We start from the raw sequence: 259,324 nt of genomic DNA, 5'->3' as shown, positions 1-259,324 counted from the left end.
AGGAACTGGGAACACCTCCTACTGCCAGGACTGCGGAGCGGAATCCACGTACATTGTCTCAACTTCATAGCTTGGGTTTAGTAGTCTGTCCCCATTTGGTCAATGAGGAAGTGGATTTGGGTTAAGTGAAAAGTCACATAGTTATTAAAAAAAAAAAAGCTGAGGAGTTCAGCAGAAATGAATCTGGCTGGTATCCATGAGGACGTAGGTTTGATCCCTGGGCCTTGCTCAGTGGGTTAAGGATCCAGTGTTGCCGGGAGCTGTGGTGTAGGTCACAAACCCCACTTGGATCCTGCATTGCTGTAGTGTAGGCCAGCAGTTGCGGCTCCAATTCAACCCCTAGCCTGGGAATCTCCATATGCCTTGGGTGTGGCCCTGAAAAAAAAAAAAAAAAAGCAAGAGTTCCCGTCCTGGCTCAGTGGTTAACGAATCCAACTAGGAACCATGAGGTTGGGGTTCGATCCCTGGCCTTGCTCAGTGGGTTGAGTATCCGGCGTTGCTGTGAGCTGTGGTGTAGGTTGCAGAGGCAGCTTGGATCTGGCATTGCTGTGGCTTTGGCCTAAGCCGGCAGCTACAGCTCCGATTAGACCTCTAGCCTGGGAACCTCCATGTGCCGCAGGAGTGGCTCAAGAAAAAAAGGCAAAAAGACAAATTTAAAAAATAAAATAAAAGCTAAGCTTTGTGCTCACCTGGTAGTTGGCTGTTTCCTTTTGTTTTCTGGTTATCAGGCAGCTTGAGGACATGTAAAGAGCCACTCATTTGGAGGGACGGCATCTGAATTCAAGTCTTCATTGTGTCACTAATGTGCCATGTGACCGCTGGGCTGGTAGCCTTGTCTGAAAAGGAAGATCCGTTTCCCCAGGTCGAGAATGAGATGTATGAAAGCGCGCATTTTCTGCTGCCGTGCAGTGTCCCTGAGGGTCCTTAGCGCCCACGGCCTTGCAGGACCGGGCCTATCCGGGGCTCAGCGCGGGGACTTTGATGGTTGGAGCTGGACGACATGGCTTCCTTCTCATCCAGGGTGTGGCCTGTCACCGTGAAGTGGGCACCAGTACAGCTCCTGAGGTGGCAGCTCCTGCTTGCAGGTCATTTCACTGCTGAGCTCTGTTCTGTGCCCGTAATGAGGACAGTAGATTGTACCTTACCGGGCACTTGTGAGGAATAAATGACGTGCTCGTTATTTCTCCCTCACCCTTGGGGTTCATAAGCTCTTCGGTATCATCATTCCCTATTATATGGTAGTTCCTGAATACAGGGCCCCCAAAAGAAATGTCCAGGACCTCACCCCTCGAACCTATCAGTGTGACATCTGGGAAAAGGTCTGCACAGATGGGAGTTAAGGATCTCGAGATGGAGCTCCCGTTGCGGCTCAGTGGGAGCAGACCTGACTAGTAACATGAGGACACAGGTTTGATGCCTGGCCTCGCTCAGTGGGTTAAGGATCTGGCGTTGCCGTGAGCTGGGTGTGGGTTGCAGACACGGCTCAGATCTGGTGTTGCTGTGGCTGTGGTGTAGGCCAGCAGCTGTAGCTCCGATTCAACCCCTCGCCTGGGAACCTCCATGTGCCGCAGGTGCGGCCCTAAAAAAAAAAATGTGTCTGACACGGCTCCCCAGCAGTCTCCTCACCTTGCCGGGAGACAGGGCATTTCAGGAGCCCAAGGTCCCACAGAGCCCGTGTGTGAGCGCCGGCCTTGGGCCGCTTCCCAGGGCCTTGGCCCACATCCAGCGGCAGTGCTGGGCACCGGCAGCGCTTCTGGGGGGCAGGCACCGCTGAACTCCGCCTGGCACGGCCTGAGGAATGCAGGCCATGAGGCAGCTGCAGCCTGCTTGCAGGGTTTTTATTCCAGCTTGCCTGGAAGAAGTAGGATCGTGACCCTCCCAGGCATAAATCGAGCGAGGGTTGCATTAACAGGGGATGGGGAGCTCCCGGGTGGGCCAGTTACCGACCAGAAAAGACAGCATAGCAAAGTGGGTGGGCTCAGGCTTGGTCAGACCTGGGTTTGAGTCCTGACTCCACATACTCGCTGTGTAATCACCGGCCAACTTACTGAGCTTCTCGATACCACACTTTCTTCATTTATAATAAAGGAATCGCATCTTTGGTTTAGGCCTTGCCTGTGGCATGTGGAGGTTCACAGGTTAGGGGTCAAATTGAAGCTACAGATGCTGGCCTATGCCACAGCCACGGCTACGTCAGATTGGAGCCACGTCTGCAACCCACACCCCAGCTCACGGCAACACCATATCCTTAACCCACTGAGTGAGGCCAAGGATTGAACCCGCAACCAACTGCGCCACAACGGGAACTCCTGAAGGCCATTATTATTAGCTGGCCGGGACCTTGGAAATCAGAGTTGTAAATAAATGTGTGGATCAGGAGCTCCCGCTGGGGCTCTGTTGGTTAAGAACCCGACTAGTATCTATGAGGATGCGGGTTCGATCCCTGGCTTCACTCAGTGGGTTAAGGATCTGGTGTTACCACAGGATCTGGTGTAGGTCAGAGATGCAGCTTGGATCTGATGTTTCCATGGCTGTAGCGTAGGCTACAGCTGCAGCTCTGATTCGACCCCTAGCCTGGGAACTTACATATGCCGCAGGCACTGCCCTAAAAAAAAAAAAAAAAAAAAAAAAAAGTGAATCAGCATGGCTACCTGATGGTGGACCAGGACTCGCAGCCTGCAGACTCACCCAGGCATTTTCTCTACTCCCTATTCCTTGATGGACCCAAGGCAAGTCTGTAGAGACAGTGTAGAGGCCAGTTCACAGAGAGGCCAAGGCACGTGTCGAGAGTAGCCCAGCTGTGGAGCAGCTGGGGCCCCTGCAGAGTGGTAGCAGCAGGCATGGAAAGAGGCTGGAGAATTCAAGAGCCATTGGGAGGTAACAGAAGCCAGGACTTGGCATTTGGCCAGATGTGTGGTGGGTGGGGGAGGAGGCAGGAGATGCCCAGGCCTCTGGCTTTTGCAGCTGTGGAGACAATGGAACCACATTTGAGATGGGGGTGGGTGAAGCAGGTTTGAAACAGGAAGCTTGTGCAGGTGGGTAGGGACCTGGCTTCCCACATGAGTTCAAGGCCATCCAGGTGGAGATGCCCAGGACATAAGAACTTGGGCAGAGGCAGTGGGCAGCCAGCGCTGGAACCCTGATCTTCAGACCCCAAGGCTAGAGCTAGTTCCCTGCCACACCAACCACCCTCTGGTGGCTTTGGCTTCGTTTCCACAGTATGGACCGGACTGCCAGCCCAGGGTAGGGTTTCTCTTCTTGGAATGGCCTTGGCCTTGAGTGGATGCTGACCACCCTCTCATCTGCAAAGCGAAGCAGTGGGACCAGCTGTTGTCCAAAGGCTGCAGTTCTAGAATTCTGGGTAACATCCTAGGATCTAAATGGGCCAGGAGGAATCCCCATCACGGTGCGGCAGAAACGAATCCGACTAGGAACCATGAGGTTGCGGGTTCCATCCCTGGCCTCACTCAGTGGGTTAAGGATCCGGCGTTGCCACGAGCTGTGGTGTAGATCGAAGATGCCACTTAGATCTGATGTCGCTGTGGCTGTGACATATAGGCTGGCAGCTGTAGCTCTGATTTGACCCCTAGCCTGGGAGACCTCCATATGCCATGGGTGTGGCCCTAAAAAAAAAAAAGCAAAAAATAAAAAGTAAAAAAATAAATGGACCAGATGTTCCATGAATACCTGAGAAAAAGGAGGCAGTGGTTAGAGGCAATGGCCTTTGCAGTAAAGAGAATGAGTTGAATGAATGAATGAAGGATGGATGCGCAAGGAAGTGAGTGAATGGGGTTATCAAATGAAACAGTGTAAGATCATCAATAAAGGATGGGGTGCCTTAAATCCTTTCTAGAATGCAGACGCAGGAAATGGGGAAAGGATGGATGTTTTCACTATCTTGGGCCCCTGAAAGCTGTGGGTGGGCCAGCTCTCCCCAACAGCGGTGGCCTTTCCACCCCACCCCAGCCCCCGGCCCTGCAGACCCGAGAGTGGCTGCCTGCAGGTCGGCAGCCTGCCTCTGGTGCGGGGGAGGGGCATCAGAAAGAGGCCAAGAGGGAGGAAGGGGGCTGCCATTTTCCTGATATTTTCCAGAAAGAGGCGGGGACGGGAAGCAGCAGGCATCCCGGTTCCTGTGGCTCCACATTCCTGTCAAGCCTGCACCTGACAAATCCAGTTGTCCATATTTCTGGCCCCACCCAGCCCCTTGCTTAAGGTCAAAGTACCTCCCTCCCGTCCCCACCTCCACTCCGTATCTCTGGTCCACCTGCGGGGTGGAATTCTCCACTCTCTGGTCACGGTGGAAAAGTGGCAGAGGGCCTAGATTCCAGGCCGGATGCTGCCCACGTAGAAGCTGGGAGATTTCAGGCATCTTCCTTAACAGCCCTGAGCCTCTGCTTCCTCATCGGCCAAGTGGAGAGTGTAGTTCTCCCCCACCTGCCTCCCTGGGCCCTTCTAAGTTTCAGCATAGAAAGCCGGAGAGTTGCAACAGAACAAAGGGTGGGGGAAAAAGATGTAATTGTAATGTATACATGTAAGGATAACTTGATCCCCTTGCTGTACAGTGGGAAAATAAAAAAATAAAAAAAATAAAAAAATAAAAGAACCCTACCATGAGCAAACATTAATCACTAAAAAAAAAAAAAAAAAAGAAAGCCGGAGAGTTGGGACACAAGTGTTTGCTGTCACTTCTGTTTGTTTGTTTATTTGTTTATTTATCTGTCTGTCTTTTTGCCTCTTCTAGGGCCACACTCGCGGCAGATGGAGGTTCCCAGGCTAGGGGTCGAATCAGAGTTGTAGCTGCTGGCCTGCACCACAGCCACAGCAACCTGGGATCCGAGCCTCGTCTGCGACCTACACCACAGCTCACAGCAACGCCGGGTCCTGAACCCACTGAGCGAGGCCAGAGATCGAACCCGCAACCTCATAGTTCCTAGTCGTGTCCGTTAACCACTGAGCCACAATGGGAACTCCCTGCTTTTTATTTTTTTAAGGCTGCCCCCCACTCCCATCCCGGGTCCAGGGATTATGAAGGTTCCCAGGCTAGGGGTCAAATCAGAGCTATAGCCGCCAATCTACACCATAGCCACAGCAACGCCAGATCCGAGCCACGTCTGCGACCTACACCGCAGCTCACGCCAAGGCCAGATCCTTAACGTATTGAGTGAGGCCAGGGATCGAACCCCCATCCTCAAAGACACTATGTCAGGTCCTTAACCCACTGAGCCACAATGAGAACTCCTGCTGTCACTCTTATCTGTCCCAGTTGGGATGTATTGTGTCACCCGGGAATGAAGTGTGCTCTTGCAAAGCCCTGTTCTATTTACAGAAAAAAAACAACTCACTCAGAGCTTCTAGAGAAAAGTTGCACTTTCTGCTTCAGACAGGAAGAGCTCTCTGGCTCACGGTTCCGTGTAGACCATCAGGTAAGAGGGACACAAACGGTCCCCTTCTCATGTGGGGCAGCCTTGTGTGGTGGTCTGAGCTTCTAGCTGAATGAAAGTTCTCCAGCCTGAACAGCCCCTTCCTTGTCACTCAGTGATCAGAGAGATGACCTGCCCGGGTCAGGAAGGCTCAGAAACCATTCCCACCCTGCCTGCTTTGACCCCTGGAGCTGGCTGGGTTGATTCCGATGGGTAGTTGCTGGGGGAGCTCTCCAGCCCCCGTGACCTCTACGATAACCCCCCAGTCACCTGTAAAGAGTCCAAGCATAAACAGGGGCCGGCTTTGCAGACCCAAGGCCAAGTCAGGCCCTCTAGCCTCTCGCCCCCTCCATCCCGCCAGATTTCTGCCCCTGAGCCCAGCTGTGGCGCTTTGAGGCCTCAGACTCTAGCGCCAGCCCTGATAGCCTTCGAGAAGAATCCGTTTATTGTAGTCAGCAGTGAGCTGGGGCCATGGCTGGCCAGGGCAATGGCGGGTCTGGAGGGTTTAGTTGGAGGATTGTTCCATCTGGGGGTGAGGATGCAAACCTACTTCCTTGCCCAGGCCAGGATGAATTTTCTAGAATGTGTACATGGTGGGAGCAGTAGGGTTGGTGGAGAACGGCTTAGAAGAGCCACCTATCCTCAGACATTGCTGGGATTCCGGGGGACCCAGGCCTCAGCGGGGACAGGGACACCAGGCGCTGTCCTGGCATGCTCAGGGTCTGCCTCCGGCCCAGCGAGGACTGAGGAGAGCCAGGAAGCTGCTGCCACTCCTGCCCCTCCAGCCTCCCACAGGCCTCCTGCTGCCCCCAGGCCCTGGCATCCAAGGTCCCACAAAGCTCCTATTGTCCGCAGCTCTGCCAGGCTGCACCGCCACCCCAACCCAGGAGCTGCTCTGCGCCGAGGGCCTGGACGGGGCCCCGCTGCCTGGGGCACAGCCTGGGTGGAAAAGCACAGTGGTCAGACCCCATGACACTTGGCACGAGAGAAGTTTAGAGAAATGAAATTCTAGAACTAGGAGCCCATAGGTGCTGGGGTTCCAGCTGACCAGACGGTCCAGCTCCTCAAGTTCCGCTCCCTCGTCTGTTACTTTTCTCCTTATGAAGCTGTGTTGCTCTCCCTGTCTTCCCGATTTCTCATCTTGCATCGATCCGCTGTGGCCCTGGTGCTGTGTAGGCAAATTTCGTCTTGCTCACTTGGGGCCCGTTTGGTTTTAAAATTAGAGCCTGATTTGCTTCTAGCACAGGTAAGTAAACGGCAAACAGTGTTGGGTTGGTATGAGAAAGTTAAATTTGTTTTTCCAAGCGACTGGTTAAGATGATGACGAGAGCAAGAGTCTAAAAATTAATCAGCGACAAATATTGGGGATGCTTCCATTTATATGAGTAGAAGTGGCTGCCAGGGGCCGGGGGGAGGGGGAGGGAATTTGGGAGTGAGTGCTAACTGGTACAGTTTGGGGGTGAATGAAAATATTCTAAATGAAATAATGGGGATGACGGCACAACCCCGTAAATACGCTAAGCCCCGCTGGAGTGTACACTTCACAAGAGTGAATTTTGGAGTTCCCATCGTGGCGTGGCAGAAACAAATCTGACGAGGAACCATGAGGTTACAGGTTTGATCCCTGGCCTCACTCAGTGGGTTAAGGATCTGGCACTGCCGTGAGCTGTGGGGCAGGTCGCAGATGCGGCTCGGATCCCGCGGTGCTGTGGCTCTGGCGTAGGCCGGCGGCTACAGCTCCGATTAGACCCCCGGCCTGGGAACCTCCATATGCCACAGGTGCAGCCCTAGAAAATACAAAAAAATATATATATATTTTATTTTATTATCGAAGTGCAGTTGATTTACAATGTCCTGTTAGTTTCGGGTGTACAGCATGGAAATTCATTTATATTCCTTTTCAGATTCTTTCCCTTGTAGGCTGAATCTAGTTCCTTGTTGGTTCCATGACACTCTTTTTAACAGCGGGGTGGTTTTCTGTTTTCCAGCTGTGGCGAAAACCATAATTCCCCTGTCTCTTCACTAATGACCATTTAGGTGGCTCCCAGTGCTTTGCTGTTAGTGAGCAATGACCATCTTTGTACGTATATCTTGGGGCCCCTGGGCCGGTATTTCCGGAAGATAGAATCCTAGAAACAGGCCTGTTACATCATATGGTGGGCAAATCCTCACCTTTCATAGATGTTGACATGGAACCTTCTTTTTTGGGGGGCGGGAGGTGCTGCACCTGAAGCATGAGGAAGTTCCCTGGGCAGGGGTTAAACCCAGGCCACAGCAGTGGCAGTGCCGGATCCTTAACCCACTGAGCCACCAGAGAACTCTGCCATGCAACTTTCAACAGGTGACTTTTTTTTTTTTTTTAGAGCCTCACCTGTGGCACATGAAGGTTCCCAGGCCAGGGTTTGCATTGGAGCCACGGCTGCCGACCTAGGCCACAGCCACAGCAACACCAGATCCGAGCTGCATCTGCGACCTACACCACAGCTCCTGGCAACGCTGGATTCTTAACCCACTGAGCGAGGTCAGGGATCGAACTCACAACCTCACGGTTCCTAGTCAGATTTGTTTCCGCTGTGCCACAACGGGAATATTCCTCAACAGGTGACATATTTCTCCGGGAACTCCCAGCAAGTCAGTGGCCAAGAGAATATGCAGTGGGTATAATGGGGCCAACCAGGCATGGCCTTCCACCCCCAGGGACATACAGACACATGCCGTGCGGACCACTGGCTCCGAGAGAGAAGCACCCCTTCCCCACCGCAGCCTCTGAGCAGGTGCGGAGTCAGGCCGACTCACCAGCCAGAGGGGTTCCCAGAGGTGATGCTGACCTCTTCCCGAGGCCTCTCCAAGTCCCCTCCCTGGCCATTCCTCTCCCTGTCATCTTCCTGAAATTTCCACAGCGGCCTGTGTGTGAAAACACATGGAAGCTGTAGGTCCTGGTCATTCACTTACTCAGCCATTTCCACCGGGGGATTTTTTTTCCTCCTGCCTTTGCACCTCCCTCCGTCAGAGCCCTCGTGCAAAGCAGGATGGCAGGAAGAATGGTAAGTGGAAAGCCTGACGCCCTTTCCCTGGATGCCTTGTTCCTCTGGCTTCCTTTTCTCTCGCCCCTTATCATGCCGGACAAAGAATAGCCATTAATCTGTCACACACACCGTCACCAGCCAGCACTTCCCTGCCAGGATCCTGCCTTGTGCTGTCACTGGGAATAAATGAGAAGGATTCAGATTCTACCTGCAATGACATCGCTCTCTGGCTGGCACTCGCCTTGCTTTCTTGGGGGATGGGTGTCACTCAGCTCGAATGTCCCCACCACAAAGAGGCCTTCCCTGGCGGCCCCATCCCTTGCCATGGTTCTCTGTCTATAGCATCTTGTCTTATTTTCTTCTCAACACCTTCCACCGTCTGAAAAGAATTTTATTGAGTGGTTTATTTTTTCCCTGCCTGTGTTCCCCACTAGAATGTTAGTTCCATGAGGGCAGGGGCCCTTGTCTTGCTCACTTCTATCTCCCTGTAAGCTCCCCAGCCAAGGAGCAGGTGTTTGGTAACATTCCTTGAATCCGTGTTTGAATATGAATGCGTCCGCATGGTCTGGGAAGCTCAGCTCCAAACGGACAACTGTAGCTATTTCTTTTTCTTTTTTCTTTTTTTTTTTTGGTCTTTTTAGGGCCACACCCATGACATATGGAGGTTCCCAGGCTAGGAGTCAAATCTCTAATCGGAGCTGCCTACACCACAGCCGTAGCAATGCAGGATCCAAGCTGCGTCTGCAACCTACACCACAGCTCACAGCAATGCCAGATCCTTAACCCACTGAGGGAGGCCAGGGATCGAACCTGTGTCCTCATGGATACAGATTCATTTCCACTGAACCACAACGGGAACTCCCGGTGGCTACTTCTCAGGAGGGGACTGGGATTGAGAGAGATAGTCAAGTAGGAAGTTTAGCTTTATTTTATTTTTATTTATTTGTTATATTGGCTGCACTGGAGGCATATGGACGTTCCTGGGCCAGGGATCAAACCTGTGCCTCAGCAGCGACCCAAGCCCCTGTAGTGACAATGAAGGATCCTTAACCCTCTGTGCCACAGGAGAACTCCTTTATTTCTTAACTATAGGTAAAAAATAGAGGAAAACACCAAACAGAGGACCCAAATCCCTCAATCCTGATCCTGAAATTATGGCATAGTTTCAGGCCAGTGATCTCACTTGCCTACCTGTCTATGGCTTCTGACCTCACCTGTAAACACAGTCCCACCTCCCACCTGAACCCTGGATTTACTGTCTGCACAGCAGTTTTTCATTCATGACCTCACCTGACTACCCACAACCTTGGGACGCAGACAAAGCAAAGATTATTATCCCAATTTTATGGGGTAAGAAATTGGGGTTCATAGCAGTGCATTGTCTGACCTGCAGTCACACAGCTGTGGTCATGCAGGTCCTTCTTTCCTATTGTGGTGAGTTGACTCAGACAATGAGTTTATGGAACCCCACAAGTGGCTAACTGGGGCGCTGAGGTTGGACCAGGTAAGCTATTATTACGGCAACGGGATCAGGGTCAGATCTGAAGCTGTTTCAGGGACCCAAAGGGAGCCCCTGAGGCTGGTGAGGATAGGAATACAATCCCTCCTGGTGGGCTTTGAGGGGCAAGGTGGGTGCTGGCATCAGGTTCCTGAGCCCAAGTCCCTGATTTAATGAGAACACCTGGAAACCTCTGTTCTTAGAGTTGCTTTTCCGCAGGGACAGGGCAGGAGGGGGCAGGCAAGGGCTAGGGAGGGGCCAAGAGAGCTGGCCAGGCAGCCCTTTCCAAGGTAGCCTGGGAGCCCTCATTCGGGGCCAGGATGGTGGCCTTCCAGCCTTGAACAGATCCAGGGTGAGAGGCTGACCCAGGCTGGCAAGCTGGGGTCCCCCACCCTGGGTCCTAATTGTATTCTGAGCTGGGACTCAGTGAACCTTGGAGGAGATAAGATTCCCCAAGTCAGCCTCTTTCCTTAATAATTTACTCAAAAAGTTCCAGGGGGAGTTCTCGTCATGGCTCAGTGGTTAAGGAATCTGACTAGCATCCATGAAGATGCAGGTTCAATTTGATCCCTGGTCTTGCTCAGTGGGTTAAGCAGCCGGTGTTGCCATGAGCTGTGCTGTATGTAGGTCACAAACGGAGCTCGGATCTGCCGTTGCTGTGGCTGTGGTGTAGGCCGGCAGCTGCAGGTCAGCTCTGATTGCACCCCTAGCCTGGGAACCTCCATATGCCTCGGGTGCAACCCTAAAAAAAGCAAAAAGTAAAAAAAAAAAAAAAAAAGTCTAGGGGACAGCCTAGTGACAAAATGTTCTCTATCTATTTTACCACATATTTATCAGGAACTAGGTATCAATAGTTAGAATTTATGAGTGATGACTAATGGTGAGGTATATCTTACTCTTCTCAGCCGCTTTGTAAAGCAGGAATTATCCCCTTTTTAAGATGTGGATGGGGTGGCTGGTGGCTCAGCAGATTAAGGATCCGGAGTTGTCAGTGTGTGGCTTGGGTTGCTGCTGTGGTGAAGGTTCGATCCCTGGCCCTGGAACTTCTGCATGCCATGGGTGAGGCCAAAAAAAGAAAAAAAAAATTTACAGGATTCACAATAACTACTTAAAGGCATTTTTGTTGTTGTTGTTATTGTTGTTTTGGTCTTTTTAGGGCCACACTGGCGGCATATGGAGGTTCTCATGCTAGGGGCTGAATCAGAGCTGTAGCCACTGGCTTATGCCACGGCCACAGCAACACCAGATCCAAGCCTTGCCTGTGACCTATATATACCTCATGGCAACACTTAGCCCACTGAGTCAGGCCAGAGATTAAACTTGCATCCTCATGGATACTAGTCAGATTCGTTTCTGCTGCGCCACAACGGGAACTCCTAAAGGCATTTATTTTTTGTTGTTTTTGCTGTTGTTTTTTGGCTGTGCCTGTGGCATGTGGAAGTTCCTAGGTCAGGGATCAAACACGTTCCACGGCAGTGACTGGAGCAGCAGCAGTGACAACGCCAGATCCTGAACCTGCTGAGCTGCCAGGGAACCCTTAAAACCATTAAAAAAAAAAAAAAAAGACATGGAAACTGAGGTTCATGGAGGCACAAGATCGCAGAGCTGAGTGAGTGGGAAAAGCCAGGCTTGGAAGCTGGGTCCATATGACTCCCACCCCCCTGCTCTTTCCACTCCTCTGAGGGCTGAAGGCTGACAGAGACGACTAGGACCCTGCTCCTTTCTTTGGGGGGTGGTATGACAGACTCATCCCAGCCGACTCTTGCACTGCTCAGAGTGATGTCACCGCCATGGCAGCCTAGTGGAAGCTGATTCATCTCCTGGAGATCAGGCGAGGCCCCTGGGGAGGGTGGCTGACCCAGGTCTTAATGGCGGAGCAGAATGAGGCTGGAGAGATTCCAAGATCAGGCACCCAGTGCTTCCTAGAGGTCCTTGCCATGGGAACCCAAGCCACCACCACTCTAATCAGGATGCCCCGTGGGGAGGGGGGAGATCCTTGAGCCAGCACAGGGGGTGAGGAGAACTCGGCAGGACTCTTGATCAGCGAGATACATCCCTGAGGGGACACCTGGACTGACGGTGCTGGGGGTGGGGTGGGAGCTTGGCGCCTCCCTGTCAGATTCCCGGCGCGGGGGAGAGACCTTGAGGTCAGGGGGGTTCTGGAGCAGTGAGACAGGATGAGGGAAGCTAGAGGTCATCTGGGGGTGCTTTGGGGTCCGCAGGGGAACTGCCGGACTGGCCTGAGTCTGGGGGAGCGCCTCCCTAAAGTTTCAGGCCAGGGGAGCGTGGGGGATTTGCAGGTCCTTGGGTCAAAGAGCAGGAAGCACTCAGGATGGCAGCAAAAGGAGAATTCCCGGTGGGCAGCGTGGTGGAGGGGGAGGAAGTCATTGTGGGGAGGGGCTCGTTGGCGCTGAGTGAGGGGTTCAGGGGACATCCCAGAGTTCTTTGAGGGTCCACGGTGGGGAGGGGGTGAGCGGGATCGCCGCGGAGAGGGGCGGTGGGGTGCTGGGCGGGCGAGGCGGGGGTCGGCTCTGGGGGGCGGGGCCGCCGCTGGGTGGGGCGCCAGGCCGCCGCCCCCTCCCCGCTCCCCCGCCGTGGCGGCGGCGGCGGCGGGCGGGGACCAAGACCAGCGGGACGCCCGCGCCCGCGGCCGGCCCACAGCCAGGGGAGCGGGCGGCGGTGAGTAGGCGGCGGCCGGCCGGGCCGGGCCACGCGGGCGGCGGCTGCTCGGGCAGGTCCGGGCAGGGCCGGGCGGGCAGCAGGCAGCCGAGCCGGGACCCAGCGCAGGAGCCCGTGCGAGGACTCCGAGGCCGCAGCCCCGCCTCCTCCCCGCCCCGCGCCGGTCGCCTGCGGGTCGCGCCCGGAGCTCGGAGAGGCGCCGGGCAAGGCCTCGCCGGAGCCGCAGCTGCAGCCGGAAACCAGCCCCAGGGTGAAGCCCCGTCCCGGCCGAGCCCGGAGCCGGGTCCCAGCCCCGCGCGGCTCATGGCGGGGCCGCGGGGCGCGCTGCTGGCCTGGTGCCGCCGCCAGTGCGAGGGCTACCGCGGCGTGGACATCCGCGACCTGAGCAGCTCCTTCCGGGACGGCCTGGCCTTCTGCGCCATCCTGCACCGGCACCGGCCCGACCTGCTGTGAGTGCCGGGAGGGAGGGCGGCCGGGGCGCAGGGCGGCGCGGGCTGGAGCTGGGGACCCCCGCCCCCCTCAGTGACGCGGAGCCCGGGCGGCGGCAGGCGCCGCCCCCGGAGACCCAGACGCCGACCCTCCCGTGGGCCCCCGGCGCCTCGCGGGACGCTGAGACCCCTCCACCCAGGGCGCCCCTCCCCCATTTGGCCTTTGGATCCCGCCCCCTGGGTCCCTGAGCCCGCCCCGCATGCTGGTCCCAGGGCCCGGTCCGAGTCCCGCCCCACAGGGCTCCGGACCCGAGCCCGAGGCCCCCAGAACCATGACTCTTTGAGGGGACACCGAGCCCTCCTCAGGGATCCCGAGCCTTCCTGGCACTGGACTCTCCAACAGGCACCCTGAGCAGCACCCCCCAACTCCCCGTGAGGCCTTGAGGCCGTGTTCCCTCTGTGGGGCCCCCTGGCTCAGAGAACAGTGAGCCCTAGCTCTCTGATTCCCCCATCTTGCCTCAGGGCACTAGCACAGTGCCTGGCACAGAGGAGACCCAAGGTTGGCAGAGGTCGGATGAGTGGCTGTAACCCCTCCCTTAGTAGGACACAGACTTGGCTCTGCGGGTGTGTGTCTTACCACACTCCCGTCCACCCTTGCGCAGGGAGGCTGAGAGCCGACTCCTAAGGTCCAACTGACAGGCAGCCCTGAGGGGCTGCTCCGGGGTGTGAAATGGGCCCCTTCTTGCCCCTAGCTGCCCAGGGAGGCTCCATGGGACAATTTATTCAGACCCTAGAGCGGTTGACTTCCTCTGCCACTGGGCCCTGGAACCTCTTCCATTCATTCATTCATTCATTCATTCATTCACTTACTCACTCATTCATCAAACACCGAGTGCAAGTTAATCTGGCGCCTGCCATTCCTTGTACCTCCGGTCTCATCTGCAGATTAGAGACGAGTCATGGTCCTGGCCCATCTGTGGACAGCCTCTCAGACAGGGCTCCCCGCCCCACCCCCACCCGGAGCCTGGCAGGGTCTGGAGTCTTTGTGTTTCTGTTCTGCCTGTGCCCCCCAAGGACAGCCCTGGGGAGGCTTTGGTGAAGGAGAGAAGGAAGGGAAGCATTGCTTCCAGGGTTCAAGTGTGTATGTAGATGCATTTGGTTTATTCTGTACCTCCTCGTCGTACTGTGTCTATGGGTGGTGGGTCGGGCCCTGGAGGAGAGGGTTTGGGGGGGTGTAGACGCAGAAGTGAATGAGACGTGGTGATGATGGTGGGCCACCGCCCACTGTGGGACACGTGACGCAGGGTAAGGGGGGCTCAGGAGCCAAGGCTTGAAGACTGGAGAAGGGCACCCAGACCGGACCCTCGTGTTCGGGCTCGAGGGGTCTTCTGTTGTGGTTGGGGGGCAGATGGTGAGGCAGAGGCAGGACCAGTGTGTGAGAGGACTCGGTGCCGAGCTAAGCCTCGCGATGGACCTGAGGCTGCCAGCACAAAGCACAGGCGGCCTGAGTTGCGGTCGGCTCCTCTGAGTCCTAGGGGTGCAGCCTTGGCAAAATCCCCGGATCCCTCCAGGCATCAGTTTCCTCATCTGTGAAGTGGGCTTGATAACAAGCCCTACCCCACAGGATCTTTGTGAGGACGAAATGGGATAATGCACAGTCACTTGAAATTAGTTATCCTAAATGGTGTCATTAGGCAGGAAGGGGTGACGAGAGTGTCTTATTCCTTCATTTATTCCACAAGCAGCTGCAGAGTTCTGCTCTCTGCCTGGTAATGGAAACAGCAACCAGCCAACCGAGGGACAAACCCCGCACAGTCTCCCATGGCCTTTGGGAGTGTTGATAACTCCACGTAGGAAGTGCTACATCAGAGGGCCAGGCTGGGAGGGCCTTTCACGGGTCACGAAGTCTTCAAGGAGATAGGAGGAGCCGAGGGAGGGCCGATGGAAGGGCATTCAGGGCAGAGGGACCTGCTGAGCAGAAACAGAGGCAGGGACGGCCAGGGCCTGTGGCTGGGCCAGAGTGCCGAGGGCCTCCTGGTGGCTAAGGAGGACAGTGGGGACCACGGGGGAGCCACGTGGATTTTAAGCAGGGAAGGGCTGTGGCTAGAGTTGGTATGAAGCAGAGGGCAGCTTCTCTCCCGAGGAGAGATCCAGAATCAGGTCCAGGCATTTATTTGCAAGGCAGGCCAGCATTGCTGCCAGCCCATTGCACAGGAGAAAAACTGAGGCCCAGGCCCTATGTAAGGTATAGTAAGGACCTCAGCGATGGGTAGGGGAGGCTCTCCATGAGAGCAGGGGTCAGACAGGGGCCAGGGCAAGAAGCGTCTTCTAAAGTGGTTCAAGCTCCCAGAACCTTGGGCCCAGGCGTCTGCGGAGGACGGGGGGCAGGGGAGGGGGCTGGCTCCTTTCACCCCCCAATTCAGGCTTTTTTTTTTTTTTTGCTTTTTAGGGCCACACCCACGGCATATGGAGGTTCCCACGCTAGGGGTTGAATTGGAGCTACAGCTGCCGGCCACAGCCACCGCCACAGCAACGCAGCCACATCTGTGACCTACACCACAGCTCACGGCAACGCCTAATCCTTAAGCCACTGAGCAAGGCCAGGGATGGAACCCGCAACCTCATGGTTCCTAGTCGGATTCGTTTCTGCTGCGCCATGATGGGAACTCCAATTCAGGCGTCTTTAAGTTCCCTGGAGGGCAGGGTCCCTAAGGCTTTCTTTTCTGTGCTCCTCGTCTCCCCCAGAGCCAGCTAGAACTTCCCAGGCCTTTGCGAACTCTCCGAAAATGATGTTTCCCAAGTCCAGATGTTGATTAGGGACAAAGGTAGGGGAGGGGAAGAAGCAAAGGCAACATCGTAGTGTCTTGGGGACCTTGGCAGTTTTCAGCTGTTTCCAGCACTCATTCACTCAGCGGACACTCGCGGAGTGCCTGCCGAGTACCCGGGACTGGGGCGGGTGTTGGGTGCAGGACATGAACAAAATGTGACCCTGGCCTTCTAGGAACGCTGCTGGGGAGACTGAGATAAACGGCTCAGACCAGCGGCTTTCCTCTCGTTTGATCTCAGGACAAGCTTTTGTTGGGGGCTGGGCTGGTGTCAATGTCACACTCTTCAGGAGTGGCAAACCGAGGGGAGGAGGCAGGGACCCAGCGGAGGGGAGAAGGAAGCCGCCTGGCGCGAGGTGGCAAAAGGGGCTGAAGCTCATATGCCATTTCCCTCCCCCCTCCCCGGTCCACCGGGCCTTGGGTTTGCAAAACGCCCTCTCCTGCCTTGGCCCACTGTTCGCCGCCGTATCTTGGACTCTGCCTGGAGAAGCTGGGGTTGGGGCGGGGAGGGCAGGAGGAGACGGGCTCTCCCAGGCCCAGACGCTACCCATCCTCCCCGCCAGCCTGAGAGGTGGGAGCTGAGCTTTCCCCACTTCGCAGGTGGGTAAATCAAGGCCGCAAGGACTGCTGCCCAGGGTCACTTAGCCTCGCCTGGGAGAGCAGGACCCAGGACCCAGATGTTGGAGGCTGTGCTGCCCGCCCCAGCCTCTGGGCTCACGTCCCAGGCAGTCAGACCGCAGTTTTCAGCCGTAGAAGGATAAAGCTTCGGGCGGGTGCACCCCGGAAGCTGCTGAGCATGAAGGCTGGGCCTCCTCTGCTGGTTTTAGCCACTCCGACAGCCAGAGCGGGGCGGTGGGGTGGGGGTTAAAGCCGGGGGTCCCCCCAGGACAGGGCCTGCCCCTTCTTCCCACCTGTCCCAGCTCAGAAACTGGGACACCCTTTAGGGCTCCCCCAAGGCTGGTGCCCCCAGGAGTGGTCCAGTGGGATCAGGCCAGCCGTTCAGCGCCAGAAGCTCTGGAGAATGTAATATTGCCAGGCTGGTTCAGACTTGTTCTATTCCTGGCCCCACTGAAACAACATTCCTTCTTGGGCTGGGCTGGGGATTCAGGAAGCTGGCGTGGCTTCTCCAGGTTTGTGACATGCAGTGGAAGGACCAGAAAGATGGATTCCCAGGGCTGGGTGGCTTCCCTGCTCTGAGCCTCAGTGTCCCTATCTGTAAAGTGGGGTCACTACCTGTTAAGTAGAGTTAAAAATAAGTAAATTTAAAGCAGGAGCTCAGCCCGGTATCCAGTGTGAGGTCAGCACTCCGCGGATGTCCCCACTGCTACCAGCATCAGTCCTGGTCTTTTTTTTTTTTTTTTTTTTTGGCTTTTTAGGGCTGTACCCATGGCATATGGAGGTTCCCAGGCTAGGGGTCCAATCGGAGCTACAGCTGCCGGCCTACACCACAGCCACAGCAACGTGGGATCCGAGCTGCATCTTCGACCTACACCACAGTTTACAGCAACACTGGATCCTCGACTGATTGAGGGAGGCCAGGGATGGAACCCGCATCCTCATGGATACTAGTTGGGTTCGTTAACGGCTGAGCCACAACGGGAACTCCTGGTCTTAGTTTTGTCTTTGCCACTGAGTCAGGACGTGGCTTCCTGGGGGATAAACTTGAACCTGGGACTTTTCAGCCCCGCCCTTTCTCAGTGATTTCCAGCCTCTACTCAGAGGCCTTCAGGGGCCTTGAGCTCATTCTCTGCCCAGGTGCTTGTCGCCCCCATTTCCTCCTCGACACCCCACCACCCGTCCCCAACCCCGCTGAGGCCCAGGCTCAGGCTGAGTCACCTCCTCTGGTCATTCCCCGGCCCCAGCCCCCTCCTCAAGGTTCCTCCTCCCCTTTGCCTCCTACAGAGATTTTGATTCACTTTCCAAGGACAATGTCTTCGAGAATAACCGTTTGGTGAGTCCCCTGGAGAGATGGAAGTGCGAGAGACTGTGTATGTTGTAACTGGGCCACCGGGCCTGCCCCTTCTCCCGGTCGCTGGTCACCATGTGGGACCAGAGCTGGGCGGAGCCCACAGCCACCCCCGCCCTGGTCCCCCTCATCCCACCGAGCGAAGCTGGGCTGGTGATGAGTGGTACCTGCTGACCCCACCTCCTCTTCCTCTTCCTGCTGTGGCTTCCTCCGCAGGGCACCCCCAGCCTCCCCCCCCCACCCCGCTTGCACCTGCACCGACCCCCACACTTCTCCCTGCTCTGCCCCGATCTCCCACCCTCACGTCTGCCCCCGCCCCAGGCCTTCGAGGTGGCTGAGAAGGAGCTGGGGATCCCTGCTCTCCTGGACCCCAGTGACATGGTCTCCATGCGTGTCCCCGACTGCCTCAGCATCATGACCTACGTGTCCCAGTATTACAACCACTTCGCCAGCCCCGGCCAAGGTGAGAGGGGTGGCCCCCGCTGTGCAGGGCGGCTGGCCCTGGGGGCGGGGCTGGGGCCGCACCCTGCTGTTTGCTGAGCTGCACACAGGCCTGGGGAGGCAGCACCTCCTTCATTGACTGCCTGGCTCATTCACTCCTTCATTCACTCGTTGCAATACTTACCGAGTGAAATAACCCTGGGGGCCCACGTGGAGCCCACAGTCTTGTGGAGACAGACCATAAACACTGGAGCCAGCAACTGAGCAAAATAACATCAGAGGAGACAAAGCGAGTTCACCCGCCCTCTGGGAGTTCACCTCTGTCACCCACCCTTGCTTCCTGTTTGCAGACACTTCCCTGGGGTTTTTCCTCCAGCTGGCAAGGGGTCCTGCAGGGCGGCTGTGCACCGTCTTCCTTAGCCGTGACCTTCAAGGCCTGAGAACCACGAGGCAGGGGAACTGTGGGGGGTAGGGGCTGCCAGGGTATTTCTCTGCTCTGGGTCAGGTCTTTGGGTGGCTATTGAGTCTCCAGCTTGGAGAGTCCCCGTGAGAGTCCCCACGCGGGAATCTCTCCTGGGGCTGCCTTGCCTTCGCAGAGAGGAAATGGGCCCAGGGAGGGCAGGGAAGCGAGGATCCCAAGGTCACACAAGCAGGAAGACCAAATCCGGGCGTCCCGACTCCTGCGCCGTGTCACTGCTGCCACGGTCCTTCCTGCTGCTGTCTGTGGGGACAGTCTCAGCCTGTCTCACTGAGTGCTATCCTATCAAGTCAGGGAATTTTTTCTTCCTGAGAGTAAAACATGCTTACTGTAGGCAATTTAGGACAATAGGAAAGAGCATAAGCATTTTAAAATTTAAATAATCTGTTACTCCCCATCCCCCACCCCCAGCTATTTCTCCCCAGGGATCGATATTATAATTGAACCAATCACATGTGTATTTTACTAGAAACCAAAACGAAAGTACTTCTCAAGTGTGGAGTCTTTGGTGAGGGGCAGCATGGACTGCACTTTTTTGCTCTGCCACTTGCTGTCTGGGTGACAGGGGGCCACGTGTTGGTGACACATGGTGACAGGGGGCCACAGGCTCACCTCTTGGTGAATAAGCGTTGATGGGAGTAAATAAGGAAGTGCGAACCTGTGTCTGGCCCTTAGTTAGGACTCAAGTTACTGCTCTTACTGCTTTTCTTTCTTTCTTTTTTTGTGTCTTTTCTAGGGCTACACCTGCGGCATGTGGAGGTTCCCAGGCTAGGGGTCGAATCGGGGCTACAGCTGCCGGCCTACACCACAGCCACAGCCACGCAGGATCCGAGCCAAGTCTGTGACCCACACCACAGCTCACGGTAACGCCAGATCCTTAACCCACTGAGCAAGGGCCAGGGATCAAACCTGCAACCTTATGGTTCCTAGTCAGATTTGTTTCCACTGAGCCATGACGGGAACTCCCTCTTACTGCTTTTCTATTCCATTGGTTAGAGTTTAACTTGCTGACCAGAGATCACAATTCATTCTCATCTTCTAGAGGGAGATTTTCCTGTTGCCAAATTCCTATCTCTCTACTAAGGTCCTCTCTGGAGGGCCCCCTTCCTGGGACCTGGGGGGGTGAGTGGGTGATGGGGGCCCTGGGTAATACTGTGCACGGTGCCTTCGCCGTTCCTGGCACATTCTTTCGTACTCATCCTCTCATCTCCACACTTTGCCTCCTCCAAGAAGCCTGCCCGGATATACTCCAAGTGCTCGTGTAGCCCCCTGCCCCGTGGGGAACATGTACAACTCTGGTTCCTGCATCCTCACTGGGCACCTGGGGGTGAGGGCGCCCTGTTGGCCCAGCTCCCTGCGCTGTGTCCAGGTGAGACCCCCCCCCTCCCCCGAGGGCCTGCAGGGATTCTCGTCGCTAAAGGCACAGCTTGTGCTTTCTGTACAACTTGGCCCCTAAATGCAAACCATTTTTATCCCACCTGCTGCTCAACCAGAGGAAACACAGCGAGGTGTTCCAACCCTGGAGGCGAAGCTGGCTCTTGGACTCCCGCAGATGGTTCTGTTCTGTTCTGTATTTTCTGGGTGAGGAGAGGGATTTCGAGGGCAGTTTTGACCAGGCTTGACTTTCGCTGCATTGGGTAACTTGGAAGCTGTCCCTGGCCGAGAGGCCGCTGTGCCGTGTTCACTGTTCATCTCGTGACAGGGGTGGGGGCCAATGATCCTGGGCATGTCCGCTGACCCCTGACCTCCAGGAGCCACAGCCTGGACTAGAACTGGAGGGTCCTGGAAGGAAACCCAGTGGCCCCTACAGGGTGGCAGGTGTCATCAGGATAAAGTCCCGTTTCTTAGCAGAGCCCCTAAGGGCCTCTCCCCACTTGACTTAAGCCACTCACTGCCCCAGCTGGAGTCATACGAAATTTCTTGGGCTGCTTTGACTCCATCACATTCCTTTACTGCTACGTCTTTCTTCTTAGTGATCCCCCAGTCCCTGTTTCACCTCTCCCACCTCTGGCACATTCTTTCCTACTCATCCTCTCAGCTCCACATTTTGCCTCCTTCAAGAAGCCTGCCGGGATATACTCCAGGTACTCGTGTAGCCCCCTGCCCCCTGGTGAACATGTCAGACTCTGGTCATAGCATCTATTTTGTTTTGCTTCTCAGGGCCGCACTTGCGCCATATGGAGGTTCCCAGGCTGGGGGTCGAAGTGGAGCTACAGCTGCCAGCCTATGCCAGAGGCACAGCAATGCCAGATCCGACCACGTCTGTGACCTACACCATAGCTTATGGCAATGCCAGTTTCTTAACCTACTGAGCGAGGTCAGGGATCGAACCTGCAACCTCATGGTTCCTAGTCAGATTTGTTTCCGCTGCACCACGGCGGGAACTCCTGGTCATAGTATCTTGCTTACTCCTCTCTCTCTTCCCCTATAGACCATCTCTGTTTAGTTCACAGCTTCGTGGCTCCAGCACCTGGCACTTATTCATTTAATAAATATTCACTGAGCCCCTACCGTGTGCCAGGCACTGTGCCAGGTGCTGGGGGAGAGCTGAGAATGACACAGACTCCCAGAGCTTGCAGTCAAAAGGATGGGGGAGGGAGGGAGAGAGCAAAAAATTAATACAATTTCAGCTGAGTTTGACGAGGAGGCACGGTGAAGGTGTAAAAAGCAGTGAGAGGAGGAAGTGGCTATTTTAGGTGAGTAATCAGGGAGGGCCTCTCTGAGGAGGTGGCATCTGAGCTAAGCCTTGAACAAGGTGGAGGAGGAGGCCATGCAAAGATCTGGGGAGGAGTACTCTAGGGAGGAGTACTCTAGGAGTATTCTAGAGCAATGGGGGGGGCTATGTCCTCCAGGGGAGTGGGGCTGGGGGAGAGGAGGTAAGGACGGGGGTGGTGAGGAGTGAGACCTGATTGGGCCGCTGGGCCTCCAGAATTTTCGATCGTGACTCACGGTAAGACATACGTTTGCCGTTACAATCCATGTTCTTGCGAACGTGTGGCACTGAAACGAGTTTCAGGAAATGGTTCTTCTGCTGACAACAGGCGATGCCTGCAAGTATTTTCTATTCTGTTTCATCTTTACCATGTGCTGGTTGCAATCCACTCGATGGATTTCAGGGTCCATGAATGAATTGTGACCTGAAGTTCGGGCAGCGCTATTTTGACCACAGTAAGGGACTTGGATTGTATTTTTTAAAGAATTATACACTATCAATGTTTTGTTTATTTGTTTGGTTTTTTGTTTGTTTTGTATGCAGTTCTCTAAATTTGGGGGTTTTTTTGTTTTCCTTTTTTCTTTTTTGGCTGCCCCCGTGGCACATGGAGTTCTCAGGCCAGGGGCCAGGTCCTAGCCACAGTTGCATCCTACCCTGCTGCTGCGGTAACGCCAGATCCTTAACCCACTGTGCCGGGCTGGAGATTGAACCTGTGTCCTGGCCTTGTAGAGACTGCCGATCCCGTTGTGGCAGAGTGGGAACTCCTGGGGGGTGTATTTTAATTACTGGGCACAGTGGGTATTTGCTGACGTAATGGAAGAGTGGGGTCTTGGAGGAGGGCAGCCAGGGGATGGGTTTCTTTTGGTTCAAGAGCGTGCAGGCAGGGTTCTGGGCCACACTTGCCCACCTGGGCACGGGCAGGGCAGCTCCCTGGCCCCAGCAATCCAGACCCTCTTCTCGAACCTTCAGATTGGCACCAGTGATTCCTCTCCTTGCCTTCCCTTAACCCCCCTTGGCCCGACGGGAGGACAGCTACCCGTTCCTTCACGTCCTGAGCACTGTTGGTTCTGTGATTGTCTTGGTGCCTTATCATTCATGCTGCCCCGTGCAGTGGGAGTCAGTGTCCCACCTTGTAGAGGCTTGGTGAGGTTGGGGACTCCCTTGGCACTGGCTTGGAAGTGGAGGCGTCCCCTGGCCTTCATAACACAGGAGCCTGGTCCCACTGTGTCAGGTGGTCCGCCCACAGGTGGCGGCTGCAGAGCTCACAGCTCAGGCCAGGTTGGGCCTCCTGGGACCCCAGGGTCTCCAGCTGCCTCAGGGCCTCTTTTTGATCTCTTGGCAGCCGGTGTCTCACCACCCAGAAAGGGCCTGGCACCCTCCTCCCCCGCATCCGAAGCAGCTGCTTCAGTGGAACCAGGAGACAGGGCTCAGGTAGGCAGATGCCAGGGGTGGGTGGGTGGGGTGGGGGCCCCTGCCGGGTTCGAAGGGTGTTCTCGCTTCTTTTGTGGTGGCTTTGGAAGTAGAGTCTCATAGGTCAGGGCGGGGGGCAGAGGCAGGGGATGGCCGGCCTGGGAGGGCCACGGGGCATCCATGGCACAGGCTCCATCATGGGCTGACAGACGCACCCGTGTGATACTGCAGACTCCCCTTGGTTCCTGTTGAGACAGCCTTTCACCTCCTAGTGTGCTTCTGTTTAATCCTCTCCACAAGCCTGGGAGGTGGCCATTGTGTGTCCTGAGGTACAGATGAGCAAACTGAGGCTCAGAGAGCTTTGGTCATTTGCCCAAGATCTCTCAGCTGGGAAGTGGGGGCCTGCCCCGTCAGTCCCCTGCTCTAGGATGTTTAGCAGGTGACACCAGCCTTTCGCCCTGCACAGCACTTCACAGTGTGCAGAGGGATTTTCCCTACCTGGTCCCATCTGCTCCCTGCTGGAGGCGCTCCTGAGGGATGGAGAGCCTGCCCAGGGTGGGTGCCCAGGGAGCATGTGCAGGCAGGGCTGAGACAGCGGGGGCTAGAGGATTCCACTTGGCAGGGGGGAACCCAAGGCCCAGAGATGAAATGGCTTGCTCAAGGTCACAGTGCTTAGAAGTTGAGAAGCTGGGATTTAAATCGCTTTACTGGGGAGTTCTCTGATGGCCTGGAGTTCTCGGAAGGCTCCTGTGCTCTCACTGCTGTGGCTCTGGTTGCTGCTGTGTAGCTCAGGTTCGATCCTTGGCCCGGGAACTTCCACATGCTACTTGTGTGGCAAAAAAGAAAAAAACAAAAACAAAAACAAAAAAGAGAGAGAAGGAGAACCTGAAGTAAACGTCAAAACTCTCATAAAATAAATAAATAAATAGGGAGTTCCCGTTGTGGCTCAGCGGTAACCAAACTCACTAGTATCCATGAGAACATGGGTTCAATCCCTGGCCTTGCTCAGTGGGTTAAAGATCCGGTGTTGCCATGAGCTATGGTGCAGGTTGCAAAGGTGGCTCAGATCCCTTGCGGCTGTGGCTGTGGTGTAGGCCGGCAGCTGCAGCTCTGATTGGATCCCTAGCCTGGGAACCTCCATATGCCGTGGGTGCAGCCGGAAAAAAACAAATAAATAAACCACTCGGCTCTACTTGGGGAGATAGAGAAGGCAGGCGAGGTGGACCTAGGAGGACAGTACCTGTCAGGGAAGGCTTATCTGCAGGCCTGAGAGGGACAGGTGCAGCTCAGGGAAAGGGATTATACAGCCAGAAGCTGCCTTTCTGGTGGAGAGGACCTCCAGACACCGAAAGTCAGGATTTTTATGTTTCCATCCTGACTCTGACCTTGAGCAAGTCTTTCCCCCTTTCTAGGCTTCCGTTTCCTTATGTGCAAAGCCGTGGCAGTGTCCCAACCCCGCCCCTGCGGGGCTCTGATGGCGCGTGTTAGCCCTGTGCACACTTGGGGGTCGAGCACCATTACAGGGGGAGTGGGGGATGTTCTTGAACAGGATGACTGGTGACCCTGACCCCACCCTTCCATCTGCTCCCCGTCGATTCCCTGCAGGATGAGGAGCGCTCCTCGGGCAGCCTGGCGGAGCAGGGTGCCCACCGGGCCCCCAGCAGCATCTGCGCAGCCTGCCAGCAGCACGTGCACTTGGTGCAGCGTTACCTGGCCGACGGCAAGCTGTACCACCGGCACTGCTTCCGGTGAGTGGCGGGAGCCTGGGGGCGGGGAGCTCCCGTGGGTCAGCACCAGGGTGTGCCAGGCCCCCTGCCAGGCGCTTCATGCATCTTGCGTATCCCTGCTTTGCTGAAATGAACAAACTAAGGCCAAGTGAAGGGAGAAGACTTGCTCAGTCACTGAATTAAGACAGAAATAGGCCAGAGCTCTTTTTTTTCTTTGACTGTGAGAGTTCCCGGGCCAGGGATCGAACCTGCACCACGGCAGTGACAATGTCGGATCCTTAACCAGCTGTGCCACAAGGGAACTCCTAGGTCACAGTATTTTGAGACTAAGTACCTGATGATGATTATTGAGCAGACTAGTCTTTTTTTTTTTTTTTGTCTTTTTGCTATTTCTTGGGCCGCTCCCACGGCATATGGAGGTTCCCAGGCTAGGGGTCCAATCGGAGCTGTAGCCACCGGCCTACGCCAGAGCCACAGCAATGCGGGATCTGAGCCGCGTCTGCAACCCACACCACAGCTCACGGCAACGCCGGATCGTTAACCCACTGAGCAAGGGCAGGGACCGAACCCGCAACCTCATGGTTCCTAGTCGGATTCGTTAACCACTGCGCCACGACGGGAACTCCAGACTAGTCTTTAAAAAGCCATTGAAAAAGAAAGTGTTTTTAAAATTAAATTAAAAATCTTTGTTTTCCTCTTTTTTTTTTGCTTTTGTTTTTTCTAAAAGAAAGCATTTTTTTTTTCTTTTTTGTCCACACTGGTGGCATATGGAAGTTCCCAGGCCAGGGATCAAATCTGAGCCTCAACTATGGCAACGCTGGATCCTTAACCCACTGCACCAGGCTGGGGATTGAACCCACGCTACCTAAAAGCCAACGTGGATCCTCAACCCACTATGCCACAGCTGGAGATCCAGAAAGCAATTTTTAAAAAATTATAGTAACAACTTGCTTTGAGTGTGTGGTTTGCAGGAGAAGCCAGCTTAAAGCAAATGGAATAAGAGGCGGGGAAAATAAAAATGCTTAGAGAATGTATGAAAACATTTTACATGTTATGAAAGAAAAATTAGCAAAGAAGATTGAATAGGAGTTCCCATCGTGGTGCAGCAGAAACAAATCCGCCTTGGAACCATGAGGTTGCGGGTTCAATCCCTGGCCTCACTCAGTGGGTTAAGGATCGGGCCTTGCTATGAGTTGTCGTGTAGGTTGTAGACGCGGCTTGGATCCTGTGTAGCTGTGGCAGAGGCCGGCAGCTACAGCTCCGATTCGACCCCTAGCCTGGGAACCTCCATACGCCGAGGGTGCAGCCCTAAAAAGAAAACAAAAAAAGAAAAAAAAGAAGATTGAATAGTCAAGGCAAACCAGTGACTCAGGGTTGCAGTGTGTATTCAGTTGTGGGTGTGTGTGGCAGCTGGATCTGGAACCCCAGGGACCTGATTGCAGAACTGAGGGGTCATGGGGGAAGAATCTTGAGGGGGGGAACCACTGTACCAAGTCAGTCTCATCTGGCCACCAGGGCAGTATTTTGAAACCTTTTCCTGGTGTCTCCCAGTAAGACATACATTTGACGCTGTGACCAGTTGTAAATCCATCCCTGAAATCAATCTTGTATAAATAGCTGCACAACTGGAAGTAGAGTTTCATAGAACACAAGTGTGATACAGTCTGATATATTGTATTTTATTCTATTTCATAAAAAAAAAAAAAAAAACCCAAAGAAAACAAAAAACCCTTGTTGGGTGAAAAAACCACTAAATTGATTTCTTGAGCCACCAATGAGTGCTCACATGCACACTGCTGGAACCTCCAAGGGGGAAACCTCTGCTTCCCCTTGCAGCAGAAACTGAAGGCGTGTTTCACAATTTATGCTGCTGATTTCACTTGGTTTTATTGTTCTATGATTCTGACATTTCCCATTTTTTCTTTTCTGCTGGAAAGTTCTGGGTATTGAGACAGGATCCAGGCAGGCAGTTGGAAGGAGGGGAGGATACAGCCTTGGCCGCTGGACGAGGGGTAACCAGCACCCTGGGGTGGGCTGCCTGGCTAAGTTGATCCCCCACCCCGACTCCTGTTCTCCCTGGCAGGTGTCACCGGTGTTCCAGCACCCTGCTCCCTGGATCTTATCAAGATGGGCCGGAGGAGGGCACCTTTGTGTGTGCAGAGCACTGCGCCAGGCTGGGCCCCGGTGGGCGGTCGGGGGCCAGGCCCGGACCCCCCCCACAGCCAAAGCAGCAGCAACTTGCAGGAGAAGCCAAGGATGTGGAGGCAGTCGGCCCCAGCCCTAAAGCGGCTGCAGGGGCTGCAGAGGCTGAGGCGGACATGCCCAAGGCCAGCCCCGAGGCCCGGCCCCAGATCCCCACCAAGCCCAGGGTTCCTGGCAAACCACAGGAGCTGGCCAGCCCCCCGGCCAGCCGGCCCACACCCGCCCCCAGGAGGGCCTCGGAGAGCACAGCCCCGACGCCCCCCACGCCCCGGCCCCGCTCCAGTCTGCAGCAGGAGAACTTGGCGGAGCCGGGAGGCAGCAGCGTCCTGGTGAACGGTGAGCAAGGGTCCAGCTGGGGCCAGGCTCTCCCTGGAACGCGCCTGGCGTTTAAATGTACGCGTGCTTGGGGATGTGCTTCGGGTCGCACTGTCTGTGCCTGTGTGTGTGCCATGTGTGTGGCAGGGCTGACTGTGGTGCTGAGGCTATTATTATCATTTTTTAAAAATTGTTTTTGTAGGGCCGCACTGCGGCATATGGAAGTTCCTAGGCTAGGGGTCGAATTGGAGCTGCAGCTGCTGGCCTATGCCACAGTCACAGCAACACCAGATCCAAGCCACATCTGCCACCTACACCATAGCTCATGGTAACACCAGATCCTTAACCCACAGAGCGAGGCCAGGGATTGAACCTACATCCTCATGGATACTAGTTGGGTTCATTTCTACTGAGCCACGATGGGAACTCTGGTGCCGAGGTTATTAACTCACGCAGCAAGTAGTTACAGAGGCCCCTCTGTCCACGTTTTGTTCTCCTTGTTGCGGGGACACAGATCCCTGCCCCTGACTGCCCCATCCTGTGTGTGCCAGGGCGTTTGTGTTCTTTCATATCTGTCTTTTTTTATTCTTTTTTCTTTTTTGGCTACTCCCTGGCATATGGAGTTCTCAGACCAGGGATTGAATCTGGGATCTGTGACCTGCGCCACAGCTGCAGCAACACCAGATCCTTTAACCCACTGGGCTGGCCCAGGGATCGAACCTGCATCCTAGTGCTACAGGGATGCTGCCAGTCCTCTTGTGCCACAGCAGGAACTCCTTGCGTCTATCTTGTATGCTTCAGTTTCCGGGTGTGTAGTGAGTACACGCCATGTGTCCCAAGTGTTTCCGGCACTCTGCGTCCACACTCAGGAGAGCTCCCCTCCCACACCCAGCCCGTCCACACCCGATGTCTGGCAGGGGAGAGCTGGGGGCTGGGGGCAGGGGACAGGGGAGGGTGTGGCTCTGGTCAGCAGGCCCCTGGGGCACTCCCCAGGCCAGCCTGAACTGCAGTGGAGACCCCTGCTGGCCCCCTCTCTGTAAGGCTCTCTTGTGTGACCTCCCTAGGCTTCCTGAGCTCATGGAAACAAAATTTCCTGTAACCCGAGATGTGCTGGGCAGCTCTTATCAGTGGAGGCCCCAGGGGAGGGAGACTCCCAGGGTCTCCCTCCGGGACTGGTTCTATTCCATGCTTGCGGAAGCCCATTCCTGGGCTGGGTGCTGCAGATAGAGACTCTGTTCAGACCTATTTGTGCCTTGGAGGCACTGTCAGTCTCAAGGGAGAGACAGATAAAGACACAGACACAGAGGTTTTGGTAGAATGTAGAAGTCTTTTATTGTGGGATTCATGGAGGACACCTGGGAGTCAGGGGAGGCTTCCCGGAGGAGGTGACATTGGGGTTGCGTTGAGAGGCAGTATTTCCTGTCCACTTTGGGGAAGTGTTGGAAGGGCACTTGGGTTCCCCCTTCTTCTTCTTCTTTTTTTTGTTTTGTTTTGCTTTTTAGGGCCGCACTTGGGGCATATGGAAGTTCCCAGGCTAGGGGTCGAATTGCAGCTGCAGCTGCTGGGATCTGGGCCGCGTCTGTGACCTACACCCCAGCTCACAGCAACACCGGATCCTTAACCCATGATTGAGGCCAGGGATCGAACCCATGTCCTCATGGATCCTAGTCGGGTTTCTTTCCGCTGAGCCACAACAGGAACTCCGGGTTCCCCCTTCTCAACTGAAAGGCAAATGGGGTCCCCGGGTGTCTGGGCCTTGTCCCTTTGCCCTTCTTTACCTGTCGCCTTTGGTGCTTATCTAATCTCCCTGAGTGCTGTGCTGGGGAGGTACCAGGGTGCAGATGAGGTTGCCATGGCCACCTGGAGTCCGTGACCTGCTGGGTGGGAGGGAAGGGCACTCCTGGGTGAGCCAGACACTTTGGGTGGCTCCCTGGGTGCCCTGCTCTGCTGTGTGGCTCACGGCTGCCCATGAAGGCCTGTGTCACTCTCCTTTCACATCTAGGGAAGCTGCACGAACCCCCTGTCCCCAAGCCCAGAGGGACACCCAAGCTGTCAGAGAGGTATGCTTGCTCTGAGGGGGGCTTTTAGGGCCCTGGTGGGGGGGAATAGGGGTCCCCCTGGGGTTTGGGTGGGTAACAAGGCCATGTGACCCATCAGTGCACCCTCCTGAGAATGCGCAGCGCTCATCTGGTGGGGGGCAGGAGCCTGTGCCCACATCCCCTTCCCTGTGCCCGCCACCCCCATGCCCTGTCTTCTCTCCTGCGGGCAGCAGTGCCTGGTGGAGATGGCCACCTCTGGGGTCCCTACATCCCTCCAAGCCCCCGCTGCCTCTGTAACCAGGGAGGCCGTGGCCTCGTGCCTAGAGAATTAGAAGTAGCATATAGAAAGACCCAGAAAAGCTCAGCTGTATACCCGGCTCAGATCCTGGGCCCCAGGGACCCTGCGTCACAGGCAAGGACATCTATTTCCAGGCGTTCTTTGGGAGCTGTGGTCCATGATGGGGGTTGGGGAGAGAGGCAGAGACAGAGGGTAGGGAAGAGAGCCGCCCCCCTCTGTCTGTTTCAGCTTTGGGCCCAGACCGGCCCTGCTGGGCTGGGGCGAAAGAGAAGGTGAGGTTTCTCATCCGGCCCCTTGAGATGCACTCAGTACCGTCTCGGGAGAGAAGAAGGCCGCCTCCCTTGCCTCCTAATGGTTTCTGCCTCTTCCCGCCTCTGTCCAGGACGCCACCCCCCAGGAAGGACCCCCCATGGATCACACTGGTGCAGGCAGAGCCAAAGAAGAAGCCAGCCCCCCTCCCCCCAAGCAGTAGCCCTGGGCCGCCACCGCCACCGCAGCCGCAGGGCCAGGACAGCAGGCAGGTGGAGAACGGAGGTGTGGCCGAGGTGGCCCCACGGGACCTGGAGGTGGCCACCCCGGAGTCCAAGCCCTATAATCCCTTTGAAGATGAGGAGGAAGAGCCCCCAGCTGCCACCGGCCCTGCCCTGGCTCACCCGGAGTCCACAGCCAAGTCCCTGCACCCCTGGTATGGCATCACCCCCACCAGCAGCCCCAAGACAAAGAAGCGCCCTGCCCCCCGAGCACCCAGCGCGTCCCCCCTTGGTGAGTGCAGATCCCGACAGCCGGGACCGTGGGCTTGGGCACCTGGGTCAGCCCAGGGCAGGGGAGGGTATGTGGTGCCACAGGATCCCCTCAGGCCAGGGGCTCAGGGTTTCATGTGTGTCCTCGGTTGATCCTAGAGCCAGTCTGTGGGGTGGGTATCATGCCCCATTTCACAGATGAGGAAACTGAGGCACAGAGAGGGTCATAACACTTAACCAGTGGAGGCAGGATTTGAATCCAGGCTTCAGACTCTATACTCTTTTTTTGGGTGCGGGGGAGGGGGGGCTGTTGGGGGCTGCACCGGTATCATGTGGAAGCTCTCGGCCCAGGGATCGAATCTGAGCCGCAGCTGCGGCAATGCTGGATTCTGAACTCACTGCGCCAGGCCAGGGATTGAACTCATGCCTCAGCAGTGACCAGAGCCACTGCAGAGACACCACCAGGTCCTTAACCTGCTGTGCCACAGCAGGAATTCCCGGACTCTATGCTCTTCATCCTGTGTAGCCCACCTCCCAGGGCTGTTGTGAGAATTAGAGGGTTATCCGCTGACGTGCTTAGTGCAAAGTCGAGCTTGTGGAAAGCTCGAGGCAGGGATTACCTCCGACCCTGCCCATCTAGTCACCCTCCAGTGGCCAGGCTCAGACTCCGATGTGGCTGCGTGATGCACCGCTAGTGACTTTGAGCCGTTCCTTCCCGGTGTTGGTCCTCAGTCTCCCCATCTGGGAAATGGAGGTGACGGGCCAGCCCCTGGGCGCCGTGCCTCCCTCCGCCTGGCACACCTGCTCACTGTCTGGCAGTCTTCTCGGGTCCTATGCCTGCTCTACCACGGCTGGGGTCCGGCTGCCTCTGAGACTCAGTGGGAGCCCCTCAGACGCTGGGGCCGAGAGCACATTAGAGGTAATAGAGGCAGGGGCTCAGGCGGCCCTGCCCCACTCCAGCCCCTGCGGGCGCCCTGGGACTCTCCAGCTGAGCATGGTGGGCCAAGGGGAGGTGGTGGGCAGGGGTGGGCCGCAGCCGATGGAGAGAGCTCCGAGTCAGACATAGCGGGGTCCAGCCCCAGCCTCCTCCTCTCGGAGGCTCAGAGACCCTGAAGCGTGGCATCTATCATCTGCCTGAGGATGACAGTGGCACAGGACAGCGCCTGGCTTGCCCGAAGCTGGCCTCCTCCAGGGCTGCCCCCCGCTGCCCTCCTTCCCACCTCCGCTCGGGTCGGAGGCAGGAGAGAGGCAGACAGAAGCGAGGCTTTTTGGCCTTTTCAGTTTGGCTTTGCTGTGGGTCGGATCAGACGTGGGAGGGGAGGTGGAGGCTGCAGCCAGGCTGCACGAGGAAGCAAGGGCCGTACGGAAGCCACGAGGCGGCCCGCCAGAGCCCGAAGAGCACGCCATGAACTCGGGTGATTTGTCTGCCAGTGACCTTGGCCCTATCACGTGTGTGCCAGGACCTGCAGTTCTGTTGGGAGTGGAGCCTGTTTGGTGAGGCTGGAAGGCCTGATGGCCGTCCCCTCACGTGACACCCACTTGTGTGTTCGTACAGCTCTCCACGCCTCCCGCCTGTCACACTCGGAGCCACCCTCGGCCACCCCGTCGCCAGCCCTCAGCGTAGAGAGCCTGGCGTCTGAGAGCTCCAGCCAGCCACCCAGCGCAGAGCTTCTGGAGCCGCCAGTCGTGCCCAAGAGCTGCTCAGAGCCTGCTGTCCACGCCCCTGGCACCCCGGGGACCTCAGCCAGCCTCTCCGCCAACTCCTCCTTGTCGTCCTCCGGGGAATTGGCGCAGCCCAGCGTGGACCGGACGCCTCAAGCCAGCCCTGGTCTTGCCCCCAGTGCTAGGGGCAGCCCAGGTCCCCCGCCAGCCAAGCCCTGCAGTGGCGCTGCCCCCACCCCTCTCTTGCTGGTTGAAGACAAGAGCCCTGCGCCGTCCCCCGGCACCTCGTCCCCACAGCTCCAGGTAAAGGTGAGTGCCTCACCTTCCCCCCAAGCTGTGGACCTGGGCCTGGTCTCCGGGCAAGAATGTCCAGGGCCTTGCATGTTCACTGACCTTTCTGTGCCTATCTACCCGTTCAGCTGCCGTTCACTGGGGCACAGCTCCATCTCTCCACCCTCCCATCCACTGGCAGACTTCCTATCACCCGTGGACCTGGCCCCCGGCCTGGGCCTACACGTGTTGAGGCATCTGGCTCCTTTTTACCCACGAGCCCATGCTCTTGCCCATCTACGACGCATCCACAAGCCACCATTCATCCTTCTGTCCACCCTTCCTTTCACTGAGGCCCTGTCTGTGCCAGGCCCTGTCTGTGCCAGACCCTGAGCCCCCCGCCTCCCGGGGGCTCACCGTCTGCTCCAGGAGGCAAACCTAGGAGTTCCTCTTGTGCCTCAGTGGGGTAGGAACCCAACATAGTATCTGTGAGGAGGCCTCGCTCAGTGGGCTAAGGACCTGGCGTTGCTGAGGCGTAAGTCACAGATGCAGCTTGGCTCCCACGTGGCTGCGGCTGTGGCTGTGGTGTAGGCCAGCAGTCGCAGCTCTGATTCGATCCCTAGCCCCGGGACTTCCATATGCCGCAGACGCAGCCCTAAAAAAAAGAAAAAAAAAAAAAAGAGGCAGGTCTAAATGCTTCTTCTACAAGGCTGCCTGGAATAGAGCACAGCGGGGAGGGAAGACTCCCTTCTGGGGGCCTTTTCCTTCTCCGGGGCCTCAGTCTCCCCTGCTGTAAAATGGGCAGATGCTGTTCACTGAGTGCCCCCTGCCTGCCGGGTGGCCTGGGCTCCAGAGCTGAGGCCCGTGTTCCCCGGGGCTCAGAGCCGGGTCGGGCTGAGGTCCTGCAGTGACTGCAGGCCTTGCGCAGTTTCCAGTTGGGGGGCGCAGGGGGAGGAGGGGTTGGCCCTCAACAGGCAGAGGACCCGGGAGTCCCAGCTCCTGTTGTGTGCCACTGCGGGACGGGGGCGGTGGGGCACAGACAGCCCCTGCTCCCGGCTCCCCTCCCAGGCCCGTCCCACGTTCTGTCTCCTCTGGGCGCCGGAGTGAGCACCCTTCCCAGGGGGCTCGTTTTCCGGATGAGCTTTGTGGCTGGTGGAGCCCTTGTTTCTCAGGGCCATGCCGAGAACCAGGGGTCGCCAGGGGTTAGGACATTCTTCTGGGCATCTGGTTCACGAGGGGCCCTTGCCTGCAGCCAGAGTCCCCTTGCACCACCAGGTTCTGATCCTCCTCTTTCTCCCCGACTCTGCAGCCCTCTGAGGGCCCAGGCTCGCCCAGCCCTGGGAGCCGGGGACGGCCGGGCAGTAACACGCGCTGGCTGTCACCCAAGGCTGACCCACCTGACAGAGGATGAGTCTGGGGAGGGGCCCGAGCTGTTGGTTTGTGCGCCTTTCCAATGTCATTGAAGCTTCCCTGGCCTGGGCCACAGCCTCCTGTCCAACTCTGTCACCAGCTGCTGTGTGACTTAGAGAAGGCCCCGCCCCGTCTCTGGGCCTCGGGCTGCTCCAAGGAGCCCTGGGTTCCTCGATTCGGGGGGTGGGGGAAGGAGTTGAGTTTGGATGCCCCTCCCCTTCCCCTGCAGGCAGCCCCCTCTAAGCCCCCGTTTCTTGTCCTGAGGTGTGCGAAGGGTTGGTTTCAAGGGGTTCTGTGGCTGAGAAGGGCTGAGAACCCTTGAGAGACTCAGGGCCTTCGGGCTGTTTGGTCTTGCTGGGCCCCTCCTGGTGTGGCAGTAGAGGGTGCGGGCAGAGCCCCAGGTGGGCTTCCTTTTGGGGCGCCTCACCCCCGACCCTAACCCCAGGATGTGCAGCAACTCCCAGAGGCAGTGGGATGGGGCCTTGGATGGGTGCTGCCCTCTGGGGACCCACCTGTCTCCTAACTTCCAGAGCAGCCTCCGGGCGGTGAGCAGGGCTCCTCCTTCCTGAAAGCCGGGTACACATTCCCGGAGCACTCCACGGCCTCAGGGGCTGCTTCTGCTTCTCATGAGCTGGGGCAAGAGGTTGGAAGGTGTTGGCATCACCCGTGTGGCAGGCAGGACCTGCTGGGCCTCAGAGAGGACAGGGATCTCCCCAGAGGGACAAAAAAATGCAGGGCCAGGAGTCCCATTGTGGTGCAGTGGTTAATGAATCCGACTAGGAACCATGAGGTTGCAGGTTCAATCCCTGGCCTCACTCAGTGGGCCAAGGATCCGGTGTTGCCGTGAGCTGTGGTGTAGATCGAAGACGCAGCTTGGATCTGGCATTGCTGTGGCTGTGGTGTAGGCTGATAGCTGTAGCTCCGATTCGACCCCTAGCCTGGAAACTTCCATATGCTGTGAGTGTGGCCCTAAAAGGACAAAATACAAAAAAAAAAAAAAAAAAGCAGGGCCAGCAGGGGATGGGGGTCTTTCTGGGCAGCAGGGGAGCTACCCTCCCCCTCTCTCTGCTGAAGGTTTTTTATTTCCTGGCTGGGTGACCCTGGGCAAAAAAGGTTTACCCCTCCGAGCCCCGGACTCCTCGCAGGGAAAAGGTAGTCGTGAGGCCTGAAGGAGCTATGAGAGCCCCAATCTCCATGCCCTGACCACTGTCCCAGGCTGGAACAGAGTCTCGCCCCAGCTTGGGCCCTTGGGAAGCACATGGCCACGAGACCTGGAGCCGATCCTACCCCTCTCTGCTCTTGGGTTTCCTCGGTTGTGAAATGGGTGTGACGCGACCCACTTTGCGGAGTGGTTGTGAAAACTGAACACGGGCGTACAGACGTATCTAGGGCTGCAGCTGCACGTGGGAGGCGCTGGGAAACGGACGTGTTTGCTGAGTGACTGCTTCAGAGTCTGGATGCTGGGAGAGCCGCTCTCTGCCTGGGGTCCCAGCCCCCGTACCAGGCCCGCTTTCCCTAGTCCTGCATGAGGTGGCTGCCAGGTCTCACTGCCCCCACCCTTGACACTTCTGCTGTCATGTCTCTCTGCCTGTAGTCTTCCTGCAAGGAGAATCCCTTTAACCGGAAGCCGTCCCCCACAGCGTCCCCAACCATAAAGAAGGCCACCAAGGGCTCCAAGCCAGCGAGACCGCCTGCCCCAGGACACGGCTTTCCTCTCATCAAACGCAAGGTGGGATTTCCCGTTGTGGCTCAGTGGGTTAAGAATCGGACTAGTATCCATGAGGATGTAGGTTCGATCCCAGCTCAGTGGGTTAAGGATCTGTGTTGCCGTGAGCTGTGGTGTAGGTTGCAGGGGTGGCTCGGGTCTGTGTTGCTGTGGCTGTGGTGTAGGCTGTGGGCTACAGCTCTGATTCGACTCCTAGCCTGGGAACCTCCCTATGCCTCGGGTGCGGCCCTAAAAAGATACACACAAAAAGTGCAAAACCAAAAAGACCCCCAAGGTACAGCTGGGAGCCCTGGAGAGCTGGCTGCTTTGGGCCTGGATCCCCCCCCCCCCACACGCCCTTGGTGGCCTGAGGCTTCCTGTAGGACTCTGCGACAGGATGGGCTGTCTGGGCGGCTTCCTTTGGATGTTGGATGTCGGAGGCCCGGCTGGGAGATTTTACTTGCAGCCAGGGGGGATTTTGAGCAGATCAGCTGTTCTCGACCAAAAGCAATGGGTGATGCATGTCACTTGTTACTAATAGCAGTTCAAGGAGCAAACCGTCACGTGACCAGTCCCACTTAAACAGCCTAAGAGTGTTTTCAGTTTCTCTTCCAGTGGGGCTCTCACACCTATGACATCTTTTCTGGAGTGGCAGAGGAGGGGGAGGAAGTTGCCACAAGAGGCAGGAAGTTGCCTCCTCCAGGCGTGCCTGTCGGCCCTGGGGCTGGGGATATGGAGGGGCTGTGGCACAGAGCCGGGGTGCTGGGCCTGTGCTGGCCGGAGAGAGGAGGGAAGCTTCTGGGTGCAGGCCTGGGGTGGGGGGTGGGCTGTTCTTCAGGTGACTGGGCGCCGTCGTGTAGGTCCAGGCTGACCAGTACATCCCCGAGGAGGACATCCACGGAGAGGTGGACACCATCGAGCGCCAGCTGGATGCCCTGGAACACCGCGGGGTCCTGCTGGAGGAGAAGCTGCGTGGCGGAGCGAATGGTGCGGGAGCTGTGGGGGAGGCCTGGCCGGTGGGACCCGGGACAGGAGGGAGCCTCTCTCCCTGGGGAGGAGCCACCGTGGCCCCTCTGGGGGTGGGGACTGCCGACGGCCCTGACCTCAGTCGGCCTCTGCCTTCCAGAGGGCCGCGAGGATGACATGCTGGTGGACTGGTTCAGGCTCATCCACGAGAAGCACCTGCTGGTCCGGCGGGAGTCCGAGCTCATCTACGTGTGAGTGCTCCCTCCCCGGCCCCCCGCCGCCTCCCCAGGACCCGCAGAGCTTAGGACCGAGACGCCGCCCTTCTTCCCTCATCACCGACGGCAGCGGGCAGGCGGCCGGGACCTGACCGATGGTTGCCTTCTTCCCACGCTCTAGCTTCAAGCAGCAGAACCTGGAGCAGCGCCAGGCCGACGTGGAGTATGAGCTCCGGTGTCTTCTCAACAAGCCAGGTGAGTGTGGTCCCACCCGCTCCCGGACCCAGGCCCCGGGGCCTGGGGACTCGGAAGAGCCCTGGTGGGGGACGCATGGGCCGACTCTGTGAGCAGGGCCAGAGAGCAGGACCGGCAGGGGCTGTCTGGGTCTTAACGGGTGATAAATAGGCTCGAGCCATGAGCCCGCATGGTAGCCAGTGTGGGGCTGTGACATCTGTGGTGCTGGGATGACAGGCTTGCAGAGAGCACCAAGCCCAGGGGCAGACGGGCCTGTTTTGGCCCCCTCCTCTCCTGGAATGTGTGGGGAGGCAGGTCCCTGGGGGGAGAGCAGGGGCCTGTCCAGGGGCAGCTCTGTGCTCATGGCTGTTAGTTGAGAGCATGGCAGGCTCTGGTGGCAGGGGCGGGGGATGGTGGAGGTGGAAGCGGGGATGGCGAAGGCGCCCTGCACAGCGTGGCTCAGGATGACCCGGGGAGGCCGGGTGTGGGATGTGCTGAGAACGGAGCAGGGGAGGTGGGAGGGCTTGGCATGGAGTCGGATAGTCCGTGTTCTGCCGCTAACTTGCTGGGTGACCTCAGGTAGCTTGCTTAGCCCCACTGAGCCTCAGTGACTTCGTGTGTAAGACAGGAATGAAGATACCTCCCTGGTAGGGTATTCTAGGGAACAGGAGATGGGTGTGGAAAAGAGGAGCTGACGTTCCTGTTGTGGCACAGTGGAAACGAATCTGATTAGCACCCGTGAGGTTGTGGGTTCAATCCCTGGCCTTGCTCAGTGGGTTCAGGATCGGGTGTTGCCGTGAGCTGTGGTGTAGGTCACAGATGCAGCTTGGATCCCGCATGGCTATGTTGTAGGCTGGCAGCTACAGCACCGATTTGACCCCTAGCCTGGGAACCTCCATGTGCTGCGCCTGCAGCTGTAAAGAGACCTCCCTCTCCAAAAAAAAAGAAAAGCAAAGGAGCTGATGGCTGATGGTTCCTATGTGGCTGAGTTGGGGTCTGTGGCCATGACATGGAGTGAGCACAGCTGTGGGCGGGGAGAGACCGCAGGAGTCTGTGGAGCCCGGCCTGTGACCACTTCCTATGGCCCAGGCAGTAGGCATCAACGTTTCCATTTAATGGATGAGGAAATGAGAGCCAGAGAGTTTTAGAGTCTTGCCCGCTGGTGGTGGAGCTGGGCTTCTCTCCATGCCTCTGACCTGAGCCTGTCCCTGCACACACAGCCCCTCCTGCCTTCTGGGACAGTGGCCCTGATTTCCCACTGACCAGGGAACTTGGGAGGCTGCATGAAAGCCGAGGCAGGAGTGTCCCTGAGAAGTCACAGAATGTCCCAGCCCTCCACTGCCATCTTTAAGTTACTCTCCAATCTCCAGAGGCTGGGGCGGGGCTGCCACTCAGAGGGAGGCACAGCGACGCCTTGTGGCTGGAGTGGGCGCAGCACCTCTGTACCCCAGGCCAGCCTGGCCCTGGACTTTTGTTGTTGTTGTTGTTGTTTTTAAGTGTGTGGTTGATTTACAGTGTTGTGTCAGGCCCTGGGCTTTTTGTGCTGGGTCTCCAGTCCTCTGTGTGGTAGCGGCACGTCCTGGGCTCGTCATCCTGTCCCAGATGTTGCCTCTGGAGGCTGAGACTGGTTTGTAAAGGCCCCAGATGGGCTGAAGACCCCTAAGACTACAACTGTGGCAGCTTAGGGGTGTTAGGCTGCCTGGGTACGAGCTTGGCTCCACCCTTGCTGTGTGACACTGGTTAAGGACTTCTCTTCTCCAAGCCTCAGTTTTTTCCCATGTAGGTTGGGCACATAACTTACCCAGGCTCCAGATTTGGGAAGTAGCAGAGTGCGAGTTGAACTGAGCTGGCGATTTCAAAACCCATGTCGTCCCCAGAACTGTGCTGGGCCAGCGGCTCCTGAGTTTTGGCAGGAGGCGGCGGTAGGGTGTCAGGGCCTGGCTGAGGGATCTCAGGGTGTTTATTTCAAGATGAGGAGGCCTGTGGAGGGAAGGTCAAGTGTGGGCATCCATCCCCGGGGAGCCTGTGGGCTGGGCAAGGGGACTGTCAGGGTGCAGCTGGGCCTCCGAGGGGGGTCCTGTGGGATGACTCAGGCTCTTGAGAGGAGGCTGCAGGGGCAGCAGGTGTCCGAGACAGCGAGGACACCTCCTGGCCGGGCTCCCTGCCCCCAGGCTCCCCTCGGGTCCACCCTCCTTCATGGCATTAGATGAATGTCCCCGTGTGCCACTTGGGTCACATCGCTTCTCCGGCAAGAGGACCCCTGGTGGGGGGAGTCCCTTACACCCCCCCCCCACCCCGTCTCACTCTGGCCAGCCCGCTATTGGAGGCTCTCAGCAGGTCCAGCCTGAATCCTGCCTCCCCCAAGGAACCACCTAGTGAACGAATGTTTGTTAAGTGGATGCGTGAACAGAAGCAGGAAACTCTTTGGCCTGTGCTGGTCTCTGTGCTCAGAAGGTGCGTCGCGCTGGCCCTGGCAGAGCCCCCGTGAAGAGCGTTCTGGCAGGCAGACTGGTACCCTTGATCTCTTCAGTATACAGCCTTCATTTCTCCAAAAACCTGTAACCCCACCCATCTGGGCCCCCTCGCTGCCGTCGAGGTGTCTAGCGTGGGGCTGGTGCACAGCCGCCCTTAGCACTCAGGCGTGGGTTCCTCGCTTCTTAGTACTCAGCTCCCCACCTTTTCTCCTTGGGCAGAAAAGGACTGGACCGAGGAGGACCGGGGCCGAGAGAAGGTGCTGATGCAGGAGCTCGTCACCCTCATCGAGCAACGCAACGCCATCGTCAACTGCCTGGACGAGGACCGGCAGAGGTGCCGGGGCTGGGGGCGGGGTTCCTCGGGGCTTCCTGTGGGCGGGGCCTCCCTGCAGCCCTCCCGGCGCAGCCCAGTGGCGGGGGGTGGGGCTCGGAGTCTAGACGGGGCGGAGATTCACTGGCCCTTCCTCCTGTGGGACACTCCGCTTCCCTTTCCCACTTCAGGGAGGAAGAGGAAGATAAGATGCTGGAAGCCATGATCAAGAGGAAAGGTGAGGCAACGCTGTATACACACTGCTGCAGACGGTTACCAAAGACCTGCTGAATACACAGCGATTCCACGCCATACTTTGAAATAACCCATGTGGGAAAAATGGAGATACGGGAGTTCCCGTCGTGGCGCAGTGGTTAGTGAATCCGACTAGGAACCATGAGGTTGCGGGTTCGATCCCTGATCTTGCCCAGTGGGTTAACGATCCGGCGTTGCCGTGAGCTGTGGTGTAGATCGCAGATGCGGCTTGGATCCTGCGTTGCTGTGGCTCTGGCTTAGGCCGGCGGCTACAGCTCCAATTCGACCCCTCACCTGGGAACCTCCATGTGCCACGGGAGCGGCCCAAGAAATGGCAAAAAGACAAAAAAAAATGGAGATATATATATATATATATACACACACTAATTCACTTTGTTATACACCCGAAACCTATACAATATTGTAAATCAACTATATTCCAACAAAATTGAAAAAAAAAAAAAGAGGAATTCCCATTGTGGCTCAGCAAGTTAAGAACCTGATAGGAGTTCCTGTCATGGCTCAGTGGTTAATGAACCCAGCTAGTATTCATGAGATTTCGGGTTCGATCCCTGGCCTCACTCAGTGGGATAAGGATCCGGCATTGCTGTGAGCTGTGGTGTAGGTTGAGACACAGCTCAGATCCTGCGTTGCTGTGGCTGCGGTGTAGGCACCTTCAGCTCCGATTCGACCCCTAGCTTGGGAGCCTCCATAATCTGTGGGTGCGGCCCTAAAAAGACAAAAAAAAAAAAAAGAACCTGACATAGGGTCCGTGAGGATGCAGGTTCAATCCCTGGCCTCGCTCAGTGGGATAAGGATCTGGCATTGCCACAAGCTATGGTATAGGTCGAGGATGCGGCTTGGCTCTGACATTGCTGTGGCTATGGTGTAGGCTGGCGGCTGCAGCTCTGATTGGACCCCTAGCCCGGAATTTCCATATGCAATAGGTATGGCCATAAAAAGCCAAAAAAAAAAAAAAAAAAGGTGAGACTCCTCCTGGGGTTGTGTGTCACACTAGCCCTGGCAGAGCCCCCGTGAAGAGCTTTCTGGCAGGCAGACTGGTACTCTGGCTCACTTGAACTCCTGGGGTGGGGGGGGCAGGTTGAACAGAGGGACAGTGTGTGCAAGGCCATGTGTAGCAAGGCAGGCCAGCCTTCAGCTCGGAGGGCGGGCGTGGGATGCCCTGGTGCCCACGGGCAGGACAGTGGCATATGGGAGCATTTTCCTTGGGTGCATCTGCCTTAAGCTGTTCCTCCTTGACATCTGCAGCTGGTCAAGGAGGCCGTGGATTGCAGCAGCAGTCCCTCTGCACAGGAGATAGTGCCTAGAATGGTTAAAGGAGCACTGGACTGGGAGTCAGGAGACCTGCCTAATCTTGGTTCCACCAGTGACTCATTTTGTGGCCTTGTGGTTAAGTCTGGGCTCCAGTTAGACTGGATTCCAGTCCCAGCTCTGACGCTTCCCAGCTGGGTGGCTCTGAGCCAGCGCCTTCACCCCCCTAGGCCTGACTCTCCTGTCTGCAGAAGGGGGGTGACAGAGGCACCCCTTCCCCAGCGTGTACTGAGGATGACTAAGATAATGTGCCAAGGGCTCAGCCCAGGGCTTGGCACAGAGAGAGCTCAGTGGGTGTCAGCCCGCTTCAGAACGCACGGTTTCCTTGTCTATGATAAGGGAGGGCTGGGCCAGGTGGTTTCTGAGGTTTCTTCTGGCTTTGACAGTCAGTGTTTGTGTTGTATCCACAGATCCGTGAGCACCAGCTTAGAGGCATCGAGCCTTTTAAAGACAGTAGGCCATGCAGTAGGGTCCTCCATTGCTCCCCCATGGGCCTGTCTCTGCATCCTTCCCAAAACACTGGAAAAGCAGTTCCTAGAGGCAGAGAACAGGGGCTCAGAAAGGTGAAGGGACAGAGTTCCCGTCGTGGTGCTGCGGAAAGGAATCCAACTAGGAACCATGAGGTTATGTGTTCGATCCCTGGCCTCGCCCAGTGGGTTAAGGGTCTGGCGTTGCTGAGAGCTGTGGTGTAGGTCACAGACATGGCTCAGATCTGGCGTTGCTGTGCCCATGGTGTAGGCTGGCAGCTGTAGCTCCGATTCGCTCCCTAGCCTGGGAACCTCCATATGCTGCGGGTTTGGCTCTAAAAAGACCAAAAAAAAAAAAAAAGAGAGAGAGAGAGAGAAAAGAAAGTTTCCATGCAAAGTGGCAGCACTTCCCAGGCATCATCTGGCCTGACCTGATGAATTCCCTTTTCCTTTTTTTTACTTTTTTTTTACTTTTTAGGGCCGCACTCACGGCATATGGAAGTTCCCAGGTTAGGGGTCTAATCGGAGCCACAGCTGCCAGCCTACCCCAGAGCCATAGCCACACCAGATCTGAGCCTCGTCTGCGACCTACCCCACAGCTCACAACAACACTGGATCTTTGACCCACTGAGTGAGGCCAGGGATTGAACCCGCATCTTATGGATACTAATTGACTTCATTTCTACTGTGCCACAATAGGAACTCCCCTTCTTTTTTCTTTTTTTCTTTTCGTTTTTAAAATTTTATTGTGATATAGTTGATTTACAATGTTGTGATAATTTCTGCGGTACAACAGAATGATTCAGTTACACATGTACATACATCCATTCTTTTTTTTTTTTACTGGGCGCACTCACAGCATATGGACGTTCCCAGGCCAGGGATTCAAGCCAAACCATAGTCGTGACCTATGCCGCAGCTGTGGCAACGCCAGATCCTTAATCCAGTTTATCAGTTGGGGATTGAACCCACACCTCTGCACAACTGGCTAGGGGTCAAATTGGAGCTGCAGCTGCCAGCCCACACCACAGGCACAGCCACGCGGGATCGGAGCCATATCTGCGACCTACACCACAACTCATGGTAATGCTGGATCCTGAACCCACTGAGCGAGGCCAGGGATCGAACCCGCAACCTCATGGTTCCTAGTTGGGTTTGTTACCGCTGAGCCACGATGGGAATGCCTCCTTGCAGGTTCTTTTCCGTGTAGATTATCACAGGATGTCGGCTGAAGTTCCCTGTGCTTCCCGCTTTCCCTTCTGCAGAGTTCCAGAAGGAGGCCGAATCTGAGGGCAAGAAGAAGGGCAAGTTCAAGACCATGAAGGTGCTGAAGCTGCTAGGGAACAAGCGTGACCCCAAGAGCAAGTCCTCTGCGGACAAGAGCTGACGGCACGGATGCCAGCTGGGAATTGCACCCTCCCGGCTCAGCCCGGGCTCTGCTCTGCCGGGGGCGCCTCGCTTCCCTTCAGGTCCTGCTGAGAGGAAAGAGGACTTCAGGGGAGGGAGCCCCTGGCCGGTGGCCTCTCCCTCCTCAGGGTCCTCTGGCTGGCCTGGGCCAGAGAGTTTTCTTCCCTCTCCTCTGAGCCGCCGGCAGTTGTGCCTCAGCCCTGCCCAGCTTGGTTCTGAGGATGCCAGATGCTGCGACTAAGCCAGGAGCCAGCAGGGTCTCAGCCAGGGGAGCCGCAGCGGCAGCCCCACACACCCGCCTCCGCCGTGCTGGGCGGCTCCCTGGTCCCTCTTCCCCTCTGTACCACGTCCAGAGGGGCGTCTTCCCCATCAGAGGCTTTGGGGCCTTCTGCCCACGAAGTCTGCCCATGGTTGGCCTTGGGCCGGGTCTCCTGCCCTCATGGCTGGTGAGCCGGGCTCCTTCCCGCCCCAGTCCCGGTTGAGTCCCCGCCTTCCCTTTAGCGCGGGTGGCTCTGACCATGCTTCTCCTCACTCAGGAGCTCTATTTATGAAACGTCTCTCTCTTTCTCTTTTTTAAGAGCCGCATCTGAGGCATATGGAAGTTCCCAGGCCAGGGGTGGAATCGGAGCTGTAGCTGCTGGCCTACGCCAGTCACAGCAACATTGGATCCCAGCTGCGTCTGTGACCTACCCCACAGCTCACGGCAGCGCCGGATCCTTAACCCACAGAGCGGGGCCAGGGATCGAAGCTGCATCCTCATGGATGTTAGTCGGGTTCTTAACCCACTGAGCCACAATGGGAACTCCCGAAGTCTCTTAATTAAGGTTGAGATGGTTATGTGTCCTCAGACACGAATGGGCCTGACGGACAGATCCCTCCGTCTGTCTCTTGACGTTCTAGGAGGTGCTTCCTTCATCTCCCCTTGCTCTTAGGAGACTTCACCGCCCGGGGTGCAGGGCTGTGATGGCTCTGCTGGGGTGGGTGGGTGCCCGAGGGAGGGCCTTGGGGAGGCAGGCCCGGCTGCGGTTCTCACCCCTGCCCCTCAGCCAGGCCAGCAGGAGGGGGCGTGCCACCCGTAGGTGCTAAGCCCGGTCCTTTACCCCCCTGTAGCCCGGGCCCAGCGTGGGGGCCCCGGGGACATCGCCACCCTGTCTCCTCACGCCATCTGTTGTCCGTCTCTCCTAACTCGTTGCCACCAAAGGACTGATGGCCGCTCAGCCCCCGGGACGGCTGTGGGAGAGGAGGAGCCGATGGGGACCGCCACCGCGCCCAGGGCAAGTGCCCAGCAGCTCGTGGTCAAAGCACTGTTGCTATAAGCTATTTCTGGGGGGCCTCTAGGGCCCCCTTCCCTCAGCGCACCTCTGGGGACAGATCACACTGTATTTACTTGAGAGGGTTTGCCTCACTGACAATAAACGGAGACCACCTCAGTGGCCAGGGCCCTGCAGCCTGGGGGTGCCTTTTCCTCGCCAAGACGGCGTCCCCCCGCCTCTGCCACACTCCGTGGCCGGCGTGTCTGCTTGCCCGGCGGGGCACGGAGGCCCCCCCTCCTCTGCGGGGAGGGGGGCTCCCACACCCGTGCAGCCCTCGGCCGCCTCCTTCCTAACGTGCCTGTTGGTCTGGAACTGGGGTCACCAACTCCAGTGCCTTTGGGGGCCAGGCAGGTGACAAAGATAAACTGGGCTGGGCGTGTCCTGAGGGATGGGCCTGTCAGGCGACTGGGTGTTGGGAGACTCGACTGGCAGGGACTGGGGGTGACCTGGGGTGGATATGCCGTAGCCCAAGGGAAAAGCCTCACTTAAGTCGACTGTGGGCTGTGGGCCCAGGGGGGCCAGATCTTTCCATTTTTCAAAAGAAACTGGAAATCCAGATGGGGTGTGTGTGTAATTTGTAAATGCTGGCAACTGATCTGATTTAAATCAAGGGCAGCCTGACGGTGTCCTGGGTGGGCTGAACATGTGCTGAGTTCTCCACTTTGCTGCCTTGGGCCACGCGGGGCGGTGGGGGTGGGTCTTGAGATGGAGGCCAGCTGCCCTTGGCCCCCAGGTTCTAGAGGGTGTGTGAACACAGGCTTCCCATGGAATGTTCCAGAGCCCAGCCCTTGATCTGGTTCTTTCGTTTGCGGCTGCAGGGCCGTGTTTATTCTGCAAACCCAAATTGGGGTCATGTGGCCTGAGAAGATTATATGATACCCTCCAAGTGGAAGGGTTTGTTGAAATTTCTAGAATACTTTGATTTATGGGGATGGGAAAATAACAGAATGCTGGAGAGCGTACGGCTTGTGGTTGTCAGAAGACGCAGGGACAGCCGTGTGCTGTGTGCCAGACCCGGGGGGATGTCTCCTCAGCAGCCCCATGAGGCCGGCCTCGGGCTCAGACCGCACGGGCTGGGCACCTTCGCACCTTCGTCTGGATCCCTCCCGCCCCTTTGGGCTGTGGGTGTGGTAGAGAGACAGACCGCTTGGTCCTGTGTAGGCTACCTGCTCGTTGACTCTGGTCATGGCATCTTGGTGAGCTCCGGGTTCCAGCCCAGGTGTTTACTGAATCAGTGTGCGCGACACTGGCGCCTGCCCCAGCGCCCGGCCAGGGGGTGGGTGGTCAGGGGGCGCTGGTTCCCCTTTTCACCTGAGATAGGCACACAGCTAGAAGCCATCTGGGCTTGAAAAAAGTCTAACTCCTTCAACAAATAAGCCTTATTCCTCTGAAAATGAAATGGTGTGTGTGTTTTATTAGCCAGTTAATCACGGTCGTTAAACATTTGCCCAAGGCTGTAAGAAGTCAATGTCCTAAGGTCCTAAGTTTGGAAGAAAGGACTCACGCTCATTCCTGACTTCAGAAAACCAAATGTCCCGGACACAGAGACCCACAGCGGGTGAGGCCGTGGGAAGAGAGTCCCGGGGGTGCCCTTAGCCACATGCCCAAGATGCTGAGGGCTAGACCCTGCTTTCACTGTTGGGGGGGCTCTTTCCCAGAGAAAAGACCCCAAGTTTTGTGTGTGTGTGTGTGTTCATCTGTGACTGGTCCCCGAGGCTCAGCTGACCTCAGGTCCCTGGGTAGAGTCTCGAGGAGAACCAGCTCATTTTCTGAGACGTGGCCCACCTTCTAGGGCGCTGTCTGTCCAGGGTGCCCTAGGTGGGGCCGGTGCTATGCAGCCACTTGACATGGCTGAAGGCCCGGGTGGTGGGCTGGCCTGGGGGTGGCCCTGCTTGGCAAGGGGGTAGGCTTTGGTGGAGGAGGGTGGGCTCCCCGCTGGCCTCTGGAGACAGATTAAGGGGTGGCCAGAGCCTTCCTAAGTTCCTCGCTCCTCTTGCGGTCAAGGTCTTCCATCTCCTGTAGTTTCTGCAGAGGACGCCAGGGAAAGCTGGGTGTCAGGGAGGGAACTCCAGGAGCCACCACAGCCGCCCCTCCGTTTCTGCCACCGTCTGGACCATGCCGATGGTGGGCAGCCCCCGTGCTACCCCTACCTGGGAGATTTCGGTGAGGATGACCCCTCGGTACCGCCTGCCCTGCCCCAGGGCCTCCATGTCAGCCAGGAACGCTTTCCTCTCCTGGATTTCCTTCACCACTGGACGGGGAGAGGGCCGTCGGTGCGGGGCAGTGGGGGCTCCCGGAGGGGCGGTGGCTTGCCTCCCTTGAGAACAGGAAGCACTTCTGTGCTGAGACCACTGCTCCCACTTGGCTGGTGGCGGGGGGGGGGCGCTCCCCACCCACACTCCCTCCCCAGCGTAACTGTCCCATCGGGCTCACGTTCTTCAAACCGGTCCAGCTCAGGCGCTGGGGCCTCCTGCCGCACAGGAGGAGGCTTTCTCTTCCTTTCCTCTGGCTCCTTCCCCGTGGCAAAAATATTCTGGAGTCTTCGCTTCTCCTTCTCCAGATCCCCTGTTGGGCCCGGACACGGCCTAGTTAGGGCGTGAGGCGCACCCCCGCCCCAGGTCCGTGTTCCCGGTCGGCCCGCCTGCTCCGCGGAGCCGGCTGACACGGGTGGGGCGCTTGCAAGCCCGGCGCTGTCCACCCCGGGTGCTGCTGAGCCGGTCAGGTCACGAAAGGCAGGAAGGGGTTGAAAGAACCCAGAAGAGAGTTTGTCAAAACCTACATGCTGCCTGGGTGCAGAGCAAGGGCAGGAAAACTCAGTGACTGCCGCAGCAGCCTGGGTGGGGAGGCCGCGGGGAGCTGTCTGAGGGTCTCCACCAGGAGTCGCATCAGGTGCCGGGAGAAAGGGGGGGAGGATGAATGACTCTGAAACCGGCCGGAGCGCCGAGGAGCTCTGGGTTCGAGGCACCGTGTGAGCCTGACAGCTGTGGCCATGACACACGACCACCAAACAGAGATGGATGGAAACAGTTAATTGTTAAAGAGAGTTCTGGAAAAATGTATACAAAGGAACAGCTAACTGGCTTCCCATGCATCCTGGATGCCCCAAGCTAACAGGTGCCAGGGCTGTAGTATCAATAGCGGGAGAATTCGGTGAGCCTCCTGCTCAGCGTCCTGGGGGCTGCCTCTCTCCCCGCCCCCTGCCCCTTGGAGGGAGGTACAAGAGGGGCTCCAGCCGAGGCCCCTCACTTACGGGTGGCTTGAGGCCTGAACTGCTCCCGGCTGTAGGCCCCGTTGGCTTGGCACAGGCTGGCAGGCCGGAGGTGGGACCGGGCCGCCAGGATGGGTGGCAGGTAGATGGCCGAGGCCGGCTGCCTGGCAGGCAAGACCTTCTGGCTGGAAGTTGGGCTGCAGTGTAACGGGAGAGCGTCTCCTCCTGGGGGAGGAAGGGTCAGGGTGGGGGTGGGGGGTCACGGTGCGGCTTTGCTTAATTTATAAGAGTGGTCCCTACCTGTTCTACCAAGTCACAGTCCAGAAGAGTCTTCCCTCCCCACTGCAGCCCCTCCCCCATGGCCATGGCAACAGTTTGGTGGGCTGGTCCGTTCTCTCTGATGCTTCCCTAAACCTGTTCAAAGATACATGTGCATATATAAGATTTGTTTTTCAAATACTGGGTCATACTGCAGTCATTCAGTAGTAGACTCTTCGCTTAATGATCTATCAAGGACATCTTTCCCGATCACTCCATTTATATATAACTTATTTTTATAGCTAAATACTAGTCCTTGAAATGGATATATTATTTATTCAACAAATCTCCTAGTTTCAGAAATTCAGGCTTTTTTTTTTTTTTGATTGATTTCAAACAATGGAATAAACATTCTTGTACTTCAAACCTTTGTCCTGGTGATTTTATTTCTATAGACGGATTTCTAAAACCTGCTTGGTCCGAGGGCAGGGAGGGATGGTTTGGATAACAGACACCGACCCCTCCCACTCTCCAGCCCCACTGCCTTGACCCAGATCTGGGGCTCCCCCCCAGGCCAGCCAAGTGTGTCACCTCTTATCCGGCTGAATGGCCCCTCTTCTCAATAGCCCTAAAGCCCAGCTTGGAGCAGGGCCCGCTCACTGTTTTGGCCTGGCCCCTGCCCACCGCCCCTACGTACCCAGCCTCCTATCAGCCACCCAGCAAATACGTACTGAGCATGTACGCACTTGGCTTCAGGTAATGAGACAAAGTCCTGCCCCATGGCGTTTTCATCCAGGGCGTAGATGATGATAAAGCAAGTAACACGTCTGGTATGTTAGATGGTGAGGGTGCCAGTACAGGGATAGGGCACAGGGTAGCCTGAAGGCCTCACCTCAGCGAGAGGGTGACATTTGAGAAAAGACCCCAATGTGGAAAGAGGCTGGCATTTGAGGGAAGGGCATCACAGGCAGGGGGGACGGCTAGAGTCAAGGCCCTGAGGTGGGAATGTGCCTAGAGCATCAGAGGAACAGCCAGGAGGCTAGGGGGCCGCAAGGGGTGGTGGGGGGGGGTAGAGGTCAGGGGTCAGGGGTCACAGAGGCCTTTGGGGCTTCTGGAGAGACTGGCTTTCACTTTGCAGGAGGTGAGAAGCCACAGGAGGGTTCCGAGCAGAGGAGTGACCTGACCCCTTTGGCTGCCATTGCAAACACGGCGCTGGGGTCAAGGGTGGAGGTAGTCGGAGTCAGGGTATGGTTTGGAGGTCAAGCAGAGAGGATGCTGATGGGTTGGTTACGGGGCCTGGGAGAAAGGGAACGAGGAGTCAGGATGACGCTGAGGCCTCTGCCCTGAGCAACTGGAAGGCTGGAGCGGCCGGCATTTCCCCTGCTTGTCCCTCCTCACGCCGTCCACCCAGGGCCGTGCCGTGGTTTACCTCCCTTCTCTGAAGAGATGCTGTGCTTCCCTCCTTTCTTTCCTTTTTCTTTCTTTCTTTTTTACTTTTTAGGGCCTCACCCAAGGCATATGGAAGATCCCAGGCTAGGGGTCAAATCAGAGCTGTAGCTGACAGGCTACACCACAGCCATAGCAACTCAGGATCCGAGTCTTGTCAGTGACCTACACCCAGCTCACGGCAACGCTGGATCCTTGACCCACTGAGGGAGGCCAGGGAGCGAACCCACATCCTCATGGATACCAGCTGGGTTTGTTAACTGCTGAGCCACGACGGGAACTCCCCTGGCGTTGTCTTAAGGCAGCTTTACAGATCTCCGCTCTGATCCACTAAATGCTGATTAAGTTAAATCTCAGAAAGTGAGGTTGTTTTCAAGATCCTAGAGGGCGCTGTTATCGCGCCCATGTACATCCACTTTTTTGCTTTTCTTAAAAATAAATAATACAGGGTGTGGTCAGAGGTGAGCTGTGGAAAGGTTCTGCAGGCTTTTCCTAAATTGGAAGCCTGCCGAAAGTCTGGTTTCTGCTAGCTGAGATACGAATGAATAAAACGGTGAATGAGACACACAGAGCCCTCTCCTCCGGACAGCTCGCAGGGTCCGTGTGTAAGAGGTGGGAGAGATTGCAGACGTGACAGTGTTCAGACTACCTGGCTGGGCAGGAAGTCTCCAATGGGCGGTGACCTGTTGGGAAGGTCGGAAAAAGGCTGACTGCAAGAGGGGCTCAGAGGTCAGGACCCATGCCGGGGCAAGAAACAAGGGTCCCACAAGGTCTATTCCCCAGGAGCAAGGGTCAGAAATGCTATTCGATTTTTTTTTGGTCTTTTTTTTGGGGGGGGGACGGCATGCCCATGACTTGTCGAAGTTTCTGAGCTAAGGACTGAACTTTCACCACAGCAGCAACCCAAGACACTGCAGTGACAACACCAGATTCTTTTTCGTTTTGTTTTGTCTTTTTGCCATTTCTTGGGCCACTCCCGTGGCATATGGAGGTTTCCAGGCTAGGGGTCGAATCGGAGCTGTAGCCACCAGCCTATGCCAGAGCCACAGCAACGCAGGATCCAAGCTGAGTTTGCAACCTACACCACAGCTCACGGCAACACTGGATCCTTAACCCACTGAGCAAGGCCAGGGATCAAACCTGCAACCTCATGGTTCCTAGTCAGATTCGTTAACCACTGCGCCACGAGGGGAACTCCCTCAACACCAAATTCTTAACCCACTATGCGCCACAACTCTTTTTTTTTTTTTTTTGGTCTTTTAAAATGAGGTCCCCTACCTCTTAATATGGAGAAGCATTAAAAATATGGCCCATGGCGTTCCCCTGTGGCACAGCGGGTTAAGGATCTGGCACTATCACTGCAGCGGCTTGGGTTGTTGTGAGGCAGGGGTTTGATCCCTAGCCCAGGAACTTCCACATGCTGCAGGCCCTCCTGACCGTCCAAAAAGAATCCTAGGGTCCAGAAATCCCTCGGCCCAGGAAGCCTCTGTGGACTGCCACTTACTTTTCATGGTGTCCATGATGTGGCGCTGTTGGAAGTTAGTCAGTTTGGATTCTTTCATCATGGCTGCAAGACAAAGCACTTCAGTGAGGCCTCCTGGGCTGTGAGCAAATGTCCTCGTTTTGCCTCTGGACCCCATTCCGTACCTGTGTACTCCCGCTCTTCCTTCCCTGCTTCATTGTTTTCTATAGCACTCATCACCATCTAAGTTCTATATATTTTACTTATTTATCATTGTAACAGTCCTACTAAAATATTAGCTCCATGGATGCAAGTCTTTTTTCTTTTTTCTGTTTTGCCTTTTTAGGGCCACACCTGTTACAAATGTAAGTTCTCAGGCTAGAGGTTGAATCGGAGTTGTAGCCATTGGTCTACACCACAGCCACAGGAATGCCAGATCCGACCGTGTCTGCGACCTACACCACAGCTCATGGCAATGCTGGCTCCTTAACCCACTGAGTGAGGCCAGGGATGGAATCTGCGTCCTCATGGATGCTAGTCAGATTTGTTTCCACTGAGCCACGAAGGGAACTCCACAAGATTTTTTTTTCTTTCTTTCTTTTCTTTTTTTTTTTTTTTAACTGCTGTATCATCAGCAACTGGAACAATGTCTAAAAGCTCACAGTGGGCTTAAAAATTTTTGTTGTTGTTGTTGAGTGAATGAACAAGCAGTCATTAAGCATGTGCCAGGGGCTGGAGTTACAACTGCGAGCCAAAACAGGCACCGTGTCCTGATGGGAGTTCATGAACTAGAAGGGCAGATGGATGTTAATTCAACATGAATTCATAGGGACACACTAGGTATCTGACTACAGGTTACGCTAAGCCCAGTGAAGGAAAAGGCACTGGGAGTGTGTGGGCACCTAACGGTTGGTTGCACTGTGTTGGTGGTGGGTGGGGAGGAAATAAGGCTTCTCTGGGGAAATTGAAAGTGTGATATAGGATGTGTCACTGGGTCACCATGCTGTACAGCAGGAAAAAAAATTGTATTGGGGAAATAACAATTACAAAAAAAAAAAAGAATAACCAAAAAAAAAAAAGTGTGATATAAGGGATGCATAGGAGTTAACTGCTCTAAAATTCGTGAGTTCTTTGACTTTTGGCCACTTTCGAGTTGCAGGACCCCCAAACTTTCCTGAACCCCAGGCTTCTTATCTGAAAAATGAAAACAGCAATTGCAAGCCATAAGTCATGCAGGTGAGAACTGAGTTACAGAGGTTAACAGTGACTACCGCTCTCCTTTTGTCCTTTCATGCACTGACACCACCGCCCCGCCCCGCCCGACCACCACTGACCTCTGAGCAGCTCGCAGGTTCTTGGGGTGTAAGCGGCCGGCTTGGGGCAGCGCCAGAAGCCATTTCCTTTGGTCACAGTCTCCACCCTCTCCTGGGAAGCCATGGGAGGGCTCTGAGGAGGGAAAAACGCGACGACACACCCCCTGTCTCCCAGATACAACCTCTGCTTCCGCACCCCCAACACCACCCAAAGTTTGGGGGCTGGCGGGGGAGGGGGCCCGCAAGAGAATCGTGACGCCGCCCATCAATATCGCGACAGTGCCCAATCCTCCCACCCGGAACAGATCCACTGGCAGATACACACAAGCGAACAGAGACCTCATCCAGACCCGGCGCCTGTGGCAGGGAAGCCACCTCGGGAGGAAAGGGGCGTTAGGGTAACCTTGCCCGTTGTGTGATAGACCCAAACGGAAACCTCACTCTTAGGTAAGACTCCGGCTGGGTGCCCACTGAGAGTGGCCGCTGGGCTCTGAAGGAGCACCCGCGCCGGAGCCCTGTAGGAATGCTTTTGAGATCTCGGCTGCTCAAGCTCTGGTTATACACTCTGGCTACCATGGTAACAAGCTCTAGCTTCTCGGCGCGTGCGCACTATCGCCCTGCCGATCCTCCCGGAAGCAATTGCCTCTAGGTCACAGCGCAGGCGCAGAGTGCGCGTGGCGCAGCTCGTGGCGGAGGCACGTAGTTTGCGGGTGTCCGCGCGACTCTGGAGCGCAGAACCAGGGAGCTGCGGCGCGGGCGTCATGTCTGACAACGAGGACAAGTGAGTGCAGGAGCAAAGTGAGCTTTGCCGAGCCTGGAAGGGGCGGGTGGAGTGGGAGCCTGGTCAAAGGAGGTTAAGAAGCCGTTAACCGAGGAGCAATGCGTGAGGAGACTGGGGGTATTGAGGGGCCCGCGGAGCTGAAGAAGGGAAAGGCGGGGGGACCAGGAGCTTACACCTGGTCAGAGGCTGGGCCAAGAAAAGCCCCAGTTTGAGGATCCGGAGAGAATCAGTGAACGTGGTATCTTTCCACAAACTTTCACGGAGTCTCTTGATTTGGAATTACTGAGGTGAAGTAGGCATAGCTCCTGCTCTTCAGGTAGGGGGCCGTTTCTAGAAAAGGGGACAGGCCCACAGACGGATAATGCAGGGGTCGTGTGAATTGCACGGTAGAAGTATGTAAAAGAAACCCAGCGGAGGGTCTGGGGAGACTTGAGGTAGTAAAAGTCTGGGAGGCTTGCGGTAATCCAGGTGAAAAAAAGGAGTGACTTGTACTAGGGTAATCGTAGTAGAGGTAGTGAGAAGTGGTTTTGATTTCTGGGTTTATTTTGAAGCTAGAACCGGAAAGATTCCCTGAATGTGTGGAGGAGAGACAAAAATAGAGGCGTCTTTAGCATAAGAGTATTAGTCAAAGCTAAGAGAGGGGGCGATCATGGGGAGGCGGCAGGGGGGTGGGTGGTCAGTAGAGAAGAGGAGATGAATGGGCGTCAGAGCATCCTAACTGTGGAGTGCCTGGAGGGAAGAGAGGCTGAGAAAGAGCCACTATGAGGTGGGGGAACACCAAGACCACGAGGTGTCCTTTTCTTTCTTTCTTTCTTGGTCGCCCTTGTGGCATCTGGAGTTCCTGGGCCTGGGATCAGGTCCGAGCCACAGTTGTGACCTACGGCACAGCTGCAGCAGTGCTGGATCCTTAACCCACTGTGCCGGGCCAGGGCTCGAACCTGTGTCCCAGTGCTCCAGAGATGCCGCCAGTCCTGTTGCGCCGCAGCGGGAACTCCAGTGGAGAGTGTTTTGAGTGAGAGGGAGTGATTCGGTGTGCCACCTGACAGATCAGGCTAAATGAGAACAAGAATAGACCAGTGGATTTAGCAACGTGCAAATCATTGATGAACTTGAAAGGAGTGGTTTTGGTGGAGCCAAGGAGCTGAAAGTCTTTGGGAGTGAGATGATGGCAGAATGTGAGGAGAAGAATTGGAAATGGCGAAGATGGACAACTCTTTCATGAATTTTTCTCCCACAGGGGGGCATGGAAATAGGGCTCTGGAGGGAATAGAAAAGGAAGCTTTGGTGTTCCCGTCATGGCTCAGTGGTTAACGAATCTGACTAGGAACCATGAGGTTGCAGGTTTGATCCCTGGCCTTGCTCAGCGGGTTAAGGATCCGGCGTTGCCATGAGCTGTGGTGTAGGTCACAGATGCGGCTTGGCTCTGGCACTGCTGTGGCTCTGGTGTAGGCTGGTGGCTACAGCTCTGATTAAACTCCTAGCCTGGGAACTTCCACGTGCCGCGCGTGTGGCCCTAGAAAAGACAAAGCCAAAAGAAAAGAAAAGAAAAGGAAGCTTTGTTTTAGTAAGTTGAGGACATCAAATGACTTAATTATTGTTATAAAATGATTTACTCAGTAAGTGCATATTTATTGAGCACCTCCTGCTTATCAGATCTCTGCGCTCTTTGAGTCTCGTAAGTGATGCTCTGCTTTCTTCTTGTACAGTTTTGATGGCGATGACTTTGACGATGTGGAGGAGGACGAAGGGCTAGATGACTTGGAAAATGCCGAGGAGGTAAGTATTTAGCCTTGGGCTCTCCTCTCGGCAGCCCAAGTTGCCAGATAGCCCGGCCAGTGATGACCGAATGCATCTGCTTCTTGTCTGTAGTGAGGCCAGTTAGAGTGAGGAGAGGTCTAGTCCTGGGTGGTGGAGGTGGCCAGCAGGGTGGGCCTGAAGGATTTTGTCCACTTGGACCACAGCCTGTAGCTTCTGGGGCAGTTAGTTTACTGACAGGTGAAATATCCCCTTCATTCATTGAGCAAACATGTGTTGAATGTTTATTATGTACCAGGAGCGCTGCAAGGTGGGGCTACATAAAGAGCAAGGGGGAGAGTGACCTGGAATAAAGCTGGAGAGGTAAGGGCCAAGGTCAGGCAGGATGTTGTAGCCTGCAGGTGGTGGGAAGCCACGGACAAGTTTTGAGCTGGGGAGTGGCATGGTCCAGTTTACACTTTAAAGGAACACTTTGGGGAGTTCCCGTTGTGGCTCAGTGGTTGCGGGTTCAATCCCTGGCCTTGCTCAGTGGGTTAAGGATCTGGCGTTGCTGTGAGCTGTGATAGTAGGTTGCAGATGCGGCTCGGATCCTGCCTTGGTGTGGCTCTGGCGTAGGCCGGCGGCTACAGCTCTGATTAGACCCCTAGCCTGGAAACCTCCATGTGCCAAGGGAACGGCCCTAGAAAAGGCAAAAAGGCAAAAAAAAAAAAAAAAAAGGAATGCTTTGGTCTCAGAGTGAGGAGTGGTTTGGGGAGGAGCAAGAGTAGGAGAGGCCAATTCAGGAGCTCTCACGGACCTCCAGGTGAGACCTGTCGGCACTTGGGTGCTGATACTGCTGGAGATGAGAAAACGGATGAAAGAGATATTTCGGTAGATTGGATGTGGGCTGAGAAAGTGGGAGATGCCGAGGAAGACGAGTTTCTGGTGAATGAGTTACTAGCTTCATGGCTAAAATGGGGCTTTGTGTCCTGTGTGACCGATGGATGGGGATGCTTGTGTGTTAGTTTAGGCTGGAAGCCGAAGCCTCTCCTTCAGGATTTCCTCTGCCTCGCCCTCTGGGATGCCTCTCGTACACTGTGTCAGAAGCCTCCTTCTCCGTCCTTCTGCTCCCTCATTCCTGTCCCATGGATTCTGCTTCCTATGTGTGGTTCAGCTCTGTTTCCCTTTCTCCATTCCTCCTGCCTCAGCCTGGTTTAGATCCTCCATGCTCCTCACCCACATTCCTATAGAAATTGTGTTACCAGTTTTCCTGCTTCAGTCTGCCCTTTGCTTTGCTGCCGCCAGAGCTGTCCTTTTTACCTCCTTACATGATTGATTGCTGTTGGTCTTCTAAAGAGTCTGTCTGCTTCGGCCCTTACCCTCTACAGTATATTCTCAACAGAGCATCCACATTGATTCCTTTAAATCTTTTTTTTTTTTTTTTTTGCTTTATAGGGCCGCTTCTGTGACATATGGATGTTCCCAGGCTAGGGGTCAAATCAGAGCTATAGCTCCTGGCCTACACTGCAGTCACAGTAACACAGGATCCTTAACCCCCTGAGCAAGGCCAGGGATCGAACCTGTGTCCTCATGGAAGCTAGTCAGATTCATTAACCACTGAGCCATGATAGGAACTCCTGATCCTTTTAAATCCTTTTTTTTTTTTTTTTTGGTCCTTTTAGGGCTGCGCCCATAGCATATGGAGGTTCCCAGCTAGGGGTCTAATCAGAGATGTAGCCTCCAGCCTATGCTAGAGCAATGCCAGATCTGAGCCGTGTCTTTAACCTATGCCCCAGCTCACAGCAACGCCGGATCCATAACCCACTGAGCGATGCCAGGGATCAAACCCATAGTCTCATGGTTCCTAGTCAGATTCGATTCCGCTAGGCCACGATGGGAACTCCTCCTTTTAAATCTTAAGTCACTTTGTCTCTCCTCTGCTCAGAGCCTGCATCTAGGGGCTTCCTATCTCACTCAGAATAAATGGCAAAAAGATGTACAAGGTTCTCCTTGGTCTGGGTACCTGCTCCCTCTGTGACCTTATCTCTTCTTGTCCCTATCGTGCCAGGGAGACTGCAGCTCAGGACCTTTGAGCGTGCTGTTCCCTCTTCTAGGAACACTCTCCCTTAGATATTCACGTGACCTGCTCCTCACCTCCGCAGGTCTTTGGTAAATGTCACCTCTTTGAGGTCTTCCCTCACCATGTGTTTAATGTTGCAGCATTTGCCCCCTCCTCCAAACCCCCAGCCTGACACTCCCTGTCTTTTGTTTTCATTTATTTATTTACGGACCACACCTGCAGCATGTGCAAGTTCCTGGCCCGGGGATCTAATGTCCACCACAGCAGCCAGATCCTTAACCTGCTGCACCATAAAGGAACTCCTCCCTCTGTTTTTTTCTTTTCTTTTATTTTCTTTTTTGTCTTTTTAGGGCTGCACCCATGGCATATGGAAGTTCCCAGGCTAGGGGGGTCCGGTTGGAGCTGAAGCCGCCGGCTTATGCCACAGCCACAGCAATGCAGGATCCGAGCCACGTCTGCAACCTATACCATAGCTCCCAGATCCTCCTTAACCCACTGAGCGGGGCCAGGGATCAAACCCTTGTTCTCATGGATACTAACATTAACTACTGAGCCATGACAGAAACTCCTCTTTCTGTTTTTATGCTACACATTTTACTTATTAATTTTTGTTGTTGTTTAGTTCATCTTATTATAACATAAATTACACACGGGAGAAAGAATTTTGTCTGTCTAGCCTGGGCATTTAGAATACTTATCTGACATGTTATAGTAAGCACTCAATACATATTTGTTGATTTTTTTTTTTTCCTCTTGGCTGCCTCACGGCCTGTGGAGTTCCCAGGCCAGGGATCAGATTTGAGCCGCAGCTGCAGCAGTCCCAGATCCCCTAACCCACTGTGTTGGGTGGGGATCGAACCTGTGTCCTGGTGTTGCAGAGGTGCTGCTGATCCGTTGTGGCACAGCGGGAATTCCATCTTAATTCTTTTTTTTAGTATATATATAAAATGATTTTTTATATATATAATTTTTATTTTTTTCCATTATATCTGGTTTACAGTGTTCTGGCAATTTTCTACTCTACAGCAAGTTGGCCCAGTCACACATACATGTATATATTCTATTTTCTCACATTACCCATGTTCCATCATAAGTGACTAGACGTAGTTCCCACTGCTACACAGTAGGATCTCATTGCTAATCCATTCCAAAGGCAATAGTCTGCATCTATTAACTCCAAGTTCCTGGTCCATCCCACTCCCTCTTCCCCTTGGCAACCACAAGTCTGTTCTTCAAGTCTGTGATTTTCTTTTCTGTGGAAAGGTTCATTTGTGTCTTGCATTAGATTCCAGATATAAGTGATTGATATCATATGGTATTTGTCTTTCTCTTTCTGACTTATTCCACTCAGTGTGAGTCTCTAGTTCCATCCATGTTGCTGCGTTATTTTGTTCTTTTTTATGGCTGAGTAGTATTCCATTGTGTATATACCACATCTTTGTAGTCCAGTCATTTGTTGATGGATATTTGGGTTGTTTCCATGTCTTGGCTATTGTGAATAGTGCTGCAATGAACATGCGGGTGCATGTTTCTTTTTCACGGAAAGTTTTGTCTGGGTATATGCCCAGGAGTGGGATTGCTGGATCATATGGTAGTTCTATGTATAGTTTTCTAAGGTACCTCAATACTGTTCTCCATAGTGGTTGTACCAACTTATATTCCCATCAACAGTGCGGGAGGGCTCCTTTTTCTCCACACCCCCTCCAGCATTTGTTATTTGTGGACTTATTAACAGTGGCTGTTCTGACTGGTGTGAGGTGGTATCTCGAGGTAGTTTTGATTTGCATTTCTCTAATAATCAGTGATGTTGAGCTTTTGTTCATGTCATCTTAATTCTTTGTTATAGAATTTATTCCCCTCTTTGGAGTTCCCGTTGTGGTTCAGTGGTTAATAAATCCGACTAAGAACCATGAGGTTGTGGGTTTGATCCCTGGCCTTGCTCAGTGGGTTGACGATCCGGCGTTGCCGTGAGCTGTGGTGTAGGTCGCAGACATGGCTTGGATCCTGCGCTGCTGTGGCTCTGGTGTGGGCCGGTGGCTACAGCTCCGATTAGACCCCTAGCCTGGGAACCTCCATATGCCGCAGCAGCGGCCGAAGAAATGGCAAAAAGACAAAAAAAAAAAAAAGAATGTATTCCCCTCTGTATATAGCTTTTTTTTTTTTTTTTTTGGTCTCTTTTCTTTTTATGGCTGAACCTGCAGCAAATGGAAGTTCCCAGGCTAGGGGTCAAATCAGAGATACAGCTGCTGGCCTATGCCACACAGCAACGCTGGATCGGAGCCACACCTGTGACCTACACTACAGCTTGTGGCAACTCTGGATCCTTAACTCACTGAGCAAGGACAGGGATTGAACCTGCATCCTCACAGACACTATGTTGGGTTCTTAAGCCACTGAGCCACAAAGGGAGCTCCCCATATACACCTTTGCTCTAATCATATTCCACAATTAGTTGTCCAAACCTAGAATATTCTCTCCCTCCTTTGTGTCTGTGCACATGTGATTCAGCCTGCCTGAAATGCCCTTTCCTTCCTCGTTAGCTTGGCAACTCCTACTCATCTTTCTAAACTAGCCCAAGTCTCATCCGGCCTGTATTCCCAACCCCCAATGTGAGGTGGTCAGCCCTCACCTTCTTGTTAGGTCCGTGTCACACTTCCGTCCGTTTATAGCCCTTGGAGTTTGTGTACTTTCATCTTTTCTGCACAACGAATGCTTCGAGAGCACAGAAAGACTTGTAGCTTTCTGTCTCAGTACCTGCTATGGTGTCTGGCATGTGACAGATGCTTGATGGTTAAATATATGAAGGTAGAAAGACAGGGTGCGTGTTCCCTTCGTGCTTAGGGTGGTTTGTTGTCTTTGCTCAAGGACTTCTGTGTATGGGCCGACTCTTCCGGATGAGGCAGCTGATTTGGAATCCCGATCGGGATTCCTCTCTTGCACTAGGCCTGAGACTTTGGCCAAGTTAGCTCACTCTCCAGCCTCTCAAATGGGCACTGTGACGCCACCTCCTGAGGTTATTGTGAGGATGAAATGAGGCGCTGTTAAGGCAGTTGCATGGTCGCTGTGCGTAACCAGCAGTGGTGTGATGCAGGTTGTCATCATTGTCGTTTACCTCCTCCCTTCACCCCAGTGACGCATCCTGAGACTGTCCCTCTTTTCTGCCTTGGTGTCCAGGAGGGCCAGGAGAACGTTGAGATCCTTCCTTCTGGAGAGCGGCCGCAGGCCAACCAGAAGCGAATCACCACGCCGTATATGACCAAGTACGAGCGAGCCCGCGTGCTGGGCACCCGAGCCCTTCAGATCGCGTGAGTGTGCACCTCTCAACCATCTTTTCTGTGGGTCAGGCCATGGGGGGCCTCCGAGCTGTTGATGCGGTCCAGCCTGGCACCTGAAAACAGACCCTCCCTCCTCTCACAGGCTCAGCCAGGGGGTGCTGTCCCTGCGTGCCGGGCACTGTGCTGGACCCCGGCCTCCGGGAGTTTGTGATCCAGTGGAGCAGTAGGACAGAAACATCTGAGACGTCAAATAACAGTGCAGTGGAAGGAGAGCCGTAAGAACACAGCACTTGATGATTGCCTGTCAGTTAGGGGTGCAGATATAAATAAAGTCAGCCGCAGACCGTTGTGGGCTGGTTAGTTGGGGAGCTGCAGCAGCAGCCCCTGGGCCTAAGGTGGTTTTCGACCGGCGTGGCCTCTGGTCGGCCCAGAGGGGTGGGAGAGCCCTCCCCTTGTGTGGAGGCCGTGCTAGGGAGGTGAAAGCACAGAGTCGCAGTGGAGGTTTGGGGGTTTGAAACCTCTCCCGAGCTTGAAACCAGGTGAAGAATAGCAGGCCTCGGGAGACAGCGCATAGACAGCTGGGGAGCAAAATGTGTGGTGCTTGCCTGTCCATCCCGCCAGCCACAGGAGATGCAGGCATCCCGAGGCCGTGTCTGCAGGGGTGAGCCTGCCTGTTCAGGTCGTGGCATCGTGGAGAGCAGATCTGAAAGCGCCCTCTCTGCAGGCAGGCGGCCTTGAGGAAGCAGGGCCCCTCCGAGAGACCGGGTCAGGGATGCCTGCTTTTCTCCGCAGGCTCCCCATCAGACGAGTTCCCCCTCCATCCTGGCAAGGAGCAAGGGGGAGAACAGAGAGGGGGCAGGCCTGTCACTGGTGCTCTCGTGGAAGGTCCTCCTCGGGGAAATGTGAGGCCGAGGGAAGGAGCTGTACCCCAACTTCTCACAAGCTGCTGTGGGAAATGGTGGGTACCTAGAGGAGGGGGTGCTCCGAGGAGGGAGTAGTGGAGAGAGGCTCCAAGGGAGGGCTGGGGCCGGAAGTGAGCCACCCGTGCTGGAGGGGCGGTGATGCTCGGTCTGCACATCCTGCCCCAGCTGTTCAGACAGCTGTGGACTTACCCACTCTGGTCCTGTGGCATGAAGATGACCACCATGAGGGTTTCCTGGCGGGCTGTGCTGTTCCTCGCCCACTGGGCAGGAGCAGGTCCCCTGCCAGCCCAGTGGCCCTCCTTGCTGCTCTGGGTGAAGTTAGAGCTGCACTCTGCTGCATGCTGATTTTAGTTTTGCTGGGTTCAGGACCCTCTAGGCCCGCACCATCGGTTATGGTCGCCGTGGACTACGTCTGCCATTTACCTTTGAATTAAGTAAAACTACATAGAAGCTCAGTGTTTGGGTGGTCTCGATAGCCACATTTCCTGTGCCCGGCAGCCCCCTGTGGCTGCTGTAACGGGTAGTGCGTAGAGAGGACCTTTCCATCATCGCAGAGCGGTGATTGGGCGGTGCTCACGTCTGCTAACCATGACCTGGCAGGAAGAGCAGTTCGCGATTATTTTTCAAACAGACAGACTGTTTGCAAGTTAAAGTCTTTCAACATTGAATAAGATAGTGTGCTTGCACCTGTTGGGGCTGCAGAAATGATTAAAGACATAGTCCTCCTCCATGGAGTTCCCATTGTGGCGGAGTGGAAACGAACCTGCCTAGGAACCACTGACCTCGCTCAGTGGGTTAAGGATCTGGTGTTGCTGTGGCTGTGGCGTCAGCCGGCAGCTGTAGCTCCAATTCTACCCCTAGCCTGGGAACCTCCATATGCCGCAGGTGCGGCCCTAAAAAGCAAAAAAAAAAAAAAAAGACACAGTCCCCCCTGTCTGCCAGGTGCTTACAGTCTGAATGGGAGATGGACCTGCTCCAAGTACCCAGAACCCAGGACTGATGGAATTGATGCTTTAGAAAAGAAACAGAAAAGGAGACAGGGAGTAATGGCAGGGGTGACTGGGGAAGCATCATGAAGAGATTGGATTAGAGCGAAGTGGGATTGGCAGTATCCCAGGTGCCAGAAATAGCACCCAGAAAATTCCACGTGGAGGCTGCCATGTGTGGATTGTGGTGGGGGAATGGCAGGTAGCTTGGGGCACAAGGCTGGAAAAGATGTCACTGGTGCTGTGAGTGACAAGTTCAGCAGATGGGCGTGTGTTATTGGACAATGTGGAGCACTTGAAAATCGGGAGTTAGGCGTTCAGGACACTGTCAAGTCCCAGCCTCCTGCTTTTCTTGGGGAGCAAGGCCCAGCTCGGCCCAGCTTATTCGGGTCTGTAGTGCTCCTTCCCATGAAGGGCCAGGATGCCCTCTGATGGTTCCCTGGCTGCTGTAAACCCTTGGACATCCGGAGCTGGAGCTTATCTCCAGTACTGGGCCTGCCGTCTGCACTTAGTAGATGCTGAACAAACGTTTCTGGGATAGGGTTTGGGTGAAGTCTGACTCCCGTTCATGAGCACCACCTGGCGGCTGGATGAGAGACAGCTTCCCTGAGGGCATTTGCTCTCACGCTGCCACTCAGGGAGTCGGGCTGGATAAATCAATGCTCGTGAATTATTTGTGTCTTGAAAAAAATAAGGCATGAGCAGATAAGGGAAAGCATTTTGCCACATACTTGAAAGCTTTTAATTTGGGGGAAGTTTGTATACTTGCTGAGAGAGGATACAGGTAAAGTTAAACACTCGCTCTCTGCCCTCGGGACGTATTCAAGCTTTGGGAGTAACAGACATCAAAATATTTAGTAATGAAATTGGAAGGTTATTTTAGAGTCTGTTTAGAGGGTCTGGGGAAGGACCTGTACATTTAGTATATGCTCTCCTAGTAATTTCGACACTTAGCAGAATTGGGACCCATTCATGTGAACTTAAGCTGGGATCAGTAAGGGTGGCTTCTTGGAGGAAGTGGGCCTAGAACTGGCATTGTTTGTGCCTGTTTGTTTTTAGAGCCTCTGCTGTGAGCCAAGTATTATGCTAGAACATGGGATCCTGGGCCACCAGGTCTAATTTGGAAAACTTCAGACAAGTAGGCACAGTGTAGTGATACTGGTGCCAAGAGAAGCGTGTGTAAAACCAGTCAGGACTCTTGAGGATTCAGCAAGTGATTTCCGGAGTGGAGACATTTGAATTTTACGGGCTGTTAGGGAGAGGAGGAGCTTGTACAAGGATGCAGAAGGGAAACCGGAGGCTGTCCAGGGAATGGACGGAGGCTGTCCAGGGAATGGACGTAGTCTGGTGTGCTGGAAGGTAGGGTCAATGCCGGCAAGCAGCCGGAGAAGGTGAGCAGGAGCCACTGGGGTTCTGCCTGATGGCCGTGGGGTGTCACGGAAGGGTAGTAAGCAGGCCCTTAGCGGCTAGAGGAGCAGGCCCCTTGTGGGGGTTGATGCCAGGACAGAAGGAAGATGAGGTGAGCTGGGCCCTGAGGCAGGGCTTGGGGGTTGTGTTAGAACAGTCAGAAGGGGGAGCTTTTGCACCTGCTGGTCCTTTGTGCTGGAATGCTTTGCTGTGGCCGCGGGCCCAGGAGTCTGTGATGGGCTCTGGGGAACATCCTTGGCAGGGGAGCTGACATGATGAATGTCAGAGGGCCCAGTGATGAAGGCTCACACTTGACCCTTTCACGATACCTTCCGTTCAAGGTCACCAGCTTTTAGTGGGAGGTGTTACAGCACAGTAAGGGGGAGCCTTTGGGGTTCACATGTTGGCTCTGCCACTTACTGGCTGTGTGGCCTTGGGCGAGTTACTGACCTCTCTGTGCCTCAGTTTCCTCGTCAATAAAATGGAAGTACCAGTAGGACTTGGCTCAGATGAAATAATCTAGGTGAAGGGCTGAGGGCAGCAGATGGCATGTATGAGTCTTTGCTTGTTAGCCTGTAGAGTTTCACCGTCACTGTTGTGTAGGCCTTTTTGTCTTCATTTTCTTTCTTTCTTTCTTTTTTATTTATTTATCTTTTTCGCTATTTAGGGCCACCCCCACGGCATATGGGGGTTCCCAGGCTAGGGGTCGAATTGGAGCTGTAGCTGCTGGCCTACGCCACAGCCACAGCAACGCAGGGTCCGAGCCACATCTGCGACCCACACCACAGCTCATGGCAGCACTGGATCCTTAACCCACTGAGTGAGGCCAGGGGTTGAACCCGCAACCTCATAGATCCTAGTCGGGTTCATTAACCGCTGAGCCATGATGGGAACTCTGTCTTCATTTTCAAATGAGGATGCTGAGATTGGGAGAAAAACAGTGTCCTTGGAGGCGAAGGGTCAATCTGGTTTGCTGGCTCCCACCGTGGACCCTCACTGTCGGTGCCCCTGAACCGCCGCTCCCTGCCCACCTGCCTGGCAGGTGCCTTTTCTGGGTGAGGCCTGGTGTGCTGACACCATTCACCCCGACTTGGTGCTGGGCCCTTCTCCCCATGTCTGTAGTCGCCCCCAACACCTGTCCCTGTACCTGCAGGATGTGTGCCCCCGTGATGGTGGAGCTGGAGGGGGAGACAGATCCCTTGCTCATCGCCATGAAAGAGCTCAAGTAAGTCGTCCAGGTCCCGGTTCACTGCTCCAGAGCCCAGGGGCCACCCCTTGGGTTCTCTGCTGCACTCCCCTCCCCGCTTCCCTGCTGGGGAGGTGTGGTTCTTACTCGGGCAGAGCCCGTGGCGGGAGGGGGACGGGGAGGGCGGCCGGCCAGGGGGGAGGGGAGGACATGGCTGAGGCGGGGCCCCCGCCTGTCCGTCAGCATTGCCCTGTTCCCACTGCCCTTGGCCTTCCGCGCAGCCCTCCGCTCTCCCTCCTGCTTCAGCCGCGGGAGGGCGGCGCCCTTCCAGACCCACCGTCCCCGCTCAGCGACGCAGGAGCTTTTTGGGTGGTAATCCCTGTCCTGCCCAGGGCCCCCGTGGTCGCAGGAGGGGGCTCCTGAGACGTCTCTTGCCTTGCGTCCTCCACACGGCCCGTCCCTGTGCCGCAGAGCGGGGTCAGCAGCCCTCACGTACCTTGACTTCTCGCCGCCGCAGGGCCCGAAAGATCCCCATCATCATCCGCCGCTACCTGCCCGACGGGAGCTATGAAGACTGGGGGGTGGACGAGCTCATCATCAGCGACTGAGCTGCAGTCACCTTCCTGACGGTGCCTCGCCCCAGTGTTTAGTCTCACCTTCTTTACGCGTGTAAATAATAAACCCTTCAACCTTTCAACCCCCTCTGCCTCCAGCTGTCTGTGAGCCCGCCCACTCCTTCCCTGACACAGCACTGCTGCCTGGAGGGTGCGCCCATCCCAGTGGCCCCGGGACTGTCAGCCCTTTACGAAGCACCAGGGGCCCTGGTCTCCTGGGGCTCCCCCATCCCTCCCTCCATCTCGCTGCCGTCCACCAGAGCAGAGGCTGCGGCAGGAGACACCTCAGCTGCCTTCCTGGCAGACAGACGAGCCTTTGTGCCCAGGGAGCTGGTTGCCACGGAAACCCCCAATTTCCTTTCCAGTGGGGACTGGCTGCAGGGGCTTCTCCCTTCTCAGGAGTATCACAGAGCAGGTCTCATCAAGCCACCCATTGTTTCCTGAGGACCTGCCTCGAGCCTCTTATCGTGGGCTCGGATCCCCTTTCAGGAGCCAGTGCCCCAGCAGGAAGCTTGGGGATGCAGTGATCTCCTGCCCTCCCCGAAAGGGCCCTGCCGGCCAAGTCAGCAGCTGGAGCGAGGGCCGAGCACCTGCCCACCTGCCCCCTCAGTCCCCCCTCCATAGGCCACTGCCCACACACTGTCCTCTGTGACCCACCCCTCGGGTCTGCCACACCCATACCCTCCCTCGCAGCCTCTGGAAGCTGTCCTTTCCCGTCCATGTGGGGCCCCGGTCCTGCAAGGCCTTCTCTAGGATGGATGCTAGGGTGATGGTGGGTGGGGAAGCAGGGCTTCTGGGTTCAAGTCGTGGCATTAAGTCTGGGCTGGAGGTCACTTTCCTCTGCCCTGGGTTCTGATGGGTCCTTTTCTCTTCACTCTCTTGACCAAGTCAGTGACGCTGCTTGCTCTCTCCTCTGGGGCGGGGAGGGGGCACGACAGGGAGAGAGTGTGTATTGACACCAACAGGGATAGAAGAGAAAATTGGCTCCCCGACTGTTCTAGCCTTGACCTCCATTCTGCTGCCAGCTTCCCTTCCAGGAAGAGGAGGAGCCAGGCTTGCCTGACCTCTGCAAGAGGCAGGGCCGCTGAGGATGCCTGCACCCTGGACGGGGTGGGGGTGACGGGTATTCCCAGGAGCGCGAGGGGTGTGCGCTGCTCTGGAGAAGGGTTAAATCAGGGAGCAGTGGACTTCGCACCCCCTTCCACCCTCCTCCAAGCCTGTGGAATCCTTTAATCAAGTTGGGTGCTGAAATTTCAGCTCTGAAATGCCGCCTTTGTGCTGGCATCCAGGCGGCCGCCCCAGAGTGTGGGGGTCACTTTCTCGGCCCTGTTCCTCTAAATGGTCTCTTTGTTCCTGCTGGGCCGCTCAGTATCAGATGTGATTAAAGGGAGATGGGGTTTGGGTGGAGGAGGCGAGAAGGGGCTGGGGGTTAACCCTTAGGGGATAGGGCGTAGAGGAGATGGAGAAAGGGCCCTTCTTCCTCCCGCCCCCCCCTCTGTTCTGCTCCTCTCTCGGGGAGCCAGTCCCTTGCTGCTCCGCTGGCCGGGCCTGGGCGAGGTCTCCTCTGTCCTCTCCAGAAACACCTGTCCCTCCTCTGTGTACATGCCGAGCCTGGAGCACATTCGGAATCTCAGGGCTAAGGCAGGAGCACAAGCCAGGTCTTCTGGCTCGTCCAAGGTCATTTGTTCTTTTGGGCCATTTTCCCTTCTGTACTCCCCCTGCCTGCACCCAAAGACTCCCAGTCAGTCCGTCTCATGAGGGGCAGGGGTCTGGAGATGCTGGTTTCATCTTCTTGATGCCGCCCCTCTCGCCTGCCCTGCCGGCTCTGTGTCCACAGTCCTGCTGAGCACAGGAGCCGACTGACCGGAAAGACCAAACAGACTAGAAATGGCCTAATATCCTGCTTCTCAGTGGCGGGAAAGGGTGGCCTGTAACAAATCTGAGCACATGAGGTTGGTGCTGACCGGTCCCTAGAAGAATTATAGAACAGGCTCTCGCATATTTGAAAACACTTGGATAATGAAAAGATCCATAGAATTTCTAAGAATATCGCCAAATGAACCACGTTTTCTTTTTTCAATGGTTACTGGTCTGGGAGGGTGGGGGAAGGCCACAGATACAGTGAACCTTGATTTTAACAAGGTATCCGGCAGCCTTTCTGTGCAGCTCTGCCAGAGAAGCGTGTACTTGAAGGTGATGTAGTTAGATTCAGAATTGATCGTACAGTCTTTCTCTGAGAGTACAGACAACGGAAATGAGATGGAGAGCTACTGAGTGGTGTACACAGGGCCTGTCCCTCTTCAGTCCAACCAATTTTTCATTAGTGACCTGAATGATAATTCAGGTTTCAGAGATGAAGCTCAGAAGGAGAGCTGTAAGTTGGATTCATAATATAAATGGGGAAATGGTCACATCCAACAAGATGAAATCTGTTAAAGATCAGTCTAAAGTCCCTCATTTATCTACAACACGACAGAATCAACAAAACACCTGAAAACTGCGTGGTAAACAGTTGGGGGTGATCTGACTTGGCTGCGGGTTTTATCCACAAGAGAGGCGTTTGTAGTTACCACTCCGCTTCACGGGATCCAGCGGCTTTGGCGAGGTGGCCTGAAGAGCTTGCATGACTTCCAGAGGGCAGTTTGGCCACCCTGGAGGATGGGGCTAGATCTGGGTGCCCCCTGCCCCACCCGAAGTCCTGATGAGGAGGTGAGGGGCTAGAGCCCCAGACCGATATGGGAGCTGGGGCTGCTAGTCGGGAGCTGGAGCTGTGAGAAGCATCACTTTGAGTTATAAGCGGAAGTAGAGGGGAAGACGTGACAGTTAAGAGCGCCAGCTTTGGAGGCAGCTGGCTTTACGTTCTGGCACCAGTGACTTCTTAGCACCCACCTCTCAGAGCCTCAGTTCCCCATCTGCAAAATGGGGATAGTGACTGGACCCACTCCCTCATGGTCCTGCGTGAAACAGCCGTTGGCCAGGGAGCACCCCATACGTGGTAGCTCCGATGGTTACTATGAGCTGGGTATGAGGAAGGACTGCCAGCGGTTGGAGCTGCCCATCAGTGGGGCTCAGGGAGGGGGAGGACTCCCCCGTGCCCGAGGTGGAGGAGGTCCTGCCCCCAAGTGCAGGGTGGAATCCTGCTGAGGAAGGAGCTTTTGGGGAGGTAGCCCTGAAGGGTGTAGATGGCACGTGTGCCATCCTGATTTACACCTAGACACAGGCGGCTAGATCCTGGAGTGGACGCGCGCGCACTTGTGTTTGTGTGTGTGTGTTACTGGGGGAGCCGGCAAGTGGAGGGCACCGTGAGAGAAAGCCCTCCACCCATCCTAAAGGACCAGGCCTGCTGGCTGCAGACAAGACGTCAGGCCTGGTCCACCTTTCAAATACCTGTTCCTTGACTTCTCTGCAAGGCTGCCTCTCTGCTGGGCGAGCTAAGGGGCTGCTTGGAAAGGCTCTCGCTGAGTTCCAGCTGAGCCAACAAGCGGCCCCCCTGCAGGGTGGGCACAGCAGGGCTGGGGCAGAGCTCCCGTCTGAGGCCTTGGTTCTGAGCACACCCGTGCCCACTGCCATGCTGCTTGTCCTCACCTACATCAGGAGGGAGGGGACCTTTGGATTATGTATCCTTCGCACTCTCCCCCAGCTACTTCCAGAAAGCTGTGAGGAAGCACCAGTACAGGGATAAGAGACCAAGAGACAGGCCAGGTCAGGTCCACCAGGCAGGTAACCGGAACCTTTACTTTTATTATGTGGAATGCTTAATGCAGAGTTAATAGAGGCTGGAGTACCTAGCAGAGGGGAGAGGGGAGAGGGGAGAGGGAGCTACTGAGATAAATAAGAGGGGGGCAGTAATGAGTTACATGTAGATTGTGGGGGCTGCAGAACAGGAGAATAGGGGCAGAACAGAGCTACATACTTTATTCAAATACCACTGGGAGGCAAAGGGCAAGAGGCCAGGGCAGAATGTGCACGCCAGGAGTTTAGGGTCTTCAGCCTGCCGCCAGCAGCCTGGGTGCTGCGCCCTGGGACTCCCCCTGGAGCCGAGGGTTTGGGCCTGAGCAGCGATAACTCTCTGGAAAGCCCAGGGAGTTGGGGCTGACAGAGCAGGAGCCGCAGGGCCTGGTGAGGGAAGAGGGAGCGGGCGGGGAGCCTGGGAGGGAGGCTCTGAAGAGTCTCTGAATCCTGTCCTGGAGTCCCCGCCCCTCCCCTCCTGGGAGACCTCCCCTCAAGGTCTGGGAGGGCGCAGTGGCGTAGGACCTGGGCCCCCTTTCTCCATCAGACAAAGAATGAGGTTGCCGGCACAGAACTGGATCTGGGGGCCGCTGTGCCAATTCCTTTCTGTGTTCAGGAGAGGGGGTGCATGGAAGGGATGAGGAGACACCCCCCACTCCACTCCCTGGAGGCTGTTCAAAGCTGTCCCCAGCCCCCGAGGGGCAGAGAGCCCGCTCCAGGCACTGACGCGGGTCTCTGGCCAGCCTTGCTCTTAGGCACATGGCACGGGTTATGTCAGACCCCTTCTTCCCCACGGAAGGGGAAACCCGGGCACAGGCGTGGCAAGGCCTCCGATTCCCATCGCCCTGATGCTTCCCCCTCCCAGAGGAGGGCGAGCGGGGCCTTCTCAGATCCTGGGATCGAGGGTCATTCCTGGGGGAAGGTGCAGCCCTTCGTTTTTCAGTCTAGGGGCAACAATCAACCTCCTTCTCCTCTGCCCAGCCGAGTGGCCCGGGGCTGTGCCCGGGCTGGAGCCTGGATAGGATGGGGTGGGGTCATCAAAGGCAGTGAGCCAAACAGAAGGCCTCCCCTCCGCTGTCAGCCTCCGCAGCCTCTGCCACGGCTGCCGCCGCCGCCGCTGGGCCGAGAGGGGCAGGCGGGGAGCAGGGCACAGGGGCTGGGGGAAGGGGCGGGGCGGCGGTGGCAGTGGGGAGGGGGGCCCCCTTTAAGGCCGGGACAGCGTCGTGTATACTGGCTGCTCCCAGTGTGTGGGGCTGTGGGACTGGGGCCCCGAGGGGCTGGGGTCAGAGATGGCCGTGTAGAGGGGCCGTTGTGAGGGCCCCATGTACGAGAAGGCCGAGTAGAGGCCAGAGGTCTGGCCCGAGTGGCCGTAATAGGGTCCTGAGGGCTGATGGTCAGAGTAGTCGAACTGGGGGCGGGAGATGGAGGGGAAGGCCGAGCCGTAGTGGGGCAGGCTGAGCGAGGTGTAGGCGATCTGCGAGGTGGACGGCTGGTCGCTGTAGTGCGAGGGCCCCTGGGGCCCCGCGGTCTCCGTCTTCACCTGGGCTTTGGCATCCACGCCAGGTGGCGAGACCGTGGGCAGAGCCACGCCCGGGGGCTTGGAGATCCAGGCGGAGTGTCCACTGGCCACGGCCAGGGCGCTGCCCAGCCCGTAGCCAGCTGCCGAGTAGCTGCCCACGTGGCCCGGGTGTCCGTTGGGCGGCAGGTACTGGTCCAACTCAGCCACATCGAAGGTCTCCATGTTGGACATTACCTCGTGGCTGATCTCGCCGATGTCCACGTTCCCGAAGTCGATGTGAGGCTTCCCGCCCTCCCCCATGGAGCGCCCATCCCGCTTGGGGTCTGCCTTGCCCGACTGCAGCTCTGTCTTTGGGGTGGTCGGAGGGGTGGGGGGGCCATGGCTCTGGCCTGGGTGGGGAGGGAGACAGACAGAAAGCGGGAGCCGAGGTCAGAGGCTGCTGGATAGGTCACTTGGAGACCGGACGCCTCCAGGAGGCTGAGGACCGGTCACTGCGTGACCTTGTAAGTTTCACAGGTTTGGGCAGCTCGAGCTGGCATTTAATTGTATAATGATCTTGGGTTGATCTCCCGTTATTTATGAAATTCCCCAATCTTAGGAACGGGTCCTGTCTCCAACTCAGAATAGGACTCCCCTCTGTCGCCCACCTCCTGGAGAAGCCTGTGTCATTTTGAAAAGTTCCCACTGGGAAGTTCTTCCTTGTGCCTGCTCAAGCCGGCTCCTGTCCCCGCTCCCATTGCTCCTGAGCTGTGGAGCCCGCTGGGGTCTGGGCTGGCCCGCTCTCCCGGAGGCACTCAGGCCTCTGGTGGCTGTGCCCTCTGCTGATCTTAGCCGCCCTCCTCACTTGCTGGCCTGCCTCTGCCTCCTCCACCCTGGGCCCTGAGCACCGCTGTGTCGCCTCCAACCCCACTCCTCAAGTGCCCCTTATTCGAGGAAACTTTCCCTCTGACCCAGCCCTGATCCCCACGCTCTTAGCTCCCATCACACCCCTGCTGCCCACGGCTCCTCCAGCTGCTCTCCTTGCCTGTTCAGGAGCCCAGAGCCAGTGACCGCCTCTACCCTGCCCCTTTGTCTGTCCATTTGCTCATTCACATATTCATGCAGCAAACACCGAGGAGGCACCGCTGAGCACCAGGCACTGTGCCAGGTGTAGGGGATACAGATGTAAAGCCAGTGGGTCCCTGTCTGCCCAAGCTCCTGGTCTTGGAGGGGATCCAGGGCCCATGGGTGGCTAGAGTGCAGCAGCGGAAGTGCTGCGATGATGGCTTTTGTGCGAAGGGCTCAGGAGACCAGCAGAGGAAGCCACCCTCCTGCCCTGGGGCCATGGGGAAGGCCTCCCGGAGGAGGTGCAGCCGAGCTGAGCTGCCGAAGGGAAGAAAAAGCCAGGCCCACAGCAATGCGGCTTGTGGTGGCGGTTCTGTACCCGGGGCGGGGGTCTTGGGATGCGGGCGTGTCCGTGAACCTCCGGAGGAGTGTGAGGGGGGGATGCCGGACCCGGGGTCCCGTCGGAGGGAGAGCATGTCCAAGGACCATGGAACCAGGGCTCCACGAGGGCGGGCCTGCGCCTCCCCCATCAGGCCAGAGGCAATGCTGAGTCCTGCGCGGGCCAAAGTGTCTGGACTTTGGGTTTGAATCCTGGCTCTGTCATTTACTGTGTGACCCCGGGCGGGCCCCTGTGCTCTCCTAACCAGTTTCCTAAACAGAGACGATACCCGGCAGCTCAGACATGGTCTCCTTCTGGAAGCCTTCCTTGCCCACAGTCTGGTGGGAAGCTGGATATTTTTGGAGACCTGACTGGGAGGACAGGTGTGGACGACTCCTCCCTAGAGGTCTCGCCCCCTCTGGGTCTCGCACAGGCTTTGTGTGCCCTCGTTTCTTCTGTACTGAATTCAGGCAGTGTGGTTTGCATCCCTTCTCATCCCTCTAGTCTGGGCCACTGAGGCCAGGGACCATGGCTTCTCGTTGGTGTCTGCTTCCAGGTCTGTCACAGAGGAAGCCTCAGAGCATGTCCTCTGAAGGCTGATCTCTGCTTCCCAAGACCTGCCATGTGCCTGACCCCGAGCATGGTATTCTGTATGCTGAGAGCACAGGCGAGGCAGCCGAGGTGCCAACAGAAGCCCCAGAACCAAACCACCGGCGCTTAGACCTCAGCTGTATGGCAGGTTACTCTCGGTGTTCAGTTTACTCTCTGTAAAATGAAAGTAACTTGCCACACAGCTGAGGTCTGCGCTCAGGCAGTGTGGCTGCCGCATCACAGTTTAGAATGATTGAATGAATTAATACACATAAGGCAGTTAGCACAGTGCCTGGCACACAGTAGGCGCTCCGTTAACGTTAGCTGCTATTATCATGGATGAGAATGAAACAGGATACCCTGTCTGATTCATCCATGGCGCGTGCTCAGCATCGCATGCTGTGTCTCCCCCGTCAGACTGGGAGGTGGGAATGGGGCAGTGACCTCTCCTCCATCTGATCTTCCGTTTTTTCAGAAGCGTCCTGTCCCGCCGTTCCTTGGCGTAACTCCCGCGGGCCTCCCTGGCCTCCTTAACGGGCCTCTTCACCCAGCAGCAGTTGCCCCTTCTATCAGCCCCGCCCACCTGAGTCCCGCTGAGCTCCCTCTGGGCCCCTGCACCCCAGCTGGGCCAGCCGACCATCCCTTCCCAGAGCTTAGGGTCTCAAGCCGTCCAGCCTTTGCCTCTCCCTGCTGCCCGGGCCCCCCCTCCCCAAGCCCCCAGCCCCATGCTCACCCGAGGGGTGCTCAGGGTTTCCGTCTGACATCGGGGAGCCCTCTCCCGGGTGCCGGTGGTCCAGGTGGGCGCTCTTGTAGTGGGCCTGGATGGCAGCAGCACCGCCCTGCTCGGCCTCCCCGCCCGGGCACTCTGACTCTCCCTGGGCCGCTTTCCCGTTCTTCCGCCTCCGCGGCTGGTACTTGTAGTCTGGGTGGTCCTTCTTGTGCTGCATCCGGAGCCGCTCAGCCTCCTCAATGAAGGGGCGCTTGTCACTCTCGTTCAGCAGCCTGGGGCGGGTGAACGGTAGAGGGGCTGTCATGAGGGTCTGCCCTGGAAAACACGCGGCCCCGCGATGGGGAGCCCTGTGGGCGGGCCCTCGAGCGGGGGCTGTGCGGGCTGATGTATGGACTGGGGGATGGGAGCCCAGGGCACCACAGGGGCAGAGGGCAGTGACTTCTGCCCCCAAATCTCTCCTGGGCTGGACTGTGAGAGTGAAGTCAGCTTGCTGCTCCCGGCAGCCCCTGAGGATGGCCTTGGAATAGAGTCTAGGAGAGGCGTGGAGCTTCCTGCCGTTCAAGGAAGGGAGCATCCTCCTCATCAAAGCTCCCTGCAAGGGGAGCAGCTCCCTCACTAGAGGGTGAGCTCCCTGGGCCTGGAGGTATGCAAACAGAAGCAGCATGGTGAGGGGGAAGAGCCCAGTGTCTGCTGCTTAACTAGCTCTGTGCCCGTGGGCAAGTCACTTCTCTGGGCCTTAGTTCCCTATAAAACGAGGATGATCACTCCTCCTTCACCGGGTGTTGGATCGGCCGAGATGACAGAGCAGGTGTCTTGAGAAGCAGGTGTGGCGCCAGTGCTGCTCGCGGGGATGGGCGGACAGCGGGGCTTCCTGGGGGGAAGCCGTCAGCTCAGGAATCTGACTGTGAATTCGGGGGAGGGGGGCGAGGGGGCAGGAAATGAGTGCCCCTCACTATGTAGGCGACACTGCCTCCTGGGGGACATTATATGGTCTTGTCCAGGGGCTGACAGAGGATAGAAGCTACACTTGCTTCTGAGACCCTGGATGGGGCAGACAGACCGTCTTTCTTGTCCAAGGCCAGCCAGTGGAGGGCAGCACCTGAAGACGGTACCCCTGCCCTCCTGACTCCAGGGCAGGGCTGGGCCGGGGGGGGAGTTCAGGGCTTGGCTGCCCCAGGGTGAGAAGGGCAGGATGGGGTACCTTGACCCACAGGATCTGAGACATAAGGGCCTCCGTGGGAGCAGCTCTGTCGTACAGCCCAGAGGGCCGCTCTCTCTGGCTGCCCCCCTCCCACCACCCCGAGTGGGCGCCCTCTTCACCCAGTCAGCAGAAGGCTGAGTGCTCCCTGGCTAGGATGGGAGGGGGTGGCCATACCAGGCACCTCCTAGCGGGCAGCGGGCAGCGGCATTCCTCTGCAGCTTAGCCTCCCCCGCTGCCCCCTCCCTCCGCCGGCCAGCCCAGCCCTGGCCCAGCTTTCTCCGAGGATCCCTTTGGCTGAGTGATGTGCTGGAGACCCCAGACCAAGGCCTCAGGGTGAGGAGTGGGATGTAGCCTTTCCCACCCCAGCTGTGCCCCCCAGCCAGTCCAGGGGAGTGAGGTGGGGCAGGCCCAGGGGGGTGTGTGCGTGTGGTGGAGGAGGTGGGGGTGCAGGTGGGGGCGCCTCAGCCAGCCGTGGCCCGGGCACAGAGGCTCCCAGGATGACTGGGACACCGCTTCCTCTCCCGCCCCAAACCTTCCCTGTGCCCTCTGTCCAGCCAACAACCGACAACCAGATGTGAATCAGCCAGAAAATGGCAGGGGGTGGGGCACAGGGCCCAGACCAGAGGAGAGGACAGAGTCCAGCACTGCGTCCCATTGGCACCTCCCATGCTGCTTCCCAGAAGTACCCTAACCTCGCTAGAGACCTAATCTGGGGGCGTGGGGAGGCAGGAGGGTTCGCCAGCCACAGCCCCAGGCCTAACTTTAGCCTGATGCTAACCTCACCCCCAGCCTCACCCAGCCCTCCAACCTCGGCTCAGTTCAGGCTCTCTCCTAACCCCCACCCGTCCTGCCACCCTGTAACCCAATCCCACGTCTAATCCTGACTGCAAACCACGGCCTTGTTTGCCCCTCACCGCTGTCCTCTGGACCCCCAGGGTTTGGAACAGGGGTGGGGAGAGGGTAGGCTGGTTCCCCACCCACACTGGAATCACTGGTTGCCACTCCACCTGCTCTTGTCGGGGAAGGGGCCTGTGGGCTGGGGGTCGGGACAGGTTCCAGCCTGTGACCCCCTTTCCGGTCTCTTGGCTCTAATTATTCTCTCCAGGCAGGTCGACCAATATGCCACCAGCTCCCTGTGACCCACATCTAACCGTCCATCCCGAGGCGGCACCGAAGATTACAAGACTGTCGGAGCTCAGCCGGCCACTCGGGAGCCAGGACCTGGGCGCCGGTGTGTCTGCCCCCAGCCCCCTTCCAGCGCCCCGCAGGTCTGTCCGCCTGTCTTTCTCTTTTCAGGTACAGGGCCCTTGATTTCCAGTTTTTGCCCACCCAGCCATCCCCCTTCCTGGCAGCCTGGGAGTCCTGAGCCTGGGGTAGGGTGTGTGGAGAGACTGGCCGCCCAGCGCATATCCAGATGCCACCCCAGGCTCCCACCTGGGATCCAGGTAGCCCGCCCCCTGCTGGCATAGCCTTTGATCCTTGCCTTTGTCCTGCTGCCCCGGGGTAGGATCCTGAGCAAAGCAGTGCCTGCTTTCCTGACTGCCCCACTCTGGGTTGGCCCCTGGGGGGCACCCTGGGTCCCCGTGGCACCGCTGGAGTGGTGGCCAGGGTTCTGGGCTAGGGGAACAGGGACAGACAAGGACAATGGAGAGAGAGTTCAATCGTAAATCCTTGGCAGTGGGGTGGGGAAGGGGGGATCCGTCCTTGCTTTTGCTGCTCTCACTGGGCTCACACTGTGGTCTGCTCATGGTCCCCAAGGCCTGTTCTGTCTGTCTGTCCATCTCTCTTCCGGTTATCTGTCTCACTTGCTCCTCTCTGTCCCATGGCACCAAGGGTACTGGCCTGGGATGAGCCCACTAGGGGGTTGATGGGCCTTGGGCAGGGGAGCGAGCTTGGACTTCTGCCCTTAGCCAGGGTTAGACCTCCCCCAGTCCACACAGCATGTTGGCCCCGGAGCCTGGGGCCTGCCCGGGTGAGCAGGGTGCTGAGAGGGGGCGGGGACGGGACACCAGGCATTTAGCAGATGCGTGGCCGAGGACAGGGCCAGGGGGTCGGATGGGAATTCCTCTTGGTCTTTCGGAGGCCTTCCTGCTCCTTCCACGGCCCTAAGCCTTGGGCTTTCTAGACTCAGGCTCCACTGTGCTGGGGCCGGCAAGAGGGCGGCGGCGGGCTCCTCTGACACAGCCTAAATTTTCTGAAACTCAGATGATCCTCACTCGTGCTCTCCTCTGCCCGCGTCCTCACACCCCTCTGAGCATGTCTTAGAGTGAAGGGACGACCCACTTCTGTCACCACTGGACGAAGGGTCCGGAGACCTGGGTTCTAGTCCGGGCTCCGCCACCAGCTGTTACACGGCCTTGGCGGTCCCTTTGCCTTTCTGAGCCTATCTTGTGGGCAGTCTTGGCAGGGAGACAGGTGGCCTTTGCAGACTCACGTCTCCTGGAGGCCCTGTTCTCTTTCTCAGCTGCCCAGGACGTCTGGGGGGTGGGTTGCCCTGGTCAACAGTCCCGAGGGGCCAGGCGGAGCCCCAGACCTGCGATGAGGCCGACTTCCTCCTTGGGGGGAAACGTTTTCCCCCAGAGGTTTGGGCTACCTTCAGGGAACCTGGAATCCGAGGGACCCTGGGTAGGAAAGGGGCCAACATTTCCTCCTGGCCAAGGCTCTCAGCTCCGGGGCTGGAGGGGTAGGAGGTTACTCAGTGCTGGGTGGGGCCTTGGAAAGGAAGATGGCGCCAGGACTGGGAGAGGGCGGGAGGGGAAGAGACCAGCCTGGCAGCTCTGGGACTGGGTGGGAGGAGGAGGCTTCTTCCCGGGTGTCCCCCCTCCCTGGGAGATGAAGCAGCCCTGGGCCTGAAGGAAGCATGGTCAGAAAGGCACCGGGAAGGCAGCTGGATGGGGTCCTGCGGTGGCCAGTCTGGCCTCAGCAGTTCTCCATCCCTCACCCTTTCAAAATTCCTTGTTTGCCATCCCCCCCAAGGCTGGCACCGTTCTCCACCTGGCTGCCTCAGTGTCCCTGCCTCCCCAGCCAGGCCTAGAGTTCTTTCCCAAGCATTTTCCCATCATGCCCCTGACCCTTGGAAGGGGTGGCAGTAGCCCCTGAGTGGCATGCCTGTGGAAAGGGCTAGTGAAGGCCTGCGGTGCCGAGCCCCCCACCAGCCTTCCCATGCTCCCTCCCGCCTTCACTGGCCCCACGAAGCCCAGGCCCGAGCCCCTGCCACCGACAGAATTCCAATCACGAGGGGGCGCCCTCCAGCCCTCTGCCCCGGCTGGGGAGACAGGCCCAGGCCGTGGGGAGAGTTCCGAGGAGCGCAGCCCCCAGGGGGTGCTGTGGGGGAAGGGCGGGCCCCATGCCCGCAGCAGGCCCATCAGGGAGGTGGCTGCCCCTGGTGAGGGCCCCCCCCCCCCCCGCCCCCGGCAGTGCCACCCGTAGCGAGAGGGCCCGCGGGAGCTGCCCGCCGGCGGGCGGGTCGGGGCGCTCACCTCCAGAGCTTGCCCAGCGTCTTGCTGAGCTCGGCGTTGTGCAGGTGCGGGTACTGGTCGGCCAGCTTCCTGCGCGCCGCCTGCGCCCACACCATGAAGGCGTTCATGGGCCTCTTGACGTGCGGTTTGCTCTTGCTGGCGCCGTTGACGCGCACGGGCATGGGCACCAGGGTCCAGTCGTAGCCGCTGAGCACCTGGCTGACGGCCTCGCGGATGCACACGGGGAACTTGTCATCGTCCGCCTCGCCGTCCTGCTGCTCCTTCTTGACCTTGCCCAGCTCGCCTGGCCCCGGGCTGGCTCGCAGGCCCGATCCGCCGCCGCCGCCGTCGGGCCCCAGCGAGGGCGCGCTCCCCGGGGACAGGCAGCGGGGCTCCTCGGAGCCCACGGGGCTCAGCTCCACCTCCGACAGGTCCTGCTCCTCCGCCATGTCGCCCCCGGCCGCCGCCGCCTCGGCCACCTCCCCGGGGCCCGCCGCCGGGGTCCTCGCGAAGAGTCCAACGCCCACCTGGACGGGAAGGAGGGCGCGATGGAGCGGCGTGCGCGAAGCCCCGACGGCGGCCCCGACGCGACGCGGGCCGAGCCCCGATGTGGCTCCCGCCCGGCTCCCCCTTAACCCACCGAAACCCCTGGGGCCCGCGCACATGCCAGACCCTGGCTCTGCCTCCCTGGCTCCCGCCTCTGCGTCTTCCCACCACCTGGTCCCAGCCGTCTCTTGGTGTGGGTGGGTTTGGGCTTTTTTTTGTTTCTTTTCTTTTTTTTTTAAAAAACCTCCTCTTGGGTGGAGGTTTGTTGATGGAAAGGAAGAAAAACGGACTCTTTATTCTGCTCTAATCCTGGCTCCTGGAATTTCCCACCTTTTCTCTCGCCTTCCCTTCTTCCCTTCCGCCTGCCCCCAAGGATCGAGAGGGGCTGAATGGGGGATAGATGCCGGTGGCAGCCTCTCTCCAGCCCACGCCCCGCCGCAGGGGCCCGGGCCTGGGCCCCGGAAGGGAGGAGCGGAGGAGCGGGCTGCGCACTCACTCACCTCCTCGGACCTCTCCTCCAGTCTGGGGCTCGTCCTTAGGAAGTGGAAAACCGTGTCCCAAGGTGTGCGGTCCAGCTCGGGGCTGGGGGGGGGGGCGGGACGCTGGTGGGTTGGGAGGGAGGGGCTGGGGGCCCTGAACCTCAGTCAGGACGGAGCCTGAATCCTCACCACCAACCACCCTGGCCGGACAGCCTGAGACTGACTGAGCGCTGAGCTGCTGCCGAGGGCTGGGGAAGGAAGGAGGGGGAGAGGGGGAGGGGGAGGGGAGGGAGGGAAGGGCAGAAGGTGGAGCCTCCAGCGCTTTCCTTCGTCCCCAACACTCAGGGCTCCTCCGCCAGCCCCCCCCCACCCCCACCCCACCCGGCTCCCCTGCACTGCTGCCCCAGGCCCATCTTGGGAGGTGTAGGAGTGGGGGCGGTCAGGCCAGGGAAGCCAATGGGTGCAGGTGGGCAGGGGCAGAACCTGTAGCTTGGAGGAAAACTGGGCCCAACTGGGACCCCCAACCTCTGCGTCGGCCTGGTGGGATGGGCGGCTGGCAAAGGACTGGGGAGGAATGAGGAGGAGGCAGGTGAAGGCTCTGTCACATGCGAGGGCGCTGGCCTGGGTGGCTTCACTTAGGACCTCTTCTTGAGTGCCAGCCTGTCTCACCCTGCCTCCTGCCTCCGCCCAGGCTGCCCTCCTGTCCTCAACTTAAACAGCAAGAGAGGAAGATTGCGGGTCCATACCCAGTGAGGCAGGGCGCTGCTGGACACCCCCTGCCCAGGGCAGATCCCCCTGCTCCACCCCTGGCCCCTGTCACCGGAGGCCCAGCCCCTAAGGGCTATGCTGGCTCAAGGCGGAGAGACAGGAGGCTGGGCCGGAGCTAGGCTGGGATTGTCTTCAAGTAGATCTGAAAGGTTCTTGGGACCCAACTCCCTCCACCCTGGGTTCATGCTCTCTCGGGTAGCGGGAGTCCCAATCCTTGTCGCCAATCCCCTATTCCCCCACCCTGACACAGGCTGGGGACGAGCCCTGCCTTCCTCCTCCTCCTCTCGGCTCACTTGTCCCCTCAGCTCCCTTCCTCGTGGGGTGACCCCTCCATGTTTCTGTCCTTCCCATCTTCCTCGGCTTGCCCAGGCCCCTCCTGCAAAGATCACTGCCCCATCTCTTCTTGAAAGGTGGGTGTCGAGGCAGAGGCGAGGGTGTGCGCGGAGGACAGATGGAGCCTGGGCCAAGGTGGCGATCTCGGGGTTTCTCAGCTCCTCAGCAGCGGGGCAAGGCCCCAGGCCCACCGGGAGGGAGTCCTGTGTGGAGTAGGGCTGGAGGGGGTCTAGGCGAGGCCTCGTGCTTGGGAAAGGCCAGGGGGTGGGGTGGGGGGGACACAATGAGGTAGTCACACGAGGCGAAGGCATGTTGGGGGCGGGGGGAGCGGACATTGGAACACACACACACACACACACACACACACACACATGCTCGCACACACAACCAGCCAGACAATCGGGCCAGTGTGTCTGGGGCCTCGGAGCCCAGTGAATTAGGAGTTTGATAAGGGTTTTCTCTTTCTCTCGCTCGCCGGCCTTGGACAATCTCCCCCCAGTTTTCCTCGACGCCACCCCCGGCGCTGCCAACCCTCCTCCCCCCGCCTCCCTTCTCTTCCCTGTGCCCAGACTCTTGTTCGGGGCCTTGAAACAGTGAGCTGTCTTTGTTCGAAATACAGGTGAACGGCAATCATGTGATTAACACACACACACATAAAAAGCTTTTTAACAGCGCCCGCCCGGCCTCAGAACCGCCCAGAGAGGAGCCGCCCTGGATGGACAGAGGGACGGAGGGACGAGCATCCAGCTGGTCGTGTCCGGCTGCCCACAGCAGTCTCCAACACCCGCTGCTGCCCGCCCGCGGCCGGCCTGCCTGGCATCTCCCGATCCCGGTGGGTCCCCGCTCATCCTTCCACCCCTGGGTTCCTCCTCTTGAGGAGGTGTGGTGTCTGTGATTCGGCCTGTGGACCCCCCCACCCCCGCCCCAGGCAGGGAGGGGTGGCCGTGGAGGGTAGGAAGCCAGGTGTGGGGTCCCACAGCTCCCCTTTCGACTCCCCGCCTCCCCCCTTCACCCTCCTGGGCCCAGCTGTGCCAGGATGGGGGTGGGGGTGGCAGTGGGCGCTCTGGGTCTGCAGAAAAGCCACGCTGCACTGAAGGGGCCTCTCTCTTCCCCTCCCCCGTCCCTTTCTCCCCCCCTCTCCTCCTCTCTCCTCCTGTCTCCACAGCGGCCGTGCTGGGCTCTCTGCTGAGAGGTGCTGGATGAGGCTGGTGGGCCTTGCGGGGGGGGGGGGGGAGGGGGGTGCTGTCAAATGCCCAGGGCTCTGGATGGCGGGGGGAGTAGCCTCTGCTGTGAACACACTGCCTGCCATGCTGGGAACTCTGATGCCCTCCATCCAGTCCGGGCCCCAGGGACCCGGCTTTCTCCAGCAGGGGCGGGGGGATGCCCCGTGTTCATCCCTGGGGAGCAGGGAGTCTGGAGGGGGGCGGGCTCCTGGGTGAAGACCCGGGGCCTCTGGCCTTGGCAGGACAACCAGGTGGCCAGCGCCACCTTCTGCTCCATGCCCGGGTGGGAGGGATGCTTCCCCCCCCCACTCCTGACCCTTCCCTGAGGATGCTGTGACCCCCTTACCACATCCCCCGAGCCCCACCTGCCCATCCTGGGTGAGGGTCGTGACTGGTGGACTCTGGTCTGCTCTCTCCCCACAGGGAGGGCCCCACGCCTGAGTGTGATGGCGAGACTCGGGCTTCCTTCCCTGGGCAGAGGCCTTTCAGGAGCAGCAGGGTTTTTCTGGGCTCTAACCTGGGCTCTGTGAATCTGCTCCCAGACTGACTCCTCAGAGGAGCCCCTGAGAGGAGGAGAGCAAATGCAGCTCCATCAAACATAAAGCCCCCGCTGATGACCCTGCCTGGCGGGGCTGCTTCGGGTTAGCGGTGACCTTTAACCCCTTACTCCCCGAGCCCTCTTTCTGGGCGCTGGTCCTGCTCTGTGGAAGGTCTGCCCTTGGTTTCCCTTCCTGGGTCCCAGTCCCTCATCTGTCCCCCAGAGGGGCAGTGATCACCTCCCAGAGCACACGGAGGTGAGATGGGGACAGCTGCTGTTCCGCCGAGCCAGGGCCGACCAGGGGAAGGGGCGGCACTGCTCCAGCCTTGGTTTCCCCCAGGTGCGCCCTCCCTCGGAGGACAGGGCGCGGGACCAGAGGAGGGGATGCTGGGAAGACACTTCACCACCTTGCGGCGCCACGGGGGTGAGCCCTGAGTGGTCCAGGCTGTTCTCTCCCTCGTCCCTCAGGCCCGGCCCCGCTCCAGCCTCTGAGCAGCCCCCAGGTAGTTGCCTGGAGCATCACTGCTTCTCATTCCTGCTTTGCTTTAGGATCACCGCGGTGTCTTAAAGAAACCCTGAAGCCTGGCTCCCCTGCAGACTGGCTAATTCGGAATCTCTGGAGCTGGGCTCCAGACATGGTTCCTCTTTGAAGCTCCCTGGGAGGTCCTGCTCTCCCTCGCTGGGACCGACCGCCTGCAGGACCCGCAGCCTCCAGGGAGGGGGGAGAGGGCTGGGTTCTAGACCCGAGAGCTGGAGGCCAGAACTGCAATGACCCTGGGGTGTGCAGGGGATTATGAGGTGTGGCGGAGTGGGGGGGGGGGTGGAGTGGGTTGTGCATTGGGGAGGGGGAGGGCTGAGGGGCATGGGTGAGGGTCAAGGGTACAGAACTGACCCAGACAGAAGCTTAGTCTGGGTGAGCATGGAGGCAGGGAGCTCCTTCATCCACTTCCTAGGCCCCCACCTCTGGACAGGCGTGTTCCCCCGAGTCTCGGTGCAGGGGAAAGGGCACTGGTCTCGGAGACAGGAGATCCTGCTGCTGGTGTCCGTATGGCCTTGGGCGAAGTATGCCATTAACCTCGCGGGACTTGGTTTTGCATGTATAAAAAGTTGATAATTTTATATATCAGCGTATCCCCAAGTGGCTGGGAGAATAAGAACACAGCATACATTTGGTGCAGAGCACGTGCTCAGTCAACGGTAATTAGTAAAAGTAGTTTAGGGACCGGGGAGTAGAGGATGCTCGCTTCAGTTCCAGTGTGCAAAAGTTTACGGAGCAGCCACCATGGATTTGCTGCAGAAGTTTGTAAGCTGCCTCCTGAGCCCCAGCATCAGACAGGGCAGGGTGTAAGCGCCTCATGAGGGGGCCTCCCCTGCCAGGGCTCCCTCAACAGCAAAGGTCCACTCTTCCAGAACCCCCCAGGGGCCGGCTGGGCCCTGGGTAACCCATCCCCGGAGTTTCAACAACCCTCTGAGTGGGTGCTGTCATTAGTCTCCCTCTAGGAAGGAAACTGAGGCACGAAGAGGTGCAGTGATGTGCCCAGCTCACCCCGCTAATGATGGGAGGCGGGGGACTGGTACCTGCGGTTTCCCTCCTGCGCATGCGCAGCCTCTGACCACTGCGCTCCATCACCGCTAGACCCCAGGCGCAGCCTCCCGGGGGTTCCCTCCCCCCCCTGGGCCTTTGCCCTGGCTCTGTGCTCCCCCTCTGCGAGCAGAGCAGCCTGACTCAGAGGCCCTCTCTTCTGGGACGCACTCCCGGACACGCCTTGCTTGGAATTCTTCTCCTGTATTACTTTCTGGTAGAGGAGAGGGAGATGGCTTCATACCTGCTTCACCTGCTCTCTACCCAGCCCGGCACCCAGTCCAACCTCCTGGCAGCCCCCCACTCACCCTCCGCTGAGGGTAGGGCCTCTCCAGGGCCCAGCACAACCTCAGGGGTCTTCCCTGGGTTGAGTTGCCATCAAGGTTCCAAGGAGAAAATGATCAGGGAGGCTAGGGTGGGCAGGAGGGGCTTCCTGGAGGCGGAGGGCCCCAGCGCTCAGGGAGGAGGACGGCATTCCAGGCTTGTCCCAACACGGGCTCTCGCCTGGCCCCGTTTCTGGTCCAAGCCGAGGGTTGCGGACCTGGGCCAGGAAGGCCCCTCCTGGGGCCTGAGTCTTCCTTCCCCTCCCCTCCCCTCCCACTCCAGGAACAAGGAAGCTGGGGCCAGTGCCCAGCGCTGCCTCGGGGCTGCTGGCCTCTGCCCTCTTCTTAGAAGCCCTGAGCAGAGACTGCTCGTTCCTGTCATCTACACCCAGCTGCCGGAAAGCCCTTCCTGCTATCCCGGCCGAGCCTCTCCTGCTGCAGGGAACTTTTGCGAACCTGCCCTCTGGGCCAGGAGCCTGGGTGAGAAGGTGATGGAGGCCAGACCTGGCTTTGAGGAGCTCAGAGTTGGATGGGAGACTTGGGAACCCAAACTCTTGGCATGGCCGAGGTCCGCCAGGGCTGAACGGGGATGGGGAGTCAGGTCCTAGCTGGGCTGTGGCGGCCCTGTGTGGCCTCGGCCACCTTCTTCCCTCTCTGGGCCTCAGTGTCCCCACCTATGCAGTGAGAGGCAGGCTAGGTCATCTCTGAGGGCATTTTCAGATTCAGTAGCCTATGAATTCTATCTCAAAACCAGAGGCCAGTGCCTGACCTAGTGTCTCCAAGGTGGTGCCCAGGGTCTTTGGTGTTCCGCAGACAGTGATCAGCCTCTCTTGAAAAGACAGTTTTGGGGGCAAGTCAGTTTGGGAAGCACTGCTTTCTAACTTTTTCTTTTAGAGATGCGGGCTTTTAGGGTGTTAGAAGCTCTAACTGTTGCGGTTAAAAAAAAAAAAAAAAAAAGGATCTTTGTGGGAGTTCCCGTTGTGGCTCAGCAGGTTAAGAACCCATCTAGTATCCATGAGGACATGGGTTTGATCCCCGGCCTTGCTCAGTGGGTTAAGGATCCAGCGTTGCCCTGAGCTGTGGGGTAGGTTGCAGACACAGCCCAGATCCTGAGTTGCTGTGGCTGTGGTGTAGGCCAGTGGCTACGGCTTCAATTCAACCCCTAGCCTGGGAACTTCCATATGCCTCGGGTGCAGCCCTAAAAAGACAAAAAAAAAAAAAAAATCTCTGTTTAAAATGCTTATTCCCAGAGTTTCCGTCGTGGCTCAGTGGTTAATGAATCCGACTGGGAACCATGAGGTTGCTGGTTCGATCCCTGGCCTTGCTCAGTGGGTTAAGGATCCGACATTGCCGTGAGCTGTGGTGTAGGTCGCAGACACAGCTTGGATCCGTGTTGCTGTGGCTCTGGTGTAGGCTGGTGGCTGCGGCTTCGATTGGACCCCTAGCCTGGGAACTTCCATATGCCGTGGGAGCGGCCCTAGAAAAGGCAAAAAGACAAAAAATAAAATAAAATACTTATTCCCAACTCCTCTTCCTCCTCCTCCTCCTTCTCTTCCTCTTCACTCCTTTCCTCTGACTCTGGTCCTTGTCTTTCCTCCTTCCTTTTTCCCAAGAGTCAAGAAGAAGCTGGGGTGCTCCTGTGAGGAGCTCTGACCTGGGGGGGCCCGGGTGTCCCTTAGGGCACGGTCCTCAATTTCTCAGGCCCCTGGGTGCCAGCACAGCGCTCCACCACCCCCACACCCCACCTTGCCCCTGCCCTTGACCTAAGCTGCAGCCACAGCTACTCTCCCCTCACCCCTGTAGGGCTCAAACCCAGCAGGCCCAGCCCTGCCCACAGGACACCTTGCCTGTTGGCCGAGGCCTGGAGCCTCCCCTGTCTCCTGCCTGGATGGCTGTTCCAGCAGGACCTGGTCCCTGTGCGGGTGCAGATCTGCGAGCTGAGGCTTTGCCACCCTCCCCCGTGGTGCTGTGTGTGGCGATGCGAGTGAATGAATGATTTGCAGGTCGATGCACCTACATGGGCAGCTCTGGGTTTGAATCCTGGCAGCCCCACTTACTAGCTGTGTGTCCTCGGCAAGTGGCTTAATGTCTCCGAATCTCAGTTTCCTTCCAGGTCGGGGTGAGGATTAAACCAGATAATATATGTAAACACTTGGGACAGTGCCCGGCACATTACGGGGCTCAGTAAATGGCAGCCGTTGTGATTAGCATCTTGGGGACCTGCCTCAAAGGGGGGCTGCCGGTGGACCTTGGGTTTGATAGAATCATTGCTTCTTGTCCTGTCTCAGTGCTGTTATCGGATGTCCTCCCATCAGCAGGATCGTCTTCCCATTAAACAAAAGCAGCCGGGAAAGGGATGGACCGGTTGGCCGAGATCACAGGACCGGTCTTGGAACCTGACCTCTCTGCCAGGGCTTTTTGCGTCCCGAGGATCTCCCCTCTGCTGTCCGAGGGGAAATAAAGAGGGGCGAGCGCTTCGTTTGTCTTCAGGGAGCTTGCGGATGAGCCGGGAGTGGGTTCACTTTTCGGTGACATGGTGCAGACGTGCGTGTGGATGAAGACCGTGGTGAAGGTGGGGGAAAGGAAGGAAGGGTGGCCTTTGTCACATGGGACCCTTGATGTTGCCCCTGGAGGGGGCTGCACCTCTGAGCAACACCTGGGTAGCCTGACGGGAAGGGCTTGTTCAGGTTCCCCGGGTCAGGATGTGACTAGAAAAACCCAGGTCTTGCCATTCCGGAGTCCCTGTAATTTCACTCTGTCATCCCTGGCATTCACTGCCCGGGACTGGAGCTTTGAATGCCAAAGGGCAGGGGCCCGGGTTGGGCAGGAATGGAGCCAAGGACACGCATTTGAGGTTGGCGCTGAGTGCATCCCTCCTCTCGCGAGATGGCCTCTGTCCCCCGAACGTGAAACTGTGATCCAGTGGGATTTTAGCGTTTGTCTGAGCTCTGAGGGGGCCTCCCTGTGATAAGACGAACTTATCCCTCGATGAGGTCACTTTATAATGAAAGAGAGAGCTGAGCGATGCTGAGCCTGAGACCCAGAGCCAGAGCGACCAGAGTTCAAACCCAGTCCTTGCTCCGTGAGATCAGGCCAGTTACGTAATCTTTCTGTACCTTGATTTACTCTTCTGTAAAATAAGGATAACCATACCTGTCTCCTGGGAATGTCGCAAAGGTGAAAGAAACAAGGACTGGCAGGCGCTTCGCGCGGTGCCAGGGACAAATGGCAGGCACGGTCATCGCGTCTCCGAGTCATCTCAACTGCGGGCTGATTCCAGCACTTGCCAGGTTGCACTGAGTAGAATAACGCCTTGGTAGGCTGCACCCGGGAAAATCTCGTCCCTTTCTAGGGACAAGAGTTGCATTTACTGCAATAAGAGCAAGGAACTCAGGCACAGCCCTGGGGGCGCTTTGGTTCAAGCGGAAAGTGTGATTGATCCCTGAGGCTGCTCGGCATGGGGATGTTGTATCTGTCTCCTCCCTACAGGTGGCAGGTTGAGAGGTCAGAGTTTGAAAGTCTCCTGTTTGGTGCTAGAACCCTGAGCAGAAGCCTTCGTGCCTTGGCTTTGGCAGGGGTGGTGGGAGGAGCTGCTCCCCACTCTGTCAAGGTCCCCAACTCTTGCTGCGTGACCTTGAGCAAGTCAGCCACCCTCTCTGGGTTCTTTCGTTCCTTCATTTGTACAATGAGGGAGTTGGCCTCTGAGGTCTCTGAGGGTGATTTCAGATTTACTGTCAGGGGTTTTTAGGGTCCTATGGGAAACTGCTTATGTCTGCTTTTGTCTCCCTGAGTTAGGGCTCAGGGTGGGACACGAGAGCATATAGCAGATGCTTGATAAATGCTTGTTGAATCTCACTGATTAGGGAGAGAACCCACAGAGAGCCCTGGCTTCCTTGGGCTCAGCCTAAAGGGCTACAGAGTCACCTCCCTAGTCCTCCAGGGTCAGTTGTCCTCCCTTACAGCCCCCTGGCCTTCTCCTCTACAGCAGCCACCGCAACTTACAGTGATAACTCTCCTCCCACAAGGATGTCAGCTTCGCGAAGCCCTGGTGATCAGCTGAGGGCCAGGCACGCCAGAGGTGCCCAATGAATGAATGAATGAACAAGCAGAGCCTCCTTGGGAGGACGGGTCAGGGAGGAGCTGGGATGAGAGGAGGGAGGCTGGGGGTCAGAGGAGGAGCCTGGTCCAGGGTCTCTCACTTGATGGAGACAGGTGTCTTGATTCGCAGTCCAATGCTTTTCCTTCTTCTGGAATGCGGGGCACCTGGTGGGACAGGCCAGGTTTAGTGGGACACCAGGCCCATGAGGACCTAGGGAAGAGAAGGAGGGGACGGGGCATCTGAGCCAGTTACCTGCCAGCTCCACCCCTTCCCCCAGCAGGCAGGAAGGACAGGGTAGATCTGTCAGCTTCAGACACCACAGCCCCAGGGGACCCAGCCCTGAGCCGAAGGAGGCTGAGGGAAAGAGTGGGGGTTTGGGGTGGGGGGGCAGGAAACACCCAGGTCCTCCCCTCCTCCCTCCTGTCCCGCCCTCCACCCCCATCTCTGGCGAGAGCTGGCAGCCCCAGGCCTTGGCATTAGGGGGACGGGGGCGGGGAAACGGGGGATAGAAATCCCATTCTGGCCCAGTGCCTTCCTCTCTCCCGTTTGATTTCTGCCTCTCAGGATGGTGACTGCCCTGGCAGCCTCTGGAGAGCGGGCCTGGGGCCTTGGGCCTAGAGGGAGAGAGGGCAAGGGGGAGGGCACTGCCCACTTAAGCCCTTCCCATGTGCCTGGCACTGTGTGGACCACCCAGTGGCCCCGAGCTGGGATCGGGAAGGGCTCACTCTGCGGGAAACTGTGTGTGACCTTGGGTGGGGTCTACCCCGCTCAGCATCCTCCTGATCCGTTGGTGTGGCCCAAACCTGGCATCGCTGCAAACTCACTGGAGAACTTGTAAAATTTGACTCCCAGGTCCGATTCTGAGCCACAGATTTGGGTGGGATTTCTTTTTAAAAGTTTCACTGTGATTATACTGCCGCAGGTCGGGGGAACGGTTGGAATAGACGTCGCTAAGGCCCCCATCCCCAGCATCCCCAGCCTCAAAGCTCCTGCCTCTTGGGCTGGCTGCCCCTCTGGGCTTCTATGCTGCTCTCCTCCCTGCCGTGTCCCCAGCAGGCCCGGCTCAGGCCCTCCAAAGGCAAGGGCAGGTGCATGGCGCTGGAGCACTGTAGGGGCACAGGCTACAGGGGCCCGTGTGGGGGCTGCACGAATCTGCCGGAAGCACAGAGGCACCTGGGAGGGACCTGAGCAGCACCCTCGTCCCCTCCCTCCTTCCTCTTGATGGTCGCTTTCTCCCTTTTCCTCTTCTGTCCCTGCCTCTGGTCCTCGGCCCTGTTTTTCTCTTATTTTGCTCCGACTTCCTGCTCTCTCTCCATCATGTCCGCTTTCTTTCCTTTCCGTCCACAGCCCCCTCTCTGAGAGGCTGTCATTCTGACCCCACAGTCGGTGGTTCTGTCTTAGCGTCCTTCCCTTGCTGGGCCTCTCTGCCCCTGGCTGGCATCTCTGGCCCCGTTTTCCCCCTTTTCCCGGCTCTATTTTCAGAATCTTGTCTTCCTTTCTTTTATTGTCTTTTTAGGGCCACACCCGTGGCATATGGAGGTTCCCAGACCAGGGGTAGAATCGGAGCTGCAGATGCTGGCCTACGCCACAGCCACAGCAATGCCAGATCCGAATGGCATCTGTGACCTACCCCAGTGCTCACGGCAACGCCGGATCCTTAACCCACTGAGCGAGGCCAGGGATGGAACCACATCCTCATGGATACTAGTCAGGTTCATTACCACTGAGCCACGATGGAAGCTCCTCATCTCTTTCTCTCTCTCTCTCTCTCTGCATTTCTCTGTCTCCCCCACCGTCCCTCACTCGCCCTGGTCCTGTCTACCGGGAAGTGCGGGGAAGCTGCCAGGGCGCGCAGGGCTCTGGGAAAGTGAGGTAGGGGGATGTGGCCTAGAGAAGCTGAGAATTGTGCTAATTGATGCGAGCAGCTCTTGGGCCAAAGGCGCTGGGCCTCTGTCTGGAGATTCTGGGTACTCCCTGCTCCTGGCTCCAGCCCACCTTTCCAGCTTGCTTCTCCCCAGGCCACCTTGCCCAGCCCGCTGCCATGCCCTGGTCACCCTGCTGCTCCCTTAGGCCTTTGCCGGCACCCCGTCTCCCTCGTCCTGTTTCCAGCATCTTTGCCGCTGCCCCTGAGGCCCCTCTCCCTGTGTTCCCACAGCTCTGAGCCTGGATGGGGGACAGGCAGGAGATGAGGCCAGGGGACGAATTCAAGCCTTTCGGGGCTGGTTCCTTTGAGTCACATGGAAGGATCTGTACCTTTTCCTGGGGCAAGAGGCAAAGGTTGTGGAGCAGATGTTGGGGTCCCCTTCATGCGTGAATTTTCCAGTGCCCGGAGAGCCAAGATAACTTGCTCGAGGTCCCCCAGCAGACCTGCAGAACTGGGACAGTGGCAGGGGGAGAGGGTGGAACTTGGAAAGGAGACAGCGTCTTGGTCCAGACGCCAGGGACCCGGGGGCACGGCTGTGCCACGGACTTGCAGAGGCACAGGGACCACATCTCTGCTCGGGGCCTCGGTTGCCCCACCTGAGCAGTGGGGACCTGGCCTCGGTGGCCTCTGAGGCTCTCCGCACTCTCCCTGTCTACACTGGCGGGGGTGGGGGTGGGGACAGAGAATGAGAGATGGAGGGTTTTGACTCAACAGACCAGTTCTTCCCTGTCCTCCAGGCTCGGAGGATCAAAAGAGGCCACGAGCGCCTCTTGTCTCTCCTCAGTGACCTGCCTGGACAGGTGGTGTCGGGCCTCCAGTCCTGTTAACCCCCTCGGGGCCAGGGCGGGGCCAAGGGCCCAAGCCTCCCAGCTGCCCCTTGAGGGAGCCTTCCTGCGGGCCAGGTTCATCGGGCTGGCCCTGGGGGGAGACTGGAGGCCCTGGGCTTCCTGCGCTTGGGTAGAGAGGACTTTCTGGCCACCAGGGCTTGGCTGAGGGCCTTAGGCGGGGCGCCGGGGTCAGGCCCCCGAGACAGGCTGGGGTGGGCCCCCTCTCCCATCCCAGGGACTTCATCCCAGGGGCTGTGGGCCGGAAGCGGCCCTGATTCTCCTGGCTGCTCTCTCTGCTCCCCGCCCTGCTTGCCCCCTGGCCCCGGGTGTGGGGACACGCAGAGGAGCGGCCAGGAGAAGGGTTAAGTCAGGAACTCTTGGGATGGCTTTGGCCACGGCTATTCCTCCGGGAGAGGAGAACAAGGGGCCCATTCTGTGTGTGGGAATTAATAGCAAAGAGTCATCTGGGGTGTCATTCAAGCCCTGATCGGCTCCCAGAGGAATGCGAGGGAGAGAGAGAGAGAGAGAGAGCGCGGAGGGGCTGGGGTCGGGGGGGAGAGGCTGCGGCAGGGATGTCGGAGGAAGGGCACCAGCGTCCGACTGGGAACAGGCCCCCGCCCTGGCGGGTGGGTCCGCGGCCCTAGGGTGGGAGTCCTGGTTTTCGTCACAGACGTCCTCCCGGCCCGGTCGGGATGGCGACCCGCCCCCATCACGCCCTCCCCCAGGGTCTCCTCCTTCTGCTGCGTCTTTCCCAGAATGGCTGCACCCTCCACCCCGATGCCAGGGTCTCCTCTGAGGCCTGGAGCCCAGCCCAGGCTGTGGGCCTGTCAGGGTGGCCATTGGGCCTGCTCTCCTGGGCACCCCCGCCAGTCTGCACCCGTGTTTGCCCGAGGGCCCCTGGTGTTCCCTCTGGAAACAGCCCTGAGCCTGGTGCTGTGGAGGCCAGCGTGGGCGCTGGAGTTGGACCCTCTGTTCCAGCGTCCAGTGGTCTGGATCCAGGTCCAGCTCAGACGCATTCCTGCCTGGTGACAGCAGGCACCCTCAGCTGCAGGGCTGTGGCGGGCCCCGGGGCCCTTCAGCCACCACAGGGTCTCAGCCTCCTCCATTGGTGTCAGCTTTGGCCGCGGCCTGTGAGTGGCATCCTACAGGCCTCCCAGGAGCTGAATGTCATGGCTTAAGAAAGAGTCTTGGAGACGCTCCAGGTCAAACTCCTGGCTTTGCAGACCTGCAGGCTGAGGCCCAGGAAGGTACCTGCCTGCCCCCTGGGTCACCTACCTCTCGGCCCAGTGCCCTGACTTCACCCCGCTGAGGGCCTCCCAGGCCACTGGGCTGTAGCTGCCAGAGCAGGTAAAAGGATGGGTGCCCTGCCTTGCGTGATGGGGGCCTTGGTCCCTCCAGCCTCTGGGGTCTTGTCTTTAAATGGGGGCATGTGATACTCAGCTGGCAGCTTTGTGGCCAGGTGAGAGAAGGTAACAGGTGCACAGTACCTGACCCAAGAGCAGGCAGCTGAGCACTGTTATTATTTGTATTTTGATTATCATTGTTCCTGGAGGTCTGGGTGGCATCCGCTGCCCTTGGGCTGAAAGACACACCTGCGCGCCATTTGACTGCCTGAATCCGCTCCGGGCAGGCTGTGTCTTGGGTGAATCTTAGGCATCCCATGGTTGCTGCTCCCGGGCTGTGGTTTTGGTGGGTGTGAGATTCCCAGCCCCCGCCCTGAGGTGCCAGCATCGGTTCCACACCTGGTGACTCATCCCGATGGTCCTGCTGGAACTTGGTGCCTTTGCCCGTGACACCAGGGTGCGGGGACAGAGTGAGCAGCCGCTGCGGGAGCCCTGGAAAGCTCTGGGCTTCGGTTTCCTCCTCTGTAACACGGCCAGCCTTCCTCACTGTGGTGGACTCTGAGAATACTGAAGCCTGAAGGGATCTTAGGGGTTGTCCAGCTGGACCCCCTGGGGTTAGAGATGGGGAAGTGAGGTCTAGAAAAGAGAGGGGCCTTTCTGAGGTCCTGAGAAATGAACAGAGCTTAGAGCCCCTTCTACACGGGGCTGGAGTCTGCGCCTGAGTTCCAGTTCAAACTCTGCCTCAAGGAGTCAAGGGAGCCTGGAAAATTCCTTGCCCCAGCTGGGATGGAGAGAGGATCAACCAAAAGAAAGGAGGTGGAGGATTCCTGTTGCGGCTCAGTGGGTCAAGAACCCGACTAGTATCCATGAGGATGTGGGTTCGATCCCTGGCCTTGTTCAGTGGGTTAAGAATCCGGTGTTGCTACCAGCTGCAGCGCCGTAAGTTGCAGACGCGGCTCAGATCTGGCGTTGCTGTGGCTGTGGTGCAGGCCAGCAGCTCTAGCTCCAATTTGGCCTCTTGCTACAGGTGTGGCCCTAGAAAGACCGAGAAAAAAAAAACAAAAAAGTGGAGCCTTTTTCAAATCGTAAAGTGCTCTATATTTTGGGGGGTTATCAGAAGGGCCACTTGGGGACCCCTCTGGCCTAGAGACCATGGGAGGGAGACAGCAGATGGGCTAGGCCTGTCCCCTGTGCTTCCCTAACAAATCCCGTGTAGGAGCCTAGGGTCCAGAGGCTGCTGGACTGAGGCCCCTCCCAGAGGGACAGACTCAACCCGGCTGAGAGGTGGGGCAGCCCAGGGGTTCTCTGCCCAGCTTGGGAAGTGGAGCTGGTGGTTTTTTTTTTTTTTTTTGTCTTTTTGCTATTTCTTTGGGCCGCTCCCACGGCATATGGAGGTTCCCAGGCTAGGGGTCTAATCGGAGCTGCAGCCACTGGCCTACACCAGAGCCACAGCAACGTGGGATCCGAGCCGCGTCTGCAACCTACACCACAGCTCACGGCAACGCCGGATCCTTAACCCACTGAGCAAGGGCAGGGACCGAACCCGCAACCTCATGGTTCCTAGTCGGATTCGTTAACCACTGCGCCACGATGGGAACTCCTTTTTTTTTTTTTTTAATATAAATTTTATTGGAGTATAGTTGACTTACAAAGTTGTGTTAGTTTCAGGTGTACAGCAAAGTAAATCAGTTATACATAGACATTCAATCCATTCCTTTTCAGATTCTTTTCCTATACAGGTTATTGCATAGTATTGAGCAGGTTACCCTGTGCTATACAGTAGGTCCCTCTTACCTGTCCATTTTATAAGTAGTAGTGGGCATATGTCAGTCCCAACCCCCTTATTTATCCCTCCCCCCACCCATGTTTCCCCTTTGGTAACCATAACATTGGTTTCAAAAATCTTTGAGGCTCTTTCTGTTTTGTAAGTTCTTTCGTATCACTTTTCATTAGATTCCATGTATTAGTGATCTCATGTGGTATTTGTCCTTCTCTGACTTTACTTAGTGTGAAAATTTCTAGGTCTACCCATGTTGTTGCAAATGGCATTATTTCATTCTTTTTTATGGCTGAGTAATATTCCATTGTAATATTCCACATCTTCTTTATCCAATCCTCTGTGTTGGAGATTTAGGTTGCTTCCATGTCTTGGTTATTCTAAATAGTGCTGTGATGAACATTGGGCTACATGATCTTTTTGAATTATGGTTTTCTCTGGACATATGCCCAGGAGCAGGATTACTGGATCATATGGTAGCTCTATTTTTAGTCTTTTTTTTCCTTTCTTTCTTTTTTTTTTTTTAGGGTTATACCTGTAGTGAATCTGAGCTGCATCTGTCACCTCTGCTGCAGCTTGCAGCAACACCAGATCCTTAACCCACTGAGTGAGGCCAGGGATTGAACCCACATCCTCACAGATACTGTCTGGTTCTTAACCAGCTGAGCCACAATGGAAACTCTCTGTTTTTAGTTTTTTAAGGAACCTCTATATTGTTTTCCTTAGTAGCTGTACCAATTTACAACAGTGTAGGAGGGTTCCCTTTTCTCCACACCATCTCCTGCACTAATTGTTTGTAGACTTTTTGATGATGGCCATTCTGATCAATATGAGGTGATACTTCATTGTCGTTTCGATTTGCATTTCTCTAATAGTTTGTGATGTTGAGCATTTTTTCAGGTGCTTTTTGGCCATCTGTCTGTCTTCATTGGAGAAATGTCTGTTTAGATCTTCTGGCCATTTTAATTGGTATAAAGCTGTATGAGATGTTTGTGTATTTTGGAGACTAATCCTTTGTCCGTCACTTCTTTTGCAAAGATTTTTCTCCCATTCTATGTGTTGTCCTTTAGCTTTGTTTATAGTTTCCTTTGCTGCACAAAACCATTTAAGCTTAATTACATCTATTTTTATTTTCATTTTCATTACTCTAGGGGGTAGGTCAAAAAGGATATTGCTGTGATTTCTGTCGAAGAGTGTTCTGCCTATATTTTCCTCTAAGAGTTTCATAGTACCTGGTCTTATGTTTAGGTCTTTAACCGTTTTGAATTTATTTTTGTGTATAGTGTTAGGGAGTGTTCTCGTTTCATTCTGTTACATGTAGCTGTACAGTTTTCTCAGCACCACTTATTGAAGAGGCGGTCTCCTTGCCTCTTTTGTCATAGATTAATTGACCATAGGTGGGCGGGTTTATTTCTGGGCTTTCTATTCTGTTCCACTGATCAATAGTTCTGTTTTTGTGCCATGCTGTTTTGATGACTGTGGCTTTGTAGTAAAGTCTGGAGTTGAGCAGTCTGATTCCTCCAGGTTCAGTTTTCTTTCTCAAAATTGCTTTGGCTATTCATGGTCTTTTGTGTTTTGATACAAATTAAAATTTTTTTTTTGTTCTAATTCTGTGAAAAATGCAATTGGTAGTTTGATAGGGATTGTGCTGAATGTATAGATTGCCTTGGGTAGCATGGTCATTTTGCCAATGTTGATTCTTCTAATCCAAGCACATGGTGTGTCTTTCCATCTGTTTGTGTCATCTTTGATTTCTTTCGTCATCGTCTTACAGTTTTCAGAGTGCAGGTCTTCCGCCTCTTTAGGAAGGTTTATTCATAGGTATTTTATTCTCTTTGATGTTATTGTAAATGGAATTGTTTCCTTAATTTCTCCTTCTGATCTTTCATTGTTAGTATATAGGCATGCAAGAGATTTCTCTGTATTTATTTTGTATCCTGAAACTTTACCAAATTCATTGATGAGCTCTAGTAGTTTTCTGGTTTTCCTAACCCTAACCCTAACTTAAAGATCATCTTTAAGATTTTATATGTATAGTATCATGTCACCTGCAAACAATGACAGTTTTACTTCTTTTCCAATTTGGATTCCTTTTAATTCTTTTTCTTCTCTGATTGCTGTGACTAGGACTTCCAAACTGTGTTGAATAAAAGTTCCTACTGTGGTGCAATGGGATCGGAGGCATCCCTGGAGTGGTGAACGAAGGTTTGATCTCCCAGCCTGGCACCGTGGGTTAAGGATCTGGCATTGTTGCAGGGGTGTAAGTTCCAACTGTAGCTTGGATCTTATCCCTGGCCCAGAAACTCCATATGCCTCAGGGTGGCCAAGAAAAAGTAAGAAAGAGAAATAAAGAAAGAAAAAAACAAGAAAGAAAAGAAGTTGGAAGAACATTTAAGAAATAAAACAAAGTAGTGAAGAAAACAGCAAAATGGAAATTAATCAAAAATTCAAATGAAGAATGGCAAAAATTCCTTAAAATTTGTTTATAGCCAAATGATTATGTTTAGTATGTGATGTGGGTACATTTTATTTTTTTTGGCTGCTCCAGGTGGCATGTGGAAGTTCCTGGGCCAGGGACCAAACCTGCACCATAGCAGCAACCTGAGCTGCTGCAGTGACAACACTGGATCCTTAACCCACTGTGTCAGCACTGGGATCGAACCTACTTCCCAGCGCTCCCAAGAGGCAGCCAATCCCATTGTGCTACGGCAGGAATGCCAGTCTTTTTTTTTTTTTTTTAAGTTCACTCTCAGAGCGGCACAGAAGATGCATGCTGGGAGGAGGGGAGGGAGGTGCTGGATGAGACTGGAGGCAGGGAGGCCAGTTGGGAGGCTGAGGTGTTAAACCAGGTGAAAGATGATGAGGCTCTGTGCTGGGACAGGGTCAAGGTGGGGCGAGGAGAGGAGGGGAGATTGGAGAACTAATCAGGTAGTGATTGGTGTGAAGGATGCTGGAAACAGGTGGTAAGGCCAACACCTGCAGTTCCCGGGCGGCTCTGTGTGAGTGTGGCGCTGTCCTGCTGTATCTCCTGGATGAATCCTCACAACGAGAGGCAGGCTTCACTTAGCTGAGACCTGCATCATGTGATCCTTCAACTAACCATAGTCGTATGCGCCCTGCATTTTAAAAAACGTCAAAAAAAAAACCCCAAACCATGTAAGTGCGATTTAGACAAATATAAAATACAGAGAAACAAAAAGAAATAAGTAAAACCCATTCTTAATCCTGTTGTTCAGAGAAGGGTAAGAGTTTGCTGTAAAGGTTTCCACACATTTATGCCTGTGTGTGTGCAGCTGTGTGTCCTTCTGAACACACACAGTGGACGAGCTTGTCTGTAGGTGGAGGTTGGGGTCGATGTTTGCGGTTCATGCGTGTATCTGAGCGTTTGGGTTTATATCAGCTTCCTGGACAGCAAGCTGTTCTGGGCTCTTATTTTCTTTTGCTCACTGGCTCTGTCAGGGACTGAAAAAAGCTGTTTAAATCTTTTATTCCCAGCATGCTTCGATTTCTCCTTAAATCTTCTATAGTTTCCACTTAATGGATGCTGACACTGTGTTATTTGGTACTTAAGTATGTATATTTTTATATCTTTATTATATTTAGTTTTAGCTTTAAAAAGTCCACTTTCTCATCATTTTTAATGCTTTTTGGCCTAAATGTAACCTTATCAGATCATAGACTGCAAGCCCTGATCATCTGTTCTTTCTTGCTATGCCTTTACCATCAGCAAATAAATACACACTGTAGATATTTAAACCAGAGGCCAATAGAACTGAATTGGAATCCTGATTCTGACACTCACTGAGTGTGTGGTTGTGGGAGAGTCCCTTAACATTTCACATTTTGATTTTCAGTGAAAGAGACTAGAATTGCTGTGACTAAAGGAGAAAAGTCTTGCATTAAAACCCAAAGATTGGGAGTTCCCGTCGTGGCGCAGCGGAAACGAATCTGACCAGTAACCATGAGGTTTCCGTTTCCATCCCTGACTTGGCTCAGCGGGTTAAGGACCCGGCGTTGCCATGAGCTGTGGTGTAGATCGCAGACATGGCTTGGATCTGGCGTGGCTGTGGCTGTGGTGTAGGCCGGCGGCTACAGCTCCGATTCGACCCCTAGCCTGGGAACCTCCATGTGCCGTGGGTGCGGCCCTAAAATGAACAAAACAACAACAAAACCTAAAAACCAAAGATGGGAAGTTGCCATTGTGGCTCAGTGGGTTAAAAACCCGATATAGTGTCTGTAAGGATGCAGGTTCGATGCTGGCCTCACTCAGTGGGTTAAGGATCCAGCCCTGCCATGAGCTGTGGTGTAGGTCACAGATGCAGCTTGGATCTGGTGGTGCTGTGGCTGTGGTGTCGGCCGCCAGCTGCAGCTCTGATTCGACCCCTAACTTCCACATTCCACGGGTGTGGCCATAAAAAAAAGAAGAATAAAAACAAAACGTTGTTCTGAGTGGGTAGCCACGTTCTGCAGGGCTTTGTGTTGCAGGAACTTCGAGGATTTCTGAGCAGCTACTTACAGGGTCCCGGCTTGAGGGCACATGCATTGCAGAACTGATAGCAGAGCCGGGGGAGCACCTGATTTCTACCGGAGTGGCTGGCAGAAGTGCTGCTGGAGCTTGGAGGCTGGAGGCAAGAAGCCCAGACGTCTTCGGGGAAGGCGTCTGGGCGAGGAGAAGCTGGGGCAGAGAGAGTGGAGAACGTGTAGCTGCCTCCAGAGGCCGTGGGGCCAGGGCGTTCTTCTCAGCAGACAGCCCGATGCACGGGGCACGTGTAGACAGATGACTGCGGCGGTCTGTGTAGGGAGGATGCAGGGAGAGATGAGGAAGTGGGGTCTGCAAGGCCAGGTTAAGATGGGCCTTTGAGTACCAGGTTCAAGGGCTTGGATTTCAGTGAAGCGTTTCAGCTCAGGGGTGACGGGGCACTACAGAGCATTTACAAGCTCACCCTGGCTTGAGAGAGGGATGGGGGGACAAGACCAAAGATGGAAGAGCAGGACACTGGCCTGGGGGGGGTGGCCAGAGGGGGTGGGGGTCTGTCCAATGGGACATCGGGATGGAAGGAGGTTGGTGACCGACTGGTCTGTGTGGGTGGCAGGGTGAGAGGTTGTCAGGTCAAATAGGGATGGGGGGTGATACTAGCAACTGAAATGAAGCAATTTAGGGCAGCACCCCTCCAAGTGAGCTCTACAGTCTGGGACCTTCCCTGAGGGGTCAGTACAGACCTTAGATAAGTACAGACTTTAGCAACTGCTGCGAAAATTTGCCGTAGCTGCAATTTCCAGCTGCAATTTCCAACAGAGCGATCAATTTTTAGCAATTCATTTTTATTGTATTTTATAAAAGTATAGGTCCACAAAGGATTATTATTATTATTTTTTAAAGTTTGTACTTTTCTCCAGCGAGCTGGAGAAGCACTGGTCTGGATGGATAGCTTCCTACCCCATACGCTCCACCCACATGGGCCCCCCTAGGAAGGGCCTGGCTCAGAGCAGAGGCAAGGGACAGACTATGACTCAGGTCCCAGCCGTGGTCCCAGCTCCATCACTTCTGTTTATGCCAGGGTCCTGGGAGGTCTGTCACCTCTCTGAGCTCCAGCTTCCTCTCCTGTATGATGGGCATCCTGGGGCCATCCTTCCTCACGTTGAAGAACTGAAATTAAAATGACACCCTAGGGAGTTCCCTGGTGGTCTAGTGGGTAGGACTCGGCACTTTCACTGCTGTGGTCCAGGTTCAGTTCCTGGTCTGGGAACTGAGATCCCACATCAAGCCCATGGCTGTAGCCAAAAAAAAAAAAAAAAAAAGGATTGGAAGGAGACTTGGAAAAGGCAGTGGCCTGGAGTTCCCACTGTGGCTGAGCGGTAACAAACCTGACTAGCATTCTTGAGAACACGGGTTCGATCCTGGCCTTGCTCAGTGAGTTGTGGTGTAGGTTGCAGACGTGGCTCAGATCCTGAGTTGCTGTGGCTGTGGTGTAGGCCAGCAGCTGCAGCTCTGATTTGACCCCTAGCCTGCGAACTTTTATATGCCCTAAAAAGACAAAAAAAAGAAAAGAAAAGAAAAAGCCGTGGCCTGACCTGGGACCACTGTTCAAGCTCCTGGAACATGCCCTACCCCTGTCTGCTAGATGTTCCGGGAAGGCATAGGCTTGAAAACTCCGGAAGGATTTGGATTTTTCTAGTTACAAGTGCTCCATTTGCAGTGAATAAAACCAAGAGGTCCTGAGAGGGCAAAGGATGTGCCCAGGTCACCAGTGGTGGGCAGCAGTTGGGAATTCAAACCTGACTCCTGACCTGTGGTCCAGCGCACAGCACGCGGGTAGCCTGCAGCAGTATTGTGACCATCGGACAGCACACCCCCGCCCTTCCTCCCCAGTCTGCTGACCGCGCCCGCCCTGTCTGCACCTGGGTGGGGCCACCTCCTGAAAGGGGAGCAGACTCGGGGCTGGGGCAGACCTTGAGGGACTGGCACGCGGCTGCGGGCGGGAGGGGAGACCCAGCTACAGGGGCCGGAGTCCTGATCTATGAGAAAAAGGAAGGCCCTGGGCACAGAGGAGGTGGCGAAAAGTGCAGGAGCCTTGGTAGCCGAGAGGTAGGAGGAAGCCGAAGCACCTGGCGGTCAAAGATGTGGGGTCAGGCTGGGCTCAAAGCGTGGAGCAGCCCCCGCGGCTCCAGACCCGCTTCCACCCGTGCAGCATGAGAGTGGGAGCAGTGCCTCCCAGGGGGCCTGGTTGGGGGGCTAACAGTGGGCGCCAAGGGACCTCTGGTTTCCGAGAAGGCGGACCCAGGGGCTCTGCTCCGTGCTAGGGGCCGCGCGCATGCGCAGGCAGGCCGGGTGCCGGCTTGCTGAGTAATGAACCCCGGGCACGCGGACGCCTGAGCGAGGGGAGCGGGGACTAAAACTAGCTCTAGTCCGAGCCGACTTTTGTCTTGGGGACGCTGTGAATTAGGGAGCTGTCGGCTCAGCTTTGTCCTGCCCACCCCCCGCCCGGCCTCTCGCTTTCAACCCCCCACCCCCCTTTGTAATGAAGCCGTTTCTATTCCATGGATCCTTCTACTCTCCCTCACACTCCTCTTGAACCCCGGCAGAGAGAACGTCCAAGAGGAAACCAGGAAGGGTTCATCTCCTCGTTGTTGACATAAACTCTGGTTCAAGCTCCGGAACGAGGGAGGGGCGGGGCCCGGATTCCAGCTGCGGGGGGGGGGATCAGGTCGCAGACCTCAGGTGTGACCAGAAGCTCTGACCTGGTGGCCCGGCCTCTGGGGAGGACATGCAGAGCACACTGGGCAGGAGCAAGGCTCTAAAGGAGCCCTGGGCATGCTTCGCCTCCCTGTGCCTCAGTTTTCCCATCTGTGAAGTGGGGAGAATTATAGTGACACTTCCGGAGGTGGTTGTGATCCGTGAGCCATATACACGTGGTACACAATAAATACTCCTTTAACAAACATGTATGGAACACCTGCTAGAGCCTCTCAGACTATATTGGTGAACAAAATACAAATTCCAGTTGAGGGAAACAAGCAAAACCCCAAATAAGTTAATTTTATGTGATGTGGTGGGGGGGGGGAGTTGAACAGGGAAAGGGCTGTGGGGACAGAGGAAAGGGTGGCTCCCAGTTTCTTTGTTGTTTTGTTTTGTCTTTTTAGGGCTGCAGTTTCAGTACAGGGAGCTTCCCAGGCTAGGGGTCGAATTGGAGCAGCAGCTGCCAGCCTACACCGCAGCCACAGCAACGGTGGATCCGAGCCACAACCTCCAGAAGTGTCACTGTAAATCTGGGACCTACGCCACAGCTCATGGCAATGCCAGATCCTTAACCCACTGAGTGAGGCCAGGGATTGAACCTGCGTCCTCATGGATACTAGTTGGGTTCATTACCACTGAGCCACGACGGGAACTCCCAGCTCACACTTTTAAACAGGGCGATTAAAGCAGGGCACATTGAGTGAAGACTCAAGGCTTTTTAGGTATTTGGGCATATGGGTGTTTGGGAAGGAACATTCCAGACAGAGGGAGCGGTCATGGCACAAGTCCTAAGGTAGGAGCGTGCCTGGGGCTACCCACCCCCCAGGAGCAGTGAGTGAGGGGGCCTGAGACCTGCCTGAGGGCCCGGGCAGGAGCTGGGAGACCAGGGAGGAAGCTGTTGAGGTGGTGGCAGCAATGGCCAGGGTGGTCCCAGTGTGGCCGTGAGAAGTAGGCAGATTCCTGGCTGTGTTTGTTTCTCTTTTTAAAAAATTATTATTTGGTGGAGTTCCCGTCACGGCTCAGGGGAAATGAATCTGACTGATATCCAGGAGGACTCAGGTTTGATCCCTGGCCTTGTTTGGTGGGTTAAGGATCCGGCGTTGCAGTGAGCTGTGGTGTAGGTCACAGACACGGCTCTGATTCAGCCCCTAGCCTGGGAACTTCCATGTGCCGCGGGTGTGACCCTAAAAAGACAAAAAAACAAAAACAAAAAAACAACTATTTGTTAACAGCTTTACTGAGGTGTAGCTGACATGCAATAAACTGCACAGGGTTCCCAGTTGTGGCACAGTGGAAACAAATCCGATGAGTAACCATGAGCTTGCGGGTTCGATCTCTGGCCTGATTCAGTGGGTTGGAGATCTGGCGTTGCCTCTGTGAACTGTGGTGTAGGTTGCAGATGTGGCTCGGATCCTGCATGGCTGTGGCTGTGGCATAGGCCGGCAGCTGTAGCTCGGATTCAACCCCTAGCCTGGGAACCTTCGTATGTGGCGGGTGTGGCCCTAAAAAGCAAGATAAATAAATAAACTGCACATACTTAAAACGTGCGTTTGGATGAGTTTGACACATACATACACACACGTAAAACCATAGCCAGTGAAGAAAATAACCCACAGAACCTTGCTCCTGTCCCTCGGTCATCGCGCCCTTGGCCCCCACCTCATCATCCCTGGGCGACCACGATCTGCTTCGGTCCCTGTAGATTAATTTGAATTTTCTAGAGTTGTGTCTACATGGAATCCTCCAGTGTGTCCTCTTTCTTTTCTTCCTATTTTTGGGCTTGTTTTCGTTCACTCAGCATAATTATTTTCAGTTTCTCCTTGTCGTCGTGTGGGTCAATAGTTTCTTCTTTTTATTTTACTGAAGAATATTCCATCGTATGGCTAGACCACAATTTGTTTATCTGTTCACCTGCTGATGGACATTTGGGTTGTTTCCAGATTTTTGTCTATTACAAATAAAGCCACTGTGAATATGCGTGTAAAGTCGTGTACATATGCTTTCATTTCTAGTAGGTAAATACCTAGGAGTGAAATGGCTGGGTTGTACACTAGGTGCATATTTAGCTTCAAGAAACCATCAAACCCTTTTCCAAGGGGGATGAACCATTTTTCTTTCTTTTTTTTCTTTTTTTCTTTTTTTTTTGTCTTTTTGCCATTTCTTGGGCCACTCCTGCGGCATATGGAGGTTCCCAGGCTAGGGGTCCAATCGGAGCTGTAGCCACCGGCCTACGCCAGAGCCACAGCAATGCGGGATCCGAGCCGCGTCTTCGACCTACACCATAGCTCACGGCAACACCGGATCCTCAACCCACTGAGCAAGGGCACGGACCGAACCCGCAACCTCATGGTTCCTAGTCAGATTCGTGAACCACTGCGCCACGACGGGAACTCCGGATGAACCATTTTTCATTGCTACCAGCAGCGTATGAGAATTCGTCTTCCTCTGCAGACTGGACGGCACAGGGCATGATCAGTCTTTTTATTTTTGCCGACTAGTGTGTGTAGTGGTTTTAATTTGCGTTTCTCTACTGATGAATCATCCTGAACATCGTTTCTTGTACTTATTTGTCTTCTGTATATCTTCTTTGGTGAAGGCTCTCTTCAAATCTTTTGCCTGTTTTTACTTATTTTTTCTTATGGCTGCACCCTTGGCATGTGGAAGTTCCTGGACCAAGGACTGCATCTGAGTGATGTACCTCGCAGCTGTGGCAATTCTGGATCCTTTAACCCACTGCACCTGGCCAGGGATCAAACTCATGCCTCTGAAGTTGTATTCTTAACCCACTGTACCACAGTGGGCACGCCCTTTTGCCCATTTTTAAAATAGGGGTTGTTTTTCTTATTATTGAGTTTTTAAGAAAATTTATTTTTATTTTTTTTACCTTTTAGGGCTGCACCCATGGCTTATGCAGGTTCCCAGGCTAGGGGTCAAATCAGAGCTACAGCTGCCAGCCTACACCACAGCCACAGCAACGCGGGATCCGAGCCACATCTGCAACCTACATCACAGCTCATGGCACCGCCGGATCCTCAACACACTGAGTGAAGCCAGGGATCGAACCCGCAACTTCACAGTTCCTAGTTGGATTCGTTTCCACTGCACCACGACGGGAACTCCTATTATTGAGTTTTGAGAGTTCTTCATTTATTCTGATTGCAGTTCTTTGTTAGATGTACAACTTGCAAATATTTTTCTTTGTGTTTTTGGCTTATCTTTTCATTCTTTAATGGTATGTTTAGAAGAGCAAAATTTTTAAATTTTTGAAGAAGTCCAGTTTATCAATTTTTATCTCTTCTGGGTTGTGTGTTTAATGTTGTATCTAGGAAATCTTTGCCTGACCAGGGTCCCAAAGATTTTCTCCTATATTTTCTTCTGGAAGTTTTCTAGTTTTAGATTTTACACTTAGGTTTGTGACCTATTTGGAGAAGTTGAGGTGTTGGGTTTTTTTTTTTTTGTCTTTTTGCCATTTCTTTGGGCCATTCCCGTGGCATATGAGGTTCCCAGGCTAGGGGTCCAATCGGAGCTGTAGCCGCTGGCCTACGCCAGAGCCACAGCAGCACGGGATCCGAGCCGCGTCTGCAACCTATACCACAGCTCACGGCAACGCCGGATCCTTAACCCACTGAGCAAGGGCAGGGACTGAACCTGCAACCTCATGGTTCCTAGTCGGATTCGTTAACCACAGCGCCACGCCGGGAAGTCCCAGTTTTTTGTTTTTAAATTGTTTTTCATATTGTGTGAGGTGTTGTTTCTTTTTTTTTTCCTTTCCCTGATGACTTGTCTTTTGCACCTTTGCTGTAAATCAATTGACCATATGTGTGACTCTATTCTTTTTTTCTTTTTTCTTTCTTTCTTTCTTTTTGTTTTTTTTTTAAGTCTTTTTAGGGCTGCACTCGCAGCATATGGAGGTTCCCAGGCAAGGGGTTGAATCAGGAGCTGTAACGCGCCGGCCTAAACCACAACTCCTGGCAATGCTGGATCCTTAACCCACTGAGCGAGGCCAGGGATCAAACCTGCATCCTCATGCATCCTGGTTGAGTTCGTTAAGCACGGAGCCACGAAGGGAACTCCCAGTTGTCATGTCTTCTTAGTCTCCGCCCAGCCGTGACCATTCCTCAGGAATCCTTCGTTGTGTTTCACGACCCCAACATTTTTGAAGAGTGCTGGTCAGGCATTTTGTAGAATGGCTCTCAATTTGGGTTTTTCTGATATTTTCTTCTTATCACTCTAAAGGTATGAATTTTGGGGACACTATATAGGGGACATGCCTTTCTCATTGCATCGTATTAGAGGGAACATGATATTGATACGCAGCTTTATTATTGGTGATGCCAACTTGGACCACTTGGTTAAGGTTGTGTTTCCAGGTTCCTCCACTGTAAAGCATTATTTTCTCCTTTGACACTCTCTTTGCTAGAAGTGAGTCTCTAAGTACATGTCACAATCAAGGAGAAAGAAATTAAGTCCCATTTTCAGCACTACAGGTTTTTCTAGGCTTTCCTCATTATTATTTGTAATTTCTTTCTCTAACGTGAGATATATGGCTTTCATTAGCTATAGACTATTTACCTATTTGTTCAAACAGTGTACACATAAAATGGACTCAGAATTGCCAACCCATGCCTTGTGATAAGCAAATTTACTAATCGACATTTAGTATTTGTATACAGTTCCTTTTGTCTCTTGCTTTACAGTATCTGGTAAATAATACCATTGTACACAGAGTTCCCATCATGGCTCAGTGGCTAACGAATCCAACTAGGAATCACGAGGTTGTGGGTTCAGTCCCTGGCATCTATCAGTGGGTTAAGGATCCGGCATTGCCATGAGCTGTGGTGTAGGTCGCAGACATACCTCAGATCTGGCATGGCTGTGGCGTAGGCTGGCGGCTACAGCTCCGATTAGACCCCTAGCCTGGGAACCTCCCATATGCCGTGGATGTGGCCCTAGAAAATATGAAAAAAAAATAATATCATTGTACAAAATTACATAGGACAGGTTTTTTCTTCTCTGCCCTCTTCAGTGTCATTATACCATGCGTTTGTAATATAAATTTGTCCCTAAGTATTTCACATTTATGGTTTTGTTTTAAATAATATGCAAAAATTTTTAATTTCTTGCTGTTTTTGTCAGTAAAAAAAAAGATTTTTTTGGTGCACTGATATATTTTGCAAACCTGCTAAACTTGCTCATTTTTTTTAAATAGATTCTTTAGGATTTTCTGTATAGATAATTATGTTGCTTGTGAATAAAGGTAGTGTTACTTCTTCCTTTCCAATCTTTATGCCTTTTATTTCATTTTCTTACTTTATTGCACTGGCTAGCACTTCTAGTACAATGTTAAATAGAAGTGAGACTGGACATTCTGGATATGTTTTGAAGATGAAGCTAAGATGATTTTCTAAAGGACTGGAATTTAATGATTATTAGGAACACTGACTTTCTTCCACTAGAGAAATAGTTGGTGCCCACAGAAGGGGCCTGGGGCCTCAGCAGGGGTGGTGGGGATGGTTTATGGGAAGCAGGAATGGTCAGGGTATGGCCAAGAGGGCCCTGCTCAGCAGAAATGAGAAATGGGTGAAACGGGAGACTTTCTTCTGCATCTTACTTCTTCCAATTTGGGCTTAAATGTAAGAATACCTTGTGATTTTTTTTTTTTTTTTTAAAGAGGGAAGACAGGCTGAAGTTCATTTGGGGATCAGCTTTCAAATAGGTCATTTAGCACTCCTCTCTCCCATAATCCCAGATCCCTAATTAAAAAAAAATAATCATTTCTTCTGTATTTAATTTTTTTTGTGTGTGTGCCTTTTTAGGGCTACACCTGTGGGATACGGAGGTTCCCAGGCTAGGGGTTGAATCGGAGCTACAGCTGCCGGCCTACGCCACAGCCACAGCAAGACAGGATCTGAGCTGCATCTGAGACCTACACCACAGCTCACAGCAATGCCGGATCCTTAACCCACTGAGTGAGGCCAGGGATTGAAACTGCAACCTCATGGTTACTAGTTGGATTTGTTTCTGCTGCGCCACAGCGGAACCTCCTATATTTATTTATTTTTTAATGGCCACACCTATGGTATATGGAAGTTCCTGGGGCAGGGCTTGAACCCACACCTCACAGTGACCTAAGCCACTGCATTCATATTCTTAACCCACTGCGCCACAGCGGGAACTCCCTAGATTCCTAATTTTGGATGTCCCTCCCAAAGCAGTTGAATAGGACAGACGTCGTGCTTGTGCTGCCTCCTTAGCTCAAGCGTCCCCGCCTCTGGGAACTCTCCCACGACTGTCCTCCCAAGGACCTGCCCAGCACAGCAGTGTCAGGCCCACTTCCCTGGACTCTCACACACCCATCACCTGGGCTTCCTCACATCGGGAACTGTATCTGGCTTATCCTCACGCCCACCTCAGCATCTAGCGACGAGCTGGGCACCCACTGGCTCATCAGCCAATAAATCTTTTGCCCTGAATGCACGGTTTGGGAAGCAGCCTGGGTTGCCCACCATCTTGTGGACCCAAGCGTGGCTCTGGCCACACCTGGCGGGGGGTCACTAAGAGAAAGGCCTCGGCCAATGAGGCTGTGAGTCCAGACAAAGCCCCTGGCCTGAAGGCATCTTGGAGCCTGCTCCTCCTCCCTCTGCACCTCGGCCAGCCAGCCCCAGGATGCTCCAGGAAGTGCTGGGCATGACACCCGGCCCCACTCGCCACCTCCCAGAGAAGGGACCATTGTGTCCGAAGGGTTAACGAGGGATGTGAGGAAGGGGCCCTTTAGCCATGATGCCCTCTGACCTTTCATAAATCAGAGGGGCTGGAGGACGAGGGGGCTGCTTGGCAGGACTTGGTGGGGTGGGGGCTTAGAAGCAGCTGCGCGCGGCGTTGACATTGTTCCCACCATTCTAAGTGCAACAAATCCCTCTATTGTGTTCCTGGTTTATCTGGTTCCTCTTGTTTATTAGCAGGGCTCCTTTGGCAGCGGTTCCAGCCCTGGGCGGGTGGAAAGAGTGCTGGCACGCACCGTGGGGGGAGGGGGCCGGGAGGGGGCCCTTGTCAATGCCCGCATTGTCCCCGCGCTTTTTGTTTCTACTGTAATGACATGTTGGAAGAGAGAGAGGAGAAGAAGAAGAAGGAGAAAAAAAAAAAAAAAAAAAGACACGAGCTGGGGAGGGAAGAGGAGGGCAGAAAAGAAAGAGGGAGCAAGGGCCCTGGTGTGGATTGATGTCTGGGCTCGGGCGGATGTGCCGGCAGCTGGGCGGCCGGTGGATGGAGCCAGGCTGCGGTGCCTGGGGGGCGGTGGCGGCGCAAGGGGCCATCCAGCCCCCCACCTCAGCCTTTGCTGCCTGGCACCAGGTCCCCCCACCATCCTCCAACCCTCCTGGGGCAGCTGTGGGGCTGTGCGAGGGGGGCAGGTGCCAAGGTCTGGGGTCTGCATCCCGATGTGCCCCAGCCTGGCTGTGCCACCCAGGGCAGGCCGCTGAGCCTCTCTGGGTCTTGGCGTCCAAGGTCTGCATAATGAGGTCGCTGGAGCCTTCCGCAAGGAGAAAGGCCGAGAAAGGTTGCTCTGGCATTTCGAAAATGGTGGTGTGTCCCCCCAGTCCTAGGTGCGTACATCTGAGCTGGAGCGGAATGGGGACTCACCCCGGGAGAGAGAGCCTGGCATTGCCCCAGAGGGACAGTGCCCAAAGCCAGTTTGGCGATGTGGGTCTTGACTCCCATCTACACCTGGTCCAGACCCTATAGAGGTGAGAAGAGCCTGAGCAGGGGTTGGGGGAGGTCCGGTCCTCTCTGGTTGGGCTGGGTCTCTCCCTCCCCAGATGCTGGGACTCTGGGCCTTCCCAGATGCAGCCTGGGCTGCATCTAGGAGGCTGCTGGGTTGGGAGAAGCACTCAGAGCACCTGAACGTGGCATGAAGCCTCTCTGACATCTCAGGGTGGAGAGGTCCTTTGAGCAAGGGGCCTCTCCCTTTCCTGTGGGTCTCTCCATAGTACCAGCCAACAAGTCACCTGCCTCTGCTGGCACACCTCCAGTGACAAGGACCTCAGGCCTCTGCACGCGGCTCATTCTGTCCTTACCCAGCAGAATTGGGGGAGGTTTTTTGAAATCTCCCTCCAGCTTCTGCCTTTTGGTTCCAGTTCCATTTAGTGGAACCACAGGGGCCAAGTTAAGCCTCCCTGATAATTGGTTTCCTCACCTGCAGAGTGGGAAGGGGGGTCCCTGGCCCCCTGCCACGTCGCCAAGGCTGTCATGTGGCGCTTGTGGAAGGTTCTCCAGATCTTCCTAGGCTTCTGCTAGGGTTTCCTGTCCGTGGGAAAGGAAGATGAGGACTTGTCCTGTGAATAAAGGCAGTTTTCTGAGAGGACTGGCTCCTGGCGAGGCCTCAGGCTTTGATCAGGATCAGAACTGGGCTGCAGTCAAGACTCAGACTGGGGCCAGGGTCAGGGCTCAGGCTGCAGCTGGGGTAAGAGTTCATTCTGGGAGAGGATGAGAGCTCAATTTGGGGGTCAAGATCAGGTCTCAAGCCTGGGCTGGGATAAGGGTTCATTCTGGGGTCAAGATCAGAGGCATTACAGTTTGGACCGGGGTTCTGTTTATAGACGGTATCTGAGATGGCTTCTTCTGGACTTAGAGGAGCAGCTCACTCTGGGGTCAGAGCCCAGGCTGTGAAGGGGTGAGTGTTCATCATTGGTGTCCGGATCAGGATCCAGTTTGTGGCCATGATCAAGTCTTATGAGCATGCATCTGGGTTTAGCGTCAGGCCTCAGGTTGTGGTCAGGGTCAGGGTCAGGGTCAGGGTCAGGCCTGTGGTGCAGGCTCAGGCTGTCACCCAGGTTTGATGGACAGTCTCTAACTGGAGTCAAGGCTTCGTCTGTGGCTGGTTGGGGTGGGGCAGGACTCAGCTGGAGGCTGGGTTTTTCACTTTTGGGTGACATCGTTTGGGGCCCAACTCCTGAATATGAGCTTTTGCCTCTTGTTCCCTAATGGCTCAGCTCACCGAGGTTTTTCATGGCAGACTCCAGTCTCCAGAAGTGAGCCCAGAGCTGGCAGCGCCAGGGTGTGCCAGGAGAGCATGGCTAGGAGGTAGTGTCTCTCCTGGCAGCCTGTGGGAGGGGGCCAGGCTGTGGTACGTGACAGTAAGGGAGGCTGGGGGTCGGATACAGGGGCAGGGTCCATGTGGCCTGGGCAGGTGAATCCTGACTCTCTGGGGGCAGGAGAACCAGGCTGCCACCCTCAGGATTTCCAGCAGATTCTCTTCTTTTCTCTTTTTTCTTTCCTTTTTTTTTTTTTTCAGTGCCGCACCTGTGGCATAGGGAGGTTCCCAGGCTAGGGGTTGAATCAGAGCTATAGCTGCCAGCCTACACCACAGCCACAGCCACACAGGATCTGAGCTGCATCTGTGACCTACACCCCAGCTCGCAGCAACACCAGATCCTTAACCCACTGAGGGAGGCCAGGGATCAATCCCACATCCTCGTGGATGCTAGTCAGGTTAACCTAACCCGCTGAGCCACAGTGTGAACTCCTCTAGCAGATTCTTGGGGCTGGAAAACATGGCTGATGTGGAGAAGAATGGCCAGCGTGGGGTGGGGTGTAAGAGGGTGGATCGGGAGAGAAAGAGAGATTTCGGGGGCATCTGGTCCTTCTTCCTGGGCAGATGTACCTAGTGTGGTAAATCATGGTGTGTGTGTCCACATGTGTGTGTGCACGTGTGCCAGGAACGTGTTGATGGGGACATGCTTGTGCCTGTGGGCTTGTGTGTGTGGACGTACTTGTGTCTGCGGTGTGATGGTGACAGTGCGTGTGTTTGGGGGCACGTCTGTGGCTGTGGGTGGGTGGTTGGATGATGCTGTGCTCGACCCCCTACGTCCCCTCCATCCCCAAGCTGCTGGCGCCCCTTCCTCAGCTCCCCCAGCCTCTGTATCCCCCAAGGGTCCCGGCCGTCCCACATGACTGGCATCTGAGCCCTTGACAACCCATCAGCTGAGAGCCCGTGACCCACTGCCTGGTATCAGGAGACGCTCCGGGAGCAAGCCTCTCTGGAACGGTCCATGACCTTGCTGAGGATGCCCTCAGGAGTTGAGGGGGGGGGTGAGACTCTCAGGTTACGGGTCACGGTTGGACCTTGCAGACCACACACCTCCCAGATCACCCAAGCCAGCCTAAAGCTGGCACTGTTCACAGGAACCTGTCGAGGGAAAGAGACCAGCCGGAGGCAAACAGAAGGGGTCCTATGGGAGGGGGAGGGTGGGCACAGTGTAGGGGCACCAGCTGAGCTCTGGCCACTGTCAGGGAGGAAGATGGCATCCCGTCACGTGGGTGTGCCCCTCTGCCGCTGAGGTCCTTGGTACCTTTTGAGAAAGTCAGGTGGGATCTGAGGGCTTTCTGCTTTACCCTCCCCTGCCCCCAGCCCTGTCACCTCTGTTTTCTTGGTTCTTTTTGGCTGTCACCCTCTTGAGGCTGAAAGGCGAAGATGCCCTGGGTGTTTCGACCCTCTTAGGCTCTGGCGTTTTTTCCCAGCCCCTGGCCCCAGAACTCTAGGGTTTCTTTCTGATCTGTGGGTTGGCCGTACAGGCACTTGCCTCGGGGTCAGGGTCATTGCACGGTGTCATTGTCCGAAGGGACCCGAGCCCCACACCACACACGAGCAACCAAGAAGTAAGAGGTCTGCTCTGTGTGCGTTGCTCCTGTCCCTTCACTCAACCATCGCTGTGCCCAGTCGTGGGCCAGGCCCCTGGCCAAGCCTCCAGGGCACGGAGGAAGGTCCCCAGGGACTGCAGTCAGCAAGGGAGGGCCGGGCTAGGGGACTGCCCGGCTGGGGAAAGGCGACCTTGAACCTTATTCAGGTGTGTGGGTAAGGAGGAATTGGCCAGGCAGGGTGTGTGTGTTGTGCGGGAGGGGCCCAGAACCTGTGATAAGGAAGGAACGTGGCCGCGGGGCTGACTTTGCCAAGCTCCTCCTTGTGATTTGGGGAGAGGAACTCCCGAAGAAACCTTACAGTTTGAGAGTTGGACCCAGGTGGGTTGAGTCTTGGCCCTGGCGCTTTCTAGCCCTATAACCTTGGAGAAGCTAATGAACCTTTCTGAGCTGCAGTTTCACTATCTGCAGGAGAGAGTGATGGCTCTGTGTCCTGAAGGCGGTGTGAAAATGAGCCTCACCCTTCTGTCCTTTAAATGGGTCCATGAGACTTCACTGCTCCAGGGACCTAGCAGCTGTCTCTGACTTTTTAAATTGTGTCTCCTTCTTGGTAAAAATATGAGGGCACAAGGTCCCAAATATGTACAAATATTCCTCACTCTGTTGGAATCTGTTTGGTTCCCGTGTTTGAATGACAAGGAGCAGGTGCCAAGTTTGATCACCGGGGCCGTAACTGAAGTACGTTTGGTGCCTGAGTTTGGGCTGTGAAAGAGACGGCAAGGCATTTCTCAGAATCTCTTCAGGTCCTAAGTCAGATCTCGAGGCGTACTGGTTTGTTTATTTATTTACAAATAACATACATGCACTGCTATATTAAATATACACCAAGTAGAAGTTTCCCAAAAATGAGAGTAAAAATTAAAATGGAAAGAATGCTTATGTTTTCACTCTGTACCCCACTGAGTCATTGTGTTTCCCCTGGGGTGCCCTGCCCCTCTCGGAAGATTCCTGGGCTGAGATGGGGGTTGCTGAGGGGAAGGAGGGAACCAGAGTGGCTGTCCCAGAGGGTCTGAGGACACCTCATCAGAGAAGGCATTGGTCATCCACACGCTTTGCTGTGCAACCATTCCACCCACCCCCTGTGCTGATCCTGGGATGCTGAGGTGTAGACATGACGTCTGCCTAAGCGCGTGGGTGATGTCTATTCATCTTTTTGTATTATTCCTTAACACTCACCCAGATAGAAAACTTTCTCAAAATCTAAAAGGAACTTTCTTGAAAAACTCTCGCTGCCTGGTGCCTCCCCCCCACCCCAGGGGTAAGCTACACATGACATAAAATTCGCCATGTGAACCATTTTTAACTGTGCAGTCCAGTGACACGCAGTACATTCACGATGTTGCACAACCTTCCTGGCCAGCCACCTCCAGAGCTTCATCTTCCAGGCGGGAACTCCACCCGTTAGACAAGATCTCTGCATTCCCCTCCCACTCCACAGCCCCCAGCCCCCAGCCCCCAGCCCCCAACAAAGCGCTGTTAGGTTTTCCGTCTCCATGAGTTTACCTACTCTCGGTGTCTCAGAGGAGTGGAATCGAATCCGACTTCTCCCTTTGTGTGTGGATTCTTTCATTTAGTATCATGTCTTCAAGGTTCCCCCACATTGTGGCACTTGTCAGAATTTCCTTCGTGCTGCAGCGGAAACGAATCCGACCAGGAACCAGGGAGGTTGCAGGTTCGATCCCTGGCCTCGCTCAGTGGGTTAAGGATCCGGTGTTGCCATGAGTTGTGGTTTGGGTCGCAGACGTGGCTCCAATCAGACGTTGCCTTGGCTGTGGTGTAGGCCGGTGGCTACAGCTCTGATTCTACTCCTAGCCTGGGAATATCCACATGCTGAGGCTGCGGCCCTAAAAAGCAAAAAAAAAAAAAAGACTTTCCTTCCTTTTTAAGACTGAATTCCACCTTCTGTGTGAACCACACTTTGTTTATCCATTCTTCTGTCAATGGACCCTTGAATTGTCTCCATCTTTTGGCTGTTTCGAATACACTATAGGAACATGAGTGGTCAAATACCTATTTGAGTCCCTGCTTTCAATTCCTGGTGCCTGTTACAGAGAGGACTCTTTGACAAGTGTTCCCACAGTGGTGGGTCCAGTGATCTCGGTTTTGTAAATTACAACATGCCGTGAGGACGGTCCCAGATGTGTGTGGGAGCACAAGGCGATGTGATGGGGGTGCCGGAAGGAGGGGAAGGGACACCTCGGGGAAGACCAGCACATGGGGGCTGATTTGGGATCCCCTGGGCAGCTCAGAGGGCGGAGGGAGGGTGACGTGTCTGCACAGGTGTATCCACCGGGCCGAAGAGTCAGGTGTGGAGGCGATGGCAGAGAGAGGGGAGGCGCCCAGACTGCCGAGGGCAGGGTCGACACTGCTGAGTGGCTCTGATTTCTCCCAGAGGGAAGGGGAGCCAGGAAAATTCTTGGATATAAGCTTGGGGGTGGAGTGGGGGGTTCTAGTTAATACTGCTCCCCGCCTATGTCAGGCTCAACTGCTGGTGGCACCTTGAGCCAGGGGAGGCTGGGTGGAGAAGAGGCTCCGCCCCACAGCAGGTTTCTCCCCTCTTGGTGTCTCCTGGCCTCTTGCCCACCCAAGGGCGCTGATTTCCTTTCTGGGGTCCCTCTAGCCGCCCTAGGATTGCTTGGCCTCCTCATGCCTTTGACATTTCGGTCTTAGCCCAGCCCCCTTCCCCAAGAAGCATCCTGGAAGTGATCCTGTCTGCTCGGATACACACTCACTCGTATGCACTCAAACACATGTGCACTTATGTGTGCACACAAGTGCAACCCCATGCACACATGTGCACAACTCACCGTCATATGCGCGCACACACAACATCCCGCACTCCTACACCTACCTGTGCACAGTCACACACACTGGCGTGTAACACACTCACGCACAAGTGCACACTCGCTTGTACACATGTGAACTCATGACCACAGCATGTACGCGCGTGCGCGCGCACACACACACACACACACACGCACACACACACCATCTTCCCTCCCCCGTCTCCTTTCCAGGCTTCTGGGGCGGAGCAGGGGGCAGAACTAACATTTACTGAGAAGCTTCGAGCATCATTCGGGTTTGGCTTTTCCCAAGTCTCCTCGTGACTGCCTTCCTGAGCGGCTCTCAGGCCTCCTCAGACAGATGCGCAAACAGCTGGGGAGCCGATGGTCTCAGAGCTGCTGCTGGGCCCTAACCCTGAACCCGCCCTTGGGCACTTTTCATGGCTGGCTCAGGGATTTTTCTCTGTCATAAAGTCACTTGCCAAGTTGACAAGACCCCCTCCCCCAGGCTCAGACCCAGGTTCTCGCCTCTCGTGTCTCCTACGTGGGCTGGAAGTCTATGACTGGATTCTGCTGTCTAGGGCTGCTCTCAAGAGCCGTGATTGTGGGAGTTCCCGTCGTGGCGCAGTGGTTAGCGAATCCGACTAGGAACCATGAGCTTGCGGGTTCCATCCCTGGCCTTGCTCAGTGGGTTAAGGATCTGGCGTTGCCGTGAGCTGGGGTGTAGGTTGCAGACAAGGCTTGGATCTGGCGTTGCCGTTTCTCTGGCATAGGCCGGTGGCTTCAGCTCCGATTTGACCCCTAGGCTGGGATCCTCCATATGCAGAGGGAGCGGCCCTAGAAAAGGCAAAAAGCCAAAAAAAAAAAAAAAAGCCGTGATTGTGTCCTTGTGCTGTGCCCTCAGCCTGGAATGTCCCCCATCCCACCCTCAGACTCACCTTTCAGGGCACAACCTCAGGAACACCCCCCACCCCATATGGTGCATTTTCAGTTGGACCTCACCCCCCCATGGGACTCTTTCAAGCTCTTTTGTTCACTCATCTGTGGCTCCCGTGAGACGAGGAGCTCCTTGGGGACAGGGCTATCTCTGATCCACCTTTGGGAGCCCAGATGCTCCTGGGGCCCACAGAACAGTTTCCTGGAGGATGAGCCTTGAAAGGAAGAACAGTGTAGGATCCTGAAGCTTTTCTGAACCCGCATTTAAGTTCCAGACAAAAGGGGCTCGCTCCCGCCTGCCTCTGAGGAGAATGGGTGGAGGAGTCCCTTCGGCTGCCACTGCCTGAATCCCCTGTCGCCCCCCCACCCTAGGCTGGCACCAGGCTGTGCAAGAGGTGGGCGTGCTGGGTGCCCTTGGCCACGCTCCTGGGCACAGAGGCCCCGAGTGGACAGCTTGTGAGCAGAGCGGCCCCGCTTCTTTCTTTCTCCTTCATGCCTAGGCCAGCTGGCTTGGTTGGCCTTGGGGACCTGGGGCTGTTCCCTTCCAGCATGGGCAACACAGCTGGGGAACAGATGAAAGAGGCCAAGGGACCTGGGATCAGCCCTTTCTCTGCCACCAGCCACCTGCCCGGGCCTCAGTTTCCCTCTCTGTAGCACTGGGAGGTGGCTCCCTGACACTGGCGCCCTCCCCGGCTGTGCCACCGTGAGATTCTGAGAGCAGAGGCGGGAAGGAGAGATGGTCCCTCTCTCCCCACCACCTCTCCTTGTCCCTCAGGGTCACCCCAAAGACGCCCCCTCCCCCGGCTCCCTGGAACTTCCCTGCAGCTGCAGGCCTGGTGAGACAATTGGGTGTTTTAGAGAAATACATTTTTGGGCTAATTTGCCATGCATAAGTGTTTCTCTTACCCTTTAAAGGCGGAGAACAAAGAGGCCTTTCTGCACCCGGGCAGGCTCTGGGGAGGGGACCGCAGCTGTACGGGGCCGAGACCCTCCTCCCTCCCTCATCCCCGCGAGCGCCCCACCACGCCGCCCACCGCCCCCCGGGAGACACAGCCTGGACTTTCCCAGCCTCCCCCGGGCCCCTGCCCCCACTGCCTCCGAGGCCCCTCCGGCCCTGCCCCGCCCCAGCCCCCACCTCCCACCAGCTGCCCCAGGCCAGAGGGAAAGTGTGCGTGGGTGGGACGATGGCTGGGGAGGGGGCTCGCGGGGAGGCAGCGGCTTTCCACGTGGCTCGCTGGGGTGGTGATGGCCCCGCAGGGTGTGTGTCCGAGTTCCTGCGGCCTGTGCCCTGTGGTCACAGGGTGTGTGACGGCGTCATCGTCAGGTGAATGGCCAGCGTGTAGGGGGACGCGGCCGTCGCTGCTGTTGTTGCTTCGTTCATTCATTCATTCAACTAACCTCGATGAGTCCTGCAGCCCATGGGCAGGTCTGGGGCGCTCCTGTCCTGCGGAGATAGGGAGGCGACCATGAGCACAGCGAGGTGTGCTAAGTTCACACGCTGCTGGGAGGAGGGGACACCCGTGGGAGGGGGCTTCAGGAACAAAGGTGCAGAGGCGTGAAAAGTAGGCGTGTCGTCCTGCATGGGAATGGGGACCTTGTGCACAGTGGGGCACGGGGGTTCGAGAACAGCTTCCTGTGCCCGTGGGGATGGTCCCGAAGCCGGGGTTTCTGCGGCTCGCCCTCCCTGACCGCATGTCCCCGCTGCACCTTTGCTCAGGGGGTCCTTCCACTTGGAACTCCCTCCTCTCCCCCGACCCTCTTCCATCAGGGCTGGCCCCTCAGCTGTGCTGTTTGTGTGCCCGGCACACCCAGAGGCAGATGCCCGTGCGCACACGGAGACAGAAGCGAGAGCCGATTTCGCCCTGTCTGCGTGGTCCCCCATCTTCGTGGGCTCGACGACGATGACAGCTGGGCCTCAGGTGTCCTCCCAGGACCCAGCACAGGGGCCAGGCCCCGGGGAGGAGCAAGGAGGGCTGGGTGGCCCTCCTCTGTACTTCTTCTTCTTTTGTCTTTTTTAGGGCAGCGCCCACGGCATATGGAGGTTCCCAGGCTAGGGGTTGAATTGGAGCTGCAGATGCCAGCCTACGCCACAGCCACAGCAACACTAAATCTGAGCTGTGTCTGTGACCAAGGCTGGATTCTTAACCCACTGAGCCGAGTGAGGCCAGGGATCGAACCCACATCCTCATGATGGATACTAGTCAGGTTCATTAACCCCTGAGCCACAACGGGAAATCCCTTCCTCTGTACTTTTTGCAGCAGCACTGATGTCTGTGAATGCTTACTGCATGCTAGGCCCCCGGGGACCTCTGTTAACTCAGCCGTGACAGCTTTATAAGGTAGGAGCTGTGACCCACCACTGTTCCACTGATGGGGACACTGAGATACAGAGAGGTTAGGATTTTGCTAAAAATCATCCACCTCCTTGGGGTTCCCACTGTGGCATAATGGGATTGGTGGCATCTCTGCAGCACAGGGACGCAGGTTCGATCCCCAGCCCGGCACTGTGGGTTAAATGATCCGGTGTTCCTGCAGCTACGGCATAGGTTGCAACTGTGGCTGGGATCTGATCCCTGGCCCAGGAACACCATATGCTGTGGGGTGGCCAAAAAAGAAAAAAAAAAAAATCTGCATCCTCCGAGCGCCATTGCTCCCTGGAGCCTTCCGGGATGGACTGGCCCACACTGGGTTCTTCTTCCCACGTCCTCAGGCTTGCTCTGTTCGCTCCATCCCTGGGTCCTGACTCTGCCCCGTCTGCCTGTGAGAGATGGGGGATGAGACACTGAGGTTGGGCTGCTGGGGGCTGCTCGCTGGGGGCTGCTCCCTGGGAGCCGCGAGGGGCTTGGTGACTTAGACAAAGAGGCAGGGCCAGGGTGGGAGACCAGGCCTCTTCTTTCCTGCTGCCTCAGGGGCAGGGATGGCCTTTGGTCCCTGGATTTCAGGACCAGCAAGGGATTCAGAGCCCCTTCTAATAATGTCACTGGGTCCTCCTGCGGTCAATGTGCCTGATGGCAAGAGTGACACCTCCCTGTGCTCTGAACGCTGGCACAGGGTGACAGATCTTCGGCTTCACGACTCTCTGAGTGCATGTGTGTGTGTGTGTGTGTGTGTGTGTGCGCGCGCGCTTGCTCCTGCATCTGCCTCTGGGTGTGCTTGGGAGGGGAGGGGAGGGCAGAGGGGGAGAGGGGACCGTGGCCACCCAGGTCCTCTCTGTGGGATGGGGAGGAAGGGGCCACCATCTACACCCCTGCCCCCACTCCCGCACACAGCCCCCTTCTCTGAAGGTCGGAGCGAAACAGGCAGAGAGCCGGATATGGCCGTTTGTCCTGGGGCCTCAAGGGGGAGCCTGGCTGTGAGGGGCAGGCGGGCTCTGGGCCTGTCTGAACAGGGATGCTGAGCCTCGCCAAAGTGCCCTGCAAGTCCTGGCCGCTCCATCATGGCCCAATGACAGGCACTTATGGATACTGACTGCGTGCCGGGCCTGGGGCAGGGCCAGGGGCCGGTGGGCAAGGCCTCTGCCCGTTCAGAGGAACCCCTAGTCTGAGAGCAAAGAGCACCCAGAAAAATGGAGTCCGGGGACCTGAGGCCTGAGCGGTGTGTGTGAGGAAGAGGTGACGCCTCTGAGGAAGGGGTGTCACTGCGGAGGCAGGGAAGGAGAGAGACCGCTGGGGAGCCGGAGCCGGGAATGGTCACAGACCCCTAGAATGTGAGAGGTGGGTCCTTGGAGATTACCTGGTTCAAGTCTGGTTCCTCCAGGAAGGAAACTGAGGCACAGGGAGGAGAGGGGACTTGCCCAAGACAGCGAGGGAGCCATTTCAGCAAGCAGTTCTTAAGCCTGTGGCCACCAGGCTCAGCCTTAAACAAGGGCTGTGTCCTGCCTCGATTAGCTGTGGCCCAGTGGGACAACAGACACACAGATAAGTACGGCCCAGTGCCAGGAGTGCGACCATCGAAGCACGTGCAAGGCAGAGGGTGAGGGGTCATGGAGGACCTGATCTGGTAAGCCCTCTTGGCAGAAGTAGCAACTGGGTTGGGCGTTTTTTGTTTTTGTTTTTTCTCCTTTTAGGGCCGCACCTGCAGCATATGGAAGTTCCCAGGCTAGGAGTTGAATTGGAGCTGCAGCTGCCGGCCTACACCACAGCCACAGCCACAGCCACAGCCACGTGAGATCTGAGCCACGTCTGTGACCTACACCACAGCTCACGGCAACACCAGATCCTTAACCCACTGAGTGAGGCCAGGATCAAACCCATATCCTCATGGATACTAGTCAGGTTTGCTACTGCTGGGCCATGCTGGGAACTCTTGCGTTGGGCTTTGAAGGATGAAGAGGAGTTCAAAAAGCTGAACAGGGAATGAGGGAATTAGTTCCCAGGTAACCTGGGTGGTTTAAGTTGATTCCTGCTTTTGCCACCTGTGAGGGCTACGACCAGTCCCTCCTCCATAACACCCGGGTCCCTTGGAGGCACAAACAGGCTGGAGATGGCAGGAGGATTTGGCTGTGTTTCTGTCTGAGGCAGGGGGCTGGATTCAGGCTCAGCCAGGACTCCAGTTCAGTCTTGGTTGCAGAGGCTTCAATTCAACCCCTTTCTAGTCAGTCTAAGAATATTTATTGAACACCAATTATGAATAAACCTGACAGAGTAGGGAGATTTCAAGAGGCAGAGATGAGGGAAGGACATTCCGGGAGAAGGGAACAGCAGGAGCAAAGGCCTATTCAGCAAGTGTCACCTGGTGTTGGGGGTAACTGGAGCACAGGGCCAGGAAGGGAGCAGTTCAAGATGCAGCAGGAAAGATGGGCTGACGCTGGGACTGGACAGCCCAGGGGCGGGGTTTGGGCTTTAATCTGTGGCAAGCATGAGATGCTAATGGATTTAGCTCAAGAGGAATGCCCCCAAGTGCCCAAGACTGAGCTGGGAACTTGATGGAATCCAGAAACCTCCGGGGGAGCCGGCGGGTGGGGCTCCTGGGCAGCGGTGTGTGCGGCTAGGTGCTTAGTAACCAGCTCTGTCAGGGAGAGGTGGCCATAGACGGGTGGATTCTGTTGTTCACGATGGAAAAATTCCCAGCGGGGCCCATTTCAAGCTTCCAAGGTGACATCAACAGGCTTGGAAAATTCCAGAAAATGTAGCAGCTGGCTCTCACAAGCTGGTTTCAGCTGACATGAGCGGGCTACGGCACCCTGAGTTGTAAGCCGTAGTTCTGCTGCTCTGCCTTTCTTCTCTCCTGGGTCACTCCCGGGGTGACCGCAGATGGGAGGCCAAGGATGAAGTGCGGAGAGGGACTGCCCTGTACTTTGTCCAAGCTCAGAGGGCTCTGCCACGGTCTGAGACCCCAGTGCCCGTGGGCTGGAGCCTTAGCTCAGCTGCTCCCGGGCTGGGTGACTCAGGCCAACTCCTCCCTCCTCTGTGCCGCCTCCTCGCCCGGCGGGATCCCTCCGGGAATGAGAAGATGGCTCAGTGGGGAAGAGGGGGTGGGGCAGGACGGGGCTGTGAAGGCCTCCGGAGCATGGGCAAAGGTTCCCCGGGGAGAGGGGACAGCCCCCACCCCCCAGCCCCAGCTCACTGGCTGATAAATCCATCAGATCACCACCTGGGGCGGGTGGGGTCCTGTGAAGTGAGGGGGCTTGTGGACAGGTTGGGGGGCAGGGTAGGAGCCCTGGGCGGGCGTACGAAGGTGGGCTATAGACCAACACCTCCAGTCTTGCCAGGGGAAGGGTGGGCTTCTGGGCCTTGATACATGTGGGTCCCTTTGCCTGATGCCACCCTCCCTGTCACTTGGGAAACTCCCAGTCATCCACCAGGCCTCAGTTCCAGCACATCTCATCTCTCCCAGAAGTGGAGCTTCAAAACACGAGCCTGGGCATCACCAGACCGGGGAGGCCTGGCCAGTCTGCTTAGTTTTTCTCCGCCTCATCTGTAACGCGGGGGCAACGATGCCGCGGAGTTTGTAGGGTGTTTGCAAGGATTACCTGAGAGGCACTTGGCACGGGGCCCCCACTTGTGATACCTGTGATATTATTATTCTTTGGTTCCCCCCCTTCCCCCATGTCCCCTTAAGGTAGGCTTGGTCCTCTGCGTCCCCACTTGCGGGGACCACTTTGATCAGGTTGTGATTCTGGCCATGTCTGTCTCTCCCATGGAACAGTGAACCCCTGAGGGTGGGGACTGGGGCTGCTCTGCCTCCGGCACTGACTCTGGCCAGGTCCCCTGCCTTGGCCGTGACACCGGCCAAGTGGCTGCTCATGCCGGAGCCTCTGTCTCCTCACATGTGACCTGGATGATCTCTGAGGCTGCTTCCAGCCCCAACTGCTGCGAGTCTATGTCCCAAACCCGAGTCACCATCCTGCCCCCAAACCAGCCCCCACCCCACTTCTCTGCCCCATCAATGGCTCCACTGTTCTCCAGCGACCCGGGCGTGAAACTTCAGAGTCATTTTTGACTCATCCGCCCCTTTATCCCCCTGCAGCTAATCATCAGCCACGACAGTTTTTCCTTCAAAACGCTGCTCACATCCGTTGTCCCCTCCCTGGTAGTCTAGTCCCCTCTGTCTGAAGTCTGGATGCTTTTGTCCACTTTCTAACTGGCCAGTGTCCCCTCCCCTCCCACCATGCCCAGCTGAGCTCCTGTAATTCCACCAGTATGCTCCTCCTGTTACCTGGCAGGACATCAGCTGCCCGTGACTGTTGGCAAGGAGCCAAACTGCTCCCTCGAGCTGAGCAGGCCTGGGGAGGTGGGGGGCTTGGTCTTGGGGTAAGAGGGGGGCCCTGAGTGGAGGAGTCACACAGTAAACTTTGACCCTTCCCGTCATCTCCCGAGCAGGCCACCTCCCCAGCCACCGCTCCTGGCGCTCACATGCTCGTCCACGCCCACGTCCACCCCTGGTGACTCTGCTCTCTGTCCGGCCCAGTGCTAGGCATGGGGGAGGGCCTCCAGGATGGGTAAGACACGGGCTCCGCCCCCTCGGAGCTCACACACTTGCTGGGGACACTAAGATGCAAAGGCCACACATGGCACCCTTATCCTGTAGGACGTCCCAGGGGCAGTGGGTGCTGCTGGTTCCCAGGAATCAGGATGCTTCCAAGAGGGGGGACTGTTGAGATGGGTCTTGGAGGACGAGGGGTTCCGTGGAGGAAGGATGCTTCAGGCGGGGCAAGCGGCCTGTCCACGGAGCGGGTGGAGGGGCGGGGAAGTACTCGGAGTGGCCGGTGCAGAGAGGGAACGGGTGGGCCAGGGAAGGGGTGAGCAGTGGCAGGGACCGCTTATCACCATCTGTAATTCCTGACCCCTGGAGGGGGTGGACTCCCCCAGCCCGGGAGGCAACGCCTCTCTGTGAACATTCAAAGTGACAAGCTGCGGCCCGGCCCGTTTCAGTTTACATAGTGCCATGCTTCCCTAGGTCCCTGTCTTTTTTTCTAGCCTGTGAGGTGGGACCGGGTGGGGCTTGTTGCTCCCATTTTACAGGTGAGGAAGCTGAGGCCCATGGAGGGGAAGGGGCTCTCCCAGGGGGGCCAGGGGGTCCCAGGCAGAGCCAGGCCTGGAATCTCCCCCACCCTGGATCCCAGAGTCTAAGGTGGCTGCGAGGAGAGAGAGGGAAGGGGAGGGGGCTCAGGCTCGGGTGCCCCAGGTCCTTTGCGGGAGGGGCTGGCTCTATGGGACTAGATGGGGCGACAGGCCTGGCTGCTGGGAGCTGGGATTGAGGATTGCGCCCCCCCCGGGGTCTTGCCAAGGCACACCGTGCTGGGCCGGCATGGCCTCTGCAGCTGAGCCCCCTCCCGGGGGCCGCTGGGGGCCGGGGTCTGGCCTGAGGGAACTGGAGGGACTGGGTGGCGGATTTGTGTTTCCACTTGATTTCCTCTGTTTTCCAAGAGCGGTGGCAGGATCCCCAGGAGCGGGGTGGAGGCAGGGAGGCCACCGGAAGGCGCCACGGCCCCGCCACCCGCCACCCATGTGACTCCCCCGACTGACGACAGTGCCGCGCGGAAGGGCCTCGAGGCTTCCGTCCTGGCAAGGGTGTGACGTGGGCCAGGGCACTGGGCCCGTGCTGGGTGACTACCCGCGTGACCTGCACCCTCTCCAGGGCTCTTTCCACTGGGCCCAGCCTTTCGACTGCAAGTGCCCGTGACCACCACCCAACCCCACTTCCAGCACCACCCCAGTGCCAGGCACCTAGGATCCTGGTTCTCCCAGTTCTGCTCCGACCTCTCCAGGTGTGCCCCTCTTAGTGCCCTGGCCAGCTTCCCGTCCCCCTGCTGCTCTGCCAGGGGCCATCCGTCCCCACCTGCCCCAGCCTGGCCACACCGAGCTCATGTCCCCACTGATTGTCATTCCTGCTTTCCAGGGCTGCCCGCTCTCCAGCCACTGGTCGCAGGCCTGGCCTCTCCCCTTTCACTCAGTCCTGCGTCCTGGGCCTGTTTGTAGCTTCTCAGACCAGTTGTGGGACCTGGCTTCAGGATCCGTTCCGCCACCTCCTGGCTCTGGGGCAGCAGTTGAATTTCAGCCGTTCTCTGGGCTTCCGTGCTGGATCGAAGGGGAAAGAGGTGCTGGGCATTGGGTGCGGTGGGGGCGGTGACATAAGCGCTCAAAGGAGCCAGGCCTCTCTCAGAGGTAGAATCCCAGCTCTGACACCAGCTGTGCATGCCTGGACGATGACGATGTCTCTCCGAGCCTCAGTTTCCTCCTCTGTAAAATGGGTATAACTAACGATAGTTCCTTCCCATTGGGATAGAATAAACTACTCCAAGGGGAGGGAGTCTAAACCTGGCTTGGGGCTCAGGGAAGTCTTCCTAGAGGGCACCGTGCCTTGTAGCCCTGAACGGTAGGTCAGAATCCCCCAGGGAGACACAGGGACAGTCCTCCCCAGGGAGGGCGGGGCTTGAGCAGAGGCTGCAGGTGGAAGCCGGGGGCTTTAAGTCCGAGGCTGGTAGGAGTGGAGGTGAGACTCGGAGCTCTGGCCTAGGAGGAGCTGGGGCTTTCAGGGATCCCACCCCGGCCTCCCCACCCCACCTCGCCAGCCAGGGTGCAGGGTGCTGCTGCCATCATTCCTGCTCTCCCTCCTCCGCGCCTTTACTTGTGCTGGTTCTTCTGCCTACAAGCCCTCGTGCGCCTCTACAGCTCACTTCCTCCAGGCAGCCTTCCTGGGGGGCCTGCCGTGGCCATCCCCCTCTCCCCCCCCACCCCCTCTTTCCTGCTGCGGTTTTTCTCTCCCCTGCAGCCCTGCCTGTGGCCCCCATCCATCGTGTTAGATCATCTCATGAAGGGTGCACAGGCCCGGGGCCCAGCCGGAGCCCCAAGACCGTTCACCACCACCAATGTGCCGACTTGGACTCACCTCATCTGATGCTCACCACCCCCTGGGGCCAGAAAGGATGGGCCCATTTGACAAATGAGGAAGCAGAGGCTCGAGAGGCCGAGGCTCCAGCCTACAGCAAGTCAGTCGGGGCAGAGGAATCACGATGGTCTCTCACCCGCCCCTCAGTGCGAAGCCCAGGGCTGGAGTCCAGTAGGGGCACCGTTCCTTTCTGGTCAGTTAGAACCCCCCAAGTCTGTCCTGCTTTGTCCCTCGAGGCCTTGTAGCCTCCCCCTCCTACCCACTGTCCCTTCTGCTGTCTGATATGCCACTGATCCTGTCCCCACTTTCTGTGGCAACTGCCCCCCCCCCAACCTTATAGCTTGGGGCACTTGAGCTGAGGCTCCCGCAGGTGCCTAGGGAACACACAGAAGTGCAAGGCAGGCCTTACCCGGCTGGTACTCAGAAGCCATCATCACCTCTCAGAGCCTCTGTTTCCACCCCCCCCCCCCGAGGATTAAGCTGGACCCTCCAAACCTCCACGTGCACCTGCTGTTAGAGATGAGGAAACGGAGGCTCTGGGAGGCCAGGGGCCTGCCTGAGATGGGAGGCCTGGCGCTGATCCCTGCTGATGTCATAGCCCCGTGGGGCCACAGGGGGAGGGCTGTCCTGAGAACCTTTTGTGAAGCTTTAAAAGTTACACAAAGAGGCTTCGTGGTGCCGCGGGTAAAGGATCGGGTGTTGTCGTTGCAGCAGCTGGAGTCACTGCGGTGGCGCAGGTTCAGTCCCTGGCCTGGGAATTTCCACATGGCATGGTGCGCCTTCCCCCACCTCCAAAAAAGAGACTTTGTCCTTCGATCAGGGTGACCGAAGGCAAGGCTCGTCCTCCAGTGGGTCCCCTTTGGGTGCCTGGGACCCCACCGTCCATGAACTGTCCCCAGGGGCAGTCTTGCTCTCTTTAGGGTCCTGCCTGCCCCAAGGACCGAGGGCCCCATTCTTAGCACCTGGAAGGTGCTGAGCCTTCTACTCAGAGAATGGCTGTACCTACGACTGGAGGGGGGCAAGCTGAGGAGGAGGGGCATGAAGGATGGGAGCGCCCTGGACACCTGCAGTTCATTTCCCACGTGGCAGCCAGAGAGTCTTTGCTGAAATGGAACTCAGACCACAAGGGCTCTGCCTGCTCTGGGCTCTCGGGGGCCCCTCGCGCCTGGGCTCCTCTAGGCTTTCCCTTGATCTGACTGCCTTTCTCAAGCTGGTCCAGCCACTCTGGCCTCCTGGCTGTTCCGAGACTCCCCAGCATGATCCCTCTCAGGGCTTTTGCATGTGCCATGCCCACTGTCTGGAATATTCTCCATCCAGATCCTCTCCCCACTCAGATCTTACAGGGGCTTCCCTGCTCCCCATTGCTCGTGTCACCTTCCTGTCACTCTGTCCCTTTACCTTGCTTTGGCACCGTCAAGCATATGACCATCGGCTTGTGTGTTTATCCGTTTACTGTCTGCTCCCTGAGGGCAGGGGCTCCGTTTGGTCCACGGCTGAGCCCCAGAGACAGGTCCGTGGGGGGCATACGGCTCCACCCACATTTGTGGAAAGAGGAAGGAAGGACCTGTTTCTTCTGCTCGTTCATGGGGTGCCTCCCATGTGTGGTCCTGTGTTAGATGATTTTAGAACAAGAGGGCACTGCAGCCAGGCTGGCCCGAGGGGAGTACACGGGAACTGCTCAACACAGTGGCTTCTTCTGGAATCCTTTGCCTTCCTACCTGATGTGGTCTCTAGGAGCCCGAGAACCAGGGCTGGGGGGCAGAGGTGGGAAGGGGAGAAAACTGAGAGGGGCTCAAAGAGATTGTATTAAATTTTAGGAAAAAAGGCAAAACCATGCAGAGATGGAAGCAGACGTCCTCGGAGGACGTCCGCTCCCTCTTTGCAAAGGGAGGTTCTGGAGGGTGGGAAGTCCTGGACCTGCAACTGGAGCCTCAGGACTCGGGGTGGGGGTGGGGGTCCCCTGGGGGTGGGTGGGCCCGGCCCTGGAGCTGGGGGCTGGCAGGGGTCGCAGGTCTGGCCAGGCCCAGGCAGCAGAAGCCAGGCCTCCAGTCCCCCCTCCAAAGCGCGCCATGTTGGCGCTCTGGTCCCAGCGGCTGCAGCGCAGGCCTGGGAGACAGGAAAGCGCGGGCTCAGGGCTCGAAGGCCCCCGGAGCGGTGCCCTGGCTCCCTCCGGCCTCCCACGGTGGCCTCGGGCCCCTGCGCCCCGCGCCCATGGGGTTAAGTCTCTCCCGGCCTCTCTCTGCTCCAAGTTGTTTTCCAAGCGAGGCAGAGAATGGGTCTCTTGTTACCAACATGGCTTCTGGGCATTGGGTAATGCGCTCCTCTTCTCCCGCGCGCCACAAAGGGACCTTTTGTTCCCCTCCCTGCCCCTCGCGCTGGCTCTTCCCCGGGCCCCCCACCCACCGACTCCCTCCTGCCCGCGCCTCCCGCCCCGCGCGGCACCCCCGGGGCCGCCAGGACGGACCGAGGCCTGGCCGAGGCGCCCTCCCTCCCGCGGCGCCCTGCCAGCCGGCGCGGGGCCTGGGGGCCGGGCGGCCATGTTGCGGGCGGCCAGGTGGCCTTGGGGAGGCCACGCGGGGCGGCGGGGGGCGCCGTGGTCTCCAGGGAGGGGGACCCGCCACCCCGCAGCCCCGGGCCTCCTTCCTGCGCCGAAACAAGCCGCCTTCCCGTCCACCATGCCGTTGCATCCGCCGCACAGCGGCCTACGGGGGCAGAAGGGACGGCCCCATCTTCCGGAGGTGGAGACTGAGGCTTGGCGGGTGAGTGTCCCAACCGGGTGCTGCAGCTGGACCCAGCCCTGCGCCTCTCCCCCCAAAACCTCCCGGAGGAAGAGCCCTCAGGGTGCAGCTGGATCCACGGGAGACACCGAGCTAGGTCTGGGCCTCCAGAGAAAGCCTAAAATCAAGTTTCCTGGAATTTTTTTCTGGAAAATGAAACAGAATGCGTTTGAGATGGGAGTGTCAGGAAGCCAGTTGGGAATTGAAGTGTCTGCTCTCAGGGAAGACAGTCTCTGCCCACCTGCCCCCTCCCCCCCACCATCCTGACAGCCCTGCAAGGCAGGCAAGGGTGGGCTGTTCCCAGGCTAGGGGTCGAATCAGGACCTGTAGCTGCCGGCCTACACCACAGCAGTGCCAGATCCGAGCATGTCTGTGACCTACACCACTGCTCATGGCAACGCCAGATCCTTAGCCCACTGAGCGAGGCCAGGGATCAAGTCTGCATCCTCATGGATGCTGATCAGATTCACTTCCACTGAGCCATGACGGGAACTCCTGACAAAGCTGTTTTTTAGGGGAGGAAACTGAGGCGGAGAGAGGCCCCAGAGCCAGGACTTGGGACTCACCCAGGTGACTCCAGCCTTGGTCCCCTCTCTCCAGGGCCACTGCCCACCCACCCACTTGAGAGGCCTGGGGGCTAAGCAGATCCCAGCAAACTCAGTCGCCTAGTCTGGGATCACAGAAGCTAGAGCCTCAAGGAGGTTGTGCTCAGCCACTCTAAACATTCACCAATTCCTCCATCTCACGCTCTCCCCTCATTTACAGTGACGTGACACAGAACGGTGACCGCTCAGGAGCACCCCCACGTGCCAGCAGTGCACACTCACCTGCAACCACGGTGCCGGGGTGGGGGTGGGGGGCTTAGAGCCGTGGAGCGAAGAGGTAAAGTCAGCTGATCTGTGGAGGATGGGATGGGGGCGGGGAAGAGTGAGGGGCAGGAAAGCCCCCCGGGCTTGCCCTCAAGGAGCCGCAGTCCAGGAAGAGACACAGCAGTAAAGAGGCAGCGTGTTGCAAGACAGGCAGCTTGGAGGCCTGGAGTTCTCTTGTGGCTCAGCATGTTAAGGATCTGGTGTTGTCACTATAGCAGTTTGGGTTGTTGCTCTGGTGTAGGTTCAATCGCTTCCATAAATCCCAGGTGTGGCAAAAAGAAAAGAAAAAAAAAAGGCAGGCAGCCTGGGAGCTCATCTCCTGGCTGGGAGGTTGGAGAAGGAAGGCTTCCTGGAGGAGGTGACTGAGGATGGAGCCCCAAAAGATGAATAAAAGCCCACCAGGCAGAAGCACACTGAGAGGGAAGGTAGGAAAGGAGCTGGCACTGGGGGTGAGGCTGGGATGAAGGTAAGTGATGAGTGTTGGGGCGGGGAGGCTGGAGCCCTGGAGCCAAGTGGAGGCAGTGAAGGTTCGAGAGCTGGGCCGAGGAGGGGAGCGATGTGGGCTGCCGAGGACAGAGAGGGAGGGCTCCTGAGACCCAGGGTGCCCTGAAAAGGCATACGGACTGGGTCCTGAGGGCAAGGGGTGGTCACTGAAGTATTTTAGAGGAGTCAGATTCACATTCTAGAAAGACCATAGGGGCCAGATCTATGCCAGTCTGGTTTATGACTGTTTGCCCAGCATCCAGCTCAGTGACTGGTACACAGTAGGGGCTCCACAAATATCTTCAATCAGGAGTTCCCGTCATGGCGCGGTGGAAACGAATCCGACTAGGAACCATGAGGTTGAGGGTTCGAACCCTGGCCTCACTCAATGGGTTAAGGATCCGGCGTTGCCACGAGCTGTGGTGTAGAACACAGACATGGCTCGGATCCTGTGTTGCTGTGGCTGTGGTGTAGGCCAGCAGCAACAGCTCCAAATGGACCCCTAACCTGGGAACCTCCATATGCCGCAGGTGCGGCCCTAAAAGAATAAAAGACAAAAGACAAGAGACAAAAAAAAAAAAAATTCAATCAATATACAAACACCAACCATATACCCGGAGGCAGTGGTCACTGCAGCTGTGGGACCTTGGGCCTCAGTTTCCTTATGTGTAACGAGGGCAAAGACATTGGCCTCTTGGGAGTGTTGCGAAGGTTAAAGGGAGTAGCAGGTGCAAGGCTTCCCCGGGCGTCCTGCGTGGCTCAGCAGAGAGGTTATCAATGACAGAGTCATGTTTACCAAGGCCTTAAGCTCTTCAGTTATTTTATTCACATGATCCTCCAAATAAGCTGATGGAGAAGGCACTGTTTTGTTGGTCACCCCTATTTTACGGCCCAGGAAGCTGAGGCTCAGAGAAGTGAGGTGACTTGCCCAAGGCCTCGAGGCCGGTGCATGGTGGACAGAACAGCGCTGGACACCAGAGCCCGGCTCGTGACCATTGATCAGGAGATGGAGACGAGTCAGGGAAGCCACCAGAGGAGGGAGAGGGGAGGGAACACGGTCAGACTGATGGACCAGATGGTGGGGGTGGGCATGGGGGAGGGTGCCCCTAGTTTCTAGCCTGGTGACCAAGTGGAAGGTCATTGCATTTCCTGAGTGAGGGACACAGTGGGACAGGCAGGCTTGGGGAGGAAGGACGTGCTGTCGGGGTGTCTGGGTCAGGGAGGCCGGGAGGTCTGGAGTCTAGGCTGGGGATCTATCTGGACAAGGGCGGACTGAGCTCATGGGGTGAGTGGAGGCCATGGGGGCGGGTGGAGGAGCCCCAGCCCTGAGATGAGGTCGATAGCAGGCACTGTGCTTCCCTTACTCTGTGCCAGACACAATCCGAAGCCCTCGTTTTATTTAAATTCTCCCAACGAACCCTATGAGGCAGCACCATTACCATCCATCCCCATTTTATGGATGGGGAAACTGAGGCCATAGAAGTTCAGGCATGTCCAGAATAGGCGCATCTGTAGGACAGAAGGTAGACTGGTGGTTGCCCAGGGCTGGGGGGATAGGGATGATGGCTAAAGTGTTTGTTTTGGGGGGTGATGGTTGCACAACTCTATAAATATCCTAAAGACATTGAATTGTGCACTTTATTGTTATTATTTCTGGCTTTGCCCTTAGCATGTGGAGGTTCCTGGCCCAGGAATCGAACCCTTGCCATAGTAGTGACCTGAGCTGCAGTAGTGACAATGTCCGGTCCTTTACCTGCTGAGCCACAGAGGATCTCCTGAACTGTGTACTTTTTAAAGAATTTTTGGGGAGTTCCTATTGTGGCACAGTGGAAACAAATCCACCTAGTATCCATGAGGATGTGGATTCAATCCCTGGCCTCGCTCAGTGGGTTAAGGATCTGGCATTATCATGGCTGTGGTGTAGATCACATATGCAGCTTGGATCCTGCGTTGCTCTGGCTGTGGTGTAGGCCAGCAGCCGTAGCTCTGATTCAACCCCTAGCCTGGGAACCTCCATATGCTGCAGGTTCGGCCCTAAAAAAAAGCACAGACTTTTTTTTTATTATTATTTTTGACTGCCCTGAGGCATATGGAGTTCCCAGGCCAGGGTTCAGGTCTAAGCCGCAGTTGTGACCTGCGCTGCAGCTGCTGCAACTCCAGATCTTTAACCCACTGTGCTGGGCCAGGGATCGAACCTGCATCCCAGTGTTCCCACCCACCAGAAACACCACTGATCCTATTGTGCCACAGCAGGAACTCCCCGAATCGCATACTTTATTTTTAAATTTTTAAAAAATTGTTCATCTTTTTGTCCTTTTTTTTTTTTTTTTTTTTAGGGCCGCACCCACGGCATATGGAGGTTCCCAGGCTAGGGGTCTAATTGGAGCTGTAGCTGCTGGCCTGTGCCACAGCCACAGCAACGCCATATCCAAGCCAAGTCTTCAACCTATACCACAGCTCACGCCAACACTGGATCCTTAACTCACTGAGCAAGGACAGGGATTGAACCTCCAACCTCATGGTTCCTAGTCGGATTCGTTTCCGCTGCGCCACAACAGGAACTCCGTGAATTGCATACTTTAAATGTGTCGATTGTATAAAATGTGAAATACACGTCGGTAAAGCTGAGAGAGGAGTTCCTTAGTGTCTCAGCAGGTTAAGAACCCGACATAGTGTCCCTGAGGATGCAGACTCGACCCTGGCCCCACTTAGTGGGTTAAGCATCCAGCATTGCCACAAGCTGTGGTGTACGTCACACATGGGGCTCGGATCTGGCGTTGCTGTGGCTGTGGCGTAGGCCGGCAGCTGAAGCTCTGATTCGACCCCTAGCCTGGGAAGCTCCATATGCTGCGGGTGTGGCCCTAAAAAGAAAAAAAGAAAGCTGAGAGAGAGCGAGAGCCGCCCAGCCAGCAGGGCTTGGAGAGAAGGGGCCTCGGGGGCAGGGAGGAGGGCAGAGGTACAGGGAAGCCCGGGCGGGTCGGGCATGGGGCAGAGGCAGTTTGGGGGAGAAGCTGGGGGAGGATGTGTTTGCAGCGTCAGCTGCTCCCAACTGGCCCGGGAGCGAGACCTTGGGGTTTGTCAGGCCAGGTCCCCTGGTGACCTGGCCCACAGTGGTGGGGGGCCCGGCCCTGCAGCGGAGGGGCCCTTCTGGGGGTGGAGGTGTTCAAGGAGCACGTCACCTTTCGGATGCAGACATCCTTGCCCCTGGATGGAGATTTCTCCCACTTGGGAAGCAGGAACCCTCCTCCCCCAACCCCGGCACTCGGAGGCTTTTGCTGCATGTGACTTGAGGGGTGGAGGTTGGGGGCGAACCCCTCAGCGGTTCTTCCTGAAGGAGCAAGACCCCCGGTCAACCGCTCACCCAGAAGCTTCGTACCGCAGCCTCTTCCACGAGAGGGTCCCTGGGCTGCTGGGAGGGCACTGAGTGAAGCCCGGGGATAGCGGTGCCATTCCCACCCGACAGAGATGGCGGTCGCCATCGGGATGACAGCCAGGCTTCCCAGCTGAGAATGGGAGGCCAAGCTGCCCTGGTGTCCAGGTCAGGGATGGGGACGCATGGAGAGGCTCCAGGGGCCCCTTGGCAGCTGTGGGCAGCAGCCTCCTCTCCACGCCTTCCGTGGCCACCACTGCCACAGCCCTGCCGCTGGTGGTTTATTCAGTAGCTGTCCCCCCCATGCCGCCAGCCTTGGGTCTGCGATGCAGGAGGGAGACTAGCCCAGGGCCAGGCTCCCGCGAGGGGGTGGTGCACATGTAATTCTCTCGGGAGACCGAGGCTCGGAGGGGTCTTGCTGGAGTCCCCCCATCCCCATCAGGCACTTCTCCCCCAGGGAACCCCTCACAGGCCCACTTAGAGCCCGCTTCTCCTTTTTGACACAGTCATGATACCTTGGTGCTCTGATTTCCTAGACCAGAGCGGCGTAAAAGATCATTAGAAACGTGCACGGAGAGAAGGAAGGTCCAAAAAGAGGGAAACAGTTGCTAAAACTCAAATATCTGTTAAGGAGTTCTGTCTTATATTAAGTGTTCTTCTCCTAAAACAAGACCCGCAGTTGGCCTTATTGTAAACCACCTTTGCAGCCCACTCTAACTGAGGACCTAGAGCCACTGTGTAACCAGGGCCACCTGTGGGCACTGCCACTCGTCACAGGACCTGTGGGTGCTGTCCTGGCTGTCACTGCAGAATGCCTTGGTACAAGGGACAAGAATGCATTTGTAGGATACTTTGTTAAACCAACTAGGTGTGAAAGACAGGCCTGGGGGTCCCTGCTGTGGCACGGTGGAAAGGAATCCAACAAGTATCCATGAGGATTTGGGTTCAATCCCTGGCCTTGCTCAGTGGGTCAGGGAGCTGGTATGGCTGTGAGCTGTGGTGTAGGTCGCAGAAGTAGCTTGGATCCTGTGTTGCTGTGGTTGTGGTGTAGACCAGCAGCTGCAGCTCGGATTCAACCTCTAGCCTGGGAACTTCCATATGCTGCCGGTGTGGCCCTAAACAGCCAGGAGAAAAAAAAAAAAAAAAAAAGAAAGAAAGACAGATCCAAAGATGTCTATTGCAACTTTCAGAATAGTGAATAGTGAGAACCTGGCCACTGCCTCGGTGCTCAGTGGTGGGGGATGGTGGAACTAATCACGGCACCTTCCTATGACAGAATATGCTGCAGACACTAGAAATGATATTATGAAAAACTTTATGACATTGGAAATGTTATTGGCATAATCTTAAACAAAAATCACGATATAAAATATGTGCACATGTGTTACTCCAAAGAAAGCGAAAAGGAAACATTAAATGCTGTGAGCTTGATTTAATTTAAAAACATATAAGGAAGACACTGGAAAACACACACACACAACAGCATTAATCTTATTTATTTCTAGGTGGTGGCGGGATTTTGAGTGATTTTTAAATTTTAGTGCTTTGTCTTTTATTGTATTTCCAAATATTTACAATAAACACGTTCAAGTTTTAGAATTATTTGTGGTGGTACAAATGAACCTGTCTACGGAGCAGAAACAGGCTCACAAACATCGAGAACAGACTTGTGGTTGCCGGGGGTGGGGGGGGTGGGGAGGGAGGGAGTGGGGTGGACTGGGAGTTTGGGCTTAGTAGATGCAAACTATTACATTTAGAATGGGTAAGCTGTACACCCAGGGAGATCCTGCTGTATACACAGGGAACTATATCCAATCTCTAGGGATAGAACATGATGGAAGATAATATCAGACAAAGAATGTGTCTATATGTATGACCTGGTCGCCTTGCTGTAGAGCAGAAATTGACAAAACATTGTAAATGTTAATTTAAAAGTTTTCTTAAAATTATTTGAAATAAAGGCAAGGAATGTATCCTGTGCTTTAAAAAAGTCTCATTTCTCTAGAACATCTTCTTATGTGGACATGTAAGATCTTGGAGTGTATTTAATACTCTAATTTTCAGCTTGAGGTAAGGAGCTGGAATCAGTTAGGAATGCAAGTAACAGCAAATCCCACCAACATAGAGGGGGTTGCTTTTTGCCTGTAACAGGGAGTCTCCGTCAGGCCAGCCAGGGCTGCTGTGGATGAAGACGACCTCCTGGCATCCACCCTGAAACCATCTCTTTTAAGTGTCTGTCCCCCACGCCTTTTTTTTTTTTTTTTCAGCATTCTGGGACTGAGAAGCGCATGCACTGCCCCGCCCCAGCCTGGTGATGATGGGTTGTTGGAGAACCGCATATGGAGGTGTGTCCACTAAGGGCAGGGACCAGGCAGCCAGGGCAAGGTGCGCTTGTGGGAGGCTGTTCCTGAGGAAGTGACCTGCCCAAGGTCACATTGCTCTTCAGTGAGCTGATTGCCTAAAGGATGGATGGTGGCATGGAGGTGGGATTAGAACCTGGCTCTTAACTCTTCCCCAAACTGCCAAGTCTCATCATCCGACATGTCACGTGAAGCCCTGGAGAACCTGGCCCTGCCAGTTGGCACTGAACTGCTGTGGCTCACAAGTACCACACCAGTTTTACTCTGTACCTTTGCTTATGCTGTTCCTTCTGCCCAGAATGCCTATCCCTCCTTGGCCTAACTTCTACTCACCTATTTTATTTTTCTTTTTTCCTTTTTAGGGCCATACCCATAGTATATGGAGGTTCCCAGGCTAGGAGCCGAATTAGAGCTGCAGCTGCTGGCCTATGCCACAGCCACAGAAATACTGGATCTGAGACATGTCTGTGACCTACACCACAGCTCACGGTAATGCCAGATCCCTGACCCAGGCGAGGCCGGGGATTGGACCCACATCCTCATGGATACCAGTCAGATTCATTTCTGCTGCACTGCAACAGGAACTGCTTCTCACCTTTTTATTTTTATTTGTCTTTTTTTGCCTTTTCTAGGGCCACACTTGCAGCATGTGGAGTTTCTCAGGCTAGGGGTCTAATCGGAGCTGTAGCCACCAGCCTATGCCAGAGCCACAGCAATGTGGGATGCAAGCCGTGTCTTCGACCTACACCACAGCTCACGGCAACTCAGATCATTAACCCACTGAGCGAGGCCGGGGATCGAACCCACAACTTCATGGTTCCTAGTCGGATTCGTTAACCAGTGAGCCACGATGGGAACGCCTCACATTTTTAAAATCAGCCCAGCATCATTTCCTCCTGGAAACCTTCCTGACTCCTGGCTCAGCTAGCGGTCCCTCTTCTGACAGCACAGTCCTTTCTGCTTGCTGAACTCACCATACTGAGTGATGTTTTCTGCTCACGTGCTGACTCCCTGTCTCCCGATCCTCGGAGCCCCTTGAGGGAGGACAGTGTCTGATTCATCTCAGCATTGGCCACTGGCCCCAGTCTGGGCACATTGGAGCAGGAAGTCATGGGCCTGACTGGCTGTTCCCCTATTCCTGCAGGACAAGTTACAGTCCCCTTTCCCTGTCCCAAATGGGGCAGAGTTGGGCTTCACCACATTCCTTCTGAGACCCAGTGGTCCTCAAGACAGGCCAGGGCTGGCGTGCGACGGTCTTTGTTGGGTGCCCCTGAGATCCTCTTGTCCCTGATGGGACAAGGGGCCCTCGGTCAGGACACCCACTGCGGCCACCTGCAGCTCCTGGTGGTAGGGGCGGGGTGGGGGTGGAGGGTTGCATTCTGGGCCTCAGAGGACCAGACCCCAACAAAGAAGCTGGCTCAGCGTCTCCCCGGGGGAGGGTGGCCCCCAGTGGTTATCAAAGGCCAGCGGGCCCCTCCTGCGGAGGATGACTGAGTGGGGGTGGGGGTGGGGGTTGTCCCTGGGGCTGCTAAGGCTGGGCCACTGCCACTGACAAGCCGGCCATCCGTCAGCCCTGAGCACAATGCGGCCATTAACCCCTGCCCCCTGCCCCTTTTAGCTGCTTCCTCTAGAGGGTTCCCCTCCCGCCGGAGAGGGGAGGGGAGACCTCGGCTAAGCTTCCCTCTTCAGTGAGGGGCCCAGGAGGGCCCAGTCCTTTGGCTAGACTAGGGAGTCACAGCTCCGGGTCCCTCCCAAGGCGTGAGGTCCCAGCGTTCTCCAGCTCCATCTTCTGAGGCTGCCTCGAGGGTCAGATGGTGCCTCGGGTCACTGCCACCCGCAGGAGCACCCCTCGAGCCAAAGCAACGAGTATGGGGCGGGTCAGAGAGGGACCCTGAGGGAGAGAGAGAGAGAGAGACAGGGATGGGACAGAGAGATTCTGAGAAAGGCACTTAAGGCTCAGGAATATCTCCTCTCCTTATGCAGAATATTCAAAGGGACATTACAGCCCAGTCCCACTTGTGAAATTCATTGCAAGAACCCTAAATAAGGTAGCAGACAAAAACACCTAGCAGTGAATAAAAAGGATATATATATATATTTCAGGAGGGACCTGGATTTATCCTAGAAAAGAGAGGCTCGTTTCACATTCGAAAATCTGTGATGCCATTTATCATGTTAATAAATTAAGGGAGGAAAGTCATATGATCATCTTAGCTCCTACAATACATCTCAACATCTACTTCTGATTGAAATGGTTTAGCAAACTTGGAGTTCCCGTCGTGGTGCAGTGGTTAATGAATCCGACTAGGAACCATGAGGTTGCGGGTTCGGTCCCTGGCCTTGCTCAGTGGGTTGACGATCCGGCGTTGCCGTGAGCTGTGGTGTAGGTTGCAGTTGCCGTGAGCTGTGGTGTAGGTTGCAGACACGGCTCGGGTCCCGAGTTGCTGTGGCTCTGGCGTAGGCTGGCAGCTACAGCTCCAATTTAACCCCTATCCTGGGAACCTCCATATGTTTTGGGAGCGGCCCAAAAATAGCAAAAAGACAAAAAAAAAAAAAACCCAAACAAACTGATAAAGATTATCTATGAGGAGTCCAGTTGTGGCACAGAGGAAATGAACCACACTAGATTCCAAGAGGAGTCAGGTTCGATCCCTGGCCTCACTCAGTGGGTTAAGGATCCAGTGCTGCTGTGAGCTGCGGTGTAGGTCGCAGATGCAGCTCGGATCTGGCGTTGCTGTGGCTGTGGTGTAGGCCAGCAACTACAGCTCTGATCGGACCTCTAGCCTGGGAACTTCCATATGCTGTGGGCGAGGCCCTAAAAAGACGAAAAAGAAACGAAGGGAAAAATAACCTAATTTTAAAAACAAAACAAAACAAAACAAAAAACAACCAAGAAAAGTTGGAAACCACGGAAACGCCTTTCAGAGAGTGAATGGTTAAACCAGCTGGTACCTCCAGACCACAGACTACTACCGGGCGATAAAAAGCTGTTAACTATTGGCCCATGTGATTGGCCGGATGGAGCTCCAGGGAATTATGCTGGGTGAAAAGAGCCTGTTGGAAAGGTTGCCTTAATGTGACGTTCTCACAATGACAACACTGTAGAGATGGGCACAGGTTAAGCGGCTGGAGGAGTTGGGGAGGGGAGGGGGCAGATGGGTGCTGCTTTAAATGGGAAGCACTGGCTGGGGTCGGGGTGGGGGTGGGCCTCTTGTGGGACAGCTTTGCCCCCTGATTGTGATGGTGATTATAGGGGTCCACACAGGTGATGCAATTGCATGGACCCCCCCCCCAACACACACACACCCGTGTACACATGTAAAACTAGTGAAATCGGAACAAGGTCTGCGGATGGTACCATTGTCGATTTCCCGGTGTTGGTAAAGTGCCACGGTTATGTAAGATGTCACCGCTGGGGAAAACTGTTCTATTTTTGCAACTTCCTGTCAATCTAAAATTATTTGAAAACAAAAAGTAAGACGGGAACCATCACTGGAAGACATTCACGGGGACCCCAAAGACTGGCTTGAACGCAGTGAATGCTGGGGCTGGGCAGACCGGATCATGGCTGAAGATGCAGCGGCCACGAGGGGTCATCGGTAAAGCTTGGTGCTGGGTTAAAAAAAGGACTTCATTATCCTCTTTTCTCTAATCTCGTACATTTGAAATTTTAATCAAAAGAAAAAGACTGAAATGAATGCAGAGACACAGCCATTAACTTGCATCAGGAGATTCAATATCATAAAAATGTCAGCTCTTCCCAAACGAACGTCTGGATTCAGTTCAGTCCTGATCAAACCCCCACAGGGCTTTGGTGGAGCTTGTCAAGCTGATTCTTTTTTTTTTTTTTTTTCAATTTTTATTTTAAAAAGCTGATTCTGAAAGCTGTCAGAAAGGGCAAAGAACTAAGAATAGCTGAGATCCTCCTGAAGACTAAGGTAGGGGCTTCTGTCAACCAGCAAGGTTTATTCCAAAGTCTAGCCATTTGGCCAGCGTGGTATTTATTGGTGCAAGATGAACAGCTAGGCTGATGGATAGAACAGAGAGCCTGACACAGACCTGACGCGTAGGATATTGTGGATGGGGGGCTGGTGGGTTCAGGTCAGAGGGGACAGGAGGGAGAAGACAGAGTCACAGCTGTGTCACATGCCATCCCCACAGCTTCCCATGGGGCTGGCTTAGCTCTGAACGTCCCCAGATGCACCTCACACTTGGAGCTCAAAGATCCAGTGAGGCCCCAGGTCTCCAGGCTCCGGTCCCAGGCTCTTTTCCAAAGTGGGGTCCTGCCGGGCCTCCGCACCCCGTGGCCGAACCATGGGTTCCTGTGCCTGGCCTGCTGATTCCCAGGCTCTGGGGAGTGTCCCAGGGTCGGCGTGGGTGTTAACGTCCCACCAAGTTTCCATCAAAACTCAAGGTCTGAGAATCCGTGACCTGGAGAAGAGAAAAAGAGAATGACAGAGAGAAAGAGAAGGGGAGAGAAAGAGCGAGTGAGCAGAAGTCAGTCCCCCGCAGCCAGCAGCCAGCGTGGCCGTGCTGCCAGGGGTGGGAACAATCAGGCACTGTCCGCCTGCCTCCACCCCCCCCAGGCTCCCACTGGCTTTCATCACTGACCTAACCCGGGGGGCAGAGCACTAGGCGGGGGAGTGGGGGAAGGTCAGGGGTCAGCCCATTACATGCCAAGCAGAGCCAGGAATAGAGCTGCTTTGCGGGTGGCTGGGGGAGTCTGAGAAAGCCCACATCCCACCTCTGGCCAGAGGCGGCCGCCTAGAGGAGGCAGTTGAGACAAGAGGAGAGTGCTGCCCACATAATGGGGGCCGTGGCTCCATCAAAGCTAGGAACGGGCTTCTGGAAGGATGCAAATGCCTTGGAGCCATGCTAACACTCCCCCTCTCCCCTCCGCCACACTGCTGCCCTAGTGGGAGAGGCTTCCCTGTGCCCGAGGGGATCTGGCTCCCACCAGACCAGGGCTCCCTTCTGCTTCCCCAGCCTGGCAGCCCCTGCTCCCCATTTCCCCACCTTGCTTAGGACTCGGGGGAGGGGGAGGCAATGCCCCCACCTCTCTGGCTCCCTCACTCTCTTCTAGTCTCCTGAGCTTTCCAGCGCCAGGATGGTCGACTCTGGCCTCCTGCTTCTGAAATCAGAGGCCTCCACTGTCTCTGACCACTGCCTGGTCTCTGGGCTTCTGCTCTCAGAGTCAGTTATTCATTCACTCATCAGGTTATGTGTTGAAGGTACCATGTGTCAGGCAATGTGCTAGGTATTGGTGATAGAGATTCCACCTGAACAGGCCAGGTTTCTGCTCTCAGGGAACTTGTAGTTTGGAGAGACAAGCAAACAAATGCGTAACCGAAACTGTGCCGCGTGTCAGGCTGGAGAGGAGCAAATGTCCTGAAAGCGACCATCCAAGCGCTGTGCTTTAGCCGGCAATCACGGAGGGCTTCCTGGAGAAGGTAGCAGGGCAGAAGAGATGTGGATGACGTAAGGGAGTGGGCATACCTGGGGGAAGAATGTTCCAGACAGAGGGAACCATAAGAGCGAAGGCCCTGAGATGGAAAACTTCCAGCCCGTTCCAGGAACAGCAAGCCGCCAGAGGCCCTGGAACAGGATGTGAACAGGAGGAAGGGGGGGCCCTGGGCTGGAGGAGCAGCCAGTCCCAGATCTCTAGGTCAGAGAGGAGTTATTCTGCATGTGATGGGAGATGTCGGGTGGCTTTGGGCAGAGAGTGTCACGGTCTGACTTAAATTAAATCCCAGGAGTTCCCATCGTGGCGCAGTGGTTAACGAATCCGACTAGGAACCATGAGGTTGCAGGTTCGGTCCCTGCCCTTGCTCAGTGGGTTAAGTAAGGATCTGGCGTTGCCGTGAGCTGTGGTGTAGGTTGCAGACGTGGCTCGGATCCTGCGTTGCTGTGACTCTGGTGTAGGCCGGTGGCTACAGCTCCGATTGGACCCCTAGCCTGGGAACCTCCACATGCCGCGGGAGTGGCCCAAGAAATAGCAAAAAGACAAAACAAACAAACAAACAAATAAATAAATAAATAAAATCCCAGCACTCAGGGGAGTTCCCTTTGTGGTGCAGTGGTAACAAAACCAATGGGTATCTGTGAGGACTCGGGTTCGATCGCTGGCTCTGCTCAGTGGGTTAAGGAGCCTGTGTTGCCATGAGCTGTGGAACTTCCATATGTAGCTGGTACGATCCTAAAAAGCAAATAAAATTGTAAAAATAAAACCAACACTCAGGCTCAGAGTGGAGTCTAAGGCTCAGAGAGGTCAAGGTATGTTTCTAGAGTCACACAACTGCCATGAAACCAATGCTCTGTCCAGCTCATCCCCAGAGCTCCCACCTGCCATATCCCTTCCCACTGGGCTCCCCCCTGCCTTTTTTTAGTGCCACACCCTCGGCCTATGGAAGTTTCCAGGCTAGGGGTTGAATCAGAGCTGCAGCTGCCAGCTTATGCCTCAGCCACAGGCATGCGGGATCCAAGCCTTGTCTGTGACCTACACCACAGCTCACTGCAAGTCCAGATCCTTAACCCACTGAGCAAGGCCAGGGATCGAACCCGAGGCCTCATAGATACTAGTCGGGTTCATTACCACTGAGCCATGACAGGAAATCCTGGGCTCCCCTTCTGCTGTGGGGCCTTGCCCAGCGCTCCGAGGTGGGAGATATTACCTGGGTGGATGGCTGCCCTTCCCTCTCGTGTGAGCTCTGGCAGGGCAGGACCTTGCTTTTCTTGTTCCCTGACCAGAAAGGCCCAATACCTGTTAGCTGCTAGTATTACTGCTCCTATCTGTTTGCTTTTAGAACCTATGCTTTTAGTCTCTATGCTGCTGACGAATAGAGCTGAATTCCACCCACCCACCCCTGGTTCCCTGACTTTCATAGGGGCCTGTGATGCTAGTGGTGAGTCAGTGAGGAGTCAGGCCTTGTGCCGGGGCCATGGCAGCACTGAGGGATGGGCAGGTCAGGCTCAGCTCTCCACGTACGTAAGCAGCCTCATCCATCACCCACAGAGCACAAAGACTTGTGGTTGCTCCAGCCAGCCATGACCTGGGGCGGGGCAGTGACGGATGGGAAGAGAAAGACTGGGGGAGCTCTGGTGCCCCAGTAGGTTTTTCTCCCAATGGCCACTGGATGGCAGCACTTCCCCAGAAATATGGGGTTGTAGGGGGCAAGCTTCTCCTGATGGAATCAGGCTCAGAACCTGAGGATCGGAATCTTGAAGGAGACCTAGGCCCAGAAAGGGGTTGGGACTTGGCCTGGGCTCACACAGCTTTCAGTGGCCAGGCTGAGCCAGAGGTCATCTGCCTGCCTGGATGGACTCTGGAGCAGTAGGAGATGGGGGTGGGGGATGCAATTCTCCCTGTGGACTGGTTAGGACTTGGCGGTGGCCTTTCACCGCCCTCACTGTCTGTCTCCTGCCACACTGTGATTCTCTGTGGAGAGGGGACTATGCCTTGTATGCACCATCGCCTACACCAGCTATATCCCCTGCCTGGGTCACCATGCCCCTCTTCTAGGCTGGAGACCCACCAGCACCTCCTTCAGGACCCAGCTGAGATGTTGCTTCCTCCAGGAAGCCTTCCCTGGCCTTTGGTCTGGGCAGAAGCCCCTCCTCGGGGCTCACAAAACATGCTGGGCTCCTCCTGGATGGTGAGGCCCCCGGGGCAGGGATGGTTGGTGTAGCCGAACAGGCCCACCCTGAGGATGCTCAGATACTGTACCTTCTGAGCCTGCGATGCAGTGGTCCTCAAACTGCAGGAGGCCCTGAAGTCACCCACAGAGCTTTGGGGAAATGCAGCCTCCAAGATCTCCCCTTCCCGGACTCTGACCGATAGGTCTGAGACAGAGCCAGGAGCCTGCGTGCGAGGTACTTCCCAGGCAAGTCGGATGCAGGGGCCGAAGCAGCCTAAGGCCTTTGAAGTGTGCCATTGGTCCTGCCCTCTGAATTGGCCAAATGGTTATAGTGAGAAGTGACAACAGAAACCTCTGATGTCTCTGCCAAGTGAATCACTCTCAAGCCACTTTCACCCTCCTTTCTCTCTTTTACCTTCATCGTTACAGCTTCTATCTTGGGAGGGATCACCATGCCTGGTCCACAACCACCAACCTCGGAGGCAAAGGCTGATGTGCCCAAGAACCCCCCAGCTCTGAAACAGCAGAGCTCGGGTTTGAGCTGGGGCCATCCTGTGTTGAACGGTCTGTGTTAAAGCCTCTAGGTTTGGAGATCACTGTTTGTTGAAAAAGCAAATTTCAAATTCAGGACCTAAACGTGTCTGGTGATTCCAGCCTAGTGGAGGAAAGCTGGGCCACGGCCACTGTTCAGGTCCCCAACCTCAGCAGCTCTTTCCGTCTCTTCCCATCCTAGTTCCCTCCTCCGGGGCCCAGAACATCTCATCCTGTACAAAAACCACAGCTATTATTATGGCACTTCAGCCACAGCCAGGTCCTGTGCCAGGCTCTGTGGCAGATATAGAAAAGGACAAGACCTGCCCCCAGGGGCTTCCAGTCCAGCTGGAAAGACAAGTGCTTACTTGTGGTAGAACGATGTACTCGAACTTTCATTCCCTTCAAATGAATTCATGGTCCCAACCCGACCCCCTGAATTGTCTGGAACAGGTTGCCATGCTGTGTGGGCTGACCCAGGAGAACCGTCCACTGACAAACATAAAGTGAGTCACAGTATTTTATCACTAATACACATCTGGCACCTGGATTTTCTTTTTCTTGTTGGTCACAGTGATGCCTGTTGATGGATTCCTTGCATCTTATGGTAGGGGTTATAGAGTCAGTACAGAAAGGGAACCCAGGAAGAGGAGAAACAGGAAGAAGCTGTTTATGGTTTGTGGAGACATAAGCCCTAAGCCCCAATTAATTTTATTTATTTATTTAGGGCCATGTCCAAGGCATGTGGAAATTCCTTGGCTAGGGATTGAACCTGCATCATAGAAGCAAGCCTGGTTGCTGCAGTGAGAATGTTGGATCCTTAACCCATTGCACCATGAGAGAACTTCCCTGAGCCCCAATTTTAAAGCAGAGAAACTTTCCCAGACAAAAAAGTGATCAACTAGCTCAGGGAAGCCATGAAGGAGTTTCACAAGACAATACACAAATAATTGCCAGATGTCATGATCCAAATAACAACTGTTTCAGGAACTCAGAAAAAGAGGCAAGATCTGGGAACCAGGATTGTCTGGTAGGGCTGCATGTGAGAGGTGGATCCAAGCTGGGCCTGGAAGATGAGGACGACAAGGAAGAGGAGTCTGGGCATCTCACCCTCACCTGGGAAGAGGGACTGAAGTGGGTTGGGGGGTCAGGGGGCTTGAGTGACATCTGTGTCATGAGCATGGTTTGTTTACACCTGTTGTTCCTTTTTATCTTGACCTTCACAAGCACCTTTGGGAGAATCGCTGTGCACAGGCTACAGATACCTGACGCTCAGAGTCAGGTAGTGACTTGCCCAAGATCCCCCATCTACACAATGGCAGAGTCTGGGCTTGAGTTGGGGCTACTGTGAGGTGAAAAAACTATAGTCCCTGTTAAATTATCTGGGTTTGGAGACCGCTGATTTTTAAAATGGAAAATCTGGCCTGCAAACAGCCCTAGTTCTGTGCTGACCCCCTGGGAGACAAGCGGAAGTGCCTCTCTGAATCTCAGTTCCCTCACCTGCACAATGGGACTGACAGTACTTGTTCTTCTCTCACAGGGCCAAGGTGAACTCTGAAATCCTGTGAAAGTGATCTGAACCACAGAGCAGTGGGTACATGGGAAAGTCATTGCTGTGCATGCTATGTGGCATTCTGCACAGCTGCTGAGACTCAGATGAGCTCTCCAAGGAGGGGGTGGGATGGGATTCCCATCAGGCCATAGGATATGTGGATAAGCATCCTTCTGCATCTCTTCTTCCTCCGCCGCTCCTGGGAGGAAGCTGGACAGGTCTGAGCCCATGCTGTCTGGATGAGGTGGATGCTAGGGCTGGGGCCCTGGGAGCACTAACCCCAACCAGGGAACCTACTTTACACAATACCTATGGCAGCAAAGGTTGGTGGGGAGATGGGATTTGGACTCCTTGGAGGGGAGCACTGATGGCGTTTCCTAAACTTCAGATACACAGGGCTGTGACCTAAGTGGGACGCCACGGGAGCTGCTTCTCAGGACTAAGGAAGGAGATGGGAGTGAGGAGGCTTTCACTAAATGCCACAGAAAGCATCTGCCCCAATGCTCTTAGTTTGTGTTTGGGGAAAGGAGGCATGTAAAGGGAAGGGAAGGGAAGGGAATCCAATCTGTCATCAACGGCATAGCTGCTGAACAGAGGTGTGCAGGTGTTAGAAGTGCACTAGACTAGATGGTAGGACTCTCAGGGTCGAAATCTGTATCTTATACCCACTTTGAGCGGCTCTGGACAAAATCTCTTCCCTCTCCTGCACCTAGTTTCCTGGACTGCAAAACTCCGATTAGGCTGGCATCTCCAAGGATCCTTCCAGCTCGGACACTGTCATTCTAGTAGAGGAGTCACAGCACCCTAGGTCTGAAAATGTGAAAGGGAAAGTGCTGCAGTTTGTAGTCCACTAAATTTCGCCGGAGGTCTCCCCACCTAAGGATGCTTCCGTTGCCACGGCAACCAGCCAGGCGGCTCGGTCCCCTGTGGTCCCGCTGAGGAAGCTGGGAAGAATCCTGCCCTTACCAAGATGGCGGTGGCCACAGGGCAAAGGGCGGGGTTGAGCGCCGTCGGCCTGTCCAGACCTTTCCTCTGTTTCCGCTTTTTCATGCTAATGGGGAGCTTCCGTCAATACTTGTTCTCTTTCCTGGTTCTGGGAGCCCTAGGAACCAGGGACGGAAGGGTTGCTTGTAGAGCTCGGGGCAAACACCCAGGGCAGGAAGGCGGGACTTCCGCGTCCCACCGGAAGTGACGCGACAGTCGCGGCCGCCGACAGGTGGAACGGCAGGTGGGTTCAGGTGCCAGCCTGGCCCAGCCCCAGCTGTGGGACCGACGCTTCCGGTGAGCGACAGAGGCAGCTCCCAAGGGCCTGGAGACCCGTGGGGCGGGCTCTGGGATCTGAGCACCCCGCCGTGGCCTGGAGTCCCCCTCTGTACCTAGTAAGAGCCACCTAACCACCCCCAACCCCGAGGACTACCCCCGTCATCCGGAGGTGGGGGGCGCCCAGACCTCCTAGATCGCCTGGGTTGGGATCGGCATTTAGGTACTTTGGTTCCCTAAACTATGCGCTCTTTTCTCTCCAGTTCCCCATTCCCCCTGCCCTGCCGAGCTGGGCAGTTAGCCAGCCTACTGAAACTCTCGGAACCATGTTTGCAGACTTGGATTATGACATCGAAGAGGATAAACTGTGAGTATTTTGTTACCCCAAGTCCCACCATTGCTGGAGCCCCTGTCCTTACGGTCCTGGACTTCCTAGTTCCTCAGACCCTTGCTTTTCAGTGGGGCTTGTACTGTGGCAGAAATGAATCCTGCCTTCCAGGAGCTCATCCTCCGTAGAGGGCTGTGGACCCATGGACGGATACTACACTTCAGGGTCATAAGGGCGCTAATGGAGAATGACTTGGTTGCCAGGAGAGCAGAGCAGTGCCTCCTCTGGGGTGTTCAGGGAAGGCTTCGCGCAGGAGGTGGCAATTGAACCAGGTTTTAAAGGGTGAATAGGATATCATAAATATAGCTTCCTTCCTAGCATAGATGTGGAGTGGGCAAATTTTCACAAATTAAGTTAGTTTCCTTATTTGAATATGCCCTCCCTCAGAGCAAGGAGTGGATCCAGTGCCTTTCTGTGTCCTCAGCACTTTGCATGGTGCTCAGCATCAGTAGGTTGTTAGTAAATGTTTGTTGAATGAATAAGAGAATAAAAGAATATTTACTACAAAAACATAAAGAAGTGCTAATTTATAGTGAAAACAGAGGTAATTGAGTACAGCAATTGAGAGGTGGGTGATGGATTGTTTAGTAGGAGAAGGCTTCCTGGAGGAGGCGGCCGTAATAGTCCATATGTGCCTGAGAGGGTGATGAGGACAGAGTCCAAGTGAAAATCTCAAAGGGAGAATGAAGGAGAAGGAAGGAACCTATTTTTGTGGAGTGGCTTCTCTGGCCTGGGTGGGTGTTAAGTGCCTATGGAAGGTTCTTTCTTACAGGAACTTTGACAATGTGGCCGTTTTTTATCGATACTGTTTTGTGGGTGAGGAAACTGAGATGCAGAGAGGGTGACTTACCTACCCAAGTTCCACAGCTGATAGATGGCAGAATTGGGATTTGATGCCCCATCGACATGACTCCAAGAGCGCTACAACGTTCCAACAACCAAATGCTGTCAATTGGCCAATTGAGAAAGAGAAAAGGCTGACTCTGGAGGGTTTTGGAGGGCCTGGCCCTGGCCCCATCCCCTCCAGTCATCCTTCTTCTAGGAGACTCAGCCTCACGTGCTTTTCTCTAGCGGAATCCCTACTGTGCCTGGGAAGGTGACCTTGCAGAAGGATGCTCAGAACCTGATTGGGATCAGCATTGGAGGAGGAGCCCAGTACTGTCCCTGCCTGTATATAGTCCAGGTACTGGAGTGCTTTGGAGGCGGGAGGGAGATGCTGGAGAGGGCGAGCCGCCGCCCCACGTGGCATGACAAAGTTTCGTTTCTCCACTCTGCACAGCTGGCTTCTTCTTATTCTGGAGGTCTGACCTCTTCAGAGAGGCCTCCCTGACCTCCCCTCTTTCAGTAGGTCCACCTATGTTTTTCTCTGTCATTTCAGTCTTCTCTTTTCCTTCTCAGCACTCGTCACCATCTGTACTTGTGGATTTGCTTATCAATTCTGTACCTACCTGCTTTTCCAGATTCTTTGCACCACGAGGGCAGGATCCCAGTTTGCTCTTTCACTGCAGTCAGCACCTAGTACAATGCCTGGCACATAGTGGACCTTCAGTAAAAACATCTTCAATGAATCAACAAAACCCTCAGCCTTCGGTATTAGCACAAGCGAAGCATAGTAGAAAGACTAAAACGCTCTGAAATAATAATGGCCTGAGTTCAAGTGCCTACTTCCTTGCTCATTAACATGTTACTTAACCTCTCTGGGCCTCAGTTTCCTCACCTGGAAAGTGGGGATATAAAATATGTAGATCTGAGTTTCTTTGGGTTGTTACGAAGATTAAACAAAATGACATAACACCATGTCTGGCCCTTAAGCAGCGCTCCCTCAATAGCAGGTGCTATTATTTTTACGGCAGTTCACTTTCCCAAGTGATCTGCCCGTGGTCCTGAACAATTTTGTGGTCCTTCCTTGCAGAGGAAGCTGACCTGGTGATATTCTGTTAGCTGTGACTCAGGAGTGGAGACAGACCTCCTGCTGTGTGGCAGGTGGTTGGTCAGAGTCAGTGACCTTTCTGTAGCCTTGGAAGGAAGCTTGCCACCTCAGACATAAACTGGACCGGGACTCTACCTTGTTCTAACCTTCCCAGCTAAGTAGCCATTGGTGGCAAGTGGGAAGCTGCAGTCTCTCCGAGGAGCTTATAAAAGAGTAACTCTCAAGGCCTCGAAGACAGAGATTCCCCAGCTCTGGTCTTGCCTGTTTTGAGTGTGGCCTTTAGGAGGGCTTTGACCTCCTCTGGTCCAGGAGGTGTTAAGGAGGCCTCCCCCAGGCCTGGCCTCCTTGCCACCTGCTTCCCAGCCTCTCTGGCCACCTCCCCCTTGCCACCTGCTGGGGGCCAGGTTTGCTCTTGATAAGAAGAACAATTATAAAGTAATGGAATTGATTTTTTAAAATTCAGTTCTGCTTTTATCAAAGGCTGTCTGACTTGCTTTGCACAAGTCAAGAGGTCTAAAAGGGCAGGGTCAAATAAGCAACCCCTGCTCTACCCCTTCTCACCACCCTCCCCCCACCCCATCCCACCCCCACCCCATGCCCAGCGGCAACACCCCTTCCCACCCTTTTAGCTGTTGATGCTCACCCAGTTGTTTCTTGATCTGTCACTTGTAAACCATCTGTCAGCTTCCCACAGTCCGGTAGATGAGAATTTAGCTTTCTTCCAAAACCTCTTTGCTTCCTCTGACTCCATCTTCCCAACATAGTTATCTTGTAAATTTTGGTTAAGTCAGTAACACTGTTGCAGGTATTATGTTTGGGAAGTATTTCCTGAGAGCCTGGCTAGGCTTTTTTGTAGGCACTAGGGACAGGAAGGCGAGAAAACAGAGACCCCCACCCTCCAAGAGCTGGGAGAACGGGAACGTGCTGTTTACATCCTCAGCTTGCCAGTCTTCCGTGGTTGTGCTTGAAAAAAACTATTTTGGAATTCCCATCGTGGCTCAGCAGAAACAAATCTGACTAGCATCCATGAGGATGCAGGTTTGATCCCTGGCCTCACTCAGTGGGTTAAGGATCCGACGTTGCTGCGAGCTGTGGTGTAGGTTGCAGATGCAGCTCAGATCCCGCGTGGCTGGGGCTGAGGCTGTGGCGTAGGCCGGCAGCGACAGCTCCAATTTGACCCCTAGCCTGGGAATGTCCATACGCTGTGGGTTCAGCCCTAAAAAGACAAAAAAACATTTTTTTTGATTGTGGTGACACTCACACGACCTACAATTAATGGTCACAAAGAATGCAGTCCGGTGGCATCTAGTGCCTTCCCTACATGCAGCCTCCGCCTCCCCAGTTTCAGAACCTTCTCATCAAACCCGGCAAGAAGCCTCTGCCCTCAGAGTAATCATTCCTCCTTAAGGTTCATTCACGCCGTAGCCTGTTTCCGTGCTTCCTTCTTTTTATGGCTGAAGGAGCATCTCATTGTATGGCTAGACCCCCGTCTGTTTATCTGCTCGTCTGCTGTAGACGTAGGGTGGTTTGCACCTTTCGGCTGTTATGAATTAAACTGCCATCAGCATTCGCGTCCAGTTCCTGTGTGAACAGAGGCTTTCATTTCTTGGGGATATAAATCTGGAGTAGAATTGTTGGGTGCTGTGGTAACTCTGTGTTTCATTTTTCGAGGAACCTGTGTTTCTTTTCTTAACTCAGTCTTTTCTTCCTCTCTTTTTTTTTAAAAAACATAATTTCTTTCCCCCCCCCTTTGCACCCTCCCTGTATATTCAGTACGTTTTCCTCAGTCAAACATTTCCTATCATCCCCCCACCAGAGTCTTTCCTCTTTGCCGCCCCCGCTCTGTTGGATTGGATCCCCCCTCCAGGATCCCTTTTTCGTAGCTCACTTCTGCTTCTTGGTGGAGCACGTCTCCTGTATTTCTGAGGAAGGCTGCATGGGAGGTAAATTTTTTGAGACTTCGTGCCTCTGAAAATGCATTATTCTGTCTCTTTTGGTTGTTGTTATTCTCATATTTCTTTCGGTTGACACTTGCATGGATCAGATTCAAGAACGAATGTCAAGTTTGAAAATAATTTTTGCTTAGAAATTCAGTGATCATTTCATTGTCTTGGGCCATCTGTGTTGTTGCCATGTCTCCCGACGCCAATCGTGTTGGTGATCCTTTATTTGTAGTGTGTTTTATTTGTGGTCTGTCAAGACTCTTAGGCACTTCTTTTGTCCCTGGCATTCTGAAGTGTCATGGTGATGGCTCTTGACACAGGCCGTTCTGTGACTGCTGTGCTGGAGCCTCCAGGGGCAGGTTCATCCGCGAGCCCCGTGTCTTTCTCTTCTGGGAATGAATGAACCTTAAGGTTCATTCACGTCTAATCTCCGATGACCTCCTGCTGTCCGGGTTTTGTGTCTCCTCTTTGGAACTCCCCTCGGTTAAACGCTGCACTTCCTCAATTGACCTTCTAATACTCTTTTCCCTTTTTTCTGATTGTCCGCCTTTTGTTCACTTTCCTCTGCTTGATTTTCAAAGTTCCTTTTAAAAAAAAAATTTTTTTTTTCTTTTTATGGGCCACACCTTCGGCATATGGAGGTTCCCAGGCTAGGGGTCAAATGGGAGCTGCAGCTGCTGGACGACACCACAGTTCATGGCAATGCTGGATTGTCAACCCCCTGAGCGAGGCCAGGGATTGAACCCGCATCCTCGCGGATACTAAGTGGATTCGTTATCGCTGCGCCACAACGGGAACTCCCAATAATTGCTATATTTTAAGTGTGATCCTGGAAGGCAGCAAAAAGAAACATCTTCAGCATTTCATTACTCCCCTCACAAAATTACATACATGAAACATTATAAGATATTCTTTCTACAGGCGTTGCACAGAAAATTTAGAAACTAGGGAGTCCCCTTTGCGGCTCAGCAGTAACAAACCCAGCTCGTATTCATGAGGACTCAGGTTTGATCCCTGGCCTCGCTCAGTGGGTTAAGGATCCACTGTTGCTGTGGCTGCGGTGGAGGCTGACAGCTGTAGCTCCTATGGGACCCCTAGCCTGGGAACCTGCATATGCTGCAGGTGCAGCCCTAAAAAGAGGGGAAAAGAAGGGGAGAGGGAGGAGGGTAGCGACAGGACAGAGCCGGGTGCTGGTTGGGGTGAGGGAATGACTATCTCCCCCGCCCCAGGTTTCTTCTCAGTCTTCCTTTTCTCCCCCACCTGCCCCCCACCCATCTGACCCCCCCCCCAGGTGTTTGACAACACCCCGGCTGCGCTGGACGGCACCGTGGCGGCTGGCGATGAGATCACTGGGGTCAATGGCAAGTCCATCAAAGGAAAAACGAAGGTGGAGGTGGCCAAGATGATTCAGGAGGTGAAGGTAAGGGCTGCTGCGGGCGGGGGGACCCAGAGGTGCCCTGGAGACCACCCGCCGACCAGAGGCGCCGGCAGCTGCCCCCTCACGTCGGTCTGGGTCACAGCCCAGCCTCCCTTGTTTCTCCCCTTTCATTCAGTAAATACTGATGGGGCTGCAGGACTGGTGCTGGGCCTTGAGGGAGTGGGCGCCGAGACTGAACGGTCCCTGTCCTTGAGCTCTCAGGACCACGCCTCAGGGCGAGCTAGCGGGTCCCCATTCAGCCAAAGCTAGGAGTGCGTGGTGAAGCCACCTGGGTGGTCAGGGGACACCCAGTAAATGTCCACCCAGTAAATGTCCAGGAGGGTGTAAGGGGAAAGAGGGGTCCCCATCCTGTCCTGTAGGATCTTGCAGTCCCGTGGGTCCTCCTGGGCTCACACCCGCCCAAGGTGCCTTCTGGACCCCAGGGCAGCTCCTGGTCCAACTGCTGGTTTCGGTTGCGCAGACCGCACTGCACGCTGCCTGTTCCCTGCTTCCAGCCGAGGCCGCCCCCCCAGGGCCACGCTCCCCCTGGACGGCAGGCAGCATCCCGGCCACTCCCGGCAGCGTGCAGCCCTCTGCCGTGTCCTAGAGATTTTGCTGCTCATAACTCTTGAGAAACCAAAACACTGAAGGGGGCGCAAACCGCAGGCTGATTGAGTCTCCAAGTCGGGAGTCCCCGCCACACGTCGAGCTTGGCCGAGTGCTTTAGCTCCCCCACGCCGCCCGCCCTCTCCTCTCCTCCCACCCGGCTGCTGTCTTAAGGGCCTGGGACCGGCTTCCTGGACAGTCCCTCTTACCTCAGCCCAAGGCCAGTGGCTTCCACCTTCTCCCCTTTATTCGCCTCTTCTGCTCCACCGGCTCTGGCGTTACTGTCCCAGCCATTCCCTGTGGGGCATCGTGGAAGTTGGGGGCTGTGTTTCATTCTGGTACAGAACTGGGCTGTGTGTGCCCCTTCTGGAGCCCATGCACCCCCACCTCTACTCATCGGAACCCTCCTCGTCCTCCAAGACCCGTCTCGTGCCGGCCCCTCACGTTGCGCATGAGAACCAGAGCCTTCAGGTGCACGGGCAGCCTTGCTGTTACACAGAGGTCCCCCCAGCTCCCACATGTGGGTGCCGGGCAGGGATTACTGCCCTGCCCCCATTTTACCAGTGCCTGGAGGGGGAGGGGATTTGCTTGTGGTCACACAGCTGGACCAGAGCCCAGCCGACCCCACCCTCGGCGCCCTCTTTACCCCTGTGGCTCCGTGCCTTGGCTCGAACGCACTTGCTGCAGCCTGCAAGCCTTTAGCGTCTGACTCACTGCACTGGGTCACTTTGGCCTCCCTTTGGGCCTCCATCTGAAATACTGTTTGGTATTTGAATGGATTCGGTCCCCAGTTCAAGGGTCTTAGGATTTCAAGAACGAGAGTGACCGTGGCGGCCTCACGTGGTCGGGGAGTTACCCCTCTTCCAGTCACCCGTCTGCAGTGTGTAGTTCCCTCGGCCTCCCTGCTGGCTGGGGCTGCCCCTGCACCAGGCACAGAGCAAGCGCTGGGACACGTCCGTGGGGTGAATGGGGGCCTCCGGGGGCTGGAGATGGTTTAGTGCACGGGAGAAGGTACTCTGTGGGGCAGGAAGAGTGACGCAGCAGAGGCGTGGAGTGTGGTTGTGGCGTGGGGAGAAGGCAGGGGCACAGGACATTGGAGGCCGCCGGTCTGTGCGCTCGGTGACAGCGGGGACCATGTCTGCCCTTGTCTCTGTGGATCCTCCAGGGCCTGGCGTGCAGTGAGAGGAGGGACCAGGGAGCAGCCCAGTCACCAGGCAGGGCCCTGTGCCGGCGGGGCTGACTCCAAGGCTGCTCTGGCCCTTTTCCGAGTTCGGGATGCTCGTGACCACAGACTCCAGGGCAGACAGGCCTCCCCAGGGAAGGGGCTTGGGGTCCAGAGGGCCCCGTCACAACTCTGCTTGTCCTGCTCTTCCAGGGGGAGGTGACCATCCACTACAACAAGCTGCAGGCGGACCCCAAGCAGGGCATGTCCCTGGACATCGGTAAGCTGGGCCGGGGCAGGGAGCCCCTGTCCTGCCTCCCGATGCCAGTGCCTCGGTAGTCACATGGCCGTACTCGCTGACTCTTCGGACCAAGCTGACCCAAAGGGCCTGGGAAGCCCCGTGGGTGCTCCCCAGCAGCTGGTCCCAGGAACCTCTCCCTGGTTTCTCCCTGCCCCGTGTTTCACCCCCTCCCCTGGTCACCTCCTCTGGGACCTGGCTGCCCTAGGGTTGTCCTTTGTAGGCCAGCCCTCCAGCTCCCCGGGCCCAGTCCTTTAGTTCTAAAAGGGAGGGCAGCCTGGCCCTGGCCTGGTACCTCATGTCCACCCACACACTCCCACTGAGCCCTGGCCTCTTCCTCTTACCCGCTGCCAGGAAGCCTCCGGGTCTGATCTAGACCTCACATTTTGGGCAGAGGGTCACAGACCAGCCCTTCTGCCCACAGCCTGCCCTGGGCCATGGTGCCTCTGGCTAGGGAGGCTGGGCCTTGGTTCTCTAGAAGCTTCAAGACTCAAGAGCTGGATGGTAGCGTCGAGGTCCTCTGGACCAGCCGCTTCATCCCAGATCAAGGCCTGAGGCGCAGGGAGGCTCTGTGTCCCCCGGGTGAAGGCACCCCCACATCTCTTGGCTCTGGGGTCCAGCATCCTTTTCCTCTGCCCTTGGGTCAGAGCCTCCTCCTGGTTTTTACGGGAGGAGGCTGAGGGCAGATGAGTCTGTCCTGGAGATTATTCCTTTAAGACCCTTTGGTCCCATCCTCGTCCCCCTCCAGGGGCTGAGTATGCGACTATGTGTGCCGGAGCCGAGTCCGGAGCCAAGGCCAGTTGTCACTGACGATGCCTCTGCTCGGGGATGTGGAAGAGAGACAGGGGATTCTTCCTGGTTGGCCTGCCAGCCACCATCAGCCCTGGGCAGCTCTGGGCTCTCGGTGGTAGCCAGTAGCCACTTTGAGTGCCGGGCCCTGGTTAAGCGCTTCCGGGTTCCCAACGCCTCCCTCAAGTAGAGTGAACAGGGCAGGAGGCGCCCAGAAACCCACCCGGGACACTCCCCACTTCATGGCCACCCCCACACCAAACCCCAGCTCAGCCCCTTCTGCCCCTGGCCTGGCTCCCAGGGAGTTGCGGTGGGGCGGGGACGGCCTGGGGGCCCAGACCGCACCTCCCTGAGTCCTTTCTCACCCGGTCCCAGTGTTGAAGAAGGTGAAGCATCGGCTGGTGGAGAACATGAGTTCGGGGACCGCCGATGCCCTGGGCCTGAGCCGGGCCATCCTGTGCAATGGTGAGTCCCCCCCGCTTCCTCCCATCCACCTCTGGCCCTGAGGAGACTCAGACCCAGGACCGAGGGGGAGGGGCACCATGGCTGCTCAGCCAGCCGACCGGGGTCCTGCCGGCCTGGGCCTGGCCTCTGCTTGTGGAGCCGACATTTACCATCTCTTTGCATCCTTGGAGGCCTCTCCAGCTCCCAGAGAGTGTCCACCGCGGTCAGGTCAGAGGAGGCATCTTCCAGCCAGTGTCCCTCACTCCCGAGCAAGGGTCCACAGGTCACAGATGAGGAGACAGACTCACCGTGGGGCTGGGCCTCCTTCCGGCTCCCCGAGCTGGGCTCTCACCCCCGCCCCCAGCTGCTCTCCCACAGCCAGGCCTCAGCCCTCACCCGTGCCCCAGCATGCTGCCTCCGCACTGCCCACTCGGCCCCGCCTCTCTCCAGGAGGTGGCGCTGCTGCCCTTGTCCCAGCAGTCCCTGCCCAGGGCTGGAGGTGGCTGTCTGCCTGGGACAGAGGGAAAAGTGCGTCCACGCATATTCACACCCATGCCTGCCTGTGCACACACGCGCTCTCCCTGGGGTGGGGGCAGTGAAACAGTCCTGCTCCTGCCGTCACCAGCCTGGGTTTATAAATAGCAGCAGCTCTGCTGTGGACGTGTGGGGACAGATATAAATACCTATATAAATTGTAGGCTCAGCTGGGCACACTGGGCTTTATTGGCCGGGACGTGGGGGTGGGGTCTGAGCTTGTTCCAAATGGTGCACAAAAGTGGCGGCTGCTATTTCCAGCTCCTCGGTGTCTATAAATCCCTGTTACTGTAGTTACCATGCGTTGCGATGAAATTAGAACTGGTTGTTGTGTTTTTTCCCCCCAAACCTTGCAATTTCCCCAGCCTTAAATAGGGTTTCTAAAATTGAAGCTGTCATGATGTCCCATGACCCAGCTAAAAACAACAGCACGGCGCTTACGTGGCTCCTTCCCTGCCAGGCTGGCCAGGTGCCAAGGCTCTGGGGAGCCAGGGCCTGGAGGCCAGCCGGGTGGCCGAAGCCTCCTGAAGACCTCCAAGGGGCTCCCGTCCAGCCCCTAGCCTGAGCCTTCCTCCCTGACAGCCCGACACACAGAGCCACCTCTGCCCAGATCAGGCTCCTGTTACTGCCCCTCTCCCCCCACAGAAAACCCTGGCCCAGGTCAGCACAGGAGACCCGGGGGGGGGGAGGGCGGGAGCAGAGGGCACCCTGGCCTGGTTAGCCCTTGCTGTGTGCCTTTGGACAAGTTGCTTTGCCTCTCTGTCCCTGGTTTTCTCTCTAAGGTGAGGGAAGTAGTCTCTGCCCCAAAGGCTCGTATGGAGGGAGGACCCAGCTGTGTGAGGGCACTCAGTAAGGCCAGGCCCTGCCCTAGGAGGTGCCAGGCCAGGAAGTACCAACATGGGCCTGCCCCGCAGTTGCTGCCGGTGTTCCTGGTGGGGGCGGTGTGGACCTCAGCCCCCTGGGAATGGAGGAGGGCGGGGCTCCCTGCAGGTGGGAGCCCCGCCCCATCCTGACAGGAACGCTGGCCCTTCCCTGGCAGTCCGCCTGCCCCCCCCCCCCCCCCCCCCCCGTTTTGAGCCCTTGAGGGGAGGCAGCTGCCCCCGCCCCTCACCTTGCAGCCCTTATTGTCCTGGTCCTGGCCTGGCCACTGTCACTGCTGGACTGTGAGCCTTGAAGGCACAGCTGAGACTTCATTCAGCACAGCCCTTCCTGGGCCTCATACGGGGGCTGGCACCCAGTGGGAGCTTGCTAAACGCTGTTAGGCAGATCCCCAGGCCCACTCCAGTGCAGGCCCCTCCTGGATTCCTCCCTACCCAGATTGTTCTCCCTTCTGAGCTGGCGGGTGGTGACGGGCGCTGCCTGGAGCCTGCCTTAGAGTCATTGTTGATGCATCCTGTCTCTTGCTCGCCTTGCTCCTTGGTGTTGGCAGGGAGGGAGTTAGAAGCACAGGGGCCTTGACGGCTAGGCCTAGGCCTGCCTTCTGCTGGCCGTGGGGAGCCGGCCGTGGGTTTGGCCTTAGGGGAGGCCCAGCGGGTTTCCACCCATGACTTTTGGAAGTACCTGCACCCTCATTGCCTTCCTGCCCCTTCGGTGTGCCCCAGCCTGCCAAGGTGGCACTTCTCTCGGGCGTCCTGAGGGCAGCCCTGCCACCCCAACCTGTCTGGATGTGTTGGGCTCTCTACAAAACACCAGTGAGCCCGGCTGACCCTGAGGCGCCCAATCCTCTCCCTGGGACTCTGTTCTGTGCCATTCCTGGTCCTCCACCAGGACCACCTTGCCCCTCACAAGCCTGGCGCAGGTGACCCCAGAGCTCTCCCCTCACCCTGGCTCTCTGACCCCTACAGATGGGCTTGTCAAGAGGCTCGAGGAGCTGGAACGGACGGCAGAGCTGTATAAAGGTGGGCAGGCACAGCCCCGCGTGGGTGGGGTGTCCCCGTCCAGGAAGCGCCCGGTACTGGCTCTGCCCCGGGTTGGGGGGAGCTCCAGAGCCCTGCTCTAAAGATGATGGCAGTGGGGCGGGCATGCCAGCCTAGACAATTTCAGGGCCATGACTATTAAAAACTCTTAAGGAGGGAGTTCCCGTCGTGGCGCAGCAGAAACAAGTCTGACTAGGAACGGTGAGGTTGCAGGTTTGATCCATGGCCTCGCTCAGTGGGTTAAGGATCTGGCGTTGCCGTGAGTGGTGGTGTAGGTCACAGATGCGGCTTGGATCTGGCGTTGCTGTGGCTCTGGCATAGGCTGGCAGCAACAGCTCCAGTTGGACCCCTAGCTTGGGAACCTCCATATGGCACGGGTGTGGCCCTAAAAAGACAAAAGACAAAAAAAAAACAAAAACCCTCTTAAGGAAAAAAAATCTTAAGATATACTCTTTCTGATTATAAAAGTAACACGTGTTCATTAAAATCAAATAATGGCATAATAGAAACATAGAAAAATCTGAACATCAGGAACAGTGAGGGGTTTGGGGGCTGTGTCCTGGGCCATTGCGGTTCCCGCCACGTGTCCCCGTCCCTCTTGGCTGGGTCTCTCGCACAGGGATGACGGAACACACCAAGAACCTCCTACGGGCCTTCTATGAGCTGTCACAGACGCACCGGGGTAAGGGCCCCGCACCTGCTCCGTGACCCCGGAGGAACCCCTGTCCCCGTCTGGGTTCAGCCTTTCCCCCACCCCTGTACGTGAGGGGGCACCCAAGCTCCTGGCTGGGAACTTTCTCCTGGCACCACAGCCTGTGACCTCAGGCCGGGCTTGGGCTGGGCACCATCTAGGTGCTGGGGTGTAGAGTGGTGGGCACAGTTGCTCACCCTGGGCCCGGTCCTGGCTCTGTCCGAGGCCTTGCTAGTCCCGGTCTCGTTTCCTCCAAGTCAGTTAGCCAGCAGGGCTGCTGCAGTTACAGTTTTACTCTCGGGAAAACAGAAGAAGCGGTCTCGCAGCTCCTTAGGGCAGCGTTGGCCTCAGGACCAGGTCCCCCGACCAGTGCTCTGTCCTCAGACAGACTCACCTCCTCCAGCCTTGACCCAGCCTCCTCCCGTGGTCTGGTCCCTGGAGAGTGCGGCCAGCTCCTTTGGGTGTAGACTTAGCTTCCTTGGGGCTGCAGGTTCAACTCTTAGAGGTACAGGCCCACTTTCTCAAGGTGTAGACCCCCCTCCCTTGGGGTGTAGACCTAGGACGGCCCTTGGCCTCCAGCCCGCCGTGCCCCCCGCCTTGCTTCTCCCCAACAAATCCCTGGCTTCTCCATTAAGGGGTCAAATAGGGGCAGCCTTCAGGACAAACTTGTCACGCAGCCTTTGGGGACGTATTCTCCGTGATCGGGGTGCGGGAGCCCCAGCCAGCTGCGAGTGAGGCTTTTGTGAAGTTCGCCGACGCCCACCGCAGCATTGAGAAGTTTGGCATCCGGCTGCTGAAAACCATCAAGCCGGTAGGTTGTGGGGAGAGTGTGTGTGTGTCGCACGTGAGGGTAGAGAGGGGACAGTGTCGCGGGCAGGAAGGGTTCTTGTACCAGAGGTGGAGCACCTAGGGGCAGGGTCTGGTTTGGTCACCTGTACAGCGGGCCGTGGGTAAGTCACTGCCTCCTTGGCCTCCGCATCGACCCCTCCAGGTTGGTTTCTGGCCCTGGCTCCCCCGGAGCCACAGCCTGCCCTCGGCCTGGCCTGTCTTCTTGTCCCTGAAACACACAAGGCCGTCAGGGTGTGCTCTCTGGCTCTGGCACCAGGTCCACTAGAAGGATGGACACGGGGCCATTCCTTGTCGCCCCGGCCAGCCTGACACCACCCCCCACCCCCACCCACGGAGGCCCAGGCACCTGCCACATCCTTCCCTTCCAGATGCTGACGGACCTGAACACGTACCTCAACAAAGCCATCCCGGACACGCGCCTCACCATCAAGAAGTACCTGGACGTGAAGTTTGAATACCTGGTGAGTGGTCTGCAGCCTGTGGTGGGGTCAGAGCCCACCTGGAGATTTGCCTCTCCTCAGTCAGCCACAGGAGGGTCAGCAGAACAGGGCCAGAACCTCGGTCCCGTCAGACTGAGGATGTGGGACCAGGGGCCGGGGAGGTGCTGGGAAATCAGGCAGCAGCCTGCCTCGACACTTCAGAGGAGCCTCTGGGAGCCCGGGAGCCGGGGGTGGGTGGAGCCCTCCCTGGGGACACTCCGACCCCACGGGGATTTTCTGGTCACTCTCAACAGTGGGCAGGGTCTGGGTGAGTGGTTATAAAGTGGGTGCCAGGCGATGTTCCTAAGGTGTGTGTTCAAAGGACTGTTCTGTGGTCAAAAGGGTTGAGGAACGGAGTTCCCATCGTGTGGCTCAGTGGTTAACGAATCCGACTAGGGACCATGAGCTTGCGGGTTTGATCCCTGGCCCTGCTCAGTGGGTTAAGGATCCGGCGTTGCCGTGAGCTGTGGTGTAGGTCGCAGACGTGGCTGGGATCCCTCGTTGCTGTGGCTGTGGTGTAGGTCGGCTCGGCGGCTACAGCTCTGATTCGACCCCTAGCCTGGGAACCTCCATATGCCACAGGAGCGGCCCTAGAAATGGCAAAAAGAAAAAAAAAAAAAAGTTGAGGAAAAATATCCCACCGAGCGAGCCAAGGTCTTTTTCCTCAGGACTTGTCAGAGCCTTTGATCGGCCTGTGAGCAACACGGGTCTTGAAGGGCCTTCCCGACTCCTTGGACCACGGAACCTTTCTTTCCTAGAGCATCTCTTGGGACTTGTTTGTGGTAAATGCTGGAGCGTCTCTTAGGCCCTTTCCAGGCTCCTAGAGGAGTGCCCTTGGGGCCGCCCCGCCGCCCTGAGCTTCCTGAACAAGGGCCAGTCTGAGTGAGGGGCCAGCCTCTCCCTGATGCGTCACAGTGTGCCCCAGCTGAGGGTACACAGGCCTGGCACAGCTGTTCCTCTGGGTGGCCGAGGGGCACAGTGAGAGCTGGGAGGCACTGGGGACATCAGGGTGGGCATCGGGTGGTACGGCCCCTCTGACAGCCTGGCCTCCCCCGTCCCACAGTCGTACTGCCTGAAGGTGAAGGAGATGGACGACGAGGAATACAGCTGCATCGTGAGTGCCGCGGGGAGGGCCCGGCCCTGCTCCTGGGAAGGTTGGGGGCACAGGCCTTCCCCCGCCTGCCGCAGAGCCCCAAGAACAGCCTGGGTCTGCCAGGGACACTGGGCACGTCAGGCCAACCCGGGAGAGGCCTGGTTGGGGGGTGGCCAGGCTCCTGTTTCTAGAGAAGCGGGGCCGACCGCCCCCACCCCAGCCCCTCCAGGCCTTGGAGCGCTGGCCAGCTTGCAGTGGGACTCCTCCCAGTGACGGCTCCGACGGCTCCCAGGCCAGCTGCCCCCACAGACTTTGTGAGGCTCTTGTGGGGAAAAATGGACTTTTCAGATTCCTAAGAGGCCTTTTTTTACTTTTTAGTGTCTTTCTTTTCTTTTTTTTCCCCCTTTTTTGGCTGCTCTGTGGCATATGGAGTTCCTGGCCAGGGATCAGATCTGAACTGTGGTTGCAACCTATGCAGCTGCAGTGATGCCAGATCCTTTAAGCCACCATGCCAGGCCAGGGATCGAACCTGTGTCCTGGTGCTGCTGTCGTTTCCAGTCCTGTTGCAGATGCTGCCAATTCTGTTGCACCACAACGGGGACTGCCTTTTTAGTGTTTTTGATCTCAAGGTCCCTCTATGACTAAATGTTCATTTATTTAATGAGGCAAGGGTGCGGGTTTGGGGTTTTTTTTCCCCATGAAGCTATCTCTGAGTGCTAGCAATCGCTGGCATCTCAGAACAGGGAACTGTCGTAGCTTTGAAAAGTGCCACGCAGTACAGGGGTGCGAGCTGGTGGGCAGCTCTGCAGCCGTCCTGCCCCCCCGCCCCGCTCTGTCCCAGAGCAGCTTCCCTGACGCGCCCCTCCCCGCCCCAGGCCCTAGGGGAGCCCCTGTACCGCGTGAGCACAGGCAACTACGAGTACCGGCTGATCCTGCGCTGCCGCCAGGAGGCCCGCGCCCGCTTCTCCCAGATGCGCAAGGACGTGCTGGAGAAGATGGAGCTGCTGGACCAGAAGCACGGTGAGGCTCGTGGGTGGGTGCCAGCGTCTGCGGGCCACACCCTGCCTCAGGCAGGCCTCGGTATCACCCAGGAGGTACCACCTTCTCCCCACTTCAGAGCTGGGGAAACTGTGGCCCAGAGGTACAGTATTTCCCTGCGGCCCCGGGGCCAGCGCATGGCAGAGCTTTGGGTCAGAGCCAAGATGGAAAGCCTGGCCCGGGTGGGCTGGGCCACGACCCCTGTGCTCCTGGGGGCGCAGCGTCTCCCAACCCTGGCGGGGCTCCTCCGTCCCTGGACTGGGAGCTGGGAGGCCTGGGGTCTGTGTAGGGCGGGGCAGGACGGGTCAGCGAGGCGCATGATGGGAAGGCCCACTGGCGCCTGTCTGCCCGCCCTCCTGCCCCCAGTCCAGGACATCGTGTTCCAGCTGCAGCGCTTCGTGTCCACCATGTCCAAGTACTACAACGACTGCTACGCGGTGCTGCGGGACGCCGACGTCTTCCCCATCGAGGTGGACCTGGCCCACACCACGCTGGCCTACGGCCCCGGCCAGGACGAGTTCACCGACGGGGAGGACGAGGAGGAGGAGGACGAGGAGGACACGGCCGCCGGGGAGCCGTCCAGGGACGCGCAGGGGGCGGCGGGGCCTCTGGACAAGGGCGGAAGCTGGTGTGACTCCTGAGTGCCCCCTCGGGGTTGCGGATCCGGGGGGTAGGGTGAGTGGGCGGTCGGCAGCATGGGAGCGGGGCGGGGCCGCCGCACAGCAGGGTGGCGCATAAAGGCCTGCTGGCTTGGGGCGCCTGCGTCCCTGCTCCTCTGTCCTAGCACAGTGCACCCGGGCTCCCGCGCAGGAAAGGCCCCAGAGCTGCGGCCTGGGACCTGGACACTGGCCCCCTCCACCTTCCCTCCCCACCTCCCCAGCCAGCTGGAGAGCCTGGTCTCTGGAGCTGCCGTAGGAAGGAGAAAGAGGGCAGAAAGGAAGAGGGTGGAGGTGGCGGGAAGTCCAGGACCTGCTCCTCGTGGGCACCTCACTGGCCCCCTGGAGCTTGCCGGGTGGGGGGCCGCAGGCGGACAGCCGAGGTGGGGGCCCATGTTTTACGTGCGCCCTCGCCTCGCCCGGGCCGGCCCCTCCCCAGTGCACACTCACCTCGGCGGCCTTTATTTATTCTGTTCCCCTCGCTCAGCCACTTCCAGGGGAGGGCTGGGCGCTGGGCCTGTACCGAATAAACGCAAACCCAGATGGAGCCGGGCTCTTTGCGGTGGCCTCAGACCCTCTCTCCCCTCGGCGCCTCCTCTTCTGCCTCCCTGAGCAGGGGAGGGGGCAGCAAGGCTTCCGACACTTCCTGTAATAGCACTGACGCCTCGCAGCAGCTCTGGATTCGCCCCACGGTCCCTATGTACAGGTGGGAAGCTGAGGCACAGAAGGGCCTCGCTCAAGGCCACGTGGTGTGCGGGGCGGAGCGGGATTTGGACTCAGACCCGTCCAGTCTGGAAGACTCCACTCTACCCCGGCCTCCCAGGCTCTGCTCAGTGGGGCCTCTCCCCCACCTCCCTCGTCTTCCATCCTCCAGTGCTTCTGGCCACAAACCAAACCTTTATCTTTATCTAGATGCTGGGTCGGGAGGACTCGAGGCCCCAAACCGGGGAGAGAGTGTAAAGGGTGTTGTGGCCACTGCAGGCCGCCTGTTCTGCCAGGGCCGAGGGGAGGAGCCCGGTGGACGGTGTGACGGTAAGACTCTGCATCTTTGCAAAGTGGTAGAGACGGGGCGGCCGTGAGTCTGGCTTCGCCTGGACAGTCCCAGTCCACACCTGTAGCCTAGGGCAATTAGCAACAGTGGCTCTTTTCCCTCTGAGCGTCCCTGTTTGGACAGTACGTGCTCATCCTGAGAACGTGAGGCGTGCAAGAGGGTGTGAGGTGGGGGGCAGGGTCCAGGTTGGAGGGGGGTAGTTTCCTGCTTAGCAGCTTTGAGTGTGCAGGTCCCAGGCAGGACCGGGAGCCTGGAGAGAGGGATGGGCTGTCACCACGAGGGTCCCTTAGAGCAGTCAGCCTGCACCTCCTCTCTGAAGTGACAGCCGGGGTGGAGGCCAAGGGCACAGACAGCCTGGGTTCCAATCGCAGCCTCTGTGACCCTGCGCTGCTTCCTCACGGCCTGTGCCTCAGTCTCTCTTTCTGTGAAGGTGGCGAATAGGAGAACCTACTTCATTAGGTCGCCAGGAAGCCTGGGTGAATTCACATTTGTGAAGGGCTCGGAATGGTGCCTGCATAGTCAGTGCTCCAGGAGCACTTGTTAAATAAGATGCAGTCACTGCTCTGGTGGCTCAGGGGCAGGTGTAGACGTGGTGCGAGCTGGCCAGGCCTCTGCAGGGCTCCCACACCTTCCTGGGGCACAGAAGGAAAAGGAGACCAGCGGGGCCAGGGGGCTGCCATGGGCCAGCTCTCCCGAGGAGTGGGGATGAATGGAGTCGGGGTCTGCGGTGCGAAGGCCACGTCCCCCACTGGGCCCTGGTCACTATGTTCATGATTGAAAGAAAGAGGTGTCCAGTTTGTGGGGAGAGAATAAATAGAGAGACCAGATGCGCCCCCCCCCCCGCCCCCCGCTTCCAAGCCAGGGTGAGCCCTGGAGCTCCCTGCACTTGGTGCAAAATGCCACTGAGGCAATAGCCCGGGGCGCCCCTCGAGGGCGTGGAAGCAGATGTCAAGGACAGTGGTGGCGTCCACAGGGACACACGTCCAGAGCAAAGCCCAGGACACTCCCGTGTGTTCTCTGGGGAGAGGAGACCCAGTACTCAGCTGGGAAAGGCTCCCTCTCAGGATGGTGACTGCCACCCCCTGCTCTCCCAGGGCCGCAGGATGGAGTCATGGAGCCATTTGCTCTCAACCAAAGGAGCCTGGGGATTCAGCGCCAGCCCAAGACTCTGGGACCTGTGCGCTCCCTGCTCTGGGTCCCTCCAGAAGCAGGTGCTGGCAGCGGGGCTTCAGTGCTTGGCTCTGAGAGCATGGCTGGAACCGGGACACCCCCTGCCCGCTCCCCGCCTTCCTTCTCTGCCACTTCCCCCCCCCCCGCAACACCTGCTGCGTCAGGGCCTCAGACTCCCTCCTGACCGCCACCCAGGTGGCAGCCAGAGCCAGAGCCGCAGGGATGGAACCTCTGTCTTTCAGCTCAGCTTTATGAACTTTGGATTCACACCCAGACCCTGCCGTGTACAGCAGCTTCACCGGCGGGACCAGGGCCTGGCCACTGCCCGCTGGGCAGATGAGGGAAGCAGCTCCCCACGTGGGCCCCGGGGTGACCACTAGCACAGCCCCCAGTGTGCCAGGCCCTCTCGGGGCAGCCGGGACTCTCAGAAGGAACTGCCAGATCCCAAAGCCCCTGGCCTCGCCCACGTGGTGCCTCCGAGCTACAAAGACTCCGAGTCCAGCCCTGGCTCTGCTTCCCCCTCGGGTTCTGAGGGCGCAGTCCCCGGGCTCAGCACCTCCAGGGCCTCGAGGTCACCGGGCTTCTCAGTGCTGGTGGGCAGGGGCTCAGAGTCCACTTCGGCCTCAGCGTCTTCTGTGTCGCTGGCCCCGCCCTCGGCGCCTGGGCTGGCTGGGGCATCCTGAGAGCAACGCTGGCAACACTTGGTGGCGACAGCCATGAAGACACCAGCCAGGGCCACCTCAGAGCCCGCCAGGTAGAAGATGATCTCATAGTTCTTCAGCGCATCCACCAGGCGGCCTGGGGAGGGCAGAGGGGCGGTAAGGGCCTGCAGGGACCCCATCCTCCACACACACACCCCGCACCCTCAGATAAAGGGCAGTGCTCTGGCTGGGGCTCACTGGGGACACACCTAGTCATTAATCCCATCTTACAGATCAAAACCCTTGAGGGCCGAACCTTAACACCCTCACTTCACCTCCTCAATTAAATGACACAGGGCCCTTGGTGGGGCAGCACTTCACAGTTTACAAGGGACCTCCTGTCCCCCGGATTCAAACCCCACATGTACCCTGTGACTCGCCCTGGGGGAGATATTTGACCTGGGAGTAGGGAGAGGGTCTTGGACTCCGCCCTGCGCTCCTGGGAGCCCCGAACCCTTGCTCTTTCTGCTAAACTTCCCTGGGGGCTGGCCAAGTCTCCCCCCACCCAGGAGACCCCAGACTGAACTACCATTAGCACGGGCTGGGGGCAGGCCTTGCGGGTTGGTGACTCCTATTCCCTTCTCTCCATTTTCCAAGTTTTCTATCATAGGTACATGGTACTTTCATACCTGGGACAATCTTTTCATTGCAAATATTTCCCCCAACGTGTGGTTCCTCTGTGGGCTCCTCCCTCTCTCGAGGGCACCCTTGTGCAGTCCACACCCGGCTGTGACCCTTCAGTCTGCATCTCCGTGTCCTCGGGGAGGTGCCCCAGTGTCCCCTTGGCCAGCTGCCTGCCCGAGTCCCTCTAAGCAGGACCCCAGACCTGCCTTCCTGGCCAGGCCCCTGCCCAGCCAGCCAGACCCATCCCCATCCACCCCCCCCAAACACACACAGCCTGGTAGAGTCCTTCACCTTCTCACCCTGCCTCTTCTCTGCCTATTAGACCCACCCTAGGGTCACATAAGAAAATAGAAGATGGGAATATGGGTCCCTGAGCCTCTGGCTGGTTTGGGAGCTTTAGGGGGTGGGCTTGAGGGCCACCCATACAGGGGTTCAGGGACTTTGTGGTTCCCACTGGGCCAGGTGAGATGACAGAGCTTGGGGAGGGTGCTCAGCGAGCCTAGCCCTGGAAGGATGGGCCACTCATCCCATCTCAGGTGCCGCCTGGGCCCCAGCAAAGGTGGCCCCTGTCACCGCTCCCTCCTGCAGCCTGGCCTCAGCTCTCTCCTGCTCACAGGCAGGTTCCTGCCATTTCAGGGATAACCTGAGAGCCCAGGAAGACCCTAACGTCCCCCACCCCTGCCTTATTTGTTTAGGAACAGGATCCCCCAAACGCCCCCACCCCACGCCCTCTCCTGTGGGGTCCTACCCTGCCCTGTGAGGCTGCAGCCTGTGCTGAAGCCCTCCCCTTCCACCTTCCCCATGAGGACTTCCTAAGACGTGATGAGTACAGAGTGCCCACCCGGCAGTGCGCACAGTGGAAGACCCCAGCGCCCCTCCTCCCTGTGAGTGCAATGAGCACCCTCTCTGCTCCTGATTCCCTAAAGGCACAGTCCCTATCTCAGTCACCCTCAGGGCCACTCAGTTTAGTGTTTCAAAGATATGGGCACTGAGCACAGTGCAGGGCTTGGCTCTAATTCTGGGGCTGCACCTCGCCCTGGGCCTCTCTGCCTCAGCTGCCCACCGGCAAAAGGAAAATAAGCATCTATCTGCACATCCCAAGGCCTTCATGCCATCTGCTGGAGATGAGCCAGCAGGCCAGCTGCTCTCCACTGGCACATTTCTGGCACATTTCCTGGCTTTTCCATCCCCACCCAGAACTGGTGGTATCGCTTGGAGAAGAGGCTAACTGGCCATGGGAAGCGGCGTCCACCCCACCGGGCTGTCTCCCCGGATGGGTCCCTTCCTCTCATCTCTGGATGTTCCATCTGGGCCAGGAAGGGGGCTTCCCTTGAACTTAGGGGCACGAGGCCGCGCCACCCCCTCCTCCTGCGGAGCGCACCGGCAGAGGGCGGTCCGATGAGCACAGCCACGGCCTCGAGGAGTAGCACCAGGCCCAGGGCACTGGGGAATCGGGGCGCACCCACGGCCGCCATGAGCACCTCGAACTGCAGCGCACCCACCATGCCGTAGGAGAGGCCGAAGGCGATGCAGAATGCGACAAGGGCGCTGTAGGACCGAGCGCGCGCGCTGCTCAAGTCCGTGAGCCCGTTGGCCATCAAGGCCAGGCTGAAGAGGTAGGCGACGTGCGGTCGCAGGCGCGCCAGGCCGGCCAGAGCGCCGCACGCCGGCCGCGCCACGATGTCTACGAAGCCCACGATGGAGAGCAGGAAGGCAGCCTCGGAGTCAGGCACGCCCGCGTCCTTGGCGTAGTTCACCAGCAGGATGGCGGGCACGAAGAGCCCGAGCGCCATCAGGAACTTGGTGACGGCGTACACCGCGAAGGCGCGGTCGGTGCACACGGCCACGTCCAGCAGGCGCCGGCGGGTCCGGCCGCCAGAGGGCGCCTCTTCGCGCAGGCGCAGTCCCTCGCGGTTCGCCTCCGCCTCCCCGGGAGCGTCGCCCGCGCTGTCCCTGCGCGGTCGCGGGTCGGACCCTGGTGGCGGCCGCATGACAGCCCCGCACGCGCAGCAGTGCAGCAGGAGGCCGCCGAGCAACAGGAAGCCGCCGCGCCAGCCGAAGCGCTCGAGCAGCAGCTGGCCGAGCGGCGACAGCGCGGACAGGAACACCGGGCTGCCCGCCGCCGCCAGCCCGTTGGCCAGAGGCCGCCGCCGCTCGAAGTACAGCCCCAGCATGATGAGCGACGGCTGGAAGTTGAGGGCCAGGCCCAAGCCTGCGGGCGAGGAGGCGCTGTGCTGGGCTTCCTGAGGGCGCCCCACCCCAGTCCCCAGCGTGAGGGAAGGACGAGGCCCCGACAGGCCGACAGACCCAGGACAACTGAGCCGAGGGACGAGGACAGCCTCTCGTGGGGAAACTGAGGAGGGAGGTCTTGCAACAAGGACTCCGGACCCCCACCTGCACCCCCGCCCCCGCCCCCACAAGGGAGGAGGGCAGTGGGTGCCCTCACCTGTGAGCACCCCAGCCGTGAGATATAGCTCCAGGAGGCGCGTGGCGAAGGATGCTAGGATCATGCCTGCCGAGGCCAACAGCCCACCCACCAGCATCACCGGCCGACACCCAAAGCGGGTCACGAGGATGCTGGACACTGGACCTGTGGGCAGGGCAGGGTCACCACTCAGACTGGAAACAATCTCCTCTCTGGTGGACATTCCAGGTGTTTTGTACCTCCCAGCCTTGAGACAGCTCAAAGGGATAAAGCCACTCCTGGTTCAGAGAGCGCTTGCTTGTCTGGCCAAGGTCACATAGCTTGGCTGGGACCCACTGAAGGACACCCTAGGGGGAATGCAGGGGAGGGACCTGTACTGGTCCCCAGCCCTCCTAAGAATATGGAAACCAAAACAGAAGGGGCGGGCCCACTTTTTTTTTTTGCTTTTTTTTAGGGCCTCACTCAGGGCATAAGGGTAGGTTTGGGGTTGAGTGGGAGCTGCAGCCACTGGCCTACACCACAGCTCACGGCAATGCCGGATCCTTAACCCACTGAGCAAGGCCAGGGTTCAAACCCGCAACCTCATGGTTCCTAGTCGGATTTGTTTCGGCTGTGCCTTGAAGGGAACTCCCAGAGGGAACTTCCCAGAGGGAACCGCAGCCTGAGCTGCCTTCCTCCCCAGGCTTCCCCACCCCTCACCTCCAGCCCTTCCCCCTGCTTGGCCAGGATAACTCCAGCATCTCCCCCACCCCACGATGGTTAGGGCTTCTGGGATGGGAAATCTTAGTTTCTCCACCTGTAACATAGGCAGATGTGGGTCTTTTGACGGAAATGGAGGGCCCCTTCCGGCTGGCTAAGCTTGCCAGGTCAGCCACTTGGCTGCTGTCCCCATGCCCTCTCCTCCATCTCCCGTGCCAAGGTTTACACAGGAAGCAAAGGGTTTCCATGCCCGCCCCGAGGGGCCTGGGGGATGCTCAAAGGGTCAGTGTCTCCTGGTCCCTGATCCTGACCCTCAATTCTGGGCCTGGGGGGAGCAAGAAGGGACCCGTGAGGGGGCACTGACCGGTGCCGTAGAGCATGGCCAGCATGATGGAGGACACCCAGGCTGTGTCACTGTAGCCCGCGCCGAAGTCGCGCATAAGCGCCCGGAAGAAAACGCTCACGGCCTTGGGGAAGCCATAGGCGAAACCGGTGATCACGAAGCAGGCGCCCAGCACCGCCCAGCCCCAGCCGCCGTCTGGGGGGCCGGGGCCCCGCCGGGGGACGCTAGCGCCCATCGCCTCCGCCTCTGCTGCGGGAGAGGGGACAAGAGGGAGCAGCGAGGGTCTGTAGCCCAGATGAGAAAGGGGGATGGGGAGCCAGCGTGGGGAAACTGAGGCAGGGAGCTACCCACGAGAGCCCTGCTTGGAATGGAGCCAGCAGGGGGAACCGAGTATCTCTGAAAATCTCACCCAAAAGCCCCCTCCTCTAACGGGACGTGAAGCTGAGGGGAGGAGAATAGAGCCGTTCCCACCTGATTGGCGACTTTAGGAAGACGCCCTTGGAGGACACGCCTTGCCCCTCAGGATCTAGTAGCGGCAGGTGAGGGGGAGAGCCCTGCAGCCAGGGTGTCCCTGGAAGTGTGTGTGAGGACCGACAAGTCCCCAGTGCGCACACGTGAGGGTCTCAGGACAAACGACCAGCACGGGTGTGGGGTGGGGGATGGGTGGGAGACAAACAACTGCTGCAACATGGGTGACTGTTCATTTTCCTCCTTGGCCCTGGGCTATGTTCCTAATTTTTCTGTGCTCAGGAATATCTATTGTCGCTTAGAACATTATGGAAGAAAAAAACCAAACACGTGGTAACAGCATTAGCCGTGTCTCAGGCCAAGGGAGCCGAGTTCCGCTTCACCCCAGCTTAGCCATGGATTTACTCTGACTTGGGCAGCTCCCCTCCCCTGACTGAGCCTCAGTTTTCCCACCTGTAAAATGGGTGACTGATCAGCCCAGGCCAGCTGGGAATCTTGGGGGTTGGGGTAGTTAGAACCTCTGGCTCCACTGGACAGATGGGGACCTTTGAGGGGGCGCTGAGAGACCCTCTGCCCTTCAGACGCTTAGCAGCCCCCCAACCCCTTCACACTCCCAGAGCTCCACCCAGGGGTTCATGCAGCCACCCCAAGTGTCCCATAACAGACCGAGGTTGGGGGGGCTCCCTCACAGGCAAGATGGACCACGGGCAGGGCAGGAGCCTCCCTCCCTCTCACAAACCCTCTGTGCCAGGGCCTCCCGCCTGGAATTGGGCAATGCCAAGGGCCCCGTGGGTATCTGGGATTCTGCCCTTCTCCCACCAAGAACAAGTTCTGGCTTCTCCTGTGTCGCCCCTCACCACAGCTGAGGCCCTGGGCTTGAGGACGAGGGCAGTGGGTGGTCCCTGGCCGCCCTGGCCCCATGCTTACCTGAGCCGCCCTGTGGGTTGGGTGTCCAGCCTCACATCTCTTGAGGTCTGCAAGGAGGAGCCGCCTCACTGGCTCTCCCTTGAAAGCCTAGCCTGATGGGAGCGCAGCTGAAGACACCCAGGCTTCCTGCGGATCAGCTGCTGGGTCCTGCAAGCCTGGGGCTTAATGTTCCCCCACCCCCATCCCCTCTAAGAGGCTTTCACCTGGGAGGGGAGAAGGGACAGAGCAGCCACCATAGCACTGAGCCAGGTTGGGCCCCCTGGTGGGCTCCCTGTCCCAGGAGAGCTGGAGATAAGGGAGGTCCCTTCACCTCCTGGAGCCTCAGGGCAGAGGACATACAAAGTCCTGCCCTGGTCGGGGGGGGGGGGGGTCCTAGTGGTACAAGGGGCAGAGCCCTGCCCTGGAGGGACCCCAGGAGCCCTGATCGGTTCAGTTCCCTGCCCGCCCCACACTCCCAGGCCACATTCCAGGAGGGGCCTCTGCAGCTTTCTTCTGGTTAAGGCTAATCCAGGCCGGAGAGCCTGGGACTGAGGGGGCAGGGAGGGGACAGAACAAAGGGTGCTGTGTCCCAGGGTGCCAGAGAGTGACTTGCTGGTGGTCCCTGACCTCAGCTACTGCTGCCCCTCCCCCTCTGGAGAGGCCCCTGTTTCCCGGGGAACCCAGAGAAGAAATGAGCCTGGGTCAGAGGTGGGGACGTGCGGCTTGCGGGGGTTAGGGCAGACCTGAGGACTTAAAATGAGGGGCGTGAGGGGCTGGGAGAGAGTGAGGCCTCCCAGGGGACCGCCACTCTAGTGGGACCTCCTGACCTCCCTTCTCCAGGGGAGGTCTCCATCCCCAGCCTGTCCCACCCTGTCCCTCAAATCAGACTCCGCCAGTCCTGCCGCCACCGTCATATCTCACTTGCTTTATTTCTCACTGTTTACAAAAATTAAACAGGGGGACGTGTGCGGGGCAGGGGAGGGGGTGTGTAAGGGACTCCTCCCCACTGGGACACAGAAGGAGGAAAGAGGGTGGGGGACACGAGGTGGGCCCCCCAGGGAGAGTCTGGGGCTCCTTGGAGTGGGGAGAAATGGCTCTGTCCCCCAATTCCACCTGCTTTATTTGGAAGGCCCCAGACCCCAGGCCAGCGCCTTTGGAACTTCTCAGGCCGGGGCGTGGTTTGTGGAAGGGCAGCCACCCCCCGGATCGGGGCCCCAGCTTCTTGGATCCACTGCTGCTGCTTCTGCTGCCGCCAGCCCTGGGCAGCCCTTGGGCAGGTGTGCAGGAGACGACCTCAGACCCCTGGTGGAGGATGGCGCCTCAGCGGATAAGGGGCGCTGAGCGGTCGTTGGTGACAGTGGGACGCAGCTTTACGGTGGCGAAGGGGTTCGTGCCCCTGTGGGGAGAGAGGTGCGGGTGAGGAGGTCTGGGTTCACAGCTGCCTGCGGACCCAGGGAAGGCAGCTGGGCATCCGGGCCAGGTGTCCAACCCTACCTCCTGCCCCCATCGGGTCATCTCCCCCACACCTAATTGTCCCCCCGCCCCCGGCCCTCTGTTGCCCCCTCTGACCCTCGCTGGAGGACTCACCGAGGGAAGAGCTCTGGGGGTTGCTGCTCCCAGGACGTAAGTTTCTGCAGTGAGGATGGATGGAGGGCCAGGTTTAGGGGGGAAGAAGCAAGTGAGCCCCCACCCCTCCCACTCCCCATTCCAGCGGGGCAGAGGACTGGACCAGAGGCCCCCGCAGTGGCTTCTGGGAAATGAAGTCCAGCGTTCCGAAACCCAAAATGGGTTTTGGGTTTCAGACTTGAGGAGCCTCTGGGCCAGAGAAGCATCTCCCTGTGCTAACACCGCCCCACCCCCGGGGAGGCCTTTCCCAGTGTTCCCAGCAGGGCTCCCGGGCTCCCCCAGCAGAAGGCTTTCTCCCCATCCTCCGCCCCAGACTCGGAAGCCCATCCTGCCCCTCTGTGAACAGGCAGGGAAGGTTACCTGGTCTCCGGTCCCCCTGCCCACTGGACCACCCCAGGGGTGAGGGCGGGCTGGGGGAGGGGCTCACCTTGCCATCACTGGCCGCCCCCATGCTGCCCATGCTACCTCGGCGGCCACCAGGCAGGGGTGTAGGTACGGGGCTGGGGGTGTGGCTCGGGACCCCGCTGGGGGTTCGGGAGCAGGACTGGCCATCCCAGTACTCGGAGGGTGCTGTGGAGTTACCCGGCCGGTCCAGGAGGTCATCAAGGCTTTGGCTGCCCCGGAGCGGGTAGGACCTGATTCCAGAGAAAGGAGGAAAGCAGTTCAGGGGGCAGGCCCCGCTGCATCCGACCCCATCTGCTGCCCAGAGCATCCTACATCCTTCTCCCCTGCCCCTGGGTGAAAGGAGACTGCTGGCTTGAAGGCAGTCTTGAGACTCAGAGGCAGAGGAATGGACACAGTGACCTTCACATGTAGAGAGGTGGGGGCGCCCTTTTTCCAGGGGCCTAAGGGTGCTGGGCTCACTCAGGACAGCAGCTCACAGATGCCCTCCCTGGTGGGTGGGACCACCCCCCACTGGTGTCCCCACCCCTGCCCCACCTCTGACCACAGCGGTACCTGGAAGGCAGCGCATTCATAGGGCTCACGGGGTTCGTAGAGGCAACGGGGTTCACAGCGTTCATGGGCTTCATGGAGGTCACGGGGTTCAAAGGTTTCATGGGATTCATGGGCAGTTCTTCCAGAGGCTTCACATAGGCCTCGGGGAACCAGCCGCTCCTGGGGGGTGGAAGCAGAGGGTCCCATGAACAAAAGGCCCAACAACACTGGTGGTCAAAGTAACACCAGTAGGAGGAGGAGACGATTACTGGGCACTGCTGTGTGCCAGGCCTGCCTTGCAGGGTAACTCATTTCATCCTCTGAAGGAGGTCTTTCTCGACCTTCAAAGCCACCTGTCTAGCCTCAGGTCCCACCAGGGGCTGGGGCACCTTAGGAGGAATTGGAGATGCTGACTGTAAGAAGGTGAGCACACTCAGCCTGCAAGGTCCCGGGGCCGCCTCCTTCCTCGCCATTCCCTCCAGCAGAGCTTGGCTCTTTTTTTTTTTTTTTTTTTAAGGGCTGCACCCACGGCATATGGACGTTCCCGTGCCAGGGGGTCGAATTAGAGCTGCATCTGCAACCTACACCACAGCTGACGGCAATGCCAGATCCTTAACCCACTGAGCAAAGCCAGGGATGCATCCTCATGGATCCTAGTTGGGTTCATTACCACTAAGCCACGACGGGGGCTTGGCTGACTCTTTCAGGGTAGAGAGGAAGCTGCCTCCTCCCTCGGTGTAAGGCACACAGTAGGTGCTCAAGCCATAGGATTTCTGTGATGCTCCCACTTGTGAGAGAAGCTTCCCATTCCCCACCCTCTGCCACCCTCTCAAGGGTCCCCACCCTGAACTTAATGAACAGGCTCTTTCTGCCCTAGCTGAATGGATGCGGAAACGGGGGTGGGACGAGGAGGGGGAGAGTAAAGGGGGAGAGTTGTCCGAGGCCCCAAGGGCAGCCTCCGTCCTGGGAGACTCTGTCGGAGCTGGAACCCCGGGTCTGCCCACCCTCCTTGCAACCCACCCTGCGCCCCGAGGCTCCCACTCACGTGGATGAGCCCTCCAGCTTGCCATAGAGCCAGCCGTTCTGGGCCTCCGGCACCAGCACCTCCACCACGTCTCCGGCCGAGAAGCGCAGCAGCGTGTGGTTGGCACCCTCCGAGTGGGAGACCAGGGCGCGGACCCTCCGGGCGCCGCCGCCGCCGCCCCCGCCGCCCGGGCGCTCGCCAAAAGAGTTGGAGCGCGAGCGCTGGGTGCTGCTGCTGTAGAGCGAGGCTGCCGAAGGGCGGGAGAGCGGCGCGGCACGTGGGTGGGAAGTTCTCCCTCGCGTCTACCCTCGATCCCTCCTGCTGCAGCGCAACCTCGGTTCCTCTTTCCGGCCCTGGGTCCCCAGCCTGGGTCCCGGGCCCTCCCCCTGCGCTCCGGGGGCCAAGGGTACTCACAGGCGGACGGCGTCCGCGGCAGGGGCCTCGCCTCGGTGGGCTCGGGGCCGTAGGAGCCGGAGCCGTGCCGGCTGCGGGGGGAGCCGAACTCTCCCAGGGGCCGCTGGGGCTGCGGGGGGAGACGGGCAGGGGAGGGTGGGGCGGGGAGGGGCGGGGCCGCGGCGCCCTAGTCCCGCCCCCACCCCCAGTCCCAGGCGTCGGCGTAGGGGTTCTCGGGTCGCCGGCCGAGCCACCACGGGGGCGCCGAGGCCGCTCGGGGGCGGGAGGGCCGGCCGAGGGGCGCCGGGTAGCACGGGAGCCTCGGGGGGAGGAGGCCCCAGACCGAGGGCCTCAAGACCCAAGGCCCCGCGGAGGATCCCGGGGGCGGTGGGGGCGCGAACGGCGGCGGGGGCACGAAGGGCGGCGGGGCCGCCCAGGGCCTCACCATGTCCAGGCGGGTGGGCGTCAGGCGGCCCGAGGGGTAGGGCGGCCCCAGCACGGGGCCCAGCAGGCCCGGGGAGTGGGCACGCGACGGGCTGCGGCTGGCCTCCGACTGCTCCTTCCACAGCAGCACCCGGTTCTGGAGCATCCCCCGCGCCTGGCCGGATGGGGACGCAGGGGTCAGGCAGATCCGAGCAGCCCCTAGAATCCTAGACGCTCTAAAGTGGCACCCTAGACCTGGGAACTCCAGCCCTGTAAGCTGAGGATGACCGGAGTTTCTAGCTGGAAGCAACCAGTGAACGCTGTGGTCACTTTGGGTTCACCCACGGTCCAACCTTACCCCCTCTTTTGCCAAAGGCCCCTCCCTCGGTTTTCCGGGAGGAGCTTCCCTCACCCCTCTCTCAGTCTGCATGCTTTGAGCAGGGCTGAGCCACTGTCTGATACAGGGGCAGCGGTACAATCCAGGTCTGGCCACACTGGTTACTCCATTCTCCTGGCTACAGAGATGGAGTTAGGGATGGCTGGGCTCCTACTTGAAAACTGTGACGGAAGAACCCAACCCCAATATTTACCCTGGAATATTCTGGAATATATATATTCTTTCACCTCATGGGGTTTGCTAAGTAGAGAGAGTGAAGCCAACACTGGAAACTACAACTAAGCAACAGACAGTGGCAGACTTTGGATGACCTCTTGTGTGCTCCTGGATCCAACTGTACCTGAAACCCGTGAAGTTTCCAGTGACTAAAATAATAAATACCTTTTCTGCTTCAGCCAGTCTGAGTAGTTTTCTAAAAGAAGCACTGCAAATGGTTTTTCCAGTCTTTCCCTTTGGTCTATCTAAGCATTCCTTTTCTAGTACCCCCATGCATGGGCATCTAACTCTGCTTGAATACTTTCAAGGTCAGGAAACACCGACCACATGATCCACAACCACTTGGAGAGGGAGGGCTTTGAGTCTTAGATCTGCTGTGTGTATTACCAAGTTTTAAATTTTTTGTATTTTATGATGCTTTGACATCCTGGGGCCTCAGTAATTCTGAAAAGACTGACCCTCTCAGGGCTAGAGGATTCCTAGAGATAATAAATAGTTTGCCCCCAGCACACTGTTCACATGCAAACCAACCAATCCAAAACCCATATCGCCAACCTCTTCCATCTAACTCACACACCAAGCTGATATTTCCTCTGCCCTAAATCACCCGAGCCAGGTTCAAGATGACTAGAGACAACGCCTATAGCCCAGAGTCCACTGAAATTATTTAAACCATTCAGTCTTAAACTTGCTTAAACTTGCCTACACGGCTTTGCCAGTCCCTTCCCATGGAAACCATAAAGAAAGTTCTGGGTTGGGCTCTCCCCTGGCTCCTTCTGCCTCTTGACCAAATGCTGGTGCTACCCTCATGTGACCCTGCATGGCACGGTGTGACCATTTCTCTTGGGACCTGTGAGATGGAATAAAACTTCTTTCAGTGTCATTGACCTCTCCGTGTTGTCACTCAGGTCATCGCAGGGACAATCAGAACACTCTGCTCTCCAATCATAAACGTCTCTCCATTCAAACATCGGCTCCGTCAAGGCCAAGTTCAGGACTTTGACTTTAGGAATAATATAAGCTTCCTTTTTTGAGCATTTACTCTGTTCCAGGCCTGGTGTTAAAGGCTTTACTTGCATTATCCTATTTGATTCTCCCCAATAGTCCCAGGAAGTAGGTGCAACTATTATTTCTACTTTATAGAAGATGCTGCTGAGGGTCAGAGCAGTGAATGACTGGCTCAAGGTCTCACGTCCAGGAAGTAAGCAGCGGAGTGGCCTGTACCAGTTGATTCTGAAGAAGCCTCCTGGGATTGTACTTTTTTTTTTTTTTTGTCTTTTTGCTATTTCTTTGAGCCGCTCCTGCGGCATATGGAGGTTCCCAGGCTAGGGGTCCAATCGGAGCTGTAGCCACCGGCCTACGCCAGAGCCACAGCAACTCGGGATCCGAGCCACGTCTGCAACCTACACCACAGCTCACGGCAACGCCGGATCGTCAACCCACTGAGCAAGGGCAGGGACCAAACCCGCAACCTCATGGTTCCTAGTCAGATTCGTTAACCACTGCGCCACGACGGGAACTCCGGGATTGTACTTTTTGATCGTTTTTCCTTTCACTCTGCTGCAAATGTCATCGTGCTCTCAGGCAGCGACACCGAAAGGCTCAGAGCTGCAAGTCACAAGAACGACTCATCCAGCTGGTTACCAGGTGGATACCTCCTCTGGTCCCGTGCATCATTAATTAGCAAAACAGAGACAAAACTCCAGAGGCAGTAAGCACAGTGAGACCATTAGGTTTGGCTTACCATATTTTAAAAAAGAGTTTTTGTCCAGTTTGAGAGCACTGCCAGGGTGCTAGGGGGTTCTCGGAGGAATGGCCTCCACACGGAGTCCCAGCCTGGGTGGCAGTCAGCTTCGCTAGCTCCCCTCAGCCCTGTATTTCGGTGGTATAGCCAGTGGTTGGGGAAAACATCATACGGGAATTCAAAACCATGCAGGAGACCATGGGAGGATTCAGAAAAATATTTATGGAGTGAAAAGCCATTCTAAGGATGACGCAACCCCTAAGCTATCAAAAAAGGATACATTTGACTAAACAAAAATAATTTTTGGAGTTCCTGTCATGGCTCAGTGGATACTAATCTGACTAGTATCCATGAGGTGGCAGGTTCGATCCCTGGCATCGCTCAGTGGGTTAAGGATCTGGTGTTGCCTTGAGCTGTGGTGTAGGTCACAGATACAGCCGGGATCTGGCATTGCTGTGGTTGTGGCGTAGGCCGGCGGCTACAGCTCCAATTCAACCCATAGCGTGGGACCCTCCATATGCCTTAGGTGTGGCCCTAAAAAGACAAAAAAAATTATTTTTTGGCCATGTCTGTGGCATGTGCAAGTCCCTGGGTCAGCAATCGAACCCACATCACAGCTGTAACCAGAGCCACAGCATCAATGACACTGGATCCTCAACTCCCCGGGCCACGAGGGAACTCCAAAAGTAATTTTTTTTTTTAGGGCCACACCCAAGGCACATACAGCTTCCCAGGCTAGGGGTCGAATCAGAGCTACAGCTGCCAGCCTACGCCACAGCCATAGCAACTCGGGATCCGAGAGAGTCTGCAACCTAAACCACAGCTCATGGCAATGTTGGCTCCCCAATCCACTGAGCGAGGCCAGGGATTGAACCCTTATCCTCATGGATACTAGCTAGATTCATTTCCACTGCACCACAACGGGAACTCCCCAAAGAGAAAAATTTTTTAACATGTTAACACTTATGGTCAAAACACACATGAAAAGATGTGCAGCATCACTAATAATTAGGGAATTGCAAATCAAACTATAATGAGGTATCACTTCATACTAGTCAGAATGGCCATCATCAAAAAGCCTACAAACAATTAATGCTGGAAAGGGTGCAGAGCAAAGGGAACCCTCCTACACTCTTGATGGGAATGTAAACTGGTACAACTACTATGGAAAACAGTAAGGAGGTGCCTTAAAAAACTAAAAATAGAACTACTATAGATCCAGCAATCTCACTCCTGGACATCTATCTGGAGAAAACCATAATTGGAAAAGATACATGCACCCCAGTGTTCAGTGCAGCACTATTTGCAATAGCCAAGACATGGAAGCCACCTAAATGTCCATGAACAGATGAATGGATAAAGAAGATGTGGTACATATGTACAATGGAATAGTACTTAGGCATAAAAAAGAATGAAGTAATGCTATTTGCAATGACATGGATTGACCTAGAGATTACTATACTAAGTGAAGTCAGAGAAAGACAAACATCATATGGTATCACTTATATGTGGAATTTTTTTTTTTTTTTTTTTTTTTTGCTTTTTAGGGCTGCACTCGCGGCATATGGAGGTTCCCAGGCTATGGGTCGAATCGGAGCTGTAGCCACCAGCCTAGGCCACAGCTGCAGCAACACTAGATCCGAACTGCATCTGTGACCTACGCCACAGCTCACGGCAATGCCAGATCCTTAACCCATTGAGTGAGGCCAGGGATTGAACCTGCAACCTCATGGTTCCTAGTCGGATTCGCTTCCACTGCGCCACAACAGGAACTCCCTATATGTGGGATCTTTTAAAAAATGATACAAATGAACTCATTTACAAAACAGAAATAGACATAGACTTCAAAAGCAAACTTATGGTTACCCAAGGGGGAAGGTGGCATGGGAGGGATGGACTGGCAGTTCAGGACTGGCATATGCGCACTGTTGTATGTGGAAGGGATGGTTGACAGGGACCTGCTGTCTAGCACAGAGAACTCTACTCAACATTCCCGGCCCATCTATATGGGAAAAGAATCTGAAAGAGAATGGATATGCGTACGTCTAACTGAATCACTTTGCTGTACAAGAGAAATTATTACAACATTATGAATCAACTATACTTCAAGAAAACTTTTTTAAAAATGGAAAAAATGTCAAAACTTACAATAAGCAAGATCAAATGACAAATGCCAAACTGGGAAAATATTCTCAACTCATCCCCAAGAAAGGGCTAATTTCAGTAACATATACAGAGGTCCTACAGATGCATAAGCAAAATGGAGGAAAAGATTCTGGAAAGGAAATTGAATGGCTCTGAAACATGAAAAGATGTCAATCTCACAAGACAAGTGTAAAAACTACACTGAGATACCGTTTTTTACCTCCTCCCCCCACCCCCGCTTTTTAGGGCTGCACTCTCAGCATATGGAAGTTCCCTGGCTAGGGGTCAAATCAGAGCTATAGCTGCCAGCCTACACTGCAGCCAGAGCAATACCAGATCCGAGCCACATCTGTGACCTACACCACAGCTCACAGCAAAGCTGGATCCTTAACCCACTGAGCGGGGCCAGGAATCGAACACTCAACCTCGCGGACACTAGTCGGGTTCATTACCACTGAGCCACAACAGGAACTCCTCTTTTTTACCTTTCTGATTGGCAAAGATGAAAAAGGTTCCTCACACACTGTTGTCAAGGAAACACGGGAATCTCTGCTATTGCCGATGGAAGTGTGAATTGGTGCAAGCTGTGCTTATCTCCCTGGACTCTCCAGTCCCATTTCTCGAGACTTATCCTAGAGATACACTTGCACAACTTGCAAAACCCAGAGAAGCTGACGGTGAGGTAGACCACTCCATTCTCCTGTGCCCCTACATGTGCCAGCAACACTGCCTGAGCCCCTGCAATTCAACTCAACCCAGAGTGGGAACAGAACCACGAGGAGACAAAGGAAAGAAACGAGACATCCTAGAGGACCCAGTGGATAGTGAGGAGAACCCAGCAAACCACCCGGACAGCTGAGAGAAGGGGGTGACAAGCTTCATGGGAGTTGAAAAAGATACTTACTGCAGAAGAGCTTCTTACCCAGACAAAGCATGATATTTTTTTTGGGGGGGGGGTGCTGCTGTGGTGTGCAGCAGCTTGATGTGGGATCTCAGTTCCCAGACCAGGGATTGAACCTGGGATGCAGCAGTGAATACACTGAGTCCTAACCACTAGACCACCAGGGAACTCCCCAAGCACGATTGTCAGATTTAAAACTGAAAAATGAACTAGAGAGAGGACAGTTCTCTTGCAAACAGAATCAGTGGCCTGTAGGTCAAAGGGGGAGAAATATCTCAAAATACAGAGCAAGAATAAATGAATGGTGAGGGAGAAGGCAGTTATAAATGTGAAGGTTCAAATGACTGGAGTTCCAGGAGAAAAAGAAATGATGGCAAAGAGATAACAACTGAAGAAACAAGAAGAGGAAAGAGCTCCCCAGATCTGAGGAAAGATTTGAACCCGCAAGCTGAAGGGGCATCGACCCAGAGCTCAGTTAGGTGGTTCCCGGACAAGTTCCTGAGTTCCAAGGACACAAAGAAAATCTCCAAGCATCCACAGAGAAAGAGCCAGTTATTTCAAAGGGAAAGGAGACAGACCAGCACCTGACTTAGCATTGACAACACACAGCACTAGAAAACAGGGGCAAATCCTCTTGAACCACAAGAGAAAAAAGCCTGAAGCTCTGGAGTCCTTCGACCAGCCACTACACCCCTCACCAGTCAGGGTTAAAGTGAGACATTTGCAGAGATGCAAGGATTCAGACAGTGTATCTGCAGAAAATACTTATGCAAGTTCTCCAGCCACACCAATGAATCAAAACAGAAACGTCAAGATAGTGGGAGGTGAAAAGGATTGAAAATAGTGGTAAGCAGTGGATCCGATCATATGTGCAGTGAAATGTTCGTGGAGCATCGTGGAGCACCGGCGATGGTCATATATGTAATCTAAGCACAAATTCTTGAAATAGAAGGGCTATCCTGCCAAAAATGACTACTGAAGGTCTGGAACTAAAAAATCCCCAAGTTTCTTAGCAAAACCAAGAAGCAGGGGTTAGGAAGGAAGAGAGGAGGCGTAAAGACTTTGCAAGCCTCATCTTAGAGTACCAGGGAGGGCAGGAAGAGCCTCAAGGTCTCATATTATGGAGAGACGGGAGCCATGGACCAAGGCGGGGGGCGGTATTTTTTGAAAAAGATAATAGAAAAACATATGTGATTTTGAAGGTCACAGAGTGAGGCTATCTTGAGCTGAGATGAAAAGAACAGTAGAATTTCCGAATTAATACAGTGCAGATGGATGTGGAATTAATTAAACAAATCTCAACTAAAATTGGAGCAGGGACAGGCCCCTAGGGGGAGCTCTCATGCCCTGCCAGGCATCTTTGATTATTCCAAGGAGAAAGAGACGCAAGGCTTCATCTCCTACAGGAGGGTGTTGCCTACTTTACCATCCAGCAGCAGCGGACAATTTCTCCCTCCAACCCCCATCCCTGTGAGAGCCCAGCCAATCAGACTGCACCAGCTCAACCAATGAGAAACCTCCATATTTTGGACTTCCGGCTTCCTCCAATGGACTTTTTGGTTATTACAGCCCCGCCCCACTACCCTCTCTTCCCCATAAAAGGAAGCCCTCCAACCTTGTTCTCTGGATTTGCCCATGGTCTGAGACGGTTGACATATCCTGAATTGCAATTCCTTTGCCTTTTCCTGAATAAACTTGCTTTTGTTGGTAAAATAACTGGCTATTGTATTATTAAAGTTGACCGGGAAATATACAGTTAAGCTGACAAGAACAATAATGGGAGAAAAAGAGATGATAAAGTAAATATAGTTAATCAAGTTATTCAGAAAGAATAAAGAAGGTATATTAGTTATTACGTTAAACGAGAATGGACTGAATTCTTTTACTGGTAGACGCAGATTGTCAGACGGGTCAAAAATAAAAACTGAGCTGTATCTTTGTAACAGAAAACATTTAAAAGATACGAAAAGAGCAAGTAGGAAGCGCAATATTAATGTCAGATAATGCGCAATATTAATGTCAGATAATGTGGAATTAATGTCAGATAATATGGAATTAAAAAGATACGAAAAGAGCAAGTAGGAAGCGCAATATTAATGTCAGATAATGTGGAATTGAAGTGCTGTAAACCAACTATAATGGAGAAGATAAAAATCATTAAAAAAATCACACTGGATTATGAGCGATATTAAATAAATAAATCCAGTATTTACAGAGAAGGTATAATAGTCCAGGCACAAACGCCATAGCAGCTAAAGGCAGAAAGTGAAATCCATTAGAAACACGATTGTCTAGCGGATTGAACAAAGCAAGAGCATAGAAGATTTAAATAATATAAAATTAATAGACAATAATTGAGTAAACCTACGAGTTAATCATTTCGTGAATCGGGACTGTATGTAAAGAATGAAGAAGTAAATGGTTCACACTTAAATGAATAAATGCATGAGCTAGTTAATGAATGTGAGAATTAAAAAAATCATAGCTCAATAAATGAATGACTATCTGATGACACAAATAAACACAGAAACCAATTAAGAAAGAAATAGATGGAGAGAGAAAATAAATACCTACAGAGTGGAAGAAGGGAAAAGGGAGGCCGGGAGGGGCGTTCCTGGGCGCAGCCCCTAGAGGGCGCCATCAGCCCCCCCCTCCCCCGCCACCCCGTCCCCAGCCCCAGCTCACCCGGCCAAAAAACTGCAGGAAGGTGTTGGAAAGCAGCAGGTGCTTCTCGGCCAGGAAGCGATAGCGCCGCTTCTCTTCCAGTTCAGCTGCCCGCTGACTCTCAGACACGAAGGCCTGCATCTGTGCATGCAGCCGGTTCACGCTCTCCTGGAGGAAAGGGGATTCTGGCTGGAGGCAGAGGATGGGTCCCTCACCCCGCCTCCCGTCAGTGCCAGCTGTCTGAAGTCTCTCTCCTTCCTGAACCAGCTGCCTCCCTCTGGAGGCCTTCTCTGAGCGCCCAGCCCCTGCACCTTCATCTCCCGTGCGTTCTTGTCTCTCTTGCGCTCCATACGCCATAGCTCTGACATGCACTTCTCCAGGTTGGCGGCTCGGTGGCGGTACTCCATCTCGTAGTGCTGGCGGCTGTCCTTGGATGGGGTGAAGAGAGGACAAAGAGCTCAAGGCCCGCGGCCCATGGGCCAGAGGGCTGCATGGGGGCAGGGAGCTCAGCTGGGAATATATATAACCTGGGGCCACCTAATGCCCAGCGCTGGCATCAGTGTGCCCGTGCATCACATGGGGAGAGACGATTCTGCTAGTGATGGGCTTGGGGGGCCAGGATGAGTGGCCACACTCACTTTGATGAACTGCATGTCCAGCTTGGTGTTCTTCTCCATGTGCTGCAGCAGGTCTCCATGGAATGTCTGCACCTGTGTGGAGTGCAGGGTGGGGGTGATCAGGGCGGTACCATCATTCCCAGGCCCCGGTGTTCCTTGCATTGCCTGCTGCAATACACTGTTCACTGCATTCCTAACACCCAGGCACCTGCCCAGTCATTAGAGAAATGGGTATAATAAGAACACCGGGTTGCAGGGGGGATTAGTTAAACATACACAACACACCCTCCATAAATGTGTCGACATCTACTGGTTCTTACTCTCAGCCTGGAATTTCCCAGCAGTCTTTAATTACCAGCCTCCCTGCCCCCTCTGCCAGGAGGCCTTCCTGACTCCTCAGGCAGAGTCCATCGCTCTCTCATTTTGTTTCTGGAATGTGTACAATGTGGTTCTTCACTGTTCATTCCTCTGACCAAAAGACAGAATTTCTTGCCCAGCCCCCGGTCATAGCCCCTTTCTACGAGGAGGGGGCCGCTGTGGGGCACAAACCACATCTGCCCCACCTCTGTGTCCCGGGAACCGTGGGCAGGGCCTGTTGAGGCCTTCGCTGGGGTGGCAGGTCCCTGTGACAGATGAGAAGGGGGTGGCTGACCACCTGGGTGACCAGGAGGTCCAGGGAGGCTGCTGAGCCCAGGCTTGGAAGAGCTTTGTTCTACTAGCTCTGGTTCTGCCTCCAATTTGCCCTGTAACTTTGGGCGAGTTGCTGCCCCTCTCTGAGCCTCAGTTTCCCCATCTGTAAAAGTATGACTACATGCTAAGGTCCAGCCTTAGACCCCAAGGAGCTTTGATTCCAAGGGCCTCGGTGGTCAGCTGGCACGTTCCCCTGTGTCCCCTGTCAGTATTCCCCGGCTCACTCCGCATCGTTGGGGTCTTAGACCTAAATCTTCCAGCTGCCCTCTTTGCTTTCAGGTTCAGGCTGCACAGGAGCAAAGAGGAGCTCTCATTCCACTGCCACCCCTGGGGACCCTCCCACCTCTGCTCAGCTTCTCTGTCTGCACAGCCTTGGCAGCCCCTGCTCAAGGACCCTCAGTGGATCCTGCATCCTGCCTCAGGGGTCCCCATGCTATGCCGTGGGAGCTCCATCCCTCAGGAAAAGGAATGCTAGTCATCAGGAAAGAGCACTAAATGACAAAAGTTCAGAGTTTCCATTGCAGCGCAGTGGGTTAAAAATCTGATTGCAGTGGCTTGGATCGCTGTGGAGGTGTGGGTTCGATTCCCAGCCTGGTCCAATGGGTTAAAAGGATCCAGGGTTGCCACAGGTGCAGTGTAGGTCTCAGCTGTGGCTTGAATTCAATCCCTGGCCCTGGAATTTCCATGTGCCATGGGTGTGGCCATAAAAATATTATAAAAGTTTTAAATTGTAAGTTTTTCGTGCACAGCTGTTTCTGAAACCTTGCTAACTGCTGGTCTATAAGGGAGCTTGTGTGTGGCCTCCTCAGGACTGACCTGGCCTTAAAACCCTGAGTGTGGCTGCCAACGCGTGTGTGAGGGGAGGAGGGGGCGTGCGGGGCAGGGGGGACTGGTGATAGGAGCCACTCGGAGTCCCTAATTCTGCCCAGGGGGGCCCATTTCTGCTGGATCCAGGCAGTAAGGAAGTGAGCCTTCCAGACCTGCACCAGTGGGACGTCCAGTTCAGGATTTCTGCTTGAACACAAAACGTCTATCCCTGAAAATCCCCACATCCTGCAACATTGCCCAATATAAACAGCAGGGCTTATGGGAGATGTGGGGTTGGGGCTGCCCCTCAAAATCCAGGCTTGGCAACCAGAGTGCTAGTAGAAACAGCGGGTGGTGGAGTTCCCGTCGTGGCTCAGTGGTTAACGAATCCGACTAGGAACCATGAGGTTGTGGGTTCAATCCCTGGCCTTGCTCAGTGGGTTAAGGATCCGGCCTTGCTGTGAGCTGTGGTGTAGGTCGCAGACGTGGCTCGGATCCCGCATTTCTGTGGCTCTGGCATAGGCCAGTAGCTATAGCTCTGATTAAACACCTAGTCTGGGAAGCTCCATATGCCGTGGGAGCGGCCTTAGAAAAGGCAAAAAAAAAAAAAAGGAAAGAAAAAGAAAGGGGTGGAGGGGAATCAGTGGATTAAGAGAATCAAAGACATATTTAAAAAGAGAGAGACAGAGCAAGAGAAACTCTAGTGTCTAGGGACGTATGATGGGGTGATCAATTACGAAGAAACACAAGGCAGCGTTGGACCAGTGGTCACTTTTGGAGGAAGAGAGGGTCTATGGTTTGATGGGGGCACGTGACAAGGCTTCAGGGAGGCTGGCAAAGCTCTTAACCTGGGTGGGAGTTTCAAAGGTGGTTTGCCTTGGAGTTCCCGCTGTGGCACAGTGGGTTAAGAACCTGACTGCTGTGGCTGGGGTCGCTTGGAGGTGCGGGTTCCATCCCTGGTCAGGTGCAGCGGGTTAAAGGATCCGGCATTGCTGCAGCTGTGGCATGTGTCACAGCTGCAGCTCAGATTCAATCCCTGGCCAGGGATCTTCCACATGCCTCGGCTGCAGCCATAAAAAACAACAGCCACCACAAAGGTGGTTGGCTTATAATGATTCATCAGCAATTCATTAATATGGTGTTAGTTCACAATGAAAAAAGGTTTGGTTTTTAAAAATCAAACCTGAGTCAGATCCTGTCATTTCTTTTTTTGTTTGTTTGTTTTTTGTCTTTTCCAGGGCCACACCTGCAGGATATGGAGGTTCCCAGGCTAGGGGTCGAATCGAAGCTGTTGCCAGAGCCACAGCAACACGGGATCTGAGCCGGTCTGCGACCTACACCACAGCTCACGGCAACACTGGATCCTCAACCCACTGAGCAAGACCAGGGATCGAACTCACAACCTCATGGTTCCTAATCGGATTCGTTAACCACCGAGCCTCGACGGGAACTCCAAGATCCTATCGTTTCTTTATTCAACACACTGAGGCATGGCCGGCATCACCTTGGTGGCCGCAGGATCCAGGCCCTGTTAGCAGCTGGTCATCCCCGTGCTGGTCCTCGCTGCCTCCGCTCCGGCCACACGGGGCCTCAAGCCTTCCCACGTGCCGATCCCTCTGCCCAGAACACTCCTCCCGCAGATGCCTCCCTAGGAACTCCAAGGCAAACCACCTTTGAAACTCCCACCCGGGTTAAGAGCTTCGCCAGCCTCCCTGAAGGCTTTCCGTGTGCCCCCATCAAATCATAGACCCTGTCCCCACCCCACCTCCTTCAGGCCTCTTTGTCACCTTTTGGGACTATTTATCTGTTAAAAATTCCACCCCTGCAACACTTTCTCCCACGAGCCCTGCCCCGGCCGGCCCTTCCCCATTCTATTTTTCTCCTTAGCATATTTTGCATCTAACCTGTCATATATACACTCACATATCTGTCCTGGCTTTTCTTTTTCTTTTCTTTCTTTCTTTTTTTTTTTTTTAGGGCTGCACCTGCAGCTACCGGCCTATACCACTTCAATACCGAATCTGAGCCACATCTGCGACCTATGCCAGCCGCTCAGGGCAATGCTGGATCCTAACCCACTGAGTGAACTCAGGGATCAAACCCACACCCTCATGGATACGAAACTGCAGATGCACAACAGGAATTCCCATTTGTCTTGGTTTTTGTCTGACTCCCTCTTGGGGGTTGGGGCTACAGGGTTTTGCCTTCTGCAGCCCCAGTGCCCTCAGCAGTGCCTGGCACCTGGCAGCCTCTGGTGTGTTCAGCCCAGCATGGCTCTGGCCAAAGGCCTTGCCCTGTTGTTACAGCCAAGACACCAGTATCCAAAGAGGGCGGCTCTCCTTAAAGAGCAGGCCTGGGTGACATTCCCCCGTCCAGTCCAGGTGTGCCACAAATGACGTGGCGAGCCATCAAACACAAGGAGAGGAAGTCACAGGCTGCCAGTGTGACCTGAGCCCCAAAACTCTCCACCCAAGCCCCAGGAGATGGCATGGGCTTAACACTATGCCTTAAGGTGTCTTGGAGATGGGCCCAGGGCCATGGTTTTACGAGTGGAGGTGGAGGTATGTTTTGTTTCTGATGAAACTGTTCCCCGTTTCAACATGGTAATTAAACTGATGAGTATTTCACGGTGTCTCCAAAGAGCACCCGGACCTGCAGAGTTTTCTCATATAACACATTTGAGAAGCACACACTGTCATGATTAGTTGAAATTTCCTTGCGAACTTTCTAAGGCCCCTCTCTCCTGGCAGCACCCATCTCTCCCTATCTGCCCAGCTCCGGGTCTCCAGCTCCCGTCTGCAATGCCCACTTCTTTTTTATTTATTTAATTTTTTTTGTCTTTTTGCTATTTCTTGGGCCGCTCCCATGGCATATGGAGGTTCCCAGGCTAGGGGTCCAATTGGAGCTGTAGCCGACGGCCTACACCAGAGCCACAGCAACGCGGGATCTGAGCCGTGTCTGCAACCTACACCACAGCTCACGGCAACGCCGGATGGTTAACCCACTGAGCAAGGGCAGGGACTGAACCTGCAACCTCATGGTTCCCAGTCAGATTCGTTAACAACTGCGCCACGACGGGAACTCCTGCAATGCCCACTTCTGTGCATGCTCAGCCACAGCACCCTCTCCTCTCCTCCTGGCTCAGCTTTTCAAAGCTCCCTTTTCAAAGCTTAATTTTTCCTTCCATAGACAGTGAAGCCTTAATCGGTGCCAGGTCCCCGTCCCAGGTCTGGGAGCTACAGAAAGAAGACCACGTCCCAGCCTTGGCATGGCCCCCAGTCTGGGCAGGGATAGAGACAGGGGTAAATTCTACTTCTACTTATCATAGCTGAGGAATGCAGAGGGCTGCTTGCCCTTATTAACTCACTGAGTCCTCATGAGACTCTTACATGGCAGTTATTACGATTCTCTCCACTTGACAGACAGATAAACTGAGGCACAGAGAGGTTAAGTAGCTTGTCCAAGGTCACAAAGCCAGTAACTGGTGCATCTGAGCTTTGAACCCAGGTGCTCTGGTTTTCTTCACCACCACTTGCTAAGGACAGACAGAAACATCTGCTGGGGTTCCGAGGCGGGAGAGACTGAATTCGCCCAGGAGTCAGGGGAGGCTTCCTGGAGGAGGGGTGGCTGTGCTGGCCAGCAGGGGTGGGGGTGGGGCGTCCTCTGCTGAGAGAAGAGTGTGACAGCAGCCCTCGGTGACATCAGACTGTGTCTGCAGAGGGCAGCTCTTCAGGGAGGCTGGGCTGTGATTGGGGCATCAGGGAGGCTGCTGGCTCAGCAGGGCCTGGAATCCCTTAGTACGGAGCAGGGTTGGGTTCTGCGGGTGGAAGGGCTTTCTCCTGGGCATGACAAGGTCAGATGACTGGCTGCTCCCCAGGACAGTGGAGGGAGGGGTGGGAGAGGAAGGTTGGGGACAGGGGCCTGGGCCTGATGCACCTGGGCGACATCCTTTCTCTTCCTGGCTCCTCCGCTTACCCTGGAATCTTGGGCGAGTGGCTACAGCCCTGAGTCTCAGCTTCCTCCTCTGTCAAAGGGACATAGACATGGCACCTGCCTCCCAGGGTGCTGGAGCTTAACAAGATGGGCAGGTGACTGTACCCAGCAGAACCTGGCCCTGGCAGGGCCCCCAAAGGACAGCTGCTGTTGCCATCTCCCCAAAGCCCTCTCTGAGAAAGGGTGTGGAGGTGGGGTCCCCGTCCTCCGTGAAACGCAGCCCGCTCTCCCGAGTGACCCCTCCAGGCTGAGACTCACCACCACCTCCAGGTCAGAGTTCAGGTGCCGCTGCGTGTCCGACATCTGCACCAGGATCTCACCTGGAGGCACCAAGAGCAGCGGCCTTAGTGGGGGGCGGGGGAGGGATCTGCCAGAAGCTGCCAGAAGGGCTTGCCTCAAACTGGACTTGGGGACCAAAGTCCAGAGGTTTCCCGTCTGGTCCTGGGACTCTGGCTGGCAGCAGCTGTCACAGCCCTGGAGATGTCCTGCGGGGGACTGGGGGGAGGGGCACAGGCTCCCGAATGACACCGCAAGGCCTGTGCCTCTGGGGAGGGCTTCCTGGAAGAGGAAGCCTCTCTGGGACCTGAGAAGGGGGAAGGGCAGGCCCTGGGCCCAGACAACAGGGGGAGGCCTGGGGCGGAGGCGGGGCTCGAGGGCTGTCCCGCAGGCTCAGGAGGGTGGCCGAGAGGCAGGGGAAGGGGTGCCTCACCCAGAATCTGCGAGGTGGAACTCTGCAGGGCCTGCTCCCCGATCTTCTGGATGGCGTTGAAGTACACCTCGGCCGCCTCAGACAGAGCTGCAGGGAGAGCGGGACGCGTCCAGTCCCAGCCCCCTCCTCCGGGTGTCCCCCACCCGCAAGGCTGCCGCTTCCCATGAGAAGAGCGTGTGCAGGGGACACGGTGGGCTCTGGCACAGGCGTGTGTGAGAGGAAGGGGGCAGAGGCGGGGAGGCGGGGAGGGGGAGGGAGGAGAGGGAGGGGACGGGAGGGGAGGGGGCTCTCCCTGTGGGGGCGGGGCCTGGGGCAGCTGCACCCAGCACCCTGGCGCGGCTGTGTCTGTCGTGGGCGGGTCTGTGTGGCCCTCAGGAGGGCGTGGCCAGGTATGTCGTGCGGCCAGGTGTGTCCTACACCTGAGGCACAGGTGTAGAGACACGCGACGTGGGGGTGGGGATGGCGTGGGCTCAGATCGGTGGTGCGAGGACTTTGAAGTCCTAAAAGGGGAGGGGTTGGGTGACAGCTCAGGGTGTGCCCTGGCTTGTCCATCCCGCAGAGGGCTCACTGTCCTCTGCTGATTGGAGCTGGTGGCCGGGGATGGATGGAGGAGGAAGTTGGGAAGAGGGGGAGCGGGTGGCTGTCGGCAGAGAGAGTGAGCCAGGGGCTCAGCTGGAGGTGTGTGGATGGCAGGGCGGTGCGGGGGTCAGGGTGAAGCTGGTGGTGCAGGGGTGTGGCAATGGGCTCACCGTGCAGCATCGGGGGGGACATATCAAAGTGTGTGTAGCTGGGGTCCCGTGGGCCTGCAGGGCCTGGCCCTGGGTCTCTGGGAGCGCCCGGGGGTTCTCAGCCTCAGCATGAGGGTGAGTGAGGTGGGTGGGAGTGTGTGGGGGTGAGAGCGTCTGGTGCGGGGTGCCAAGACTATGGGTGGGGGCGCGGGTGGGGGTGGGGCACTCACCGTGGAAGGCCCGCAGGTAGTTGTTTCCCAGGTACACCAGGTTCTCCAGGGCGGGGTTGAACTGCTCCATGATACTCTGGAGTCCGAGGGTGGGGTGGGGGGGCGGGAGAGGAAGAAGGGATGACAGGCAGAGGCAAGTCACGTGGCCTCAGGATCAGGGTCCCCCTCCCCCCCCCCCCGTGAGACACCTGACTCAGGGGGAGCCCACCCAGCCTCCCAGAATCACCCAGAATCCTGGCTCGGCTACAAGGGCCTCAGAGGCCAGGATCCAGGCCAGGGTCCCTTTGGCTCCCTACCTGCCCAGCGGGAACTTGCACTTGGAAGGTTCTCCTGCTCCCACTGGCTCAAGCCTGTGGTCTGTCACCGTGCCCACCTGAGCATGGCTCAGCCTTGCCCCAGGTCCAGGCCTTGCTGCCATGCTGGACTGGGCTGCCAACAGCCACCTCAAGGGCAAGGGCAGAGCTTGGCCTCCTCAAAGAAGGGCCCACTGGGGGCAAGGCTGTGGCTGGGTCACTTGGGCCACCCTGGGCCTTGGCCAGCTGGAGAGAACCTTGGGTGGTGGGCTTAGACTTGGGTCTCTCTTCCTTTTTTGGCCGTGCCCGTGGCATGCAGAAGTTGCCAGACCAGCGATCAAACCTGCTCCATAGCAGTGACCTGAACTGCTGCAGTGACAACACCGGATCCTTAACCCACTGAGCCACAAGGGAACTCCAGACAGCTTAATTAATTATTTACCTAAGTAATTTTGGGCAGACTTGGGCCTTGATTCAAATCCCAGCAGCCCCACTTCCTCCCTGGGTGACTTTGAACAAGCTATTTAACCTCGCTGGCCTCAGTTTTCTAATCTATCAAATGGGGTGAATATGTTCTACCCGATAGGCGGGGTGTTCTGAGGTCCCAGGGGAAAGGTCCTGCACACAGGAGGTGCTCAATAAATGTCTCTGGAGATTGCAACCCCCCCTCTGGAGTGAGGGACCCAGAAACCAGAGAGAGAGAGAGAGACAAGGAGAGAGAGAGAGGAACTCCCCACTTCCGGCCCAGGTGGCTTTTCTGCCCCTGCCCCCAGCTAAGGCCACTCTGGGCCCGGCCCTGCTCTGTCCAGTGAGTGGGAGTTGGGGGCTTATGCTGCGTGTTATCTCAGCAGGCCTGTTGCTCACTGGATGAACTCCTGTTCTGGGAGCCTTCGGCTGGGGCGGGGGCGGCCAACTTCTCCCCGGGATCCCCACTTCCACACCCACCACGGCTCAGCCCAGCCTGGGTCTGAGCCTTCCTTCCTGTCCTCCAGAGCCAGCCGGCCTTCGAGCCCCGGGAGGTGGTGCTCCGGTGCCCTGGGCCCGGGCCACACGCACACTCACCTTGTAGATGGCCACGGTGGACCTGTAGAACTGGTCCATCTCGGGGGCCATGGATGGATGCGCCTGGACGCAGAGCAGGAGGCTGGTCGTGCTGGCAGGGCTGGGAGCGCTGGGGTCTGTCCTCTCCAATGCCCACGGCTCGGCGGGCAGTGAAGGAGGCTGCAGAGTGGGACCCGGAGATGGAGGGCCGGCCGAGGAGGAGGTGGCAGCTTAATTATTCACCAGCCAGGGATGTCAGAATGTGATCTGGGGCGTAACCAGACCCGGCAAGGAAGGCATCTTGTGACGCGGGCGGGTTCGTGTGACCTGCCCTTCAATTATTTACCCCTCTGAGCCTTGGACCCATGGGCATGTGTGGATGGCCACTCTCCTAGGCCATCTCCTCAAGGACAAGTCTTTCCCAGGCCGGCAGGGACCTCTGCCATCCCCCTTGCCTACACAGGGCAGTGCCCGCCCTACTGGACTCAAGCTGTGCCCTCCTGTAGCCCCAGCCCCGGCAGGGGGAACGCCCCCACAGCCCATTGCTGTTTTCAGGCTCCCTCCAACCTGAGCCCCTCAGACCTGCATCCCCAGGGTGAGGCTCCCACATCCGCTGCTGCCCGCCCAGCACCGCTGCACGCTGGAGACGGGGCAGCACAAACGCTAGAGTTGCACAGAGCCAGGGGCACGCCTCGGCCCTGCTTACCTGCTGTGTGATGGTGCCCGAGCCTCCTGCCCTCTCTGGGTCTCACCCACTCCTCTGGCAAGTGGGGCTCTCCCTGGCTGCCTCCTCTGAACACCCTTGGGGACCTGACTTGGGGAGGCCTAAAGAAGAGAAGGGGTGTCCCTGCCCTGGGGAGCCTGGGAAACAAAGCTTCTGTCCGTGTGGGCAAAGGACGATGACGGTCAAGGCTGAGGGAGCTGGCGGGCCGGGGAATGGAGGGACTCACACAACAGTGCACACAGCACAGGCACACTGAAATTAACCATTTATTTCACAGTTTGAGGCGGTCCCCGCCTCACTTTATAAACCACTTCCTGTCGGGAAGAATAACTGGTCCCGGGAGCGACTTTTGAGAGCTGAGCGCTCACAGGGTGGGGCGGCTCTGGGGGGTGCAGCTGGCTGGGTGTGTGTCGGGGGACAAAGTCGAATGGGACAGCCCACTCCTGGAGCTCGGGTTTCCCCAGATGGGGTGAGATGGCCCGTTTCTCTAGCCCCGCCCCCAGGGAAGGGGCAGAGGGTGGAAGGGGTCGCAGCTCCCGCCAGGGACCGGCAAGAGCCTAGGACCCTCTGGGAGGCCGGGCTGGGCCCACGCCCGGGCGCCCCTAGTGTTTGAGCCAGTCATCCTTGGCGGTCGGGGGTGGGCCGAGAGGGGCTCGAGGCTTTCCAAGCCTGGAATGGCAGAGTGCCAGAAGGCGGGGACAGAGGGGAAGAGAGGCCCTTAGGACCAGCCTCAAGCAGGAAGCCCAGCCAGCCTCCTAAGCCCGGTGTGTGGACACAGAGCTGCTGGGGCCCGGCTCTGCCCTGTGGTGTGGTGGGTGGGCTTTGCCCGGCCTCCCCAGCCCGGGCACCCTTAGTGTTTGAGCTGGGGGGGGGTGGGGGGTGGGGGGTGGGGGGGCCTGGGGGCCTGGCGGCCTCACGGCGAGAGCAGCAGCTGAATGAGCTTCTGGAACTCCTCCCGGTGCTCGTAGATGTAGACCTCGGTCTCCCAGAGGGCGTTGACCAGCACCGTGTCGTTGACCTCATCCAGCATGATGTCTGTCCCCAGCTGGGGGTTCAGTCTGCCCGGGCCAGGAAGGAGGGGTCACCCCAGGACACTTGCGGGACAAGAGCTAGGGATGGGGTGGGCTTGGGACCCAGAGCGGCCCCATGGGGAGAGGGACAGCCCAGGGCAAGGGCTGGGGTGGGGAAGGGCCCGGCCAGGCCAGGCCATGGGGCTGCGGGGCAGGGGCCGGCCGAGCCCTCACCTGAAGTACTGGATGCCGACCATCTCGCACCAGGCTCGGGCCCGGTCCACGGCCCGCCCATCTGGATCCGTGCACTGGTGAGAGGTAGCCTATGAGTGTCCAGCCCACACTGTACCCACGGCCCCCGCTCAGGGTCCCCAGGTTCCGGGATGGCTTAGCCCCCTATCAGCTTCCAGAGTAACTTTGGGCAAATGCCCTTTTCGGTGCTGCCGTGACTGTCCCAGCTAAGCCATCAGAGGGGCCCCGTCTGTGGTGTTGACGGGTGGCTGGGCAGCATCCGCTCAGGGCCAGCGAGCGTGGAGGAGCTGAGTGGCCAGCCCTCCACGTCCCTGCCCATGTGACTCTCTGGGCTTCCACGGGGCTGGGGGTGAAGGAAGGGATCTTCAGTAACAGGTGCTTGAAAACGCACTGCAAGTGGGCACCCAAGGTCTTGCCAGCACTGAGACTCTGCACTGTGACGCCCCCTCACCTGAGCTGGCAAGGAGGGTCAGCAGAGCCCTGCCACCCAGGGTCTCATGGGAAGAGGCTGAAGTCATTATCCTGGGGCAGAGACCTCAAGGGAAGGGGGCCGGGGAGGGGCCCATACTCACACAGTCCACCACCATCTTGCCCAGTTCCTTGGCCCCAAAAACAGTCTTGGCCAGTTCCCAGGGGTTGCTGGGACGGAAGACATCCACACAGGTCACTGGCACCTGCGGGGACCTCCCTGTCCCCAGGGAGACGACAATGGAGAGTTTCTTCACCTTGTGGCCCTGACCCTGTTGGGACAGGACAGGTCAGCGGAGACCTTCCCCTCGGTGGCCCTTTCCACGGGTCGAGGGGCACCCCGGGGGTGGGGGGAGAGAGGCCCATGGCTGGGGACTGGGGGCAGCATGGGGAGGAGGGACAGGCCTCCTGTAGCAGGAGCACAGTCCGTGCCGCCTCTCCTTTGCTTTGGAACAAGTTCTGCTGCCAATTTTCTGGGCGACCCACCAAACCCAGGCTCCTCACCCACTTGGGTGATGTTTGAAGACCCTTCCCCATCCCACAGCCTCTGATTCCCTCCTCCTCTAGGAAGCCTGCCCTTCCTCATCTGGCCCCCAGAGGGCGCTCGCCTCTCTGCCGCCCGGGGCTGCGTCGGGAGCCTGGGGAGGACCGCAGTGCTAACCACCGCACGGATACAGCATACTTGGGGTCAGGCACGGTCCTAAACTTTACAGATAAGCCTCGCGACAGTCCCCAGGCAGGTACAATCAGCAGCCTAATGCAGTGGTTGAAGTGAAGCAGCGGCAGAGCCAGGCCCCACACTCAGAGGCCAGCTGGCTCCAGGGCCTGAGCTCCCACCCACGGCACCACACTGCCTCTCCTAGCACGCGTGGGCCCCGCCCGCCTCGGCGCTAAGCTCGGGGCTGAAGGCCGCCTCTCTTCCTCCGGTTCACCGGCTCTGCCCTGCCGCCTCCTCAGAGGCCTGGGGATGGGGTTCCTTTCTCCGTGAGCCCTGTCTGAGCTCCCGGATCTCTCAGCAGAGGTGATGGTCCCTGGCCGCCCCCGCAGCCCTCGGTCACAGCACCTCCAACACCTGGATGCGTGTGTCCTTGTTTATGGACCATCTCCCCTAAATGTGAGCTCCCCAAGGGCAAGCGGGTGTCTCCAGGCCGGGCAACAGGGCCGCGTCTGGTGCCTGTGCTGCCCTCCCCGCGACCAGCAGATGCTTGTAACTGCCCATAACGCCCTTCACCACCTAGTCCGGATTGAGCCTAGCATCCCTCTTAGGACAGTGCTTTGGGCAGACTCCACTAAACAAGTAGGTTTGAGTGTGAGATAAAACCGCTGTTGAAGAGTTCCCCTTGCGGCTCAGCGGTCATGAACCTGACTAGTATCCATGAGGTCATGGGTTTGATTCCAGGCCTCACACAGTGGGTTAAGGATCTGGCGTTGCCGTGAGCTGTGGCGTAGGTCACAGAAACTGCTCAGCTCAGATGCTGCGTTGCTGTGGCTGTGGTGTAGGCCGGCAGCTACAGCTCCAATTGGACCCCTAGCCTGGGAACCTCCATATGCTGCGGGTGCGGCCCTAACAATAAAATAATAAAATAAAATAAGATAAACTGCTGTTGAGTGCACAAATGAAGGCATGAATAAAAGCCATTTGCCCGCCTAGGGGTCTGTCCTTGTAAGGTTTGCCAAAACAGCAGTGGCTGCAGGGGGCGGTCACGTCCAGCGCCCCCTACCGGAGGGGCTCTCACCTTACGGATCAGGTCCTGGTTGTACTCATGGATCTCGGTCATGGCGTCCAGCGTGGGGTTGTTGGCCAGCAGCCCGCCATCCAGGAAGCGCCCATTGGGCCGGAAGTAGGTGGGGGCTGCCCCACTGCTCCGGGCCGCCCGCCACACCAGCTGCTCTGCGGGTGGGGGAGGAGGGGACCCAGTGACCTCCTCAGTGTGCACCTCAGAGCTCAGGGTGTGTGTGTGTGTGTGTGTGTGTGTGTGTGTGTGTTGCAGGAACAGGGAGAGGCTGGGGACGCCTCAGGAGCAGGATGCACGGATCATGCCTTCTGGCCCTGCCATCCTGGTAGAAGGCAGGGTGCAGCCTGCCCAAGGCCTGCCGGCTCCCGGGCTCTGCCTGCCCTCAGCTCCCTCAGAGAGATCAGGGTAGGGGGTGGGACAGCCGTGGGCTGAGGGGGTCCCTGGTGGCCAGCCTGCGACTCCCGCCCACCACCCCGCAGGCCCTTGGGGCCAATTGCTTCCCACAGAGGCATCAAACATGGTTTTAACCTGAGGGCTGAGTTGGAGGCTTCAGGTTAATATTCTGGCTGAATCGAGGCTCCCGTACACAATCTGGAGCATCGTAATTCCGGAAGAGGTGGAGTTCGGCCGGCTGACGGTCAGACAGGGTTCCTGTCAGCATCACCCTGGAGAGAGACAAGGAGCAGGACACTGAAGCCACGGACCCGTCCGCCCTTGGCAATTTTTGTGCCAACTGCTAATGTGCTCATCCTTAAACTCCACAATCCTACTTCTGGGAACCCATCCTCAGATGCTCCCACACGTGTGGGGTGACGGGGGAGCACTAGGCTGTTAACGGCATGGGCTGTGAAAGCAAATGATTGGAAACTGAAGCGTCCATCAGCAGGTTCAGTGTCCCGTGGTTTCCCTGCACGTGGGGGTCTGGAGGAAGTGCTGCATGTAATGAGGGGCGGTGAGCACCAAGACCACCCATTCAGGGGAAAAAGCAAGGTTCGGGACGGTGTGTGGAGTACGGACGGCATCATTTGTTTAAAAACAAAACCAGGAGTTCCCGTCGTGGGTCAGTGGAAACGAATCTGACTGGTATCCATGAGGACGCAGGTTTGATTCCTGGCCTCGATCAGTGGGTTAAGGCTCTGGCATTGCCGTGAGCCACGGTGTAGGTCACAGACATGGCTCAGATCTGGCACTGCTGTGGCTGTGGTGTAGGCCAGTGACTACAGTTCTGATTCGACCCCAAGCCTGGGAGCCTCCATATGCCGTGGGTGTGGCTCTAAAATAAGACTCCCCCCTCCCAAATCCAAAGGACCCTATTTACCTATGTGCTTGGTCAGAAGGTAACTCTGGAAGGACCCAGGTGCGGAACCCGATAACAGTGAGCTACCTTGGGGCAAGGGGCTGCTTGGTGGCTGCAGCTCTGGGCCAGGAGTCCGGGGAGGCTTTTCAGCGTGTCATCTTTGATATCTCATCGATGTTCTACCACGGGAGTCTACAACCTACTAAAGACTCCCATCTATCTTGAGAGATGCAGACATCCTTAAATACCATGGCGAGTGTAGACTGGCACAGCCTCCCCTGGAAACTAACATGTATCTGGAGCCTTGCGAATGGCCTGGCTCTTTGATCTGGGCATTCCATTTTGGAAACTCTGTCCTAAAGGAATAATCTGAGTAAGAACGAAAGGTTTTTGTTTAAGGCTATTCATGCAGGGTAATGTATTTGAGGGGAAAATGAACCATCTACACGGAAACAACAGAAGGGAGTGTCTAAACAATGGACTGTTTAGCGGCCATTCCAAGTAATGCTCTCAAGGAGTTCAGCCTAACAGAAGCGTGTTTGTGACACTGAAAACTATACAAGAGGACAGAAAACTCTGCACGGGAAAAAGAAAGATTAGTTTCCCACGTCTAAGAATACTGTGGAAAGGTTATTTGAACAAAACCTCCCACCGAACAAAAAATTAAATGCTCGAACAAAATTTTTTTAATCTTAAAAGCAGAGGAGATATGATAAGACAGAAAGGAGAGACCAGGGTCAACTCTGAGGATAAGCACAGAGAGGTAAATGGAGCACGGATCCAGCTTTGCTGTGAAGGCAGATACCAAATGGTATCAATTGGAACTTCAATGATGGTGGACTTGAGGAGCCAGAGAGAAAGAAGCCAAAGCCCAGGGTCCATTAATGGCTAGGGATCTGATGGGAGACCCTCCTCACATTAGGTTGTAACCCCAAAGGGCTACCCCCTTGGATAACCTTGCTCCTTTCCCACCCCTGGAGGCTACGAGGAAAGTTGCCTGGCATTGGACAAAGGAGGGAGAAAAAAAAATCCTGGAAAAAGTATAACCACAAACTCACCCTCTTGAAGATTTGTAGTCTAAATTCACATTACCTGGCAGAAAGCTCTAAAACCTCATGCCAAGAATTTAGTTATAGTGGCCCTAGATGGCAGTGTATGTGGGTACCTGGAAGACACAGCATAAGACACTCTGCAGAAGATCCCCATTCTAGGCCTCACAGAATCTGCACACATTCTCTCTCCTTAGTGTATCTCTAAGGAACACCATGACACAGTGCCAAAAAAGTTGGAGGGAGGGCACATAATGAAATAAAATGGCATGGATGAGAATCAGCATAAACCAACACAAACAGGAAAATATACCTATACAGACTGCAGTTATTTGAATCCTCAAACAAAGATTATAAAACAGCTATGCTTATGATATTTAAAGACATCAAAGGCAAGCTTGATAATATGTTCAGGGAATAGAAAACTATAAATAGTGACCCAGGAGATTTAAAAAAAACCCAGAGTACTTCTAGACATTAAAAAAAAGAAGAAGAAGAATAAAAAACTCAATGACAAAGTTAAATGGAAAGTCAGATAAAACTAAAGAGAGAATTAGTGAATTGGAAAACAGCCAAGAAGAAATTATCCAAAATGTAACTAAGAGAGAAAAACTGATAGAAATACAGAAGAAGGTAAAAGGCATGAAAGAGAGAAAAGCTGTAACATTTTCTTTTTCTTTCTTTCTTTTCTTTTCTTTTTTTTTTTTTTTTTTTTTGCTTTTTAGGGCCATGCCTGTGGCATATGGACGTTTCCAGGCTAGGGCTCAAATTGTAGCTGTAGCAGCCAGTCTACACCACAGCCACAGCAATGTGGGATCCTTAACACACCGAGCCAGGCCAGGGATTGAACTTGCATCCTTATGGATGCTAGTCAGATTTGTTTCTGCTGAGCCACAATGGGAACTCTGTGTAACATTTTCAATTGGAGTCCCAGAAGAAGAGGAAAGAGAAAAACAGGCAGTGGCAAGGTTGAAGAGACAATGACTCAGGCTTCTAGAACTGAAAAAAAGACACCAATCCAAAGATTCAAGAAGGCCAACAAATCCCACGCAAGATAAATGACAAGGAATTCATATTCAAATATATCACAGTGCAACTGTATAGCACCAAAAACAAAGAAATAAAAGCATCCAGAGGGAAAAAAGACCACTTACTTTCAAAGGAGTAAGAGTTAAACTGAAATTGACTTTGCAAATGCAACAATGAATGCTAAAAATACGCGATAATGACTTTCACGTGCCATGAGAAAATCATCAGTCTAGAATTCCATACTCAACAAGAATAAGAAAGAAATAAATGAATGTTCAACTGATGAGTGTGAAATAAAACTAGTTGCAAATGATGAGAGTAAAATAAACCTATTTTCAAACAACTCTGCTAGTGGACAATTCACTACCAGCAGACCATCTCTATGGGAAAGTCAAAAGAAGGTACTTCAGGCAGAAAGAAGGTGGTCAAACGTAGAAGTCTGAGATGCAGGAAAGACCGCAAAGCAGAGAAATGATACACACACACACATATACACACAAATGCATATGCGTAGGCATACACACATATATACCCAATGGTGTGCTGCAGTCAATTCATATTGGCTTGTGAGAAACTACTGCTAAATCTCATGAGCTGGTTGTTAAAGCGTCCATAACTTGAAATCAGCCGTGGTGAGAGTATTTATGCCATGGGAATTGACAAACACTATAAATCAGGGCTTTTCTCCCTTATAGATCTGCTTTGCCAGCACACCACTAGAAAAATATAAATAAACATTGAGTTTAATTTTTTTTTGTCTTTTTGCTATTTCTTTGGGCCACTCCCGCGGCATATGGAGGTTCCCAGGCTAGGGGTCGAATCGGAGCTGTAGCCACCGGCCTACGCCAGAGCCACAGCAACGCAGGATCTGAGCCGCATCTGCGACCTACACACAGCTCACGGCAACGCCGGATCGTTAACCCACTGAGCAAGGGCAGGGACCGAACCCGCAACCTCATGGTTCCCAGTCGGATTCGTTAACCACTGCGCCACGACGGGAACTCCAAAACATTGAGTTTAAAAAACAAATAATAATGTCTCATGAGGTTTGAAAAACCAAGATAGATTTAAGATACAGAAAAGTAATTATAAATAAGAAGGGGGTACAGTGGAAATGGATACAACACCATAAAACAACCATAATAAAATTTTTTAAAAAATAAGAAAGGGGAAGGAATATAGAATTAAAGCATTTAAAAAGCCTTGGTTATCTGAGAGGATCTGAGAGTATCAATTAAATTTAGATTTTGATAATATACACCAAAAAAAAAAACAACCCTCCAGAAATGAGGGCATAAATTTCAAACTACTGGGGTTGGGGGCAGGATGTAATGGTTAAAACTATTCAGTAAATTCAAAAGAAGGCAAAAATGAGAAAAAGAAACACAGAACAGAAAAGGATAGCATATGTCATCCCAAATATACCAGTAATTATGTAAATATAAATGGATCAGCCATATAAACTCTTAGATTAACAGTATGAAGGTTCTGATATTCAAACCAATCCACTAAATCAGACTTAACTAGATAACTTAATTAAACATACTGCTATGCATTAAAAATCTATAAATGGGGAGTTCCTATTGTGGCTCGGCGGTAATGAATCTGACTGTCATTCATGAGGATGTGGGTTCTATCCCTGGCTTCGCTCAGTGGGTTAAGGATCGGGCATTGCTGTGAGCTGCGGTATAGGTCACACAGTTCGGATCCAGAGTTGCTGTGGCTGTGGCATAGGCTGGTGGCTGCAGCTCCGATTTGACCCCTAGCCTGGGAACTTCTATATGCCACGGATGCGGCCTTAGAAAGACAAAAAAAAAAAAAAAAAACTACAAATGGACTAAATGCACAGATTAAAGAACAAATCCAACTATAGGTTATTTATAAGAGAGACATCTAAAACATAAGGATTCAAGAAGGCTGAATTAAAGCATGAGCCCAGACATACCACGCACGTATAACCAGAGAAAGCTAGTATAAGTCTATTAAGATCAGACAAAATAGGCATGAAGGCAAAATGTATCCTTAGAGATAAAGAGAGTTGCTTCATAATAATAAAAGATTCAGTCAACAGAAAAATTCCTAAGAGCATACATTTATAGATACTTCATTTCTTTTTTTTTTTTTTGTCTTTTCTAGGGCCCCTCCCACGGCATATGGAGGTTCCCAGGCTAGGGGTCCAATCGGGAGCTGTAGCTGCCGGTATACGCCAGAGCCACAGCAAGGCAGGATCCAAGCCGTGTCTGCAAACTACACCACAGCCCACAGCAACGCCGGATCCTTAACCCACTGAGCAAGGCCAGGGATCGAACCCACAACCTCATGGTTCCTAGTTGGATTCGTTAACCACTGAGCCACGACGGGAACTCCTATAGATACTTCATTTCATAATGTCAAAGTATTAATGTAAAAATTGACAGAAGGGTGAAAAGGCAAATCCCCAGAATGGAATACTTCAAAGTCTCCTTCTCAGTAATTGACAGAAGTAGTGGACAAAAAATTAGTGAAAATACAGAAGACTTGGAAATTTTAAAAACATTCCTAGTCAATATGACTTCACCGACATGTAGAGATGCTGGCACTCAATAAATGAAGAGTCCATGTTCTTTTAAATCTGGGACATCTATAAAAACTGTAGAAGTCACAACAAATTTTCTTTCTTTCTTTTCTTTTTTTTTGCTTTTTAGGGCCGCACCCGCAACATATGGAGGTTCCCAGGCCAGCGGTCCAATCAGAGCTACAGCTGCCGGCCTCCACCACAGCCACAGCAACATCAGATCCGAGCCACAGCTCATGGCAAAGCCAGATCCTTAACCCACTGAGGGATGCCAGGGATCAAACCCGCAACCTCATGATTCCTAGTCGGATTCATTTCCGCCGCGCCAGGATGAGAACGCCTCAACAAATTTTAAAGGATCAAAATAAAAAGGAGCATGTCCCCTGGCTACAAAGCAACAAATAACAAAAACATAACTAGAAAATCCCAAGTGTAGAAACTGAGAAATGCCAATTTTTTAACAAAATTATAGTAAAAATTAGAAAATATTCTGAACAATCATAAGCGAGTTTATGGGATATATTAAAGCAGTACTTGGAGGAATATGCTCAGATTTACACACACACACACCCATATATAGACACACATATAATATATACACATATACAGAACAGAAGGCAAAAAAAAAAATCAATGCGCAAAACATTTATTTCAAGAAGTTTAAAAAAAGAACAACCATATAAACCCCAAGAAAGTATAAGAGGAATAAATATATAAGAGCAGAAATGAATGAAACAGAAAATGTACACACAATAGAGCCAATAAATAACCTAAAATTCATTTTCTGAAAGACTAATCCAATTTAAGAACTTGTAGTAGCAAGACTGATAAAGATGAAAAAAGGAGGAATAAATAATCCTGAAAAGAGGCCACCAGACCTAGAATTACCACACTAAGTGAAGGAAGTCAGAGAAAGACAGGCAGGGTTTGTATCACTTATATGTGGAATCTAAAAAAAAGGATACAAGTGAACGTCATTGCAGGACAGAAACAGACTCGAAGACTCTGAAAAACTTAGGGTTCCCAAAGGGGACAGGCGTAGGCGGGGAGGGACCGGGGGTGTGGGATTGGCATGCAGGCACACTGAGGTAGGTGGAAAGACTGGCTATCAGGGACCTGCTGTACAGCACAGGGAACTCTACCAGGTGCTCTGGGATCATCTATGCGGGAAAAGAATCTGAAAAAGACTGGATGTGTGACTCTGCGTAACTGAATCCCTTTGTTGTACAGCAGAAATGGTCACAGCCTTGGAAATCAACTAGACCGCAATCAAACTTTTTTTGTTTTTGTCTTCTGTCCTTTTAGGGCCACACCCGCAGAATATGGAGGTTCCCAGACTAGGGGTCTAGTCGGAGCTGTAGCCGATGGCCTACACCACAGCCACAGCAACGCCAATTCGTTTCTGCTGCGCTGTGATGGGAACTCCGTATACTTCAATAAAACGTTTAAAATGAAAAAAAGAGAAGAGGGCCATTACAACAGATGCTGCAGATATGAAAGATAAGAAGAGCATTTTGAACAACTCCATGCCAATTAATTTGAAGATTTATATGAAATACACATGTTCCTAGAAAAACATAACTTAATGGAAACTAACTAAAAAAAATTTATTTATTTATTTATTTATTTATTTATTTTGTCTTTTTGCCTTTTCTGGAGCTGCTCCTGCGGCACATGGAGGTTCCCAGGCTAAGGGTCCAATCGGAGCTGTAGCTGCCAACCTACACCACAGCCACAGCAACACTGGATCCTTAACCCACTGAGCAAGGCCAGGGATCGAACCCGAAACCTCATGGTTCCTAGTCGGATTCGTCAACCACTGAGGCACGACGGGAATTCCAAAAATTTATTTATTTATTTATTTATTTTGTCTTTTTGTCTTTTAGGGCCGCAGTGGCGTCATATGGAGGTTCCCAGGCTAGGGGTCAAATCAGAGCTGCAGCTGCCAACCTGCGCCACAGCCGAAGCAATGCAGGAACTGAGCCATGTCTTCAACCTACATCACAGCTCATGGCAATGCCAGATCCTTAACCCACTGAGTGAGGCCAGGGATTGAACTCATGTCCTCATGGATGCTAGTCGGGTTCACCAACCACTGAGCCACGATGGGAACTCCCAAAAAAACATTTAGAGGAGTTCCCTGGTGGCCTAGTGGTTAAGGATTCAGCATTGTCACTGCTATGGCTTGGGTTCAATCCTTGGCCCCAAAACTTCCACATGCCATGGTGGTGTCAAAAAAAAAAAAAAAAAAAGACATTTAGCAACCCTGAATAGTCTTCTAATCATTAAAGAAATCCATTCCATCATTAAGAATTTTCCCACCAAGCAAACTCCAGGCCTAGATGACGTCACTGGCAAGTTCTACCAAATATTCATGGAAGAAATAAAAATCACTATTATACTAAGTCTTCTGCAAAACAGAAAAAGAAATACTTCCTCAAAACCAAAACCCTGCCACCTAAAAATGGGAATAAACAAGCCAGTCTCACTCATGAGCAGATTAGCTGTCCAACAATGTGAATATACTTTTTTTTTTTTGTCTTTTTGCTATTTCTTGGGCCACTCCCTCGGCATATGGAGATTCCTAGGCTAGGGGTCCAATTGGAGCTGTAGCCACCGGCCTACGCCAGAGCCACAGCAACGCGGGATCCGAGTCGCGTCTGCGACCTACACCACAGCTCACGGCAACGCTGGATCGTTAACCCACTGAGCAATGGCAGGGGCCGAACCCGCAACCTCATGGTTCCTAGTCGGATTCGTTAACCACTGCGCCACGACGGGAACTCCTGAATATACTTAACACCACTGAACTGTACATTTAAAAATGGTTAAGGAGTTCCCGCTGTAGCTCAGCAGAAATGAATCTGACTAGCAACCATGAGGTTTTGGGTTCAGTCCCTAGCCTTGATCAGTGGGTTAAGGATCTGGCACTGCTGTGAGCTGTGGGGTAGGTCACAGACTCGGCTCAGATCCTGCGTTGCTGTGGCTGTGGCAGAGGCCGGTAGCTGTAGCTCCAGTTCGACCCCTAGCATGCAAACTTCCATATGCTGCGGGTGTGGCCCTAAAAAGCAAAAAATAAAAATAAAAATAAAAAATAAAAATGGTTAAGATGAAGGAGTTCCCATCATGGCTCAGCAGAAACAAATTTGACTGGCATGCATGAGGAGGCAGGTTCAATCCCTGGCCTTGCTCAGTAGGTTGATGATCCAGCGTTGCCATGAGCCGTGGTGTAGGTCACAGACATGGCTTTGATCCTGTGTGGCTGTGGCTGTGGTGTAGGCTGGCAGCTACAGCTCTAATTCAACCCCTAGCCTGGGAACCTCCATATGCTTCAGGTGTGGCCCTAAAAAGACAAAAAGAAAAAAGGTTGAGATGAAAAAAAGTGATTAAGATAGTAAATTTTATGTCTTATGTATATTTTACTACAATTAAAATAGGAAAGATAAATAAACAAATGGTATTTCTAAATACCAGCTACAATTAGAAAATGAAGTGTTTAAAAATGTGTAATTTACAGTAGCACAAGACATATGCAGAACCTAAGAATAAAAATAACAGATGTGTAAGACTGTTACAGGTAAAATTATAAAACTCTACTGAGAAACTTTAAACAACTGGAATGTTTTACTACGTTTTCTAATTGGGAAACCTGATGTTTTAAGATGTCCATTCTTGGAGTTCCCATTGTGGTGCAGCGGAAACAAACCTGACTAGGAACCATGAGGTTTTGGGTTCGATCCTTGGCCTTGCTTGTGGGTTAAGGATCTGGTGTTGCTGTGAGCTGTGGTGTAGGTCGCAGATGAAGTCTGGATCCCGCGCTGCTGAGGCTGTGGCGTAGGCCGGCGGCTACAGCTCCAATTAGACCCCTAGCCTGGGAACCTCCATATGCTGCAGGTGCGTCCCTAAAAGGACAAAAGACAAAAAAAAAAAAAAAAGTCCATTTTCCCCTATATAAGCTTATGGCAAACTATTATGTATAAGATAGATAGGAGTTCCCGTTGTGGTTCAGTGGTAACGAACCTGACTAGTATCCATGAGCACGTGGGTTGGATCTCTGGCCATGCTCAGTGGGTTAAGGATCTGGCATTGCTGTGGCTGTGGTGTAGGCCAGCAGCTGCAGCTCTGATTCGACCCCTAGCCTGAGAACTTCCATATGCCATGGGTACAGCCCTAATAAAGAGCAAAAATAATAATAATAATAAAATAAAATAGAGAGGGATAAATTGGGAGGTTGGGATCAGCATATCCATACTACTACATACAAAATTGATGATTTACAAGGACCTACTGTATAGCACAGGGGAATCCAGTCAACAATTTGTGATAGTCTATATGGGGAAAGAATCTGAGAAAGAATGGCTATATATGACTGATTCACTTTTTTGTACACCTGAAACTAACACGACATTGCAAGTCAACCATATTCCAACAAAATTTACTTCAAAAAAAGATCAACAAAGGAACTATATTCAATACTCTGTATAAACCATAATGGAAAATAATATGAAAGAGCAAATATATATATTCAGTTATATATATTAAACTGAAGCACTTTGCCGTACACCGGAAACTAACACAACATTAAAAATAAGGATATATATTTTAAAAATTATTTTTACCTGTTTCCATAGCTCTTTATTGGTTTGCATTTATTGGTTGCATTACATTTCTTGAATCTTTTCAGCCATGCCCATAACATGCAGAAATTCCCAGGCCAGGGATCTAACTCAAGCTACAACAGTGACAACACTGTATCCTTCAACTCCTGAGCCACCAGAGGAATCCATAGATCCAGTATATTTAAATTAAAAAAATAAGCTGACAGCTTCACTGCAATTGCAGGCAAAATCCCAACAAGATTTTCTTTTCTACAGAATGTGATCGTCTGATTCTACAACTTCTACGGATGCACAAGCAGCGACGAGAAACCTGCATCCTTGTTCTATGTTCTACGTGCTTTTTATTTTTTTATTTTTTTTATTTTTTATTTTTTCTCTTTTTTGTTGTTGTTGTTGTTGTTGTTATTTCTTGGGCCGCTCCCGTGGCATATGGAGGTTCCCAGGCTAGGGGTTGAATCGGAGCTGTAGCCACTGGCCTACGCCAGAGCCACAGCAACGCGGGATCCGAGCCGCGTCTGCGACCTACACCACAGCTCACGGCAACGCCGGATCGTCAACCCACTGAGCAAGGGCAGGGACCGAATCCGCAACCTCATGGTTCCCAGTCGGATTCGTTAACCACTGCGCCACGACGGGAACTCCCCTACGTGCTTTTTAAGTGTTTTGTACATGCAACTTTTTTACTCCTCATGAAAACCCAGGAAGCAGGTGGTATATTATTCCCATTTTTGAGAAGAGGAAACTGTAGGTTACGTGCTCTTAACCACTTCTCTAAAGGGCTTCCAAGAACAGCGATGGAGGACAAGGTGGGAGGCCCTGCTGTACAGTTGCTCTACATGCGGTAGAACTGGGCTCTGTGGTCGAAAACAGGCCCAAGAGGAGCTCCCAATGCGGCGCAATGGGATTAGCAGCATCTCTGCAGCAGCAGGATGTAGGCTCGATTCCTGGCCCTGCACAGGGGGTTAAAGGATCCAGCATTGCTGCAGATGCAGCGTAGGCTGCAGTTGTGGCTCAGATCTGATCCCTGGCCCGGGAACTCCACATACTGTGGAGCGGGCAACAAAGGAAAAAACAAACAGAAGTGGAAACGAATCCAACTAGGAACCTTGAGGTTGCAGGTTCCATCCGTGGCCTCAATCAGTGGATTAAGGCTCTGGTGTTGTTGTGGCTCTGGCGTAGGCCGGCAGCTGCAGCTCTGATTGGACCCTTAGCCTGGGAACCTCCATATGCCACGGGGGCAGCCCTAAAAAAAAAAGACCAAAAACAAAAAACAAAACAAAACAAAAAAACAGACCCAAGAAGGATGCTGGACTCACTGCTGAGGAAGGGAGGCCTAAGATGCAGAGGGAAAGACAGACTTCTTCACAGATGAGGCTGGGGAATCAGGCTGGGAAAACATGAAGCTGGGTCTCTCCTGAGACAAAAACCAACTCCAGGTTGATGAAAGACCTACATGGGACGGGCAGATCTAAAGGGCTTCCCGACCAGACACAGGAAAATCGCTTCCTGCCTCGGGTTAAAGATGGGTTCGTGGATGGACATAAAAAACACAAACCATAAAAAGGAAAAGATTTATAAATTTACTGCATGAAGAATATCTGTTCATCAACAAAACACCATAAAGAGAGTGAAAAGACAAGACGAGGGTGGGAGATGAGATTCCAAATCCATGCCTCCATCAAAGGACTAGTGTCCCCAAAGTATAAAAAAGATCATTAAGAAGTTCCCGCTGTGGTGCAACTGGATCAGAGCACTGGGATGCAAGTTCGATCCCTGGCCCAGCACAGTGGGTTAAAGGATCCAGTGTTGCCGCAGCTGCGGCAAGATCCGATCCTTGACCTGGGAACTCCATATACTGTGGGGCAGCCAGAAAAAAAAAAAAAGATCATTAGGAAGCCTCATGGAGCTCCTGTCTTGTCTCAGCAGAAATGAATCTGACTAGCATCCATGAGGACGCAGGTTCGATCCCTGGCCTTGCTCAGTGGGTTAAAGAGCTGTGGTGTAGGTCACAGACGTGGCTCAGATCCCACGTTGCTCTGACTGTGGTGTCGGCCAGCAGCTACAGCTCCAATTCGACCCCTAGCCTGGGAACCTCCATATGCCTCCAGTGTGGCCCTAAAAAGACCAGAAAAAAGAAGAAGAAGAAGAAGCCTCATAACCCCACAAATCACACAACTCAATTTTGCCAAAAAGGTACACCAGTTGGACAGGAACTTGACAAAAGAGGAAATCCAAACAGGCTTTAAACATATGAAAGGTGTTTAACCTCACTAGTAACCACAAAACTGATTATTCAAACCGAGACAGCAGCTTATCCCCTACCTAGATTTATAAAAACAGAAGCGCTTGACAATAACCACTGTTAGCAAGAATGCAGAGCAGGGGGAACTCTCTCTCCAACATGGCCGATGGGAGAGAAAATAGAAACCTCCACTTTGGAGAATCCAAGAGCTGAGGCCATGCATCCTCTAAGACACAGCAGCCCCAGGAGTCAGAAAACAAGTCCCAAAAGATTCACTGCAGGCTCAAGAGGTCCAATCAGGAGACAACCCCAGCGCCTGTGGAAGGTGTTTGGAGAACTAAACTGTGGGGCGTAGTCACGTGAGCAACGGGAACAAATGAAGCACAGCTTCAACTAATGGCAGTGACCACACTGACAAACGTGGCGTGGATGGAAAGAAAGATGACATCCGAAATGTTTCCGTCCAAGCCCAGAGACAGGCAGGACCGAGACTTTGCTCAGGGATGCATTCAAGTGGTGAAACTAGACAAAACCCAGGATCCGGTTCACACCAGTCAGGAGAAGAGTTATCCCTGTGGGGTGGGGGGGCAGGGGCCAGGGGGGTGGGCAGGTCAGGGGGCTGGGCACACACTCGAAGGGCTTTTGGACTTCACTGGTGGCCAGTATGTGCTGTGTCTGCTTTAGGATTATTCATGGAACTGTTTTAAGTACTTTTCGAAATGTATATTCTGTTTCACCATAAAAAAGAAAAAAAATGTCTAGGATAAAATACACAAAAATGGTTTTTAAACATTCTGGTTTTGGTTAATAAATCATGGATGATATTTTCCTCTTCTTTCAACTTTCTATAGGTTCTTAAAAGATTACATATTATTTCTAAATAGGGGGAAACTCCTAACCCTCAGGGCTCATGCTTCGCTTCCTCCAGGAAGCCCTCCCTGACCACCTCCATCCACAGTCCTTTCTCCCTCCTGCTCCCATGGACAATCAGTTTCTGAACCCCCATTCAGGGGCCTGTTCTGTCCCACTGTGCCAGATGCCAGGGCTACAGAAAGAGCAAGGCAGTCAGGTTCCTGCTTCAGGGAGCTCACAGGCTGGCAGATGAGCCAGGCATGAGAGGGACAATGAAAGTAATTAATTCTAGGAAGGGAAATAAATACTTCCAAGAAGTGGTGGTGCAGAAGATTCTTCTGGAACCTCTTAAGCACATGCTGCCTGGCATGGCTGCCCTTTTTTCAAGTCACTTGTCTCCCAACCAGATCCTGCGCCTTCCCACACGACCGCGGCAGCGCCCACAACATGCACAGACACGCGCACGCGCACACACAGCTGGGGGGGGGGCAGAGCCGTGCTTAGCAAAGAGGTCTGGGTGTGTGTGCGTGTGTGCATGGACAAGAACTGACCCCTCTGACTCAAGGAAGTGCCGTCTGGGTGGAAAAACACCCCGCACGGCTTGAGGGTGTCCTGCCCCTGTGCTTCGCAGCCCCCCACCCCCCCACGTCAGCTTTAATTGGACCAGGAACAGCCAGGCGGTGCCTGGCCGCGGCCGGGCCGCCTCGCTCCCACCCGGGAGGCTCACTTGGGTTTCTTGACGTCCGTCATCTTGGTGTGCTCTCCGAACTCCCGCTTGAGGAACTCCTCCAGGGGCCCCGACTCGTAGGGCCGAGAGCCGCGGAACACCTCGTCCTTCATGCGGAAGTAGACGCCACGCATGTAGGACATGGACTTGCCTAGGATCAAGGGGGTCGGAGGTGGGGAGAGACACGAGGGCCACCCCTGACGGGGGGCCTGGGCCCAGGGCAGCTGCGGGGCACGGGGGGTGGGTGATTTGCCAAGGCACTGAGTGGAGCTGGGCTCCTGGGACCCCCCCCCCCTTTGCAACTTCCCATAAAGGCAGAAATCCCCTTTGCTAGCCCAAGGCTTGGTACTCATTTTTGTATTTTTTTTTTTAAACAAAAAAGGGTCCTGAGGGTGTAAAAGCTCCTAACTCTAGATTCACCCCCACGACCCAACCCAGCCACCTGTCCCGGAGTAGAAGAACCAGCCCTGGCCTTCCCCCTGGGCTGGGCGGAACCTGCTTCTGCGAGCCCCCCCCCCCCCCCAGCCAGCCCCCGCCACAGGCAGTACCAAGCAGCCCAGACAGCACCAAAGTTGAGACGAAGCCTACCCAGAAGTCTGTCCAGTAAGCAACTGCCCCTATCACCCCTGTGAAGTGGTAGTGACAGCAGACTGCCTGGGTGGCCTGTGGCCTTGGGAAGTGCTGGGCTGGGAGTCTCGGGGACTCCAGCGACTCCATGGGTGGGCCATGTGACTTTGGGTCATCTCTCCCCCTGGGGGTAAAAGGAAGTATGCAGACGAGGGCTCTGGCGCCTGTGACTCGGTGGCTCCTCCGTTCCTGAGACCACCCACCCCATCCGCCCTCAGAATGGTTTTTTCCTTATTTCCAGCAGTTCTGAGGCCCTTTTCAGTGTCTGCCTTGCAGGGGCACTGAGAAAAGTGCTCAAGGCAACAGAGAGAGAAATGTTTCTGACACTGAAAGTGAAACCAGTTCTGTCCTTGGCTGAGTGGGCATCGCCCTAGCCCACCCCCCAGCCTTTTCCTTCTCCCCTCCCCCATCACCCTCTCTGCGAAGCTCTGAAAACAAACTCAGCCCAATGTGAGGGCCACCCCGTCCTGCCCCCGCGGCCCAGGGGCTGTTCTCACTGTGCAGAATGGCCAGGGCCAGGATGCCCCCTGTGCTGGTCCCTGCCACCCAGTCGAAGAGGTCCTTGGTGGCGATGCCCGAGGCCTTCTCGATGGCGATGAGGAGCTGGATGATGACAAGGCCTTTCACGCCCCCTCCATCCAGGCAGAGCAGGTGGTCATGGCTGTGGAGGGGGCAGCAGTGGGAGAGAAGAGGGTCCTGTTACAGCGGGCACTGCCTGCCGTGTCCCTGCACCGTGGCGGCCACTTGAGCACATGGAGACCAAGCCCTGCAGAGCTACTGGGGCTTGGGGGGGGGCCAGCCAAGTCAGTTCAGGGATGATCACGGTATTTCAGGAGGTGAAAAGTGCAATAAAGACGCAGGCAGGTAAAGGCAGCCCAGGGCAGGGAGGCCCTCACTGGCCAGGGGCTACGGCAGCTGACACCTGGGTCTGTCTCCCCCACTCTGGATGGTGGTGGTGGTGGTGGGGTGTTCCTAAGGCCACTTGTTTTGCTCAGACCCAGATCCCCAGGCCCAGGCCTGACCCAAAGCAGGTGCCAGATAGGAGTCAGTTTGAATTAAACAAGGGTGGGGGGGAAGGGCTGGTCTCCTGTGGCCACCAGGAATGGGTGTCGAGGAAGGAAGGTCAGGCCCCCCCACCCCGGTGGGAGCAGCAGGGGAGCTGGGGGGCACAGAAGAAGGCCCGTCTATGAGCTTTCACCAGCAGGAAGTCACTTCTACGTCCCCAACCCCTTCCAGACGGACACGCCCTGTTACTCTGTGCGGGTCTGTGAGGGCAGGAAGCTCGGAGGTTCAGTGGCTGCTCAGAGTCACACAGATGGACTGGGACCCAGGTCTGCTGTCTCCTGGGTCACGGGCTCTCCAATTCGTCCCCACAAGCCTCCCCCAGCCTCACCTTGCCCAGCCCCCGCCCCAGGGGGAGACGCCTCCACAGTTGGTGCTCAGACCTGGAACCTTCCTTGTCTCCTCTCCTCTCCACCTCGGCTTAAATGACCCGGCTGAGAAGCCTGCCTGATGCCACCCGGACCCTCCTACTCCGCCCGCTCTTGCTCCACCCGCTTCCTTGGTGCAGAGCCCTCCTGGCTTCCGTTAGCAGTGGCTTTCGGTCACTCGTTTGTGTCCTTTCTCCCGACTGAGGGCAGGAACTGGCTCTGCTCTGTGCGGCACTGTGTCCCAGAGACACACAGCTGCTGAGAGCAGGAGCCTGTGCTGCCCGCGTCCGGGGCCCCTCATCTTCTCCGGGACAAGCTGCTCAGCTCTGCAGCAGGCCCAGAGGGTGGCAGAGGAGGCGGTGCTGTCGCTGGAGGCCTGCAGGACCCCTGACCGGAGAGGCCGAAGCAAACGGAGGGATTGATCCAGAGGGAGCAGCACTGAGCTGTGTGGCTCACAGACCCGCACGGGGAGGTCCCCACAGGACAGGGCTGTCCTCTCGCCGCAGCCCCACCTTTGGGAGGGTGCTCGGGCCTGTGCAGACCCCCATGGTCCCGCAGGAGAATCTACCTCCACCCTTCTCTTACTGGCCGGGACCTGTCAGTCCTCTCTCTGGTACCCTCCTGGGCCCCTGCACAGGGGTGTGTGTGTGGGTGGGTGTGGGTGTGGGTGTGTGTGGGTGTGGGTGTGTGGGTGTGGGTGGAGGGAGGGGTGAGAAGGCACATAGGACACATGCACCCCCAGGGCATACATTCCAGACCCTTCATGGAAGGAGAGGCAGAGCCCCTCCAAGCGGCTCCCGGGCCCTGGGAGCTGGGGCTGCACCTGCTTCAGGGAGAAGACAGCTTCCCCGTGGGGGTGGGCACTAGGGGAGCAGCCAGGAGAGCCTGCAGTAGCAGACAGGGCGTGGACTGGCTGTGGGCCTGGTGACACTCACTGTGTGTGACCTTGAGCAAGTCGCTTAACCTCTGGGTCGGGGTCGGGGGGTGGGATTCGAGTTCTGCATTTGCACAGCAGGGTTACTAACTCCTTCGGAGGACAGGACGGCTGTTTGGGACACAGGACGGTAATAAAGAGAGAACAAATAAACCGCCTCTGTTATTAAAGGGAGGGGTGGGCCGAGCACAGCCAACAGGAAGGGCGTCTGGCCTGGGAACTCGCCATGCCGCTGGGCACTGATTCTAGGCACCAGGCACTGTCCTCAAGGACAGGGCCTGGGCGTCTTCTCGTGCCCATCACCCAGGCCTCCTCGGAGAATGGGCCTGGGGATACAGCAGGGGCTGGGGACATCAGCCCACCGACTATCTCTTGAAGGCTAGTGGATGTAGTCAGAGGGAAGTGGGCTCAGCATCACGGCAGCTGAGGGCTCCCTCTGGAGATCTGGACCATCTCCCCAGACAATCCACGACAGGGGCGGGGAGAGAAGGCACAGGGTTGCAGCCAGCTGCATCAAGTGACTCAGAGCCTGCACGGTGATTGATGGAGGAGCAGAGCCGGGCTCTCTAAAGACTCAGTCTCTGCGCTGTGAACTACAGAAGGCAAGAGCTACCTCGCAGAGCTGGGTGCCAACTAGACGCAAACTCTGAGCCCGCCGAAGGGCACCCAGCGGCGGCCTCTTGCATGTGCCCGCCACCCTCCCCCCATTCCCTGCTCCACTTACGTTCGCTTCTCGTCCCTCATGGAGCTCAGGATGAAGGCCGGCTTCCGGGCCCGAGAGATTTGCATGAGGTCCTGCAGTTCTGCGAGGCACAGGGCAGGGTGGACTAGGGCGGGGGCCGGGCTCCTGATTGAAGCCAGGCCCCCCGCCTCCCCCTAGGTCCCAAGGGTAAATCTGGAGCTGTGCCCTCACCCCACTGTCCCTAGCAGGAGCACCTGTCTCCAGCCCCCTGGAAGGGTTCTCTGTCCCAGGATACAGCTGAGCTGGAGGCCACAGGCCCCTCAGGAGAAACAGGCTGGAACGCAGAAGGGAGCCCACTGTTCTGGGAACGACGCCCACCCTGCCCGGCCAGCTCCCGATTCCCCTCAGCGTTTTTCACCCAAAGCCCCGAAGCACAAGCAGCGCTGACGGGTCCTGTATTTGCAGCCCATAAAGCCTTTCTTCATGCACGGGCCTGTGCAGCCGACAACCATCAGAATCATTACCCCCAAGTTGCAGATGAGGATCAGAGGTCATTCAAGGTCATTCAGCCAAAAGGGCTGAGCCAGGGTGTTTCACTGGGTTAAACTCCATGAAGGAATGAAGACATTCGGACCACTCTCCAGATGCCTCTTCTCCCAATCCCCGATCTGGAAACTTCCTCAGCAGCCTCAGATCCCACATACCCACCCATAGCATCCACGTTGCCCCCTGTGGCCAAGGCCCACTCCGTGCCACCCTGTGGGTTAGCCGCCCTCCTGACAAGCAGCCTGGCCGCGGGGGCCTGGCCCAGCAGGGCTGTGTCATCTGGATTCTGATGGACCCTCCCCACCGCTGCCGTGCACAGCCTCTAGAAGCAGCAAAGCAGGAAGGCAGGCTGCCAGGCAGTGTGTCTCCCCCTCACCAGGGCAGGTGGCCAGAGAATGGGCAAGATAAGCAGGAGACTGGCCAGGAGAGGTGGTGGACAGAGCGCCAGGGGCGTGCAGCTGAGAGAAACAAGAAGAAGGGACTAGAGCTAATTTGGCACAGGGGCTCTGCAGCCCCTCGAGGCCCAGGGCATTACCCATCAGGTGCTGCGCCCCAGGCCCACCATCCAGCCTGGCATGGGTGGCTGACTGCCTGTAAAATTGAGAGATAATGATGGGGGGGAGCAGGTGGAGAGCAGGTCCTGGGTGGGGAGGAGCAGGGAGAGGAGAGAGACGGAGCCAGAAGGATTGACTGGCTGCCGGCTCTGCCTGCCTTGAGCTCTAGACTGGGCCGGGCTATCCTGGCTGGACTGCTGGGGTCTGATTGCCCAAGAAATTAAAAACGAGGGCAGGAGAGTTCCTGCTGTAGCTCAGCTGCAATGAACCTGACGAGGATCCATGACAACGTGGGTTTGATCCCTGGCCTTGCTCAGTGGGTTAAGGATCTGGAGTTGTTGTGGCTGTGGTGTAGGCTGGCAGCTACAGCTCCAATCTGACCCTTAGCCTGGGAATTTCCAAATGCCGCAGGTGCGGCCCTAAACAGCAACAAAACAAAACAAAACGAAAAAACAAGGGCTGGCTCCCTAACTGCCTTGTTCAGGAAACTCCACTTCCAAAGAATGCAGGGCGCTGGGTGGGCCAGCCCACAGAAAGCCCAGGGGCGGGGGGTGTCTCCACAGACAAGGACGCACGGGGGGGCAGGTGCTGGCCAGCAGGTGACTGAAGGGGCCAGCAGAGGCGCACAGAGGCCCTGTGTCTGGCAGATTCAGCAGCGTGGCAGAAATACTCCTGATTGAAGCCAGAGGGCCAGGGGCTCTGAGTGCCCAGCAGCATCCTCACCACCCATCCGAGCCCCCAGGGCACAGAGAGGCCAAGAAAGCGCCCACCTCGTGATGTCCAGGGCACCCCCTGAGGGGGAACGGGCTGTATTAGCCAGGGACCCCGCTGGCCTCTGGGTTGCCTGCTCCAGAGGCTGACAAACCCTGCTCTTCCTCTATTGCTTCCTTCCACGGCTTCTGCCCTGGAGCCCCGTTCCTTCCCCCTCAGGACTGCTCCGACCCAGGGGCCTGGGAGCCAGGGGGAGAAGAGTGGATGGAGGGGAGGCCTACCTAGGTTGTTTAAGCTGATTGGTGGGGGCTGAGATCTTTCCAGGGAGAAGAAGGAATGCGTTGCTGCGGAGCACTGCTCCGCCGAGCCGCCTTGGACGAGTGGGAAGCGGTAGTCGGCCCCTATGGTTCTCAGCAGAGTTAAGATCGCCTTCCTGGTGACAACTTGTCCCGGTGTGGGGAGGGGGAGATCGCACAGGATCAGAAACTGTCCCCGTGTGCACGAGGGGGCCCTCCCTTCCACACACAGCCCCCACTCCCAGGCCACCTCCGTATGGGGCTGGGGGGCTCAGGGGTGCCCCAGAGGCCGGTCCCACCCTGACAGGGCAGCAGACTCTCTAGTCTGTGACATCTAAAGCAGCTTCCTGGGGCCGGGGAGGGCCCTGGAGGTCGACCATGCTATATGGAAGGAGAAGGTTGAGGCTTCTGGCCCGAATATTTGAGGACCCCCCCCCACTTCTAAAACCAGTCACAAAAGCAGGACTCCCAGCCCATCTTCAGCAATTCTCAAAGCTTTCAGGGCTCCAAAGGGACGAACCAGCCATCGGGCATTGACTCTCATCTAACAGATGGGATAACTGAAAATGCACATGTGCGTACGCACACACACACACACACACACACGCGCGCGCGCTTACTTGCGCATGCTCTAAGGTACACACCCAGGGCAAGGTCCACAGCTCCCTGGAACCCTTTAGAGAGGGCTCCAGGCTTCTGGTAGGGAGAATCTGCTCTCTCCAGCCCCTCAGCCAAGGCTCACTGTATGAGCATGCAGGGTAAGCATTGTGTCCGTGTGCACAAGGGGGCCCACGTGTCATGCAGCACATGCACCAGCCCGCGGCTGTTCTTACATGTCGTTCTGTCAGTGAACCCCCCAAGAGAGGGGAGAGGGCTGCTGTCACCCTGAGGCGTGATGGGCGCCACACAGAAGAGGACACTGGCGCGGCAAGCCCCCTGGGGCGCCATCTAGCCGTCAGGGCCCCTGTTCTTGGGAAAAGGAAGCGTCCCCTCCTGGGCCTCCCAGGTGCTCCCAGCCAGTCCAGGCGGGTACAGACAGGACGCTGGCACCTGATGGCTGGGGCTTCCCGCCTCCCTGGTGCCTGTACCGCCACCCCCGCCCAACTCTGGTCCCAGAGGGTAGAGCACCTACGTTTGCTGATCTTGGAGGCTATGAAGGCAGGAGTTTCCCCAAAGTCATTCGGGGTGTCCACCTCTGCCCCAAACACAATGAGGGCCTTGATCATCTCCACGTTGTCTTTCTGTTGGGGACGGAGTGAGAGGAAAACATGCAAGAGCTCAGAGAAAAGAAGAGAAAAAGGACCCCGGCCACTTCCTCCGTACCCAGCAACTCGGGAGGGGTCTCACCAGCACGAGGAGAAACACTGAAACCCTTTGCAGTTGATCCCATATTGCAAAGTCTAGGGTTTGAAGGCTTACAATCTGCCAGGTTGACAAGGACCCCCAGGTGAGGGTTTAATAACCCAGGCAGAAACCGCAAGTGCCCCCCCAACTCCCAGCCCCGCCAGCTCCTTCTCAAAGGAAGCAATGTATCTGTGACCCTTGACCCAGGAGCCGTGAGGACACCAACGAACCAGCTGCTGATCACTTGCAGGGGTAGCAAGAGGGGGGAGCCAGGAAAGGAAAGGATGTCCTGACCATGGAGTCCAGGGGGGCGGTTCTGAGGGGGAAACTGAGTGCGCGTGCTCCCTGATGGCCATGCCCTTTGTACAGTGCACGCAGTGAACGTCTGGAGACTGGGCAGCAGGATGGGCCGGGGACAGGATTTCCCAGGACAAACCATCAGACTAGCTGCCAGCAGACCTGAGCGCTGGGCTTATCACCTCCCCTTCTTCAGGCCCGATTTCCTTGCCTAGAGAATGAGGATGTGCATCTAGAATGCTGTTTTCCAAAATTATTTATGCACCGTTAGGAGGTATACTGGCACAGGAAAACATGTATTTTTGTTTGTTTGTTTGTTTTTGTTTTTGTACGGCCACACCTGTGGCACATGGAAGTTCCCAGGCTAGGGGTCAAATGGGAGCTGCAGCTGCTAGCCTACGCCACAGCCATGGACGGCAACACCAAATCCGAGCTGCATCTGTGACCTACGCCAGGGTTGGCGGCAATGCCGGACCCGTTAAGTGAGGCCAGGGATCGAACCAATATCCTCACAGAGAAAATGTTGGGTCCTTAACCCACTGAGCCACAACAGGAACTCCAAGATATGTGTGTGTGTGTGTTTTATTTAAAAAAAAAATTTTTTTTTTGTCTTTTAGGGCTACACCTCTGGCATATGGAGGTTCCCAGGCTAGGGGTCCAGTTGGAGCTGTAGCCGCCAGCCTATGCCACAGCAATGCACGATCCGAGATGCCTCTGTGACCTACACCACAGCTCACCGGCAACGCCGGATCTTTAACCCACTGAGCGAGGCCAGGGATGGAACCCATGTCCTTATGGATGCTAGTTGGGTTTGTTAACCGCTGAGCCATGACAGGAACTCCCACGTGTGTGTTTTAATCCCTGGTTATGTATTTCTTTTTTGCCCTACCTTTTTTTTTTTTTTTTGTCTTTTGTCTTTTTGTTGTTGTTATTGTTGTTGTTGCTATTTCTTGGGCCGCTCCCGCGGCATATGGAGGTTCCCAGGCTAGGGGTCGAATCGGAGCTGTAGCCACCGGCCTACGCCAGAGCCACAGCAACGCAGGATCTGAGCCGCATCTGCGACCTACACACAGCTCACGGCAACGCCGGATCGTTAACCCACTGAGCAAGGGCAGGGACCGAACCCGCAACCTCATGGTTCCCAGTCGGATTTGTTAACCACTGCGCCACGACGGGAACTCCTGCCCTACCTTTTATTCGTGGCATTGGTTTACCACCTATGGTAGTAACCTGACCGTTCCTTCAAAATAAATTTAAGTAAGTTTAAAAGTAAGCCAGCTTATAAAAGTGGTCCACGAATGTGCCCAAAACTGTGCAGATGGCATGCAGGTGGCTGAATGGAAACGCTGACCTACATCAGCAGCTCTCCAAGCAAGAGCTGCGGACCCCGGTGAGTACAGAGACCCCCTTAGAGGGTTCAAGAGGTTAGAACCGTTCTCATAAAAATATCAAGATGTTGTTTGCCCTTGCATGATGCTGGCCTTTGCACTGATAGTGGAAAAACCGCTGTGCATAAAACTGCTGGTGCCTTAGCAAGAAGTGAAGGCAGGGGCCCCAAACTAATTGTCCTCAGGACTTTCTTCTCTGCCACGCGCTCACCGTGAAAAGTAAATTCAATCACTGCAAAGCCAGCTTCGCTTAAGAAGTCCCTTGATGAAGCAGAAAGATACGTTTATCATACAAATTTCGACATTGGCGTCGTCGGTGGCATAAAATGGAGAGTATGCACAAGGCGTTTCTGTGGCTTAAGTACAATGTTCGTCTCTAGGGAAAAATCACCATGTGGTTGTTTTGAGGTATGAGCCAAATCGGCTGCTTTTTTTTCATGAAACACTGTTTTTACTTGAGAAACGACTGGCAGACAAACGGCGATTGCTCAGCCTTCCGTATCTGAGAGACGTTTTCTCAAAAGTGAAGGCAGGGAGCCTGTCACTTCAGAAAAATAGCTGGTTGTATGTTGTGCCAATGATACAACGCAAGCGTTCAGCTGAAGACTGGAATATGCCATGATGGGCTTGGCGGCTTCCCCCCCATTTATTTCTCATTTATTTACAAATGGGGGGTTTTGAGACTATATAACGAAATGGGTCCACATGTGGAAGCTAAACATACTCTGCTAACCATTATTTTCCAAGGAAGACACGAAATCGTGCAAGGGTGAAAGATCCATGCGACACACAAGAGATGCCAATGGATTTTACTGTACGAAGAGTGAAAAGCCTGAGGAGATGGTTTCAGAGCGTCCACTGCAACCAACTTGTCAGAAACCAGCCCGTGTCAGATTCTGGTGCAGCATGAAAGAATATCCACATTAATCTAAAAAGGTATGACAATGTATCTTTTCCAACTACGTACTATCTATGGGAGGCCAGATTTTCTTCATATTTTTAACATGTTCAACAACATACTGCATTAGAGTAAATGCGCAAAAGATAGGAAAATCAATGCCTTCTCTGAAGCCAGACATTAAAAAGATTTGCAGAGTTCCCACTGTGGCTCAGCGGGATAAGAACCTGACTAGCATCCATGAGGATGCAGGTTTGATCCCTGGCCGCACTCAGTGGGTTAGGGATCCAACTTTCACTGTAAGTGGCTTGGATCTGCCTTGCTGTGGTTGTGGTGTAGGCCGGTGGCTGCAGCTCCAACTCCACTCCTAGCCTGGGAACTTCCATATGCCACAGGTGCAGCCCTAAAAAAAAAAAAAATTTGGCACAAATGTAAAACACTGCCCATTCTTTTCCTTTTTGGAAAATAAAGTTGTTTTTCTTAAAAATGTGACTTATGTTAGCATGGACTTGGTAAATTATTGTTATTTTTAAATGAATTAAGTATCTCGAGGGAGTTCCCTGGGTCTAGTGGTCAGGACTCAGTGCTTTCACCACTGAGGCCCGGGTTCAAACCCTGGTCTGGGAACTGAGATCCTACATCAAGCTGCTGCTTGCTGAAGCTGCACACACACACAAGATCTTGAAAATGCCTCACTTTTAATTTCTAATATGATAAATATAGATAGATAAAATTCATATAGGAGGTCCCATTGTGGCACAGCAGAAACAAATCCGACTAGGAACCATGAGGTTGCGGGTTTGATCCCTGATCCGGTGTGGCTGTGGCTGTGGTGGAGGCCGGCAGCCGTAGCTCCAATTCCGTGGCTCCTAGCCTGGGAAATCTCCATATGCCTCGGGTGTGGCCCTAAAAAGCAAAAATAAATAAATAAAATAAAATTCATATAAACAAAGCCTTTGGGTCCTCAATAATTTCTAAGAGTAGAAAGGGACCAAACAGAGCAAAAAAAAAAAAAAAAAAGAGAGAGCTGTTGAACTACATGATTCAAAGGGCCCTTTCAGGGCTAAAAACGTCCATGGCTTTATTTATAGTTTCAGCCTCTTGGGCAACAGCATCGCCTCTACAATTATGACCTTCGGTATAAAACAGGATGGCTCTGAATGTGTCCTCAATCTCCGTCTCTCAGAGTCCCAGTGGTGTCCCCATCCCCGCACTCTGGGACACGGTGAAGACATGTCCATACGCTTTGCTACGGTTGTACCTGTAACACACCCTTGCAACAGGCCACAGTCCCTCCTCTGCAGTTAGTACGTTCAGACTGTGGTTGTCTAACTCGACTGTAGGGCCTTTCAAGGCAGGAACTGTGCTCTGTGACAAACCAGCAAAGGTAACCAGCACCTACCATGGGCCACCAAGGTGTGTAAGCAGGCCCTGCCTTCCAGGGGCGTGGAGTCTACCAGGAGGATGAGGGCAACGTGCAGAAGGACAGTTTCCCCTGAGGATGCAGGAGAAGAGAACTAACAACCTGGGGATGCTCGCTCCGGGCCAGGCCGTGCATGGGCTGCTTAGACATTCCTCAGAGTTATTGAGCATCTACCACTGAATCCGCTCAACAGCCCTGCCGGGTGGGTCCCGACACCTCCGTTCTCCCGCTAGGAAACCAAGGCTGGCAGAGGTGACGTGAGCTGCCCAAGGCCACGGCCCGTAGCCAGAGTTGTAGTTTCCCCGCTCACAGCATCCAGGTGTCACACGGGACCCGGGAGTGAAAGGTCCCGGAATGCAGGGGAAGGGGCTGTTATTCTGGGCCCAGAGGGGGACACGACCCACCCTGCCAGCCACCTGCACCCCCAGCATGTGGGCCGCGAGCCCGGGGCTCACCGACATGGCCAGGTGCAGCGGGGTGTTGCCGTGCTCGCCGCGGGCATCGGCGCTGGCCCCGTGGGTCAGCAGCACCATGACGCAGTCAAAGCGGTTGCGCATGACGGCCACGTGCAGGGCTGTGTTTCCCGCGGAGCTGATGCTGTTCACGTCGCAGCCCCGTTTCAGCAGCAGGCGGGCCATCTGTGGAGACAGGGTCCCGGCCCGAGTCAGCGGGGCACTCGGAGCCACTGTGGCCTGCCGTACCCAGTGGCACCCGGTGGCACCTGGGCACAACCACTTCCTCCCCCCCAGAGGCCTTCTTGAGCAAAAGGAGGAGCCCAGGGGCAGGTGCCAGTTCTGAGGGTGGCTCAGACCTTACCTTCCTCATCAGCAGCACCCCAGGAGCTGGGGAACAGAAGGATGTGGCAACTTTTTTAAGGGGCTTCTGGGTCCTTTCCCGAAGCTCACAGGACCCCATCCCTCCCTGCAAAGGTTCCTCCAGGCCCTGTCCCAGAACGGCCCCATTCCCTGTGAGCCTGGCCGGAACCTGCAAAGGTATGACCTCATCTGGGCCCTGGCAACACACACCCCTGCTCACCCAACAGCCCTGGAGAGGCTTTGGGACCCAACAGACCTGAGCCCCACTTTGTCCCAGTCGTCTGAGCTGGGAAGGGTCACTGCACCCCCTGCACCTCCGTTTTCTCTGCTGTGAAAGGGCCATGCAAGTCCCCACCGCACAGAGTGTGCTGACAATGAACGAGAAAACAGACAGAGGGGCCTGGCTTGGTTGTCTAGCTCCTGGCGGGAAGATGCCCACAGCGGCCGGCAGTCTCCACCCTCCTTGCCCGTCACGGTCACGAGCAGGCCATCGTCTTTGAGGGCACCCCGTGCGCTGCCAAGCTGTGGTTCCTGGAGATGGGGGTCAGAGCCCTCCATCCTCCCAGGGGGTCAAAGCTTGGCTTGGGGAGAGGCCTCCGAGGAGATGCCCAGCCAAGGCCTCCGTAGAAGAGGCTAGAGCTGCCATCATCACCATCATCACCAGCCCCCACCTTCTATTCACGAGGCGCCCGACAATTCACGAAGAATTTTCTCTCCTTGGAGTTCCCGTCGTGGCACAGTGGAAACGAATCTGACTAGGAACCATGAGGTAGTGGGTTCGATCCCTGGCCTCGCTCAGTGGGTTAAGGATCTGGCGTTGCCGTGAGCTGTGGTGTCGGCCACAGTCGTGGCTCAGATCCTGCATTGCTGCGGCTGTGGCTGTGGCTGTGGTGGAGGCCGGCAGCTGTAGCTCCAATTTGACCCCTAGCCTGGGAACCTCCATACGCCACAGGTGTGGCCCTAAAAAAAAAAAAAAAGCCAAAAAAGCCAAGGATTTTCTCTCCTCCAGTACAGCACAGGGAACTATATCTCACCTCTTGTGATAGAACATAATGGAAGAGAATATGAGAAAAAGAGTGTATATGGGGAGTTCCCGTCGTGGCGCAGTGGTTAACAAATCTGACTAGGAACCATGAGATTGCAGGTTCCATCCCTGCTCTTGCTCAGTGGGTTAAGGATCTGGCGTTGCCGTGAGCTGTGGTGTAGGTTGCAGATGCGGCTCGGATCCCGCGTTGCTGTGGCTCTGGCGTAGGCCAGTGGCTATGGCTCCAATTGGACCCCTAGCCTGGAAACCCCATATGCTGCAAGGAGCAGCCCTAGAAAAGGCAAAAAGACAAAAAAAAAAAAGTATATGTAAGACTGGGTCGATTTGCTGTACAGAAAAATTAGCACAACATTGTTCATTAACTATACTTTAATCCTAAAAAATTTAAAAAAAAGAATTTTCTCCTGCATGGCTTCACTGACTTCATGACACCACCAAAGGCAAAGGCCACAGGACCCCCAACTCACACCTGAGGAAACTGCAGAGGGCACAGCATCACCATGTGATGCCAGGGTGTCCTCTCTCTCCCTGGGCCCATCTGCCTGGGGGCCGAGCACCAGATCGACCCCAAATGCCACCCTCAGAGTGCTCTCAGGAGCCTCCGCACAGACAGCGGAGGAGGGAAGGGCTCTGGGACCCGCCCCCTGCCCACCCACTGCTCCCCCTCAGACCCTGCCTACCTCTGCGTTCTTGGCCCAGTGGAGGGGGCTGGCTCCGTAGCGAGGGTCTTTGCTGTGAATCTGGCTGCTGTCCATGCTGACAATCATCTCGGCGCATCTGGCGAAGGAGAGGCCACATGGGAGTGGGGAAGGCCTGTGGGGACCCCCTGACCCCGGAAGAGGCCAGGACTCAAGGCTTCATCTACTGGCGAGCGAGAGTTCTTGCAAACAAATATGCAACAAAACCAACCAGCATGCATGCAGGTGGCACATCCACAGTATCCTGAGCCCATCAGGGCACATCTCAAGCCCCCTCTTCCAGGAAGCCTTCCCTGATGACTTCAGGCAACAATGATCACTCTCATGGGCGCTGTCTGTAGAGTCAGACAGGCTTGAGGTGACCCCTGGAAAGGGGCAGGGCCTGTCTGCAACATGGGGGTGGTCCCAACAGGACGGGGCAAGGAATAAAGGAGGGTTAAAAGATAAAAGATAGGAGTTCCCGTTGTGGCGCAGTGGTTAACGAATCCGACTAGGAACCATGAGGTTGCGGGTTCGGTCCCTGCCCTTGCTCAGTGGGTTAACGATCCGGCGTTGCCGTGAGCTGTGGTGTAGGTTGCAGACGCGGCTCGGATCCCGCGTTGCTGTGGCTCTGGCGTAGGCCAGTGGCTACAGCTCCGATTCGACCCCTGACCTGGGAACCTCCATATGCCACGGGTGCGGCCCAAGAAATAGCAACAACAACAAAGACAAAAAAAAAAAAAAAGATAAAAGATACTTTAGCACCTGGTCCGGTGCCTGGCACACAGCCATCCCCCATCCTCCCTGCCCCCAAACTGCAGGTGTTTCGAGCAGTGACTTCGTCCTGAAGGAGGCAGTAGGCAGGGTAGTTAGTTAAGAGTGTGGCTGCTTTTCACTCCTAGATTGATACCCAAAGGCACTGAAAGTACGAGCTCCCACAGACATCTCTATGCCAGTGCCGACTGCAGCCTCACACCACAGTGGAAACAAGCTAAGTGTCCACTGGCAGATGAATGCAGGAGCAGGATGTGGCATATACAAAGGAGTATTATTCTGCCTGACAAAGGAAGGGAGCTTTGATACGTTCTATGACACTCGTGAACCTTAAAGTGAAACTGGAGTCCCGAGCCCAGCCCAGTTCTCACTGAAGGTTGGCTGAGTTGACGCCCACAGCAGAGGGGCCCCCAGATTGGGGTGGGGATGGGACCAGTCCCAGTTACCCTAGCACTTGTGGCTGCGTGGCCTGCCACGTGGTGGCAGAGGGATGTCCCCCCCCTTGGGGGCCTGAGAGGAGTGCAGCTCTGTGCAGCAGCAGGGCACACCCAAGGTAAGGTAAGAGATGACTCATGTGTCTTTTTTTTTTTTGTCTTTTTGCTATTTCTTGGGCCGCTCCTGCGGCATATGGAGGTTCCCAGGCTAGGGGTCAAATCGGAGCTATAGCCACCGGCCTACGCCAGAGCCACAGCAACGCGGGATCCGAGCTGCGTCTGCAACCTACACCACAGCTCAGGGCAACGCCAGATCCTTAACCCACTGTGCAAGGGCAGGGACCGAACCCGCAACCTCATGGTTCCTAGTCGGATTCGTTAACCACTGCGCCACAACGGGAACTCCTCATGTGTCTTATGTACAGTGATGCACACAGAGGCCTGGACGTGGCTGCGGGTGTCCGAGGAGGGAGCGACCTGGGTAACAGCTGGGTCTTGGAAGTAACCTGGACCAAGAGCTTGGAGCCAAGCTGGAATGGGGCCACGGCGCCAGCCCTTGGGGGTGGGAGAGCATCACCGTCACGAGAGTCCATTCAGGTGGCAACGGGCAACTTGGTAACCTGGTGACTGGGGTGGGAGCACTGGGATGGTCTCCAGCCATCTGGTCAAACCTTTCTGGAAGCTCTACTTGGGGAGTGCCCACTGTGGCTCAGCGGGTTAAGAACCTGACTATTATCCACAAGGATGTGGGTTCGATCCCTGGCCTTGTTCTGTGGGTGAAGAATCCAGCATTGCCACAAGCTGCGGCATAAGTCGCAGACGCGGCTCGGATGTGGCCTTGCTGTGTCTGTGGTGTAGGCCGGGAGCGGTAGCTCTGACTTGACCCCTAGCCTGGGAACTTCCACATGCCGTGGGTATGGCCCTAAAGAGACAAAAAAAAAAAAAAAAAAGTTCTAGTTTGTCTTGGCTGCGCACGGCAGGGTCAAGGAGAGGAGGGTTTGTTCAGCTTGGAGGCGCAGCCACGACCTCTAGGGGTCAGCAAGGTGGTGCGGACCTCAAGGAGAGGAAAACACAGAGAGGGGAGCGTGCCTGCCCCCACGCCCCGACCTGACGGCGGCCCGTCTAGCACACAGCTCTGGAGGGTACTGGGCGCCCCTGCGTCTCCTGTGCTGGGCTCTCCCTCATCCATCCATGTAAGGACCACCTGACACCTCCACTCATTTGTTCATTCTCGATACAGAATCTGCGCGTCATAGTTTGAGATCGTCATCCCTTTACCCCATCCTCCTGCATCTAACATGCGCCAGTGCAGAAGCACGCACGTGCACACACACACACACACACACACACACACACACACAGAGAAGAAGTTTCCTGAGACTACGGTTTCCCAGGGCTGGGGAGAAAGGAAGAAATGAGTCGTCCAGGAGTTCCTGTCATGGCGAGGTGGTTAACGAATCCGACTAGGAACCGTGAGGTTGCCGGTTCAGTCCCTGGCCTTGCTCAGTGGGTTAAGGATCCGGTGTTGCCCTGAGCTGTGGTGCAGGTTGCAGACCGACTTGGATCCCAAGTTGCTGTGGCTGTGGTGTAGGCTGGCGGCTACAGCTCCTATTCGACCCCTAGCCTGGGAACCTCCATATGCCTCAGGAGCGGCCCTAGAAAAGGCAAAAAGACAAAAAAAAAAAAAGAAAGAAAGAAAAAAAGAAATGAGTCGTCCAGAGCTCCCCTGAGACATGGAACTGGCACCTGCGTCCCAGCAGTGCCACCAGTCAGCAAGGATGGACACATGAGGCAGATGGGGCCCGGGGCCGCCTCACCAACCTTCCTGGGCTCCGAGTTGGGCACAGAAGCCACACAGCACCGCAGCTGTGACAGGGCCATTCAGATCAGACCGGTGGGCTTAGATGGAAGAGGATCCAGGACGATGGCACCTCCAAGCCTTGGGGACATCACCCATGGGCGTGGGGAAAGGGGAGCCCCAGGGGAGTTTAAGGCTGTTCTTCTCCAGTTTGGTGGAGGGTTGATGGTCAGAAACTGAGGTACCCAACAGAGCAACTTTCAAAGTTCTAGACTTTGCACGATGAAGTTCGTGGACTGAGAGTCACACCCCCAACAAGTCTATCAGACACTTTTTTTGCGCCAGGCCAGCCCTGGGCAACCAGGAGCCGACGTGCATCTCATGAGCCTGTGGGGGCCCCTGCTCGCCTCAGTGGGAGAACCAGCCGCACTGAGTGGGAGGCCCGGCGGACGGCGTGGGGCCGGGCGGGGTCTTACCCCTTCTGGGAGAACTTCATGGCCGTGTGGATGGGGTAGCCGTTGGGCCCCATGATGTTGCACCGAGCGTTGCACAGCAGCAGCACGCGGACCATCTCCTGCTTCCCCAGCTGGCAGGCCAGGTGCAGCGGGGTCAGGCCTTGGTGATTCACCTGATTCAGGCCAGCCGAGGCGTTCTTCCCTAGGAGCTGATGGCGAGACCGCGGGGTGGGTCCGAGCCAGGCACTGCCAGGTCCCCGGACAGCCCCTCCCCCCACAGCCACCACTGGGCAGTCCCCCTCTGGGGCCTAAGGGGAAGGGAAGCTGGACTCCACGAGAACACTGGCAAGAACTTCAAGAGGAGCAACCGGGAAAGGAGGCTTTGTGGGGGGCAAGAAGCCAACCATGCCAGTGTGGGCCGGGGTGTTGGTCTGACAGGACGGGCGTGTGTGAAACATTTCTTCATCAGGAAACTTAAAAGGAGATTGTATCTAGGATGGGGCTTGGGGGTATGGGTGGGAGTGAGACCTGATTTTTTTTGGTTGCTCCTGCAGCATGCTGAAGTTACTGGGCCAGGGATCAAACTCAAGCCATAGCAGTGACAACGCCAGATCCGTAGCCTGCTGAGCCACCAAGAAACTCAGACTTGCTTTTAACTGCATACCTTTCTGTCCCGCCTGAATTTTTTTTTTGCTACACGTAGGTGTTATTTCTTTAATTAAAAACACAAAACATGAGTTCCCTGGTGGCTCAGTGGGTTAAGAACCTGCCATTGTCACTGCTGTGGCATAGGTTTGATCCTTGACCCAGGAACTTCCACATGCCCCAGGTGTAGCCAAAATTGAAAACAAACAAACAAAAAACCTTACCACTATTAATAAAACAGCCATGAGGCTTTTATTTCCTAGGTTGTGGCTGAGAGCTGTCTCCCTGAGGTTAATCACGACCCCTCTGTACTGGTGTGATGGGGCTGGGTCTGCTGGCAGGCTGAGGACACGGCAGGGAAGCCGAGGTGCTGGCATCCAGGCCCCATTCAAGGGCCGGCCCCATTGCCCACAGCTCTCTGGCCCTCCCCTGGCACATGTCTTAACTTCACTGAACCTCAGTTTCTGCGGGGAGGAGAGGAGGATAACGGCCCCGCCCACACTGAGTATGAGGTCAGGCAGTAAAGGACAGCTATTGATAAGGGTGTATGCCCGCCCTCTGCATCGAGGCAGGTTTGTGCTTTTGGGGGTTTTTTTAAGGGCCATACCTGCGGCATAGGGAAGTTCTCAGGCTAGAGGTTGAACTGGAGCTGCAGCTGCCAGCCTATGCCACAGCCACAGCAACACAGGATCCAAGCCACATCTGCAACTTATGCTGCACCTTGCAGCAACGCCAGATCCAGGGATCAAACCCGCATCCTCATGGATGCCAGCTGGGTTCTTAACCAAATGAGCCACAACAGGAACTCCTCAAGGCAGGTTTTATGTGGCACTGTGCTGGGCACACAGGTAAGTTCAATGGTGGGGGTAGAATTCCCTTCCTTGAGAGCACTAATCACAAAATAGGAACCCACATTTTCTGGAAAAAGGTAGTTCCATCCTGATGCCAAGGCAGAAGAATCTTCTAGAACGAGCAATAAAATGTCTGTTCAGGCTTCTGTCTTTTCTGTCTGATCTATAAGGTAGCCTTTTCATGACATCCCTTGATCGACTTGCCCACAGATTTTTACAAAATTTTCTGCCCAGCTAATCAAAAATTTAGCAGGACTGTCTCTGGCACAAATGCCTGTAGGAGCCAGAAGGAGTTTTGTTTGTTTGGAGTTCCTATAAAAAGTTTAACTCAGGTCCTGCTGGACCCCAAGTGTCTGCAGGCAGGGGCTGAAATGAATTCACTTGGCCCAGGGGTCTGGCCTACAGTGGGTACTCTGGAAAAGCTGAATTAAGCAGATTCATGGGCCTGAGGCTTGAGCTTAGTTTGCTGGGTTGGAGGGTTTTCCCAGGGTTGTCAGAGCAAGGCAGCCAAGGATGTGTCTCCTTGACAAGCCTGGGGAGGGAGGAGCGGGCTGGAAGGAGCTCAGGCCTTGAGGATCAAGGTGGGGCCAGCGAGAGGCCTGGAGTGACATTTGAGCCCAAGAGCCCAAAGACAGCTGCTGGGCCCGGTAAGGTGTGGCCAGCACCTGTGGCCCTGCCCCCACCCCTGCTCACCTGCAGCACCTGGGAATTGTCACTCTGGACAGCATAATGGAAGGGCGTCTCTCCGTTGTTGTCGGTGACGTCCATCTGGGCGTGGCAGTACTGCACCAGCTCCACCAGGATCTCGCTGTCGCCCTTGCGGCAGGCCAGGTGCAGGGGGGTGCAGCCCTCTTCATTCTCCGTGCTGTTGGCGCAGCTGTGGGGGGCAGGGAGGGAGGGGCATGGCATGAGGTGGGCGGGCGGGGCACTGAGAATGTCAAGTGCAAAGGCAGGGAGGTCGGTGACCAGCCCAAGAGCCTCTGCACCCTGCTCAAGCTGGCTGGTTCCAACTCAGGTCTGAGTCACAGTTTCTTTGTATGTGATGTGAGTTGCATCAGTTTTCAGTTCGGTTTGCACACCGGTGTGAGGGATGTGCCCTAGAGCCCCACCAGCCCGCAGTGGGCAGTGGGGTGGCAGAGAAAGAATCGCCGAAGGCAGAAATCTCACCCATCTTAGCAATTCACTTGACCTTTCTAGGCCTCAATATCTTTATCTACAAAATAATGATAATAATAATAATACCTGCTGTAGGAAGTGGACAGAACTGTTGTGAGATAAAAACCACGATGTTGGAGTTCCCTCTGTGGCTCAGCAGTGATGACCCCAACTAGTATCCATGAGGACTCGGGTTCAGTTCCTGGCCCCGCTCAGTGGGTTAAGCATCTGGTGTTGCCATGAGCTGTGGTATAGGCTGAAGATGGGACTGGGATCTGGTGTTGCTGTGGCCATGGTGTAGGCCAGTAGCTGTAGCTTCGATTTGACCCCTAGCCTGGGAACTACCATACGCTACAGGAGCGGCCCTAAAAAGCAAAAAACAAACAGACAAACAAAAAGCCCAGCGATGTCCAAGAACATGCTGGTAAACTGTAAGGAGCAGTGAAGATTTCTGAGCTTTGGGCCTGGGAGCTGAAGCAAGGTGTCTGAGGTGGAGAACCAGAGATGCGGGCAAGACACCCACAAGCAAGGCAAGATGGAGAGCTGGATGCGTTGGCTGAACGGACGCACAAAAGTAAGTGTTCTAGCTTCCAAGACGGCAATCAGCCCTTCAGAAGGAGACATGGCGATGGGAAGCCTCTTCAGCCCACTCCAGCTGGGGGACCTCGCACAGGTCACATGACCTCTCACCGGGATGACCACACTTCATGAACGTGTTGGGAGGATTCAAGTTCATGATGGGTATAAAATGGCTATCACGGGCTGCTCCTTCTGACTTTGGTCAGCATTCCTAGGCTCGAAGCCAGAGGCAATGCTGCCCCTGTTTAAGTCAAGTGCTCTGGGCAACTTTCTGGACTTTACGGAGGGGAACTGAGGCAGGACTGAGACTCCTCATCCACACACACAAAGGTCCCGTCCTCCTGCCGCACCTGGCCAGGTCTCCCGCCCACCTGATGATGCGACTGTGATGGAAGCACTCTCGGATCCCCAACTCCACCGCCAGGTGGGCCACCGACCAGCTGGGGTGGTTGCGGATGAGGTCGGTCAGCTGCTGCAGGACCTCGATGTGCAGGATGTGGTTGGAGCTCTCGTAGAAGGGCGGCAACTGGGAGGAATACTGCTGGAAGTTCACCAGGGCATCGGCCTCCGTCTCCAGCTGGAAGAGTCTGAGGAATGAGGGCAGAGGAGGAAGACATGGAAATGAGCCAAGAAGGACTCAGCCCATTTACTTTATGGAATCAGATGACCTGGATCCCCACAATCAGGTCACTGCCTGCTTGCAGCTGTGCACTGACTCCCTCCAGCTGGACGCCCCTCTGCTTCATGCAAAGACATACATAGACCTAAATGGAGTTGGTGCTGTCTTTTTATTTGCAAAGATTTCCTTTCCTTTCTTAAAAAAAAAAAAAATATATATATATATATATATATGTATGTATATACACACACATATATATATAATCACATATATTTCCACAAGCATTGTTGCAAACTGATGATCCAGCATGTAATCAAAACTCACCAGGTACACGAGGGGATAAGAAAACATGAAAGAAAACCAACAGAAACAATATACAACAGAAACAGATCTGTAAGTGGAGGGCTGCAAATACGGAAGTTACCTAACACAGACTTTAAAAATAACTGGGGAGTTCCCGTCGTGGCGCAGTGGTTAACGAATCCGACTAGGAACCATGAGGTTGTGGGTTCGGTCCCTGCCCTTGCTCAGTGGGTTAACGATCTGGCGCTGCCGTGAGCTGAGGTGTAGGTCACAGACGCGGATCGGATCCTGCGTTGCTGTGGCTCTGGTGTAGGGTGGTGGCTACAGCTCCAATTAGACCCCCTAGCCTGGGAACCTCCATATGCCACGGGAGCGGCCCAAGAAATAGCAAAAAGACAAAAAAAAAATAAATAAATAAATAAATAAATAAATAAAAATAAAAATAACTGGCAGTATTCAAGAGGATAAAAATAGAAGATTTACGATTGTGGTAAATCATATTAAACTATAAAAAAAGAACCAAGTGGAAATTTCAGAATTAAAAAGTATAATTGCCAAAATTAAGAGCTCAATGGCTAGGTGTGTTAACAGACTGAACGATGCTGAGTAGAAAACTGGTGAAAAGATAGGTCATAAAAGAGTAAACAGAATAGAGCATGGAGAGACAAAAGCTTGCAAAGTGCAGGAAACTAGATAAAAGACAGACTATGTAATGAAAAGATCTAACATGCGTATAAGTGGAGCTACAAAAACAACAGAAACAGAATTGGACGGAGGCCATAACTGAAGAGTTAATGAGTGAGAACTCACCCAAATAGATGGAAAACATTGTTCCATTAATTTAAAATATCCCGTAAGTCCTCCTCTACCTCCTCCCCATCAAAAATCACACACTCTTCCCACTGAGCAGTGGGAACTTGTGTCTCTTTACCCTTTAATCTGGCTTTGTAACTGCTTTACTAAGAGAATGCAGCAGAAGTGATGCCACCCTAGTTTCTGGACCAAGGCTTTTAAGAGACTAGAAGCTTCTATGTCTTGGGACCCAGCCATCATACCGTAGGGAAGCTAAAACACCGATGAGATGACTCTTGGCCCTGGACTCTTAGCACTGGATGGACCCCCCAGTCAATGGCCAGCACCAACTTGCCAGTTGGGAGTCATCTTAGAAGTGGATCCTGCAGTCAAGGCACCCCAGCTAACGTCATGTAGAACTGAACTAAGCTGCTCCCACTGAGCTCTGCTCAAACGGCAGACTGGAGGGCCAAATAATTGATACAGTTTTAAGTTTTGGGCTAGTTTGTTGCATAGCAAAGACTGAGAATGAAACACACTGGTCAACATATGATAACGTAGCAACACCTGACATGTGCCATGCTACAACTGCTGAAAATGAAATGTGAAGAGAAAATAATCAAAACAGCAAAGGGAAAAAAGTTACCCTCGAAGGGCAACCATTAGACTCAACAATGAAGTTCAACGCACCCTCGATAACAGAAGCCAGAGACAATGAAATGACATCCTAAAAAGCTAACAGAAAATAAATGCCAGAATTCCCTAGTGGCCTGGTGGCTAAGGATCCCACATTGTCACTGCTGTGGCTTGGGTTTTACCCCTGGCCCTGGAACTTCTGCATGTCATGGGTGCAGCCAAAAGAAAGGAAAAGATAAGAAAGGAAAATATGCCAATAAGAATTCTACAACCAGAAAACAAACAAACAAACAAACAACACTTCAAGTATGAGGTTGAAATTAAAATATTTCACTAGCTAAAACAGAAAGAGAAAGAGAGACTGACTGTGTCATTAGCAGACCCCCAAAAAAAGGAAATTTAAAAGAATTTTCTTTAGGTAGAAGAAACTTGATCCTAGATAGACGGTCAAAGATACACGGAAAAAAAAAAAAAGGCAACAAAAAGATGGTAAATATGTGAGTGAATCTAAATAAACAGACAATCACTAATATCTAATATATGGCACAAATGAACCTACCTACAGAAAAGAAGCAAACTCATGGACACGGAGATCAGTCACAAGGGGGAGGGGGAGGGACTGGGATGGACTGAGGGTTTGGGGTCAGTAGATGCAAACTGTTGCATGCGGAGTAGATAAGCAATGAGGTCCTGCTGCGGAGCACAAGGAATTCTACCCAGTCACCTGTGATGGAACATGATGGAGGATAATGTGGGAAAAAGACTGTACGTATATGTGCGACTAGTCACTTTGCTGTACAGCAGAAATTGACAGAACATTCTACATCAACCATAATAAAATGTTTAAAATAATAAACAGGAGTTCCGTCGTGGTGCAGTGGAAACGAATCCGACTAGGAACCAAGAGGTTGTGGGTTCGGTCCCTGGCCTTGCTCAGTGGGTTAAGGATCCGGTGTTGCCATGAGCTGTGGTGTAGGTCGCAGATGCAGCTTGGATCCCACGTTGCTGTGGCTGTGGTGTAGGCCGGCGGCTACAGCTCCGATTCAACCCCTGGCCTGGGAACCTCCATATGCTGCGGGTGCGGCCCTAGAAAAGGCAAAAAGACAGAAGAAGAAGAGGAGGAGGAGGAGGAGGAGGAAGAGGAAGAGGAAGAGGAAGAAGAGTAATAATAAACACTGACAGTATAATGTCTTGTTGGGTTTTAAATTGAAATATTAATTAGAAAAACAACACATGGCATAGACGTCTGGAGGGGATAAATGCAGTTAAAGGATTCTACGACCCTTTTATTGTTCTGAAAGAGGCCAAAGTTCCCATTTTACTTTACCAAGGCCAAGGATGTGTGTTACAATCTGTAGGGTTCTAGTAAGAGCTATGAAGGGTTTCAGATTTTACCCTACTTGCAAACTAACCAGTTAGCCTGCCACAGTTTCATGGACGCTGGCAGAAGACACAAGATTCCTGGATCAAAGACAAAGGGCAATTTATTACTCACGGCAAGAGCAGTAGCCAGAGTATCAGCATTTGCGCCAATTCCCAGGGATCCAGTTCCCACAGGGTGACATGAAGAAGGTCAGGTGACACCTACTCATGTTACATTAGAAGACAGAAACCCTGAATGTGGGGAACTTGAATCTGTTACAATTATCAATGAGCAAATTGGTCTAAGCCTCGCTCTGGGAGAAAACAGTATCTTTATTACACAAGAGTAAGCAAACTTACCCTCTGCTCCAGACAGAGTCCCTACCTCTATCTTCCAAGGCTGTTCATGATATAAACATCCTTGTAAAGACTGCAGGGAACAAAGGTGATCAGTGCCTCTGCTCGTAAGATGTACAGAAACACAAGAGACCCATGGAAAACTACCTCCCAAAAACTATCACTAAGAGATAATAGGAGAGTATAAATTCCCAAGCTAACAGAGGTAGAAAAATAGAAAACATTCAATTAGGAGTTCCCATCATGGCTCAGTGGAAACGAATCTGACTAGTATCCATGAGGACGCAGGTTCGAGCCCCGGCCTTGCTCCGTGGGTTAAGGATCCTGCGTTGCTGTGGCTATGGCTGGCAGCGATATCTCTGATTCGACCCCCTAGCCTGGGAACCTCCATATGCCGCGGGAAGCAGCCCTAGAAAAAGACAAAAAAAAAAAAGAAAAAAAATTACCGGGCATGCCTAAACTAGGACCAAATGACCAAAGAGGTCCAGGAGGAAAAAACAGACTATAGAAACAGAAACCTCAGGCAACCCAGATATCAGAGTTATTAAATTGGAATTTTAAAAAATCTGATTGATTTGTTCAAGAAAATAAATAATAAAATAGATTTTACAAGAGTTCATTGGACACTGTAGAACTGGAAACTATACTAATTCAAATTAAGAATTCAACATATTGGGGAGTTCCCATCGTGCCTCAGCAGAAATGAATCCAACTGGTAACCATGACGATGCGGGTTCAATCCCTGGCCTCACCCAGTGGGTTAAGGATCGGCATTGCCATGAGCTGTGGGTTAGGTCACTGATATGGCTTGAATCCCACAGGACTGTGGCTGTGGTGTAGGCCGGCAGCTGCAGATCCAATTCTACCCCTAGCCTGGGAACTTCCATACGCTGCAGGTGAGGTCCTAAAAAGACAATCAATCAATCAATCAATGTAAAGCATAGTCATTTTCAGAGATACAAAAACAGAGAATTCAGGAGTTCCCACTATGGCACAGTGGGTTAAGAATCTGACAGCAGTGGCTTGGGTCACTGTGGAAGTGCAGGTTCAATCCCCGGCCCACTGCAGTGGGTTAAAGGATCTGGCACTGCCGCAGCTATGGCACAGGTGGCAGCTGCAGCTCAAATTCAATCCCGGGCCTGAGAACGTCTGTATACCAGAGGCGCAGCTGTGAAAAAAAGAATGAAAAGGAAACAGAGAATTCATTGTTAGCAGAACTGCACTAAGAATGAAGCAGAAAGAAAACTATCTCCGGTGGAAACAAGATGATGCAGGAAAGAATAAGTGGAAATGAAGAACAGTGGAAAGAGTAACCTTGTGGGCAAATCACTGTTGGTTTTATTTAGTTTTTTTTCTTTTTAGGGCCGAACCAGTGGCCTATGAGAGTTCCCAGGCTAGGGGTGGAATCGGAGCTGCAGCCGCCAGCCTACGCCACAGCCACAGCAACTTGAGCTAGCCGGGTCTGAGACCTACACCACAGCTCACGGCAACACGGAATCCCTAACCCACTGAGAAAGGCCAGGGATCGAACCTGCATCCGCATGGATACTAGTTGGATTCATCACTGCTGAGCCATGACTGGAATGTCTCGCATGTGGGCAAATCTAAATTGACTGTTTATAAGAATAAGAATAATGTTTGGGGGCTATATAGATAGACATGTTTACATATACTTCATTAAAATACATCATGGAAAACTGATGAGATGGCTAAATGGAACTGCACTGTCAGGGAAGTGGTATTTAAGATAGACTTTACTACGTCAAGGGTGCATATTGTAATCTTTATGGCAACTACTAAAACACTCATAAAAGAGAACAGACAGGGCAAAGGGCATTAGCTTAGGTACAGCGGCATCTGGCTTAAACAAAGCCAGAAGGTGGTTCTATGAAGACTTTAAAAAAATCAATAAACCCCTAACAAAACTGAATGGGAAGGAGAGAAAACACAAAGTACCACCTTTTCTGATCTTTCAGATATTAAATAGAAAAAAAGAGGACATTATGAACAACTTTATGTCAATGAATTTTTAATTTTATTTTTCAGCCACGCCCGTGGCATATGGAAGTTCCTGGGCCAGGGATCAAGTCTGAGCCCCAGCTGTGACCAACGCTACAGCTGCAGCAATGCCAGATCCTCAACCCACTGGGCCAGGCTGGGGATCAAACCTGCACTGCCTCAGAGACAATGCTGGATCCTTCACCCACTGCACCAAGCGGGGGGACACCTACGCCAATGAATTTGACAACATAAAAGTGGATGAATTCCTTGAAAACACAACATACCAACATGAACACAAGAAGGAGAAAACCTGGTGGTGCTACACCTGTTAAAGACACGGAATACATATTTTCAAAGCTTCCCACAAAGAGAGCCCCCGGCTCAGATGGCCATCTGAAATAATATCAATCTTAAATAATTTCCAGAAAATAGGAAGATTACTTCTCAGCTCCTTTTCCAAAGCCAGCTACAGCGGACAGCAAAACCTGATGAGAATATTTTTTTTAAAAAAAGAAAATCTGGAGTTCCCATCATGGCTTCAGCGGAAATGAATCTGACTCATATCCATGAGGACGCAGGTTTGATCCCTGGCCTTGCTCAGTGGGTTAAGGATCCAGCGTTGCCATGAGCTGTGGTGTAGGTCACAGATGCGGCTCAGATCTTGTGTTGCTGTAGCTGTGGCGTGGGCCAGTGGCTACAGCTCCAATTCAGCCCCTAGCCTAGGAACCTCCATGTGCCACGGGTGCAGCCCTAAAAAGACCAAAAAGAAAAAAAAAAGAAAAAAAGAAAAGAAAATTATAGGACAATATTTCTCATAAACATAGATGCTAAAAATCATAAACAAATATTTGATTTAATCTAGGAATATTCAAAAAGGATAAAGGATATTAGGAGTTCCTGCCATGGCATAGTGGGTTAAGAATCCAACTGCAGTGGCTCAGGTCACTGCAGAGGCATGGGTTCACAGCTGTGGCTCGGATTCAATCCCCAGCCCAGGAACTCCACATGCTGCCAGCGCAGCCAAAAAAGAAAGACAGCATTGTATTGGTGCAAAAAAGGAAAAATAGTGCAGTGACTAGAAACCGGTCCCTTCATGGAAGAACACCTGCTTTACGATCAACATGGCTTCTAGAGCAGTGGAAGAGAGCAGTTTGTGATAAAAAGGCCCAGGAAAACTGAATCTCTGACCAAAACAAGAAGAAGAAGAAACTTGAGTCCTATTTCACACTGCACATTAAAAAGAAAAAAAGAAAACAAAAAAATCTCCAGGAGCTCCCTGGCGGTCTAGTGGTTAAAGGACCTGGTGCTGTCACTGCTGTGGCTCAGGTTTGCTCTCTGACCCAGGAACTTCCACATGTTGGAGGCATGGCCAAGAACAACAAAAATAACCCTCCGGGTAGATTATCAATCTAGTTCTCAAAGGCAGAGCAATAAAGTTTCTAGAAGATAATACAGGAGACTATCCTGATGACCTCACAGTAGAGAAGGGAGTTCTTAAATAGTACAGAACGCGTCGTAAAGAAGATGACTGAGCTTGACTTCCGCAAGGCTGAGAACTCTTGTTTATCAACAGACACCATCAGGAAAGTAAAAAGGCAAACCAGTGAGTGGCAACCACAACACACAGAGCCAGCAAAGGTGTGTATTTAGAATATGGATACATAAAATACACCTGCCAAAACTCCGCAAGGAAAAGAACTTTATGTTTGAAATGTTCAAAACACCTGAGCAGGTAGGTCATCCGAGAGGACTGCCGAACGGTCAATCTGTATCAGAGGGGCTCCCCTGCATATGTCATCAGGCAAACGCAAATTAACGCCATGATAGGAGTTCCCGTTGTGGTGCAGCGGAAATGAATCTGACCAGAAACCATGAGGTTGAGGGTTTGATCCCTGGCCTCGCTCAGTAGGTTAAGGATTCGGCGTTGCTGTGAGCTGTGGTGGACGCCGGCAGCTGTTGCTCTGATTAGACCCCCTTAGCCTGGGAACCTCCATATGCTGTGGGTATGGGCCAAAAAGGACAAAAGACAAAAAAAAAAAAGCCATAATAACACACAACTACACACACTGTAATATACACACACAGTGGAATGTTACTCAGCCATAAAAAAGAATGAAATTCTGACATTTGCAACAATGAAGATGGACCTAGAGAGGGACTATGCTTAGGGAGAAAAGTCAGACATAGAAAGACAAATATTCAATATCATCACTTACATGCTGAATCTAAAACACAAAACAAACGATATACGTAACAAAACAGATACAGATATAGAGATATAGAGAACAGACTAGTGGTTACCAGTGGGGTATGGGACTACGAGATGCAAATACTATGTATAAAATAGATAAGGAATTCCCTGGTGGCCTAGTGGGTTAAGGATCTGGCATTGTTATTACTGTGGCTTGGGTTCAATCCCTGGCCCGGGAACTCTGGCATGCCAAAGGCGCCGCCAAAATAAATAAAATAAACAAATAAAATAAAATATATAGGGAATAAAAATATATTACACAATACAGCAAAATAGAGCCATTGTTTTATAAGAACTTTAAATAGAGTATAACCTATAAATCATTGAATCACTAGGTCATGCACCTGAAACTAATACTGTAAATCAACTGTACTTCAACCAAGAATAAAAAATTTAAAAATAAAGTTGAAGAACAGGAGGAGAGGAATTAAAGACCGCTGAAAACAGGCAGTGTCTAAGGGGACAGTGGAGTTGAGAGATTTTTTTTTTGAAAGCATGTTTGTATAATGATGGAAAATATCCAGTAAAGGGGGGATTGTGTAGGAGAGGGGGACAAGAGTTGCTGAAATGATGTCCTGAGGTGTGGATGTGGACCCTGAGGGGGAAAGGGCTTCGGCTGGATGCAGGGCTGCTGCATCTCTGGGGGCAGCAGGGAAGGCCCCGGATGCAGGTGCGGGGGACAGGGTGGAGGGAGCTCTCGGGAGTTCTCATCTCTTGCAGTGGTTTCTGCTTTCTCAGGAAGACAGAAGTCAGGCCATCAGCTGAGAGTGAGCACGGAGAGGTGGGGCCTTAGGTGGAGGAGAGAGGGCCAGGCAAGGCTTCCAGAGGAATGTAGGCTTGCCGAACGCACAGGCTCCCTTAGCAGCCCGGCCGCGCTGTGCTGAGCAGGCAGGGGCAGTGGTCGCGAAGGCTATTCCTCCAGCCACGGTGGAGAACGGGGATTGACTAGGGCTGGGGTTTTGCAAGCAAAGCTGATGAAGAGAGAGACAGACACACAAGCAGAGAGTGTGCGGGCTGTGATGACAATGGAATTTAAGCTGCATGAGAAGGGAAATCCAGGAGAGGGATGAGGCCTGTGAAGAGGCCACCATCCAGAGGTGGGGAACCTGGCACTCACAGGATCACAGAGAAGGAGCTGGAAAGACAGAAGGCAGAGATCGGCAAGTGCGGTGCTTGAAATTTGTGTTTATGGAAGAGCTGCTGTTACTGGTGGTGACTGGGTCCAGGCAATGGCCGTGTGGACCAGGAGAGGTCAGGCACCAACAGCCTAGGGTGCGAGCAGAGGCACCAGTCACCAGAGTCAAGGCAGGAGCGGCGATGGCGAGAGGAGCCCGGAGCCAGGGTGGGCGTCTTTGAGGATGTGGGGTGGCCCCAGGGCGGCAGGTGCCTGCTGCCAGGAGGGAGAGTGCGTGGCCGCCTAGGATGAGGAGCAAGGAGGACCTTGCACCCTCGGGGCCCGTGGGAGGGAGACAACTCTGGAGAGGCCTGCAGGGGAAGCAGAGCCAGATCTGGGTTAGAACAGGGAAGTGAAAGACAGATTCAGAGAAAAGGGAAGGGATCTGGAGGACACCTGGGGCTGTGTCTCCTCTCTCTTCCACAACTGAGCCCGCAGACTCAAGGCCCCGGCGTCCCCATGGGAAACCCCTGCCTGTGCATAAGCCTCAGTGGGGGACCCAGAGGCGGTGGGGCGGGGGGGGTGAACCTCGGGAGATGACAGGCCAATGTGTGGAGGTGCGTTTAGGGGGAGGAGAGGGTCCCTTAGGACTTGCAAGGAGGTTCTGGACTGAAAAATGGCCACAAGCCATTAGGCTAGAGAGGTTTCTAGTCTGTAGTTTGAAAGCTAAACACAAGCCTGTCTCGGCTGACCCTCCGAGGGGGCTCCTCCCGCCTCTCCCCGCCTTTGCTGTGTCCCCTCTCTCACAGACCTTCTCCCCCTGAAATCTTCCTCACCCTTTAAGGTCCATCTCTAACCCAGCTACCCCAGAGGAGTTTCCCCACCCTCCCATCAAGCACATTTGTGTCTACAGTGGATTCATCCATCTTTTCAACAAAAATGTCCCATGCCCCTGCCGAGCGCTGGGCGCAAGCTGGGCATTAGGAGGAATGATGCAAACCCAGGCCCTGACCTTCTGGAAGCTCTGCGGCCTGGTGGGGGGGGAGAGATGCACAGACGCGTGGCAATCCAAGGCAGGAGGGGCCCAGGACAGGACTGAGGGAGAAGGTGGGGGTGAGGACAGGCTCACAGAGCGGGGACTCGTGAGTTGGGCCAAGGAGGGTGGGAGGCGCGCTCTTAGCGGCAGGGAGAAAAGGGCAAAGAAAAAGTGGAAAGGGCTGAGGTTTGTCCAGGGTCTGACACGAGCCCATTACAACACCTTCCGCACAGCATGCTGGGTCCTGAGCCACCGTTTCTGGCTACCGCCTGAGCCCCTGGAGAGCAGAGACCTGCCCTTGCTAAAGGGGGCCGCGGGCTGGATAAACAGTGAACCCGCAAACCCCGAGTGTCCGGGCAACGCCCCAGCGCAGAGGGCCTCAAAAGCCCGTCTCTCTTTGAGAAGCAAAGGTCGCATGTCACACACACTTTGCTCACCCCTCCCAGGATTCCTGGGAAGTGCAGCCCTGCTTCTGCTTGAGATACCAGCGAGGGCCTGGCCGGGCTCATCAAATATCATATGCCACCAGCAAATGCCAGCAGGAAATGATTAATTCCTCCCAGGAAGAGAAGGACGGACATTATCACGATGTACCCAGTGGCGCCACAAGTGACGGGCGTGGGGCTCACCCCAGAGGAGTTGGGCCCCTGGGCCATAGCTCTGCTGTGGAGCAGCGGTGTGACCTTGGGAAAGTTACTTACATTCTCTGAACCTGTGTCTCCTCATCATCAAGGGGATGGATAATAGCCCCCCGACCCCGCCCCGGGGACTGTGGCGCGGATGTTGTAACACAGACCAGCGGCTCACAGACACGGACAACGCAGAGATGCTCTCACTGTGGCTGGTATTTTCCACCCACGGGGGCGCTGGGGGCCTCCCAGTCCCGAGGGAAGAAAACCTGAGGATTCAGAAGACCCTGATCCCCTCCTCCATTCTGCCGCTCAGGGGCTACAGAACGACAGGTGCCCCTCTACCTGGAGGCGGGGAGGAGGGCCTGACCTCCGCCTCCGACCCGCCTAAGTACTCTGGGGACAGTTCCAAGCCCTCCAGGCGAGTAAAGCAGGAGACTTAAGAGGAACCTCGGCCCCCTGAAGCGGACGTCGAGTGCCACGCAGCCTTCATGCCACAAAGAGCAAAGTGCCCCCTGACCCCTGCCGCAGCCCTCACTCCCAGTTACACCTCAGGCCTTGGAAGCACCACGTCTGCGGCTCTTCAGAACCTCAGCTCGTTGGGAAGTTGGGGTGAGCAGATGTAAGCTGTTACACACGGCGGGGAGCAAGAGCAAGGCCCCGCTGCACAGCACAGAGAACTCTACTCAGTGCCCTACCGTGAACCGTAATGGACAAGAACATAAAAAGGAATGTATGGGGAGTTCCCGTCATGGCGCAGCAGAAACGAATCTAACTAGGAATCACGAGGTTGCAGGTTCGATCCCTGGCCTCACTCAGTGGGTTGAGGATCCGGGGTTGCTGTGAGCTCTGGTGTAGGTCACAGACACGGCTTAGATCCTCCGTGGCTGTGGCTCTGGTGGAGGCCGGCAGCTGTAGCTCCGATTCAACACCTAACCTGGGAACCTCCATATGCTGCGAGTGCGGCCCCAAAAAGACAAAAAAAAAAAAGAGAAAAGAATGTATACGTATGTATACCTGAATCACCGTGGCCTTACAGCAGAAATTAACACATTGTCAATCAACTCTACATCACTTTTAAAAATGTTATGAATGCTTTTTTTAAAAAAAAATGTTAAAATGCTATTTTAAAAAACCTTCAGCTCCAGCATCCCACCCTCTAGCCTCTACCCCTGCTTCCCAGCTCACTCCCTCAACCCCCTGAATCCAAAAGTCTCTCAGCCTCGACAGGATAATGACAATGACAATCGACCAAGGACAACGACGACGATGATGGCAGACGGCCTGGCACACAGTGGCCCTCGGTAAATGCACCACATTCATCTCACCCCCGACATGTGCCAGGCAAGCTGGTGCTGGGGAATCACTCCAGGGAGAACAGGAAAAGCCCCAGCCCTGCCCTCACGGGATCTGTGGTCTCCCTGTGCTCTACCAAGCACAGGGCCGGGGTGCCTGGGGACACACAGCAGAAGCACACCCTCTAGCCTGAAGGGCAGGGGAGGCCGAATGGAAGTGAGGCAGGCAAAGAAGAGGACAGTGTTCTGGGCCGGGGTGAGAGTCCAGGCCAAGGCCAGGAGCACAGGGTGGCGAGAGCTGAGGCCAGAGGCAGAGGGAAGGCCCCACCCTGGCCCTGTGGAGCCATGCTATGCACCTGCCGTGCTAAGGAAACAGGGAGCCCTTGAGGAGTCCAACAGGGGACTATGCGGTCAGACGTGCCCTCTGGAAAGACCATTCTGATGCAGTCTGGAAGAGGATAGGAGGAGAACAAGACAGCAGGCAGAGCAACGGGCTGGGAGGTGGGGTGCGGCAGGACTCCCCGTGTGCAAGGACCACGGCCTCTAGAGAGCTGGCAGCTAGGTGGACTGACACCCGGCTGGAATACAGGCACACTTCCCAGCCTCCCTTGCAGTTAGTTGTGGTTATGGAACCGAGCCCAGGCCAGTAGGATCTAGGTGGAAGGCATGTATCCAGCTTCTGAGAAGAGTCCCTAAAGGAAAGACAGAGCCCTTCTTCACCCCGCCCTTCTGCCTTTCTGCTGGCTGGAAAGGTGGCTGTGATGGCTGGATCTGGCGTGGCCATCTGGGACCATGTGACCTAGAGAATGGAGACCATACATGGCAGAGTAACAAGACAAAAGGAGCCTGGGTCCCTGAGGAAGCACTGCCGCACCAGCCCCAACTGCCTTGGCTATCACTTAAAAGGAAACTAAAATTTTATCCTGCTTAGCAAGTCTTATGCAGGGCTTTCTATCATTCAGGTTGAACCTAAGCCTAATTGATCCCAGAGAAGCAAATTCAAGATATGCTCGGGAGGAGAACCCAAGAGAACTCAAAAATGACCTGGACCTAGGGGTGAGTGAGCTCAAGGAATGAAAGGTCCCTCTAGGGTATCTGGACTATGCAGCCACACAGATGGATGGTGAGGCCATTTGCTGAAACAGAAATGCTTGGATGGGAGCAAGTTAGAGAGAAGAAGCAGCCTCTGGAGCCAAAGGAGGGATGTCAGGAGTTCCAAGTAGAGCGACTTGGGCTTAGCTTGAACCCCCACCCAACGATGCTCCCTGTCCTGTCTAAATACATGGAAACAACAGAGCAGCACAGAAAGAGAAATGCTTTAGGAACCAGAAGACACTGATTATTCTGCTTCTCCACTGCTTCCTGTGCAACCCTGGATGAATCGTTTCTCATCCCCAAGCCTCGGTTTTCTCACCCATAAAATGGGTACTGCCTTCCTCGCTTATCTCGTATAATGAGCTGTCAGAGGATGTGTGAATGTACCACACGTGAAAAGACCGTAAACCATAACACGCCACGCGATCTGGGGTGGTAACAGCAGAAGTGCAGTTAATAAACTGTTGGCAAAGGGTTTAATGCCCTGGTGGCAGAAGTCTGCCCTCAGCGGGGCTCAGGAAGACAGATAGAGCATCCTGACAGGACTCGGGATGAGTCGCACTTGGAGGGTGGTGGAGCCACCAGGGCCGGGCACCTCCAACGAGAGGCTCAGTGGCCCTCCCGGGAGTGCATTCAGGCCTGGGAAGGAACTCTGAAGCTCCAGGGCCAGCCAGAGGGCATCAGCTCAGGCCCATCTGTACCCAGAGTCTAGACTAGTCCTGCTGTGTGAAAACTGGCATCTATACTGGCCCCTGAGCCACGTTCTCAGTCCAGTCACCCATTGTGGAGCCTGGTCCTGAATTCTCACCTGATGGGCCAGGACACTGACATCCTGCCTCACTCTCATCTCGGTGGCTGGAACCTAACCTCCAGCTTGCCACATCCCGAGCCTCCTCCCGCCAGGCCACCTCAGTCAGAGGGATCCCCAGAAGTCCCCTCCAGCCCCACCTGTCACCAAAGCCCTGGGTGCACCCAGCATCAGCCAGGCCATCTGCCCGCAGCTCCCTCCCCTATGCCTCTGCAGGTCTGGAAGGTCCTTGTCCAAATGATTCTATGGAACACAATCCTACTTCTTCCAGGGCAGCCCGCCAGGAAGCGATCACCTCCTCGTGTCGCCACTGTCCGCTCTGGTGCTGCCCCTCTTCACTCCCCACCCCCACCCACGTTATGGCAAGTCCCGGGTTGCCTGCGGCCACCCCCACAGTCTGTACATTCCTGAAAGGCCCACCGCATGTTTTGTCATCTCGCTGAGCCCACTGGGCCTGGCCCAGAGCCCGGGACTCTGGAGACGCTAGTGGTGCTCGGAGCATGTTGAGCAGTTGGGTGACAGGACAGCCAGATGGGCGAGCCAGTGAGGAAGGGCCATCAGCACTAGCCGGCTCCATGCCAGTCGCCGAGCTTCTCTGGACCCGCGTTTCAGGTCCTTGGCCACTCCTCTCCCCTTTCCCCAACCAGCCCTGCAGCTCCTCAGTTCCCTCGGCCCTGTCCTGGGATCCCACCCTTTCCTCTAACCCCCGGGGGGCCCAGCGCACCCTGAGCCATGCAGACGACTCCTCCTAACCCCGGTCAGACCCCAGCCAACCAGCCCCGACCAGGACCGTCAGGCCTTAGAGACCCAGGGCTACAGGTGATCCCTGGGCCTTGACCTTCTCGGCTTCCCCATCCTTCCTCCCCTCCTCCCTCCGCATGCATCGCGCAGGAACCAGTCTTCCACCCCCAGCCCCTGCTGCCAGGGCCCTGATGGGCCAGAAGGTGCGGAGTCCAGGAAGCCCCTCCCTCTGTTCTAAGGGCAGGGCTCCCCCGCCCGCTCCCCAGGCCCCTGAGATGTGGACCCGGAAGAAGCTGCTCTCGGCCAAGGGACCCCCAGGCGGGGGGGCTGGGAGGAATCAAAGGGCCGGGGGCGCGGGACCCACCATCACCCACCGGAATCCACTCTGGGGGTTCCTGGGGTTGACCAGGATGCAGTCCCACGTGCGACTGGAAACATTCTGTAACAGAATCAGCTGCCCTTCCTCCCGGACCCGGGCGCTTGAGACGTAGTCCACCACGGCCACCTCCTTCACCCGGAACGGGTTGGAGAACAGGGTAGTGACGCTGCTGAGGGTATTGACCAGGCGGCCGAAGAACTGCATCCTCCGTGGGGCCGGCGGGGAGGCCCCGCCGCCTTCCCCCTCAGGCTGGAAGAAAACGGGGTCTCTGGTCAGCCGGGCTCCGTCTCCCATGCCCGCCTCCCCACGCGCAGCGGCCTCCTGCACAGGCGCCCAGACGGTCCCCACCGGCGCTGCTCCCTGGATTCTGGGCCTGGAGGGACCTGAAAAGGAGGGGAAAGAAAGAGAAACGGCACTGAGTGGGTGGGAAGAAGGGGCGATGGGAAGTCACAGAGCGGCCGCTGCGCCCAGGGGACCAGGACTGTCCTGCCCCTCCCCCCCACCCCCCGCCCCCCGACCCAGCTTCCCCGGCAGAGACTCAGTTTCCTCCTCTGCAGTATGGGGGTGTCGTGATCAAAGAAGATGGCTGATGTGACCACAGGGGCTGGGTGACACTGCCCTGTGCCACCAGGGGGTCTGCACTCTGTCAAGGATGGAGTCAACTTTTAGAGGCTCAAAGAGCTTGGCGTGGGTCACTTCAGCTCCACAAACAAAACCGGTGTCCCCTCTCTCCTGGGTGCCACAAGGGGACCAAGATCGTGTCACACTCCATCGACGGCAGGGGCACTCTAAACACTTGTCTAAAACCTTGGGGGCTGCTACGCTGCTGCACAAGAGGCCCTGAGAGAATGCAGAAAGCCCCTCAGAAATGAGTATGAACGGCAAGACTTAGGAACAGGAGTTCCCATTGTGGCTCAGCAGGTTAAGGACTCGACGTTGTCTCTGTGAGGATGTGAGTTTGATCCCCGGCCTCGCTCAGTGGGTTAAGGATTCAGCACTGCCGTGAGCTGCGGTGTAGGCAATAGATGCAGCTCAGATCTACATATGCTGCCAGTGTGGCCAAAAAAAAAAAAAAAAAAGACTTAGAAACAGCTACATACGTTTGGGTGGAAATTGCTTCATAGTCACAGGGTCTGCTATGGAAACTGTCCCCAGTTTGGATGACAGAAGGAGATGTCTTATTTCCTGGGTTCCCAGAAAGCACACCATCCTAAGGCAGTGCCACCAAAGCTGGGTGACAATCGGCTGGAGGTCACCCTATGCCTCTGTGCGAGGATGTTACCTGCCAAAGGAGTGGGTCAGACCCTGAGGACAGAGCCGGGGAGTGTGGGCACCCTGGGGGGAGTGGCCACATGAAAGACACTAGCCATATCCTGGCCTCTGAGTGGAGGGAGGATTAGCCCCGGATGAAAGGAAGGGCAAAAAGCCTACAAAGAACCATCTACTAAGGGAATAAAGGGGGTCCCCGGTGGCGGCGCAGTGGGTTCAGGATTCGGCATTGTCACTGCAGCGGCTGGATCTGCTGCGGTGCAGATTCAACAGATTCAATCCCTGGCCTGGGAACGTTCTCGAGACTTGGGCACGCCCCTCCCTCCAAAAGTGGGTAAAGGTCAAGCAGAATCCTTGCACCAGGAAACGCTCACTGCGCTCTTCCTGGGGAGTCGGCCCTAAGCGAAGCACTGCCTGTGCCGGTGTCATTTCATTCTCGCCAACTGGGTGAGGCGGAAGGCCCGAGCACACACCACACCGTGCAGCTCTGGAGCCAAGCTGCATTCAAATCCCAGCCTCCCCACTGAGCAGCTGGGCACCTCGGGCAAGTTACTTAACCTCCCCGGTAACAGGGGGTTCCTAACAGGCCCTGAGAACAGGCCCTGGCAGGGAGTTAATACTCAACAAACACCAACCCCTCTGGAGTTTGATCAACTCCCTGTTGCAGGTGAGGAGCCTGAGGCTTGGAGCACGTGAGTGAAGAGCTCTGACCGTTTGTCCTCCGAAGATGCGGTACAAACAGACCCTGGGAGGTGGTTTCTCCGCCTTTAAAATGCAGACAAATGCTCACTTCTCGCGGGTTGTGAGGAGTAAATGAGAACATCCGTGAGGATGCTTAGACCTACGTCACGTTCCTTCTTTATTCCGTACTTAGGAGGGTAAAGGACAGAGGCGCTGGGGTACCTGCATCCCTCCCTCCACAGCCAGGGGCGACGGGAGAGCCCCCAAGTGAAGGCATGGGACTTGGTCCTGGGAGAAGAACCTCCCCAAACAGAAGACACAGCAAGCACACCAAGAGGCATTATCACAATTTTGGTTTGGGCACAGAAACGGAAGCATCGCCAACATCACGAGGGAAACTGTATGACATGACAACCCCAGAGACACTCCGTGGTCCTGCAAAGCCGCTACTGCAAAGGTTATAACAATTCAAGGAGAACACGTGGCACCGTCGCAGGCTCAGTGGCACTGGGTCCACGACGCTCTCAGGGCTGCTCTAGGCTGCAGGTTGGGCCTGCGAAGCCCCTGGCTCCCAGTGCAGCCCCTCCCATCAGTCCCACCCCGTCGGCTCCAAACCACGCATGAATCCAGAAGGAAAGCTGCTTCACACCTCCTTGCCTGTCTGCACCGATCCATCCACCCAGATTTTCTTTCCTCTCCTTGTCTATTTGGAAAAGCCCTGATCCTCCTGCCAGACCGTACAGGTCATAACACACACCAAACACTCACGTGCCCCTGAGCTCTGGCCTCGCTCCAAAGGCTTTATACATACAGTTCATTTCACCCACATGGTCACCCTAAGAAAGGGGTACCATCTTCATCCTCAATCTACATACGAGACAATCAAGAAACAGAGAGGTGAAGTGCCATAGCAATCCTGAGGAACAAAAAGCCAAGCAGGAGGCATAGCTCTCCCAGACTTCAGGCAATATTACAAAACCACAGTCATCAGGACGGTGTGGTACTGGTACCAAAACCGACAGACAGACCAATGGAACAGAACAGAGAACCCAGAAATAATCCCAGACACCTACAGTCAATTAATCTTTGACAAAGGAGGCAAGAATATAAAATGAAAAAAAGACAGTCTTTTCAGCAAGTGTTGCTGGGAAAACTGGACAGCTGCATGCAAATTAATGAAACTGGAACACACCCTCACGCCATGCACAAAAATTAACTCAAAATGGCTTAAAGACTTAAACGTAAGATAAGACACTGTTAAACTCCTAGAAGAGAACATGGGCAAAACAGTCTCTGATATCAACCTTGCAAATGTTTTCTTGGGAGTTCCCATCGTGGCTCAGCGGTTAATGAGCCTGACTAGTGTCTATGAGGACGCGGGTTCGAACCCTGGCCTCGCTCAGTGGGTTAAGGATCTGGTGTTGCCATGAGGTGTGGTGTAGGTCACAGACAAGGCTTGGATCCCATGTTGCTCTGGCTGTGGTGGAGGCTGGCAGCTGCAGCTCCAAACTGACCCCAAGCCTGGGAACCTCCATATGCTATGGGTACAGCCCTTAAAAAAGACAAAACAAAACAAACAAACAATAACTCTCCCAAAGCAACAGAAATAAAAGCAAAAATAAACCATTGGGACCTAATCAAACTGACGGGCTTTTGCACAGCAAAGGAAACCAGAAAAAAACCCCAAAAAGACAACTTACAGAATGGGAGAAAACAGTTTCAAACGATGCAACAGACAAGGACTTAATCTCTGAAATATACAAACAACTTATACAACTCAACAGCTTTCCTTAAAAAAGACACATGTACCTGCATGTTCACTGCAGCACTATTCACAATAGCCAAGACATGGAAACAATCTAAATGTCCATCCACAGATGACTGGATTAAGAAGATAAGCTATATATACACAAGGGAATACTACTCAGCCATAAAAAAGAACAAACTAATACCATTTGCAGCAACATGGATGGAACTAGAGACTCTCATACTAAGTGAAGTAAGTCAGAAAGAGAAAGACAAGTACCATGATATCACTTATATCTGGAATCTAATATATGGCACAAATGAACCTTTCCACAGAAAAGAAACCCATGGACTTGGAGAACAGACTTGTGGTTGCCAAGGGGGAGGGGGAGGGATGGACTGGGAATTTGGGGTTAATAGGTGCAGACTATTGCCTTTGGAATGGATAAGCAATGGGATCCTGCTGTGTAGCACTGGGAACTATGTCTAGTCACTGATGATGGAGCATGATAATGTGAGAAAAAAGAAAGTATACATGTATGTGTGACTGGGCCACCTTGCTGTATAGGAGAAAACTGACAGAACACTGTAAACCAGCTATGATGGAAAAAATAAAAATCATTAAAAGTGGAAAAAAAAAAGAGAGAGAGAGACAGAGAGAGAAAGAAATGGGCCCAAGGTCACACAGCTAATAGGTGGAGGAGTAAGAACTACAAAGAGCCAAGATTGGGTTGGCTCTAGAGTCAGAGCTTTTTTTTTAAGGGCTGTACCCGAGACATGGAAATTCCCAGGTTAGGGGTTGAATCTGAGCTGCAGCTAAAGGCTATGCCACAGCCACAGCAATGCAGGATCCAAGCCACATCTACAACCTGCCCGACAGCTTGCAGCAATGCTGGATCCTTAACCCACTGAGCGAGCCCAGGGATTGAATTCGCATCCTCATGGATACTAGCCGGGTTCTTTTTTGTGTGTGTGTCTTTTGTCCTTTTAACACCCAAGGCATATGGAGGTTCCCAGGCTAGGGGTCTAATCGGAGCTGTAGCCACCGGGATCTGAGCCGCGTCTGCGACCTACACCACAGCTCACGGCAATACTGGATCCTTAACCCACTGATCGAGGCCAGGGATGGAACCCACATCCTCATGGTTCCTAGTCGGATTCGTTTGCGCTGCACCACAACGGGAACTCCTAGTCAGGTTCTTAACCCGCTGAGCCACAACAGGAACTCCTGGATTCAGAGCTTCTTAAGGGCAAAAGCTTTTTTTTTGTCTTTTTTGCTATTTCTTTGGGCTGCTCCCTCGGCATATGGAGGTTCCCAGGCTAGGGGTCGAATCGGAGCTGCAGCCCCCGGCCTACGCCAGAGCCACAGCAACACGGGATCCGAGCCGCATCTGCAACCTACACCACAGCTCACGGCAATGCCGGATCCTTAACCCACTGAGCAAGGGCAGGGATCGAACCTGCGACCTCATGGTTCCTAGTCGGATTCGTTAACCACTGTGCCACGACAGGAACTCCTAGGGCAAAAGCTCTTAAGAAGCTTCACTTCTGCACACTCAACCCTAAGACAAGACTTGGCCCAGAGAAAGCCTCTTAAAACATAATGAGTGAAAATTATGCACAGCAAAAAAACCAAACCAACAAACCAAAAACTGATGGAAAACATACCAAAATGCGAAGGCTGGATGAGGGTATTAGGTTTATAAGCAATTTTTTTTTCTTTCCCTTATTTTCCCAATGGTATGGAAAATGATCACATATCTTTTAAAGAAGGCAGGACTGTAGGCTGAGCCCGTGGGCCTGTAACTGGGGAGTGGGGGTGGGGGTGGGGTGGGGGTGGGGTGGAGGGAATCAGGGCCGGCTCACAAGAGCAGCACAGAGGCTTCCCAAAGGGCAGGCCTCAGCATCAGGAGAAGCGCTCAGAGGAGGTGGGGGTCGGGAGCGCCCAGCTCCAAGGGCCCACCTGGGTTAAGGAGGAGAGTCACAGCGGGAGTCCAGCAGGGTGGAAGGAAGACCCCCTTCCTCAGGGCCCCAGGGGTGGCAGCCACCCCTGCCCCCGGAACTCCCCTTGACAGCAGCCTGGCCCCAGAAAGGACAGGCCTGGCTCTCCTCCAGCCTTCCAGGGTGGGCACGAGAATGAAATGACACAATGGAGGGAAAGTGGGATGCTGGCCACTGTAGCCACTGCTGTCACGAGGTGGAAGAAAGGAAATGAAAACCCAGGGCCACATCCTGCACCGATCACAACAGACCGGCCTTATTTCTGTCCCCTTCCTCCCAACCCACCACCTCTGATGCTGGAGCCCCGGGTCTTGCTGGCACAGCTGCAGGGAGGGGCACTGGGCTGGGGAGCAGGGTCTGGGCACACACAACCCCGCCCCCACCACTGCCCCCTCTGGGCTGTCCCTGCCATTGTCACCTGTCCCAGAGCCCGCAGTCAAATAAGTGAATAAACCCCTTCTTGTCCTTCCAGACTCATCACGCGCCTCCACCTCCAAGAATCACACCCTGTCTCTTCTTGGCCTCGGTGCACCTGCTTCTTCCTCTGGGCCCCACTCGCCCAGTGTAACCCCACTGAGCACCTACCCAGTGACGATGCTCTACGTGCTGGCAGGGGGTGTCCCCTCCCCCCATTTATGGGTTTATCCAAGCACTGAGCACGCTGTTCCTGCCTCACAGTGGGTGTTTCATAAATGGCCGGTGAATGAATGAGAACAAATGAATGAACCAACCAGAGGTCCCAGGAGCCAACAACTTGGAGGGGCCCCTCCCTCCTCTCTTCTTGGGGGGGAGGGTGGTAACAGACCACACCCCGCTCCCCACCCACTCTGACCACAACAGAAACCTCGGGGGAGCTCACTCCTGCAGTGGGCTCTGCTCTGGAAAATTCAGTGCTTGAAGGTAAGCTCCTTTGCCCTCCAGGCAGGGAAACGCTTCAAGCTCTCTGCTTAATGAAGCCTGGCTGGGGGTGGGGGCGAGGGGTGACAGGACCCCACGGGCAGCAGGGCAGGAAGCTGGCCACCTGGGGGATACTGGGAGCACACGCAGCACTGCCGGAGTTGGAAATCAGGCTTCACCAGCCCCGGCAGCTCATGATAGGATGTCCCGTGACTGGAACACTTGGCACAGGATGGCCTCCGGTGCTGCCGCAGTCCCCCCCATGTGCCGTGCTGGCAAGACAGGCTGAGAACACGGGGTCCAGTCAAGCACCCCGCCTGCCCTGTCCCCTGCGGGCTTCCTTCCTGGAGCCCTCGCCATCTGTGCCCAGCACGCAAGCCCAAGGTACATCCTCTCACGAGGCCACCTCGCTTTCTGGCTGGCAGAGAGCCTTCACGGCTGCTAGCTGCCTGGAAGCTCACAAATATCCATGAGATGTTTATCCCTGTTTGGCATATGAGGCAACGAGAGAGAGAGGAAATGGGAGGCGTGGCCTGGCGGCTGGACCTGTACCTTCTTCCATAGACTCCAGACAACACTAGGCAGAGGGCCTGCGCGGAGCACACGGGCGCTCAATTAGTGCACAAGGAGAGACTGGATGAGTGCAGGGATCAGGTCACATGTCATTTCCAACTTCCATCTGAGCCTCTGCGCCTCCAAGGCTGCCTCCAGACCAAACATCCCTCCACCTGCTCACCTGGACCCCAGCTCGTCCCAGACTCTTCCCTAAGCCAGCGAGGAATGGTGGCGGGGCGGGGGGGGGGCCCTCCTGCCCCTACACACCCAACACCACCTGCTTAGCGCCAGCTGCCCCACCCAGTTTTGGGGTAATTATCATATTTATTTCTCAAAACACACATAAGAGAAGCTATCCTTTTCCCCAAGTTACACACAGTTAACTGAGGGGCAAGAGGTGATGTAATCTGCCAGGATCTGAACCCAACGAGTCGTAATCCTCAAGCTGCCTTTGGGGAAAATCCTGAATGGAAAGTGGCTGAGTGAAGCTTGGCGTGTAGTCCCCTGTTCCCCGAAAGCCAAGGCCCTCACTGTCCCTGATGTGAGTCAGGGCAAAATGGCCTTTCTGAAATGGAAAAGGCCTCTCTTTCACTCACTCTGCTCAGCTGGACCACGGATGGAACGCAAACTGCCCAGAACTACTGCTGAAGTTCCCGAGCACAGGGGACCTTGATGGCTTTAGGAGATCTTTGGGCTGGTGGCATGGTACACACTGGGTGGCCCGTTTTATGATTCACTCTACAAATATTGATCAGTGATCTATTCTGTGGCAGGCATCATTACCACTGCTGAGAACACACTGGCGAACAGACAAGATCCCTGCCCTCCTAGAACTTCACTTTAGAGAGGGCTGTAATAAAGAGGATAAACAGGCAAAATATATACACAGGTTCTGAATACTGATAGGTGTTCAGGAGTAAAATAAACCAGAAATGGGTGAGAGGAAGGGTCCAGGTGGAGACAAATTTTAGATAGGGTGACTAGTCCTCACCAAGAACTTAACTTTGAATAGAGACAAAGTAAATGAAGGCAAAAGTCATATGGATACGCAGATGAAGCGGTTTCCAGGCAAAGGGAAGAGCCTGTGCAAAGGCCCTGGGGCTGGAGTATCCCCTCACTACAACCCCCCACCCCTCCCACACACACCCAGTACAAATGTGCAAACACACACACACACGGCATTTAAATTCCTCCTTCCTCTATGTCTTGTGGATGTCATTGTGCTGAGTGAGAAGGAAACGCCCTCTGAGGACACTGTCATCTAACAAGAAAGTAACCCCTGAAAAGGAGAAAAAAGTACCCTGAGCCCTGAGACAAGCCAGAGACCCTCCCAGAGCTTCACTCCCAGAGCAGAGTGATTACACAGGCTCTGGAGTTAGAAAGTACAAAATTCAGATTCCAGCTCCAACCCCTCAGGCAACTCAAGTGCCCTCTCTGCCTTCTGTTACATGGGAAGAGCACTGGCTCTGAGGGTAGCCTAGCACAGAGTAAACACCTCACCAATATTTGTTAAATAAATGAGGAAGGAATGAATAAATGTCAAGGAGAGTATATAAAAGAGGCTGACTCATAGCAGAGAGACAATAAATTTGCCAAATGCTAAATGAGAGACTGGTTTTTCCCTCCTTGATTTCTCTCTCTATTCCTTTCCCTTTCCTGCCTATGGCACAATAGCAAACCCACGCATTTGTACAGGACCACGCTGGTTACAAAGTTTGGCTTTCCACTTTTTCACAAGTTTTAAATCTCATAGCAGCCCTAGGAAGGCAGGAAATACAATCCCCCTGTCACAGATGAGAAAACTGAGACTCGGATAGAACACAGCCTACAAACGCCAGGAAAATTTTAAAGCAGAGACAATAACAAAAACACTGCACCCAGCCCAAGGGTGGAGCATGTGCAATGCTAAACCGAACCTGCCTGACATCCTGTTGGGTGGGTAAGAGGGCAGGTAAGGGAAAGATCCAGAAGCTTAGGGGAAGGGAAGGTATTTGTTTGGGGTCACATGCGTAGTCCATTAAAAAAACTGGCACAGATCCCTGAGCCCTGTGCCCTCCCTGTCCCACACCCACAGGTCTGCTGGTTCCAGTCACATGGTCACACGGGCCACGCGCTTCCTGTCACCAGCTTCCAGGTCATCAGTGGGAGCAGGAGGTGGACACAGGATTAACAGATAGGGAGACTCCAGGGTGACTAGGCTAGGGAAAGGAGGGAGCATGGGGGTTGGGGGTAGGCACAGGAGAGACAATAAGCACGGAGAAGCAGGCAGTTAGAAACAGGGGGAAAGGGGTTCCGGTTGTGGCTCACCAGGTTATGAACCCCACTAGTATCCATCAGGACTCGGGTTCGATTCCTGGCCCCTCTCAGTGGGTTAAGGACCGAAATTAAAAAAAAAAATAAATAAAGGATCCAGGCTTGCCCTGAGCCATAGTGTAGGTCCCAGACTCAGCTCAGATCCCATGTGGCCGCAGCTGTGGCTTAGGCCAGTAGCTACAGCTCTGATTTGATCCCTAGCCTGGAAACTTCCATATGCCTCGGATGCAGGCCTAAAAAGACAAAAAAAAAAAAAGAAAAGAAAAAAAATGGGGAGAGTGATGGAGAACAGGGGAGACAGATGGGAGGAACGCAGAAGACAGAGGTGAAGTGGGGGATCAAGGAACACACTGAGGTGAGGTTGGGAGCACTTAGCTGGGGACAATGAATGGGAACCAGAGTGAAAGCTGGGAGCACGAAGGGGCACTGAGAGTTGGGAGACGACTGGAAGAGGTTGACTCAGGAAGTGAGGGATAGACGAGAGGCACTCAAGAAAGAAAGAGGTACTGAGAAGCGTCCCTGGGTCCCCGAGCCAACGCAAGTTAGAGATGAGACAAGAGCCGTCACCAGATGGGAGCTGGGAACGATGGGGGGATCAAAGGGTGGAAGCTGGGGGGCACTCAGAGGTCAAACAAAGGTTAATGGAGGACATGCCTCAGAATCGGGGAACAAGAGTGTGGGCCAAAACAGGGTCCCGGTGGAGGCCAAGGAATCTAGGGCGCCGGGGAGATTTGGGAAAGGGCCCCCTGGCCCCGCCTCCCCTGCATCGTCACTCACCTCGGCTTACTCAGCACTTCTACTTCCTTCTACTTCCGCAAACAGACGAGCCCCGGGCCACGTGACGTCTCGGCCCTGCTCTCCGCCAATCACTGAAGCCTGTGCTTCGCGAGAGGCGTGCTTGGGCGGGGCCCCGCCATCTTTTATAACTGCCCAATGGAAGGGGCTCCCATGACCGAGGGAGGCCGGGCTTTGGGCTGGAGCCAATCCTCGGCGGCGGGGCGCGGCCATGTCTGTGCGGGGCGGAAGGTGCACGTGACCGTTCTTGGGCAGACCTGTTAATAGGAAGTCGGAGTCTCACAGTTCTCCGCCTTCCGCCTCCGGAAAAAAAAACGGTTGGAGGCATGAGGTCTGATCCTAACCTTAATGACAGCTCGTAAAGATAAAAATAAAACCGACAGAGCTGTAGGGCATAACAAGCAGTAACCTGTTTTGATTTTGCCGGTACCCCCCAAGCCAGGGTTGCCAGATGTAGCAAATAAAAATACAGGACACCCAGTGAAATCTGTTTTCAGCTGGACAGCCAATAATTTCTTAGTAGAAGCAAAAAATGCTAAGTATAGTTAAGCTAAAAAATTATTCCTTGTTAGCTGGCAGCCCTACCCCAAGCCGATCTCAGGAAATATCTTAGCATCTTTAGCAGAAACTTGAGCAAATGACATGGTCTCTTTGAACGCCTCATCTGAGAAGTGGGCACAGTAACATCTCATAGTGTTGTCATGACTGGAGGTAAATTAGTCCCCCTACGGGCACACAGTGGGATTTGGATAAATGAGAGTTGTTAGGATTAGTAATGCTGAGAATGAGGTGCGTTAAAGAGAAGGGAGGAGGCTGGGTGTTAGTCATAGATCCGCTTCTGACTGAAGATCGTGTCTCCTCTCCAGCCTGCCAGGCTTGGTTGGACAACTTTTCTTCCCCTAACGATTCCCCAAACCTAGATCTAGATAAATTCTTATGGGAAGGGTAATTGCCTTTTGCCATTCCTGTGAATAGAAGAATATGTCTACCTGTCTGTCCTAGATATCAGTGCCCAGACCAGGCAGCCAATGCAACTGAAGCAGGATTTAATTAAGAAGCTAAACAGGTTGTAAAACTAGCCACAGTAGCTACTATTTGTACCAAGCTTTGCCAGTTACAAAGTAACTTGACTTCACACCCATCATCTCAGGATAGTAGTTACTCTTACTCATATTTTACAGGTGAAGAAACTCAGCCTTGAAACAGATTAAAATTTTGTTCAGGAGTTTCAGCTTCCAGGTGAGAGAATGTGAAGAAGACTCAGAATTCGCAATGAAAACATCTTGCCCTCCACACCCCAAACAATTGAAGTTAGGGCGATGGTTATCAGGGAGTTTGCAAAAGGGCAGGCATTCCACCCACTGCTGAGCAATCTGACTTGAGAAACCTCAGAGGTTCAACAGGATGAGTCCCATTCCCTAGCAAGTACCCTCCCTTATTCAAGGTGGGTCTTCGAGGCAGGTTTGGAAACAGACACACAACTGAATCTGAAATGCAGAAAAGGCCAAGGAAGAGAGCCAGATCAATCATCTGGATCAATCATTAGAACTACTCAAAGACCCACAGAAGAAATCAATAAAATAGAACAGAAAGACATAGAAGAAAATAATATGGTAGACTCAAGGCCTGATGAGTTGAGTGCCCCTCTCCTGGGTATTTCTGGTGGAAACTGTTAAATGAGTGGACAAAACAAGAAATGGAGAACAGGGAGTTAAGAGTTCCCTGGTGGTGCAGTGGATTAAGATCTGGCATTGTCACTGCTGGGGCTAGGGTCGCTGCTGTGGCATGAGTTCAATCCCTGACTTGGAACTTCCACATGCTGTAGGTGCAGTCAAAAAAAAAAAGAAAAGTTAGGGAGTTACTAGTAGAATTGCTCCAACACAGAATACTGCTGGAGTTTGTGTTGGATCAATTCAAGTCAAAGAGCTTCTCTTGAGGGGCTGTGCTAGGCCCTGTAGCTACAATCATCTCAGAGCCCAAAGGGTCAGATTAGACCAAGTCCCCTGCCTCATGGAGTTCAATGGAAATTTAAGAAACATGCTCACATGTGCAATTTTACCCTCTTATCTTGTTTGATCTTCACAACAATCAAAGAAGAAGAAGAAGAAGTACTGTTATCTCCACCTTATCCCATTGTGACTCAGTCGATTAAGAATCCGACATGGTATCTGTGAGGATGCAGGTTGGAACCCTGACCTTGCTCAGGGGGTTAAGGATCCAGCATTGCCACAAGCTGCAGTGTAAGTTGCAGAGGTGGCTCAGATCGGATGTTACTCTGGCTGGGGCGTAGGTCTCAGCTGCCACTCTGATTCGACCCCTAGCCCAGGAACTTCAGGAAGGTGTGGCCATAAAAAGGAAAAAAAAAAAAAAGAATCCTATGAGGGGAAATGATTTGCAGAGTCACCTGTTAATGAGAGGCAGAACCAGACGTGACTCTGGGAATTGGCTTTTCTTTCGCAAAACTATCAGAGGACCTGCTGTGTTTCAGGCAATGTTCTTGGTGCTAAGGAAACCGCAACAAACACAGTAGACAAAAATCCTGCCCTCGTAATGTTGACAGTCCTGGGGGGAGAGACAGACCATACACAAGGCAGAGAGGTCAGGCACAGAGTGTGTTCTGCTAAAGTGTTTGGTGAAGCATCGTGGCATTAGCATCTTACTTTCAAAAAACCTAGTGTGTTGAATGTGGGGTTGCGTACATGAGTGCCTTTGTGCTGGTCCTCCCATTTCCTGTGTGTTTGAACACTTTATAATTAAAAAGTTGGGAAAGGAGTTCCCATTGGGGCTTAGCAGGTTAAGAACCTGACTAGGATCCATGAGGATGCAGGTTGGATCCTTGGCCTCCCTCAGTGCGTTAAAGGATCTGGCATTGCCTTGAGCTGTGGTGTAGGTCACAGACGGGGCTGAGATCCTGCATTGCTGTGGCTGTGGTGTAGGCCAGCGGCTACAGTTCTGATTGGACCCCTAGCCTGGGAAACTCCATATGCCTCGGGTGCAGCCCTAAAAAGAAAAAAAAAAAAAAAGTTGGGAAGAAATACAGTGGTTTGGTGGGTGATATAGGCTATGGGGTGAAAGCAGGGAGGGAAACGGGGAGGATTGCAATTTTTTGTTTTTGTGTTTTACGGCCAAACCCACTGCATATGGAAGTTCGCAGGCCAGGGATTGCATCCGAACCACAGCTGGGGCAAAACTGGATCCTTTAACCCACCGCCCTGGGCCAGGGATCAAACCCAAGCCTCCGCAATGACCTGAGCCGTTGGATTTTTTTTTTTCCATCTTTTTAGGGCCACACCCACAGCAACTGGAATTTTCCAGGCTAGGGGTTGAATCGGAGCTGTAGCTGCTGGCCTACACCACAGCCACAGTAATGCCAGCTCAGGGCTGTGTCTGTGACCTACACCACGGCTCAC

The 259,324-nt window shown here is 55.2% G+C and overlaps 8 protein-coding genes, 3 long non-coding RNA genes and 1 pseudogene across 27 annotated transcripts; 5 read left to right on the top strand and 7 right to left on the bottom strand.

Annotated features, from left to right (window-relative positions):
* Positions 1–12,681: 12,681 nt before the first annotated feature.
* Positions 12,682–43,543, top strand: MICALL1 (MICAL like 1). Of its 2 annotated transcripts, none has more exons than XM_047786290.1 (16): positions 12,682–13,072; positions 17,779–17,827; positions 18,164–18,305; positions 22,817–22,905; positions 24,490–24,632; positions 26,695–27,149; positions 29,131–29,188; positions 29,848–30,227; positions 31,761–32,170; positions 35,142–35,276; positions 36,113–36,239; positions 36,379–36,469; positions 36,615–36,688; positions 39,361–39,475; positions 39,643–39,689; positions 42,771–43,543. In XM_047786290.1, exons 1-16 carry the CDS (start codon positions 12,927–12,929, stop codon positions 42,890–42,892), a joined length of 2,583 nt encoding a protein of 860 aa, XP_047642246.1. In that variant the 5' UTR covers positions 12,682–12,926; the 3' UTR covers positions 42,893–43,543. The 2 variants fall into 2 exon arrangements, with proteins under 2 accessions (XP_047642246.1, XP_047642245.1); XM_047786289.1 differs by having other exon boundaries at positions 12,684–13,072; positions 31,761–32,176.
* A 2,070-nt stretch (positions 43,544–45,613) lies between these two features.
* C7H22orf23 (chromosome 7 C22orf23 homolog) lies at positions 45,614–52,513 on the bottom strand. Of its 9 annotated transcripts, none has more exons than XM_047786293.1 (7): positions 52,354–52,509; positions 51,934–52,045; positions 50,642–50,704; positions 47,476–47,658; positions 46,659–46,790; positions 46,376–46,542; positions 45,614–46,250 (listed from the first exon to the last, which is right to left on the bottom strand). In XM_047786293.1, exons 1-7 carry the CDS (start codon positions 52,486–52,488, stop codon positions 46,179–46,181), a joined length of 864 nt encoding a protein of 287 aa, XP_047642249.1. In that variant the 5' UTR covers positions 52,489–52,509; the 3' UTR covers positions 45,614–46,178. The 9 variants fall into 9 exon arrangements, with proteins under 9 accessions (XP_047642249.1, XP_047642251.1, XP_047642248.1 ...); XM_047786295.1 differs by having other exon boundaries at positions 46,376–46,476; positions 52,354–52,507; XM_047786292.1 differs by having other exon boundaries at positions 45,614–46,542; positions 52,354–52,513.
* Positions 52,514–52,559: 46 nt separating this feature from the next.
* Positions 52,560–64,981, top strand: POLR2F (RNA polymerase II, I and III subunit F). The gene is made up of 5 exons (XM_047786302.1): positions 52,560–52,693; positions 54,400–54,469; positions 59,682–59,812; positions 64,252–64,323; positions 64,802–64,981. The coding sequence occupies exons 1-5, from the start codon at positions 52,674–52,676 to the stop codon at positions 64,890–64,892; spliced, it is 384 nt and encodes a 127-aa protein (XP_047642258.1). The 5' UTR covers positions 52,560–52,673; the 3' UTR covers positions 64,893–64,981.
* Positions 64,982–68,601: 3,620 nt separating this feature from the next.
* On the bottom strand, positions 68,602–78,805 carry SOX10 (SRY-box transcription factor 10). Its single transcript, XM_047786291.1, has 4 exons — positions 78,596–78,805; positions 77,571–78,076; positions 72,894–73,162; positions 68,602–70,535 (listed from the first exon to the last, which is right to left on the bottom strand). The coding sequence occupies exons 2-4, from the start codon at positions 77,996–77,998 to the stop codon at positions 69,832–69,834; spliced, it is 1,401 nt and encodes a 466-aa protein (XP_047642247.1). The 5' UTR covers positions 77,999–78,076; positions 78,596–78,805; the 3' UTR covers positions 68,602–69,831.
* Positions 77,997–82,186, top strand: LOC125131629 (uncharacterized; annotated as a pseudogene).
* A 44,663-nt stretch (positions 82,187–126,849) lies between these two features.
* On the top strand, positions 126,850–134,470 carry LOC125130673 (uncharacterized). The gene is made up of 2 exons (XR_007135767.1): positions 126,850–127,048; positions 134,056–134,470. It is a non-coding gene; the product is annotated as an uncharacterized LOC125130673 (long non-coding RNA).
* Positions 134,471–143,482: 9,012 nt separating this feature from the next.
* PICK1 (protein interacting with PRKCA 1) lies at positions 143,483–161,905 on the top strand. 3 transcript variants are annotated; one of them, XM_047786287.1, is made up of 13 exons: positions 143,483–145,093; positions 145,389–145,492; positions 146,585–146,696; positions 150,678–150,806; positions 152,785–152,851; positions 154,034–154,123; positions 156,481–156,534; positions 157,172–157,234; positions 157,921–158,054; positions 158,461–158,553; positions 159,635–159,685; positions 160,540–160,684; positions 161,069–161,905. In XM_047786287.1, the coding sequence occupies exons 2-13, from the start codon at positions 145,452–145,454 to the stop codon at positions 161,341–161,343; spliced, it is 1,254 nt and encodes a 417-aa protein (XP_047642243.1). In that variant the 5' UTR covers positions 143,483–145,093; positions 145,389–145,451; the 3' UTR covers positions 161,344–161,905. The 3 variants fall into 3 exon arrangements, with proteins under 3 accessions (XP_047642243.1, XP_047642242.1, XP_047642241.1); XM_047786286.1 differs by having other exon boundaries at positions 143,485–145,146; XM_047786285.1 differs by having other exon boundaries at positions 143,486–145,244.
* LOC125130672 (uncharacterized) lies at positions 146,026–148,457 on the bottom strand. The gene is made up of 2 exons (XR_007135766.1): positions 148,087–148,457; positions 146,026–147,056 (listed from the first exon to the last, which is right to left on the bottom strand). It is a non-coding gene; the product is annotated as an uncharacterized LOC125130672 (long non-coding RNA).
* Positions 150,092–154,687, bottom strand: LOC125130671 (uncharacterized). Its single transcript, XR_007135765.1, has 3 exons — positions 154,273–154,687; positions 151,619–151,706; positions 150,092–150,215 (listed from the first exon to the last, which is right to left on the bottom strand). It is a non-coding gene; the product is annotated as an uncharacterized LOC125130671 (long non-coding RNA).
* A 1,906-nt stretch (positions 161,906–163,811) lies between the features above and the next one.
* SLC16A8 (solute carrier family 16 member 8) lies at positions 163,812–169,012 on the bottom strand. 2 transcript variants are annotated; one of them, XM_047786283.1, is made up of 4 exons: positions 168,393–169,012; positions 167,351–167,494; positions 166,286–167,116; positions 163,812–164,377 (listed from the first exon to the last, which is right to left on the bottom strand). In XM_047786283.1, exons 1-4 carry the CDS (start codon positions 168,604–168,606, stop codon positions 164,061–164,063), a joined length of 1,506 nt encoding a protein of 501 aa, XP_047642239.1. In that variant the 5' UTR covers positions 168,607–169,012; the 3' UTR covers positions 163,812–164,060. The 2 variants fall into 2 exon arrangements, with proteins under 2 accessions (XP_047642239.1, XP_047642240.1); XM_047786284.1 differs by having other exon boundaries at positions 164,280–164,377; positions 166,407–167,116.
* Positions 169,013–170,650: 1,638 nt separating this feature from the next.
* On the bottom strand, positions 170,651–191,851 carry BAIAP2L2 (BAR/IMD domain containing adaptor protein 2 like 2). Its single transcript, XM_047786280.1, has 14 exons — positions 191,344–191,851; positions 189,989–190,064; positions 189,031–189,117; positions 188,580–188,641; positions 182,853–182,924; positions 182,526–182,642; positions 182,236–182,382; positions 174,170–174,322; positions 173,746–173,854; positions 173,353–173,578; positions 172,329–172,487; positions 171,799–172,006; positions 171,333–171,376; positions 170,651–171,141 (listed from the first exon to the last, which is right to left on the bottom strand). The coding sequence occupies exons 1-14, from the start codon at positions 191,392–191,394 to the stop codon at positions 171,066–171,068; spliced, it is 1,587 nt and encodes a 528-aa protein (XP_047642236.1). The 5' UTR covers positions 191,395–191,851; the 3' UTR covers positions 170,651–171,065.
* Positions 191,852–192,299: 448 nt separating this feature from the next.
* Positions 192,300–255,958, bottom strand: PLA2G6 (phospholipase A2 group VI). 5 transcript variants are annotated; one of them, XM_047786276.1, is made up of 18 exons: positions 255,897–255,936; positions 246,006–246,040; positions 245,653–245,906; positions 230,611–230,826; positions 229,199–229,382; positions 227,031–227,218; positions 223,552–223,648; positions 221,467–221,649; positions 216,794–216,902; positions 215,647–215,808; positions 213,597–213,675; positions 211,006–211,169; positions 209,882–210,032; positions 196,041–196,177; positions 195,513–195,667; positions 193,881–194,048; positions 193,291–193,364; positions 192,300–193,104 (listed from the first exon to the last, which is right to left on the bottom strand). In XM_047786276.1, the coding sequence occupies exons 3-18, from the start codon at positions 245,859–245,861 to the stop codon at positions 192,960–192,962; spliced, it is 2,421 nt and encodes an 806-aa protein (XP_047642232.1). In that variant the 5' UTR covers positions 245,862–245,906; positions 246,006–246,040; positions 255,897–255,936; the 3' UTR covers positions 192,300–192,959. The 5 variants fall into 5 exon arrangements, with proteins under 5 accessions (XP_047642232.1, XP_047642233.1, XP_047642231.1 ...); XM_047786277.1 differs by lacking the exon at positions 246,006–246,040 and having other exon boundaries at positions 255,897–255,958; XM_047786275.1 differs by having other exon boundaries at positions 245,653–246,040; positions 255,897–255,948.
* Between the last annotated feature and the right edge of the window lie 3,366 nt (positions 255,959–259,324).

This window comes from Phacochoerus africanus, chromosome 7 (genome assembly GCF_016906955.1).
Source record: "Phacochoerus africanus isolate WHEZ1 chromosome 7, ROS_Pafr_v1, whole genome shotgun sequence".
NCBI classification, from domain to species: domain Eukaryota; kingdom Metazoa; phylum Chordata; class Mammalia; order Artiodactyla; family Suidae; genus Phacochoerus; species Phacochoerus africanus.
Note: the sequence above shows the minus strand (reverse complement) of the source record. Positions and strands in the feature narration are given on the sequence as shown.

Bases quoted from the DNA above. Each gene is read 5' to 3' on its own strand.
- PLA2G6 (XM_047786275.1), bottom strand. From the start codon at position 245,951: ATGGGAGACGGAGCCCGGCTGACCAGAGACCCCGTTTTCTTCCAGCCT. The intron at 223,649-227,030 runs GTAAGACCCCGC...CTCCTTCGCCAG, and splicing joins ATGAAGTTCTCCCAGAAGGG to ATGCGCCGAGATGATTGTCA. The intron at 193,105-193,290 runs GTGAGGGCTCGG...TGGCCCGGGCAG, and splicing joins GTCGGCATCCAGTACTTCAG to ACTGAACCCCCAGCTGGGGA.
- POLR2F (XM_047786302.1), top strand. From the start codon at position 52,674: ATGTCTGACAACGAGGACAA. The intron at 54,470-59,681 runs GTAAGTATTTAG...CTTGGTGTCCAG, and splicing joins ACTTGGAAAATGCCGAGGAG to GAGGGCCAGGAGAACGTTGA. The intron at 64,324-64,801 runs GTAAGTCGTCCA...TCGCCGCCGCAG, and splicing joins ATCGCCATGAAAGAGCTCAA to GGCCCGAAAGATCCCCATCA.
- SLC16A8 (XM_047786283.1), bottom strand. From the start codon at position 168,606: ATGGGCGCTAGCGTCCCCCGGCGGGGCCCCGGCCCCCCAGACGGCGGC. The intron at 167,117-167,350 runs GTGAGGGCACCC...CCTCGCCCGCAG, and splicing joins CACGGCTGGGGTGCTCACAG to GCTTGGGCCTGGCCCTCAAC. The intron at 164,378-166,285 runs GTGCGCTCCGCA...TGCCCTCCCCAG, and splicing joins CATCGGACCGCCCTCTGCCG to GCCGCCTGGTGGATGCGCTG.
- PICK1 (XM_047786287.1), top strand. From the start codon at position 145,452: ATGTTTGCAGACTTGGATTATGACATCGAAGAGGATAAACT. The intron at 145,493-146,584 runs GTGAGTATTTTG...GCTTTTCTCTAG, and splicing joins GACATCGAAGAGGATAAACT to CGGAATCCCTACTGTGCCTG. The intron at 146,697-150,677 runs GTACTGGAGTGC...CCCCCCCCCCAG, and splicing joins CCTGCCTGTATATAGTCCAG to GTGTTTGACAACACCCCGGC.
- SOX10 (XM_047786291.1), bottom strand. From the start codon at position 77,998: ATGGCGGAGGAGCAGGACCTGTCGGAGGTGGAGCTGAGCCCCGTGGGC. The intron at 73,163-77,570 runs GTGAGCGCCCCG...CACCCGCCCCAG, and splicing joins ACGCTGGGCAAGCTCTGGAG to GCTGCTGAACGAGAGTGACA. The intron at 70,536-72,893 runs GTGAGCATGGGG...CTCCCCACCCAG, and splicing joins AAACCCTGAGCACCCCTCGG to GCCAGAGCCATGGCCCCCCC.
- C7H22orf23 (XM_047786292.1), bottom strand. From the start codon at position 52,488: ATGGTAGCCAGAGTGTATAACCAGAGCTTGAGCAGCCGAGATCTCAAA. The intron at 52,046-52,353 runs GTGAGGTTTCCG...TTCCCTCCTCAG, and splicing joins AGCCGGAGTCTTACCTAAGA to AGCCCTCCCATGGCTTCCCA. The intron at 46,543-46,658 runs GTGAGCCCGATG...CCTGTTCTCAAG, and splicing joins GCTGGACCGGTTTGAAGAAC to GGAGGCAAGCCACCGCCCCT.
- MICALL1 (XM_047786289.1), top strand. From the start codon at position 12,927: ATGGCGGGGCCGCGGGGCGCGCTGCTGGCCTGGTGCCGCCGCCAGTGC. The intron at 36,689-39,360 runs GTGAGTGTGGTC...CTCCTTGGGCAG, and splicing joins GTGTCTTCTCAACAAGCCAG to AAAAGGACTGGACCGAGGAG. The intron at 39,476-39,642 runs GTGCCGGGGCTG...TTCCCACTTCAG, and splicing joins CTGGACGAGGACCGGCAGAG to GGAGGAAGAGGAAGATAAGA.
- BAIAP2L2 (XM_047786280.1), bottom strand. From the start codon at position 191,394: ATGGCCCCCGAGATGGACCAGTTCTACAGGTCCACCGTGGCCATCTAC. The intron at 182,925-188,579 runs GTGAGTCTCAGC...CACTCCACACAG, and splicing joins ACTCTGACCTGGAGGTGGTG to GTGCAGACATTCCATGGAGA. The intron at 172,488-173,352 runs GTGAGTGGGAGC...TCCACCCCCCAG, and splicing joins AAGCTGGAGGGCTCATCCAC to GAGCGGCTGGTTCCCCGAGG.